Here is a 288,358-nt window from a genome sequence, read left to right on the forward strand (position 1 = left end):
TTGGACAAGGAAAGTAGCGGTGACAAAGGAGATACGAAAGGTGCTAGAGTGGCAGACTTTGACGCTATTTCACTCCGCTGATAGCGGTGGCAAAGTCCTATGGTAGCGTCAGGCTTGTTCTGGAAGCTACGGACACTAATAAGATCATCGTGCCCGTTTGAACGGGTCTCGAAAATTTAGAAGAATTGTTGCAGCGGCTCCATGGTGTGCAATTGCTCACCTCACTCGTTTTACGATCTGCTTTGTGGCAAGTAATGTTGTCAGAAGACTCGAGGAAATATCACCCCTTTTATATTTTTGCCACATAGTTACCAATTCCGAGTCCTACCTTTCGGTTTAAATGTGAGTGGCGGAGTGTTTATTGCCGCCCTAGATACGGTTTAAAGACCAGAATGCTGAGTAGGATCACGGTATACGTATACTATCTTCTAATCGCTACGCAGACATGGGAAAAGCACCTCGAAATCCTCGAGGAACTGTCGAGCAAATTTAAAGAGTGTGGGGTTACAGCTAGCTTGCTCAAATACAAATTCTATTGTGAATAGATGAAGTTTTTAGGGCACTTGATTTCTCCAGCAGGGATAAAACCTGATCCAGTCTATTAAGAATTTTCCGTACCCTACGACCAAGAAAAAACTAAAGTCGTTTCTAGGTTTGGCTTCATTTTTCGAAGATTTGTGTCCAAGCACTTATTAAACAATGACATTTTTTGGATGTTTTGTGTAAAAGTACATCTTTGCATTGGACACCACAGTGTGCTCAGGTGTTTGATGCAATTAAAAATGCTCTTATCAGTTCGGATATTTTGCACCATCCGAACATGAGTACGGATTTTTTTCTATCTGCGGACGCGTCTTACACGGGTCTTGGAGAGTGTTTATTTCAGTGGCACACAGCAGGAGACAGACAAGAGATGAAAGCCACAGGATTAGCAAGCCATACTCTCTCTAATTGTGAAAGGGGCTATACGATCAAAGAATCTGAAGCGCTGGGCCTTGGAAAAGTTTCGATACTTTTTGTATGGGAAGAAGGTTAAATTTTACTGTGACCATCAGTCATTAAGCTTTTTGCTGTATTGTAGACTGCTGCACGCAATACTTGCCCGTTATCTATAGTGCTGCAGCCATATGGTATAGAAATTATTCATATAAGGAAACAAGGCAATGCTACAGATGACCTTCTGTCTCGCTTGTCACAGAGGCTGACAACCTGCCCATATATTGTAGAACAGATGTCACATTTTAAGGCACTGTTAATTAAGGACCCACCTTTCAAAAGGATTACATATTCATATGCAAGAACATATCGAGGCGGCAAGATGATGTTCCTTAGTGACATGAAATAGGAAAATCATTATTACGAGACAATGAAAATTCCAGTGCTCACAAATACCAGTTTCATTCCGAATTATTATTCCGTAACGACGATAATATTATTGGAAATTGGCGCGTGTATATTCATGAGCAATATCTTGCTAAGTTCATTTGAGTTACACACTACGTATGCAGACATTTTTGAGTCAAGAAATGCAGCGAGAAAATAATGTAGTGTTCTTACTACCTCAACCTAAAAAGACAAGGACAACTGTTGCTCAGAACTTGTAAGTTGTGTCAAAAGCCTAAACCAATAAGTCGGTGTAGTAGAACTTAATTACGCCCCATATTACCAAGAGCTCTATTGCTGTTGATAACTTCTGCCATTTGAGGGCCCTCTCCCGACAGAAAGAGGGGGTGCGAAATACGTGTTCCTTGTAAATGATTTATTCTCAAAGTACCTTAATCTGTATCCGCTAAGGTCAGCCACAGCGTCGGCTATAATCGGAAAGTTCCCTCTATTTCCCGTGAGTAGGAAAGCCTACCGCCATACTAGCTGATGATGCCTCATCTTGCCGGTTGTAAATGGAAGGAATTTTAAAAGGAACGAGTAGTTAAACGAGTTTTCGTTTAATTATTACAGTAGGAAGGAAGTCCTGTCGAGAGAAGTTTTAGGAAATCTAAACGGATTATCCGATCATATGCTGCAAACAGCAAACAAAATGGATAGAATATGTGTCCATGTTTGAAAACATTTTCAGTCATCTTCCTCGTTCCTCCGCAGAGGTAATTTTGACCAAACTTGAGTAAAATGAACGGATAAATCCACTTCAGAATGTGCCAAGACTCGTTTATGACAGAATAAAAATTAAGGACTGTTTTAGAAGGGCTAAAGAACGGCGCCGAAAGACGTAAGATTAAGTATGATAAACGATTAGGAGGAACAATGCATTATAAAGTAGGAGATAATCTCATCCGAAGGCCTCCTTATCAAGAAAAATAAATAAGAAATGGCAAAGTCTGTATAACAGGGCCCATGAAATTGTAAGCATTCCCCACCGGGGAAGTTATTTAGTCATTCACCTTAACACTAGAATTATAATAGGAATGTATCCCTATAAGATATTAAAAATTATTTTGAATAATTTCTATTGTCGTAAAGAGATGCATGGAAATATGTATTTTAAATTAAAATTAAATTAATTAACAACTGAAAAAATATAGATATTTACAGAAATTATTTTATCCAATTAGGTTAGTAGTTTCTTTTTCAATTTTCAATCTAATTTTATTGCATTTGGAACACAACCATTTTATTAACATAAATAATTTCAGGTCAGTGACAAGCAGGAGTAGTCCTCATTCCTTGCACAAGGAATCAATTCCAGTTAGTGTTTTGTATTAAGATAACAAGGTTTTACTAATTTTTGAATCGTCGAGCAGACTGTAATGCTCATGTTCTTTAGATGTAAGAGTATTGACTAATGAGCAGTGACTTGCTCCGGAGTATAATTTTCGAACGAGCTGTTTTAAAGCTTATCGGGTTTTAGAAACGATTTGAGTGATGTAAAATTTTGCGTGAGAATCCGTTCAAGGATCTCGAAAGGCTTGCCACGCATATTAGCGTCCTCAGACTCTCGATTATCTTAAATGCTCTGTCATGTCATAACATGTACTGGATGATTTTTTGTTTCCCTTTAGTGAAGATTGTGTTCTGAGCATTTCCGAACCACATATCACTTGTGAATTTTACGTGGTCCAAGATGCTATTCACTCACTAAGAGTCCGCAGCTCGTGGTCGTGCGGTAGCGTTCTCGCTTCCCAAGCCCGGGTTCCCGGGTTCGATTCCCGGCGGGGCCAGGGATTTTCTCTGCCTCGTGATGACTGGGTGTTGCGTGCTGTCCTTAGGTTAGTTAGGTTTAAGCAGTTCTAAGTTCTGGGGGACTGATGACCAAAGATGTTAAGTCCCATAGTGCGCAGAGCCATTTTTTTGAACTCACTAAGAAATGAAAATGACGTGTCTTTACTTTCCGGTCAGACTGTGCTTGCAGTGACTATGAAATGTTTCAGTGCGACACAATTAAAATCTAAATAAATATTCGTTTGTGTCCTGTCTGACTGTGCTGGCATTGATCGTGAAAAGAGTTGTAAGAGGCAAATACTCGTTTTATTGACTTGTAATATACAAGCCTAATATACGAGGTCAATGAAATGAGTGATGGTGTTTCATGAATAATCACTGTGTGATTGAAATGTACTGCAATGCGAATCATTTGCGGGAAAAAGAGACTCCACGAAAGCAAGGGACAAGTTGGTAAGTGCCCAGTGACAGCGACAGAAAAACTGACACAAATGACCTTTTTGTCTCTTTACAAATTATTTTAAACTATTTTGAGTGTTTCTAACTGTGTCCTTCCGATTATCTTGTAAATGAATGGACTTGGAAGAGAATGCTGAAACTTAATGCAGCCTGGGGGGCAGCTAGTTGCTGCCTGGTCCAAGAGAAACGGGCCTGTCGGGCGTCGTTCTCTGATCGTCGACCACAGGGCGGTCGGGTTGGACCACGTAGCCACTCAATCCTGCATCCTCTAAAACCGGACCTGTTGCGTCTCGATCTCTGATCGCTGGGTCTTGATCTCTCATCGTCGACCACGGGTCTAACAGGCTGCAACACCCCGCGATGCAGACGCGGACATCGTCGCCCGAGCGCTATCGAACTATCTTCAAATACGAAAATGATTGTAAAATTATATAATTAAAACACATTTTCTGATGTTTGTCAAATACTCGATCTCTGATCGTCGACCACAGGGCGGTCGGGTTGGCCCACGTAGCCACTCAATCCTGCATCCTCTAAAACCGGACCTGCTGCGTCTCGATCTCTGATCGCTGGGTCTCTATCTCTCATCGTCGGCCACAGGTCTAACAGGTTGCAACACCCCGGCATGCAGACGCGGACATCGTGTGCCGAGCACTATCGAGCTATCTTCAAATACGAAAATGATTGTAAAATGATATAATTAAAACACATTTACTGATGTTTGCCAAATACTCGTTCTCTGATTGTCTACCACAGGGCGGTCGGGTTGGCCCATGTAGCCACTCAATCCTGCATCCACTAAAACCGGACCTGCTGCGTCTCGATCTCTGATCGCTGGGTCTCTATCTCTCTTCGTCGGCCACAGGTCTAACTGGTTGCAACACCCCCGGCATGCAGACGCGTACATCGTCGGCCGAGCACTATCGAACTATCTTCAAATACGAAAATGATTGTAAAATTATATAATTAAGACACATTTACTGATGTTTGTCGAATACTCGTTCTCTGATCGTCGACCACAGAGCGGTTACGTTGGCCCACGTAGCCACCCAATCCTGCATCCTCTAAAACCGGTCCTGCTGCGTGTCGATCTCTGATCGCTGGGTCTCGATCTTTAATCGTCGACCACAGGCCTAACAGGTTGCAACACCCCGGGATGCAGACGCGGACATCGTCGTTCGAGCGCTATCGAACTATCTTCAAATACGAAATTAATTGTAAAATGATATAATTAAAACACATTTACTGATGTTTGTCGAATACTTAAATGAGCTCCATTGTTAGGCTCAGCTAGAATTAAGAAATGAAATATTTAGTGAGCTATATCATTAAGTTCTTGTAATGTAACTAATGACTTATCAATAATATAGTACATTAAATATTTGAAATCCTTCCATTCTTTGGAAACAATTAAGACTTTTTACAAGATTATGAAATTTTTTGCTGAGTTAACCTATTAGCCTCTTACTTAAAATCTCTTGAGTACCCTAATATAGTTGAAATATGGTAAATATCCTTGAAACACTCCAAATATACAAACACCAAATGAAACAAGCAGAATCCATCTCAAATGACAAAAATGACAATATTTACATAAGTATCATCTTTGTTTTCAGCAACAGCCTACGCTCTTAAAAATACACACACACACACACACACACACGCATGTGCACACATCCTAATATTTTCCATAAATATTGACAGCCGCCAAGAGTACAAGAGATTGACCTCATTCACAGATAATTCATCACACCAACAGCTTGTACCCCTTTTCAGCTTAAAACTGTATTTGCATCAACTACTGGCACAAATGTATATCTATCTGCATATTTTATAGCATTAACCAATGTATTACCCCAACCTTTAGGCAGCTAATATATGCAATATGTAATCTTAAGACACCATGCCATGTAACTGTTTGCTCTCATATAATCACTCTTTCCTCTCCCCCCACCCCCCTCTCTCTCTCTCTCTTTCTTCAAAGAGTGTCATCTATGTATGATTTTACTGCTGTAGCCAATATGATCATTGTAATTCAAGTCAGTAACATTTCACCTAATTGTTGTTATCAAGTATGAAGTTTAAGCCATTTTAAAATTTCACCTGATTGTATAAACGAGTACGAATGTTTAGCTGTTTTAACTTTTCAAAATTGGATTTATATACCACCTAAGTACACACACATATATTCGACACCTCAAAACAAACACCTCCAAATGCTTTAAACAATTATTCTGTAATAATGTTGTTACGATGTATATTCTTTGCACTTTGCGATTATATCTTCTCTTCTGCTATATGAACCTTGCACCCAGCCGATTCAAGACGCCATATTTGTTTACAAATGTGGCAGTGTACATGTGATTTGTTACGACAGCAAAAGGAACCTGTACCCTCTGGAGGCACTCTAGTTTACTTATTAAAGTTTACCATTAGATATCAGTTTAATTTTTTGTCAAAAGTAATCCAAAACCATATTCTGAAATAGTGTCTTGTTTCTCCACTAGGCAGTGCCACAAGTTCCTCCAAAAACCTTAACACAACACACACAGAAATGTAATACTAACTAATGAAAATCCACCCGGTGATGGAGGTTTAAACCTTCGAAACGCGTCGTGTAAAAAATAAAACTGTGGCTGGTAACATTAAACTTGTTTCATTTAATGTCAGTAACAGTCACGGTAAAGCCTAACCTAAAAATGTTCGTATTATTACAGTTAACTTTAAAAAACATTTTTATTAAAACATTAAAGATATTTTTTACGCTGATAAGGGGCAATAATTAACAGGGCAAACCTTAGGCCCAATTAAAAGTAAGTTACTTACTGAAAGTCTCTCAGTTCAGATTTATGTTGTAAACTGCTCTTAAATGGGAGCTTGGTTGGAACTCTTGGACTCTGGTTGTATAGTAAGCTTCTACACACACAGCCAAAGTCCAAAGTCTAAGGAGGGGAGGGGGGGGGGGGATGGAGCTGTGTAGCCACTCTCGCATTTCGGTCAATGTTAGAGAAATACATAAGTAATTCTTTCTTTCATAATAATTTTTAATTGGCGTTATTTGAAATAATTAATTAAAAATTTTGATTAAGAGGTAGTAAAATGACTGATACATGACGTTGTAAGAGAGAAATGCTACAATACCATAGTTTGTTTTTGCCTATATATGTGCGTAACCATCATTGTTAACTCATTACTGTTCCTATTCCCGTCCTGTGACTACTATTATTGCTGTTGTTGCAATTTCTAATATTGCTTTCTGTGTAGAGTGAAGTATTGAAAATATAGCAAATTGTTTTTAAAAAAGTATTACCTGCTCCAAAGCCGCGTAATTTTCATCATCCAAAGATATGGTTTCAGAGATTTGAATTTATTTAAAGAGAGAGAAGGATAGCTTCTTTACGGATAAGAACTGAAGATTTATGATATTTGACGTCCAATGGAATTATCAAGTGAAATGTAAGAGGTGAAATTAAAGGCATTTTAGTGTGAATATTTGCAAAAGTTAACAGTATCGATAACTACAATCAAACGTTAGCATAAAATTTCAACACTACAGTCTGTAGGAATCCCTGGTCCGACGTAATTTTAAGCTAGCTGGAACATTTTGATAATTTGTTAATCAATAGTTATTGGCCTAACTGAAGAACAAAAAAGGAAAGATAATAAACCTTGAAAACCTATAATTAAAAATCAGACTCAACAGTACCGACCAGATAATTACGTTCATGCAGCCTCTTCTGTAGCGGGTGTTATTAACAGTTCACTAGTATCTCACGCAGTGACTACCAACTATTTAAATTAAATTTAAACGCGTTGTGTCTTCTTGAAGCGAGGTGTTGGGTCTTAATCTGTGTTCTTGTAAGCGACCAGAGTGTAACACCTGAAATGAAGCTTCGTCGCCGTGTTATTCAAATAAAATAAGAACTATCATACGCTGGCAATACTACGTACGATTTACGTCGAAATCTGCACAAAAGACGACGCGACAGCCCAAGAGAACCATATATTAAAGTATCTAAAGGCAAGACAAGACCACGACAACGCAGCACCAACTGCAGGACCTTCTGATAGCTACAGATCAACGGGAAAAGCATTACCAAATCTCAGATGAGTTATTCAAGACAATTTGAAAAGTGCAACAAAGTTGAAAATCGCTAAATTAGATTTCCTAAAAGACAAGATTAAACTTTTAGGGTATTACATTTCAGGGGCAGGAACAGAGGCAGAATCAGAGAAAATAAGACCAGTTCTAGAGAAGCCATCTACGAAGAACAAGACGCCATTAAAATCACTATTTGGTTTATGGGAATTGCAAATTTATTCCAGAGAAAGCTTTCAATGACCCATTCTTATGACGCTACGTAAGAAGAATAGAATTTGGTTGGAATGTCAACTAGTATTTGAAAATGAACTTAAACTAATAAAATAACACTGAGCTTACGAGACATGAGGTTCCCATTTTGCCTAACAGCAGAAGCCAGTGATTACGGAATCAGGAGCCACCTTTTTGAGGATACCGAAGGAAGGGGAATGAAGCAGCAGAAAGCAATAGCATTTACCAGCCACTGTCTAACCAGTTGTGAACAGAATTACATTATCAGTGAAAAGAAAGCTTTAGCAAGTGTCTAGGATCTGAAGAAATTAATTTATTTTGCTTACGATCATCACACTATAGTAGCTACAAATCAAAAGGCTTTAATGTACCTAAACGAATGCGTATTACTGATTGGGGGGTTGGTTAGATGGTCTTTATTTCCACAAAAGTTTGATGTGCAGATAAAATACGTCAAAGGGAAGCATCATGTATGCCAGACACTCTCTCTGAGTTTATGAAAAGCTACAGGCATTGCACCCGCAGTGTCTTACAAGTAAATATGCAGCTGATACCTTCTCCAATCTTGTCAGTTAACCCGTAAAATTTATAAATGCCTTATTGCAAACAGCGTAAGGGTTCTGTGGCAAAACTTCCAGAAAAACACCCAGTAAAATGTAACACACCTGTCCATTCAGCACAGTTCATAAGCAGACTGCTTCTATCCTGAACTAAGATGTCTAGTCATCTAGGAGATCATGTCTGCCTCTAACAATGATTGAGTGAGATTGTAGATACGGATCAGAAGCACATTTCAGTCCCATACAACATAAATACATATAAGTGAGAAACTTAAACACATAAAATACTACACTACTGGCCATTAAAATTGCTACACCAAGAAGAAATGCAGATGATAAACGGGTATTCATTGGACAAATATATTATACTAGAACTGACATGTGATTACATTTTGACGCAATTTGGGTGCATAGATGCTGAGAAATCAGTACCCAGAACAACCACCTCTGGCCGTAATAACGGCCTTGATACGCCTGGGCACTGAGTCAAACAGAGCTTGGATGGCGTGTACAGGTACAGCTGCCATTGCATCTTCAACAGGATGCCACAGTTCATGAAGAGTAGTGACTGGCGTATTGTGACGAGCCAGTTGCTCGGCCACCATTGACCAGACGTTTTCAATTGGTGAGAGATCTGGAGAATGTGCTGGCCAGGGCAGCAGGCGAACATTTTCTGTATCCAGAAAGGCTCGTACAGGACCTGCAACATGCGGTCGTGCGTTATCCTGCTGAAATGTAGGATTTCGCAGGAATAGAATGAAGGGTAGAGCCATGGGTCGTAACACATCTTAAATGTAACGTCCACTGTTCAAAGTGACGTCAATGTGAGCAAGAGGTGACAGAGACGTGTAACCAATGACACCCCATACCATCACGCTGGGTGATAGGCCAGTATGGCGATGACGAATACACGCTTCCAACGTGCGTTCATCGCGATGTCGCCGAACACAGATGCGACCATCATGATGCTGTAAACAGAACCTGGATTCATCCGAAAAAATGACGTTTCGCCATTCGTGCACCCAGATTCGTCGTTGAGTACACCATCGCAGGCGCTCCTGTCTGTGATGCAGCGTCAAGGGTAACAGCAGCCATGGCCTCCGAGCTGACAGTCCATGCTGCTGCAAACGTCGTCGAACTGTTCGTGCAGACGTTTGTTGTCTTGCAAACATCCCCATCTGTTGACTCAGGGATCAAGACGTGGCTGCACGATCCGTTACAGCCATGCGGATAAGATGGCTGTCATCTCGACTGCTAGTGATACGAGGCCTTTGGGATTCAGCACGTCGTTCCGTATTACCCTCCCGAACACACCGATTCCATATTCTGCTAACAGTCATTGGATCTCGACCAATGCGAGCAGCAATATCGCGATATGATAAACCGCAATCACGATAGGCTCAATCCGACCTTTACCAAAGTCGGAAACGTGATGGTACGTATTTCTCCTCTTTACACGAGGCATCACAACAACGTTTCACCAGGCAACGCCGGTCAACTACCGTTTGTGTATGAGAAATCGGTTGGAAAGTTTCCTCATGTCAGCACGTTGTAGGTGTTTCAACCTTGTGTTTTTTTATCTTTTCAAGCTAATCATTTGCATATCACAGCGTCTTCTTCCTGTCGGTTAAATTTCTCGTCTGTAACACTTCATCTTTGTGGTGTAGCAATTTTAATTGCCAATAGTGTATTTAGCAGGAGGTGCTTCAGCAGTTAATAACACAGAAATTGTGGGTAGGCAATGCAGGTTTGTTGTACTGAAAAGTCCTTTTACCAAGCTAGTTAACTTGAAGTGTATTAGATTATTAATGTTAGCAGTTTATATCTGTTAGAATTGAGAACGCCCTTGGTGGCAAACTTTAATTATTAAACTTTAATTATTAAGGAGAGCTATCAATAAATAAATGAGTCCTGATTGGAATAAAGATAGTGTCAGCATTAAATAATGAGCGGTGATTTAGCTTTAAATAATGTCTGTAAGCAGTTTTTCTTTCAAGTCACTGTTAGCTGATTATAAAGGCCTCAGCGTAAATGGTTAAATCAATACACTTTGTTATGAAATAGCTATGTAAAGTTCTGGCAATTAAAGTAGCCTTTTACAGTACAGAACGCAAATTTAATTTGATCTCTTATGGAGAAGAACTGTTGAGTGGTATGTTGAAAACTGACTTGAATTCACTAATGCACCTAAATAATGTTTATCGATGGAAATTCGAACTGACAACTCGCAGAAATGTATTTTTGGTTGACAGTCCGCCATGTGAATGGAGAAATGTGCATGCTGCAGCTTCCTACCTGTTGTAGGATCTCTGATGTCGATGCACCGTTGTCTCGTCGTTCGCTAAACCATCTAGATGCTCCATAATAAACTTAACCTGTTTCGTAGGCCGGGACAGGTCGGTCGAGGTAGGGTAATGTTAAGAACACAAGATGATTTCCAGAAAACAACAGTTGACGGCTGGCCATGTATCCACCCTGACGTGCAGTCCGCTCGTTCATTTTTCACAACGCCAAAATTAAATTGTTTAGGAACTTCGCCCTCATATAAATCTCAGACACAGTTTTGGGCATATGGAACCAGCCCAGACACAGTTCACAGTCTGAAATGACGACTGTCGCTCTCACTTGCAGTGTTCAGCTTCACTTTTAATTGCAACTCTGCATAACTCACAGTCGTTGGTCAGCTGTCTCATAGCAGCACTATCCAAAGATATTAATTTTTTTATAACAGGTGGAAGTTCCTGGGATTCAAACGAAATTACGTAACACATGGGAACAGCATTACACAATAGATAATAACATTGATTCTACGTAGTACATTACGTCGCATCTGTACATAGAAAAATCAAGCAACGGTGACACAAAAAGGAAACAACTACATACAAGTGAATTGGTACGTTAAGGGATGGGGAGGTTCTCCGCAGAATCGGAGAAGGAAGGAACATATGGAAAACACTGACAAGAAGAAGAGACAGGATGATAGGACTTACCACGGAATAACCTCCCAGGTACTACAGGGAACTGTAGGGAGTAAACACTGGAGGGGAAGACAGAGATTTAAATACATCTAACAAATAATTTACGACGTTAGGTGCAAGTGCTACTCTGGGGTGAAGAGGTCGGTTCGGGAGAAGAATTCGTGGCGGGCTGCATCAATCCAGTCAACACACTATTGACACCAAAAACTAAAAACTTTGCGAACTGCGACCTTCAGCACGCTCACTTTTGTATAGTGTTTCGTAATTGATAACGATAATAATTCGACATTACAGGTAAAGAAACCCCTGAATCGGCTAGCGACTAGGGAAGTTGGAAGTCGACGATGACGTCAGTGAGATTTCCTGATATTTTGGTGACAGCTGTTCATGGAGGATTATCATCCGTGACGCCTCGCCTCCATAGTTGGCCTCCTCGCTTAGTTTTCCTGAATTCGCCAGCTAGGCGAGCTGCTGGTACCTCTGTACATCGACGGAAATCGGCTACAGTATGTTGGGGAACAATCTCGTCCTGGCTACGGCTGTGGATTTCGTACCACAGGTCGACTTTAATCGCCTGCAATCGACTGGCGAGAATAGGATTCTTTTGATGGTTAACGTCTTGCAGCGTAATATTAGTGGACACTCATCTTCCTTCTGTCCAATAGTGTACAATGTGTCCAGGATTCCCACAGTGGTAAGATACTACAGTTTTGCTTTTCTTTCTCCTAAAATGTTTCGGTGGGGAACTGTAGTTGGCGCTGGAGTTGGCTGTAACTGCGTGGGTCGCATGCTGAGTTATCCTTTTATGGTTGCGGTGTAAGTTCCAGTTCGATGAGTCCATTTCTCATGGCGCTTTCGACTAGTGTTCTGCGTTGGTGTCAGATATCGAGACACCACTTCTTCGACATTCCTAATTATCTTCTTGCGTATAGGGTGACATTCACGGCTGGTATGTCTTGTAAACTTGGACCGACATTTCCGGATTCGATACACTGCTGTACCCCTTTCCTTACTATCTGGTGCAAGAGAGAGGCGAGCTCATGGTTGTCTTCCACGACTGCCATAGGGACGACTTTCGACTGTCGGCCACACCTCCTTCTTTCGATCTTTTTTTTCTGATGCATTTTCTGGATTCGTCACTGCTGGGCTGGGCTATCCAAGTGAAACTACACGTTTGTGTACAACGTTATGTCATCTTGGCTGCCGTATTTGGCGTTTCTGTAGAATCATTTCAGCCATTTCCTTGGATGCAGACACGCATCTCTGCAAAACATCGATGGGTGCCTAATGAGCAACTGACTTACTTCTGTTTCGGAATCCATCTGTCTCCTGAATATACAGATCTTATGAATGGCGTACTGCTTTTATTGCGGTTGCTGTCCGTGTCAACGACAACCTTTATGTTGATTGGTTGGAGGCACGGTGATGTCTATGTTTTGAAGTACCCGGCGTTTCCACCAAACAATGTTGCGTCGAAACCGCAATCAAGTCCAAATACGAAGGTAGGATCGTCAACGAAGCCCAATATATAGAACTGAAGACAGATCTATTGCTGACATCAACTTACAGCTAAAACTGAACGCCTGGATGGTGACTACAGCTATTTACGCAAACGTCGATTATTCCAGTATATATATAAACAGTACAGACACAAGATAATTCAAGAGCATTCCAGACACGATAACTACTATGTAAAAATAGTAGCTGGTGATCGGGTATGAACCTAAGCACGCTATCCACTATGCAACACGGCGTAGGTTTCATTCTTTTTTTCCATAGTTGCAGAGAAACTTTACGGTATGATATTTTTCTTCTTAAGGAAATGAACTTTCTTCTTATGTGTAGTAAATGCTTTTTCACCTAAGTTGCAGTCATGGCCCTTGGTAATGTGAAAATATTACACGTATATGGAGTCTTGCTTGTTTATAAATAATAGCTTCTACTAAATTGGAATTCACATGTGAGAATAAAGGTATAATAGATGAATTCAACAGCCTTTCAATGACTTTTTTTCTAAAACAATTTAAATGATAATATGAAACCTAAATTGAAAAATGTTATCTAAATTTCATTCCAGCTGGTTTAGCATCCTTTGCTATTAGATATTCTCAAAATAAATCTTTGTTTCCGAAAGCTAAGGAATATTCTAAATGAAGTTGTCTTCCGTCTCATGAAATGAATTTCGTTCTTTCTCTTTGTTTCTTTTCGACTTTCTGACTTAAAGTATTCTTTTTTGATAACAGCGACAATTTACTTGTTTAAAACTCACTTACGCCCTGCTTTGTGTGTGATGCTTTTTTTTTGGCTTGTGTCTATGTGAAAGGAAAAAAGAAGCTGACCCGGAGCGAGTGGGACTCGCGCACTGAGTGTTCCGTACAAACGTAATTATGTATATGGACAATTGCAGTAATCGCTCCTGGATATTTGATGATGCATAAATTCCGAAACGTCTCATATGAGCGATAAAATCATTCCTTGCCTGAGGTTTGAGTGTTATCACTGCGATCCAGTCAGCCTGAATGCAGAACTACTATTGTTTTTTTATTTCAAGTTTGACATCGGATAACAAAAGACAATGACATTTTTTGGTGTAATATAATTACAGATTAACAGTTTTTTGAATTTTTCCTTTACCTGTGATTAAAAACCTTGCTTCTTCGTAAATTTCGTAACTCTAGGCCACTGGGAAGTATCCTATAGGTTGTGATAAGGGAGTTTGCGAGTATCAAAGTATGTGACCAAAATGGCCGCAGATTTGGTTTGTATTGACTTAGGAGCTTGCATTTTATTACACCGCTAAGGGTTACGTGAAATAAATTTGAACTTAATAATTCTACATGTTCCTGGGAAAAAGGGGACTTAACAGATGGACAAACACGGAGTCAGATGAGAAATGACCAAAATCTTTTTTTCGTGTGATGTAACTACAAATTTACAGTTTCGTATTTTTTCCTTTTGGCTGTACTTTGAAATCTTGCTTCTTGCCAAATTTCATGATTCTAGGCCAACGGGAAGAACCACACAGGTTTTGATGAGCGAGTTTGCGAATGTCAAAAATTTGATATAAACAGCCATATCTTTTGAGAGTACTGAATTACAAGCTTCCCTTTTTTTCACCGATATGGGACCGTAGGCCTTAGTATTTGACATTAATTTGAGCTTGATACACCTAGCTCTTCCCAAGAAAAAGGGGTGTTAACAGACGGACGAAAAAACAGATAGTCAGATAAGAAATGACAAAAAAATTTCTCCTTTGATATAATTACAAATTTATAGTTTTCGGATTTCTTCCTTTAGTTGTACTTTTAAACCTTCCTTTTTAACAAATTTCATGATTCGAGCCCAAAGGAAAGTTCCCTATAGGTTTTGATGAGTGAGCTCGCGAGTGTTAAAATATATGGCATAATTGGCGGCACCTATAGATTCATTGACTTAGAAGCCTTAAATTTTTACATTGTCAAGGGACCATAGACCTTAATATGTGACGTAAATTTCAATTAGATACGTCTGTTCGTTCCTGAAAGAAAAAGAAGTTTTTTACAAACAGACAACAAAGAGAGGCACGAAACCCTAAAAAGTATTAGGAACAAATAGACTTAAAAGAAATACTTGCATAAACATTTCTTGATAGTATGGAACATAAATTTAAAGTTTTTAGGTTAACTCTAACTCTTTCTTGGTTGCAAACATCTAGTTCACCGAAATCCAGAATCGAGGAAAAAATTAGGATTGTTTATTGTATTAACGTTTCAGCTGAATCCTTATCTCCCAATATTACTGCGAAACGAAGTCCTGAAAATACTGTTCGTAGGTTTTGACGTGTTTAATGCGTAATGAGTAAAGTGATCAATGAGCCAGGTGTAGCTGTTTCGTTTAGATTCGGGGAACAGTTCCCAATCCGGCTCCAATAGTCCTGTTATGAATGTCATCTGAGGTGAGGCCCTATTTATAGCTGTCAGCTTTTTCCGACTCCAGTTCCAGATGTGAAAGGACATTCGTCATAAGAAAGGATTCATATTTTCTTATAACACTGTCGTCATATTTCTGCTGGCTGAATGTCGTGTATCTGCTGGTTGGTATAATTCAAACAAGGGTTAATTGGTAGTTTTGCGCCCTGACAATTCTTTTAACTGGTTTCAAATAGATTACAATTGCTTGTATCTTTCTCTCTTTCTCTTTTATTCTTTTTCAAGACATCTACCTTGTAGGAACTGCAGTAATTCCAAAAGACATCTTTAACTCTCTAAGCTTCAGGGAAACCAAACTGCTGCTGCAAAGATTTGCTTTGCTATGGTGTATGTGAAGACAATATTGATAGTGAGTGACAATTTTTTTTCTCTTCTGTCTCTTCGTCGGCTTCTTTTTACGCTCGACATATATCTTTGGTGATTTGGACTAAATTTTATTTTGTTTTGTATTACCAAATGTAACTATATTTCTCTTTATTTATTTCGGTACACGAACCTCTCATTAACAGAGACGGCGAAATATTCAATTTCTTTTTTATCTTCTTTGTAATATTAAATGAAACAACAAGTTTACTGTTGACAGAGATTGACCTCATTCACAGATAATTCATCACACCAACAGCTTGTACCCCTTGTCAGCTTAAAACTGTATGTACATCAACTACTGGCACAAATGTATATCTATCTGCATATGTTATAGCATTAACCAATGTATTACCCCAACATTTAGGCAGCTAATATATGTAACATGTAATCTTAAGACTCCTTGCCATGTAAATGTTTGCTCTCATATAATCACTCTTTCCTCTCTCTCTCTCTCTCTCTCTCTCTCTCTCTCTCTCTCTCTGTTTCTCTCTCTTCAAAGAGTGTCATCTGTGTATGATTTTACTGCTGTAGCCAATATGATCATTGTAATTCAAGTCTGTAACATTTCACCTAATTGTTATTAGCAAGGATGGAGTTTAAGCCATTTTAACATCTAACCTGATTGTATAAACGAGTACGAATGTTTAGCTGTTTTAACTTTTCAAAATTGGATTTATATACCAGCAGAAGCACACACACATATATTCGACACCTCAAAACAAACACCTCCAAATGCTTTAAACAATTATTCTGTAATAATGTTGTTACGGTGTATATTCTTTGCACTTTGCGATTATGTCTTCTCTTCTGCTATACGAACCTTGCACCCATCTGATTCCAGACGCCATTTTTGTTTGCAAATGTGGCAGTGTACATGTGATTTGTTACGACAGCAAAAGGAACCTGTGACCTCTGGAGGTACTCTAGTTTACTTATTAAAGTTTACCATTAGATATCAGTTTAATTTTTTGCCAAAAGTAATCCAAAACCATATTCTGAAATAGTGTCTTGTTTCTCCACTAGGCAGTGCCACAAGTTCCTCCAAAAATCTTAACACAACACACACAGAAATGTAATACTAACTAATGAAAATCCACCCAGTGATGGAGGTTTAAACCTTCGAAACGCGTCGTGGAAATAAATAAAACGGTGACTGGTAACAGTAAACTTGTTGTTTCATTTAATGTCAATAACAGTCACGGTAAAGTCTAACCTAAAAATGATCGCATTTAAAGTTCTTTCTAATACTTTTCTTAAATGTACCATGTAAAACTAAATGTAATCTGTAGAACCGTTGTATGAAGTGTGATGCGAGAGTAATGTCGATAATTGCAGTAGAACATGGAGTGTCAGTGAGTGGGTACAGTGATGGGTAAGGGGAGGGAGTGGGTGTTGTGCGGTGTAACGCGCTACTGCCTCGTCGGATTAAAACTCACGCAAATTCTGCGATCGAATTTCGGACTTTGTTTGAAATAGAAACTGATATGAACGTTATGAAATAAAATGCTATAATGTTATAATGTCTGAATACAGCGAGCTTTCTGGAGCGCCATAAAGAGCAGTAATGGTGCACATACAGGGGTGAACGGCGATTGTCGTGATTATCGTTTTTAGAATCACATAATTTGAATCTCATTGAGTTACACAAACACATGTAATTTAATATTCTTATTTTAATGGCATTTTAATGAAATGCGCGATAAAACAGTAACCATCATTCTGTAAACATTCAAACTCGTTACCACATGTGAAAATTATTCTCGAGAACTGTGTCTACGGGATAGTGGACGAACTGTAGCTTCGTGACCGGTGAATTAAAATGAGTTTTACTTCGTTTCAAAACTGTGTACTAAACGTTAATACCAGAGTCCTGTACGCAAGAGACGTTAAGTCGTGTAGGCCTATATAGAAACTTCGTTCTTCATAGCAACAATTACATTCGCCCAGTTTGTGACCAAAGAAATGCCACAGAGAATAAAATCACCACCACGAGAATCGTACACTAAGCAAGAGACTGTAACCGCCGCAACGCACAACTGGTGCAGCTACTGTAATTATGCTAACACCACCGATGAGCCGTTGTGATAATCACAATGCACCAGTAATGAACAGGTCAGCTGCAAGAAAAAAGCTCTCACTCTTTCACACTCAATTAACTCTAAAAAATAGTTTAACATTTTCAATTGTAATTTCTTTTCTTTCGTAACGAACTTTTTTCATCATAGGTTTTTCTGTGAATAAATGTACTTTTTCGGAGAGAGTATTCATCATTAGTATTTCTGTTAGCACTAATTATTGCTATTCACCCACTCCGTCTTTCTCTTTTATTTTATAGTAGCTGTTATTGGGTGTGTTTTATGTAGAGAGTCGGTCATTAAATTAGAACCAGATATCAAAAGAGGAGAAAATTAGAAGGGAAGTGCACAAAACATGTTGGCATTGCTGTTAACGAAAATGGAAGAAGGGCAGAAGAACATGGAGAAAGGACAGAAGGACAGAAAGAAATATGTGGAAACAGGTTGAAGTTTTTCGTGAATCACAAAAAGGAATGAGAGAATCAGAAAAGGGAATGGGTGAACTGAACTGATGAGGGGCCTAATAATTTTTATAGAACGATGAACTAATCTAATGTGAAAACTATTTATTGATGCTTTTGGTCATATTGGCTTGTGTAGTACTACGTCTGCAGGTGCAATTTAAATACAGTATGAGCTCGCATGTGTATATGTATGTATGTGCGCAGTTTTTCCGTATGAGCACATAACCCACCACTACTCCAATGTTGCGAAAAGTACATGTGTGATATAGGGACACGACAGTTCGAGACTTGTAATGATTTGAAGTTATTATAAACATATATTACAATGCGAAACAGATTTATTGAAATTACGAATGAATAAGAAGAGAAAGAAAATTAGTCTACATTCCGTCTACGTCGCTGTCGTTATACGTGGAGTAGTATTTCGGACCGGACAAGGACGTTGCAGGGAATGTACTGTGGGGTCTTTATCGTTGCAGTCACTTTTGCGCGCTTAGGGAAAACACGGAAGAACTAAATCTGGATAACAGAACGGAGATTCCAACCCCATCCCTCCAGGACATGGTTCCATTGCCTTAAACAATGTGTCCACTCAAACAATACTAAAAAGATACGCCATAACCATTATCCGTTTACTATGCAAGCTGGTCCATGAACCATGGACCTTGCCGTTGGTGGGGAGGCTTGCGTGCCTCAGCGATACAGATGGCCGTACCGTAGGTGCAACCACAACGGAGGGTATCTGTTGAGAGGCCAGACAAACGTGTGGTTCCTGAAGAGGGGCAGCAGCCTTTTCAGTAGTTGCAGGGGCAACAGTCTGGATGATTGACTGATCTGGCCTTGTAACGTTAACCAAAACGGCCTTGCTGTGCTGGTACTGCGAACGGCTGAAAGCAAGGGGAAACTACAGCCGTAATTTTTCCCGAGGACACGCAGCTTTACTGTATGATTAAATGATGATGGCGTCCTCTTGGGTAAAATATTCCGGAGGTAAAATAGTCCCCCATTCGGATCTCCGGGCGGGGACTACTCAGGATGACGTCGTTATCAGGAGAAAGAAAACTGGCGTTCTACGGATCGGAGCGTGGAATGTCAGATCCTTTAATCGGGCAGGTAGGTTAGAAAATTTAAAAAGGGAAATGGATAGGTTAAAGTTAGATATAGTGGGAATTAGTGAAGTTCGGTGACAGGAGGAACAAGACTTTTGGTCTGATGATTACAGGGTTATAAATACAAAATCAAATAGGGGTAATGCAGGAGTCGGTTTAATAATGAATAGAAAAATAGTAGTGCGGGTAAGTTATATAAACAGCATAGTGAACGCATTATTGTCGTCAAGATAGACACGAAGCCCACACCTACTACAGTAGTACAAGTTTATATGCCAACTAGCTCTGCAGATGATGAAGAAATTGAAGAAACGTGTGATGAAATAAAAGAAATTATTCAGATAGTGAAGGGAGTCAAAACATTTAGTAATCATGGGTGACTGGAATTCGGTAGTAGGAAAAGTTATAGAAGGAAATGTAGTAGGTGAATATGGATTGAGGCTAAGAAATGAAAGAGGAAGCCGCTTGATAGAATTTTGCACAGAGCACAACTTAATCATAACTAACACTTGGTTCAAGAATCATAAAAGAAGGTTGTATACCTGGAAGAATCCTGGAGATACTGACAGGTTTCAGATAGATTATATAATGGTAAGACAGAGATTTAGGAACCAGGTTTTAAATTGTAAGACATTTCCAGGGGCAGATGTGGATTCTGACCACAATCTATTGGTTATGAACTGCAGATTGAAACTGAAGAAACTGCAAAAAGGTGGGAATTTAAGGAGATGGGACCTGGATAAACTGAAAGAACCAGAGGTTGTACAGAGTTTCAGGGAGAGCATATGGGAACAATTGACAGGAATGGGGGAAAGAAATACAGTAGAAGAAGAATGGGTAGCTATGAGGGATGAAGTAGTGAAGGCAGCAGAGGATCAAGTAGGTAAAAAGACGAGGGCTAGTAGAAATCCTTGGGTAACAGAAGAAATATTGAATTTAATTGATGAAAGGAGAAAATATAAAAATGCAGTAAATGAAGCAGGCAAAAAAAGAATACAAACGTCTCAAAATAGAGATCGACAGGAAGTGTAAAATGGCTAAGCAGGGATGGCTAGAGGACAAATGTAAGGATGTAGAGGCTTGTCTCACTAGGGGTAAGATAGATACTGCCTACAGGAAAATTAAAGAGACCTTTGGAGAGAAGAGAACCACTTGTATGAATATCAAGATCTCAGATGGGAACCCAGTTCTAAGCAAAGAAGGGAAGGCAGAAAGGTGGAGGGAGTATATAGAGGGTTTATACAAGGACAATGTACTTGAGGACAATATTATGGAAATGGAAGAGGATGTAGATGAAGACGAAATGGGAGATAAGATACTGCGTGAAGAGTTTGACAGAGCACTGAAAGACCTGAGTCGAAACAAGGCCCCGGGAGTAGACAACATTCCATTAGAACTACTGATGGCCTTGGGAGAGCCAGTCCTGACAAAACTCTACCATCTGGTGAGCAAGATGTATGAGACAGGCGAAATACCCTCAGACTTCAAGAAGAATATAATAATTCCAATCCCAAAGAAAGCAGGTGTTGACAGATGTGAAAATTACCGAACTATCAGTTTAATAAGTCACAGCTGCAAAATACTAACGCGAATTCTTTACAGACAAATGGAAAAACTGGTAGAAGCAGACCTCGGGGAAGAACAGTTTGGATTCCGTAGAAATGTTGGAACACGTGAGGCAATACTAACCTTACGACTTATCTTAGAAGAAAGATTAAGAAAAGGCAAACCTACGTTTCTAGCATTTGTAGACTTAGAGAAAGCTTTTGACAGTGTTAACTGGAATACTCTCTTTCAAATTCTTAAGGTGGCAGGGGTAAAATACAGGGAGCGAAAGGCTATTTACAATTTGTACAGAAACCAGATGGCAGTTATAAGAGTCGAGGGGCATGAAAGGGAAGCAGTGGTTGGGAAAGGAGTGAGACAGGGTTGTAGCTTCTCCCCGATGTTATTCAATCTGTATATTGAGCAAGCAGTAAAGGAAACAAAAGAAAAATTCGGAGTAGGTATTAAAATTCATGGAGAAGAAGTAAAAACTTTGAGGTTCGCCGATGACATTGTAATTCTGACAGAGACAGCAAAACAAGGATAATGGAATGTAGTCAAATTAAATCGGGTGATGCTGAGGGAATTAGATTAGGAAATGAGACACTTAAAATAGTAAAGGAGTTTTGCTATTTAGGGAGTAAAATAACTGATGATGGTCGAAGTAGAGAGGATATAAAATATAGACTGGCAATGGGAAGGAAAGCGTTTCTGAAGAAGAGAATTTGTTAACATCGAGTATAGATTTAAGTGTCAGGAAGTCGTTTCTGAAAGTATTTGTATGGAGTGTAGCCATGTATGGAAGTGAAACATGGACGATAAATAGTTTAGACAAGAAGAGAATAGAAGCTTTCGAAATGTGGTGCTACAGAAGAATGCTGAAGATTAGATGGGTAGATCACGTAACTATTGAGGAGGTATTGAATAGGATTGGGGAGAAGAGAAGTTTGTGGCACAACTTGAGTAGAAGAAGGGATCGGTTGGTAGGACATGTTTTGAGGCATCAAGGAATCACAAATTTAGCATTGGAGGGCAGCGTGTAGGGTAAAAATCGTAGAGGGAGACCAAGAGATGAATACACTAAACAGATTCAGAAGGATGTAGGTTGCAGTAAGTACTGGTAGATGAAGAAGCTTGCACAGGATAGAGTAACATGGAGAGCTGCATCAAACCAGTCTCAGGACTGAAGACCACAGCAACAACAACAACAACAACATGCAAGCTGTAAAATATTATCCATAATTATATTTAGATGTCTTAGACACTAGTAATTTTTGCACTAGTATAAAAAACAAATGGAACAGTTTGCGAAAAAAGATTGTAATCTAGGTAATTTACGTAAAACATTCTGTGCTCACATAAATCAGTTATTATCGTTTCTCACAATTTTTAGTTCTCATTTTCTGCGTCTTTACGTTTCATGTCTTTTGTCCGTTTTCTTTATTATCACCTGAAATTAATCTGCTCACTCTTTGCACCAAATAATTTCTGCCGGGGTCTCAGTAACATTAAAACCTCTAATTTACTTACTTATCACAAAATGAAATTGAAATTAATAGTCAAATTTAGTTGGTTTCTGAAACGTGTAATTAGCGGAGCAAGTAAATACCAAGTGTATAACATTTTATAAGTATCACTTCAAACTCTTTGTCCCTACAGCGATTGTTGAGCAGTAATGGGAACCTCATTGCTAGGAAGATCATTTGATACCGCTCTTCGGAACCGTTAGAGGGCATCTTATTACCAGCTTCTGAGCCAGGCATTCTCTCTGCTGTGCTACGACAGAACAGTGAAACGCACCTTGTCTTCAATAACACAATTCGCACGAAATAAATCCAGCTCTCCAACAGTCACTGAGATCAGTGGTAGTTATCACTTCCTCAATGGACGCTCGGATATTCTTACTGAGATACAACGTTGAAGCAAAATATGTAACACACACGGCCATCTACAGAAGGAAGTGACGTACTAGGATTCACAGCACTGTAATTTGTTCTTCTTCCAAGTCTTCCTGCAGACCATGTAATTCGTTGTAGCTCTGGAAAAAAGGAAAAGCACTTTTGTACACGTAAGTCTCACGAATTTTAAAAAAATTACTACACATTTACGTCGACTAAGAATCGTCTGCCCAATAAGACTCTCACCTGCTTCGCAACACCTCTTAGCTGTTCTGCCATCGCAGCGCCCGTTTCTTCCACAAGTCTGGACAGGAAGCCAGATGGATTTCTCAGCAGTATATGTGGATGGTCGTATTCCTGGAATATGGAGTTATTATATTATACAAATTCTGACAAGGTAGAAGCAATGAAGCGTTGGCTCAAGAGACCAGCAGTATTTAACGCATTTGTTTCATGGAAAGATCGGAATGAAAATTTGATGATGGAAGAATTGTTTTGATAAGGCAAGATCACACAATCGAAGACTAATTCGTCATGAATAGTCTGGCTACTTGTGAAATCTACCGACATACTTCCAGCGGAAACGTTTGCTTTTTGATTTTATACAAGAAGCACATGACCTTTTACACCTCGTTATCGATAATTTGTGTGTTGCTGTGTAATATTTTTGGTACGATGACTTTCGTTAAAATATAAATAAAAGGTATAATAAACATACCTAAATATTTAGCAACAACAAGCATATGATAAATGTGTCCATTTATGCTAGAGCAGTGTCCAATATCTGTTACACTATTGTTGTATACATCGACACCCGATGCGACAACAGTCGGCACGTTAGGCAAATCATGTGACGCTGAAAGGGAAGTCGACTACTGTTGTAGCTGACTAAACTAGCCATAGTGGAGAACCACCACGATTAATCCGTCACTGCTAAAACTGTACATGATAGTGTTCCCACATTCACACTCACACATCGTAAGTCACGGTACTGTGTTGGACAGTTCATACCGACATCAGTGAATATCTACCCTACCACTTTGGTGCATGGTTGGAACGACCGAAAAATGATTGTCTGTATGCCTCGGACGCACACTAATCTATCTTATTCGCATGATCGCTGCATGACATACAGACTATGATAGAGACAGCACAACTGTTGCGTGGTTTTTGTTGAATAATGGGTTTTAGCCAACAGGTTTCAGGGTTCCTCGAGAGACAGTTCGCCTTTTCTTCCAAAGATTTCTACTTTAGCTCCATTAGCATCTTCGTTACAGTTTCGTACGGCACGTTACAGTCACAATAGTGGATTTCTGATGTGAAGTCCTTACATGTCTGCTGTCAAGGCTTTTTGATAGGTATTCCAAACTTTTGTCATTTGGTTCCACAACCGTCTCGTACTTGATTTCCTTAGGTTCATCGCATTTTTTCCGGGAACCTCCCATAAAATTTAAATTTTCTGTCAGTCTTTGCTGTTACCGAATTTACGAGTTCATCCTTTTCCATGTCGATTCTTAAGGCTGCTGCGAAATGGGATCTCAAAGTTTGCCATCGAGCCCTATGCGCGCCACGTACATCGAATATCGATAGCTGCGGCTCTGCTTTTCAAGTTTTTGGCGCTGTCTAGGAACGAGACCACACCATCCCGCAAGCTGGCGGGCCAACGGATGGTCTTGTTCCGATTTAAGGTTGTGCGCTGGCTGGTTTTGGGAGGCAGCTGAATTGAGTGACTGAGGCGCTCGGTGTCGTTGGTGAGCCGCGTCCCCCGTGTCTTGTTTTCCCTGTCTGTTTACGGCCGAGTCGAAGGAAATTATCGTCTGGCCTCGGTTTCGTTGCTGTCAGTCAGTGATACGGATTCGAGCAGCCTAGCACCTTACATCTTTGCGGCGCTAAGTGCAGCAGGTAATTATCTTATTGTCTCAAAGCAGTTCGATTGTTAATGGTGAAGGTAGGATACGGAATTATCTTAAGGTTTCTGATTTTTCCTCAACATTTCGTGCTTTCCGGCTTCTTGGTTACGAGCACCTGACCGTTTTGCAAGGCAACTTACGTTATTCAAATTTTGTCACTGTACTTGATGCTACGCATTGTGAGTCGTTGTGTGGCTGTGAAAGAATATAAATGTCAGTACGAGTATTCGGCTATCATGGTTCATGTGACGTACGATGTTTTTCGATGCTCTCTTCTGTGTTATGTCGATCCAGTAGCAACTGGTATTTAATTTCTCGTTTCAAGAGCACCACGCCCATGATGAGCACATCCTATGGTATATCTACAACTACACTACACAAGCCACCTAATGTCGTGCGGCAGAGGGTACTTCTTGTGCCGATAACTGAGCTCCCTAACATGTTCCACTCGCGAAGGTGCATGGGACCAATAATTATCTGTGAGCTTCCGTATTAGCTCTAATTTCTCGAAGGGATGTGGGTCTGTTATTTGGTATGTAATATGTGTCTTTCGTCTTTTTTGTGTGTTGTTCTGTTTTATGTCCGTCAGTAGAACACTGTTGCGCGGCTGTCATTTTCTATTGTAGGGGCCTACCACCGTGGTAATTGCGCTGTTCGGTGTTAGGCTTGTACAGTGATCAACCAGAACATTATGATCACCGATCTACTATCGATATAAACCCGCCCAGGTGATAGCAGTGACACCTGGCGAGGAACGACTGCTAGTCAGACACACGTATCAGTGAGCGTGCTGTCCGTGCGTAGAACGGGGCAAGCGCGAAATCTATCTAAGTTCGGCCGTGGCCCGGAGGCTGAGCACGGGCATTTCGGAAACTGCACCACCTGTCGGGTGTTCCAAGAGTGCTGTAGTGACTGTCGTCAACACTTGGTGAAAGTAACGAGAAACCACGTCTGGATGTCGTGGGATTGGGCTGCCATCACCCTTATACGTCGGACATCGTAGGTTGGGCAGACTGGTAAAAAAGGACGGATTGCGAACTATGGTGGAATTAACATCAGACTTTACTGCTGGGCAGAGTACAAGCGTGTGTGAACACACGGTGCACCGAACACTCCTAACGATGGGCCTCCGCAGCCGAGGATCTACGCGTGAGCCAATGTTAACACCACGACATCCGTACCTGTGACCGAAATGGACACGTGACCATCAGCACTGGATGTTGCCGCAGTGGCAGAGCGTTGCATGGTCTCATGAATCCCGATACTTTTTTCATCATACCGATGAGAGGGCCGATTCCCGTCGTCTTCCAGGGGAACAGCCCTTGACACCTGTACTCTGGGATGGAGACAAGCTGACGGGGGCTCCATTGTGCTCTAGGGAACATTCACGTGGGCATCCACGGGTTCAGTGGAGCTCTGCAAGGCACCATGATGGCCAAGTGGTATCGTACACTGGTTGCAGTCCACGAACACCCCTTGATGGTGATTATATTTCCCGACGGATGTTGTATTTTTCAACAAGATAATGCGTCATGTCACAAGGCCAGGAGTGTGATAGAGTGCTTCGAGGAACACAGCGGCGAGTTTCAACAGATGTGCTTGCCCCCCTCCCCCCCCCCCCTCCCCCAACTTGCGAGATGTGAACGCGATGGAACACATTTGGGTTGAGATTGAAAATGGCGACAGAGATCGTCGCCAGCTCCCCGTAATTTACAGAGACTGGGTGAATTGTGTTTGCAAATGTCGTGCTAACTCCCTCCAGCGACCTACCAAGGCCTCAGTGCTTCCATGCCACGACCCGTCGCCTCCGTTATCCTGCCAAAAGTGGACATACTTTCTATTAGGTTCGTGACCATAATGTAACGTCCGTTGGTAGTACCTAGTCCACGAGTATAATTACTTAGTACCCGCTTCGCTAAGTTGGTACTCGCTAGTATTCCCCGCGTAGAACATAGATTTCCACTTCCTGTTTTGCGTTTATATTCTCTTATTCCGTTTAATGCTTCCACACTGCAATTGTAACAATCTTTGTCGGATATGTCGATCGCTGGTGCTCTTTTGTCAAAATTTCGCTTGTAATATCTGCTTCTTTTGGTTTTCTACTTTGATATACGCTCTATAAGTTATGTGAGACGCAAGCTTTTGTGAGCGCCAGATGTGTTAATGAAGTTTGTTATGTTGCAGGCAGTATTTAGGACCAGTGTCACAAGTGGATTGTACATGTGTGATATTGTATCCTCTCTACGCCCAGTTAGTCCTGTTCATGCGTACGAGCCATTCTGGTGTGCCTGAAGACACTGGATCATTAGGTCTATTTCTTCATTGATTTGTGTAGTTGGCCTGCGGAGTAATATGGCTTATTATAATTTGGTAAGTGATCATTATCTCTTATTCGTTTTCATTAAGTTGATACTTGGACTGTTACTTGGTAATGTTTCTCCGGTGTTTTTGTTTTTACTGAAGCTTTCAGGTATACCCATTTGTAATATTTTAAACTTGTACTCTGTTGACTAGAAGCGCTTGTGAATGAGCGCCATATAATTCTTTTATTAAAGTGTTACGAAAACTTTCACTTTCACCATGTGTAATTCTGTTATCAATGTTTCAAGAAGTTTATTATTCTTGGGTGCTTTTTTTTTTCTACAGAATATCATTCTACCAGTAAATCTTTGCATTCATATTGGCCTCTATTAATGTAAGGACTTTGTATTCCGTCCCGCTTAACTATGATAACTGAAACTGATTTTTCTAATGGTGATTAACTTGTTAAATATCCAAAATCGTGAATGTGGATACATGGGTACAATGTACATATGTGTAATCTATGTTGGATGCTTTTGATTTTAATCGCGTCTTGCACGTTAACCCTAGTGCCCTGTACTTTACGGTTCATTATAACTGCGAATCAGAGAAACTGTAATGTTTTTTTTTCAAGTGGCACAAATAATTCTTAAATATTGGGTGACTCAACGCAGTTGTCTGAAGTATGCAAATGAAAGTTAATAAATCTGTCGTGCTGTATTGTCGTTTTCTGGATTGCCACTCAAGTGTATATTCAAGGATTAAGAGTATGCTAACATATTTTTTCTCATTATTTGAATTTAAGCAATTATTATTAACGCAACCGACCAACAATTCAAGGTGTTACCCATTACCTGTATTGCATTTGTATTTCTCACCACTTAATTGATGGTGTTGTAATAAAATTTGTTCGTTTAATATTGTTTATATTCTCTGACCCCAGTAACTTCCTACTTCCCCAACTCGCTCCCTTCCTTTTCAATCACTACTCTTGTAATCGAGTACTATCAGGACATTTCTTATTTTTTGGACTAATTATCTTGAATTTGTCGACATTTAAAGAGAGCTTCAATTCATTATACTAAGCAGATACACAGTATAAGGCGTTCTGCACTTGATTATAATCATCCACCGACGCTACAGTACCGTAAATTTCAGCAGCCTCAGTGAACAATCTTTAGCCCTGTTGGCCCTATCTGACGAATCGTTAGTGTGTACCGAGAAAGCTTTCGATGGATTTGTTCTCGCTCATCATTTTCCAACCAGGATAAAATAGTGCAATGAATTAGTTACATATTCTTCGAACAAATCCGTTGAATTTGGACTCCACCGACAAAATTTCCGTGGTTTTGTTGTGATGTTTTCTGTGTATTTTCGTACAAGGGATCAGTAGTCCCCGGTGACCTGTTTAAAGTAACTGCTTTCCGCTGGATTTATTATCATAATTTACATTTGTATTTGTTTTCCACTGAAAACATCGGCAAAATATCTTATGTAACTGACTCGCGGTACCTGCTACTGACTACAGAAAAGCCCAATTTATTTTTAACCATCGATTTCTCATTAAGTAATGTTTACTTTTCCATCAGTGTTAGTTGTATATTTACAGTGATATATGGATGTATGGCAAAGTTTACTGATGAAGAATTGCCTGACATGCAAGTCGTGTATGGGTTCAATGAATCCAACGAAAGACGGCCATAACACACACATCAAAAAAAGTTTAGCATCACCCCGGTTTCCAGAACTCCTGAAGATAGACGTTGACTGTGGATATTGTATCACAGGCACAGTCCACTTGTCTTTTCAGAGATGTCACAAAACCCGCCCAAAGATGTAAACAACCATGCATGAGCAGTGCCTATTAGACGGAGGGGGTACGACAGCCGATCAGTTCCAGTCATTCCACCAGGAAGGAGGTACACGGCTCTTGTTGTCTGTAGTTCAGCCATGCCTAGACGGTCAATACCGCGGTTCGATCGCGTCCGCATTGTTATTTGTGCCAGGAAGGGCCCTCAACAAGGGAAGTGTGCAGGCGTCTCGGAGTGAACCAAAGTGATGTTGTTTGGACATGGTGAAGATACAGAGAGACAGAAACTGTCGATGACATGCCTCGCTCTGGCCGCCCAAGGCGTACTACTGCAATGGGTGATCGTTACCTACGGATTATGGCTCAAAGGAACCTGGACAGCAACGCCACCATGTTGAATAACATTTTTAATGCAGCCACAGGATGACGTGTTACGACTCAAACAGTGCGCAGTAGGCTGCATGATGCGCAACTTCACTCCCGACGTCCATGGCGAGGTCTATATTTGCAACCACGATACCATGCAGCGCGGTACAGATGGGCCCAACAACATGCCGAATGGACAGCTCAGAATTGGCATTACGTTCTCTTCGCCGATGAGTGTTGCATATGCCTTCGACAAGACAATCGTCAGAGAAGTGTTTGGAGGCAACCCGGTCAGGCTGAACGCCTTAGACACACTTTCCATCGAGTGCAGCAGGGTGGAGGTTCCCTGTTGTTTTGGGGTGACATTATGTGGGTAAAATACACGCCGCTGGTGGTCAGGGAAGTGGTGTACGTGGATGCCATCCTCCGACCGATAGTGCCACCATATCGGGAGCACATTGGCGAGGCATTCGTCTTCATGGACGACAATTCGCGCCCTCATCGTGGACACCCTATGAATGACGTCCTTCAGAATAACGACATCGCTCGACTAGAGTGACCAGCATGTTCCCAAGACATTAACCCTATCGAACATGCCTGGAACAGATTGAAAATTGCTGTTTATGGACGTCGTGACTCACCGACCACTCTGAGGGATCTACGCCGAATCGCTGTTGAGAAGTGGGACAATCTGACCCAACAGTGTCTTGATGAATTTGTGGATAGTATGCCACCACCAATACAGGCATGCATCAATGTAAGTGGACGTGCTACTGGGTATTAGAGGTACCGGTGTGTAGAGCAGTCTGGACCATCACCTCTGAAGGTCTCGCTGTATGGTGTTACAACATGCAATGTGTGGTTTTCATGAGCAATAAAAAGGGCGGAAATGATGTTTATGTTGATGTCTATTCCAATTTTCTGTATAGGTTCCGGAACTCTCGAAACCGAGGTGACGCAGAACTTTTTTTGATGTGTGTAGCTGTACATAGAGTCGTTCCCGCATCGCTGGCAACCACAATACTGCACTTCTGCAGCTGAGAGCTGTGAAGATATTTTTGGTGAAACAGAAGTGACTGGTATTACAAACCGAATAAATCATAATTATATTATTATTCTATAAAGCGTCATCGAAAACACGAGTCCCTTATACTGAAACACTCAGAAAGTACGCCAGAGCAAACTTCGAACTTGTCGCTGGAAATCGGGTTCGCGCTGGAGATATGAGGAGATATTCCGTATCGCTTTATCTTCATAATCGAACGGTAATGTATTGCCGTGTCGGACGCCTTTCGGAAACCTCCGAAGGCAGAATCTGGCTTTTAATTTCCACATACTATAAATGCTATCAAAAAGTTTCCGTTCGATGGCCGTACAGACTCGATATACCAATGAGGTAAAAAGGTCGTGAGCATTGAGGCAATCATCCCACCGACATACCAAGTTGAAGATTTCCGTTTGGAAAACACCATGTGTTGCTGTGTGAAGAAGCCCGTAACCGCCCGTTGCACATACTCGTCCGTCAGAAATGGTTGACACTTGAAGGCGTTTTCTTAAGGGACCGAATACGTGATAATCATATGAGCAGAGATAAGGAGTATGGGGCGGATGCTCGAGTATCTCGCACTTGCGTTGGCGTGCGTTATCATGTAGCTGCAGAACGCTTTGTGCACAACTTTCCCCACATACATACTTCGTTCCCCAACAGAAGTCTACCGGTATTTGTCCTTCGACAGTCAAGAAAAGAATAACAGCACGTTGGTCCTCTTTGGATGTATTTGGTAGTAAAGTCACCATAGTTCACTTTTTCGCATTTACTGCACGCACATTAGAAATACATGAATGTCACACTAATCCCTTGTCTGCATGCCGGTGTATGTTGGTGCATCATAGTCGAGCTATGCTGCATATACGCTGCAGCAACGGCATGAGATGGAAATTTTTTGATCGTCCCCTACATTTGCAAGATATTGCATGTGAATAAAGCGAGCTGTGTTTCGAACGAGTAGTTTTGCCCGAACACTTACTGAATGATTGAGGGATTCTTCTTTTCCTCAAGGAATCTCATAGCTCATAAAATCCTCTAGCATCGTTCAGCAGAAGTATTAGTGATATTTGTCTTTAGTTCTGTCCAAGTGTACTGTTACGCTTCTATAAGAAAGACTCTGCTGTTTTTTTCAGTCATACAGGGTCACTCGGTGCGCGAAATTATCAACAAACCTGAACTAAGGAAATGGTTGATTCCGCATAGTGTTTTACTAAAAATTTAATAGAAATTCATTCATTATATGATACATTGTTGTTTGATATAGTCTCAATGTACAAATTTTGCACGCAGAGTCATAAAGAAATCGTACGGACCTATGAGATTTCTGCGGAACTTCGCCGGGAAGTATGTCCTTTTACTAAGCAAACACTCCTGAAAAAGCAAACGATTTAGCCTTGGGTTTTTGGGATGATGAGGAACGTGGGAGTCAGTTTACCACGAAATATTATTTTCACAGTAGATTCTGGGTTGGTTGTCCATTGTACTACTACGAAAGATTCTGTGAAGTAATTTTTTCATAATTTCTAAGCTAACCATATATTACTGGGCTGTTTTATAAGGGCAGCCACCACTGTCATTTCGTGATCCAGGGCTTCATCCGAGAGAGGTTCAGCTATGCATCTGGTGGGATTGCAGAGGCATCCTGTGGAACGAAGTTCTTCCGAATAAGACTATCACTTCTGAGAAATACAGTTCACAATTGGCTCGTCTGAAGGCAGTCACTGAAGAGAAACGACCGGAGTTTGGACACGATACCGTGTTTCACCACGACAATGCCAGACAACATATCTCTATGGTGACCCATCAAAAACTGCTTTCTTGTGAGTGCGATGTGTTACTCCAACCGCCATATTTGCCAGACATTTCGCCTTCCATCTTTCATCTTTTCCTTTGCCTGCACAATTTCCTCAGTGGCAAACGCATCACTTGCTGTATATTGTGCACGACCTTGTATGTGAAGTGTGTAAGCAGACAAGCTGGCAACCACTCTGTCGTAGCTGTGCCGCGGGGAGAAATACTCCCAGGCGTTTTTTGTGGTTTCACTGCAACGAAAAGCGAGCGAACTTATGAGACAACCCGAAACAAAATCTTCAAAAAAGACGTGTTCAGAGCCCGAATGGTTAACATCATTTTTCCCATTCCCTTTTTGTTGTTAGTAATTTGAAGCTATATCACACAGATTATTTCGCCAGTTTAATAACGACTTGTTGAGCCTTGATTCAAAAAAGTCCTGAGTACAGTTCTCAAAATTAGTCAGATTTCCGTTGACTCCGATTTTGTTCCTACGGTGATAGTGTACAACTGTATCGGATGCCTTCCGCAAATCAAGGAGCGCGGTATGGAGTGGATGAAGCTACCTACTCTCTTCTTCGTCTCATGGGCATTCAGAGAGAGTTGGGTTTTATTTCTTCAAAAAGGTCATAATAATCGAGCATGAACTAATTTCCTTAAGTCGGTAGCAGATAGAAGTCAGTCTAGAGAACCTACATACAGAGAGTTACTGGCCAGTTCTCTTTACACCATCGGTAATACACACAGAGAGCGCCGTTTTCTTGCCTCAATTCACGCAGAAATATTATCACCTATAGACTGCCACAAGACCTGGATTTACTCTCACTTTACAGCAGAAATTCTAGTATGCTATTTAATATATGAGTATTATATGTTTAATGTGGAGTACAATATACACTACTAGCCATTAAAATTGCTACACCAAGACGAAATGTAGATGATAAACGGGTATTCATTGGACAAATATATTATACTAGAACTGACATGTGATTACATTTTCACGCAATTTGGGTGCATAGATCCTGAGAAATCAGTACCCAGAACAACCACCTCTGGCCGTAATAACGGCCTTGATACGCCTGGGCATTGAGTCAAACAGAGCTTGGATGGCGTGTACAGGTACAGCTGGAAGGGAACACATAATAAGCCTGGACAGTAAACATGCGATGGCGACGTTGACGGTAGACTCGTCGTCGAGGCATAGTGCTTCAATGCTGTTGCAGATAGAGCTCACAGCGGAATAGTTCCGCTGGCGGGCACTGCCCGCTTATATACAGAGCAAGTGACCTTGGTTATGTAACGCACTGATAACAGATAACACCAGCCAGAGTGTGTTATCCCGTACGCGCGCTGTAGTAGCTCTAGCAGCGCGCTCCGCTGGTGCGTCCGCCGGCCTGGCGCCGAGCCAAGTCGGGCGGGTTGCGTAATGGTGAAAAAATACATTTATGGATGAAAGGACTTGGTGTACTTGCTGAGAATGTAGCTCTTGCTGGTGATGTAACCCTGTACTATAATTATTAATACAGTGTGATATGTAGCGTCAGCCATTAACCGATGAGCGTACATCGCGAACCGGGGGCTCAAGGATGCAACAGTTTGAAAAAAATCAAAAACGTAGTGCCGCACTGCCCGCTGAGCGCCTAGCGAGTCGATGACGCAACCCGCCCGACTTCGCTCGGCGCCAGGCCGGCGGACGCACCAGCGGAGCGCGCTGCTAGATACCACAATGACCGCTATCGACAGGGGATCTCAAGTTGATTCCGTATTTCTAGATTTCCGGAAAGCTTTTGACACCGTTCCTCATAAGCGACTTCTAATCAAGCTGCGGCCCTATTGGGTATCGTCTCAGTTCTGCGACTGGATTCGTGATTTCCTGTCAGCAAGGTCGCAGTTCGTAGTAATAGACGGCAAATCGTCGAGTAAAACTGAAATGATATCAGGTGTTCCGCAGGGAAGCGTCCTGGGACCTCTGCTGTTCCTGATCTATATAAATGACCTGGCTGACAATCTGAGCAGTTCTCTTAGGTTGTTCGTAGATGATGCTGTAATTTACCGTCAAGTAAGGACATCCGAAGACCAGTATCAGTTGCAAAGCGATTTAGAAAAGATTGCTGTATGGTGTGGCAGGTGGCAGTTGACGCTAAATAACGAAAAGTGTGAGGTGATCCACATGAGTTCCAAAAGAAATCCGTTGGAATTCGATTACTCGATAAATAGCACAATTCTCAAGGCTGTCAATACAACTAAGTACCTGAGTGTTAAAATTACGAACAACTTCAGTTGGAAAGACCACATAGATAATATTGTGGGGAAGGCGAGCCAAAGGTTGCGTTTCATTGGCAGGACACTTAGAAGATGCAACAAGTCCACTAAAGACACAGCTTACACTACACTCGATCGTCCTCTGTTAGAATATTGCTGCGTGGTGTCGGATCCTTACCAGGTGGGATTGACGGAGGACATCGAAAGGGTTCAAAAAAAGGCAGCTCGTTTTGTATTATCACGTAATAGGGGAGAGAGTGTGGCAGATATGATACGCGAGTTGGGTTGGAAGTCATTAAAGGAAAGACGTTTTTCGTCGCAGCGAAATGTATTTACGAAATTTCAGTCACCAAATGTCTCTTCCGAATGCGAAAATATTTTATTGAGCCCAACCTGCATAGGCAGGAATGATGATCAAAATAAAATAAGAGAAATCAGAGCTCGAACAGAAAGGTTTAGGTGTCAGTTTTTCCCACGCGCTGTTCGCGAGTGGAATGGTAGAGAGAGAGTATGATTGTGGTTCGATGAACCCTCTGCCAAGCACTTAAATGTGAATTGCAGAGTAATCATGTAGATGTAGATGTGGATGCCCATGCAACTTCAATACGACACCACAGTTCATCAAGAGTAGTGACTGGCGTATTGTGACGAGCCAGTTGCTCGGCCACCATTGACCAGACATTTTCAGTTGGTGAGAGCAGCAGTCGAACATTTTCTGTATCCAGAAAGACGCGTACAGGATCTGCAACTTGCGGTCGTTTATTATACTGCTGAAATGTAGGGTTTCGCAGGGTCGAGTGAAGGGTAGAGCCACGGGGTCGTAACACATCTGAAATGTAACGTCCACTGTTCAAAGTGCCGTCAATGTGAACAAGTGGTGACCGAGACGTGTAACCAATGGCACCCCATACCATCACGCCGGGTGATACGCCAGTATGGCGATGACGAATACACGCTTCCAATGTGCGTTCATCGCGATGTCGCCAAACACGGATGCGACCATCATAATGCTGGAAACAGAACCTGGACTCATCCGAAAAAAATGACGTTTTGCCATTCGTGCACCCAGGTTCGACATTGAGTACACCACCACAGGCGATCCTGTCTGTGATGCAGCTTCAAGGGTAGCCGTAGCTATGGTCTCCGAGCTGATAGTCCGTGCTGCTGCAAACGTCGTCAAAGTGTTCGTGCAGATGGTTGTTGTCCTTCAAACGTCCAGATCTGTTGACTCAGGGACCGAGACGTGGCTGCACCATCCGTTACAGCCATGCGGATAAGACGCCAGTCATCTCGACTGCTAGTGATACGAGGCCGTTGTGATCCAGTACGGCGTTCCGTATTACCTTCCTCAACCCACCGATTCCATATTCTGCTAACAGTCATTGGATCTTCACCAACGCGAGCGGCAATGTCGCTATACGATAAACCGCAATCGCGATAGTCTGCAATCTGACCTTTATCAAAGTCGGAAACGTGATGGTACGCATTTTTCCTCCTTACACGAGGCATCACAACAATGTTTCACCAGCAACGCCGGTCACCTGCTGTTTGTGTATGAGAAATCGGTTGGAAACTTTCCTCATGTCAGCACGTTGTATGTGTCGCCACCGGCGCCAATCTTGGTGAATGCTCTGTAAAGCTTATCATTTGCGTGTCACAGGATTTTCTTCCTGTCGGTTAAATTTCGCGTCTGTAGCTCGTCATCTTCGTGGTGTAGCAATTTTTATAGCCACTAGTGTAATAGCCATTTGATACAATGTTCCGGGAAAAATGTGAATTGACCAGGAAAAAAGGGATTTAATTTGTATTACTTGAGACACTCTGAAACGATTTCAGGATTTCCTGCTTGGATATTCTTTGTTGAATTTGGTGGCCTCCATACACATTTTTCCTTCCCAGCTTAATGAATTTTAGATGAGATCATTGCGAATCTAGAAACTATGTCTCATATCGCAATGATGAACTGAGCCTGATATTGTAATGATGTTTAGAAACGCCAGAGAATGAAAGAATGGCAACACGATCAACGAATCACTGAGATTTCACCGAAGGCCACTCTCTCTCTCTCTACGTAACCTTTCTATGCAGGCATACAGTTAGGTGCATCTGTCTGACGAAATTCCTTGATGACATGAATGACCTGCGACTATTTTCTGTCGTAGCTGCAGTGAAGTAAGATCGAGAGGATCAAGTACTTTCACATAACTTTTGTCGAATCGTAAAATTATCATCAGCTCCAGTTTCATTTCCTCAGGTGAGTGATTTCAGTTTATTTTCCTTTCCGCGATCACTTAACTCAGAATCTTTATTGTACACGTCGTACCATAACTGCAAGAGAAATCTGTATTAAGATCATTCCCTGTGAAACAGTTTCGGAAGACCGAATTCAGTATTCGGATTTCTCTCTGCCATCTTATGTTTCGTTGCCAGTATGAGAACGGAGCGATAGCATACGTGGCTTCGATCAATACAGACTGTACGGAAGACCAAAAGTAATTCGGATTTTCATCACATCAATCGCCAAAACATTACTTTCTAATTCATTGAGTACCTTTCGCATTGAGTACCTCTCACATTGCTCTCCTTACGCTCATTCTTGTGTTGGTTCACATTTTGTCTCTCAACATCGCTCTGACTATTTAAATCTGTGATGATGCTTTCCTTACCCTCGTAGTTAGTTTATACCAGGGCTGTTGACCTCACAGCCATGGTCGACACATACGTATGTCTAAAGTATATTGAACTGTACTTTCTACTTTTATCTATTAATTCTCCACATTTTTCTCAGATATGAATGTTTTGTGTTCACTGCAAAGATAATCTGCACTCTGTGTACCTAAGAACATATTCCCCGTGGGAAGTACGGCAACATGATGATCATTTACAGGATTTCTTAAATCCTTTTTTATAGGTATATGTTATTTTATTCTTAAGTATTCTTAAACGTCTCTTTCCCTCCTTCATAACACACACACACACACACACACACACACACACACACACACACACACACACACACACTCACTCCACAATAACACATTTAGAGCCGGCCACTGTGGCCGAGCGGTTCTAGGCGCTTCAGTCGGGAACTGCCCTGCTGCTAAGGTCGCAGGTTCGAATCCTGCTTCGGGCATGATGTGTGTGATGTCCTTAGATTAGTTAGGTTTAAGTAGTTCTAAGTATAGGGGACTGATGACCTCAGATGTTAAGTCCCATAGTGGTTGGTTGGTTTGAGGAAGGAGACCAGACAGCGAGGTCATCGGTCTCATCGGATTAGGGAAGGACAGGGAAGGAAGTCGGCCGTACCCTTTGAAAGGAACCATCCCGGCATTTGCCCGGAGCGATTTAGGGAAATCACGGAAAACCTAAATCAGGATGGCCGGACGCGGGATTGAACCGTCGTCCTCCCGAATGTGAGTCCAGTGTCTAACCACTGCGCCACCTCGCTCGGTTAAGTCCCATAGTGCTCAGAGCCATTTGAATCATTTTTGGAAATCACGCTGGGGTGACCCGATAGTGATTTGAACCTCGTATACCATCGCCATTCCCTCAGTACCTTTCCACAATCGTAAGTACGTATGTTTTCTAAAATCTGAGTCCATCTAGACAGTAGAGTAACACAATTTCGGTGTTGAAACTTACTTTATCAAGACGGCCTAACATTGTACATCACCTATTACGAAAGGTACGTCATTCTACAAGTTTTTGCACCTACGGAAGCAAATAGAAACGCAAAAATATCTTTCCATGACATTCCAATAAGGAAAATATGCATTGTGGCATTCTGTATGACAGTTAATAACGGTTTGATTTAACTGGCGTATAAGTATCTAGCAGAATTAAATCTGTTTATCAGATACTGACTACTCTATTAGTTAATTCAGCATAGCTTACCACCATAGTTCCCGCATCCATCACGAGAACCTTATCTGAATCCATAATGGTGTTAAGTCTGTGGGCTATGGTCAGCACTGTACAGTGCTTGAACTTCCTGCGGATAGTAGCCTGGATAAGCGCGTCGGTCCTGCAACAAATATTTGCAAATTTACACTGCTCTTTTGTTTACAAGATGATGCTGACATATTTCTAATTTGAGGAAGAGCTCTCATGTTACCGTAGTTGTTATCCTCACTCCTAAGAATGCTTTGAATCACATCTCCACGCCGGTCGGAGTGGCCGAGCGGTTCTAGGCGCTTCAGTCTGGAACCGCGCGACCACTACGGTCGCAGGGTCGAATCCTGCCTCGATTATGGATGTGTGTGATGTCCTTAGGTTAATTAGGTTTAAGTAGTTCTATGTTCTAGGGGACTGATGACCTCAAAAGTTAAGTCCCATAGTGCTCAGAGCCATTTGAACCACATCTCCACTTTACTCAATTCTATAACATTCTCTTCATATGAGCGTAACTATTGCAATCTGTACTCACATTAACTTGATTACTGTAGTCAAGCCCGTAGTAATTTTTACTCTTCCTCACCAACCCCCATTCTCCAAACACACGATAACAGAATTAAGTATTTCTCGAAAACTGAAAACGTATCCTATAAACCGTTCCTTTCTTTTAGTTGTGCTATAAATTTATTTTCTCCACGATTCTATTCAGCAGCTTTCAATTAGTTATCCGACCTACCTATCTTCTCGCCAGAATTCTTGTGTAGCACACGTTTGAAAAAGCTTTATTCTCTTCTTGTCTGTACAGTTTATTGCCCACGTTTCACTTCTGTACGAAGTTACTCTCCATTTACCTTTGTGTTAGACGTGAAGATATTTCTCTTTTTTAGAAAACTCACCTTGCTATTGCAGGTCTACATATACTATCTGATGAAAACAGACCACACATCTGTTAGTGGACACTAATAACGATTGTGCTTACCATTCGCCTTTATGGCGGCTTGAATTCTGCTGGTGACACTTTAAATGAAACATCTGAATGTCTGTCCAGGAAGGTAGCATCTGGCTCTTCCTCAAGAGCCGAAACCAGAGAAAACAGTGATGTTGGACGCTGGGGTCTGGAGCTAAGTCAACGTTCTACTTCAGCCCATAAGCGTTCAGTTCGGAACCCTGGAGAGACCAGTCCACTTAGGAAGGTTGTTATCCACACTGCCTCTCAGATGCTGCTTCACGACAGGATGTATTATCAAGCTGATACAATCGTCATCTCCGAACAATTGCTCTACGGTACGCAGTACAGAACATTGTAAAATCTGTTCATATCTTTCCGCATTTAGCGTTGCCTTAAGCTGACGTCATGTGGTTTGCAAGCACCCTCCGCTGTGCTCGACTGTCCCTGTCCGCCAGTACACGAGGAGTGCCTGCTCTTGGTTTAGCTATCGACGTTCCCTAGCGCGTCCACTCCACAGTCACGTCACGAACAGTCGACTTGGGTGGCTTTACATGGGTTGAAATGTCCCAGAAGGCTTCATTACACAGGCGACATCCAAAGACTAGTTCGTGCTTGAAGTCACCTAACTTTCCTGACAGACACATTCTACTGTTACTGCTTCTTCACTGACAACACAGTACTCCACCTTCTCCTTTTACACTGGTGGTTCACCTCTCGTGACATTTAGTGGTGGATTCTGCATTACACAGTGGATTCCGGATAGTTTCGATTGGATAATGTGTTACACCACTTTCACTTCCAACATCGTCGGTTATGTTATCCAAATAACAAACCTCGTCTGCTATTTCATGTGCCCCATTTCTTAATCTGATTCCACCATAATGCCTTGAGTTAATTCGAATACATTCCATTGCATTGGTTATATACAAATAATTCTTCGGAAGTTCGTTTCAGGAAGCGGTCTTTCATACATTGGGAAAGGCTGGCTCAATTAAAAATATTCTACTTTGTAATTTATCCAAATGACGCGTCAATATCTACATCTACTCTGAAACTTGCCTCGAAATGTGCAGTAGAGGCTATGTAAGGGAGCTTCATCTTCTACTCATGGAAGTATCGAACGAAGAGATACTGCCTGTACGCCTCTTTGTGAGTACTTACTTCGCTATTTTAATTCCAGACATCTCTACAGAGTCATCACGTAGGGACGCAAAGAATGTTCGTAGTTTTTTCTCTGAATAACTTTTTTATGCGTCGGCACAATCTACATTCAGGGTAACAGCATCAGTGCGGAATGTGCGCTAATCATTGGCAGCTCCGGTCAAAGGCAATAGCTAAACGTGAGACATTTGAAGCTGAACACTGCCACTTGAAAACTTGGAAAATGTTGCTATGGCTTTGCAGTTCTTACTATGAGCGCGAAAGCTTAAGTATTTTTGGTGTAAATACTCACTCTGGATCGACGTTTGCGGTGGCTTCATCGAGCACCAGGATCCTGTTGTTCCTGAGAATGGCCCTCGCCAGACACACCAGCTGCCTCTGGCCCACGCTGAAATTACTGCCGCCCTCCGTCACCCGGAAGTCCAGTGTCTGTATGCTCGACTTGAGCTCCACCTGTGAAATTATAGGATAAAATGGAACAACCTGAGAAATATATATTAATAGTTCTACAGTTCGGGATGAAAAGATATCAGTGACAAGATCCCCTAATGACACTGCTGTCCTCTGTAAAAGTATGGAAAAAATCCAAGACCTGTTGAATTAGATGAAAAGTCTACATATCACAGAATGGTGACCGAGAGAAAACGAAAGAATATCTAATGTACTGAGACACAGCAGAACGATACTAGAGATAAAATTAGCATCTAAAGTGGGCACTATATGGTGGAAGAATTTAAGTTCTGAGACCTTGGAAACAAAATAAAACAAGAAGGATATAAGAAGCAGGGCATTACAGACAGAGAAAGCAATCCTCATTAAAAGAAGTTCACTAGTATGAAATATAGATGCTAAGCTGAGACAGAAATCTCTGAGAATGTACGTCTGGGGCGAGTCTTTGAATGGAAGTGAATTGTGGACTGTGGGAAAATCGGGAAAGAAGTGAATCGAAGCGTTTCAGATGTGGTATTACTGAAGGATGCTTATAATTGACTGAACAGATAAGAAATGAGGCTTTCATGCAGAATTGAGCAGAAGAAGTTGAAACAGAGCAAATCGGTTAGGAGAAGTAGGAAAAGTGTTAAGACGTCATAGAAAAGCTACCTTTAAGAGACCTCTAGAAGGATTGAATTGTGTGGGAAGAAAAGGCTGGAAAGTTATACACAATAAATATATGAGTATGTGTGGTGTAAATCCTACTCTGAGTGAAGAGATTAGCACAAAACAGGTAATCGTGGCTAGCCTCAACATCTAGTCAAAAAACTGAAGATAGCCCCCACTCCTCAAAAATAATTACGACGCCATGGTAGTATTTACTGCACTCTGACCGCAGATCAACCAGAGATTGCTACATGTCCTGCCACAAAGAGCGTGCGAGCTTGTGACCTCCACGACCTGTGTTGAGGTGTGTGCGTCCGAGACCTCGTCATCCTTTCGTAGTTTCACAGTACTTTAACCATAGCACATAGTTTCTCATGACAGTAGCATGAGAACAGCCGACCAACTTCGTCTTTTCCGAGATACTCGTTCCAGGTTACGAAATTCCGCTCTTTTTCAAAATCGCTTATGCGAATTGCTTTTCTCCATTTGCGGTCTAGGATGTCTTCCCATTCGTCTCTGCTACGCGTATATATGTCAAGGTGATGGAAGTCAGTGGATAGCGATATTCACGTCTACAGGCATATAATAGGGCAGTGCATTGGCGGAGCTGTATTTGTACCCAGGTGTCTCATGTGAAAAGGTTTACTGTGTGATTATGGCAGCTCGACTGGGATTAACAGAGTTCGAACGCGGAATGGTAGTTGGAACTAGACCCAGGGGAAATTCCACTTCGGAAATAGTAGAGAATTCAATATTCTGAGATCGACAGTATCAAGATCGTACCGAGAATATCAAATTTAAGGCATCACCTCTCATCATAGACAGTGCAATTGTCGACGGCCTTCACTTAACTACCGAGAGCAGCGGCGTTGGCGTAGAGTTCTCAGTGTTAACAGACAAGCAATATTGCGTGAAATATTCGCAGAAACCAATGTGCGACGAACAACGAACGCTCCATTTGGAGAGTAAGGAAAAAGCTTGCGTTAACGTTCTATGCCAGCTGACGAACGGCGCGAGTGTCTTTGCTAACAGCACATCTCTTGCAACACCTCTCCTGGGCTCGTGTCCACGTCGGTTGGATCCTTGACGACTGTAAAACCGTGGCTTGGTCAGATGAGTCCGATTTCAGTTGGTGAGAGCTGATGGTAGGGTTCGAGTGTGGCGCACACCACACGCAGCCATCGACTCAAGTTGTGAGCAAGGCACTGTGCAAGCTGGTGGTGGTTGAATAATGGTGTGGGCTGTGTTTGCGTGGAATGGAGTAGGTCTTCTGGTCCAACTGAATAGATCATTGACTGGAAATGATTATGTTCGGCTACTTGAAGACCATTTGCATTCATGCACTTGAAGTTCGCAAACAACGATGGAATGTGTATGGACGACAGTGCGCCACGTCACTGGGCCACTGAAGAACATTCTGGACAAAACCAGCGAATGATTTGGCACCCTGATCGTCCGATATGAATCCCATCGAACATGTGTGGGACTTAATCGAGAGGTCAGTTCGGGCTCGAAATTTTGCATTGGCAACGCCTTCTCAATTAAGGACTACTAGGGACTTCCAACGATTTGTTGAGTCCATGCCAAGTCGAGTTGCTACACTCCTCCAGTCAAATCCGGCCATCCTGATTTAGGTTTTCCGTGATTTCCCTAAATCGCTCCAGCAAATGCCGGGATGGTTCCTTTGAAAGCGCACGGCCCACTTCATTCCCCATCCTTCCCTAATCCGATGAGACCGATGACCTCGCTATCTGGTCTCCTTCCCCAAACAACCCAACCCAACCCCCTCCAGTCAAAAGCAGGTTCGACAAGATATTACGCGGTATCTCATGACTTTTGTCACCTCAGTGTGTTTTCCTTGCCGTGCCATGTGCCCATAGTGCCACCAGGCTGCACTCAGTCTCGCAGTGGACAATGATCTCAATGTTTTGGTTCATCACAGTATTTGTGGTGACTGGCCCGCTCTGTGTATGAATTAGAAATACTTCCTTCTCAATTACTGAGTTACTCATTCCTTTTTCTCGAATACGTCTGTGCAAATATAGACGCACACGTGCATAGAGAATATTTACGCATAGAGGTATCTGAGAAACGATGTGGTGATATCCTCCGCGGTAATTGTGTCATTTCTACACTTAGTGTATATCTTCTCCTTTCGTCCTTTCTTTTAATGCAGTAGTTGTTTATCTCATATATTACGCCCTGTGTGTATGCGAAGGTTTTCGAAGTTTATCGATGAATCAAAATCTTCTTGGCTTACCAACGGCCACCTTCTGAAGTGACGCTCTTAGTAGTCCGAGAAGATTTTATTGTAAGGTAGACTAAGGTAGGTGGGCAACGTAAGGCCAGGCAAGCCAATGCACATCTGTGGTGAAAGTACGCTAGATAACTTCTAAATGGCTGCACCTACTTGATTATGAAGTATCTCTGGTCGCCTAACGTGAGGTTGTTCCTTCTAGCAGATTTCAGTGTAATCATATGCTGACTTATTAGTCTGGCCTACACGTCGTTGTAATTTCTGTCGCGAAGTTTCTTGGATGAATCACAGGTTCTAGTTGTATTATTCAGTTTGTCTATTCACTGTGTAATGTATTAATACTTAGTCATTTAGACATCAAGTCATGAGGCCATACTCTGATGGCGTTAGTTACTTTCATGTCTTACCTTCCTCAGTATGTTAATTGCTTGAGACTGTGTAGGAATTACAGAATTTCAGAGTTTTTTCACAGCATTAATATTCTATTCCATGAGCCTCCTTCGCTGGCTCCTGGTTATGTTGTCAATTGGTCGAATCCATGTAGTCTCATTACGTCTTTTTTCGCATATTTTAAGTTTTCTAAGGACTATAAACTGACCCTAATTAATGGGATGTAATACAATATTTTAATAAACATTTTTTATTCTTTTTAGTGGTAAACATTGAATCAGCCAACGTGCAACAGAGGCGAGCCAAGTGGTCAACAGAGCAGACGGAGTTAACTTCACTTGCAACTCGTGATTACGTGTTGGTGATGAAAGCATCAAGAAAATTTCATATTCCCAGACTGACACTTCGAAACCACACTATTTTGCTTAAATAGCCGAAAGAAAGGCAGAATGACATTGTATTCTAAGTATAGAGCAAGAGAGGGAACTTTGTCACCGAATTTTTCGACTGGCACATGTAGGATGCCTGTCACAATCAATATTTTCAAACGCAGTGTCACCTTCTGTGCAGAGAACAAAATTCCAAACCCTTTCAAAAATATACCAATAAAATAGGACGCTAATGAATGGAACTGTTTCTAAAATGTCACCAACGAATAGGACGCTGTAAGGCGCAAAATCTAAATACCGGAAGGGTTCGAAATCGAACTGACTGACTACTTTATCAAACTAAAACAACTAATGGATCGTATCGGAATAGCTGATAAACCTCATCTGCTATACAATATCGATGAGAAAGGTTTTAGACCAACATTGCACCACCAGCAACTGGTACTCGCACAAAAAGGAGCTACACGAACGCTCTTGATAGCTCCAGAACACGCTGAGAATGCCATGGTTGTTATATGTGGAAACGATTTGTCACGTTACATTTCGCCCATGATTTTGTTCAGGAGGCAGAGACTGAGACCAGAGTGGGAAGAGAACTTCTTCCTGGCAGCAAAGCTGTGCTGACGCCCACGGGGAGTGTGACCAAAGACGTTCTCACATATCGGCTCGACCACTTTTCACAGTACAAGAAGAATGTCGATAAAACATAACTTGTTTTTGAAGGGCTTTCTTCACACGGTGACATTGGATCTGATCCTGCAGCGGAAAGACAAAACATTACTCTTTTTAGCCTCTCGAATATTACCACCCACGAATTGCAACAGATAGATGAACCAGTCTTCAAATCCTTTGAGACGTAATGGAATGATAAAGTGCACAAGTACTAAGTGTCTCATCCAGAACGTTAAAAGAGCACAGCTACATTTTGGAAAATATTTTCTAGTGTTTGGGATAGACCAATGACTACTGGGTTCAAAGCAACAGCGATATATGCATATAATCCAGACATTATTTCGAAAACTGCATTCGCTCCCTCAGCTTTGTTCGAGATCTCGCCCGACATTTCTGGCAACAGCTCGCCGCCATCCACACCTGCTGCAGCGACACATCAGTTACCGAATGCAAGTGGGGACTCCTCACTCTTCATATTCTTCTGCTTTAAATGCTCCCCAAAGTTCTTTAAGAGGAGTCCTGTCCACGCCTAAAATGAAGGAGCAAAAAACATCCAGACCTTAAGCCTTGACTTCCAGAGCGTGGAAGCTGTGAAGTCCTTTGCTTGGTGGAGAGCAAGTCTGCAGCTGCAAAGAAGACGATGCCGATCAAAAACTAATTTCCAGGAATCCCTCTCAAAGCACCAGTCTACGAAATTCGTCTGTGACCTAGTATTTTGTTTGTTTGTGATGAGCATCTTGTAACTGATGAGATGCTTTGTCTTCAGTGAAACGCTTATGTTCGTCTGTTGGATTGACAAAAAATACACTGAAGAGCCTAAGAAACTGACAAACCTGTATAACATCGTGCAGAGCCCCCGTGAGCACGCAGAAGTGCCGCAACACGACGTGGCACGGTCTCGACTAACGTCTGAAGTAATGCTGTAAGGAATTGACCCCACGAATCCTGCAGAGCTGTCCATAAACCCGTAAGAGTACGAGGTGGTGGAGATCTCATCTGAACAGCATGTTGCAAGGCATCCCAGATATGATCAACAGTGTTCACGTCTGGGAAGTAGAAGGCTAGAGGAAGTGTTTAAACTCAGAAGAGTGTTCCTGGAGCCACTCTGTAGCACGTCTGGACGTGTGAGGTGTCACATTCTCCTGCTGGAATTGCCGAAGTCGGTCGGAATGTACAATGGACATGAATGGATGCAGGTGATCAGACAGGATGCTTACGTATCACCTGTCAGAGTCGTATTTAGACCTATCAGGGGTCCCATATCATTCCAACTGCACACGCCACACACCGTTAGAGAGCCTCCACCAGCTTTAACAGTCCCCTGCTGACATGCAGTGTCCATGGATTCATGAGGTTGTCTCCATATGCGTACATGTCCATCCGCTCGATACAATTTGAAACGACACTTGTCCGACAACGCAACATGTTTCCAGTCATCAACAGTCTACTGTCGGTGTTGACGAGCCCAGGTGAGGAGTAAAGCTTTGCGTCGTGCAGTCATCAAGGTAAACGAGTGGGCCTTCGCCTCCGAGAGCCCATATCGATGATGTTTCGTTGAATGGTTCACACGCTGGGCCCTGCATTGAAATCTGCAGTAATTCGCGGAATTGTTGCACTTCTGTCACGTTGATCGATTCTCTTCACTCTTCGCTGGTCCCGTTCTTGCAGGGCATTTTTCTGGTCGCAACGATGTCGGAGATTTGATATTTTACCGGATTCCTGATATTCACGGTACACTCATGAAATCGTCGTACGGGAAAATCCCCACTTCATCGCTGCCTCGGTGATGCTGTGTTCCATCGCTCGTCCACCAGCTACAACACCACGTTAAGACTCACTTAAATCTTGATAACGTGCCAGTGTAGCAGCAGTGACCGTCTAACAACTGCGCCAGGCGCTTGTTGTCTCATATAGGCGTTACCGACAGCAGCGCCGTATCCTTCCTGTTTACAAATCTCTGTATTTGAACAAGCATGCCTATGCCATTTTCTATAGGGTTTCAGTGTAATTCAGATAGTTTCATTTGCCCAAAGTATGAAAATTATTTCATTTTCAGTCTGAAATTATGTACAAGAACTATTCAGTATCTTACAAGTACCCTAATGGCCATTAAAATTGCTACACCAAGAAGAAATGCAGATGATAAACGGGTATTCGTTGGACAAATATATTATACTAGAACTGACATGTGATTACATTTTGACGCAATTTGGGTGCATAGATGCTGAGAAATCAGTACCCAGAACAACCACCTCTGGCCGTAATAACGGCCTTGATACGCCTGGGCACTGAGTCAAACAGAGCTTGGATGGCGTGTACAGGTACAGCTGCCATTGCATCTTCAACAGGATGCCACAGTTCATGAAGAGTAGTGACTGGCGTATTGTGACGAGCCAGTTGCTCGGCCACCATTGACCAGACGTTTTCAATTGGTGAGAGATCTGGAGAATGTGCTGGCCAGGGCAGCAGGCGAACATTTTCTGTATCCAGAAAGGCCCGTACAGGACCTGCAACATGCGGTCGTGCATTATCCTGCTGAAAATGTAGGGTTTCGCAGGAATCGAATGAAGGGTAGAACCACGGATCGTAACACATCTGAAATGTAACGTCCACTGTTCAAAGTGCCGTCAATGCGAACAAGAGGTGATCGAGACGTGTAACCAATGGCACCCCATACCATCACGCCGGGTGATACGCCAATATGATGATGACGAATACACGCTTTCAATGTGCGTTCACCGCGATTTCGCCAAACTCGGATGCGACCATCATGATGCTGTAAACAGAACCTGGATTCATTCGGAAAAATTACGTTTTGCCATTCGTGCACCCAGGTTCGTCGTTGAGTACACCATCGCAGGCGCTCCTGTCTGTGATGCAGCGTCAAGGGTAACCGCAGCCATGGTCTCCGAGCTGATAGTCCATGCTGTTGCAAACGACGTCGAACTGTTCGTGTAGATGGTTGTTGTCTTGCAAACGTTCCCATCTGTTGACTCAGGGATCGAGACGTGGCTGCACGATCCGTTACAGCCATGCGGATAGCCGGCCGGTGTCGCCGAGCGGTTCTAGGCCCTTCAGTCTGGAACCGTGCGACTGCTACGGTCGCAGGTTCGAATCCTGCCTCGGACATGGATGTGTGTGATGTTCTTAGGTTAGTTAGGTTAAAGTAGTTCTAAGGGACTGATGACCTAAGATGTTAAGTCCCATAGTGCTCAGAGCCATTTGAACGATTTTTGAACCATGCGGATAAGATGCCTGCCATCTTGACTGCTAGTGATACGAGGCCGTTGGGATCCAGCACGGCATTCCGTATTACCCTCCTGAACCCACCGATCCCATATTCTGCTAACAGTCATTGGATCTCGACCAACGCGAGCAGCAATGTCGCGATACGATAAACCGCAATCGCGATAGGCTACAAGCCGACCTTTATCAAAGTCGTAAACGTGATGGTACGCATTTCTCCTCCTTACACGAAGCATCACAACAACGTTTCATCAGGAAACGCCGGTCAACTACTGTTTGTGTATGAGAAATCGGTTGGAAACTTTCCCCATGTCAGCACGTTGTAGGTGTCAACACCGGCGCCAGCCTTATGTGAATGCTTTGAAAAGCTAATCATTTGCATATCACAGCATCTTCTTCCTGTCGGTTAAATTTCGCGTCTGTAGCATGTCACCTTCGTGGTGTAGCAATTTTAATGGCCAGTAGTGTATTGTATGAGTATATAGTTCTGATGGAGAATTAAATGAATTAAACGACGTCTAAATCGTTACGGGTAGTCGATTATTCGTGTAACATGATATTGCCTTGTTGGTAGCACCGTGGTTCCTTGTCTCCAATAAGGCCACTGCGCGTTGCCTTATTACAGTTATCATATCAAAATTACGGTATACTTCCAGCATAGGTCGATTAAGTGTTACTGAATTAGTAACTTTTTACAAGCAGAAAGTTAAACCCAAGTGGCAGCATGAAACATTTATGGCCTCTACAAACAGTTTCAAACCTTAGTATAGCCTTATTTCGTTCATCTGTCTTATATAGCTTCCTACGATTTTTATTTTCCATTTGGAAGTTAATTATGAGAGCGGGATTATAATTCCAGTTATCTGTAGCAACGTCTTTCAGCATATCAAACAAGTTTATTGTGCTATCTTCTTTGATGATGCTGATAATGATGATATGAGTTTGGTTTGTGGAGCACTCAACAGCGTGGTTATCAGCGTTCGTACAAATGCCCATTCTTTTCACTTACCAGTCTCGTCATTTTGCTGAATGAAGATGAAATGATGACGACAACACAGACACCCAGTACCTTGGGTTACTTGTCGACATTACTGCGCCCCATTGTCCTACTTTGAAAAACAAGCTTTTTAGTTTCCTTAGCACAGGAGACGAGTCACAAGTTTCTGAATTGTTTCGGTGTTTTTAGAACGCCGTTTGTTGTTATTTGCATTAAAAACTATTATTCACGCCTTAAATGCTACTGTAGGCCTTCGCCATCTTTTTTATGGGAACGAATACAGAATTTTAATACACTAATATATTCCCCGTATACACTATCCCAGATTTTCAAAGTGATTTGTATACAGCGTGAATATAATTAAAGTTAAACTTCCAGAACGCTGCAGAAATAACACCACTGGTCAGAACGACGCCAAATCGCAACGGAATATTATCGGAGAAGGAGGAAAACGTGTGGCAGAAGGAAAAAAATAGTGTGAAAATTGATCAGTGTGTCAGAATTCGTAAATGAAAACACCTGGGCCGCCGAGGTGGCCGAGCGTTTCTAGGCGCTACAGTCTGGTACCGCGCGACCGCTACGGTCTCAGGTTCGAATCTCGCTTCGGGCATGGATGTGTGTGATGTCCTTAGGTTAATTAGGTTTAAGTAGTTCTAAGTTCTAGGGGACTGATGACCTCAGAAGTTAAGTCCCATGGAGCTTAGATCCATTTGAACCATTCTGAAAACACCTGTCGTGCGCACGATCCATTGAAGTTTGTATAAACACGCCGGGTACACCGCTTTTCCTCCTTCGCGTCTGCGACGTTCGCCATGACTGTCTCAATGCAGTATAGCGCTCTGCTTGTAAAGCTGTATTAGAAGAATGGTAACTGTGCACACGTTGCTCTGCAGAAGTTCCGGACACTGAAGGATTTGAAGAAAGGCGTTGGTCCGATGACTGGCATGGGTCTGGAGGAAATGATTCGGAAATTCGAAAAGACGGGTTCTTTTGATGTGCAACCTTGCAGTGGGAGAAAACGTATTGATTCGATGTCAGTGGAAGTAGTGGCCATAGCAAGGCAGGAGGAGACGAGTGGTGGTGAGCGAACGTGGAGTGCACGGAGAATTGCCCGAACACTGGACATACCCGCAAGCACGGTGTGTAAATTCCTACGAAACATCCTTCTTTGCTATCCATTAAAAATTACCCTAGTGCACGACTTGCTTCCTGTTGACCTGCCAGCAAGAGAGACCTTTAGAATTTCTTGCCGTGGAAGATTTTGTGGACAAATGAGGCCAAAGCCCACTTACATCTGATAGGATATGTCAATACACAGAATTGTCGAATATGGGCAACGGAAAATCCATACGCACATCAACCAGTACCACTTCAACCTTAATCGGTCCCTGTGTGGTGCGGGTTTACAGCATCATTTATCATAGGGCTATATTTTTTCGAAGAGACAGGTGCTTGCGGTCCTGTTACCTGTACCGTCACTGGTAAGCGCTATGAGTGTCTTTTACGCAGACACGTCATTCCAACTGTCCAATAGCGTGGATGTGTGGATGGAATCATTTTTATGCAAGATGGAACATCTCCGCACATTGCAAATCCCGTTAATCCGCTGATGAAGCGCCATTTCGGAAACGCTAGAATTATCAGTCGCCATTGCCCTACAGGTTGGCAGTCCCGATCTCCTGATCTTAATCCGTATAATTTCTGAGTGTGGGGCTATCTGAAAGATGTTGTGTTCTTTGATCCGACTGCAAACTTAGCTGCATTGAAGGCACGCATTGCGCTCCACATTCTGAACGTGACCCCTGGAAACACTTCGATCAGTTATGGAACATACTGTTTCTCGATTTCAACTTGTTGCAGACAACGGTGGACGGCATATTGAACATGTTTCGCGTCGATTTGATTTTGATTGATGCTTTTTATGCGGTTTTTAGCCTCAGGACAATTAAAAACCGATTTTTTCCATCCGATGTGATATGGCCTTGCCGTGGTGGATGGGCTTACGTAACTAACAGTATCACACCTGCACACCCATGCACACTGTGTAGTTCAGTTTGTTTAACTTCAAACGTACGCCTTAGGCATTTGTAGTCGACCACTATTAAATTGTGATGTATACAGCGCCATCTATTGCTACATTTTGTATTTCTCTTCTGACATACATTCTCCCCCTTCTCCGATAATATTCCGTTGCAATTTGATGTCTTTCTGACAATTGGTGTTTTTCTACAGCGGTTTGAAAGTTTAACTATAATCACCGTGTACATCTTGGCATATTGTTATTGGTATTACTTTATTTCACAAATATTACTCAGGGTGTGCTAACTGTAGATAAATATAATGTGAATCTATTCTTTCTAGGTGCTCTCTTCAAGAATTGCGAAAACCTGCAAATCGATCGAGGAGCACTAAGACTTCAAACACTTGAATCAGATTTAAGAAAGGAGTGGTTCAAATGCTTAACTGAAGAAAGAGAAGGGTGATTTGGTTTACCGTTGGCTCGACGTCAAGGTCATTGGAGACGAAGCTCCAAGTGTGGAAGGATGGGGAAGCATAACGGCAGGCCCTCTTAAAAAAAACATCCTGGCGTTGTCATTCATTAATTTAGGGGAACCATAGAAAACCTTAAACTGGATAGCTCGACCGGGATTTGAACTATCGTCCTACAGAATACGAGTCCAGTATCTTTCCCTTGCACCATTTTTCTGTGTACTTGGCTGGCCACGCATATTTTTGTGTTCAATGGTCTCTGTAAACTCCTGCAAATAACTGTTTGAGTAATGGTTGCTTTGAGTTAGCCCAGACTGATTTTCTTCCCTAACGTTGTCCAACCAATGCTTCAAGACTTTCGGTTGCAGAATATAATCAAAGCATTATGTCATTGACATTTGCATGAATATACATTACACATGTTCAGTAAATTTACATATAGGGCCTCACCTCTTCAAGCACATCCCAAAGTTTTCCATCTTCAAACTCCGAAAACGGGTCAAGGTTGAAGCGGAGAGTCTCTGAGAAGAGCACAGGTTCCTGTGGTATAATGGAGATGTGTTTCCGCAAGTCGTGCAGTCCCAAGGTGCTGGTGTCCACATCGTCAATCAGAATGGCTCCCTCTATAGGAGCCAGCCGGAAGAGAGCGGAGATAAGGGACGACTTCCCTGCGCCTGTTCGACCGACGATGCCAACCTAGACAGATATGGAAGATGTAGAAGCTACGTAAAGACATACACACGACAATTTCTGATGTGATTAAGAACGTATAGCAAAACCTTATGGGTAGGGTGAATCGTGAAATTGAGGTTCTTGAGAACTGGTGGATCTGTTGGGCTGTATTTGAGATACATCTTCTGGAAGACGACCTGTCCCCGCTGTGGCCATGAGGTAGGTGGTTTCTTGTCTGAAACAAGCAAATTAATGGTAGAGAGAGGTAGACAGAGTTGTGAGACGTTACGTTCAGTATGTTCATTCGTTTCCGGTAGTCATTCGAAACTGCTTGGAATTGTGAAAGCAATTTTATGCATGAATTACATAACATCAGGGCACTTAGATTAGTTACATTTTTAACTGTCTGAGTGTTGACTGTGATCGTAAGTCACCGCAGCCAAGAAATAAAAGCAGCAAATTGATACATGTGTCCTGTATTTGTAGAATCACAGTTATAATCGAAATGCAACTGCCTTAAGCTAGATCGTCTACGGTGCCGTTCTTAAGGCAGTGCCTGTGAAATTCAGTTTATTATCAAACCTCAGATTAATTATTGTCATCCAAAGAGAGTAAGTTTTGAGGGAACAAAAATCAAACTAAATATTTCAAAGTGTAATGGACAGTAGCGTTTGTGACCCTGACAGATGTGTGTCGGAATATAATTTGTTTACCGTCTGTATTGATCTTGTCAACGATTCAGCGGTACTGTCTAATCTTCCCTTATACATCCCTTGTCAAAAGGGAACTGTTATAAGATGTGGTCAGAGTTTTTGTAATGAAGCTTGTTTTCCGACTGCTGAGAGAACCGGTAACTCAGCAGGAAACACGAATCAAGCACTCACAGAAATTCTGCATTGCTATCTTTTTAGAATTCACCATTTTTGATGGTGTATAATGTTTAGTTATTTCTTTTCCATGTCAGTTCTTTGTACTCATTCTACAGGGTGACTTTTTCCACCGTGTACAAACTCTAGGGAGGATACGGAACAAAAAAGATCTAATGGCCTTGTATCCGGAAAGGCATGGTTTCCATGCTGCAGACCGTTAATTCAATCTGCGGTCTAATAGGTACTATAGCATGCAGTCACAGTTACAGTACGTGTTTGAAAATGGTTTCCACGTGCAACTCATGCATGTACGCGCCTTAACATGTTCTGTCTCACACGTTCATATCTACCAGGCTGCATTCGAACAGTGTTAAGGGCAACATGAATACGCTGCTACAGTATTTGGAATACGCTCTGCATGCATGATACTTTTAAGATGGCCCCATGATCAGATATCTTACGGGTTCAGATCCGGTGAACGAGCAGGTCATGGAACTGGGCCCCCTTGTCCGATCCACCGACCAGGTAAGACACGATTGAGATGCATCCGGACGTTAACGGCGATGTGGACTAGACTACCATATGTAGTGGCTATATAACCCTTCGAATCATCAATGGCAGTTCTTCCAGCAGGAGAGGAAAAGTCACCGGTAAGAAACGCCGATAGTTCCGGGCTGTTACGCGACGTGCAAAGAACACTGGTTCCAAATTACGATCGCCAATTGTCCCGGGCCACACATTCCAGCTGAAACGAAGGTGATGATTCGCTGTCACCATACTATTAGGGTTCTGCACACTATCCCACAGATGACTGTTACGAAAGTTGAATATACCATTCCGCGTAATTATGGCCTCATCTGTGAATGGAATGGATGACACAAATCCCGGAATCGTGGTTGCCTGGTGAAGAAACCAGTGACAAAACTGCTCCCGATGTTGAAAGTCAGTCGCTATTAAGTAATAATTGTCACGGAGAATGTTCCACACGGTCGTTTGGCTTACCCTGTAGTGGCGGGCCAACTGCCTGGTACTGACACGGCGCTCGCCTTCCGCAATGTTAATCACATTTTCCTCCAAGTCTGGTGCCCGAGCCGGCCACGGTGGCCGAGCGGTTCTAGGCGGTTCAGTCTGGAACCACGCTGCCTCGGGCATGGATGTGTGTGATGTCCTTAGGTTAGTTAGGTTTAAGTAGTTCTAAGTTCGAGGGGACTGATGACCTCAGATGTTAAGTCCCATAGTGCTCAGAGCAATTTGGATCAGCCATCTGGTGCACGAACATTTCGGGTACGTCCTTCATGATTTGCTGCTTACTGAAACGACCCTGTCTCAGACAACGGCGAAACATTGTTGCTGAGTTTGTTGTCGGCGGGGATAGGTCTCCTGATACAAACTTGCAGCCCACCACCCGTGGCCATTTGCCTTTCCGTAAGTGAAGACCATGTCGACAAGCTCTCATTGTGTACAACGCTGTGTCACATCCACTACAAGGGGAGTCAACAAGAGAAGTGACTCGGATACAACATTACCAAATACTATGGTAGGAGAGGGCACCAGTGGATGACGTATGAAGAACAGTACCACCCTCCAAGAGGAAACCATGCGCACTGTAACTGTGACTGCATGGTACAGCGCTTATTAGACTGCAGTCTCTGTAACAAAATATTACTGAATAAATGGTCTCTGTCATGTAACCTATGCATTTCCGGACGTAAGTTCATTAGATCTTTTTTGTTCTGTATCCTCTCATCGATCAATCTCTAGAGCTTGTACACAGTGGAAAAAATCACTCTGCATAATTTCTCTGCCGTCTTGTCTTATTTGTTTACGTAACGTGATCAGATCAGGGCCTTCAGGCTCTCTCTTACATCGAACCAGGACTTCCCACGTACATAATATTTTTATATTACAGTTGCTTAAGAAATAACAATAATTTCAATAGAGCAAACAGTAATAAAATGATCAGAATGTGTGTAGAGAGTACATCATTAAACAGTTCTCACTTAGAATTAACAAAAGTTAGCACTAACAGCACTTCTACTACTACTGCCGCTGTCACTAATAATAATAATAATAATAATAATAGTGATGATACTGATAGTGGTAGCGGAAGATTCAAAAAGTACTTATAAGCGTACAGAATGATTTATAAGATATACAAAATTCTCAGGAAGAAAAATTAAGCTACATTGCACCAGATAAGAATACTGGGAATGAGAAGGGTTGGATACAAGGATTTAGTTAGGTAATGATTCCGTACAGGAACAAAAGTAGGCATTATCGTTGCTTTATAGACATGCCATTAACGGTCGTTAAAGCTGGAGATATTCAGTTCTTTGACGTAATGATGGAGGTCATTCCAGAATAGCATTCCTGATTCTAAAAAGGACGTCGAGAAAGCGGTTGAATGACTGAGTTGCACAGAAGTACTTTCATCGGAACGAGTGTTTCTGTCATGTTCAGACCAGAACGTTAAGGTCGATGAGAGATATGAGAGACTTCGTATGTTGATAAGACAGCAGAGGAGACAGGGTGTGTGGAAATCCCTACCCTTGTCTCCATGTTGTCAGGACATGAAACAAATAACTAAAATGTACAACTATACCATTCATGAAGGAGGTTGTATTGTATTGTATGGTATGTTAACCGGGGGCCTAGAAACGACGAAGAGGCTCCGCAGCAGCAGTGGTCCACAACCCCACGACGACTACCGCAGTCCACTTCACCCCTCCACCGCCCCACACCGAACCACTCTTTCAGGGTTATTGTGCGGTTCGGCCCCCGGTGGACCCTCCCCCCCCAGGGAACGTCTCACACCAGACGAGTGTAACCTCTATGTTTGCGTGGTAGAGCAGTGGTGGTGTACGCGTACGTGGAGATTTTGTTTGCGCAGCAGTCGCCGACATAGTGTAGCTGCGGCGGGATAAGGGGAACCAGCCCCCATTCGCCGAGGCAGATGAAAAACCGCCTAAAAACCATCCACAGACTGGGTGGCTCACCGGACCTCGACACAAGTCCGATGGGCGGATTCTTGCCGTGGACAAGGCGCTCCTTGCCACTACGGAAAGCAGTGCGTTAGACCTCACGGCTAACCGGGCGGGCACCTGAAGGAGCTTAATCGAACTCCTATACACTGATGGGCCAAATCATTCCTGCTTAATACCTTGTTTGTTCGTCTATGGACCGACAGTCTGTTGGTAGCTTCGTGGGGGTATGTGGCATTAAACGTCTACGCGCAGGTCAGGTAATTAACGTACATAACAGGTGATTGATTTTCCTACGCGGTGATGTCGCCCGATAGCGATCCATTTGGGTTCCATAGGATTTATGTCGGGCGAATTTTGTCGCCGAGACACATCGTGAGTTCACTATAATGCTCATCAAACCACTGTAGGATGGTTCCGGCTTCGAGACTTGACAATGATACTTCCTGAAAGATGACATCACTGTCGAGGAAGACATCTACATCTACATCTACATCTACATCTACATGATTACTCTGCAATTCACATTTAAGTGCTTGGCAGAGGGTTCATCGAACAACAATCATACTATCTCCCTACCATTCCACACCCGAACAGCGCGCGGGAAAAACGAACACCTAAACATTTCTGTTCGATCTCTGATTTCTCTTATTTTATTTTGATGATCATTCCTACCTATGTAGGTTGGGCTCAACAAAATATTTTCGCATTCGGAAGAGAAAGTTGTTGACTGAAATTTCGTAAATAGATCTCGCCGCGACGAAAACGTCTTTGCTTTAATGACTTCCATCCCAACTCGCGTATCATATCTACCACACTCTCTCCTCTATTACGTGATAATACAAAACGAGCTGCCCTTTTTTGCACCTTTCCGATGTCCTCCGTCAATCCCACCTGGTAAGGATCCCACACCGCGCAGCAATATTCTAACAGAGGACGAACGAGTGTAGTGTAAGCTGTGTCTTTAGTGGACTTGTTGCATCTTCTAAGTGTCCTGCCAATGAAACGCAACCTTTGGCTCGCCTTCCCCACAATATTATCTATGTGGTCTTTCCAACTGAAGTTGTTCGTAATTTTAACACTCAGGTACTTAGCTGAATTGACAGCCTTGAGAATTGTACTATTTATCGAGTAATCGAATTCCAACGGATTTCTTTTGGAACCCGTGTGGATCACCTCACACTTTTCGTTATTTAGCGTCAACTGCCACCTGCCACTCCATACAGCAATCTTTTCTAAATCGCTTCGAAACTGATACTGGTCTTCGGATGACCTTACTAGACGGTAAATTACAGCATCATCTGCGAACAACCTACGAGAACTGCTCAGATTGTCACCCAAGTCATTTATATAGATCAGGAACAGCAGAGGTTCCAGGACGCTTCCCTGGGGAACACCTGATATCACTTCAGTTCTACTCGATGATTTGCCGTCTATTACTACGAACTGCGACCTTCCTGACAGGAAATCACGAATCTAGTCGCACAACTGAGACGATACCCCATAGGCCCGCAGCTTGATTAGAAGTCGCTTGTGAGGAACGGTGTCAAAGGCTTTCCGGAAATCTAGAAATACGGAATCAACTTGAGATCCCCTGTCGATAGCGGCCATTACTTCGTGCGAATAAAGAGCTAGCTGCGTTGCACAAGAACGATGTTTTCTGAAACCATGCTGATTACGTATCAATAAATCGTTCCCTTCGTGGTGATTCATAATGTTTGAATACAGTATATGCTCCAAACCCCTACTGCAAACCGACGTCAATGGTATAGGTCTGTAGTTCGATGGATTACTCCTACTACCCTTCTTAAACACTGGTGCGACCTGCGCAATTTTCCAATCTGTAGGTACAGATCTATCGGTGAGCGAGCGGTTGTATATGATTGCTAAGTAGGGAGCTATTGTGTCAGCGTAATCTGAAAGGAACCTAATCGGTATACAATGTGGACCTGAAGACTTGCCCGTATCAAGCGATTTGAGTTGCTTCGCAACCCCTAAGTTATCTACTTCTAAGAAACTCATACTAGCAGCTGTTCGTGTTTCAAATTCTGGAATATTCCATTCGTCTTCCCTGGTGAAGGAATTTCGGAAAACTGCGTTCAATAACTCCGCTTTAGCGGCACGGTCGTCGGTAACAGTACCATCGGCACTGCGCAGCGAAGGTATTGACTGTTTCTTGCCGCTTGTGTAGTTTACATACGACCAGAATTTCTTCGGATTTTCTACTAAATTTCGAGACAATGTTTCGTTGTGGAACCTGTTAAAGGCATCTCGCATTGAAGTCCGTGGCAAATTTCGCGCGTCTGTAAATTTTAGCCAATCTTCGGGATTTCGCGTTCTTCTGAACTTCGCATGCTTTTTCCGTTGCCTGTGCAACAGTGTTCGGACCTGTTTTGTGTACCATGGGGGATCAGTTCCATCTCTTACCAATTTATGAGGTATCAATCTCTCAATTGCTGTTGCTACTATATCTTTGAATTTGAGCCACATCTCGTCTACATTTGCATAGTCAGTTCGGAAGGAATGGAGATTGTCTCTTAGGAAGGCTTCTAGTGACACTTTATCCGCTTTTTTAAATAAATTTTTTTTTTGCGTTTGTTTCTGGTGGATTTGGAAGAAACGGTATTGAGCCTAGTTACAACGACCTTGTGATCACTAATCCCTGTATCAGCATGAAGGGATGCAGGTGGTTCTCAGTTGTCAGTATGCCCTCGATTACTACCATACGTCTAACGCAAGAGCGGAAGGAAGTCTCCACTAACATAACAATGCTCTCATCAGTCTGCGTCCGTGGCGCGCTGCACGTTTCGAGCCGCCGTTCACCTCGATGACGAAGTTTGTGGTGACGACCTGCAATCAAGTGTAGCAGAAATGTGACTCACCAGAAGAGCCGCCACGTTTACATCGATCGACGTTCGAATCTCGATGGTCTCGTGCCCACTGCAGTCGTAACTGACGATATCGTCGGGTCAACTTGTAAACACGTCGGCGTGGTCTGCTCAGGAGCTCTGTGATCAACAACGTAAGTTGAACGGTGTGCTCCGAAACACATGCGTGAACCAAAATTGTGCTCTTTCGGCAGATATGCCGTAGATCACCATCTATCGTACTTTGCAGTGCAGACAAGCCTCCGAACCCCACGTTCTGTGAAGAGTCGTGGACGTACAACCATTTAGCGCCTTTTACCTCATTGCGCAGATGCTCACGACAGTAGCACGTGAACATTCTACCATCTTCACCATTTTCGAGGTATTCGTTCAAAGGCTCTGCGTAATAATAATATGCCCTTTGTTAAAGTCGCCTATCTCAATGGATTTCCCCATTTGCAGCCCGTATCTTCGCTAGGGTGATCCCCCGTCCGTGTCTGCTGCGCTAACATAGTTTTGATACCGCGTCACGCGCCCCCAACACCATCAGGCGGGGTACAGCGTACGGCTTATCAATGTATGCTCCATTGCTAGTATGCAGTGCACCTTGGGCCGTGGCGCGGTCGACCGTGCTCTAGCTTTAATCGGGGTTCGATATCTCGCGATAAATCGCAGCTCAGATGAGTAACACTGGAGCAGCTAGTCGAAAAAGGGCGCACTGTGGCGTTAGAAAGAAGACAAACAAACAGGGGAAGGAGACGGGGACAGACTGTGTGAGAGAGGTGGAGAGAGAGAGAGAGAGAGAGAGAGAGAGAGAGACAGAGACGGCAGATTGAGCGCTTCCTCCCGTCGATAAGAGGTGGAGCCATAGAGCAATTAGTCGTATGCAGGGCTGCTGTGAGTGTTGTCCTCTGTGGACAGACAGTTGTATGTGCCGGCTGGGTCCCACCAAGGTGAGTGGAGTATGTTTACAAGTGGCGCGTGTTTGTTTGGCTCCGATCCACGAGTGGATCGCACTTTCGGCAAAGCAGAAGCTGTGTACTTCCCATCGATGGTACCTCTCCGGAGATAGCTCTTGGATACATTTATTTGTTGTGGTGAGCGCAGCGCGGTTATCTTGCAACGGGCTAAGGATGCCTAGCATCTTTTCTTATTAAGTAAATATTTTGGTCATCTAAATCCTTGCTTTAAAATGCGCCAAATGAGGTGTTGTGTTTGTTTTAATATTTCAAATTGTCGTTTGGTTTGGTAATTAACATGTCTAGCTCCTTCTCCAATTAAGTGACATTTCTGGGCAAATTAAAAGCCTTGTCTTTAAATCCGGTAACTACGCCAAAATCTGGTGTTATTACGGAAAAAGATATTTTATTCACGTCGCTGATTATTTTTGTGTTAATCAGGAAACTGTGTTGATGTAAGGTCAAAGTAACAACCATAGAGGTAGAAATGTACGAGTGGTGCCACCCGACTGGCCAGTTTAAAATTAACCCGCCACATAAACGGTGTAATTTTCGTAATGCCATGTTGGTGTCCACTTATTGTAAAAGGGATTGGTCTACGTGCAATTGCATTGTTTATTTTTCAAGTAACTTAATGTTTTGATAATTGCGAATATTTGTTTTCTTTATTGTAAATTTTACCTAAAGACATGAAAGCTTTGAAAGTTTTCAGATAGATGTTTTAATCTACTGTAGAGTTATTTAATTTTTTTGAGGTTTAGGTTTAATGCAAGGCCCTGCGTAAATATAAATTTAAACTGTCATGGTTCTGCAAGTAAAAGAAAGCTTTGTCTAGAGTTCAATAAATGTCATTAATTGTGATTTGAAATTAAAAGTTTGGGTATCCAGTAAAATAAATAAATTTTTTGAAATAGTGTTTAGGATTTTTGTCCCAATACGTCTTTTACTCCGCAAACTTGGAGCTACTTGTTTGGTTCAGAATTACTATTTGGCTGTTTAATACTGTGTAGAATAATTTAAACTGTAATATTTTATGAAGCACCGGACCACAACTATTTAACTGAGCTTTATTTATTGGGAATATCCCATGTTTACATGAAAAACACACAATATTTCACAACACATTTATAATTTAAGGAAAACTGCATGCAATATAAGAAATTACAGTGCTAATTAATTGGAAAGAATGCAGCCGGAATTTATGTGTTTATATTGAGTGTGACGTTTCGTTAAGTGAGCTGAATATCAAAGCAATTTTAGATAGTTACTGGTTCCAGAATCGACGTTAGTAGATTGAGAGAGAGAAAGAGAGAGAGAGAGAGAGAGAGAGAGAGAGAGAGCGAGAGTACCTGCAGGGTGATTCCACGATGATGTTACAAGCTTTCAGGGATGATGGAGAAGGGTAAATGTACCAATTTGAGGTAAGGGACCCTGGTCAGAAAACGACAGAGCTGAAAATTTTATGTGAAAATTGTTCTGATAGCTCTGACAGTGGACCTCTTTTACTCCAAGATCTTTCAGTATTTTGGGAGAAGATAGTATGGACCAGAAGAAGAAGAAAATGTCCAGGAAATATAGGGTCTGAAGTTCGTACCTTAGCAGCTATAAGCAGTAGTGCTAATTTGCTACTGCTAAATATCTCTATTCTACGGGAAAAGTGCTCTCAGATCTCAGCGTATGTATTTTAGAGCCCATGTTTTTATCCATAGTGCCTCCTCCCAGGATATGGAAACCGAAGCTCTTGCTGCAGAAAAGGTTGACTGTCAGCGGTATGAGAACGATTTTAGCTTATAATTTTCTGCTTGGTCGTTTCCGGAGCACGATTCCTTACCTCGGATTGATACGTTTACCCTTCTCCATTGTCCCTGAAAATTTGTAATATCATAGTGGACTCACCTTGTGTAGCACGCAAGACGTCTTCTACATTCTAACTTTACATGCTGAACTAAGAGATGTGTACATGCACCTGTCTCACCACATTAGCAATTAAATCACTTTCACCGTCGCTTCCTCACCTGGTAAAGACTCCAAAGCAGGTTCAGAAGGGATCTTGGTGTACTCAAGGACTCTCTCCACTGATGTCATCTGGCTGACCACTTCAGTCATTTGCATAATCCCATACTGAAGCATACCAGTCAGAATGAGTGACTGTGAAATTGCCAGACCCACACCGGAACCACCGAATGAACCTGTGAATTAATATCTCTGTAAGTAGTGGACATACAACGTTTCACTGAAAGTTGGTTGAATGATATGTGGGAAACTCCTACGAAATGGTCAGAGGTCTTAAAAAGATGCAAAATTGATCAAATGTTTATATGGTCATTTCTTTTTTATTTTCTTAGTTACAGACACATTTTCGTGTCAGATGTTTGCTCTGTTTCTTTATTCTTTTTTGCAGATTTCCAGTTTGGTTTTACAGATAAATTTTCCTTTTCAAATGTTATCTTCTGATGGATAAATGAAATGCTCAAAATGTCTACCATTAGCTCTAACACAACCTTCTAAATGCCTCATCGTTGATTGCCTTACTCACTTCCATATTGCAGTTGCTGCTGTATCTGCTGAAATAGTTCCTGAACACGCTGGTGAAGAATATCAACATTCGCAAGAGATTGTCTATACACTTGAGCCGTGTGTGACTCGCCTTGTTGTCGTTCATAACTTGACATCATGTAATAGCGATAGTGGCGCCTCGATTCCTTCGTGTGTTAATGGTGACACTCAGTTACTAGTATTGTTTGTCTGCGAGTGGCAGCAGCAGCAGTTATCGATAGCCAATACTGTGGTGCTATCTTGGTGCCACAGCTAGTATTCAGGGTCGTCGTGTGTGTCAGGCAGTTTGGCTTTGGACGGTGCAGCGAGGAGGTCTGCAGCGCTAAGGCAGGCCGGGACTGCTGGTGGCGTGCAGGCACTGTCAGTCCGAGGGGCTGTAGCTGACGATCGAACCCAGGACGTTTGAAGTTGAGTGAACCTCCACTGTTTGAGATCTCGCTGTTGTTTGCGTGTCGCTGCTCCCGTGGTCGGTGAGACCCACCTCAACAAGTGGAGTCTGTCATGTTGGCAGAAGCTATTAGCCACGTTCTACTCCTTGATGTTAGTTTGGATTTAATATTATTCTCATTAGTGAAGTGCAACGAGCGGTATTTTCTACCTTGTGGCCGCTATCGCCCCAGTTACCTGCCCTGGAGGTTAGCGTTCTTTTACGGCAGTGAACCTTGATCCTGTCTGACATGGCATGTAGTTCGACAGTCTCTTGATTTGTACTGTGCATATGTTTTTGGGAGGTCTGCCTTGGTTCTAGTGTTTCCTTCGGCATTGGGTGTGTTTCTGAAGATGTGGTGCTGTCCGTCTCTTCGACCTTGCCTAAAAATATTCCATCGTTGTACCGGTGATCGGACGTTAGGCGGATTGGTTAGTCGGTCGGTCGGCGCTTAAGCTATCCCTAGTGTGAGTTGCCATCCTGTTACGTGAGTACAGCTCCTGGCTGCCTGTCTCACCGCTTACACAGCTGTAGTCATCTTCCTCAGGTCGATCCAGGGAGCACTGTCTGTCGATCACTCCGTCTTATTTGGACAAGTTATCATAATTGTTTAAGATTTACCCTGTTTTAACATGTTATTGCCTTCCTCACTTGTAATTCCGGCCTTCAGCCGTCAATTGTTTGTAACACTGCTTGTGGCCTTCAGCCGAAAAATTATTTTCAATTTTCTCTTACTAAGGCGTGCAGCCGTCACTATAGCCTGTTACAGTTCGTTAAGATTGTTTTAAAAAGGTTTTAGTATTTTAACATGCAACTGCCTTCCTTACGTGTAATTCAGGCCTTTAGCCATTGAGTATTCTGAAAATTGCATGTGGCCTTCAGCCTCCAATAATTTTGAATCCTTTCTTAATCAGGCCTTCAGCCATTACTTGTTTGTAACATTGCTTGTGGCCTTCAGCTGACAAATAATTTTCAGTCCTCTTTTAGTGAGGCCTTCAGTCGTCACTATAGCTTGTTAAAAGTTATTAAAATTATTAGAAATTAATTTAGTATTTTTAAGGTGTAATTGTCCACCTTATTTGCAACTCAGGCCTTCAGCCGTTGTGTATTCTCAAATTGCTGCTGGCCATCAGCCGTTAGTTGTTTGTAGCATTGCTTGTTGCTTTTAGCCGACAAATAGTTTCAGCCGTCACTATAACTTGTTACAGTTATTAATATTTTCAAATGGGTTTTTGGTATTTTTAACGTGTAATTGTCCACCTTATTGGTAATTCAGGCCTCCAGCCGTTGTGTATTTGTGAAACTGCTACTGGCCTTCAGTCGACGAATAATTTTGAACTTTCTTAATCAGGCCTTCAGCCGTTGATTGAGTGTAACATTGCTTGTGACCTTCATCCGACAATAACTTACAGTTCTTCTAATAAGGCTTTCAGCCGCCAGTGTAGTAAAATCTTTTAAAAATGATTGTAGAGAGATTTGTTTTTTAAAAAAACAAAGTGTATATGTTTTCTGTGCAACCAACGGTAACTGATTAGGCCCCGTCCACACCTTTCCTGCTTACAGTAAGTCCTACGTCTCAACACTATGTTCCCAAAAATAAAAATCCAGTGTACTGAGGTCAAGAGGAAGTCAAGCTGTTGCTTCTCCACGACCTATCGCTTCTATCTGGGAAACGATGATTTAAAATTTTTCTTCCTTGGAGTGCAAAACTGCAATTGCGAATGTTGACTTTCTTCGCCACCTTCTCGAATAAGGATTCCAACATATACAGCAGCAGCTAGAATACTCGAGTGAGTAAGACAGCCAGTGATACGGCCTTTAGGAGCTTGTGCTGGAGCTAATGGTAGACGCTTTGAGCATTTCATTTACTCATCAGAAGATAACTCTGAAAAGAAAAAGATAACTCTAGATCCAAGCTGGAAGTTTGCAAACAAATACACAGAAACGAAGCAAACGTGCAACAACAAAAATTGTCTGCAACTGAGAAAAAAATGAACATATGTTTATGTGAACCTAAATGCTTCTCTTTAAGTCCTCTATTCATTCCCCAGAGATTTCCCACCTATTAGTTAACACCTCGTATACGTATTTATGCACCCAGTCACACAAGAGACAAACTTGGGGAATGACGAAAACACTATCTTATAAAATGATTTCATACCTCGCGGAGAACAAGAGAGGAAATTTTGAGTCATCAATAAACAAATGAATGAAGTCTGAAGACAAAAAAAGAGCGGAGTATGAGAACTGGAATTAGAGCACATCAGTAGAGTGAAAAAATTGATTCACAGCAGGACGTATTTGAAGTTATATATCAGATATATTGGGGGTGAACAGAAGTCAAATCTCATGACTTCTGGTGGGACTGTGAAGTAAAGCTGTAATTTGTTAAAATTATAACGTAAATAGGAGTGCAATTTGATAGTTCTTTACGGATAGTGAGCAGAAATAGAAAAAGTTGAAACTAGAAGCAAGTGAAATGTGATGCTACAGAAACAAGTTAAAAACTATGTAAACATCTAAATTAACAATTTAATTCATAAGGAACAAAACAGAGAAAAATATGGTGAAAAACATTGCAAAAGTAGAAAATGGTTAGTGGAACATGAAGTTGAACTGCTAGAATTGATGCATTTTGCAGTCGAGTGAACAGTACTAGGGAAATCAGTAAAAAAAGGCGATCTGATTTTAAAATTCCTTCAACGTTGTAATGGACAGAGCTGGAACACTAGTCTCGATAGGTGAAAGACGTATTTGAAGCAGAGCTCCTGAGAAGACGGCAGCCAAATATGCATGCATAGCGAGGTGAATGTTGGCGAGCAGCATCACAATCGTACGTGCAGTCCATTTCAGAGTCCAAAGTGACTTACAAGCGTAGCAGAAATGACTGAATGAAAGGAAGGAGAGAGTGGGAGCCGCAACGTACAAACTGGTCATTGAACTCCAGTTAGAGAAACTCCTGGCATCTAAGTAGGATAGCCATCTGGCTTCTAGTGATGAGCTGCTCGCAGACTGGGTGCTCAGGCAGACAGTGCCTCCTTGCCGGGTGAATACTACCTACACACACTGTTCATCATCGTCAACTTTCGAAGACACTACAGTAAGCAGAAATGTCTTGAAAAAATCGACAAGCAACAGGTTCTTGCAAAGGGATTAAATGGCGACCACTAAGAAACTGATAAATTCATATACATCGATTCCGTTGGACCTGTTCAGGGACTCAGAGTGAACGTAGAATGTTATCTCCAGGAATGCACGAAACTCAATGATCCCATCGTTATAGCCTATAGGAATAACTTTGCACCAGCCTGAAATTTATTTTATTGTATCTATTTTATTGAAACAGATACGAAACGCACATGGGAGACGAAATTTATTTCAACATGATTCGGGAGTTGATTTGCGACATTTAGAAGGAACTATAACGAAAAGAACTTCGTCCTTTCTCAAGCAATACAGTAATCAGATCTACTAGTTTATGAGTGGTTTAATTTTTCACCCGAGGTGTTGTACAGTTGAACAAAAAAAGAAAGTAACCGCGATAAACTAATGAAAACTGATGAAAAATCGAACAGCAATCTTTCGTACCACTGTCTACTCCATCGTGTCACAGAATTGACAATGACAGTAACTTCGCAAGGAATGGCGTACAACAGTTCTTCGCCGTCAACGCAACTGAATACATTATATTTTGCTCATGTACTAAACAAGGTGTTCTGACCATAATCCAATGTAAATTCGGTACTGATTTTATGTGATTTTTTTAAACGCATTGTATTCATTAATGGGCTGCAAGGTTCCTACTGCTAATCTGCCTTTAGTTAGCAGTAGATAGTCATAATTGCTTTCCATTAGAAAATTCATATTGGAAGTAAAAATTAATTTTGAAAATCAGCACTTTCAGATTGAAAATAAATGTGCTCATGTTTCTAAAACATTGGTCACATTTACTCAAATAATGACTATGTACCTACCGAATTTGTGTCACGTACACAGAAAATTGTGCTCTATCTATTGCTAAGCAATCAATATAATTCTTGGATATGATTCCCTAGATTCCAAAATATAATACGGTTGATATCTAAAAGTGATATTTTGTTGCCTACTGCCTAGTCATCAGCCACACACTATTGAATCGCGGGTACCGTCTTCCTGCAACACATCAGACGTAGGTCACACCTCCAACAGTAAACATAATGCTGGAAACGAAAAGCTTCCAAGCTAAAAGGGAGTATATCGAAAACAGAAGAGCCATAAAGCTACGCCTGTGACTAAAGCGGTGGCAAGCAAAGAAAATGAGAAGAAGAAGGGGAGGAAAGATTGACGAGACTGAATCTGATTCCGACATCTCCTTGAAGACAGACGACATCATTGATGATGTCCATCCCTTTGGAGAATCCACGCAAGATTCTATTGTTATGACGAATGCAGTTCACGTAGGTGACGAAAATTACATCTTTGCTAAATTTCAAAGATGAAAGAGGAATTCGACAGGTACAAATATTTCTGCGCCATATAAAAGGTTCTGAAAAATGACCAAAATTTATGGTTTATGGTTCTAAACTCTATGGACAAGGACAAAATAATTTTTAAATTAAATTAAAAAGACTTTTGTCTTATTAACAAAAGTGTTGTTACAGTGAATTTGTCGGTTCCTCATATTGCTATTGGGATAGGAAATATCAAACGTGCCACCTGTTTTGAGTTTAATGGCCCTGCTAGCGTTCATGAAACAAAATAACACAGTGATTCTCTTTTGTGTATGTCTCATTTTTTGTGCTAGTGTAAATATATTAAGTGTAATTGCTAACAGTTCCTACCTATTGTCGATTAACTTTATAAAATTAAAAATTGGAAAAACAAAAAAAAAAACACATTTTTGTACTTCACTCTAATGTATGTTTCACGCCACAAATACATCCTACACACATCCCGGCCAGGATAATCCCAATTACACAAATTTATTGTTTGGTTCTCATTTTTAAGAGCACAACCTTCTAAATTCTTTGCAAATAAGATTCTCATTATGTACCATAATTTCGACCAGCCGTATCATGCAGCAGAAGAGAAGTGTTTCACAGTTGCGAAGATGAACAAGTGCTCATAGAACTTAATGCATGTTTACCGAAGTTTTCCTCTTCGAATGATCATTCCTGTCGTATCCCTGAATATTGACTGTTCATCCTGGGACACCCTGTTTACTAAACTCATGAGATGTTAACCATGTCCTGTGACATAATAATTTAAGTAGGGCTCTCACCTACAGAAAGGACGAGGAAACTAGAGGTGACGATTGTAACGAAAATGCTGCTGAGGAAGTCCAACCATATTCCAAGAGTTGATCCGTTTGTTACATACAAGAACCATGCAGAGGTATGACGATCCTAAAAAAGAAGACGTAGATTAGTGATATTATTATTACTATAGAAGGAAAGGCTGTCAAGGGAAAGAGAGGTAATGACATAAAATATCTGACTATCTAACGTTTCTTCAGTCTCCTGATTAAATTTCAAACCTGTACCCAATGTCCCATGAATCGAGGGGATGTTACACTGTTGTTGGTGACTCGTCCTTAGGATGGTGTCAGTCTTCCTACATCCCCGCCTGTCCAATGTAGGAAGACTGACACGGCATGTGGTGACAGCTGGTTGTTTGTCTTTTGCATTGAAAAAGAAACTACCTATTGCCTGAGGAACATAGAAAAACACAGAGAAACCCTTTGCCTTCAAGATGTTACTTATGTTATTTGATGTTTCCCTACAAAAGGTAATATGCACCATTTCTTTTCCAGTTGGTCTGTGTTTTTCATTGGGGACAGTAGGGACGTGTCTTGCTTCTTCATCTTTTTCTCTAAAATTTTATCAATGGTGTTGGGGTCATATTAATTATTTGTGGCTATTGTTTTTACTGTGTTAAGTTCCTGGTCAAAGTCTTCTTGGGACATGGGGATAGAAAGGAGACTGTGGATCATGTGATGGAATGCTGCATGTTTGTGGGCTGTAAGATGTTGGGAGGAAGCCGGGATGAAAGTGTCAGTGAAGGAATCTTTTCGGTAAATTTTAAATTTATGCTTACTGTCTTCTATCTTTAAGCTAACGTCCAGGAAATTTATCCTTCCCCCCCCCCCCCCTCCCCAACTCCATGCTGACTTTTATGGCCGGCCGGAGTGGCCGTGCGGTTCTGGGCGCTACAGTCTGGAACCGAGCGGCCGCTACGGTCGCAGGTTCGAATCATGCCTCGGGCATGGATGTGTGTGATGTCCTTAGGTTAGTTAGGTTTAATTAGTTCTAAGTTCTAGGCGACTGATGACCTCAGAAGCTAAGTCGCATAGTGCTTAGAGCCATTTTTTTGACTTTTATTATGTTAGTGTGCCTCTGGTTCATATTTTCCACAAATTTTTATGGAGTTGTCTATTGGAACCTTTCCACACACAAAGAATATCATCTACGTAGCTGTACCAATACACATGTTTTACCAGTGGTTCTCTCTTAAGAAAATAGGTCTCTCACTTATTCCTGAACGTTTCTGCTAATAAGGGGGATAAAGATGAGTCATTGCCAGACCATTGCTTGATTGTAATATCTCCCTTGAAACTAGACGTAATTTTGATTTAAACAACATTCCACTCCACTAGCAACGCTTAGCTGCTCTGGGTGTATGTTGTATGAATACAATGATTGCGACACAATATATACATAGTCTTTCACTGGAATACATGTGAACAAGCTATGCACATCAAGAGAGACTAATTTTGCATTTGTTGGAACTTTAACATATGTTGACTTGTTAACAAAAATCCAAACAATTCTTATTGCTATATTTCCCTTTGAAGTTCAGCTTCTTCTTCAAGATGGCGTTGATTCTCCTGGCAGTCTTGTGTACTGGAGCTTGTATTGCAGATACTACAGGACGGACTGGAGCTTCAGTAAACTATACAGCTGTCGTGCCCTAGGGTTCATTTCCAGCATGGTCTTACAGGCATATTCAGAAAAGATGTTGGAGCACTTGCTTACTACCTGCTTAGCCTGATCATTGTAACTAAGTGTTGGGTTTCTCTGTAGTGTTTGCAGTTGCACTGCCTGGAAAAAATCCTCTACTTCGCTTGCAAAATCTGTTTTATTTAACAGAACTATAGTCGCACCTTTATCTGTCCTAGTCTGGCAATGGGCTCACCTTTATCCTTCTTACTAGTAGAAATGTTCATGGACAGGTGGGAGACTGATTTTCTTAAGAGAGAAACACTGGTAAAACAAGTTGTGTATTGGTACAGATATGTAGACGATATTCTTTGTATGTGGAAAGGTTCCAGTTGACAACTCCGTAAATTTGTAAACGCAAAACGATGAAGAAGCAAGTCTTGCTATATTGGAGAGACGGGGAGGTCAATCTGTACCAGGCTTAAAGAGCACCACAGAAGCTGGAGATTGAGAAGCGTGATTTAGCCTTTGCAGACATTGCCCGAACAATAACCAGAAATACATAATAGATGTACGGTACAAGTCTTACACACAGAGGAAAAGGGAGCCAAACTCAACCAATTAGAAATTTTTGAAATTAAAAGACAGGTGTGTATATCCCCACACACATTATCAAACAAGCAAACCAAGTTCAAATATTCGCTTCTTTTAGATGAGATCACAACTCCAGGATAGAAGGAAAACTTTTGGCTCCAGTTCTTCGTAGTTATGAAGTTCTTCGTTGAGGCATAACTTTAGTCAGGTCATTGTAGTGTAATTGCTGAACGTGTAATAATGTATGTGATTTGTTAAAAATGGTCATTGCCGTAATTGTATATTAAGCTATGGAAAAATACCTTAAGAAGCTGAGATGATTATCTTAGCCTTGTCATTATGTTTATCTGTGCATTACTGTCTTTGGGAATCAGTAATGTATTTGCAAATGGGCTTATAACCCGAAACCTACGTTGTGCAATAATATTAATAATGAAACTGTGAAACAAGGCCAAAAAGTGTTTGTTTAGTTAATTCACAATGTTTCGCCAAGAATACATAGTTGGTTCAATTAAAATGACTTTTTGAATAATAAACTATTAACTTACTTTTCTACATCTGTTCCTTTTTCATTTGAGTGACGTCTATATAAAAGAATGCGATGTTGGTGTGGAAGAGACAAAGATGTTCCTGGTAACGTACTCCTGCAACCCAGCAGCATATGGAAGTGAAAAATATACTGTCGGAAGCCTGTAGAAGAAGAACATGGAGGCACATGCAGTGGGACGCTCTCGAACAATGATAAAACTTATGTGGACATGAAAATTGCGAAATGAAGAACTAGTAAAGGATGGGGGAGAATTTCTATGAAAGACCGTTATCGGAAGAAGAGAAGTGTTATTGGGAAATCTACTGCGGCACCTAGAAATACACTGTCTGACAAAGCAAGTGAAGCACCAGACGGGGAGGAGGAAACGAAATGATTCTTAACGGTTCGAGGACTCATGTCCAGTTATTTCAGTGAATACAATGTCGAATAAAATTGACAAAGGTCTTCGCTGTATGAGCCCACTTATCTGCTTGAATTTGCACCCTGTTTGGTATGGATGCATGCATTGAGTTGGGCGTGGAGGTTGCTATAAAGCCGTTGAATGACTTCCTGAGGCAAGATGGCCCACAGCTGTTGTTACTGATCCTTGATAGCCTGTATAGTTGCACTGGTACAGAGTTGAGACCCGGGACGGTCCAACTCGTTTTCTGTCGGAGACAGATTGGGGCTCTTGGTGAGCATAGATGTACCTCAACATTACGCAGAGAATTCTTAGAGACATATGCCATGAGTGGACGAGCGCTGATCTGTTGAAAAATGGCAACACGATACAGCCTCATGGGATGTAACAACCAGGGTATCTGTGTCGTATCCTTACGCCGTCAGAGTTCCCTCAGTCACTGCCAGACGCGACCTTAACTCATACCCGGTAGTTGCCCATACTGTGACATCAGGAGTAACACCGCTTGTCTCACCAAGGCATTTCATCTCTGAGACCACTGCCAGGTAGCTGCCACATACCCCACTATGGTCATCCGGGATTGAGCAGCACCGCAAAATATCACTGAACACAATGTGATGTCATTCACAATTAGAGTCCATGCTCTCTAGCCGCACAAAACACAGCCGTGTTTGTTGTGGCCTCAGTGACAACCTACGCATGGGACTGTATTTCCTAGACATGCTATTGGTAGCCTCCGACCAATGGTGCAGGATGACACAGAAAGTACTAGAGGATGCGTTACCTGTTTTAGGATGGTAGTCGCAGGTATGAAGGGGTCGTGAAGTACTTGGTGCACAATACAGCGATCCTATATTGTGGTTCTCAGGTGTGATTGGCTGGAACACTGATGACCAGCATGCCTGCCCTCACATCCCCATCCCATCCATCATCAGGCCACTGTCCCATCCGAAAGCTCCACAGATCTGGGCACAGTGCGATTCACCCAGCTGGCCAAGTGGAGCCCCACAACAAGGCTCCTTCACACTCTCTCAGGCGCTGATAACGTTGTCTCAGACGGTTACGCGGAATCTCAGGTTCCTTCACAGTGATCTTTCAACATCTGACGCTCCTCACGCCTCTTATGTACCCTACCAGGCCTGGTAACAACACTAAACACGTACAGCGCAAGTGTACTCTGGTGTCCCTTCTACCCTTCACGGAGAACCCCAACTCTAATCATTGACATACATGCCGACGGTGAGTACGTATACGAAGTTTCTTCACATCCGGCCATGCCTTCTGGGTGCTTCACTTTTCGTATCAGGTGGTGTAGTATACTAGGTGCTGGAAGAAAAACACAGTGACAAAATAATGCAATTAGACAAAACTGCAACACACATGACGCATTGTGCAGGATGGCTTTAGTAACTACGTAGAGAACAAAAGATTATCATAAAGTAGGAATCTACGAAGAATAGCTTCAAACCAGGAAAAAGAATTGTGCTTTTATAATAAATAAAACTCGGGTAAATGTCTCTTAGATGTATGTTTCAGTCATAATCTTCGTTTATACGACAATGTTATCAAGTACGAGAGTTTAGAATCCTGTCTTCACAACAGCTAGGAATCACCGCAACCGCAATTTTTAATTTGCAGTCTAGGAGATCCTCGACGTCCTCTTAAACCCAGTGCCTCGAAATCGGGTTTAACATGTGGTGAGAGACGATTTTTCATTTTATCCAGGAGACTGAAATGAGTAGCTCGCAGAAAATTCTAACAGGATCTGCGTCCTTAGACAGTAGTATTCTTTTCACAGAAGTAGCAGCGAGCGTTCTGGAATTCTGCTTGAAACCAGCTGCTATCGTTCTCCATGAAAGGGTCGCCATGTAATGCAGCTCTACACACGCCATTGAGGAAATTACATATATATGTTCAGTAGTACCCGTCAACATCTTTCCTCGAATCTTTAGAAAATATGAAATATGTATTAGCATAGGCTACACATAATCGGCTGTATAAGGAGGCACTCACCTGGTGGGAGTCGAATTCCTTTCTGACGATGTCCTGAATGCCTGATGCTCTAATTGTGGCCAACCCATTAAGTGTGTCGGAGAGGTGAGAGAACACGGGGCTCCTCCCTGAAACGTCACATCACACATGCAATGCTAGAAATGTTTTCGCATACGAATCGCTAACGCCAGACTGCTGATATATAGTTATTTCAAAATTTTTATACAGTAACCTATAGAGTAGTTAATGTCTGAATGCTAACAAACTGAATTTTTTCCACTGTCTCTTCGTTATCCTATCATCAGACGGCAAATGACTAGCATCCATAACAGACACTAGTGAGCAAGAAATCGAATTTTTAGCAATCACTGATCACGACATTGCTAGGCAATGCCAAATCGAGTTCTGATCACTCTTGCTATCTATGAAATGTGTTGCAACTGTTAGTGGCTTTGTGTGGTAGATGTGTATGGGACAGTGATTGAGAGTGGAATAAGTTTCAATATAAATAGATGCCACTGTTAGAGAGACACATTTCAATACAGATATCACATGCAGTGTAGCTGCTGATTCTATGTACACATCTGGGAGGGCACAGGTTGTTAAATATTATGCAGCATGACTGGGACTTAATTCTAGAGTCACTATACAGGAACGTTAAATTATTATTAACATAATGAATAATATGTTGCAGACGACTGTCGGTTGTCACGGGATAAGCAAAATGCCGATTCGTAATAAACTAATTTTTGTTGAACAAATCACAGTTTGTTTCATACTGAACCTTAAGGATGATACCTTTTTACCAAGAGTGGACGGCAGAATCCATTAATGAAACTACAGACTGTCATTGTTGTTTGTAAATGTATTTCTTCAACTTTTTAACTGTCCCATAGAAAGAAACAAGACACAAAGAAAATTTTGAAAGTTCCCTGCTAGTTTCGAGTTATATTTTTTGCTCATTATATTTTTCTTTCCGTAAGTCACGGCAATTATATTTGCAGTATTTTGTGTGATTCTTCTATGGTCGGCTTCGATTGATCGAAATAAACTCTTTGCGCAATCTCTTTTTAGTGTTGTAAGGCTACCGTTGTCGATGCCATTACCAAGTAACCGATTACACACACCTCCTTCGGTTAAATACCATATCACTGGCCTTCATGAAGGATCATGTATGTAACGGTTCGCACCAAAAGGCGGGTAGTCATCCCATCAGATGGCAGTAACTTTTGCGACGCAGTTCAGTCTCCGACGAGCGAACAATGACGACGGTCGAGGTGCGGCCACAGTGTCGGAACGGTTTATGCTAATTTGAGGAAAATTTGCATAGTTAACATTTTGAAGATTTAACGGAGGAAGTAATTCTGTAATTGTGGAAGAAGTTTTATAAGTGGAAGTGAGATCTCCAGATACTGCCAGTGTTACTCCAATAAATGCTACGTGGGTGTTTCAGGAGTAGCGAAGTGACCGTTTATGTTATCGGGTCCTGGAAGAAGTTATATTGTGTATCAGTAAATCAGACTAACCTTTCAGAATGTACTTTTCAAGTTAAAATCTGACATTGTGGCTAGACGGCGTAAATGGTTGAACTTGCATATGGGAATGATTACGTGCCTTTTTTGATCTCATAATTAACAAACTTTGTTTCCATGGAATAACTTTTACCATTTCACAAATATCGTTAAATATAGATCGCTATAATCTTAGGAACGAGCGCATAGGTAAGCTGCGTTACATGGTAGAATTCAATAACTGTCTATGTATCTGGATTACTCAACATTACTCTCCTCATATTTTTCTGGCAGTCAAGTGAATCATTAAATCACGAAGAGGGCTATTTCATGTATCAGTGCTTGCATGTAAAAACAATAGTTTTCGGTACAGAAGTACCCGTAGACACTGAACAGACACAATGTTTCAGAAAAGAGAATTATGAGAACGGGAACTGTGCATTCGTGGAAAACGGTTTTCATCACATTTGTATTACGCCGCATAGGAGATTGCTTAATTACTTAAACATCACATCGCGATGCATTGACGAAATGATGGTACGTTATTATGGCAAACAGTCAGCTAAAATGTTTTTGAGGGGAAAGCCTATCAAATTTCGATATAAAATGTGGTGTCTTACAAGTTCCAATGGATTTCTTTATAATTTTTCGCCATACTGTGGCAAGACTGACAACAAACAGGGGCCTTTAGGTGCAAGGGTAATAAATGAACTAACCAGCATGATTCCAGAATCAGAGTATCGGAATTATAAGCTTTTCTTTGACAACTTTTTCAGCAGTGTTGATACACTGATCACACTCGGAAAGAGTAAAATGAAAGCTACAGGAACAATAAGAGAGATCCGAACTAATGCATGTCCTTTGATTGACTCGAAAAGAATGGCAAAAGAAAAGGAACGAAGATTCTATGACTACAAGTTTGACAAAGAGAACGAAGTTCTGGTTGTGAAATGGAGTGACAACAAACCAGTATGTGTAGCGACAAATTACATTACTATTACTCCTCTGAGTTCTACTAAAAGACACTCACGGGCAAAGAAAAAGGAAATATCTGTTACAATGCCACATCTCATTGAAGAATACAATGCCCATATGGGTTGCGTAGATCTACTGGACAAGCAGATATCATTTTATAGGACGAGGATAAGGTCAAAGAAATATTGGTGGCCATTATTCACACAGATGATAGATATCTGTGTAGTAAACACATGGCGTGCATACCAAATTGCTAACTCTAATGAGAAGCTCTCACTTTTAGATGTCCGACGGAGAATAGTTATGTTTCTCCTATCAAAGAAAACAGGATCAGTACCAAAACGCAGAGGACCACAAGCAAGCAAATTGATGGGAGGACGGGTGAGCACAGATGTACGACTAGATCTAGAAAATCATTTAAAAAAATGGTTTTGAGCACTATGGGACTTCACGTCTGAGGTCATCAGTTCCCTAGAACGTAGAACTACTTAAACCTAACTAAGGACATCACACGCATCCATGCCCGAGGCAGGATTCGAACCTGCGACCGTAGCGGTCGCGCTGTTCCAGACTGTAGCGCCTTGAACCGCTCGTCCAGGAAATCATTTCATTGTGCCAAGTAAACCACAGAAGAGGTGTGCTTACTGCAAGAAAAAAACAACAAAAATTTTTCATAGGTGCAATGTTGGTGTACACGACAAGTGTTTTGCTTCGTTTCATACTGAATAGACATTCAATAATATTAAAACATTCTTTATTTTTTTATGTTGTTTATTACAATATTATGCATGGAGAATAAGGTTGTGAATTTGGATAGCGCATTTGGCCAATGTCCCAAAAATGGGACAGTCTGTAGTTTTTGTTCTAATAAACTGAAAATTTTCAGTCATAACTGGCTGCCCTTTCAAAGGAATCATCCCAGCATTTGCCTGGAGCGATTTAGGGAAATCACGGAAAACCTAAATCAGGATGGCCGGATGCGGGATTGAACCGTCGTCCTCCTCCAGTGTGCTGCCACTGCGCCACCTCGCTCGGTACAAGAGATTGGAAGCAAAGCTTTGTAATTTCCAATGCGAGATTCTGGCGTTCGGCTGACTGCTTTTTGAGATTAGCAGGCAACTCTGTGTCTGGCTGCCCCGGCAGTTGACACGAGGTACTTCCGCTCTGTAATTAGTAACAACCTTCATAACTGCGAGGTTTGACAGACTCCTGGTTATGATCACGGAAAGTGGAAAGGACTTTTCGTTTGCTGTACCATGCTAGCAGAGCTTTCGCTACAGGCGCGGAACTATTAAGGAGTTTCACTCAGGGTCATATGTTTTACCCTTGCGTTGGAATTTCTTCTTCACTTCGTTTTGAAGTCTGGGCAAGTCTAATGATAGGTTCTGCTCTTCCTTTGGATACATTCCATCGTCGTCTTTAACTTAAATTTGGATAGGATTTTTCGGAAAATTATTTCAGTGGAGGGCAGGTTTAGTCGTGATTCAAGCACCGCCAAACAAGTCTGTGAGCACAGATCCGATATGTAGAACGCACGCCGACCAGCGCCAGTCGCCGCGGACACGACGCCGCAGTGCAGTAGGGAAGTCAGGTGGCAAGACTGAGACTTAAGCTTCCTGTTCAAGGGCTTTTCTTTTCTCTTTCATGCATGCACAGTACTTCGTTAACATCTGCACTGCACATTCATTTCTGTTGAGGAAGGACGTCTGTCTCATGAATTAGAAGTTTGAATCTGTTGGTTTTCATTTCCCCTCTTCCTGTATCAAAACGCACGTCAACTAGCTCAATTAAATTCATTACTGTTCTTCTGATGGAGCTAAGGTTCATGTTTAATGTGATCAGCAGTTGTTGAAATCAAGTTCACTGTCCATTTTTATCTGGTGAAAATAAATGGTATTCATTGAACATAACATCTTTCTTTCAAGCAGTAACACCATTCATCCTTGAAATCTGTGTGTTATGAGTGTACAGTCACAGAAGTCCTAAATTTAAATGCATGTAAGTCAGATGCATTATTAAGAAGTACCAAATTCAATTCATATAAGTCAGATTCGTTAGTACAAATAGTTAGGCGCAGGAGTAATTTGTGCCAAATATCAGATCTTAAATTCAGTGTCACAGTTTCACATTCGTTCCTTTAGATACGGCCGGCCGATGTGACCGAGCGGTTCAAGGCGCTTCATTCTAGAACCACGTGACCGCTGTGGTCGCAGGTTCAAATCCTGCCTGAGGCATGGATGTGTGTGATGCCCTTAGGTTAGTCAGGTTTAAGTACTTCTAAGTTCTAGGGGGCTCATGACCTCAGATGTTAAGCCCCATAGTGCTCAGAGCCGTTTGAACCTTTAGATGCCGTTTTTGAGATTGAGATAGGTGGCAGGAAGAGTACATGAAGAGCTTGGAAAAGCGCATTGATGATTTGCAGGGTAAAACTATGCAAATGAGACTTACGGATGTCAGCGAATCCTCGGCAAACAATTGCATGCCTTGGTGGAGGACTGTTGCCGGAATGCACACGATTTGCGGACATAATGTAGCAGCAAGTTCCGAACCCACAGGGCACAATGACGAGAGTAATCAGAGTGGCGACACGGTAACGGAAACGGCTGCAGGTATCAATTTCAAACACTCCACTTTAGTACAGAAATTTCAGACTTATCAAGAAAGCGGAAATTTTATGTATCCCTAGATTGGGGTGTTTCTAATCGGAGTACTTTTTTCAACAAATTGACCTCTGAAATTTAAACTATCCTTTATTTGTGGGTTCTTGGAGGGAAACGTATCAGAAAATTATGCTCGGCAGTGCTGCCAGAGGCAGATCGTATGAGGAGTACAAAAGAGGCGTTCTTGGATAGCTGCTGGTCGAAGGCTACGCAGGAAGGAAATAAACAAGAAACTGCGATGTGCAAAGGTTTCGAATCATTTGGTTACAAGTGCCTCGTCAAATATTTTGATGCCATGGTTAAGAAAAATCAGTTCTCAGGTACATCTTGCAGCATTATCTGCTTGTGCTACGCGAAGCTACCCTTACGGTATCAGCAACCGTTAACAGGAATGTGCGGTAGTGACACAGAAGAATTCAAATTCTTGTTACGGGAATCAGAATTTTCATTTGAAGAAAACAGTGCGAAGGAACGTGGCAGAGGACAATGACAGAGCAATAACAGTAAAAAGCAGTTTGGCGGATCGTAACGTCATAGTAACAATGGCAATGGCAGATATAAAAATAGAACTTTGGGAGGAGAAAGTTATAGACGGTAGCCGTATTACAGGAACAACAGAAACCATTATCAAAATCTTCGACATGGCTGTGAATCAGCAACTATACAAATCTGTAGAGCTTGAAAAAATTAGCCAACCAGTTGCAAAACGAACATTTACTAGCCCTTGACCTAGGTCTCGATATTTCCAAAAATATCTTCTTCAGAAGGACTGGGTCCTGAATATGTTTATAATCGGTTACAAAAATTATTTTACAAACGTAACAAAATAACAGAAAAATATTTTTGAGGTGCGCATACTCACTTGTTACATCACCTGATGGTATGTTCATTATCTGAAGCCGAGTGGCTCTTATATATAAAATTGATATAAAAACCAGAAATATCACATGACATGGCTTGAGGACAGAAGCCAGATTACTTTCACTGTACGTCAGAATACCAGTAATCTCTACCAGTAAATCTATTGCATTTTAGTAGCCTTGCAGACGAAATTTCATTCTTGGTTTAATGTAAAATGCTGTTATTTAACACAAACAAGGCGTAGTTCTTATGCGCCCAGTACTTTCCAGTTTTCCGTATCGCTTAAGCTTCCGTAGTGTGAGGCGGAAGTTTTTCTATTTACTGACGTTGTTTTAGCTCCATTTGCCTTTCTTTAAATAGAATTCTAGTTTCTGCACTTCTGCACGCTGAATTCATGTGTATAGTGTTACTCTGTCAGCAAATACATTAGAATCTTATGCGTAATGTTTACCAGTAAATTTATTGCATTTTTAGTAGCCTTGTAGAGGAAATTTCATTCTTATATTAATGTGCAATGCTTTTATTTATTTTTTAGCTCGTATCTGCTCTTCTTTCCCCATGCTTTTGTAAGAGTAGTCTTTTGTAAGTAGAACTCTAGCTTCTGCACGCTGAATTTATGTAGGCCTACAGTATTACTCTGTCAGCAAATGTACTAGAAACTTTACACGCAATGCATACCAGTAAATTTACTCCATTTTTAGAGTGCTTTGTAGAGGAAATTTCATTGTTACTTTAATGCAAAATGCTTTTATTTAACACAAACAAGGCGTGGTTCATAGGCGCATGTACTGAGGGCCCTCTGCAGCCCAATTTTTCCTGGTCGGTTGATCCAATATATTCGAACCGTTGGCCTTTGTCTCTGAAAAGTGCATACTTTAGGTATGCAAATATTTTATCCTTTGACTTCTGTTTTAATTTTATGTTGACAAGAACCTTTACCAGTGGGCAAATATATTTGTGCATTTATTCTGATGTACGCTGAATGCAATCTGGCTGATGTCTTAAGCCATGACATGTGATGTTTCTGGTTTTTATATCAAATTTATATATGACAAGAGCCACTCAGCTTCAGTTAATGTGATTTACGACCATGTGAAGTAACAATTTAGGAAGTTTACCTCAGAAATATTTTTATGTTATTAATTTTTTGTTATGATTGTAAAAATAATTTTTGTAACCAGTTATACAGGCTTTTAGGACCCACTCCTTCTGAAAAAGATATTTTCAGAAATGTCGATACATAGGTCAAGCGCTAATAAACATTTGTTTTGCTGCTGGTGGCTGATTTTATGAACCTCTTCAGAAACTATCATCACGACGACAGGCATAACTGGGAACCCAAATCAAATAAACAAAGACAATGGAATCAGCCTCTTTACGGAAATGAGCAAAGAGCGGAGAACTCTTGGCGAGACAGGAGAAGGGATCGCCAACCAGCACAAGATAATGAATTTGGGCCACCGCAGCCGAAATTATAAGACTTATATCCTGATCCTCCTCAGAAATAATAAATAAGCAACGGATGCAAGAACTGTTCCTTAAACCCCCGCAAAAATTTCTCGAGTTATGCCAAAAGGACAGACGAAGATAATGAATTTTGTAGGCATTAAGAACCGTGCGTCACATTAGCCACATTAAACATTTTCTGGAATAATGGAAACTGACGAAAGATGCATAATTAGTAATTAGAAAAGGAATTAGTATGCGTAGTATGTAACATGTTTTTCTTAACTTGTGTTATTTTATATTCTTTTTTGTGTGTGTTCACGTAAATTATTTTGTGTCTGTGGGTAATAATAAGGACTCAGAACAGCAACTAAGCGTATGTAAATGTACTTTTTTGTGTTTTCATTTTTGTAACAAACAGTTGTATATGAGAGGGAGGGAGAAGTTTTGTATTGTGGGAATGAAGGTAGCAGTGAGGTCTGTTGTGTTGGTTAATGTGTAATTTTGCTTCTAAGCGTACGCTAATTGTTAAATTACGTTAAATGATCGGATGAACGAACTCTGTGTGGAATCGAAACATCTTGCCAGAGCATTCACTTGGAATTTTAGATTTGAGCAATAGTTGAATTTTGTCTAAGAAACCATAGGGGAAGCATATAATGTACGTTTTTGTAAGTCCACGCCGACATGTGCCAATGGTCATATTTTATACGTGTTGCGGCTGCACACCAGTTGGTCTGTACCGTGTGCCCTGTGTAACATATGGGGATTTGCGTCTTTGATCGCCAGATGCTGATTTTTTGAGGATTTAGTATTTTTGATCGCCGACAGTGCGACGTGTATGTGGTTATGGAGCAGTTGTGATGGATAGAAGCTTGTATGAGATGTGAAAGGAGGACAGTTGATGTACAGGAGCACAGTTATGCGTGGGAAGACGTGAAATGCTGGAGGATCACTCGACATAGAATGACTATGTCAATAGTGTGACGATGTTTCATGGAAGATATTGTTCTAGCTGTGAACTGTTACAGAAATGCAAATGTATCCTTTTCATGGTGCCGTAGGCAAGGGAAACATTATGAGAAGAAGACATAAAGGAATGCACGCAAATACGTATGTAACAAAAAGAAAAATGAAGCTTAGGTCACTAAATTACAAGTAGCTCCAGCCTATGAGTATGCCACAATAAATTAGTGATAATTCAGATTTGTGTGGTATTCTTCATTATTATTTTAATTTCAAGAAAGATATGTGTTTTCTACATTTAACGATGCATTGGTTGTATGTTTAACGTATTGCAGAAGAATGACTGTGGAAGAGAAGTATTTCACCCAAGGTATACGATACAAGAGATGTTGTAACTGAACGAAGGTACTTCGAGATGAGAGAAGAGAAAAGGACAAAATCATGTGGATCTGCTTCTGTGAGAAAAATACAAACTGTAACAATTCAAAAATTTATTAGAATACCAGTGGCAGAAGTAGGTGGCATGTAGATAATAGTACACTCTACCTATATAACGACCCTCAATCGCTGCCCACCCGACTAATGAAACCAAACAAACATAAAATTTATGGTATAATGATAAACCTAACATAAATTTAGTATGTATCATAAATGTTGAATTAAAGATGACATTGCAAGCATAAGCTGTGCACTTAAAGTAAACACATTAATTAACCCTTCATATTTATACTACCTAATATAAATTGTTCATATGCCTTTGTTTATAATGATAAAACCCGGGACAAGTGACCTCAGATTTGCAAAAAAAAAGTTAATATTTGACACTTTATGCATTTTTTGTGTCATGGCTTTGTTTTATGTTCCTTGTTCATAATGATAAAACCTGGGCCAAGTGGTTCCAGATTTGTAAAGTTAGGATATTTCAGAATGTTCGTATTAGTTATGTCACATTCACAAGGTATTTCTACTCTTGTACTATGTTGTACAATATACAAGTAAGAGAATTCTTGTCCGTCTGTGCAGAGATACTGAGCACGACGGAGCTCACAAACGAGCGATACAGGTGACGGTTCTTCCGTCTTGTGACGGGCGAACGGAGGAAGGGATAACGTCTAAAGGCGAGCCTCAGCCAGCAAAAATCTTGTTGTCTTCTGGGCCTCCCCTCACAACGCAGCAGGCACCTAGCAGACCGCTGGTCACCCACTGAAAAGCTTAGCCGCTGAACCAGTGAAGAGTCAGCCTCCCTAGGCTACGTCGCCGCATACGGATTACTGCAGCTCCCTGCAACCCAACTCAATGGACGCTGTCACACAGGTTTGTAAGCAAGACGAACTACACGACCTGTTTTCCATTTCCCCGCATAAACGCGAAGAAGAGGTCCATAAGGAAAAGGTGAACTCGTCAAACACTTCTGAGACAAAAGGTAGCGCAGCCTGAGCAGTCAGATTAAGAGGAATACCTGGCCATACCACCTGTCATGGGGCTACGTTATTCTGGTCAGTCACAATAACGACACGCTTTGCTGCACACACCTATAAGAAACTAGATACTGCATTGTTTGTGAAGAGGCTGACCTGTCGAAATACTTCGTCCTTAAGCAACAGGCCAAGCCTATGAGAATTTCGACTCACTAGCACGCCTATGAAGGAAGAAAACCATTTCTACCTTCAATAAAGTTTCGTCACTCTAAATTCCTTTCCTGTACCGAAACAATTTTGTGCCAGTAACTTAAGTCCCTGTGCGTGTCTGTGCTCTGCAAATACAACTAGTACTCAGTGCTTAAACTTAAACTCGTGTGCAGATCGTAAGAAAACAGCTGGGTAGGGTTTATCCTTTGTGTTTTTCTTATTTTCAGCGGACAATATAAATGGTCGTCCGTACCAACATAATTGTAACATATGTCATTCATGCAGGTTCAAAACTAATTTTTGTACTACGTGTTTATCTCGAACATATTATTTTTCTCTTCGCATTTGATGTAAGAGAATGTTTGTTAGGTGTAACTGTCAATTGTTGTCATGACAGCCTAGTGCACGTGTAGAGGACAATATACTGTTCTGTTAAATATTATGTGTCTAGGGTCGAGTAATATTTTTCGCTTCAATTCGATTCTGAATATACAAAAATTAGTTACTCAAATCAAAATAAAAGTTTCACGTAACCATTGAGGTATGAATGCGTCATAACATACCTCGTAAGATTTCTTTGACTGACTGTTGCGTGGAAATCACCATTCAAATGAGGAGAGAGCCGTCCTTATTTACTCGGAAGCTTGTTTGCTCTTAGTGCTCAAGATTTACCAGAGTCGCGTTTGTATGACTGGGAACCAAGTTGTTGATGTTGTTGAAACATTAATGAGCAATTACCAGTCAGAAGAATGTAGACACTATTTTCCTTTTTAAGACTCAGTAACACTACTACATCTACTTTGGGGGATCTGCCAAGTGTCCAGCAGATAGGCATTTTATTTGCTCAACTGGGTGTTCCCAAAGTTACTCATTTGACGCTGTGTCGCTCCTATCCCAATCCCATCTTAAACCAACAGTTATCCAGTGAAGTCTGATTGCAGCCACGGAATGTGGGACACTTAAATTTTGTCTTAAGAGATGTCACAGTAAATCCCTACCTGAGACATCTCTTGGCATAAAGTTTTCTTGCTATGGGAGTCTAATGAAAAACAAAATGGACATATGCGCCATTCTTTACAGCTTTTATTCACGCAAACTAACTATTTAAATGCCTTACGGAACATTAATTCGAGAGGTATGCAAATTTGCCATGTTACTAGGATGGGGATGTTAATCTCTTCTGCCTTTAATTCAATGACCTTTTTATTTATTATGACAGTCGTAATTCAGCTTTTCAGTTGCAATGAGTCTGCCACGTAGTGGATCAGACTTTGACAGTATTGAACGAGAAGGCAAGTTTCAGACGGAGCAGTCACCAGTGCAAGCCCTCGGCTACTAGATGAATGTCTTTACAACGGCTGGCAAAGAGAAAGCAACGCAGAGGCGGCACACCTGCTGAGATAGACAGTACAGTTTTGCAGAGGGCCACAACACTTGCGCGACCAGACGCACAAAGTCATTTTCAGCCCTGAAGTATACAATAAACATCAGGTCCGGCGAAAACTCGGAACATGCTTCCTCGTCACAGTTTTAGTGCATTCCTGCATGGAAAGAGCGTTCCTCAATTTACGCTGTGGAGATGACCCTCTTGGAAGTCAAAATCTGAGAATTTGGGTGAAGGGGCAGGGGAATTCCTTCACCGATCACTGCTGTTTAGTTTTGCTCTTTTTATAGAAACACCAAACCGAGCGTGAGACTTTAGCAGTGTGTAGAAACAGAAATTCTAACTGGCTTAAACGTCTTAATGGTAGAGGAGCAGGAGGAGACGTTTCCAAGCGAGCATAAAATGCAACATCACGCAGGACTGGACATAATTTTTTTCCTTTTTTTTCAGACTATCTGAGCTGTGCTCGATCCTGTGACTGTCAGAAGCATGCAAGAAATGATAGTAAGAGATGGAATGCAAAGCTTTGTAATTTTCAGCCGAGATTCTGGCATTAGACTGATTGCTTTACGAGATTCACAGATATCTCTATGTCTGACTGCCCTGGCAATAAACAGGAGGCACTACTGCTTGGTGGTTAGTAACAACCTTCATCTGTGACACACTAAACTGTGTTCATAGCCGCAAGATGTAAATTCTGGCCATGGTCACAGAATGTGGAAAGGACGTGGAAAAATTTTCGATTGCTGATCCATGTGTAACACTCCGGTTTAATCTTCTGACTTATCCCGCTCGATCGGGATCTGATAGCAGCCCAAATAGATAATAACTAATGTGACCGTGTACCTAATGGGCTGGCAATCGGTTTGGACTGCTACGGAGTGGTTACATTCCATTTTGTCCTTCTCGAATGCTGCAATAATGAATGTCTGGTGCCAAGAAGAACAGCAACACAGCTTCATTAATCAACAACCTATATTTATCACAAAAACACCAAAATAAGGAGACAGCCACTGCCTTCGTCAATACACTGTTAATAACGGCTAATCTCAGCACAGGCCTCTTCGTTATTTACTATCGTCACACGTAATTTCAATCACTGTAATCCAACACTGCAATCCAACACTGCATCCAAATAATGCCGGCGCGGTAGACGCGAAAATACAAATATCGGCACTGAAATATCACTGAATCACACTAGTAATTGTACTTGTTCACTTTCCCGTATATTACTAACACAAAGGGGTTGAACCGCGGCGATGGCCACTCCCTTTGTCGGTAATTTCTATCAATTGCTGGCTTCTGCTCAGCTCTGCCCGCCTCGCGGGAACCTACAACACGCACTGACTTGACTCAACTCTCGCTCTCGCGACCCGACACACTAATCGATAGTTGCCCTGTCGACCTGTGTGAGTGCAAACCTAGTAGTAAGGGCCTGCGGACCCCTTACACATGCTAGGGAAACTTTGGCCCTAGGTGCAGAATTATACAGAAGCTATACTCGGGATCATATGTTTTGCCTTCCGTTAAAAATTTTTCTTCGCTTTTTGTTGAAGCTTGCACTAGTATAAAGATTTGGTTTTCTCTTGTCTTCTTGAATATAAATTTGGACAGAATTTTTAGGAAGTGTGAGGTTTAGTCATGATTCCACCACGACCAGACGAGTTTGTAAGCAAACACCACATATGCAGAATGCACGCTGACCAGCGCTGGTCGTTGCGGCCACAAGGCTGCAGTACAGTTACTCATTTCATTGATCGTAAAACCTTTGTGTCAAATAGCAGCACCATTCAGCTGTGAAATTTGTATAGTATGAAAGCAGATTCAAAGAAGTACTAAGTTTAAATTCATGTAATTCAGATGCATTGTTAAGAAGTACCAAAATCTGTTCATGTAAGTAAGATGCGTTATTACAAAAACTTAGGAACAGGATTATTTGGTGCTAAATACCGGACTTTAAACTGAATGTCGCACGGCCAAATTCATTTCTTTAGAAGCAGTTTTCAAACCCTTGAACGAATTCATCAGACATTCAACTTGAGGAAAGTAGTATGGTATTTCAAATGTGCATACATGTGTCAAATAGCAATTAATAAAATAATAACTCCAACCGGAATTTCGAAGGTTTTCATGGAAATACTTCATGTTCAGATTTACATTAATATTCTTCATCATGGTGTAATGGAACTAGATGAGTCGCTCACCTCTTCTTAGATGGAAGATGATCATACGAAAGAAAATTCTCTCTTCAATTGGTAATGCTGTAGATTCAAAATTATCATTCTCTTCTGAATTATAAAAATGCACTGCTTGCAGCTAAAATCCGAAAGCAAACAAGCTGTTCAGTTTTTTGTCAGTTTCTTAGGGGATCGTTATTTATTATTTAATGTTTCTATGCGAAATCCCTTTTTATTTGCGCTTAAATCCCGTAACCTGTGTGTCTGTGACTATTCCGTGAAATGTCAGATTGATTTTTCCAATCGTTTCTGGGGCATAACGGTTGGTACTAAAAGTTCTTGGCAGATTAAAACTCGAAGTTCGTACCTTTTTTCTTCTGCAGGCAAATGCTCTACTGACTAAGCTACCCAAGCATGACGCAGAATCTGTCCTCACAGTTTTACTACCTCCAGTACCTCGTCTCCTATCTTCCAAACTTCACAGAAGGTCTCCTGTGAAACTAGCACTCCTGGAAGAAAGGATATTGTGGAGACACGACTGCTCATGGGAGTAGTTCAGTTCTTACAAACCCCCTCCCCTCCACACACACACACACACACACACACACACACACACACACACACACACACACACACACACAACTTACACTTCGTTTTAAAAATGTGGAATTAGAATGAACATTTATTACGACAAAAACTACTGGCTTGTGTGAAAAAACACGATACTTACGGACACCCTCCAGTCTCTTAATATTTCTCCCAGTGGTCATGAAGATCCTTGCCACATAAACGAATAATGCTCCGACGATTGCCATGGGAATAATAAGAACGTAGTTCACTACGAGGACCATAGCCAGTATTCCGAAGAGCACCAGGTAAATCTGAAACGAGAGAATGGATAGTGATTTCCCTCATACAAGATCGTTTGGAATATCTCAGAAGTTTGGAGATCTCGACGCTTGATAATCACGCCGTTACTAACAAGCCGTTTGGCGGAATGAAGCGGTTCTGCATCGAAAAGCAACTGATTTGAGTTTGATTAATGATGTACAACCGACCTGTTGTCTATATTTTTTCTTCAGAATATTTCGACAATCGATCCAGTCGTTTTCTTCAAGGGATGAGAGCAATGTTGTTAAATATACATGCTGTCAGGATTCCAAATAGGAAAATGGAAAGAACTTGGCTGTATACCCGAAAGTACTTCACGAGCTAATCGTTTAACTGTCACAGCATGGGGGCTAGGTGCAGCAGGCACGTCGGTATTCTTCAATGAAACGTTGTTAAAAATAAAAACAAATGTTATCTTGCATGGCCAGAGGAACTGGGCATTGTAATTCATAATAACACAGGCACTGCAATATTGTATTTACCAGCCGACACTGGATTCAAATGGTTCAAATGGCTCTGAGCACTATGCGACTTAACTTCTAAGGTCATCAGTCACCAAGAACTTAGAACTAATTAAACCTAACTAACCTAAGGACATCACACACATCCATGCCCGAGGCAGGATTCGAACCTGCGACCGCAGCGGTTGATCGGTTCTAGACTGCAGCGCCTAGAACCGCTCGGCCACTCCGGCCGGCCCGACACTGGGCAAGAGACTTTCAAGTAAAATGTCTCACCTGTAGGCAATATACATAATGGACGTACGAGTTCACGTCGTAGACAAAGTACTGACCACATATGGAAGTTTGGGTGTGGCCGTGAGTCGTTCACGGATAGTCGAATGGTAAGGCGAACGCTCGCGATAAGCTGGAAATTCGGCTACGAGTCCCGATCCTGCACAAATTTTCACTGTCGTCATTCAATTCTATAGCTGATGGTTGTCCGTACTGCAACTGAGAATTCATTTAATGCATATCATGAGGTATGGCAGGCCAAAATTTATGACATATTGAATTACCTCATTCTGACAACGATACTTTCAAAAGTGGATGAAGACAAGAAGATTTAGGTTGCCCTCTTACAATTGGCGTCTAAAATTTCAGCAGTAGCCGCGCGGTGTAGCCGCGCGGTCTAGGGCGCCTTGTCACGGTCCGTGCGGCTCCGCCGTCGGAGGTTCGAGTCCTCCCTCGGACATGGGTGTGTGTTTTGTCCATAGCGTATGTTAGTTTAAGTTAGAGTAAGTAGTGTGTAGGCTTAGGGACCGATGACCTGAGCAGTTTGGTCCCATAAGACCTCACCACGAATTTCCAAAAAATATTTTCAGCGATAGTGTGATATGGCCACAAAGCAACAGCCGGACTAGGGTTACAACAGTGGCGTCAGCTCTATGCGGCCATTACCTGTAACACATGCTGAAGCGGGAAACATAGGCACCCTGCATCTTTCATCAGCACACCTGTGACTTCATCATATGCCCACTGCACTTCTGCATACCTATGGGGACTAGCAATCTTTTCTTCCAGAAGTGATAGTCCCGCTGGGTATGTCAAGAATTTTGTTACTTCTAAGATTCCGCCGTACATTTCAGTGATGTCATACAAGCCACGAGTTTCAGATCCATGGACACTTCTCACGAAGGCAGCCCCACAGTGCTTTCTAAGTTTCATGAATCATATAAAACACCGAAGTTGTTTAAGCGAGACAGCCCCTTGCTTTTAAGGTACCGCCATACACAAGGTGTTTCAAAAATGCTTTTACAAACTTTGCGGAAGGGTTCCTTACACCAAAAGAAGAAGAAAAGTAAACATGGACTCTAAAATGTATACATTATGAGCTATGAGCATTTGTATCACTTCGCTGCTGTGGAACACATCTCTTCTATTGAGTATGTGCTCATATCTCTTATGGTTTGCATTTGAATTTCAGAGAGATATTTTGTTGGTGGACATGTGTGTTTCTTATCGAGCGAGAGAAGAGCACTACCGAACAGAATGAAATTCGAGGAATTGTTCCCGTCACATTATTGTTATTATTATTATTATTATTATCATGAATATAATTATCACGTCACCATTAATAAATGTATTCAAGTTATTGAAACAGAATTACAAAAAGTACCTGAATCATCATGATCAAAAACTGCGGCAGGAGTTCATCGGTAGATCCCATATCCTTAGAGAACCTGTTGAGAATTCGTCCAGATGGGTTTGTGTCGAAGAAGCGCATAGGCGCCCGGAGGATGCAGTTGAACATGGTGTTATGCATGTTTCGCGACGCCCGCATGCACATTTTGAAGAAGGCGATGGATCGGATCTGTGTGAGCAGGATGCAGCCCACCACGAGACCTCCGAACAGTTCCAGGAAGAACTCGCTGGGCGGGAGGGACTCCAGCTCCTCTGACAACGTCTGGTTGCTGCCACCGGCCGCCTCCAGTTGCAACTGGAGAGACGTCCTCAGTACCTCCGTGTTAGACCTGTGCACATCAGCAGTATTACCGTTACCGAATGTTTCAACCACATTACATGTTACGAAGAATTAATAACGGAAAAGATTTCACGTTAACATATTAACTCAGTGTACAAGGCAGGGAGCCTTCCTCGAATTTAGGGGTTTCGTGGACAGTGCTGTAATCAAATGTGCTACCCACCAACAGCTCTCTGAGCAATATGATGTTTCAGATGACCATTGCATATGACTTGCTTTTCGAAACTACATAGAAAACCTTGCAAACCACGAGTATTCAATTCAGCGTATAGAATCTATGAGACCGGCGATGTACGATGAGTCTTTCACAGGCATTCCAACTACAAACTTCCGATGATAACAATTATAGTTAAGCGTGTGAAGTACTATACATTCAGCATTGCTGTTTAAGCATAAAAATTGATGAACAGAAATAAATATGGCTGGTCGGAGAAGAAAATTAATGATCTGTTTCATGACGATCAGATTGACTACAGGTAAGGTAAAGCAGCAGTCCTTACGACGTATAAAAAGCGTTCTAAAATGCAAAGTGGTTCAAGATATTTCATAGTCCACGTAGAAAGCAGCACAAGCTATAAGAAACCAAGATGAAACAATAATAATGAGAACTCCAGAGACAAGAATTCGAAGTATATAGGATATAAGACAGGAATGCAGTCTGTGCCCCCTACTATTGAATATTCACTGATAAGCCAAAACGTTACGACCGCTGCGCATCGCGACGTTAGATGCCATGTGATGGCGTTGTGAGCACGTGACGCGGTAACACAAGTACGCTGGCGAAGATATGAGCATGTGCCTATTGTAACAACATACTGACAGATTTACAATTTACAATATTTGAGTCAAATATACGTATATGTCAAGCTAATGAAAAGTATAAGTATAGAAGGAAGTTATATATAACACATTGTTAATAGTACAGGGTATCTAGTTTTAACATCTAAAAGGTTTGGGCAAATTTTTTATATTTTATAAGTTATGTAACTAACGTAATGTCTATTTTATAGTGCAAGCTGATCATTCAACATATATTTTGATTTAGGCAGGAATGTTCGTATATTTGGAAAAAAAAATGATGTGCCATATCTACCAGTAATTATTGGGCGGCTTACTGTTGAGTGCGATAAATAAAGGTCATCTAAATTGTCAGATGAGTTTCTGTAGTTAATCCAGGAAACGCTGCGCATATATCAATGTCTCGCAATGTGATAATTTCGTGTAGTCATTGCATTATCATGAACCAGGTTTATTTGACTTTCCTCTACATTATTTCTATACGGCGTCAAGTAAAATCCTTCCCTATCAATGAAAAATTCCTGGTGACTGCTCCAACACCATTAAAAGAGAGGATAAAACATACCTAACGTAATTTTTTGGACAAAGAAACAAAAGTAATTTTGTACGCTTATCATATTTTGCGAAACAGAGAACGTTTGTTGCAGATAACATAAACCATTTGATATTTAGAGTACTATTTGAAATTTCTTACCAAAACGTTACCACATAGTCCGAACCGCTGGTGATAATTTGTGCGATGACTATCATGACAGCCACAGAAAACAACAGGCAGAGGCCACCAGCTGCCCGGAAGTACTTCCACACGGTTTGCCACCTGAAGTTCTCATGCATCATTTTTTCGCTGTTGTCCTGCTCCGCTGGATCTCTGTGAAGTTTACCAGTTTCATCCAACAAAACACTCTGAAAAAAAAAGATAATTTTTTGTTTATTTCTGTCAGCGATTGAGCTTTACGGACGGAGACCAACTGAGTTTGAAATGACTGGGAAAGAAACCTTCCAAATGTTTTCCGTGAAACCATCATAAACCTTCAATGGTATTCTCTTTCACTTATAAGTGCGCTATGTGCTAATAAGTACTATGGCTGCTAAAGTGCAACAAACACTCTATATTACACAGTAAAGGTAGATGAACGATTATCTTCTGGGATTTCACAAAACCAGTCTGTGCCAGGTCGTCGGAAAGCTATGGGCACACACCAAGAAAAGAATTCAGATAGTCAATGGTCATCCAAGTGCATCAACATCAGCACATTATCAGTCCAAAAAGTTGTCCAAGTGAGGTCAAATAAGCAGCCGAGTCACGTATGCACAGCGTCATCATGATATGAATTCATGTTGGTAAGGCAATCGATTTTACTTCCTGTAAGACGTCAGAGATCAGGCCTATGTGAATACTCGTGGGTACACCTTACCCACTGTAGGTGAAATATTTAGCAGTTTATGTCAGAGACTATCGATCTCCTGCGTGATGCTGGGCCAGCAGGCATGCCATCTTGTAAGCATCTTCATTGTGTTATCCCCCATTCCTTTGAAATCCCCGTTGGTGGCAAGATGATCACTCAGCAGTGATCACCATCTTTTGTCAGCATTAGTACTCCCTTTACCATTTGGATGACATTTTTGAGACAAAAGTATGTGCTTAGTTCTGTAAGAGAGTTCCAGCCAACTTTGGTAAATATCTCATAACTTACTTCAGAAGAAGGTTGTCAACCGTGTCCTTTGCAATTACAACCGCTGTGAGAGGAAAATCTTCTAGTTAAGTTATAGGATATCATCAATTTGGAAATACAGTCTTTCCTGAGGGTCAGATGTAGAGTCTTGTAGTCAGGGTGATCTGGACAGATCATCAGCATTTGTATGTTGTGTTGTAGACCGAAATGAATTGTATAACTCCTCATAAGAAAAGGGTGCAGCGTTGGAGGTGTTGGGCTATTTTTCCAGGAAGTTGTAAGTTAGGGAGAAAAAAGAAAATCAGCGGTTTATGGTCAATAATGATGTGAAATTTTGTATCATAGAGAAATAAATGGAATTTCTGAATGCGAAAACGGTCGCAGGGGCTTCTTTTCAGATTTGGGAATATTTTAATTCGGCTGAAGTTAAGGTTTTGGACGTATGTGCGATGGGTTTTTCACGCCAATCAGCACTTTTGCGAAAAAGGGATGACCCCAGTGTATTTGAAAGGCTTCAGTGGCTACCTTATAGCGTCTTGATCAATCAAACTTCGCTAGACAAGGAGTGAACTTCAGATATTGCATTTACTTTTTAAAAGCCTTCTCACGCTGCTGTGACCGTTCGTATTTTGTACCCTTCTTATTTATATTAAGTCTGGCAATCTGGGTGGCATTTGGTATGCATTTTGCATGGTAACTAATCTTCCCAAAAAATAACTAAAGGTCTTTTAACTTGGTGGTCGTTTGAACTTTTTTGCTGGCCTCCGCAAATTTCTGTGTTTTCCTAGCCATTTTCGGCTCAGTGTGTGGCACTGAGCACTCCTATTTTTCATGAAAGAATTCACAATTTTGTGACTGCTCTTAAGCCCATTATTATGTAGCTTCTGGAACAGTACACATTAGTTCGAAAATGTTACTATCTTGTAGTGACACTTATATCGTCCTGAAAGTTTTCTGCATTCAGAATCAGCTGCTCCAAAAAAACGATGGAAAATTTGTGGTGCATTAGAAAATTTGAGTGGTAACCTTTTATATCTCTACATTTCAAACTGGATCTTGTTCATTATGTTTACTATTGGTCTGTCGGAAGTTTCAGGTGTGGTTCGGATAAATCAAGTTTGGAGAAGTATTGGTCAGCTGATAGCTTTGACATGAGCTCTTCAGGTTTTGGGATGCGATGGACGTCCATCTCTGACTGTGCTCTTCTGGATGCTTTAAAATCACGACGAATACGGAGGAACCATTTGGTCTGTGTAAAACTACCAATGATGTTGTCCATTATCTTAATGTGACGCCTGTGAGGCTCTCTTGTTGCAACAGACGATCTGATTTAGGTCCTCTCGCAATGCTACTAGCGCTGGTCTAGCTCTAAAGAAGCGAGGTGCAGCAGAAAACTTCATCAGAATGTGAGCCACATTGTTAGCACTCCCTATTCCTGGTGAAAATAAATCTGAAAACTCAGTATATGGTGCACCATGATCATCAAATGGTTCAACTGCTGACACAGTGTTGACATTGTCTACTAGTATAAAACAAAAAATGAAAAAGCTTCCAGCGGAAAAATAACCTGTGCCTTAGGTGATGGCACACCTAAGAAAGTAATCGAACGGCTCACTTTCTTGAACAGTGCCTTTACTGTGCACTCACCATACAAACTTTTGCGGTGCTTGCTATAGGACTGTAACATTTGTGATGTCAGCTGTAGACCGTGGATTGGTGCAGATTGGCGAAGAACCAGTCTCGGTCTTGATTTCGCAGTTTATGGCGAACAGGTATCGATAAGTATTTTTATTCATTGGTAGTTGATCGTTAGTGGGACAGGAAACTTCGGCGGTTTTGCAATGAAGGATTTAAGCTGTGACTGCAGCGTGTTGACACTGAGGTGTCGTTGTTGATACAGTACAGCGCGGGCTTTGAAAATTTCCACCCACATATCGTTGTTTACAACGCTGCGTACGGCGCATTTCCTTACGAACACCGCGCGCCTGTATGTTTGGAAAAACAATCTGGATAGCCTGGATCCTTCGTCCTCCTGTTGTCATAGCGAGGACGGGCATAGAGAAACTAAGAAGACTGTGAGTCGAGTAAGTGCCGCTGCTGATTTGTTGGGTGGACTTTGTCCCTAAATGGACGCTGGAATTTGAATCCCAAGTCTAATGACGGACAGGATCGAGGTGACTTCTAAATGGTTCAAATGGCTCTGAGCACTATGGGACTCAACTGCTGAGGTCATAAGTCCCCTAGAACTTAGAACTAATTAAACCTAACTAACCTAAGGACAACACACACATCCATGCCCGAGGCAGGATTCGAACCTGCGACCGTAGCGGTCGCGCGGTTTCAGACTGTAGCGCCAGAACCGCTCGACCACCAGCGGCCGGCGAGGTGACTTCTGATCACGCCTATGGTGTAGTGATGAGGAAATGACATTTTATGGAAGAAGCTCACTTTCATCAAAATCCTGCTGTGCTGCATCCCGTATTTTAAGAGGCTGTGCAGATACGTTACTGTTATCAGTATGTTGCTGGGCTGTGTCTAACATTTCAAAGGTTTCTTTGCTGTTGCCAGCATTTTCCCGGGAGTGTCTGTGCCTGTGTACAAACTTCTTTATCAAATGCACACGCACTTTTCATATCCCACACTAACAACCTGGCATAAGCTTTGATTTGTACACAAAAATCGACGCTTTCTGGTCGGCTCTTTCAGATCACCTGCCCATGTAGTACACAACTGACTGTTGCGACTTCTCGCAAAAACGAAATAAATTTCCTTTACCTCACGTTTATGATCACAAATTTTTTGTCATCAGACTACCGCTTTCGGTCTGTAATTACCGTCTCCAGACCTGTTTTATAAAAGCATGTCCTAATATACTGGAGCAATAGTGGCATCGTCAAATGCTAAACACAACATCAGCGCCAGCGTCGTCGTATACGAGTGTATATATATATTCGCGCGCTCGGACTTCGCTGAGCGACTCTTCACATGCCAGCGATAAAAAACCAACTGGCAAGGTAACTCATTTCTAGATGAAAATTCTCTTCAAACTACACTGGTTTAATGACATCGTTAGAACCACTGGGTATCTGTATGCGTAGAATTCGTAAACTACTTTAGCGTTGTCAGATTGTTTGAGATATTGTGACGTTTGCTGATTAATTTCTTTTTGATGATCACTATTGTGTTCAATAAACTAATGGAAAACGCAATAAAAATATTCATTGTAATAATTCGAATTAAATTCAACTTACTGTAGAAACGTCACAATGGCAGTCTATCTTAATAAAGCATTAAGTGTCTGTACGACTTTTGTGCCTATTTAAACACGAATTACTAGGATATTACCGACGTTTGACTTCGAGAAGGTCTGTATTTACTTCGTGTCCTGTATCATACTTAAAGTGTTATGGAAATGGTGCAGTTCAGGGATAAAATTATGTATTCATAACAACGAAAAATATGTCGGCAGGAAACAAAAGTGCCGGCCGCGGTGGTCTAGCGGTTCTAGGCACTCAGTCCGGAATCGCGTGACTGCTACGGTCGCAGGTTCGAATCCTGCCTCGGGCATGGATGTGTGTGATGTCCTTAGGTTAGTTAGGTGTAAGTAGTTCTAAGTTCTAGGGGACTTATGACCACAGATGTTAAGTCCTAAAGTGCTCAGAGCCATTTGAACCATTTGAAACAAAAGTGGCATTATGAATTTTGCAGTATCATAAAGCTCTCGCTCTGACACTAATGGGTACTGAAAGTAGCAAGACGAATTTTGCTCGAGCGTTGTCTTACTGAGTTTCTATCTGTCTGCTTGTAGCTCTGCTACAAAAGAATTAGAGACTTCGTCTTCAGCGAGTCTCGAAACGCGAGGCTGGCACCTTAACTCGCTGCCAGCGAAGAAGTGCTGGAATTGGGGCATCCTTATTGACACAGTAGACGCTATGACAGATAAATCGCAACATAAGAGACGAGAGAAGTTGTATTTCCTGTGTGGAAGACTTTGGTGGACTCAAAAGCATTAACTGATACCTTATACCACATCTCAAGAGAAAATCACTCACATTATTCAACTGAAATGAAACGATAATATCAAGTGAATTTAACAGGATAGTTCTGTGCCATCTCGTGGGACACAGAGTTTGCGAAATATATTCTGCGTTGTTTCCAAGTTTCAGTTTTACTACCAGGGAGGATACTAGCTGATGTGTTCTGTGAGTGGCCTCGGAAGTGACTATAGCTTCGTCTCAAAGTTGAGGGTGGCAAGGGCCGGAATATCCTAATTATATATATGCGGAAAACCCGATGTATCTATTCTTCCAACTCTAACATTCAGAAAGTAGTTACAATAAACGGCAGAAAGGCGCCTGTGAACAACAAAACTATTATTTGAATGTGACAAACTGCATCTGTCATCTGACAATTGTGAAAAACTACTTTTTTTTATCTGCACCGCACTGCAGTATCTTTAGTGTAGATTTCAGGTAGAAAATTTGTTCGGTGCCAAATCTGTGTGATCTGAACCCTGTTTGGTATTCACCAATTAGGGTTCCGACTTGTTGTTGTGCACTTTCTAAGAGGCTCGTGGAGTTGATTTTATGAGAGACTGAAAAGAGGGAAATTCCTATGTAGTTAGTTATTCACATCAGATTTGTGGCCTCTTTTGTGGAGTGGTTGTATCATTGCACATTTCCAGCCGTCTGGAAGTTTTACACTTCGCCAGATTTCCTGAATGGTCTGTATGATTTCCTCTAGTGTTCGTGGTCCAAGATTTTTCAGCAGTTCTGCATTGGTTCCGTCTTCTTCTGACGACTTTCCTTTCTTGAGTTTTTTGATGTGGAGCTGGATTACTTCTTGTGTCAGTGGATTGGCATCGGGTTTTTTGTATCTTGGGTATTTTTGTGGGAATCATTTGGTTGGTTTGGAGCAGTTAAGGAGATCGAAAAAGCAGTACGCCAATTCTTCACAGTTTTCTTAATTGGTGAGGTTGAGTTTTCCATTTTTTTTTTCGAAGGTCAGATTTTGTGGTGAGTAACCTTTAATTTTTTTGCGAAAGTTCTATAGAAATTTCTGGTGTTGTAGTATACGAAGTTGTCCTCAATTGATTTCATTTTTTGGTGGTGTAGTTGCGTTTTGTTTTTCTGATGGTTCTGTTTGTCTTTTTGCAGATGTCGAGGAAGTGTTGTAGGGTTTCTGTGAATTTGTTGCTGTCGTATTTTTGGAAGACGAGTCGTCGATTGATGATGGCATGATCGCAGTTGGAGTCCCACCAGGGTGCTTTGCCTTTTTTTTGAAGTGTGATTAATTCTTTGGCTTTTCTGATAATTTTACTGCAGAAGTCAGTCCATTTGTTCGTCTGTACTTTTTCCCATTCTCCTGTGATATTGGTTTCTTCAATTTTCGTGTGTCCAGTTTTTGGATGCAGAGACTTTTGAAGTGAACTCTTTTCTGAGAGAATTTCACTTGAACTCGTGTGAGGTAGCGGTGTGAGTCAATGATCGCGCCTCGTAGGACTTGAGTATCGTGGATGACTCTGTACTGGGCGCAATAGATGGCCACGTGGTCGCCGCGCGGGGTGGGCTCGTGGTTTCACGCGTCATGTCACGGACTGCGCGACCCCTCCCGCCGGAGGTTCAAGTCCTCCTTCGGGCATGGGTGTGTGTCTTGTTCTTAGCATACGTTAGTGTAAGTCTAGGGACCAATGACTTGAGCAGTTTGGTCCCTTAGGAATTTACACACATGTGAACATTTTTTTGCAACGTGGTCGTTGTGGTATTTACCAAGATGCTGGATCGAGGATCGCCATGTTTTCTGTTTTTCTGGTTTTTTCCTAAAGTGGGTAGACACCATTTTGAGGCTGAATTGTTGACAAATGTTGATGAGACATGTGTCGTTGGTGTCAGTGATTTGGCGTGCTGAATTTTTACCGAAGATTTTTCTACGGAGTTTTTCTGTCCCAAATTGAGCGTTGAAGTCTCCCATTAGAATTTTTACGTCATCTTGGTGAATTTTGCTCATGGTTTTTCCGAGTGTGTTCCAGAATTTTTCGACGTTTTCAGGGTTTTCCTCATTTTCGATGTTGGTGGGGGCATGTGCATCTATGAGTGTATATTTTTTATTGGTGCTCTGAACGCGCATAGTCATCAGTCGATTGTTGATGGGTATGATTTCTTTGACAGTTGATGATGGATCTGTGTACAAGAAATCTCATGCCGAAGATTGGTGCGCCTTTCGCTACCTTTTTCTGTGTTTTACTCTTGAAGATGTGATAATTTCCGTAAAGCAAGGTTTCACTGACAGTTAGTCATGTTTTTTGAAGAGCAAGGTTGAGAATATTTGTCGGTCGATTTCTTATGTGAGATTATGTAGTTTTCCTGCTTGTATGAGTGTTTTGATATTTAGTGGTCCAATGAATGTTTTCTGCTTGTAGGAAAGCTTACCAGAGATCTCCGATATTCTCGCTGTGCTAGCCTGGACTTTCCAGAATCCGAAAGTCCAGTTGCCGTTTGCCAACGGGCAGGTCGTGTTACACCTGGGGTAAAGTTGAATTTACTTGCACCGTTCACGTTTGCTTGTGTTTCATTGGTTTGGCCTAGATAATACCAACACCGGACAGGACCAAAGGTTATTGAAGCCTCTGAAACCAAATATTTTCGGCCGAACTCATTGAGCTAACGGACACTGACCAGAGTACCGGTGATTTTCACTCAGACGTGTCTGCATTTTGGGTGATGAATAGCCGTTGAGGATTGTTTTAGTATTTGGTCAACCACAAATACTTGATTGTCTCGGTACCACCCATATCTGGGATGCTTTCCCCTATCCGCCACCTGGGGAGGCGCCCGATGGAGAATCTAACAACCTCACAAGGGATTGTTATTATTATTATTATTATTATTACTATTATTATGTCATCAGAAAATCCGATATGCTGTATCTTCCCACCAGTGAAATAGATGTGTATTGTTCGATTCAATATTTGCATCGCACAAATATACGTTGTAATTACGTTACATTGCTGGTAGTAGACATATTCCTCAATTTTTCTTAGAGTGTTGCTACATGTTACTCCATCAAAAGAATTTATGTGTGCAGTATTGTTGCAATACAGACGTTCAAATTATGAGATTTATGTAATTTCGGTTCGATACCAGATAGTTCTTCCCCCCCCCCCCCCCTTATGAACCATGGACCTTGCCGTTAGTGGGGAGGCTTGCGTGCCTCAGCAATACAGATAGCTGTACCATAGGTGCAACCACAAACCACAACGGAGGGGTATCTGTTGAGAGGCCAGACAAACGTGTGGTTCCTGAAGAGGGGCAGCAGCCTTTTCAGTAGTTGCAGGGGCAACAGTCTAGATGATTGACTGATCTGGCCTTGTAACATTAACCAAAACGGACTTGCTGTTTTGGTACTGCGAACGGCTGAAAGCAAGGGGAAACCACAGCCGTAATTTTTCCCGAGGGCATGCACCTTTACTGTATGGTTAAATGATGATGGCGTCCTCTTGGGTGAAATATTCCGGAGGTAAAATAGTCCCCCATTCGGATCTCCGGGCGGGGACTACTCAAGAGGACGTCGTCATCAGGAGAAAGAAAACTGGCGTTCTACGGATCGGAGCGTGGAATGTCAGATCCTTTAATCGGGCAGGTAGGTTAGAAAATTTAAAAAGGGAAGTGGATAGATTAAAGTTACATATAGTGGGAATTAGTGAAGTTCGGTGGCAGGAGGAACAAGACTTCTGGTCAGGTGACTACAAGATTATAAATACAAAGTCAAATAAAGGTAATGCAGGAGTCGGTTTAATAATGAATAGAAAAATAGTAGTGCGGGTAAGTTATATAAACAGCATAGTGAACGCATTATTGTCGTCAAGATAGACACGAAGCCCACACCTACTACAGTAGTACAAGTTTATATGCCAACTAGCTCTGCAGATGATGAAGAAATTGAAGAAACGTGTGATGAAATAAAAGAAATTATTCAGATAGTGAAGGGAGTCAAAACATTTAGTAATCATGGGTGACTGGAATTCGGTAGTAGGAAAAGTTATAGAAGGAAATGTAGTAGGTGAATATGGATTGAGGCTAAGAAATGAAAGAGGAAGCCGCTTGATAGAATTTTGCACAGAGCACAACTTAATCATAGCTAACACTTGGTTCAAGAATCATAAAAAAAGGTTGTATACCTGGAAGAATCCTGGAGATACTGACAGGGTTCAGATAGATTATATAATGGTAAGACAGAGATTTAGGAACCAGGTTTTAAATTGTAAGACATTTCCAGGGGCAGATGTGTACTCTGACCACAATATTTTGGTTATGAACTGTAGATTAAAACTGAAGAAACTGCAAAATGGTGGGAATTTAAGGAGATGGGACCTGGATAAACTGACTAAACCAGAAGTTGTACAGAGTTTCAGAGAGAGCATAAGGGAACAATTGACAGGACTGGGGGAAAGAAATAGAATAGAAGAAGAATGGATAGCTTTGAGAGATGAAGTAGTGAAGGCAGCAGAGGATCAAGTAGGTAAAAAGACGAGGGCTAGTAGAAATCCTTGGGTAACAGAAGAAAATTTAATCGATGAAAGGAGAAAATATAAAAATGCAGTACATGAAGCAGGCAAAAAGGAATACAAACTTCTCAAAAATGAGATCGACAGGAATTGCAAAATGGCTAAGCGGGGATGGCTAGAGGACAAATGTAAGGATGTAGAGGCTTATCTCGCTAGGGGTAAGATAGATACTGCCTACAGGAAAATTAAAGAGATCTTTGGAGAAAAGAGAACGACTTGTATGAATATCAAGAGCTCAGATGGAAACCCAGTTCTAAGCAAAGAAGGGAAAGCAGAAAGGTGGAGGGAGTATATAGAGGGTCTATAGAAGGGCGATGTACTTGAAGACAATATTATGGAAATGAAAGAGGACGTTGATGAAGATGAAATGGGAGATACGATACTGCTTGAAGAGTTTGACAGACCACTGAAAGATCTGAGTCGAAACAAGGCCGCGGGAGTAGACAACATTCCATTAGAACTACTGACAGCTTTGGAAGAGCCATTCCTGACGATACTCTACCATCTGGTGAGGAAGATGTATGAGACAGGCGAAATACCCTCAGACTTCAAGAAGAATATAATAATTCTAATCGCCGGCCGGAGTGGCCGAGCGGTTCTAGGCGCTTCAGTTTGGAACCGCGCGACCGCCACGGTCGCAGTTCGAAACCTGCCTTGGGCATGGATGTGTGTGATGTCCTTAGGTTAGTTAGGTTTAAGTAGTTCTAAGTTCTAGGGGACTGATGACCTCAGAAGTTAAGTCTCATAGTGCTCAGAGCCATAATAATTGCAATCCCAAAGATAGCAGGTGCTGACAGATGTGAAAATTACCGAACTATCAGTTTAATAAGTCACGGATAGAAAATACTAACGCCAATTCTTTACAGGCGAATGGAAAAACTGGTAGAAGCTGACCTCGGGTAAGATCAGTTTGGATTCCGTATAAATATTGGAACACGTGAGGCAATACTGACTCTACGACTTATCTTAGAAAATAGATTGAAGAAAGGCAAACCTACATTTCTAGCATTTGTAGACTTAGAGAAAGCTTTCGAAAATGTTGACTGGAATACTCTCTTTCAAATTCTGAAGGTGGCAGGGGTAAAATACAGGGAGCGAAAGGCTATTTACAATTTGTACAGAAACCAGATGGCAGTTATAAGAGTCGAGGGGCGTGAAAGGGATGCAGTGGTTGGGAAGGGAGTGAGACAGGGTTGTTGCCTCTCCCCAATGCTATTCAATCTGTATATTGAGCAAGCAGTAAAAGAAAGAAAAGAATGGTTCGGAGAAGGTATTAAAACCCATGGAGAAGAAATAAAAACTTTAAGGTTCGCCGACGACATTTTAAGTCTGTCAGAGACAGCAAAGTATTTAGAAGAGCAGTTGAACGGAATGAATAGTGTCTTGAAAGGAGAATGTAAGATGAACATCAACCAAAGCAAAAAGAGGATAATGGAATGTAGTCGAATTAAGTCAGGTGACGCTGAGGGAGTTAAATTAGGAAATGAAACACTTAAAGTAGTAAAGGAGTTTTGCTATTTGGGGAGCAAAATAACTGATGATGGTCGAAGCAGAGAGGATATCAAATCTAGACTGGCAATGGCAAGGAAAGCGTTTCTGAAGAAGAGAAATTTTTTGACATCGAGTATAGATTTAAGTGTCAGGAAGTCGTTTCTGAAAGTATTTGTATGTAGCGTAGCCATGTACGGAAGTGAAACATGGACGATAACTAGTTTGGACAAGAAGAGAATAGAAGCTTTCGAAATGTAGTGCTACAGAAGAATGCTGAAGATCAGATGGGTAGATCACATAACTAATGAGGAGGTACTAAATAGGATTGGGGAGAAGAGAAGTTTGTGGCACAACTTGACTAGAAGAAGGGATCGATTGGCAGGACATGTTGTGGGGCATCAATGGATCACCAATTTAGTATAGGAGGGCAGCGTGGAGGGTAAAAATCGTAGAGGGAGACCAAGAGATGAATACACTAAACAGATTCAGAAGGATGTAGGTTGCAGTAGGTACTGGGAGAGGAAGAAGCTTTCAAAAGGTAGAGTAGCATGGAGAGCTGCATCAAACCAGTCTCAGGACTGAAGACCACAACAACAACAACACCAGATAGTTGTAATCGGATTCAGCCTGTCTGTCTCAATGCAGATTTCCGACTACGGCTCTCGTCATATGATAGACTCGGTAAACCACATTCCTAATCGAACTGTTGAATCTAGATCACTTATCTATGACAGTGCCTGAATTCTTAAATATTATGGAAATTTATTTGCAGAACCACAGCCCCATCCATCAGAGCAGAGTAGTTCAAGATTGGTTTCAGGGCCAATACAGGATAAAGCTGTTGCCGTTTGTTCCACGATCACCGGACCAGAACCCGAAAGAGAATATGTGGGTAGAGGTAAGAGTTCATTCCTATGTGGACCTACAAATGCAATCGACTTTTGGACGAATATGGAAAATGTATGTTGTGAAGTAAGCCATCACGCTACACTATCGAAGACCTTAGTGGAATCAATGCCCCGACGCCTTCGAGGAATCTTACTTAATGATGGTGGGTGGGTTGGTTACTAAAAGTATACTTGTCCACAAAATCCATGTTGAAAGTCATCTGATAATCAGTCAAGATTTGATTTGTTGCAGCTCTTTAGCATACAAGACCATTTACATGACTCTGTGTGTGTGTTTCGCACACTCTGAATCAATACTGTTAACACTGTAAAGTATTTTAATGCAATGACTAGTTATTACAAACTGAATTTATACCCAACCCATCTCCTGCAGCCGGCCGGAGTGGCCGAGCGGTTAAAGGCGCTACAGTCTGGAACCGCACGACAGCTACGGTCGCAGGTTCGAATCCTGCCTCGGGCATGGATGTGTGTTATGTCCTTAGGTTAGTTAGGTTTAAGCAGTTCTAAGTTCTACGGGACTTATGACCACAGCAGTTGAGTCCCATAGTGCTCAGAGCCATTTGAACCATTTTGAACCATCTCCTGCATAATACGTTAAGTAAGTAAGATGTATTTACTCCACAATATCGTTAGCAGAGCCAAGGCGCTCTTATTGTCGCGGCTTGCGACAAGTGCAGCGATTGGCAGTGCCCACTGCCGCCACGATTTGTTTATGTTGGCTGAGCGTGGACACTGCAGCAGACGCTTCGCCGTAAACAGGAAGAAATCACCTTGGCTCTGACTGCAGTGAGCGGACATCACTGCCTGCATGTTCTTACAGTAAACAACATGACTCTACTCACAGTTGCCACAGAGGAATTAGAACGGGTATCATGTCATTTGTCACCACCAACCAGTGATGAAATGGCCTCTCTGTTTGGATCCCCAAAAAATAGGAACCTTCTCACAAAGTAATGTGAGGTGATATCAAAATTTATCCAACACACAAAAATTAACTCCAGACCATTCATGCACGCAGTAGTAGCACACAAGGAAATATTGTGTCTTGGAAGCGTATACTTCATTTCCTCCTCTCATATTGCTTTTCACAATATATATAAATGACTTAGTAGATAGTGTCGGAAGTTCCATGCGGCTTTTCACGGATGATGCTATAGTATACAGAGAAGTTGCAGCATTAGAAAATTGCAGCGAAATGCAAGAAAATCTGCAGCGAATAGGCACTTGGTGCGGGGAGTGGCAACTGACCCTTAACATAGACAAATGTAATGTATTGCGAATACATAGATTCAAATGGTTCAAATGGTTCTGAGCACTATGGGACTTAACTGCTGAGGTCATCAGTCATCTAGAACTTAGAACTACTTATACCTAACTAACCTAAGGACATCACACACATCCATGCCCGAGGCAGGATTCGAACCTGCGACCGTAGCGGTCGCGCAGTTCCATACTGTAGTGCCTAGAATCATTCGGCCACCCTGGCTGGCAATAAATGTTGTAGGAGGTGGTAGTGTAGACTAATTGCAGAAAAAATGCCATGTAACATGTGTCCAAGTTTTATTGAGTACATACTGCTGGGTTCAATGCATTTGCGTTTTATTTGTTGGTCCTTACAGGACCCCACTGTCTACACTTCCTTGAAAATGAGCTTCCAGCATTACTGGAAGTGGTTCCTTTGGCTACAAGAAAGCGTATGTTTCTCCAGCATGATGGGGTTCCTGCACATTCTAGTCATCAGGTGACACATCATCCAAACCTAACATTCCCCGGAAGATGTATCAATAGATACGGTCACTTTTCTTTGCCACCAAGATCTAGACCTTATCACTTTGGATTTTTGCCTGTGGGGTGGTTGAAACGCGAAGTCTACAAAGAAATAGTAAACCTAAGAGCCGATTTGATCGTTCGTATTACGAATAGTGCAGCCCTCACAAAAGAATGCAAAGACGACCTCTTGATGTTATCAAGGGAAGTCAAAAGTGCGTTGAAGTTGGTGGGGGAATTTTTGAAAATCAACTTCGAACATCCTATTTTGCCTTTGCTTTGAGTTTGTTAGGGTTACATACTAACAGTTGTATCTCTGTACTCAATAAAAAGTAGACACGTTGATATGGAATTTTTTATTTAGTTCGTCTATGCTACCACCAGCTAAAATATCTACTATTCCTCCTGAAACACTCTGTATATGCCTTCATTTGTGGTGAATGTTCTTTCGGAATGTCCGAAAGACACACACACACACACATATTTCTATCTTAAGTGCTGTTGGGAAGATGTGTGGTAACTCAGTGATAGTGACAGACTGGAGCTGCATTAACCTACTCATTTCACTAGATATATTTGTAATTTTCTGAGCAATTCGTGTTTAATAAGTGACAGCGATTTGGAAAATTTACATTAGCGAGATGGTTACATTATGCTTTAATTGCAGTGTCTCTCATCATTTACTTTGTGGGAAACCTGCTACTTTTTGTCTCAGTCTGTACTAAAGCAATGAGTGAATGCTCACATTCTTGATACTGGATGTGCTACTGCAACGTTAGCTAAAGATTCAAATCCCGCTGGAAAAGTATATTTCAAGTCAGATGGTTTTGCTCCTCCTCTAATGTCTTTGAAAAAGATCACAACGAAATTAAGTATAAGAATCATACGAAATCCTTGAGTTTATACTGCAGTGCTGTGGAGGTGAAAAATGTAGTTTTTCACAATTATCAAATGACAGATGGAGTTTGTCAGATTCATTAATTATGACTACATTATTAATTATTGGTTCACAGGCGCTTTTCTGTCGTTTATTGTAACTATTTTTTGAATGTTAGAGCTGGAAGAATAGAAACATCAGATTTTCGTAATATGGAATATTCAAACTCACCTTAAGTCTTCACGTTTCGAGCAATGGCAGTATATCCGGCAGTAGATGTGACAACAAGAAGCCAGGTCATGCCTGTCTTCTGGTGGGTGTGCCAGTGACAGTGATCTCAATAACACTATTGTATAGCAAAGATTCGTTGCCAAATCAGCCACTGGAGAAGCTCCAAAATTGTCAATCGCATCTGGTGAATACGCTTTCAAGGTTTCTGTCCGATTAAGAAAATAAAACACAAATAATTGTTGCAGTTATTAATCTATGGCGTTTAGTTTGCACTCTGTGCATCGATGCATTACAAGTAATTACGCTCTACCCGCTAAACGTATATACCGAAATCCAAATAAGACTCATTGACATGTAATGAGGATATTCCGCTCCTTGCCACCCTCAACTTCGAGACGAAGCTATAGTCACTTCCGAGGCCACTCACAGAACACATCAGCTAGTATCCTACCTGGTAGTAAAACTGAAACTAGGCAACAACGCAGAATATGTTTCGCAAACTCTGTGTCCCACGAGATGGCACAGAACTATCCTGTTAAATTCACTTGATATTATCGTGTCATTTCAGTTGAATAATGTGAGTGATTTTCTCTTGAGATGTGGTATAAGGGTATCAGTTAATGCTTTTGAGTCCACCAAAGTCTTCCACATGGGAAATACAACTTCTCTCGTCTCTTATGTTGCGATTTATCTGTCATAGCGTCTACTGGGTCAATAAGTATGCCCCAACTCCCGCACTTCTTCGCTAGCAGCGAAGTAATGTGCCAGCCTCTCAGCTGCCAGGTGCTTTCGATCGCTTTTCGAGACTCGCTGAAGGCGAAGTCTTTAATTCTTTTGTAGCAGAGCTACAAGCAGACAGATAGAAACTCAGTAAGCTAACGCTCGAGGAAAATTCGTCTTGCTACTTTCAGTACCTCTTATTTTCAGAGCGAGAGCCTTATGGTAATGCAAAATTCATAATGCCACTTTTCTTTCCTGCCGACATACTTTTCGTTCTTGTGAATACATAATTTTATCCATGAACTGCCACATTTTGATAATACTTGAGTATGATACAGGACACGTAGTAAATACAGACCTTCTCGAAGTCAAAAGTCGGTAATATCCTAGTAATTCGTGTTAAAATAGGCACAAATGTCTTACAGACACTTAATGCTTTATTAAAATAGACTACCATTGTGACGTTTCTACAGTAAGTTGAATATAATCCGTATTAGTGCAATGAATATTTTTATTGCGTTTTCCATTAGTTTATTGAACACAATAGTGATCATCAAAAAGAAATTAATCAGCAAACGTCACAATATCTCAAACAATCTGACAACGCTAAAGTAGTTTACGAATTCTATGCCTGTAGAAACCTAGTGGTTCTAACGATATCATTATACCAGTGTAGTTTGAAGAGCATTTTCATCTAGAAATGAGTTACCTTGCCAGTTGATAGATCAAGAGCAGGAAAGGTAAATTTTTACGAGTATGTGATCAGAGGAACACGTGCCTGAGAGATGACTTCCCTATTTATCTCCTGGATAGTTTTGTTTCTCAAACCAACAGAGTGCGTTATGACGCAGTAGCACACGTGATATAGTTTTGTCGATCGATTTTCTTACACTGAGACCGAAAGGTGTCTCAATTGTTGGCAACAAATCCAGCAGTGTTTGACACACCTTGGGGAGAATACATAGTGCAAAACACACTTTCGGAGCTGTCACATGGAAAATATTATGTTCACAGTAGTCTTTTCTCAAGTTTAGGTCGTTTAATAGCGCTCAGCCTTTCATTTCTTCATAGGAAGTTAACGATAAAGGCATGATAACTCGGCACCAGTAAACAGTATTGCATAGGAACGCTCAATGAGCGACCTGATGACGTCAAGCAAAACTGCAATTCTGTTAATTCTTGATGTTTCGAATTAGAGCATTTAGTACTTCTACACCAATCTTCTGAACCTTGCCTGTTGAATGCAAAAGTCTCATGATGGTTAATTGGTAATCTATCACTTATATCAGTAGTCTAGACTTTCTTAATGTGGAAAATCATTCATACCAGAACGATCTTTGTTGAAACAAGAATATCTTTTCTTGGCGTATTTTTCCCAAAAGCATTCGCGCTACACACAGTTCAAATCTTTCGAGCTGCATCCTCTGCATTCACCGCTCTATTATACCAAAAGTAGATATTGTGTTGCAGATTTGACACCTCTATCCACTTGCGACCTATTTTTACAACGCTTAACTGCAAGGTGACAACTACAACTTCAAATTAGAAAATGACAGTTGATACATACACTGGCAGCGTCGCGCCGCGTTCACTCGGGAGGCGCCGGATTTCAGGCGGCGGGTGGCGTCTGGTCGGTGGCCGGTGGCTGGTGGCTGGTAGCCGCTGCAGCGCGAGGAAACGCTCGAGCGTAAGCTGTTCTGATCGCGACGCACGCAAGAGCTGTCCTACGGAATTGTTTCTGGAAGTATTTGTTATTACTTGTGGGTAGAAAGTGAAGCGAATTATCTTCGATGTTCAGTCATACTCTTAACTTTGGAGGATGGCCAAAATGTGGTTAAAAAAGCGAGCGATACAGTCGGACACGAACAAGCGACTGTAAGTTACAATGCACGACCATTACCGCTAGATCACGGGCTCACACAACACGACAACATATGGGAAGTAGGCAACACGTCCTCCTGACACTTCCACATCTTACAGTGTTGCCAGATTGTGCAGATGGCCGGACTTAGCGTTGTCAGGGGCGGTCGGTTTTACTGGCCACCTTAAGTGAACGACTCGGACTTTGTGTCGGCCGGCCGGCGGTCAGTTTTTATGTATAAGACTGTACATGCGTACACGTATCGAATTTTCTCATTGTAAATCTCTAAATCAGTGTGGCAACATATGGCGTAGGCAAACGATGTATATGTGGATATGCTTCTAGTCCTTGGTGCCTCTGATAACCGGGCTGGTGTTGTCGCTCGTGAATATGCTGCTAGATATCCTCGTCGACGCCATCCAGAAAAAATGTTTTTTGTCATCTGGAGCTGCGCCTTCGGGAGTCAGGTTGTCTCCTGCAAGACAGAGGCAGTCCACGGACTCGCTGTACCCCAGCTACTGAGGCAGCTATTCTGGAGGTCATACTCCAAGAACCTCAGCGAAGTGTCTTGCAAAGCACGGTCGTTAACATGCTGCACGAGGATGGGCTGCACCTCTATCATTATGCTTTCAAGCAACACCTGCATCCTGCACATCGCCATCAGAAAATGCAATTCTGTGAATGGTTCCAACAAACAACAGGAAGCCAAAGATGACTTTGTGAACACTGTAATTTTGTCAGATGGATCAGCATTCACTCGTGAGGGTGTCTTCAACACGCACAATGCGCAACATTGATGGGAGGTTAGCCCACACATCACCCACGACCGTGGATACCGAGTTCGCTTTGGTATCAACGTCTGGGCCGGAATACTGGGCGACAGGTGGTTGGGCCCTACATGTTGCCCGACCGTTTGACTGCATGAGGGTATCATGCATTCCTCTCCAAGTATCTGCCAGAAGCGCTGGAAGATTTTCCACTATATGTTCGGCAGAAGATGTGGTTCCAACGTGATGGTGTACCTCAGCACTCTAGAATTAATTTGCCACAGTATTTAGACAGAACATTTCCAGGGAAATGGTTCGGAAGTGGAGGGCCAGTTGTATGGCCACCGCTTTCACCTCACCTAAATACCCTGGATATCTTTCTGAAAGAGCACATGCACTCTACTCCGCCGACGAATGTGGAAGAATTGGTAGCTTGTGTTCATGCTGCTCTGGTTACTGTGGATGCACCTTTGGTGCGAAGGACCAGAGTTGTATGATGCGGCGAGCTGCGCAATGTTTGGACGTGGAGGGAGATCGCTTTGAGCATCTGTTGTTCTGAGGACAACGTATTCTGTTGTGAAGGTCATGCGGTCATTAATATGGACATTATTATTGTCACTGGCTGCTAATGTACGACGTCTGAGGGCTCATATTACATGTAGTATAAATGACAAGTAGATGTTGTGTTATTGCACTGTGCTGTTATCTTTAGCATTTCGAAACTGATATTGTTTTTGTAGTTATTCTGCCCTATGACAGGTCATTTGTTTCAACCGTCTATTTCTTATTTGTCTAACTACGTAGTTGTTATGTTCAGCGTTACAAAATGTAAATTTAGGATATTCGTAACCTAAGAAATGGTGTATATTAAAGAATAAAATGTCAGAATGAAATTCGCAAATAAAAAAAAAATGCGCCCCAATCCAGTATCGAACCCTCGACCTCCTGCATGCTAACCAAAAACTTTATACGCTGCACCAACAACCAACACCTGCTGACAGAGGTAGTCACCGTACATGTGTTTACAATGTTGCCAGATTGCCACACACTGAATTCCTTTTTCTGCCGGATGTACTCGCCAGACGAAATTTTCAGAGAGACATTTTTTTATCGCTGACATGCGACGTGTCGCTCTGCGAAGCCCGTGCTCGAATTTCGCTTCACCCTGATGCTGGCGCTGATTTTGTGTTTAGCATTTGACTATGTCACTATGGTTCCAGCATATTAGGACATGTTTTTATAAAGCAAGTCTGAAGATGGTCATTATAGACCGAAGCCGGTAGTCTGATGACAGAAAATTTGTGACCATAGACGTGAATTAAAGGAAATTCATTTTATATTCGAGTCATTGTTCAATTCGCTACCATGCTGCAGCTTGTGTAAATATGAGCCTAGCTGCTACGAAATGCGTTTTCTGCTTGTAGTGTTTTCCAAACTACGGATTTCTTCCCATTACGAATCCTGAAGTTTAATGAGAGGATGTAACTTTTGTAGAAAAGACATTGTTTGTTTGGTGGGGTAGCAGACTGCAGAAAAAAACACTATTTAGCAGTGTCAGTTGTGCTACTGCCTGGAAGTGGAACTTCAGACCTCTGCAGTATGAATCCCATTCTGAATAAAATAGTGCGAATGGTGATTAAGGCTGCTGTTCTTGCTTGATGAGCTGCAGTAGAGCAAGTTAACACTCTTCCGTAATTTGCACATTCGCTTGCAATTAAAGTTACAGTTGTTGCTTTTGTGTCTGTTACTGTTGTGCCTACTGTTGAATTTGAAGATGCATCTGTTACCGCTATAGTTTAATGAATTTTGGATCCATGATCACTGAATTTAGTTTGTTGTCCCATCACTCACGGTAAGTTCGAGTCCTCGTCGCTATAACTGCGTCTGTTAAGGTGCAAAAAACACTCTTTGTTACACAAGACTGATACAAAATTATCACTTGACAGTTCACAAACATTTCCGTGCTATCGTATGGTGGTAGACACATACCAAGAGCAGAATTCATATAGACCATATCCACACAAGTCCATCAGCATCCGAACATTCGCAGGCCAGAGAGCTGTCGAGGTGAAATCCAATAAGCACTTCGGTCATATATGCACAGCGTCAGCGAGGTATCGATACGGAGTTCATGCTGGCAAGGCATCCTATTTTATTTCCTGCATGACGTCAGAGGACTGGTCCATGTTACTGATTATAGGCGTCTCTTATCGACTGCAGGTGAAGTATGCGGCAGCACATATAGCAGCCTATCGACCTCTCTGTCTGAGGACACAGATTTAGCAATAAGAAGATCAGAAAATAATTTTGTGCCTCAATGGCGACTCCACCTTATTTCTCTGCAATTCGTGGTTTACACCCTCAAATATACACTTTCGGATGTTTGCAGTCTGAACAAAGGGAAACTGCTTCCATTTATAGAGAACTGTTTGGCGTGATGTATTAGTGTACGACTGTTTCCTTGCTTTGAACAGCTGTACTAGATGCGAAAAGTTTCAGCTTACTCCATCAACTCAGTGGTAGCGAAAGAGGAATTTCACATAAGCTCCACCAGCATATGCCATATGCTGCGCACAGAAATAACACTAACATTACAGATATCTGTACTTACGAAATAGATTCAACTTGAAGTGGGTGCCTTAAAGTATGACCGACTTAAATCGATGCACTTACGTATATATACATTCCTTCTACAGCTGCAAATATTTTGACGTTTTTGTGAGAGGCTGCGCACGATATCAGCCGCGATTGTCTTCTGGCGGACAGAAGAAACACTTGTGTAGTAAACAGCTAGTCTATTGCCTCCTAGTTGTTCGAGTTTGATGGAACTTGACTCAGCGCAAGAATACAACTCGAGGCAAAAACGAAAAAGCAGCGGGATTTATGGATCCTTATAAGAAATGAGAGAAACTGCTTTATTTTCCGTCAGTATTCGTAAACTGTGGTAGATTTCATTGTCGAAGCAATGCTTAGGCCGCCACTAGATGAGTCAAATGAAAGAATAACTCCAACGAGAGATGGATATTCGTATCCCGATGCGCAAAAATTTTAATTAAATCATACTACATACATTACATATCCTTTTTATTTAAGAGAAATTTCACGTGTCCTAAGGGGGAAAGTTCTGTTAATGAGAGGGGGTGGAGAAGGAAATATTGTTTTATCGTCCACCATGCTTCATAACAGTGTGAATTTAGCCGCCTATTTTTCTTTCTTTGCTGTATAATCGTCTGTGACATATATAAAAGGCTTCCTGTGTTGAAGCTCCTTATATGGGCATTATGTCTTTCTTAATGTCGTCTTTCCTTACACAGTGGTAGTAAAATTTCATTGGCATGTAATGCACTAATATGAAACATTTTAGTAGGGCCAGTTGAAACCAGCATTTGTTCTGAATTTGGCTGACGAGGGACAATAAATTAATACTCTATTGGCGAGAAATGTCGTCTTTTCTAAAAAAGACTATATATTGTTTCTTAAATGAAGGAGACATTTTTATTTTACTAGAAAACAGAATCACTTCTCCTTTTTTCTAAACTATGTTGACTAGCGCGAAAGAGAGACTAATTTTCAGCAGTCATTATCGAAAAACAACATGTTGTACGGAACCCTTTCTGTATTTTAAAGGAGGTTTATTTGTCCATAGCAGAGGAAGACAGGGGCTCAATAGGACCAAGCGTATGAAATCACACCAATATGTTGCTCAAACCAACCTTCATATTGATGACAGCTTTTTAGCCGCTTGGAAGTGAATATGAAGTAATTTTCCTAAGCTACTGTGCTGTTAATTTGTATTATGTCGTATAGTCAGAGGGTGTTTCACAAACAGTGTTTCAGAGTGAGATCGCTGGTCTCTAAACTCACTGAGAAATAACAAAGAAGCAAAAATCTAGTAGCTAAGAGAAACTTATATATTTAGGTGTATAAGGCTCCCAAAACCTCGTTTAAAATTAAGAAATTTATATAAAATCTGTTTCTCCATGGGTGCTGCTGTTACGTGAAGTCCAATGATTTACTGTGATGGCAACATCTACAATAGAAGATTGCACTGGAAGACGAGGGTGCTTGTGTGTAACTATTTACGGCACAATAAAGAATGAATTCAGAAAAATAATTTCGTGTTCAACAATATGTACTATTGTAGAGTAAATAGGGTTTGTGTATTCCTGACATAATTTGCAAGTTTTAAATGAAATTTGTTTACCGTGTCAATTCCAGTCATGGCTAAATAATTATTCATGGGGTGACTCTATGACTGGTTATTGGTATTTCGTAACGTGCAAAAATTTTGTGGTAGCCGTTAAGCGTAAACTCGTCACGTGAACTCATTACAGAATAATCTGCAGAACGATGCATGGTTAATAATGTTGTTATTGTAAAATATTTTGTTATATTTTAAGTTATTGTATCTGTAATGATACAGTGAGCACGAGGTGAGAAAGAAGGTTACTAATTCTGTTGTGATGAGAGTTTCAGCCAAGCAGCATCCTGTGTGGCAAAGATCATATTAACCTGCAGCTCGCCTCTGTTCGAAGTTTCAACGGCCTGCAGCTTCAATTTACTAATTCTTAAAAGTGATAATAACGCTGTTCGCTTATTCGTTCTTAATGATTTCTCAATGGCTTTACGTGGTTTTAATAGTCAATATAGTTTTGGTCGGGAACGGCTTGGATCATGTCGGAGACAGATTATCTGACCATGATTGAACTTGGCGGTTCAAAGGGGTAAGTGAACGACAATACTGAACTTCCAGTGATAGTCCTGGCGATAGAGACATTCCGCGCCAGTTCTGCAGGGATCAGCCGCGGTTAAGAGTTGTAGGTTTCGTTGTTTGGGTTCGAACACGAATCGACGGGATCTTGTACAGTACATTAGTAATTGCAGGGCGTAAATAAACAGTTGAATCCAACTGGATTTCGTTGGAGACATTGCTGTATGTTAGCGAATCAACTGTTATGTGTAGATTTTATTAGTGGGATTAGTAATCGGTGTTCTGGTATACTGGAATAGCGGTCTGGCCCAAAATTTCTCATGGAGAAGAGCACTTCCTGAATGGATTGCAGAGATTGGTTGTGTGGAAACCGCATCGATTGCGTAGAGAGACGAGTCATTCGCGTTCGATGTTAAAGGTCTACACTGTTTACTTATGTTATGGACCTATACATTCATAGTGAACCGTAGAAAGCCCTAAAGAGTGACAGGATTTTAAGCCCTTATTATTTTCTTTGGATACGGAAGGAGTCATTAAAACAAGCTACGTTCAGTGTTATTAGCTACTTAGCAGAAAATATAAGGCAAGTGTCCGAATGTTAGTAGGATAGAAAGATAGTCAGAAGCCACCGCTTGACGAGAAAGAGATATTGATTGCCTACGTTAAATGTAGGGCCAAAAAGGTGGTCGCTACATTTTTTAGATCTTGGTTAATTTTTTTTATCTGGGGTACACGGATACACGAACACAGCGACGAAAGATTTTACTCTGACGGAAAGAAATAGAGATGTTGAGTATGCGAGAAAGTTAAATCCAAAGCTTCCGATTTACAATGTTTTTCCAAAAAATATAATTCCAAGTTCAATTAAGTTTCGATGCTGAAAAGACAAAGGATAAAATATTATAGAAGAAATAATAAGGAAATAGTATAGTTTCCGTTTTCAACTAACGGGGTGCCAGTTAGTTGGTAAAGTATATTAGCAATCGATATTGAGAATAATTTCAGTATAAAGGAAAATAAATAGTGCAGAGGTAGCTTTCACATCTATTGATGAGTAGCTTGTTTTGCGTAAAAATTATGAAAGACACATTAACATAAATAAGAAGAATAGCATAAGACCACTTCCTATTACGAGTAAAGAGTATGTAATACGTACTGGGTCAAACGAAGTAAGAATTTTAAATACTGACTTTAGGAAAAAAAAATATTAAACGAAGCGCAAATAGTGTATCACTGACTTTGTAAAGAAGACATATTATTTACTTGCTTATTAAAAGAGTTGTGGAACAAAAGCTAGTCACGTGAATTTTGCCGAAACGGTAATGTGTAAATAAAATGGTAACTTCAAAAACCTAGTATTTTGCCTTGTATATTAGTTTGCGGTAAACAGTAGATTTGCCTTATTTCTTAACGCGGACCGTTGTGTGTTTTTTATATACGAGTCAGAGATGTAATTATTAGATCGTATTCTGGGAAGGGTGTTCATTTCCCCTCTATGCTAACATCCGAGTTCAGTGTTAATACAATGTTGTTTCCACGTCTGGTACAATGACCGGCAAGGGTTAGTAGTTAATTAGCAGGAGTGTAATTTGTAATGAGAAGATGTTTTATCGTGCTGATACGAGGGCGTGCTGAAAGGCAATGCCTCCGAATTATTTATGTAAAAACTCCTAAGGCTTTTTAAAAACAAAACACGTTATAAACATTCTACACTTTTTTTCTTCATGTTTACATATTCGCAGGCCTCTGATGCTAGAGGGCTCCGAGTTGTAGTGTGTAACACGGCGGTGCGTAACCTATGTCGGTGCGTGAGAAGCAGTGAAGAGTAATCGAGTAATCAATTTTGATACGAAGAATTCGTCCCCTTCAGCATGACAACGTTACACCACATACCAGCGCTGCGACATCTGCAACAGTCCGAGGCCTTGGCTTCACTGACACTGATCATTCTCCGTACAGTCCCGATTTCGACACATCTAATTTTCATCTGTTTTCAGAAGTTGAGGAACACTTTCGAGGATTTCACTTTGATAGCATGAAGGGGTGCAAGCAGCGCTGAGTTTGTGTCTGCGTCAACAAAGACAAACATTCTACAGTGACGACATGAACAAGTAGGTCTCACGTTGAGGGAAATGCGTCCGTCTCCAGCATGACTATGTTGAAAATCAAATATGTAGACATGTAGACTAAATGTGTAGAATGTTAATAACGTTTGCTCCATTTAAAAAGATTTGAGAGTTTTCACATAAAAATTCCGAAGAATTAGTTTTCAGCATATCCTCGTATTTTCAAAAGTTCTCGTAAACAAATAAAAATCTCTATATCACTTGATATATAGAATCTCACAGTTCACTACGTAGTCTTCATAAGTAAAACGAGTATACGTATTAAGAATCGAGTTGGCGATTTGATAAGAAAAATGGACTCATGGGCTAAGGTCTTTTCTTCACGGAGAATGCATTTTTTATTCAGTGTGCGTTTGACGCTTCATACTAATGTGTGATAATGCGTGGCAGGTTAGACTGATACATATGCTTACTATACTAAGGACGAAAGTAAAATGTCCATCTACATAACAATATATTATTAAGTAATAGAGGAACTGAATGATCAATAATGTACAGACGATGTTTTAAGCATCAGAACTGGAATTTCTGATGACACATCCGCTTCAGAAAGAGTTGTTCTGACGAGCATTTTGCAGAGTCCGTCTTGGGAGAAGGGACGGACTTTGCCCAGCTAGTTGTACCCATTGTTGCTTCACACACTGAAGTATAAAATTTGGACCCGTGTTTGTGCGGCTTTATAAGGTTTAAAGTATCGTAACTGAGATTTCGCAAAGTGAAAGGGCTTACCATTTATGTATTATTACAATTTCTATCAGTATCAATAACAATTCATGTTATTCAAGGTAATCAAGAATTTGCATCCTAGTGTCCACCTTTTATGGTGAAGTCCACTGCTTGGTAATTCTAGTAATGCACTACCAAACAATTAGGTCAGAAGAAATTTTACAGTCGTTGACCTAAGCATAACATCGATACACCTAGACTTGCTAAATGATTCTATGCTAGCAATGAAGGAAGCGGTTCGTCCTGTTTGGACGCTACACGTCAAGGTTCTGCCCGCAACCGTTGCCATTGCAGATTAGAAACCTGATGAAACCTAATAACTTGTCATTTCGGGTATGTCACTGGTTTCCTGTGTCTTGTTGGCACAAAATTCCCACATTGTACCTCGCCAAACCCGTTATGTGTTCCCAGAAGTACTTAATCTCCCAGGGAACTGTTCCTCCCTTTACACTTGGTGATTAGCATGTGCCATCTACATGATGGAATGAACGACTAAGTTTGTATCCTAATCTTCGTTGATCCATTATGGATCGTGGGTCGACGGCTGGCATGAACTCTTGATGCAATAATTTACCAACAGCCGTATGTATTGTAGAAATTTATTTTATTTTATGAACTTCTATGTGCTACCAGTTTCGGCATTACATTGATGCCATCTTCAGGCCCCACTCGTCATAGTCGTAAAATCGCTATACACGGAAGGAGCCATATAACTGGATCCGTGAATCAATCGTCCTGCAACAGCTCTTGGTGGCCTACAATGCATATGGCTCTTGGTAAATTATTGCATCAAGAAGTTTGTATCCGTTCCATAAATAGGTTCGCCGTCACTGGTGACGATGTACTATCGATATTCGCTCCGTTAGTTTGTTCAAAGCACTGTTCCCTATATTAGAAGTAAGTCGATGTCAGTAGCGTAAACCCCTGAACAGCCCCATCATTAGAGTTCATTCTTCAATCGCTAGGTTTCAGTGGGTCCTTTAGTGCCCCCGTATCCTAACATCTCAAGGACATAAATTAGATGCAGATTTAACCTTAGATGCTTTAAACTTTCTCAGTATAGCTTTCATGAAAAGCAAAATTTTCCCAGATTTCACAGTTGACATCTCCGAGCAGAAAATAAACGGAAGTAAGTCATTCATTATCATGTTGTGCCTATAAAGCCAGTACTTACCACTTCCGACAACGTAGATATCTGCCGGTCGAGCATATTTGCATAGGCCCTTTGAGATCCAACACGTTTTGAACGTCTTAAGTTGCTTTGTTCGTCCTGTAAAAGAGAGTAGTTTTTTTGAGGAAGTATGTAATACCAGAAAATGTTTCAAATTTTGCAAATTAATAGAGTTACCTGCATAGACTTCCTGGTACTCCTTTGTCGATCAATACTGACTTCTTCTGTTTCGACTTCCTCTTCCACACTTGACATCAGTTTGGAAAAGCTGACGCCACTCTGGAGAATCTCTTCAAAATTTCCTTGATGCTCGACGATCCCCTGTGAAGAAAAACTTTTTTTGTCGTAAATAGAGCAACGAGCAGCTGCCGTTAAAGTGTAAAAGGAGATCAACGCACCTTATTCAGTATCACAATGTTGTCTGCCCCCTGGAGGTACTGCAACTGGTGAGTGACCAAAATTCTTGTCTTCCCACTTAAATAAGAGTTAATGCATTCGTCAAAGAGATGTTTCCCGACATGTGTGTCGACAGCAGAAAGGGGGTCATCGAGCAGGTAAATGTCTGCCTCCCGATAAACAGCCCTGTGAAAATGAAATGCTAAGTAATAATTGCCGTGCTACCATACTTGTATTTATAGAATTAAATATTTCAACTGACGAAAGGAGAAGCATTTTAGTCTTACACTGTATCAATATTTCTACCACACTATGTCGAGGACTTCATTTCATTTCTTAGTAATACTGGATATCGACGAGTGAGTACCTTCGGATTCTACCACATCATATTTCAGCAGTTTTTTAAAGGTTTACAAACGTTTTGCTGATGTTAGTAAGAACTACGAGTGTCTAAAAAATAGTGTGAAACGTAAATATTGTTTTTAACTGCTAGATACCTGTTACAGCCAACGGCCTTGCCGCAGTGCCGAAACCGGTTCGCGTCAGATCACCGAAGTTAAGCGCTGTTGGGCTTGGCCAGCGCTTGGATGGATGACCATCCTGTCTGCCAAGCGCTGTTGGCAAGCGGGGTGCACTCAGCCCTTGTGAGGTGAACCGAGGAGCTGCTTGACTGAGAAGTAGCGGCTCCAGTCTCGTAAAATAACATATGGTTTGCAGAGCGCTATGCTGACCATATACCCCTCCATATCCACATACAGTGACAGCTATGGGCTGTTCGGACGGAGTTTAGTTTTAGATACCTATTATAAAGCTTTGACATATGTCGTTATCATAGACAGCTGCGTGCTGGTGTGTCTTCTATGCATGCATCACGAGATGATGAACTTTGGTGACCGTCCTGTGCAAAGTTAAGCACAGTACGCGATTTTTGCGTGACGGCACAAGAATGATGATACACATCTGTTACAGATGCACTGAAAATGATCCATGCCCGAGACTCTTAGATCTGAATAAGGACGATTTTAAAACAGTCTTTTGGAATGTTTCCCTAAATCGTACAACTGCGCCACCTGCTAATGGCAGCATGTTTTGAATTAACCGCGTTTGAAATTGGAATGATAAATGAGTGCTAGAATGCGAGACAGACCTAATCCACACATCTGTGGAACTGATATATTTCGAGTTTTGCGTTTGTCCCTAAAGTTTGAAAGTGATCACATTAACAATCATCTTTTTGGTTCATAAACAGTCAATTACAGCCCAAAGAATATGAGAAAATTAAAATCGTCTTGTAATATATATTTTTATCCGAAAAATTTCAGCTCCAACTCGCCAGATCTAAAAAGAAATGTAAAAACTGGGTTACTTTTACAACAGTCTCATTTTCATCAATTACTTGTTTCAAATGCAGTTGAATTCGTATTTACTTCAATACGAAATTTTTGTTGCATTTAAGGATTACTAATAGTGTCTGGGGTTCCAGTTACACCAAATCTAAACTTCCATCTGTACCGAAATCCACACTTTCAGCCGTCTGTATCCTCATCCTCCTAGCTCTTTGCATCTTGAATGTCTGGTTGAAGAGCACAGTGCACAGCATGATGGTTTTCAGGGATTTAAAGAAGTAGGGACATCAAGTCCTTGTCTTTTGCAGCAGCAATCTTTCTGCTCAAAAATGGTTCAAATGGCTCTGAGCACTATGGGACTTAACGTCTGAGGTCATCAGTCCCCTAGAACTTAGCACTACTTAACCCTAACTAACCTGAGAACATCACACACTTCCATGCCCGAGGCAGGATTCGAACCTGCGACCGTAGCTGTCGCGCGGTTCCAGGCTGAAGCGCCCAGAACTGCTCGGCCACTGCGGCCGGCAATCTTTCTGCCATCAGGACACAAGCACTCCGTATTTTGTAAGAGTGAATAAGCTGTAATCCGACTGAAATTTGTTGCTATACTGTGTCTCCACGGTCGTCCAGTCCTTTTGGTCAAAACCTCAATTTCCTAGTAGTATTTTTTTTTTTAAATTGTGTAATGCCAGGCGTCTAGGTCTCCATTTACATGACACAAGTTTTGCGAAATTTCTTCTTCTGTCCAGATGTCCACATGTGTTTCTTAGCTAAATTTGAAGCTGATGCCTGTGAATCTCGAAAATCTTCCCCAGTAATCCTCTGCACACAGAAATGTCCCTTCACTGGGACCTTTTATACCAGTGTGTATCAGTCCCCTGGAGTAAAGGCATAGACCGTTCTTCTATTTTCTTTCCCAGTAACGCCAAATACTCACATGTATTCTTTACAGACGAATAAAAAAACTGGTAGAAGACGACCTCGGGGAAGACCAGTTTGGATTCCGTAGAAATTTTGGAAAACATGAGGCAATACTGACCCTACGAATTATCTTAGAAGATAGATTAAGGAAAGGCAAACATACGTTTCTAGCATTTATAGACTTATAGAAGCTTTTGACAACGTTGAATGGAATACGCTCTTTCAAATTATGAAGGTAGCAGGGGTAAAATACAGTGAGCGAAAGGCTATTTACATTTTGTACAGAAATCAGATGTCAGTTATAAGAGTCGAGGCGCATGAAAGGGAAGCAGTGGTTGGGAAGGGAGTTAGACAGGTTTGTAGCTTCCAAGATGTCGCAAATATATCAGAAAATGGTTTCACAAAAATCCTTACTGAAATACCGTTCGTATTCTTCATGCAATATGCATACGGTAGCTTTCTTTTATTTCCACTGTTAGAAACTCTACTCTTTCCATACGCTATGTTTACCATGCAGAAGCCCGCATAAAAAGCAGTTCGCTGATTATAGTTCTTAAATTGCCTGTTGACTTCTGTCTCTGGTTCTTCGGCCGACGTTTGTTTGGCGATTTTTCTGACGTTTCGCCAGCACGGGTGGCTGGCATTGGCAAAGCTTCACCCTCCATTCACTGCTATTGGTGGACTGGACTCGAGCTCGTTCCAACTTCCAGTGGCATTTCCGTGGTCATTGCCGCTACGGTTCTTCCCTTGCTACGTGCAAGTGTTGTTCGTTGCAATGGGAATCCAGGATCCGCTCACCTTGAGGGCTTCTTCTTTCTTGTTGAAGCTATGATCATGTTCGTGTGTTTCTATAGCTTCCCTGAACAAGCAAGTGCTGCAGTCCTTCTGTACAGCTAGAACTTCCGTGATAGACAGTTTTAGTATGTGGTCGTCGGTCTCACACAGCGCGAGCTCTACCACGGACGGTTTATCCTCCCACCTCAACTTGCAATGCCACTTATGTTCTGTGATCTTGACGCAGATTGATCGTAGAGTCATTCCAACACAGACTTTTCCTCGTGCACGTGGCATGAGGTACATTCCCGATATTGCAAGTGGGTCCCTCTGCTGCTTATAGTTCCCTAATTTATAAAACTCAGCGAAGAGATTATCCTTATCATTAACTATAAGTGTGAGATATTCGCAACTGTTGACTTCACAGCTCAATCGGGACTGCTACCCTGCTCCCTTGCTGGAACAGACTTGATACTTTTTTCACTCACGTAGTCTTGTCCCAAGTTTCTTCGTCCTTATATCTATCTTTTCTTCCAGTCACCTTCGTTTCTTGCACGTTTTCTGGATTTTGCACATCTGTTAGACACAGAGTCACCTTCACCGTGAGTCACGACGTCCACATCAAAACATGTGACTGTAGGCGCGTATGTTATTGGCTACCACTAGCTGACGTAATACTGTTACCTTTTGACTTAGCTCCCTCTCATACTACAGACGTGCAATTCAGTATCATCCCAAAATCTTTCATTTGTACAGTCTGAGAGTATGGGTGGATGATAATTATTCATACACTGTTGGGTAACAAATATATAACAGTAATATCTAAATAATGTCCATAACTTATTTTTTAACAATTTGTTGGTTAACTCTATCTTGTACTGTAGCACACAAGTTACGCAAGATGCATGGGTCGTTTAGAATACATATGTCAGAGATTACACAAAAATTCGGGTTTCCTAGTTCAGACGTGTCCAGTCCGACTCTTCAATAGCACAGAGACGTGTCCATACGCGTAAATCACCACACTTTATTACAAATAATATATCTCAATTTCCACCCAATAACTCAATACATTGCATCAACACCAGGAATAAGAACCATCTCCATAAAGACCTAGAATCTCTTACTTTGGCCCAAAAAGGTGTCGAATATTCAGGAAGACACATTTTCAATAAATTGCCAGCAACCATAAAAAAAACCTGGTTTCAGATAAAGCACGGTTCAATCAGAGTTTGAAAGACTTTTTGATGGGCAACTCTTTCTACTCTATAGATGAATATCTTAACAGGGACGGTTAGAACAGCTTAAGTAAAAATGTCTGTTAGATTTCAGTTTTGGCAGCGCTCGGTCACAACAATCAAGATTAGGCTTTTTGTGTATGATAAATTTATCAAAAGTGCGTAACAGTAAAAATGTCTGTTAGATTTCAGTTTTGGCAGCACTTGGTCACAACAATCAAGATAGGCTTTTTGTGTATGATAAATTTATTAAAAGTGCGTAACAATGTTTCATTCTGACAGTGTATTAATTTTGTAAATATTACAGATCCATTTACTTCAATGTGTTCACGTATTTTGACAATCTCCTGACAAATGGTCGGGGTAATAAGTATTATATTCAAGTGTTTTATGTTATACTCTCTAACATGTTCCACACCCACGAGAATGGTCTCATTTACGGGTCTATGGAACGAAAACTGAATTTAACCTAATCCAAACAGGACGGCCACAAGAGTTTGAAGAACGGACATCATGTCGCCCCCGCAGAGCCATACGCGGTTGGTCGACGATCTATTGGTAATCACGTCGCCGTCAATTTGAGTGTGAGCGTCGTTCTTACAGATCTGTACAGAGACAAAATATGCACGACCGACAACGCATCAAGCGCCTATCCGTGACTTTTCTCTACTCAGTGTGTGTGTACACCGATACAGAGAAAGTGGACAACTTAACTTTAAGTAATCTGTGAACAGCCATCAGAGACCCACCGGTTACCCCCCGCTCTCAAGCCGCATCTGAAAGTGATCCCTTTTACGCTCACTTGCGTCTTGTCATCGAACAGTAGCAGCTCGATGTCCTTGGTCAGGACACCCACCTCTTGCGTCCTCTGGCACCTCTTCCCGTTCTACGTACCTGGCGAGGTTCACCCTGGCCCTCTGCCCGCCGCTGAGTGTGATGCCCTTCTCTCCCACCAGCGTCTTGTCCCCGTACGGCAGCAGTTCAAAGTCCTTGGACAGGGCGCACACCTCCACCACCTTCTGGTACTTCTTCTTGTCGTAAGGCTGTCCGAACAGGATGTTCTGCCTCACAGTGCCCACGAATATCCACGGCTCCTGGCTCGCATATGATATCTTCCCTCCGATCTTGAGCTTTCCAGATGTTGGTGACAGCTCGTTTATAAGCACATACAACAGGGAGCTCTGAAAAGAAAAAGAGAGGAAAATTAATTCACCATTCTTTTTATGCGATCTTTCGGTCTCAGCTTGCCATTCCATGAATTGAAATTATTTATGCCACCCGGAATAAATATTATAAGACCATTACTGATCACCCTCTTGCTGGTAGGCTTCTTACTTATGTTTCCATTTATTTACTATTACACCAACAGGCGAACGAGTTACATTACCGTACGTACCTTCACAGTGTGGCGGAATAGGACAGTAAAAATCAGTTTTGTGTTACGTTTTTAATGAGGTTACGTGTACGAGAATGGGACATCGTGATATGTTTTTGAGCACGTTTTGTGGAATGAATAAAGGAATATGAGTTATTACTTGAAAAAATATGTACAGTTCATATCACTTTGACGAACAAAGCTACAAGAAAATCATTCACGTTGGTCAATGTTCCCCTGGTACTAAACGACATTTGCTTGATACCTTTTTTTTGTTTTTGGCCAAAATTATTTGGGGTGTTCAAGATAAATGGGACAGCGTGTGTAATAGTATAAGCCACACAAACATTTATGGATGGCAAATGTGTAAAAGGCTAGGTTGTATCGACATGTTTCTAAACTGTGTTACTTGCAGGAAGCAACTGTCGCGTCGCACTTCAGGTGTGGTCTAGTGTGCATACTCAATGAAACGTGCAACGTCTTGCTACTTTCTGTCTATATATGTCTCAAAGCACAGCGAGTGTAGTGCTAAAGCCTTACAAGAAAAACTGATAGAGAGCACGTAGCTTAAGTTATATACAAGTGAAATAAAAATTATCTAATCCGTAAACGAACATTGCCATTTAGCAGAGAAAGTTTTCTTATTTTTTATTTTTCTTAGTTGCCGTTTCTAAATTTTCCCTGCACCATAGAAGCAATTGTAGGCCGTGTTCCACAGTTTGCCTTATTTGTTACCAAGCACTGTACATTCTTGTAAATACGAGGAGCACTCGATATGCAATGCAACACTTTTTTCCTCGGCCAGTTTTGTTTAGAAAATGCAGGGTTTGTTGTGAGACATCGTGTAATATTCTGGCTTTAGCCCATAACGGTTTCATGAGGCTCCAGTAGGTGGCGGCTCTTTACGTAACCTTCAAGATGGCGTCTGTAACGGAGGTGCCTTCCAGGCGGCAGTGCAAAAAAAATGAGTCGTTGGACGAGGCGTCTGTCATCATCGCAACGAGGTCAGGCAAACCTGTCCAGTCTCCCTCGTGCCGGCCGACCGCACGCACCTGTGACGTATGCGTGTTCGTCTCCAGAAAAATCCAAATGAATTTCTGCTGCTTCTCCATGACAACGCAAGGTCTCACACAAGTCTGCGCAACCGAGAGAAACTCTGAAAACTTGATTGGACGGTTCTCCATCCCCCATACAGCCCGGATATCGCACCTTCCGACATCCATGCGTTTGGCTCTATTAGGCTTGGACACCGTGGGAAGCGGCAAGTGGATGATGGGGAGGTTACTGATGCAGCAAGACGTTGGCTCCGACGTCGACCAGTAGAGTGCTACCATGCCGATGTGCAGGCCCTCCCAGTAGGGTGCCGTTGGCTCGTCACATTGAATGTAGATTATGTTGAAAAATAGGGTTTTGTAGCAAAAATAGCGGGAAACAATATGGTGTACTGGAATCCTAAATAAAACGTACCTCCATTCAGAAAAGAAAATGCACACTACTGGCCATTAAAATTGCTACACCAAGAAGAAATGCAGATGATAAACGGGTATTCATTGGACAAATATATTATACTAGAACTGACATGTGGTTACATTTTCACGCAATTTGGGTGCATAGATCCTGAGAAATCAGTACCCAGAACAACCACCTCTGGCCGTAATAACGGCCTTGATACGCCTGGGCAATGAATCAAACAGAGCTTGGATGGCGTGTACAGGTACAGCAGTCCATGCAGGTTCAACACGATACCACAGTTCTTCAAGAGTAGTGACTGGCGTATTGTGACGAGCCAGTTGCTCGGCCACCATTGACCAGACGTTTTCAATTGGTGAGAGATTTGCAGAATGTGCTGGCCAGGGCAGCAGGCGAACATTTTCTGTATCCAGAAAGGCCCGTACACGACCTGCAACATGCGGTCGTGTATTATCCTGCTGAAATGTAGGGTTTCGCAGAGATCGAGCGAAGGGTATAGCCACGGGTCGTAACACATCTGAAATGTAACGTCCGCTGTTCAAAGTGCCGTCAATGTGAACAAGAGGTGACCGAGACGTGTAGCCAATCGCACCCTATACCATCACTCCGGGTGATTCGCCAGTATGGCGATGACGAATACTCGCTTCCAATGTCCGTTCACCGCGATGTCGCCAAACACGGATGCGACCATCATGGTGCTGTAAACAGAACCTGGATTCATCCGAAAAAATGACATTTTGCGATTGGTGCATCCAGGTACGTCGTTGAGTACACCATCGCAGGCTCCCCTGTCTGTGATGCAGCGTCAAGGGTAACCGCAGCCATGGTCTCTGAGCTGATAGTCCATGTTGCTGCAAACGTCGTCGAACTGTTCGTGCAGATGGTTGTTGTCTTGCAAACGTCCCCATCTGTTGACTCAGGGATCGAGACGTGGCTGCACGAACCGTTACAGCCATGCGGATAAAATGCCTGTCATCTCGACTCCTAGTGATACGAGGCCGTTGGGATTGAGCACGGCGTTCCGCATTACCCTGTGGAACCCACCGGTTCCATATTCTGCTAACAGTCATTGGATCTCGACCACTGCGAGCAGCAATGTCGCGATACGATAAACCGCAATCGCGATAGGCTACAATCGGACCTTTATCAAAGTCGGAAACGTGATGGTACGCATTTCTCCCCCTCACACGAGGCATCACAAGAACGTTTCACCAGGCAACGCCCGTCAACTGCTGTTTGTCTATGAGAAATCGGTTGGAAACGTTCCCCATGTAAGCAAGTTGTAGGTGTCGCCACAGGCGCCAACTTTGTGTGATTGCTCTGAAAAGGTAATCATTTGCATATCATAGCATCTTCTTCCTGTCGGTTAAATTTCTTGTCTGCAGCACGTTATCTTCGTGGTGTAGCAATTTTAATGGCCAGTAGTGTATTTCATTACTTATTGGAAGTCCCTCGTAAAATTGTATTGTTTATAAATAATTGCTTCTGCGGCACAAAAGTAAAAAGAATCCAATGTTCATTACCTTTCCACACCCAACAGGTCCCACAATGGCACATAGCGTGCCGGGTAAGACGTTGAGGTTTATGGACGAAAGGGATGGGCTGGCGCCGTCCCATGTGGCTGACGCCTCCTGTAATGATACCTCTCCTTTAGTGGCTCCTCCGCTCCTGTCCTCTACAGTCGCCTCCGGCTTCACAAGGAACTCCTGTAGGCAAAAAGGAAACGCAAAGGTTTTCATAGAACTTGAAGAAAAGGAAGGTGCTGCAGCACTAGAATTTGGAGTGTAATCGGAAGAAAGGAAAATAGAAAAGAATAAGACTTAGCAGTCAATGCAGAACCACATAAAAATTTCCCCACAAACATGTGAGGAAACATTGGCCATAGGGGCACGATGGCCAACGTATTATTTCGCTAAACTGCCGTTAGAATACGCATCCACAAGGAGCTTGATCGGAACATTACCGTTGTTTACGAGCACAAAAATGGGTCAGTGCATTTAGGTTTGTATAACAAGGAAGATCATGTGTTTTATAATTTCTTGTTGCTGAAAGTACATTTAGCTTACTCAAGATTTTCTTGTGCGTGTGCGCTTACTAAGCGAGTAACTACAACGAATACAGTCCATAGATTTAGTATTATTTTGACACTAAATCTTTAAAACGTTTCCGTCAACGATCTAAAATAATTCCAATATGGCAATGGGGCTCAATGCCCCACTTAAAAAAGGGCAGCCGCCCCACAGGTCTCACCTGCCCCACTGTCCTGTAAGTAAGTGTGTCGCTGACCGGGATAAGTAAACCCACTTGTTTCTAAGTGAACGGAGAGGAGGCAACTGTGGGATCAGCGCGGACCCCACGGTATCCTTAATAAAAGTCCTCTTTCTAGTAGAAACGTGGGTACTGCATTAGAGAAAAATTCTTTTTGTAGGCTTTTCACCTGCTACTGCATGCGTGTATTGCCTTCTGATTGACCTCTTTTCTTTCATAGAAAAATGGAGTGCTTTTATAAGGACGAAAATGGTCTAAAAGAGCTACAGAGCCGGCAACGAGATGAACCGTGTAGTAGTGATGATGGTCCTTAAGAGTTGTGTAGTGAAGTGGAAGACAATGTCGAAATTCATGATGTCGAAATTCATTATGTCCTCCCTGAGGATGAAACCTCAAACCCAAATCGTTTTTCACCAGCTCAGCCTTCCTCATCCTCTGACGATGACTGTAGAACTCTCGATTTGGGGAAAGACTAAACAACTATTTAGAAAACACGACTCTACCGTCCCAGGAGATGCTAAGGTTGCTGTCACCGAGGTGGACTTATTTTCACAGTTTATAATCAACGCAATGGTTGAGGCACTGTCCGTTACACCAACGAAGAAATAACCCAAATGACATCTACATCTGAACCTGGTCGGTCATTCATGGGGCTCAAGAATGCAATTGAACTGAAGGCTTTGGCTGGTCTCTTGTTCCTCTCAGGAGTGCTGAAAGATTCAAAGCTAAGTCTTGATGGCATGTATAGTCGGAGGATTGGCACCACAGTATTTCGTTGTGCGATGTCGGAGATAAGACTGAAATTTTTGTTGCGGGGATTGAGACCGTGAACAAAGCCGTGAAGAAAGAAAACAAAACGATAAATTCGCTCCTTTCCGAGAATTGTGGAAAACCCGACAAATAAGTTTTAAAACTTATATCTGGTTGTCACGTAAGGGCGTTTTATTTCTACGGTGGGATCTCGTACACTGGAGAAGGCATCGTAGAACAAAAGAAAGATTAATTAGTGCCAAACCAATACGTACTGAATCTAACGGAAAAGTTGAATGGCAGTCATCGCAACATCACCGTCGGTAACAGGTTCTACTCATAGGAATTAGTAGAACAGCTGCAAAGAAAGAAACTAACACTGGTAGGAACCCTCCTGAAAAATAAGAAAGAGATTCCATCTTCCTTCATCTCAACGAAGGAGATACCACCGAGCAGTTCAAGGCTCCTGTTTCAGTCTGACAAGATGATGGCTGCTTTCAATGAGAAACCGAAAGAAATACGATATTTCGTCTACCATTCATGATGAAGGCGAGGTAAGTCCAGTATCTGGAAAACCGGAAATTGATGGATTTCACAACGTGTCAAAAGGAGTGTATGTGAGTATGACAAACTTTGCCACAATTACTCAACGAAAAGAACAAAAATAAGAACTTTGTACTGGTATTTTTGGCTCTTGTTTATGGCTGGGCTTCCCACCTGTCTATTTTGCCTCTGTAGATGTTACGGTCTGCAGTGTCCCGAATTGTGAGCTGAGCACCAGTAAGGTCTCTTCGTACTTGTTCGGCCCATGTCATACATTTAAGGTTTTCAGGGGCTGTGAGTATCTGGCGTGTGAGTCTATACACAAGGATTCTGTGTCCATAGAATTTAAGGCGTCTTTTTCTAATGTCAGTAGCAATATCCGAATTTTGCTCTGTAGTTTTGTTGGTTTGCAGTCTATACCAAACTTCAGTTTTTCGTGGTCCAAGCATTTTCCTAATAACCTTTCGTTCTTTTTTTCGTAGATTTTGTAATACCATCTTGTTATGGAGTGACAAGGTTTTTGCTGCGTCTCGGGTTTAATGACAGTGCTGTAGTGCCTGATTTATGCATGCATGGACATGCACTTTTTTGTTGTAAAGATGGTGTGTTCGACCGTAGGCTCTCTTTAGTTTCTGTGCTTGAGTTTCTTGAGACTATTTATCTAGTCCAATGGGTTCCATTATTTCCCCCAGGTGCCGGCCGCTGTGGCCAAGCGGTTCTAGGCGCTTCAGTCCGGAACCGAGCTGTTGCTACGGTCGCAGGTTCGGATCCTGCCTTGGGCACAGATGTATGTGATGTCCTTAGGTTAGTTACATTTAAGTAGTTCTAAGTCTAGGGGACTGATGACCTCAGATGTAAAGTTCCATAGTGCTTAGAGCCATTTGAACCATTTTTTCACCCAGATATTTAAAATGTGGAACTCTGTTTATCCGTCCATATTTTGTGGTGAGATTCTGTGTGTTTAAGAGCGTACACATTAATTCCATTTTCTCAAAAGAAATTTGCAAGCCAACCTTCTCGGCTAATTCCTTGAGTATTTCTATTTGATGGATTGCATTTTGTTCATTGTCTGTCAAAATTGAGAGGTCATCGTATTTTTATTATATTTTTCATTTTATTTGTGAAGGCTACACGAAGTTTTGTTATGAGACTGAACAAGTGGGTATGAATAATACCACTACAGTGGAAACGGTGATTCATTTCATTAGTTTATATTGGATGTCAAATTTCTGTTTTATTTTGGTTTAGCCGGCCACTGTGGCCGAGCGGTTCTAGGCGCTTCAGTTTGGAACCCTGCTGCTGCTACGGTCGCAGGTTCGAATCCTGCCTCGGGCATGGATGTGTGTGATGTCCTTAGCTTAGTTAGGTTAAAGTAGTTTTAAGTCTAGGGGACTGATGACCTCAGGTGTTAAGTCCCATAGTGCTTAGCGCCATTTGAACCATTTTGGTTTATTTATTTATCTATTTTTTTAAGTGAAGCTACTAAGCGACAACTGTTTTACACGTTGCAGTGTGACAGTGCTGTTAGCAATTTATTTTGTAGATGGGTACGAATATTTTCTGTAGAATGTTTAAAATAATATTTGTATAACCTGAAGAGTACGATTATGTTGCTGTTTTATGTTACTGATTGGTTTATTTCTCCTAAGCATGCCACCATCCTCCCACAGCAACTTCTATGCAGTGCGACTGGGTAAGGTCCGTGAAGACCCCACTGTGCTTCATGTTTTCTGTCCCCCCCCCCCCCCCCCCCATGTACCATCGGAGGGTTAACATTAATAGGTCAGACATAGTTGACGACTATATCATATCCAATGTCATTTTTATGTAAGCAAATTGTGTCCTGCGCTGATTTTAAAGCTGTAACATCAATGGGTTTCTTTTTCTCCCTTCCTTCCAAAACTCGTAACTTACGTTTAAGTATTCAACTAAAACGATTGTTATATAAAATTGAAATTATTAGTTATGGAGCATTGAGGACATAATTTTTCAAGTGCTTATCTTTGAATGTGGTCCTGTTTTTTACTTGTTTTCATTCTTCCGATTTATTTTTGGAGTGGTTCGAAATTATAAAATGAAAACTGAAAGAGGATGTGTTCCAAAAGCAAGTACGAAATTAGAAATGACAGAAGGAAAACGGCTTGAATGATCGGTTAGGGGAAGTGAGCAAAGAGCTTAACAGTAACAGAAAAACTTTAAAGGAGGTGCTGTGACAAACTAGAAGAATTAGAACCTTCTGAAACAGCAACAAATTATGGAATGGATATAGCTTCACAAAAATGCTTCAGGTGGCATATATCTCTGATTTGTTCTGCTTTATTTAATATTTTCACTATTTCAATAGCAGTTTTTTGACAAACTGAACAATGTATTGCTAAGACTGAAACTGAGCCCTGTTGACATCTGGAATATAGATGAAACTGGACTCATCACAGTCCAGGGGTCTAACAAAAAGTCACTCGAAGGGGATTACGTCACAAAGAGCGGGTAACATCTGCTGAAAAAGGATGACTTATCACTATGGTTTTAGTTGTTAGTGCAGTAAGCAGTTACGCCCTTCCCATTTCTGATATTCCATAGTGTTCAGTTCAAGACCCCTTTTATCAGACACGTTTCTGTTGTGATGAAAGGTGGTGCCTCTACCTTTCAGGGTGAATGACAGAACGTAGCTTCTTGAAGTAAATGCACCGTTTTGTATAACATGTTCCGTGTTGCAAAGATTAGATTAGATTACATTAGATTAGATTAGACCATCGTTGCACGGTACTAATTGACAATCATACTTCCCATTCAACCGCTGAAGTCTAGCTTTTCTCAAGGAAAATGGTGTCACACTTTAATCTTTCCCTGCTCACTGTAACAATAAACTACAGCCCTTGGATAGAAGTATTTAGGGCACCTTTAAGAAGTTTGTAAACTCAATTTGCGATGCACTGGTGACAGCAAACAAATAACCATTGACAATATACGACCTCCCAGGAATTGTGAAAACTGCCCTTCCAAACGGAATTACGACCAGAATTATACGGGTTGGATTCAAAGTACCAGACAATTTCCCCATGAACAGGAACATTGCCACGGATAATGACTTTCTGTCTATACTATTGATTGTGGGTTAATTGCTGAAACTGGCTCTTTAAATGCTCTAGAACACAATTTTAGGCGTATGCTGTCATTAAGAAGACCTCTTAAGTTAAACGTCATATCAACTCATCAGTCTTGCTTCCCAACGCCTGAAGAAGAAAGGGCATTCGAAAAATCGCCTCAGGGGAAAAGACAACAAACAAACGAAAAATAACTTCAGCAATACTGACTGCCACACCAGTGGAAGATACGTTACAGTTCGAAAAATAAACCTCCATAGACCGACTTTAAAAAGAAATATGGATGTTCCGCGTAAGAATGATATTTTAACAACGTTAACACAATTTACGACTGTAGTTTCTGTCATAAAGCTGTAGGAAAGTGATTGTTAAAGTCGATTTGTTTGCAAGTATATAACCAATGTGATAACTGAATCAAATAATATAATCATATTGGCCAACTTGTCCCGACAGCTGGAGTAACTTAACCCGTGTGTGCGGTAGGTTGGCCTAGGTGGTATTACTGCACAAAATATTTTTATGCGTAGAAAAACAATGACAAGCTTATGTGAAAAAGTGGTGAAACAATACACCAATGTTTTCACAAAGAAATACCAATGTAAACGTGAGCCGTGCGTGGCTCGTGTTCCCGCCATCATGTATTTTACACCCTTTTTTTTACGTACTTCCACCTCACTATGTTAATTTAAATTACTAATGTCAGTGAGTTGCTGCTTTGCCTGACGATGAGTGGCGTTAGTAGCGCGTATCGATATATCCCCTCTCGTAGTAGTATCTTTGCTCGACTGCTATTACTTCCCGGTCGTTGTCTGTCGTAAGGGAGTTCGGGTGGCGAGTTCGGGTCTGTCAGTCAGTTGGAACACGTCTGGAGCGCAGCCCGGACCTGCCAGTAGATGAGTTGCAATGCGGCACTAGTGCAGTCGGGTTGCAGCAGCGAAGTCTGCATCGACATGGCTCGCCCGACCGTTACCGCCACGCATCACTTGAGCCGGGCCACGGTCTTGGTGGATCGTCGGTCGGTCGTCCTACCGGACATCGCGTATTGGTTCTCCGATCGTCCATGAGTCGGCTGTGTGTGTGTGTGTGTGTGTGTGTGTGTGCGCGCATCGAATGCCGATTTGTCTCCGTGAGTGCTTAGTTACTGTTGGGTATCGTTCAGCTCTTTGTGCAAGTGTTTGTCAGGTTGTGTGTGTAGTTGGCGTTATTTTCACTTACGACTATTTTAGATGTTATCGGCATTCTGAGAGGAGTCGGTCGGTTCGTGCGGACCAGGGAAGCTATCTCCGCACGGTGCAGTCGGATGGGTCCGCTGGCGGTCCCTGCGCAGTGTCGGAGAGTGTGTGGAGCTGTCCGATCGCTACGAGCTTCGTGGCTCACCGACCCAGGAAGTCAAAGTTGAGTGGTGTCTTAAGTACCCAAGCCACGTCTGTTCACCTTGGGTCGTTCGTTTCGGTGGTTCGTCGTTGGGGAGCTTTTTCTGTGAGCAACAACGAGTGGTTGTAGTGGTCAAATCGGGACCGCCATGCGGTGGAAGTAACTATATTGGTTCACTACAATTCAAGCGCACCAGCGGAATTTTCTGCCTTGTGGCCGTTAGTGTTCTGGTTACCTGAGCTGGCCACTGACGTATTTCAGGCAGTGTCCTCTCCTCACCTGTTGTCGCTGTCCAACATGGTGTGTAGTTTTGACAGCTTAATACATATACATATTTGATTGTGCATAATTACGTCCGTAATATTTTTGTGTTTGAGTTCTCATGTACCGATTGGTGGCAAGCAAGTCCTTTTGTCGGTCGGTCCGTGGCTGTCCCTTGATTCGGCTCACTACCTGTGTCACCCAAGTGATCGAGGGCAGACCGACCCCCTGGAGGTTTCTGAGTGCCGTTGTCTTTACTGTCTTTCTCACCGGTGCTTAATTGTCTGTTTATAATCTATCATAGCCAGCGATTTAAAAAATTTCTTGGTTTTACTGTGTTTAATGTGAACCAAAGGCCTTCAGCCGCATAGAAGTAAGTTTGAATTCCGGCAAGTGGATATTTGCTGAAAGGTTATTGCCGTTGTGTTTTGGTTCTTTTAGCGCGGTTTCAGATACTTAACACGTAAGGCTTATGGTTATATTTTTTTAAATTTTGGCGTTGCAGTCCGGAATCGCGGGACTGCCACGGTTGCAGGTTCGAATCCTGCCTCAGGCATGGATGTGTGTGATGTCCTTAGGTTAGTTAGGTTTAAGTAGTTCTAAGTTATAGGGGACTTATGACCTAAGATGTTGAGTCCCATAGTGCTCAGAGCCATTTGAACCAATCCTCTAGGGTCTAACCGATATGGTCACGAGAGCAAGAGGGGCGCTGCAGGCGATGTCACGTTGTTAGTAAAGATACTTGCGTCGGTCATCCGCTGTCATAGACTATTAACGCCAAATTTCGCCGCACTGCCCTAACCGATACGTTCGTAGTACGTCCCACACTGTTTTCTACTGGTATTTCAGCCAGTGTTGCTCGTCTGTTAGCACCGACAATCCACGTAAAAACCGAGGCCATCGGTCACTGCGTTGTCCATATTGAGAGGCAATGCCTGAAATTTGGTATTCTCGGCACATTCTTGACACTATGGATCTCAGAATACTGAGTTCCGTAACGACTTTCGAAATGGAATGTCCAATGCGTCTAGCTCCAACTACCATTCCGCGTTCAGAGTCTGTTAATTCTGGTCGTGTGCCCACAGTTACGTCTGAAACCTTTAACAAATGACAGCTCCGGCACTGCGCTGCTTCTCTGCATCTTGTTTACGCAATACTACCGCCATCTGTATGTGTGCATATAGCACCTCAGTGTGTAACAACAAATACAAATAGCTATTAAATAGTAAATACGCAGTAGTCAACTGCTAGAATGAATAACGGTAACCAACAAAATGTTTCATCTCAGTACGTTACAACGGAGACGGGAAGTGAAATTTGATGAGGTGCACGATACTTTTAGCTCCAGTACCTCTAACTGAATGCAGGCCAGCAACAGCATTGTAGGACTCTGTTACGGTAAAAGAACATGATGAATTCTTGCAGCACTTGGCATGCAGAGGAGATCTTTCTCGCTAGTAGGGATCTTAAGCGTTATGGAGAAGCACAACATCTATTTGCAAGTTTAATGCTCGTCATCTACTCTCAGAGGATGGATGCTGCTACGATACAGCCGAGCACTAAGTTTAACCGGAGACCCGTATCCTTGAAACCTAGGTACTCAGAAAGTGGCCCTGAGAATCCTCCTAAAATTTTATTGGATTATTTCATGTTCACGCTGTACATGTGAGGTGATTCACCACAGTGTTTATCTCAAACAAAGTATAACAGCTGGTTCTAGATGAAAATTTGGTAACGTTTGACTGAAGGATTAACGATACTCGTGTTGAATCAGTTATGTCACACAACTACCTAAGAGCTCCAGTGTTTTGGTTCGCACGATACTTGAAAAGTCTATATGTCTACGCTTATACCCAAAGTCTTGATATCGTTTCCCTTCCAGGTTAGCACAGTGCTGACTGTTATACAGTTGTGTGATTTACGAATGAACGTCAGGAAAATATCTGAAATTTAGGTGGGAAGCTTAGAAAGAAAGATACTGCTTTTACTGAGAAAACCAACTGTTACACTTTAGGGTAAGGCCGACGACGTACCGCTCCCGTGTCGATTGTAGGGATGTCTTCGATAACCGACGTGTTACATGACTGCAGCCGGCCGAAGTGGCCCTGCGGTTAAAGGCGCTGCAGTCTGGAACCGCAAGACCGCTACGGTCGCAGGTTCGAATCCTGCCTCGGGCATGGATGTTTGTGATGTCCCTAGGTTAGTTAGGTTTAACTAGTTCTAAGTTCTAGGGGACTAATGACCTCAGCAGTTGAGTCCCATAGTGCTCAGAGCCATTTGAACCATTTTTGAACAGGACTGCAAACCATTATTAATCTCCTCGCCCATCCTTCAAAGGAACAGAAAGGTTGTATGGTTCAGCTGAGAGAATATTCCTCAGTAATCTCTCTCGTGAACTTTAAAGTTTTAGGAACTATAGGAAACAGAAAAAGTAGAAAGAGTACTTTGTAAATCTCTGGTTTCATTTACGACCCTCTGACTAGTGAAACGACATGACAGTGATACATATAAATATATACGCGAGTCATTTTAAAGTAATAAAATAATACTTCGCTGCAAATGTAAGTATTTATACACTATCAGATCAAAAGTATCCGGACATCCCTATTCAATGTGGAGTTGACCACTAGATGTTACGAGAGGTGGAGTCGTTGGTATAAAAGGAGGCAGGGAGTATTGAGATAAGCAGTAACAGATGTATGGGTGGGTGAGGAGATCTCAGTGACTTCTAACGTGGAGTAATCATCGGATGTTAATGGCTCTGAGCACTATGGGACGTAACTTCTAAGGTCACCAGTCCCCTAGAGCTTAGAAATGCTTAAACCTAACTAACCTAAGGACATCACACACATCCATGCCTGAGCCCAGGATTCCACACTGTAGCGCCTAGAACCGCTCGGCCACTCCAGACGGCATCGGATGTTATCTGAGTAACAAATCCATCAGGAAAATTTCAGCCCTTCTAAAGGTGTCCAAGCCCAATATTGGTGATGAGATTGCGAAGTGAAAACGCGAAGGACCAACCACAGTTAAACCAAGATCGCACATCTCATGTACTGACGACATCGGTCGTCAAGCAGTGCGGATGGTGGTTGAAAAAAAAATCGCATACAAACATTGGAAGGAATCATTCGTCTTACGCCAGATACCGTTCTTTTTCGGTTACTTGCAGGGAAAGCAGGTTGAAGATCAGTTAAGCAGCATCATACGGGAACTAAGGATGGCCTACAGATTTCGGGGTATTCTCTTAACAACGGTGTTTCATATTGCTGTACACTCTATGATGGCAAACTGAAGATTTATCTTCCTTAGGAACTAATTCCAGCTGCAATAAAACAATTTCACCGATCCCTGCGTGGATGCATTTGAGGATTTAACAAAACCACCATAAAAAAGCATCTGAATTGGAGGATCTGGAACAATTCTCATTTTTTCTTCTGTCTCAGTTCTTCAGTTGTAATTAGATGAGATGTTTCGATCGCTGTGGGTCATCTTCGGATATAAGAGAGAGGTTGCAGCACATTTCAGACAGCTTAGGGTTGGCCCAGATAATGAGGATGCTGAACAACGTACTCCTTAATTTAGTGGGTTCTTCCCCCTCCAGATGCTCCTTTTCAAGAGTGGGGTTGGAAAGATTGGACCATGTGTGGGCTCATATCGATTCTGATGGCTGGTTGAACGTCTCTGGTTTCGTTCCCTAGCGACGACCTTTCAGGCATCTCACCAGGGTCAGCCTTGTGGCCGGCAGCAATGGTCGAGCGGTTCTAGGCACTGCAGTCTGGAACTGCGCGTCCGCTACGGTCGCAGGTTTGAATCCTGCCTCGGGCATGGATGTGTGTGATGTCCTTAGGTTAGTTAGGTTTAAGTAGTTCTAAGTTCTAGGGGACTGATGACCTCAGATGTTAAGTCCGATAGTACTCAGAGCCATTTGAACCTTTTTTTTTTTCAGCCTTGTGGCTTGAAGGGATTTTAACGGCATGTACGGCTTTGTGTGGAATCTTGTATTATGGATTAAGAGAACCCAATGACGTAGCCGCATTCGGGCTTTGAAATGAATCCAAGGACGACAGGTGAAAATTTGCGGCGGACGGGGACTCGAACCGAGAGTTCCTGCTGAACGCGAGCGATCGCCTTGACCGCCTCTGCTTTCCTGGCACACTTTCCATCCGAGCCAAATTTTCATCCTGTCGTACGGAAGTAGCGTCGCTGACAATTCTCCTCCTGCTGGCATCCTGGTTCCCACAGGAGGTCGAACGTAGCGTACGTCCACATTAAAATTGTAATTTTAAGAGCTGTTGTCCTCACAGACACGAAGAGATACACGCGCATATATACAGGGTGTTCAAAGAACGTGTCTAATACTTTGATAGGTGTTAGTACTCATGAATCCGGAAACGCATACTTTCCGAGATAAACACGTGTTTATAGGAAGGGCTGTGCGACGCCTGGTTGCGGATATTAGCGTAGCCGTTGCATTGGCGCTGTGTCAAACGTGTCGGCAGGATACTATGTCTTACTCACAGTAAGTCTGCAGTCAGTTGTGTAGTTCGAGTCGCGTTGTAGGCTGCGTTAGTTTTCGTAGTGTTTGTGTCCCTTATTGTTCAGTACTGTTAACCCTGGTACGTATCGTGGTCTTTTACCTTCTTCCAAACTGTGTTTACTGTTATCGCCGTGTTTTTACGTACAAATGGTGTAGCACATTTACATTTTCTCTCTTCCACCAGTTGTAAGCAATGGAAGGCCAAATAGCAGATATGATGTTCTTCCATGGTTTAGCAAATGTAGCTTGTGAGCCCGTGCCTTCTACGCTGAAAAATATCCACAGTGCAGACTACCCTCTGATAAGCTATTCAGCAGACTTTTGCAGCATCTGAGGGACGCAGGTATTCTTGCACCTCGGAAAGCCCTGCACAGTCCGCACACCTGGTGTGGAGGAGCGTATGCTCTGCTCGGTGGAAGAGACCTCTGGGACCAGTGGGCAGCGATTAGAAGCAGCAGACTTGTCTCACTCTTTTATGTGGGAGGCACTTCATGAACAGTTGCTGTACCCATTTCATCTACAACACGTTCAGACCCTAAGGCCACAAGATCATCATGGCAGGCGTTGGTTCTGTCAACGGCTGCTGCAGAAGTTTGCCGCAGATTCACTGTTCACATCCAAGATTTTATTTACCGATGAGGCAAGGTTCACAAATCACGATGTTGTGAATTTCCGTAACCAGTAGTTATGTATAGATGTAAATCCCCAACCAATTCAAGAAAAAGTGCATCAACATCGATTCTCAATCAGCGTATGGGCAGGCGTACTTGGCGACAGATTAATAAGACCATACGTGCTACATTTACGTCTGCATCTACATGGTTACTCTGCAATTCACATTTAAGTGCCTGGCAGAGGGTTCATCCAACCATTTTCATACTACGTCTCTACCATTCCACTCTCGAATGGCGCCTGGCAAACTGGAACACCTAAATCTTTCCGTTAGAGCTCTGATTTCTCTTATTTTATTATGATGATCGTTTCTCCCTACGTGGGTGGGTGTCAAAAAATATTTTCGCATTCGGAAGAGAACGTTGGTGATCGAAATTTCGTAAATAGATCTCGCAGCAAAGAAGACCGCCTTTGTTTCAGTGACTGCCAACCCAACTCGCGTATCATATCAGTGACACTCTCACCCCCATTGCGGGATAACACGAAACGAGCTGCCCTTTTTCGCACTTTTTCGATGTCCTCCGTCAATCCTACCTGGTAAGGATCCCATACCGCGCAGCAATATTCCAGCAGAGGACGGAAAAGTGTAATGTAGGCTGTCTCTTTAGTGGGTTTGTCGCATCTTCTAAGTGTTCTGCCAACAAAGCTCAGTCTTTGTTTCGCCTTCCCCACAATATTATCTATGTGTTCTTTCCAATTTAAGTTGCTCGTAATTGTAATTTCTAGGTATTCAGTCGAATTGACAGCCCTTAGACTTGTGCGATTTATCGTATACCCAAAATTTATCGGATTTCTTTTACTACACATGTGGATGACCTCGCACATTTCTTTGTTTAGTGCCAATTGCCACTTTTCGCACCATACTGAAATTCTCTCTAGATCATTTTGTAACTGCAATTGATCGTCTGATGATTTTACTAGACGGTAAATTACAGCGTCATCTGCAAACAATCTAAGGGGCTGCTCAGATTATCACCTAGATCCTTTATGTAAATCAGGAACAGCAGAGGGCCTATGATACTACCTTTCGGAATGCCAGATATCACTTCTGTTCTAGTCGATGATTTACCGTCTATCACTACGAACTGTGATTTCTCTGAGAGGAGATCACGAATCCAGTCACACAACTGAGACGATACTCCATACGCACGCAGTTTGATTAATAGTCCCTTGTGAGGAACGGTATCAAAAGCCTTCTGGAAATCTAGGAATATGAAATCGATCTGAGATCCATTGTCGACAACACTCACTACTTCATGGGAATAAAGAGCTAGCTGCGTTGCACAAGAACGATATTTTCTGAATCAGTGTTGGTTATGCATCAATAAGTCATTTTCTTAAAGGTGATTCATAAAGTTAGAGTACAGTATATGCTCCAAAATCCTACTGCAAATTGAGGTCTGTAATTCAATGGGTTACTCCTACTTCCTTTCGTGAATATTGGTGTGACCTGTGCTACTTTCCAGTCTTTAGGAATAGACCATTCGTCAAGTGAGCGGTTGTATATGATTGCTAAGAAAGGCGCTATTGCCGGCCGCTGATGGCCGAGCGGTTCTGGCGCTACAGTCTGGAACCGCGCGACCGCTACAGTCGCAGGTTCGAATCCTGCCTCGGGCATTGATGTGTGTGTTGTCCTTAGGTTAGTTAGGTTTAAGTAGTTCTAAGTTCTAGGGGACTTATGACCTCAGCAGTTGAGTCCCATAGTGCTCAGAGCCATTTGAACCATTTGAAAGGCGCTATTGTGTCTGCATACTCTGAAAGGAACCTGGTTGGTATATCATCTGGATCGGAAGACTTGCCTTTCTTAAATGATTTGTTTCGCAACACCTAAGATATCTGCATTTATGTCACTCTTGCTAACAGCTGTTCTGGTTTCGAAATCTGGAATATTTACTTCGTCTTCTCTCGTGAAGGAATTACGGAAAATTGTATTTAGTAACTCCGCTTTAGTGCCACCATCATTGGTAACGTTTCCATCTCTATCGCGCAGTGACGGTATTTACTATTTTTTTTACATACGACCAGAATCTCTTTGGGTTTTCTACCATATTTTGAGACAATGTTTCATTGTGGAAGTTATTAAAGGCATCTCTCATTGACGTCCCCACAAAGATTAATTGGGGGGCACTATCTGGACTTTCTCAAAGTATTGCCTACCTTCCTGGAGGCTACGCCATTGCAGCAACGATACAAATGTGGCTTATGCATGATGGGCACCAGCGCACTTTCGCCACAATGTGCTCGAACATCCGTCGCAGACATTTCAGGACCACTGGATTGGTCGGGTGGTGGAGGGGGGGGGGGGCACAACATGACCTGCTCGTTCCCCAGACTTCAATCCCCTAGACTTTTGGTTATGCGGATTCTTGAAGGTATTGGACAACACCATACCAGTCAACGATGTGTAGATACTACACGGTCCCGTCTTCAATGCGTGCCAGCAGGTACAACAACAACAGGGTATACTTCAAAAGGTGCTTCATTCCTTCCTCTGGAGGGCAGCTGGGTGCATTGTCGTCATTCGTTATGCTGGACGGCAAAGGGGTGCACTGTCGTGAATGGATGCCACGGTGAACACTCCTGTAAGCACGTGTTTATCACAGAAAGTATGCATTTCCGGACGCATGTTATTGGAATTTTTTTTCTTGTTTCGATGAATAATACCATCTCTCTAAGTATTCGACATTTTTTGAACACCCTGTATAGACGTAGTGTCAGTTTTGTTGGATATGTTCGAAAAAACAGACGCCAGTCGCATGTATAGGGTGTTCGGAAATTCCCTTTACAAACTTCTACGACTTGTAAAGAGAAGCGAGTACACAAAATTTTGAGTAGGAACCAATGTCCAGAAATGGAACGTTTCCGTTCTACGACGGTTTCAGTTCCGATGTGTAACGCGTCCTCGTCTGCTGAGAAAAAGACAAAAGCCTTAGAGTTGATTGTCCTGGTATGCAGCAGGGTATAAAGGTTGAGGTGCACTTCTATGGACTACTTCTTTTGTGGTCGTTTGCTAAGTTTAATTTACGAGACTCCTGTAGAGACAGCTGAAGATCTTCTGGCATGAGTTCTGGCTACTGCACCAGAAATTGAAGAGACACCAGGTGGAATGGAGAGTGTTTACCATAACACGCTTCGTAGGTACAATGTCTATAGCAGCGTTGGTGGTCGCCACATCGAGCGTACTGTATTCTGGGTTATTTTTTGTTTTGGAATAACGTAAACATTTAATTTTTAAGCGTTAATACAAACAAATGTGCTTAAGTGATAAATAGATGTTTAGTTATGTTTCCTTGCGAATTGTTACCTAATATCTGTATTGTGTCACGCGTAGTTAAATTCCTCGAGCAGATGTGGATGAGTTAAACATCTGAACTGAAAACGTGGTAGAACGGAAATGGTATGTTTCCGAACATGAGATACTGTTCAAAATATTCTGCACTCACTCCCATCTACAAGTCTTAGAGGTTCGTAACAGGAGTATTGTTGTATACCTTTGAGTACTATCTTGCTAGTTGTTCCGCATACTATGAGCGCTCACTCGCCGAGGGTGGAGGTATGGTCGCTGTTTAACATGGAGAGTGTACCGACATCATTTGGAGAATTATTGCTTCTCTATGTCTTTGCGAATGCGGGTTGTGTGTTCTGAGTCGGCCAGTTCTCATTTCTGCTGCTTTGGTTGACTGACGTGGTCCTGCCAGCATTCCTTATGCCTCCGGGATCCGGCATGGAAATAAATGAGCATCTCTTTTTCGTGTGATTTAGTGTTGGATGCGTTCTTCGGAATCTCCTCTTCTTTGCTGAGCCCTGGTAACAGAAACTTGCGTTGACGCCTATGGCGTGTGTAGCTCTCGCTAGCGACCGTTATTTGGCTTAGGTTTCAAAATGGATCAGCATCTACGGTGCTTGGAATATACCCGAGTTATTTTGAAACACTTTTAAAGGGGATCAAAATGTGGCCGGTTGTAGTTCCACAATTACTTGACTAAATACATAGACTATTTCCTTAAAATCCGCAGTTTACCTATTTTGAATGTTCAGAGGTTAAAACTTTGTGCTATCTTTTGAACACGCTACTGTCACATTAATGTGACCATCGACTATGTTCGACGTCAACGTGAAATAACCACTCACAGATGGTAGGTGACAGTACTTGGTGTGGAGATTAAAATGTGTCTGGGGGAAGCGGAAGAAATGTGCTTTCGTTATCTTAATCCGGAAACTGATTTATCTGACGCCCAAAGGGGCACGATGATTGTGTTTTGGGCCAAGGTTGGAAGGATTTCCGAAACGCGTAAGCTTGTAAACCGTTCGTGTACCGCCTTGGTTAAAATAAACGCTATCAAAAACCGGCGCCGAGGCAGTTGTGGCGTACTTTGAGCCACCGACAGGGAAGAACAACTTCTGCAGAGATGTGTGGCTTCAAGATGACTTCAAATCGGCGATGCCTTCTCGTGGTTCTAGGCGCTCAGTCCGGAACCGCGCGACTGCTACGGTCGCAGGTTCGAATCCTGCCTCGGGCATGGATGTGTGTGATGTCCTTAGGTTAGTTAGGTTTAAGTAGTTCTAAGTTCTAGGGGCATACATGAATAAAACGTTCTCGGTTCTCAAGCCGCGTCAATTCAAATAAAATCCTCGAGCTTTCGATGACCATTTCCGCTATCGTCGTCCGGAGTTCACTGACTGCTACGGTTTCTCGCTTATATAGGCATGATGACATCATCAGCAGCCAATAAGATAGACCCAATGTGGCACTCACGCGCAAGCCGACCCGGGCAGCTAATAAAGCTATTGCCCGTGGCAGCATCAGCGAGGTCAGGAGACGCCAGGGGCAGACGCCACGATAAAAATTGCCGCTCCCTCGTCGCGCATCTGTATTTGCTTTCTTTCGAGGTCCAACGCCAGCCCCCATGCCCTGCTGAGTCTGTACCCCTGGTCTCTGTTGAAATTGCAGAGATGCATGTGGGCGAATAGACGTGCAACTGTTGAATAACTGACTGCCCGGATAAACCAAGAAGCTACCAACAGAGTCTTCTCAACAACAGTTCAGCGAACGTTACTGCGTATGGGTCTCCTTAGCAGGCGCCCTGTTCATGCATCCACGCTGACTTCTGTTTAGGAATTTGCACGTTAATACGATAACTGGACGTCCACTGAATGATGACAGATAGCTTTTCAGATGAATAACGTTTTATGCTCCATCGAAGGCAGATCGTCTGGAAGCAGACATTGTGAGAGCTGTCGTTGGAAGGGTACAAGCTGGAAGAGGAGCATTATAGCCTGGGCAATGTTTGTGTGGCATTTCCTAAGTGATCTTCTCATTGTAGAAAATGGATCGCCACAAGAATGCACCTACCTTCGGGACCGTGCCCACCCTTACGTACAGTTTGTTATTCCTTGCCACGATGCGTCTACCAGCAGACAATGCACCGTGTCACACAGCTCACAGTGTACGTGCGTTGTTCGAAGGGCACCAGGATGAAGATACTGTACCCCACTGGCCACCAAACTCCCAGGATTTAAACCCAATCGTGAATCTGTGGGACCACCACCATCGGACAGTTCGCGCCATGGATTGTCAACCGAAAATCCTGTCGCAGCTGCCCACGGCACTGGATTCGACATGCCTTCAGATCCCTTGCGGTAACTTCCAGAACCTCACTGACTCCCTTCGTGCGCGTCTCGCAGCCGTCTGCGGTGCAAACGATGGTTGCTCAGACTTTCGACAGGTGGTCACATTAATGTGATGGGACAGTGTATTTAAAGCTCCCATGTGTTGATTCCTTAGAGTTATATCTACATATCATTATGAATGATCAATTATTTAAACTGCTAAGAAAAATATACTTTAAATTGCCTCTTTACTTCTGTGGGCTAAAGAGCAAAGTTTGTCTTCAGAATGAGATTTTCACTCTGCAGCGGATTGTGCGCTGATATGAAACTTCCTGGCAGATTAATATCCTTTCTTTCAGGAGTGCTAGTTCTGCATGGTTCGCAGGAGAGCTTCTGTAAAGTTTAGTTTGGAAGGTAGGAGACGAGATACTGGCAGAAGTAAAGCTGTGAGGACCGGGCGTGAGTCGTGCTTCGGTAGCTCACATGGTAGAGCACTTGCCCGCGAAAGGCAAAGGTCCCGAGTTCGAGTCTCGGTCGGGCACACAGTTTTAATCTCTCAGGAAATTTCAAAATTTGTCTCGTTTTGAGAGCCAGCACCAACATCCTATCTAGAATTTATACCCGTTACATGATTCTGAAGTGTATCTCACATATGTTTTAGTGACTGAGCTGAACCAAACAATTGTTCGGTGCTTGACCTGAGCTGAAGTCGATATAACCTTACCTTGGCTAATTTATCAAATTTCAGCACCCTGCTAACTATGCTGTCAATCTGTCAATTCTAGCGTTCCTTTTTGCTTTGTGGTAATTTGATCATTTAAAAATTTTCGTACCTTGATAACTTCAGTTGTTTTAGGGAATTTAAAAGACTGTGTGAGTTGAATATTTATGGAATATTAAAGAATTTGTGTTTAAATTTCAATGGTGGTTATTCTTATGTCTGGATTAAAAGTTCCTGGAAATTTGTTTTGAAATTGTAAGTATCTCTCACTGTGGTTCTTTGTTGGATTATATTTTGAACGCATACTTTCAACATTTGACATTATAGTATTACCCAAAATAATTTTTTTCTGCATCATTGTTAATAACCTTGAAGGCTTCTGGGGCAAGTTCTTAAATGTTTCCTAGCTTGGAGAAACCAAATTAGTTATAACTTCAGAATAAAAAAAGATAATAATGAAAGTATAATGTATTCCAGTCTTGTACGCTCATCACTATAATACTCCCAGACCCCCGCATATAACGAAGTTCACTGTTAACGAATAAATGGACAGAAAACTATTAGTATTTCCTTTCGATCTTAACAAATACAGAGACTTGGAAAACTGACTAATACTGACGTGGGACAGCACTAATATAAGCTATCTTCTACCTTTAACGAAAGTTCAGGCAAGTATTTTTTTAAAAGTACAGCAACAGCCTAAGGTGTACGCTTTTAAGAGCTCTAATAGTAATACTTATTGCATGTTTCAATTTTGAAATACCGTTTGTACACTTTGATACAAAAACAGTGTATTGACACAACTGATCATAATGTCCTTGAACCCAGCCATACTTATATGGAATGTGACAAAGATTTTGGTCTCTCTGAAAAAGCAAATAAACGCTTCAAATATGTGTTTGTTTCCCAAGACAGCGTGGAAGCAGTGAAGCAGGTCATCAGAAAGGGCGTCGTAGTGGAAATGAAAACAGAAAACTTTCCTTCGATTGAAACCGTGGATGCCACAGCAGAGGATAAAGTTTCTAAAGAAATAGAAGCAAACAAAATACAATGGAGGAATACCAGGTGCATCTGAATAAGCAAAGAAAACCCTTTAATAATGCAGTTCCAGTATTTATTTAACCACGATCTTCGATTTATACCGTAGAAGCGGAGTTTAGGGGGCCTAATACAGGTCCGCCATCAATATTTCTTCTGCAACTTTTGCATCAAGACAAGATTGAAATAAAATTTGAGAAATAGGAAGATCTTGAGGAGATGGAGAACTACATCCCCCGCCTTTATCATGTGTTCTGTAACAATATATACGATTCCCAAACAGCTTTTACCATGAGCATATGAAGAGGGAACGGAGAAAGAAGAGGACGTGGTCAAAGAAGGGGACGAGGAACACTGAAAAAAGTACAATAGGAGTACAATGGTATTATGAGTGTTGTTCAGGAAAGATATTCTCCAAGAAATACCATAGAAGGAAATGGTTATGATTCTGTAGACACAGACTGTGAGGGGTTTATAGGAAGTGGCTACGAATAATCTGTCATCTGTGTTGGAACCACACCAATATATTTCCATTTCGGTATTTTAATTTTATTTGATATTGGCCTATTGTTTTTCAGCTTGTTATATTTATTTCACTTTACCTACACACATATCCTGTTTTATAATTAACATCTATTGTACTGTATATATATATCAAGTGTATCGTACCAAAATATCTTCAAAATACAGCACAGTAATTAAAATGCTTTTCTCTTGTGCCTCTTTTTCTCTAAAAAGCTTTAAGACGCAAGGAGTACAAGTACTTTTAATGCATCATGAAAAGCAATGCAGGGGCACGACGATCTCTAACCATACCTACAACGATATACGTACCAACTGACCATTGGCAAAAAAATCTGATGTTTCGATAGTAGTTCATGTAATTTATAAACACACATTTAACTCTGGCAGTCATTTACTCAGTTTGCTTCACCAAGCCCTTGTACAACCTGCACTATCAGCCCATCTATTACGAATAACACATGAGATATAACTGTATAGGCCTCCGTGGCCAGACTCAAAAGATAAACGTTTTCTGAGTACGGTACCGCGTCACCATCACTGTACTGGAGAAATCAACGTTTCGGCTACAGTTACAGTGGCCTCCTTCTGGTTGGACTGGTATCGTAGACGCAGAAGAAAGCCACTGCAGCCATAGCCGAAAGGTTGGTTTCTCCAGTACAGTTTTTATCATTATGACGCGTACCGTACTCAGAAAACTTCTATGTCAATACATGAGATATGTCCCAATATGGCAATGGATATGCCACATACATCATGATCTCGGTTTGTGACGACAAATGCCAGAATTTATTCTTACTTGTATGCGTTGCACTGAAATTCTAGCTTCTTGTATAGCCGCTATGCCCATCGGGAACATGATTGCCAGTGCTCCGTTAAGGACGTTGTAGTACTGAGCCATTGAGAATATCTGCAACACAGCAGACAAAGGATGTAGTCATGTGAAATGCAGGTGTCGAACAGAAATGGGAAAAAATGCAAATGTACTGACCTGATCAGGACCGGCGATGCGACCCATTAGGAAGTAGGCGACGAGTGTGACCAGCAGCGAAGACCTCTCGATGAAGACGGCAGACGCCAGCAGGAAACTCCGCAGGTAGGCTGCGTGCAGCAGCTTGTGGATTTCGGATCTGGTGTGGCACACGGAATGGTACTACTTCATTAAAAGTGAAACACGAAATGTAAAAGAACGGAACAGTTACAAAGGTGATAGGAAAATTTAATGTCATGTGCTGATTGCTCTGAAGAATTTTGTGTACCCCAGTTTAAGAATTTAACCCGTTTGGGCCTAAACATGGGAACCCAAGAATTAGGGACAGAGAAATTCTCTGTAAGCAGTGCAGCCGGGCGGAGGAAGTTGTATGGTTGCAGATTTACTGCTGCCAAGAAGAATCGCTGTTCGCTCTTGGGACTCGTACGCGGTTGCCATCTAAAGTCTAGTTTACACGACGACATTAGGTTGCAGGCATTGCGCTACCAGCAACTGCGCATGCGCGCCGCGAGTTTGCGCAACTCGTCGGTGGAACTAAACAGTTTCGGCGTGTTCCAACTTTGGCGACACTAGTTGCATGAGTTTTGAGGTTATGTGTGTTCGTATAATATAGAAAAACTGAAATATGAAGTGGGGAACGGAGAATAATTTTCACCTTTTGTATGTATATGCTTTGCATAGGTGTTTGTGGGATTTCAGTGATCCTGATTACAAAAATAAGCAACATATTGCTGCTCCTGAGACCGCCATGTGCGATCAGAACATAGATAGTTTGACAATATCTGTGCTGCAGGGCAAAATTTATTGAATTAGGAGCACATATACAACTGAATTAAGAAAAATACAAGCAAATGTAATTCTATCTGTAGAAATGCTCTTGTCTACAAGACTAAAATCCCATCGTTCGAGTTGGCCCACACTTTTTTTAAGGAATATTGTTGACAGGAGGGAAGGCTACGCAAATCAAGAAGCTACATTCTTTATTCAATATTAATCTGTTTAAAACGTCGCAACAGTGCTCCCCATTCACATATGTTTGATTTCGAAACATTGCCATCTTCAAGAGAATAGTTTGCAGATCATTCTCTTCTTAAATGCGGCCTGCTGTTAATGTTAATAATTATTACAGTGTTAACGAAAAAGCGCCATCACAACTGAAACCGCATCTTATAACATGTCGAGTGTTGCCGATTGTAATGCATGCAATGTGATATGTAATTTCAGTTCTGGCGACAGTGCTTCATGCATTACAGTATCTTTATTACTTATCGCATAATTAACTCTATGTAGAAGAAACATTAACAGATCTGGTGACATTCTAAGATAATTAAAAGAACTTCTTGGGTCTTTCATTACAAATTATTTCGGCAAGGATGCTGAGCAACTGAGCTGACGTCTTTTCTTCATCCAGTCACGAATGAAACAAGTTTCTTATTTTTATCTTATGCAGCGATTCCACGCAACAAGCTTTAACTCCATCACAACTCGTGCGACGTGCAGCAGCCAAAACTTTCATTTAAGACGTGACTCAGGAAACCACAAAACGACGAAACTAAAGTATATACTGGTTTCGCCTTGTCTACAGTCAAATATGAAACTATTTGCGTGCAACTCATTCCACGCAACGAGTGACGCAACCCAATGTCGTCGTGTAAACAAGGCTTAACAGTCACTGCGCACCTAACAGACATCAGTTTCAGTCAGGAACTGCGACCACAAAAAAAATGGTTCAAATGGCTCTGAGCACTATGGGACTTAACATCTTAGGTCATCAGTCCCCTAGACTTAGAACTACTTAAACCTAACTAACCTAAGGACATCACACACATCCATGCCCGAGGCAGGATTCGAACCTGCGACCGTAGAGGTCGCGCGGTCCCAGACTGTAGCGCCTAGAACCTCTCGGCCACTCCGGCCGGCAACTGCGACCACAAGTAATCATAACAAACAAGTGGGAAAACTTCAGCACGCTAGCACAGCAATAACCCTGCGACTTTCAGGCCGGAATGTAAACAGACAGAGAACATTCATAAGTCATAGCACTCACCATTTTATCTCCAAGTCTCTGTGCAAAGAAGAGTAAGTCGTTAAAAGTAGTAGGGGAATATGGTGTTTATTATCGAATTTATGTATCTGTTAGCCACAGGATTATGCCTGTTTTACTCTAAAGCTTCATACTTTTTATTTCACTTGTATGTATGCTCGTACGGGTCTGGTTTTCGTTACACCAGATGCAAATTACTGCGATTCAAAATGGCTCTAAGCACTATGGGACTTAACATCTGTGGTCATCAGTCCCCTAGAACTTAGAACTATTTAAACCTAACTAACCTAAGGACATCACACACATCCATGCCCGAGGCAGGATTCGAACCTGCGACTGTAGTGGTCACGCGGTTCCAGACTGAAGCGCCTTTAACCGCACGGCCACACCGGCCGGCAAATTACTGCGATGTTAGAACCTGAATGCATAAAACTTTTGAAAGAATCTTCCACACTGTTAGAAATAAATTCAGAAGTAGTGTATAAAAGAAAGTGGTCACCTGCGGGTAGTACTCGCGGCTGAGCATTCCGCACAGACGTCATTGTTTGTGCAGATGCTTCATCTGTATGTATGGTTGAGTGATTATCAAAATATCTGAAATAAATGGGCGCATGTTTTGACTGTGCTGACTTTGAAGCTTAAATTTTTTTCAACACCAGGCGACCCTAGACCTTAGCATTTGACATAAGTTTCAACTTGATACCTCTAACCGTTCCCGATAAAAGTGGCTCTTAAAAGACGGACAGACAGATGGAGAACAAAGTGATCCCATAAGGATTTTTACTGATTGTGGTGCGCTTCCTAGAAACGTACAAAAATCGTCAGCTTATAAAATGGAATGTTGTAGAATCCACTGCTTCTACAGCAGTCGTTACTTAATAGCGTAAAATGACAAATTTTGATACATCTGGAGTGATACGAGTATGTGATAAGAAATGTTTCGTGAATTGAAGCAGCGCAAATGAAACAAATTGACTAGTGAAGACAGAATGTAGTTCAGGAAGGAAATTGTTATTAATACACGGCATACCAGTAGCCAGGAGGAATGGCCAGTATTCAAGAATGTGATTGGAACGACAGTTCGAAGCAAAGAATGCTGGGAAACCTCAGAAATGTGTTCCTTAAGAGCTCTGAGAACTTTTTCGGTAGAAGAGTTGTGTTTCACAACGGCAAACATGAACAAGTCCTCATAATTCTTAAGGTATGCATTCTAGAGCCCATGTTTGCTGGAGATTTTCTCTTGTTTTGGTCCATACTACTATCACTCAAAATATGGAAAGCAAAGAGCTAAAAGCAGAAGAGATTTGTTTCGCAGTATCCAAGATCAACAAGTTCTCATACCTCTTTTCAGCACGTTTTTACTAGCCATTCTGCACTGAATCATCGTTCCTGTCACATCCCTGTATGTTGACCATTCCTCTTGGGACACCCTGTACAAGCTTTCTTCAGCATACAGAACTGACGGGATAAATTCATACAAGGTATATCTATTGAGGCATGTTTTTAAAACACTAAATGGCGCGTTAAGCCGTTCTAAACCATAAGATCAGTTCTACTTAAAATGTACTGATTATTATGAGATACTCAAAAGAAAGCAGGTACCGTTTTTCAAATATGGATTAAATGAATGTTAACTGCATGACACACCAGTCTCATCTATTATTTAAATCTGTATGTGGTTTTATAAAGCATGACGATGTGCATTTCTCAGACTGTAACTGGTGTTTTCGTTCTGTTAGTTACGGAGTTACACTCACTTCCTGGCCAGTGCGACGAGCTTGGCGAAGGGCTTCTCCCAGGCGTACATCTTGACCACCTGTATCCCCTGCACCAGCTCGTTCATCATCCTCATTCTCTCGTCGGTCCTGACGGCGACACGCTTCCGGAAACGTGCCGAGAGTCGACCCATGTACGCTGTGAACAGACCATATTAGCATCCCACGGGGCACCATTTTAACATTGTTAAACAAAAGAATATTACTTATAATATATTATCCATATGTCATTTATGTATTAATACAAATAATACTGCGTCGTCTTGAAGTCTTTTTCTACGTTTGACACCTACCGTACGATGTTCGGAAGAAAGGACTCAGTGTACTATTGCAGTAACCCATACCCTTTTTTTAATTCGCACGTGGTGCACTGGAAAAATTAAATCGTACTAATCCGTATAATATGCATTTCTCTTAATTTACTAATAATAAAACAATATAGTTGGAGAAAGCTTTAATATGTTTCTTGACTAACTCGGGTACGCTCGTTGAGAAGGTATTAAACTTTTCTGCAGTTTACGCCTCTGGGTAAAGGAAGCAACCATTCAGCTATGGAACGACAGACGATATTTTCGAGTGTAACATGTAAGATGGTTCAAATGGCTCTGAGCACTATGGGACTTACCATCTGTGGTCATCAGTCCCCTAGAACTTAGAACTACTTAAACCTAACTAACCTGGACATCACACACATCCATTCCCGAGGCAGGATTCGAACCTGCGACCGCAGTAACATGCAAGACAATGTATTCACGGTTTCGAGAGGGGTTGACAATGTACTGCTATTTGCACCTCTCCCTTCATCTCACTTCATTATCAACCAGAAATACGACATTAAGCTCTGCGCACCATCATCATAGAGCCTCACAGATAAGTAACAGCACTCGAGCTTGGCGAAAGAAAGGCATCCCCGCGTTGGAATAAACAAAAGCTTTTCTATTATGCATCTGCACAATCGCTCCATATCTTCCATCAGTAATATCACAAGCCTTTACTTTTATTTTTCTTAACGCTCTCGTTTTCGGTGTACTCTTATTAGATACTACCAGGAGCGAAATTTGCCCCGGGTGTACAGGCGGAATACAGTCCACGAAGGTTACTCTGTGCTCACCAAAGGTGGATGAAACCAAGCATGCGCTCCCGTTAATATGCGACTAGATGTCTCAAGAGTGGCTCTTGACATATTTGGTACGCACCACCAATAGGCATTAGAAGCAGCTGAACGACATGCTATGAACGAACATCACCACGAGTCGGGCAAAGACTGCTTTCTGGTTTCCTAAATGGAGCTCGATGCCAGACAGTCTATAGAAAAGTGATTTTCGAAGAAACTACTCTACCGCCCTGAGTGATACAGGTTGTTTCAGAAACCTTCCTCTCATTTCACATAACTTTAACTTCTACATGAATAAATGAAGAAACCTGGGGTAAATTTCAACTTAGGCATACGGCTACAAAGTTCATATTGTCAAAAGAACGATCCAACTTTACAAGAGCATAGCATTTGCATAAATGCACATACTATATAACCTTGGAGTACTTTTTACAACTAGGTTAAAGATCATACTTCTTATTAACTTTTCATACATATTCAATGAGTGTTCCACTGTCGCAATACGGCAAATTTGCAGACTATAGTCAAACTTCTCCAATACTTTTGCAAGCATGTCTACAGTTACTGCTTTCAGTGGTTTTCTTGAAAGGGAAGGGAGATATGGTCATTCACAAACCGCCCAAAAAAATCACATGCACTAATCGACCAAAAAGTTCAGAGACTTATTTTATTCCTTCCGTATAAGAGATGTCAGTGCAGTAACTACGGTGACGGCCGCGTGGGATTAGCCGAGCGGTCTGGGGCGCTGCAGTCATGGACTGTGCGGCTGGTCCCGGCGGAGGTTCGAGTCCTCCCTCGGGCATGTGTGTATGTGCTTGTCCTTAGGATAATTTAGGTTACGTAGCGTGTAAGCTTAGGGACTGATTACCTTAGCAGTTAAGTCCTATATGATTTCACACACATTTGAACATTTTTGAAGTATGGTGACGGCTTGAACTAACACATGTAAACAACAATCGTGCATTCGATCAGTCAGTTGTCAGCAGGCAGGGTGTAGTAGTGGAGGTGCGGCCGTAGTCCGTCAACGTTGTTGTGTCACAAATCTCAATGGAGGAGCATCTCTAAATCAAGCGTTCAAAACATTCTCCGTAATGTTTTGAAGATAAAATAAGTGTGCGCTAAGCTCGACCCGTGCACATTCGCTCCTGAACAAAAACTACGTCTCGTGGACGCCTGTCACGACTTAATGGAAACGCATCTACATCTACATCATCTACATTGATACTCCGCAAGCCACCCAACGGTGTGTGGCGGAGGGCACTTTACGTGCCACTGTCATTACCTCCCTTTCCTGTTCCAGTCGCGTATGGTTCGCGGGAAGAACGACTGTCTGAAAGCCTCCGTGCGCGCTCTAATCTCTCTAATTTTACATTCGTGATCTCCTCGGGAAGTATAAGTAGGGGGAAGCAATATATTCGATACCTCATCCAGAAACGCACCCTCTCGAAACCTGGCGAGCAAGCTACACCGCGATGCAGAGCGCCTCTCTCGCAGAGTCTGCCACTTGAGTTTATTAAACATCTCCGTAACGCTATCACGGTTACCAAATAACCCAGTGACGAAACGCGCCGCTCTTCTTTGGATCTTCTCTATCTCCTCCGTCAACCCGACCTGGTACGGATCCCACACTGATGAGCAATACTCAAGTATAGGTCGAACGAGTGTTTTGTAAGCCACATTTCTTTTTTGGAAAAAATAATCGAAGCTGACAAGACTCGGTGTTATCAAGACGAACCTACCTCAAAACTACGAAGTGCAGACATTTACGAGAGTGAGTCAAATGAAAACCTTAAATATTTTTTTTAAATGTTATTTATTGTGCAGAAGTGGTACAAAGCTGTATCACTTTTCAACATAATCTCCCCCAAGCTCAATTCAAGTCCTCCAGCGCTTACAAAGTGCATAAATTCATTGAGAAAAAAATCCTGTTGGTAGTCTGCGCAACCACTCATGCACCGTGTGCCGTACCTCTTCATCAGAACGGAACTTCTTTCCTCCCATTGCGTCTTTCAGTGGTCCAAACATAAGGAAATCCCTTGTTGAAAGGTCTGGTGAGTATGGTGGATGAGGAAGATACTCAAAATACAGGTATGTGATTGTTGCAACTGTTGTACGGGCAGTGTGCGGCCTTGCATTGTCGTGTTGCAAAAGGACACCTGATGACAGCAGTCCACGTCGCTTTGGTTTCATTGCAGGTCGCAGATGATTTTTCAGAAGATCTTTGTAAGATGCACTCGTGACAGTGGTCCCTCTAGGCACGTAATGCTCCAAAATGACGCCTCTTTCGTCCCAAAAGAGAGTCAGCATAACCTTCCCTGCTGATGGTTCTGTTCGAAACTTCTTTGGTTTTGGTGATGAGGAATGGCGCCATTCCTTGCTCGCTCTCTTCGTTTCCGGTTGGTGGAAGTGAACCCACGTTTCGTTCCCAGTAACGATTCTTGCAAGGAAGCCATCACCTTCTCGTTCAAAGCGCCGAAGAAATTCTTCACAACACGTCCTTCTCTCATTTCAGGAGTCAGCTACCGTGGCACCCGTCTTGCAGACACTCTGTGAAACTGGAGCACATCATGCACAATGTGGTGTTGTGACCCACGATTAATCTGTAAACATGATGCAACATCATTCAGTGTCACTCGCCGGTTTTCCTTCTCTATGGCTTCAACTGCTGCAATGTTCTGTGGAGTCACAACTCGTTATGCCTGACCTGGACGAGGAACATCTTCCACTGAAGTCACACCATTTTCGAACTTCCTACTCCATTCATAGATTGCTGCTGTGACAAACTTGCATGACCTTACTGAACCTTCATTCGTCGATGAATTTAAATAGGTTTCACACCTTCACTACGCAAAAACCGAATAACAGAACGCTGTTCTTCCCTGGTGCAAGTCGCAAGTGGGGCGGCCATCTTTATACTGATACTGCGACGGTATGTGTGCTTTTGCACTATGCTGCCACCTACAGGCCATTCTGCACGCTGTTTGTAGCACGCTTACCAACTTACAGGATAACGGCGCGAAATTTCGATTTGTTCTTACAAATTTAAGGTTTTCATTTGACTCACCCTCGTACATGAAGGGGCAATGCTTTGAAGATACAATCGACATTCAAGCCGATGCGACAAGATAGTAGAACAACATTCCACAGAAGAGCTTTCCTGACAGGTTCACATGGTTGTATGAAAGTTCTCGGCGTTGTACTCAAGACGGAGGTGACTACATCTACATCTACAGCTATATCTACGTGATTACTCTCTGATTCACAATTAAGTGCCTGGTAGAGAGCTCATCGAACCATCTTCAAGCTATTTCTCCATCGGTCCATTCTCGAACAGCGTGCGGGAAATACAACACACTAATCTCTCCGTACGAGCGCTGATTTATCTTATTTTATTGTGATGATCATTCCGTCCTATGTAGGTGGTGCGAAGAAAAACATTTCTGCACTCTGAGGACAAAGTTTGTGATTTAAATTTCACGAGAAAATCATATCGCAACGAAAATCCCCCAATTCGCATATCATATCCGGGACACTCTCTCCCCTATTTCGCCGTAATAAAACACGAACTGCCCTTCTTTCAACTTTTTCAGTGTCATCCGTCAGTCCTATCTGAAGCGTATCCTACATCACGCAGCAATTCTCCATAATACGGTGGACATGCTTAGTGTAAGTAGTCTCTTCAGTAGACCCGTTGCATTGTCTAGGTGTTCTGAAAATAAATCGCAGTCTTTGGCTTGCTTTCCCCACAACATTGTCCATGTGATCGTTCCTATTTAAGTTATTCGTGATTGTAATCCTAAATATTTAGTTGATTTCACAGCGTTTAGATTTGTGTGTTTTTCTTGTATATTTCGCACCACCATATCTCGTCTAAATTATTTGTTTTGATCTTACGATTTTATGAGACGGTAAAAGGCTGCATCATCTGCAAACAATCAAAGAGGTCTGCTCAGATTGGCTCCTAAATTGTTTATGTTGTTTAGGAACAGCGGAGAGCCTATAATATTTCCTTGGAGAACGCCAGATATTACTTCTTTTATACTCGCTGATTTTTCCGTCATTTACTAAAACCGCGACCCTTCTGACAGAAAATCACTAATGGAGTAGCAGAGATGAGATGCAATTTGATTAGAAGTCGCTTGTGAGGAAGGGTGTCAAAAGCCTTCTGGAAATCTAAAAATATGGAATCAATTTTACATCCCTTGTCGATAGCACCCATTCATTCACGAGAAGAAAGGGCTAGTTGAGTTTCACAAAAACGATATTTTCTGAATCCGTATTGGCTGTTTATCAATAAGCCATTTCTTCAACGTAACCAACAGTGTTAGTACACAGTATATGTTCCAAAATTCTACAGCAAATCGACGTTAAGTGATATGGGTTTGTAATTCAGTGGATTACTCTTGTTTCCTTTCTTAAGTATTGGTATGACTTGTGCAACTTTCTGGCCTTTAGGTAACAAATTTTTCCACGAGCGAGCGGTTGTGTCATTGTTAAGCATAGAGCTATTGTATCAGAATACTCTGAAAGGAATCTGATCGGTAAACAAATTGGGCCGGAGGCTTTGCCTCTATTATGTGATTTAAGCTGTTTCGTTACACCCAGAATATCTACTTCTGAGTTACTCATGTTGGCAGTTGTTCTCGGTTTCAATTCTGGAATATTTACATCATCTTCCTTGGTGAAGGAATTTCGGAAAACTGTGTTTAGTAGCTCTGCTTTAATGGCACTTTTTTTTTATTAATCCCGTCTCGAAACTTTTTGGACTGATGGTGTAGCGCATGATCAGTCCACTTTGGAGGCGAATGGCACAGTGCGAGATCTGAGTGTCCCAAACGGCCGATCTATGGCTGAGACAGTTCATTATTAAGAAACGCTCTCACACGCTGGTGTTAGCGTGGTAGTGCTCCGTCTAGTTTACAAAAGAGCTTTCGGCTTGTTCTAGCTATTGCCAGCCGGAGTGGCCGAGCAGTTCTAGGCGCTACAGTCTGGAACCGCGCGGCCGCTACGGTCGCAGGTTCGAATCCTGCCTGGGGCATGGATGTGCGTGATGTCCTTAGGTTAGTTAGGTTTAAGTAGTTCTAAGTTCTAGGGGACTGATGACCTCAGATGTTAAGTCCCATAGTGCTCAGAGCCATTTGTTCTAGCTATTGGGGGAAATACTAGTTCTCCACATATCCTGGTACGTGGTCCCTGTAAAATACATAAAGCTGCCCTCAAGAAACCCCGCAAAACACATGAGACTTCAGAGAGTCTCTGTCTGCCGATTAGGATATGCGGCCGCCCTGTTCCCCGCATTCCTACGTAGTGGCAGTTTATTTTTCCACTTAAATCGAATATAGCCACATACTGAACACTAAATGTAAAATGATACTGCTGTTTCCCGTCTCTATGTCCGGAATGAATTTACAAAACCCTGCATCTTGATGTTTACCGCCATCATAAAGGGCTTGTTGAATACGCTCTACGCCTTGAACGAGAACCAATGTCTTGGATATGTTTTCGCCGTAGCCAAATACTTCGTGCTGTAGCAGGTGCACTGCGGAACGTACGAGGAAAACCACGCCGTCCGTCTGTAACTGAACTGCAGCTGCTGAAGCGGAGAAAGCAAAAAACATTTTGTTCCTGTTTTAGCACTATCTCGAATGGACGCACAATGGGTAATTAATGAGCGATAGAGCTAGCTGCACCAGGAGACCGCTACAGGCAACCATATGAGCGACAATTTACAAGTTGAGCCAAGGTAACGTTTTAGTCTGGGTGCGTAAATTAAAATTTGCTCCTGGTTCATATTTTCATTTAGCTTGAAGATGTAGTCTTGAGAAATGCAACGAATTCTTTTGAACCACCACGTTTAATCATTTTGAGCATTTAGTTAATGAAATTATAATGAAATGTAGACCTTTAGCTGCTTGCAGGCATTGATAAATATCAACGGGGACAGTTGAAAAATGTGTACCCCGCCCGGAATTAGAAAGCGTAACCTCCTGCTTACATGATAGACGATGTAAACGACTGAGCCACCTAAGACACAGACGACACTGCGACTGCAGAGACTTATCTCTGGCACGCTCCCTGTGAGACCCACACTTTCCAACTTTCTGTCCACACACTACATTTGTAGTTCCCCCGCCCACCATACTCATTACTCGTGGTAGTCAGACTACCGATTCCCGTAAGAGTTCGACCAATGTGAGTGCATCCGCACTGAAGAAGGTCGTTGGCCGGTAAGCCTCGTCTACAAGAAGATGGTATATGTTCTTTCGGACATGTCCGAAAGTGCAGATGCACTCACATTGCTCAAACTCTTAAGGGAATCGGTAGATTGACTACCGTGAGTAATGAATATGGTGGGCAGGGGCGCTACAAATGTAGTGTGTGGACAGAAAGTTGGAAGTATGGGTCTCATGGGGAGCGTGCGAGAGATAAGTCCCTGCAGTTGCACTGTCGTGTGTGTTCTCGGTGGCTCAGTCGGTTAGAGCGTCTGCCCTATAAGCAGGAGATCCCCGTTGATATTTATCAAGGCCTGTAAGCAGCTAGTCTGGATTTCATTATAATTTCATTCTTCTAGAGCTGCAAGATCACCAATGGTATCTGTACAGATACCAGCTTCATTTAGTTAATGTCTGAATCCATGCAGTGTACCTGAAAGCAATGGGATGGGGCAGGTCTTAGCCAAAGTACTATGTTAGTAAGAGTATGAAACTGTTTCAGCTATTATTACACCAGGAAGACCAGCTGATTTTTGCAATTGTTGCATCAAAAAATCTAGTTTACTGGACGATAACAGTATCTCATTTAACTTACTCTGTGGTGGAACCGTCATGATGATGACATAAATGACACCAGCGAAGGCCGCCCAGGACACGGAGCGGTACAAGAAGTACGTGACGATCGCCAGCTGCAGAAATGCGATCCACAGCCAGTTGGCGCTCATCGAAGCGACGTCGAAGCGGGCCACGTCGTTGGACATGAGGTTGATCACCTGACCCGTCGCTGTCACGTCCATGGACTGCTTGTTGATGCGGAGTACCTGGGGCACAAGACAGTAGCGTGTTTTGTTCCAGACGGTCTCCCACAAGTTAGTACCTCCAGCATTTCCTTAAATGCCGTAGGTTAGTGTTTCGACAACTCAGAAAGTTCAGATTTAAATTAATAGTCGTCTGGAAACCTGAAGCCGATAAAGCAGGTCCTACAATGGTGAGCCAGGCATTGGTACCACCTGATTAATAGTGTGTTCGTCGATCTTTCACAGTCAGTACGGCAAGGACTTTAAGGATTCTCTATTGATTTTCAGGAAGTTTGTGTGCCAAATGTCTACCCAAAGATCATGTAATTTCCGTAAATTACGGGCCGGTGGTTCGTGGCTAGCGGGCCAGATGGGTTCCATTTGGTTCAGATCAGGCGAATCTGGTGCCCAAGAAGACGGCAAACCATTTCAGCATGATCCTGAGCTCGTGATACGGTTATCCTAAAAAGAGCCCACTGCCATCGGGGGAGCGATAAAGCACGACGGGCTGAACGTGATCCCCAGTGATGTTCACGTAGACCACAGACGTCATGGTGTATTTGATTACCACCACAGATCCCATGAAAGCCATCTGAATGTCCTGTATAGCATCGCCCTATGTCCGTGACGTGGTGATAGTTCAAGCGCCGTTCATAACGCCGTATCCAGACACGACCATCGATTTGGTGTAACAAGAAAAATTATTCATCTGACCAGGCATAAAGTTTCTATTGATCTACAGTCCTATCTCTAATGCTTCAGTCCGACTGTATTTGTAATTGAAGATCTGCTTGGTTCAACATAGGGACACGTAGGGTTCGTCTAACGGAGCTCCACATTCATCAATATGTACAGAACAGTGTGCTCCGAAATACTTGTGCCTGCACCAACAGGGTACACTGTCATTACGCCTGTCATGGGTCGCTACGTGTCCTCCAACCTCTACGATCTGTAGTCAGGCGTGTACGTCCAACACCTTGTGGCTTACTCGTGGACTGACCATTCTACAGCCACTTTTCATACTTGCTGAAGACAGAAGCAAGCGAACAATCGACTATATTTGCCGTTACCAGGCTGCTCGCTTTGGAGGCGCCGGGACATAAGAATCTGGTCTTTATCAGTCGTTTATGTCAGTGGATTTTCACTTTTCTGGCCCTTATCGTCGTCGGTATGATTCCCCACTCCTTTCCGCTTCGCTTATGTGCTTTCCTTACCGTATCACGCGCCAGCGACATCAACAGACTACATGCACTCTCGGGCTAGGCAACAGACATAATGATTTGGCTCATCAGTTTACGCGTGGTGACAAAAGTAATGGGTTAGTGGAACAAACATATTCAGATTGCGGTAGCATAGTATACATAAGGTATAAAAACCAGTGCTTTGGCGGAGCTGTCATTTGTAATCATGTAATTCATATAGTAAGTAGGCTGTTTAGGTTTTTATGTTGGTGACGCCACGTAGTGCTCTGTATGAAAATCACTGACTGTGCTGTGTGCAGTCTGTGGCAGGTTGGATTCAGTGTTGGAATATTCGCTTGTGTAGTGTTAGGCTGTCGCTTGTGAACAGTGCGTAGCGTTGCGCAGTTGGAGATGAGCCGCCAGCAGTGGTGGATGTGAGGAGAGAGATGGAAGAGTTTTGAGAACGGACGATCTGAATGTGTGTCCGTCAGAAAAAGGAAATTTGTAAGACTGGATGTCATGAACTGATACATATATTATGTACTATGACAGTTAGGCAGGAGGTGAGAAAACTTGGATTTCATGGTCGAGCGGCTGCTCATAAAATCACGTCGGTAAATGCCAAATGACGCCTCACATGGTGTAAGGAGCATAAACATTGGACGAATTAAACAGCGGAAAAACGTTGTGTGGAGTGATGAATTACGGGACACAGTGTGGCGATCCGATGGCAGAGTGTGGGTGTGGTGAATGCCCGGTGAACGTCATCTGCCTGCGTGTGTAGTGCCAACAGTAAAATTCGAAGGCGGTGGTGTTGTGGTGCGGTCGTGTTTTTCATGGACGGGGCTTGCATCCCTAGTTATTTTGCGTGGCACTATCACAGCACAGGCCTGCACTGATGTTTTAAGATGCTTATTACTTCCCACTGTTGAAGAGCAATACGGGGATGGCGATTGCATCTTTCAACACGATCGAACACCTGTTCATAATGCACGGCCTGTGGTGCAGTGGTTACAGGACAATAATATCCCGGCGGAGGTTCGAGTCCTCCCTCGGGCATGGGTGTGTGTGTTTGTCCTTAGGATAATTCAGGTTAAGTAGTGTGTAAGCTTAGGGACTGATGACCTTAGCAGTTAAGTCCCATAAGTTTTCACACACATTTGAACATTTTGAACAATAATATCACTGTAATGGACTGGCCTGCACAGAGTCCTGACATGAGTCCTATAGAACACCTTTGGGATGTTTTGGAACCCCGATTTCGTTCCAGGCCTCACCGACCGACATCAACACCTCTCCTCAGTGCAGCACTCCGTGAAGAATGGGCTGCCACTCCCAAAGATACCTTCCAGCACCTGATTGAACGTATGCCTGCGAGAGTGGAAGCTGTCATCAAGGCTAAGGGTGGACCAACACCATACTGAATTCCAACATTAGCGATGGAGTGAGCCACGAACTTGTAAGTCATTTTCAGCCATGTGTCCGGATACCTTTGATCACATAGTGTATGTCTTCTGTTACTAAACGTCTCTTGTAACTATTGTCCAACTACCTATATTTTCTATCTAAGTTATGTGATAGCCCATTTCATGGATTTCCATTCCTCTTCATGTGAAGTACCAACTGTGTTACTCGTTACCATAGCATGTAAAGCTTTGAAAACCAATTCACATCATTTCCCAATTCATCGTTATACCTCTTTATTATATATTGACTCAGCCCTCCTGATGATTTTCTTATGCTTCAGCCTATCTTCATCATTACTAAACCAATACTCGAGTCTACATCTGACCCTGAACACGCCAAAAAATCCATTATTTCATTTGGCAAACTCTGACTTTCCGTGAAGTAATCCAACTACGCGTTTTGTTCTTTTCCACGTACCGTGTATACCTTCTCCTCTTGTGATATTTGAACTGTATATTTATCATCTCGAGCTGAAATGTATTGAAAAAGTCAACAATGCCTAAGAGAAAAGTCAAAAAACCAATTTCGTTCATTAGGTGCACCAGAGTTCAATCCCCATATCAGACATTCTGAAATGAGTTTGTGTACACTACAATAGCCACATCGATACCTCTCTTCGATGTAACAAATGATCCAATGCACGACCCCAAAAACTAATTACGTGAGTGTCTTCGAGAGTGCAAGCTATCACGCAACTGAAGGTGGGTTAAGCCTGTTTTAGCTGTCAGAACGACACATTTACACATGATAAGCTACGATGGTAGTTTCATGTGGATTCTCAGGCACTAATGTTTTACGATTTCTTTCTATAAAACCGTGTAGTGCTCACCTTCCGGTACAGAAGAGCGCAACAGGCCACCCTGACCCTCATGCCGACATATGTGGTAAGCATGTTGTAGTGATGGTAACAGAACATCTTCAGGAAATTGATGATCACCATCAGACTTGCGTAGATGTAGGCTTGTTCTTCTGTGATAGTGCTGCCTGGATTGAAGTATTGAATAGTGAATCCCAGAAGTAGCGGCTGAGCGACTCTGCAACGGAAACATTAATGACAAAATAAATTCGATGCAAGGTGTTCAGCTGTGGCGACTATGAATAAATTATGACTGTGTGTTTGAAATGATGTGCTCATTTCTAGAATTTAAATCCTTAGAGTGAGCCTAAATGTCGTTTTCCGGAAAGAAGTATCGAACCGTTGACACTAAATTCACAGCTCTTCGAAATATTTTAATCGATGAAAACCACAACAGTTGCGTCAAAACGATTTATTAATCACAACTAGTTTCATGACATTGCAATCACATCTTCAGATGATAAACTGCGGACGTAAAGAAGATTCAAAAATTAGAACTATCTTGAATACGACGTACCTAGTACATACAGTGTTGATCAACAAGTGGAGAATACGGACCTATCGAGACATAGTAGTCTCAAAATCTCCGTAATAGTAAGTTACAGAAGTCCCATATCTTCCTGCACAAAACTGGCGTAATCAAGTACCCAACTGTTACCAGTAAAATAACCAGAGGAACAGCGGCAGAACATATCCATTGAAACAAATTTTTTAAAATAAGAACCAACATCATGACGATGGAAAGAACACCTACCGCCCCCTTTCCCCTCCCAACCTCAACAGGTTTCCCGAAAACATGCGCTACGTCTTCTCGGGAACAGCACCCAGCGCACTAGTGTAACATACTAGTTGAGTGTCCGGCTTTGCCCAACTGCCTGGTATGTGTTTATTCCAGTCTTCTATTAATCCGGCTCTTCCTTCCCCCTCTCTCTGCCCATCTGCTCCTCCCCCTCTCTCTGTTCACCTCCCCCACCCCCACTCTCTGTCCACCATCTCCTTTCACCTCTCTGTCCATCTCTTCCTGCAACATTCTCTCTCCAAGTTGTCATTCCGATCCAAATAGGAGGATGCTAGTTCTTTCTCCCACAGTACTTCTTTCCATACGGTATGTATAATGAGTACTCAAAAAGAAAAGAGCCAGAGGCATAATTACAGAAACCAGTACCTGTATGTTAGAAATACTGACCCTGGCTGTTGACACACTTGTCCCACTGTGACACAAGGCGGTGAAAGGCTGTATCATGAAGTTCCTGGGGCTGCGATGTAACCAGTTCTGCACGTACAGCTGGACTTCGTCAACCGAGGTGAATTGTTTGCCCTCATAGACATTTTAAGTGGACCAAAAATGGCATAATAACAGGGAGAGGGTGGCTGAGAACCTCCCACTTAAATTTCTGCAGGAGTGCCGCGACTGTGTTGGCCGTATGAGGCTTTGCACTGTCGTGGGGCAGAATGACCCCACAGTTGAGATCGTCTGGTTATTTTGATTTGAACCCTTGCCAAAGGGTGAACAAGGTTTGTGAGTAACGCTGGGCATTCACTGTTGTCCCGTCCTGCAGGAAGTGAATCAGAAGGGGGCCATCTTGGTCAAATAAGAACGTCAGCATAGCGTTTCCTGCACTAGTGTGGACGACGACGTCCAGCTGTACGTGCGGAGCTGGTTAACATCGCATCCCAGGGAATTTTATGAGACATCCTTTCAGCGCCTTGTATCACAGTGGGACAAGTGTCTCAACAGCCAGGTTCAATACTTCTAACACACGTACTGGTTTCTGTAATTATGCCTCCGGTTCGTTTCTTTTTGAACGCCCCTTATAATAAAATCGTTTTTGGGGTTACGGAGGAGCTTCTCGTCCAAGCGTAGCCCAAGTACACACATGTCACATGTCTTTCACGTAAATTTAACGTATTACATTCGTATTTTCACACATATTTCACCTCTGTCTCTAGCGAATTTCACAATACAGTTTCGTTTTTTAGCAGCTCGGGGTTTAAGACATCTTATCTCCTCAATAATTTTGCAGGTACGTCCATTGGTGTATGTAGATACTGTCTATAACAAGCGTTACAGATAGAGTTAGTAGCATAGAAGTCATAAATTTAAAGACCATACCTGACGCGGCAGTTTCACTTCATGAACAGCGAAAACGTAGTAAGCATTTTGCTGGAGAAGTGCCAGCGAGAAATAGTTTCGTAAAGGTTTGAAATTGTGCAAAGTTGACAGCAAGTCGCTAAGGGTTCCCATTCTCAAGAACTGGATGAATAGCTGTAGTCTGGCTGTTTGCGCGCCGAGCGATACGCTCCTTTTCCATCCTCCCCCTCCCTCCCCCCCCCCCCGCCCCCCCCAATCTACCCCTTTGGGAGGTATAAGGTTCTTTCTCCCCCCACCTCTCCCCCCTGTGATTTCCAGAAAGTAAGTTATATGTGTACCACGTTTGGTCAAATAGATCCATTGGCTTAGGAGGAGTTGAGCAACATACTTAGATACAAACATACATTCACTTTTATGAAATGTATGGATCAGCGAGCTGCGTCCTCGGATGAATGCTTAGCAGCGCATGCACGGAGCAAGAGAAATCGTTATAGCTAGCCAGAGGCCACAACATGTGAAAATGGTCGACAAGCTGCCAAACCACAATGATATATACATACGTAAAAGCACCACAAGGTAATGAACTCCTCCACGAAAATCAACAACCAATATAGCCGGTCTTAACAGCATTACACTTAACAAAAAGATACATAATACCATTACAAAGTCACACTAGAATCTATATTATATGCCACAGTGTGAAATAGCGCACATCAGTTGTCCAAAGAGGTAAAGAATGAAGGCCAACAATACGCAAAAATTCAGAGGTAAAAGGTCTGATATCTTAAAAAATCATACAGCACTTGTTACATTAAAAAATGCAACAACTTCAGAAATTTTTCATAGTGCTAGAACTACAAGGAGGAACCAAAATGAATACACGATAACAGATTTGTATCACAATAACATGAGAAACGTCTAACCACTGTAGGTGGATAGAACGAAGCCACGAAAGGGAGAGGAAGCCGGTAAGATACTTGTTCTGTCAACAGCTGTGACTCGTGTGCGATCGAGGTGGCGCAGTGGTTAGCACACTGGACTCTCATTCGATAGGACGACGATTCAATCCCGTCTCCAGCCATCCTGCTGTAGGTTTTCCGTGATTTCCCTAAATCGTTTCAGGCAAATGCAAGGATGGTTCCTTTGAAAGGGTATGGCCGATTTCCTTCCCAATCCTTCCCTAACCCGAGCTTGCGCTCTGTCTCATTGTCGACGCGACGTTAAACACTAACCACCACTTGTGTGCGTTTTGTGTATCCACTCAAAATATGCCAAAAAGGAATGGAGAAGTAACTCTATCTGCCTATTAAGGGTAAATCCGCATATAGTTTTAAGGCATTTCATTATTTTCACTTCTTCTAAAATGTTAAGCAGGTGGCCCTTAGCTGCCCTATGTAAATATTTTGGAGTTTCAGGAACGTTTGTAATGCAGTGCCCGTAGCACGTAAATGTGGACTGCCTGCCGTTTTCGAGCTCGCCTCATCAAATAGGTTTTTTTTAAAATCAACATTAAAACTTCTCCCCGTCTGACCAATGTATTTTACTGAGGCATAGTCAGAACAACTACTATAAACCTCCACAAGAATGGGTCTGATCCCGATGTATCCTCGTATCTAACGGAGATAGCAAGAATTTTTGGTGTGAAAAAGGATACAATGTTCTTTGCACGCAGTTCTTTGCCATCTACTTCAGACGTTCTACCAAAATCTATGAAAAGTGTGAAGTGTAGTGAATAACTTTTAATTCCCTGTGAAAGGCTTCCTGGCTAAGCCGTACTCTGTGCAGCCTTTGGAGTAACACCCTGAGTGCGGCAATTTTATAAGAGCGGAGGTGATTCTAATCATCGCGGATGACTAAGTCAGTAGTGGTCCTTTCCTTGCAACCATATATAAAATGTAATCGGCATTCCATCCGTTGTAACAACGAGATCAAAGTAAGGGATTTTTCCCTGGACTACTATCTTGCCTAGTGAACTGAATATACCAGGTGCAGAAATACGAAATCAGAATCTCCTTATAGATGGTGCTAGGCGTCAGTGTAGGGCCCGTGAGACTGCGTCTGCAGTGCCGTCTGCTTCCTGTAACGGATGACGAATGTCAGCATACAGTAACCCAAGTTCCGTACATCGGTATCTGTTTCAAATTCGTAAACATGTCGAGTTCTGTGTGTACGATCTACGATTTTCGGACACCATTGATTTTCTGTTTTCATTTGAAGAAAACTGCCGCAGAATCCCATCGAATCCTTGTCGAAGTTTTCGGCGAACATGCTCTTGGGAAAACAATGTTTCGAGTGATTCAAAAAATTCAAAAGTGGTGATTTTGACGTGAGAAACGACGATCGCGGGAAATCACCGAAAAAGTTAAAAAAAAATATGGTTCAAATGGCTCTGAGCACTATGGGACTTAACATCTGAGGTCATCAGTCCCCTCGATTTAGAACTACTTAAACCTAACTAAACTAAGGACATCACACACATCCATGGCCGAGGCAGGATTCGAACCTGTGACCGTAGCAGCAGCGCAGTTCCGGACTGAAGCGCCTAGAACCGCTCTTCAAAAAGGGGCCGGCCGAAAAAATTTGACGAAAACAAATTGCACGCCTTATTGGATGAAGATGATGCTCAAACTCAGCAGGGACTCGCGTAACAACTGAATGTGGCGCAGAACGCCGTTTCTCTTCGGTTGAAAACTATGGAAAATATACAGAAAGTGAGAAAATGGGTTTCGCATGAACTGAATGAAAGGCAGCAAGCAGATCGAAAGACCATTTGTGAAATTCTGATCGCCAGATACAAAAGAAAGTCGTCACTCAACCGAATAGCGTCAAGTGATGAAAAATGGATATATTTTGATAATCCTAAGCGCCGTAAATCATGGGTGAATCCAAGCAAACCAGCAAACCAACATTCCAGTCATCAACAGTCAGCCTGCATAAGTGGCCGAACGGTTCTAGGCGCTACAGTCTGGAACCGCGTGACTTCTACGGTCGCAGGTTCGAATCCTGCCTCGAGCATGGATGTGTGTGATGTCCTTAGGTTAGTTAGGTTTAAGTAGTTCTAAGTTCTAGGGGACTGATGACCTCAGAAGTTAAGTCCCATAGTGCTCAGAGCCATTTGAACCATCAATAGTGCACTGTTGGTGTTGGGCCCAGGTGAGGCGTAAAGCTTTGGGTCGTGCAGTCATCAAAGCTACACGAGTGGGCCTTCGACTCCGAAAGCCAATTCGATGATGTTTCGTTGAATGGTTCGCACGCTGACAGTTATTGATGGCCCTGCATTGAAATCTGCAGCAGTATGCAGAAGGACTGCACTTCTGTCACGTTGAACGATTCTCTTCAGTCGTCGTTGGTCGAGCTTTTTGCGGCCGCAGCGATGTCGGAGATTTGATGTTTTACCGGAGTCCTGATATTGACGGTACATTCGTGAAATGGTCGTAAGGGAAAATCCCCACTTCATCGCTGTCTCTGAAGTGCTGCGCCACGTCGCTCGTGCGCCGACCATTACACAACGTTTAAACTCGCTTAAATATTGATTACCTGCCACTGTAGCAGCAATAAGCGACCTAACACTGCGCCAGACAGTTTTTGTCTTATATAGGCGTTGCCGACCGCAGCGCCGTATTCTGCCTGTTTACGTATCTATGTATTTGAATACGCATGCCTATATCAGTTTCTTTGTATTCGACCATCGGCTTCGGACGATTAGAAGCATAACCATTTAGTTAGCAGTTTCCAACAAACTTTACGCTATTAATACACATGGGTTTTTCCTCTATTAAAAAATCATTCTTTTTAACTATGTTGACCATTAAATCTTGAGACCTGTGAATGTTTTATTACTAATAGAAGTGTGTTACCATTATAATTACAAATAATGAAATAGCACGTTCATATACACGAAACAGCAGTAGTAATATGTGTTTTAGGAAATGCTTTGTCATTAGCTAGAAACATACATGTTATTTAAAATGAATTTTTTGGTCCAAACATTTAGTTATCTTACCTGAGGATTAGAAGGTCAAACAGCTCACATACACCGTAGATGAAATACCGCAACCAGAAAGTTCGAAAAATTGCTCTCGCTAAACTAGGCTTGGTGCCCTTTTCCTTTGCACGAATAAGTTCCTCTTCCCATGATCTGAAACCAAGAGTATTCACGCAAGTTAAGAAAGAGTTCTGTGGTTACCAGCATGAAGAATCGTCAAACGAGTGAGACCCACAGCTGAGTATCTAGCGACATATAAAGAGGAACTTACTTTTGCAACCTGTCTCCCAGTTTATCCGTGGCATCCCTGTCCAGTCTGTCAAACAGATCGTCTTCTGTTAGGTTTCGTTTCCACACAGTTTTCCGCATCCACCTGGGTCGCAATTCAGATACTTTCAAATCAAAGTTTCGTTTAAGAATAGCAACAAACAAATAGTAGCGAATTGAAGAAATCCGAAATTGAGATCTACACTAGATGCAGACAGATGAGATATACACATTCTTTCCTGGAGGTCGTGGTTGGGTAAGGAAGAGCTTCGGTCACAAAATACCACTTCCATTGTCTAAACTGATATAACAATGACGACCCCATAGAGAACCGGAGAAGAACCAGGAAAAAAAGAAAGTGTATTGCGCTGACAGGAAAAATAGGACTCCTGGTAATGTGAGTGCAGGATTATCGACGAAACTTCAAATGCACCGACGGAAAAAGAGATAGTGACACCAAGAAATTATTAATGTAGAGTATTGAAATTTCTGGAATACATTTTTCTAGGTAACGTAGTTAAGTGGTTAACGTTGCAAGATAAGGATATGTAGGCATTAGATAAGCCACTGCAAACGTAAAATATTGTTACATTAAAAATGTTGAATGCAAGCATGCCAAAGTACATTTACTTTGTTTTTCAGGTGCCGGATGTCAGTTTGTGCCTGTTGCACCTGTCGGTGAATACAGGGACAGTTAATGCTATTTGTGGATGACGCTGGAGTTGGCATCCGATGACATCCAGTATGTGCTCCATTGGAGACATAACTGGTGCAAGAGCAGGCCAAGACAATATGTCGACAAAGTGCAGAGCATACTGGGCTACAATAGCGGTGTATGGGAGAGCGTCAGCCTGTTCGAAAACATGCCATTGAAATGCGTTTCCTGAATGGCAGCAGAGCAGGTCGAATTATTAGATTGTACAAATTTGCAGTCAGGATGCGTGGTGTGACCATGAGAGTGCTCCTGCTGTCATACGAATCGCACCTCAAGTCATAACTCCAGGTGTAGGTCCAGTGAGTCTAGCACACGGACAGGTTGCTTGAAGGCCACCAACTGGCCTCTTCCTAACCAACGGCAATCACTGGCGCCGGGGCAAAACCAACTTTGATTGGAAAATACAACAGACCTCCAACCTGCCCTCCAATGAGCTCTGGCTTGACATACTGAAGCCGCAAACGGCTTTGGTTTCGGGACAATGGAATGCACGCTACAAGGTATCGGGCTTGGAGTTCGTTGTGTCCCTGTGGTACCAACTACTGCTCAAGTTTCTGCTGCAGATGGAGTACGATGCGCCAGTGCCATACTCCGAAGACGACGGTCTTCCCTCTAGACAGTGTCACGTGTCAGTCCGTAGCCTGGTCTCATAGCGACTGTACATTTTCGTGATCACCACTGCCAACAATCATGTAGAGAGGCTACACTACTGCCATGTATTTCCCTAGCATCGTAGAAGAAACAGTTTCTCTTAGCTGTATTGCACGACCTCGTTTAAACTCAGTGAGGTCTTGATAATGGCGTCTTTGTCGCCTTAAAGGCAACAAGACTAACATCAACTCACCACATCCAGTCTCAAACGTAACTGTTTCTCACGACTTTCACAATGTGTATTTAAAGCAAACTCGATTTTCATTCTCATAGTGCGGCTGGCGCGAAATCTGAACAGACACCACCTTCCAGATACAGGACCACACCTAGCAACTTTCGTTTATGTCGCACAACTCCTTCTTGGTGCTGCGATTTTTTTCCGTCAATGTGGAATAGTGTTGGAGCGGTCCCAATTATGAACAAGAAAGCAGAAATGCGGACTACTGTGAACAACATAGCTGCTGATTATCGTAGCCAAAACCCAAACAACGACTCTGCGCAGTAGTAAAAGCATACATGCCAACTAGAACCGCAGATGTGAAAATGATTGAAAAAGGATATAAGTAAAGTGATAAAAGAAGCTACTCAGTATATGATGAAGAGATACGATGATTGGAAACTGTTATTCGATAGTGCGGAAAGAAAGTGAAGAATAAATATAAGAGAATATGGTCTGGAGGGAAGGAACGAAAGATTAAAATTATGGTCGATTTTTGCACAGATCACGACTTAAGTGAGATTAATCTTGTCTGTGGCTTATTCAATAACCTATTTCCTCTATATATGGAAACCATATACGCCTTGAGCTTGATATTAGAAATTATTAGTAACTGCCAGCAGCTCCTAGCACTTGCAGTAACTAACTCGTAACAAATACTACTACCACCACGGAGACCATGCAACCTTCATTCTTTACTGTACTAACCAAGCCGTGTATCTGAAAACAACTGAGACACACATATCAAAAAAGTTTTGCATCACCTCGGTTCCGAGAGTTCCGGAACCTATACAGAAAACTGGAGTAGGGATCAACGTAAACATCGTTTCCGCCCATTTTATTGCTCATGAAAACTACACATTGCATGTTGTACCACCATACGGCGAGACCTTCAGAGGTGGTGGTCCAGACTGCTGTATACACCGCATGCATTGATGCATGCTTGTGCTCGTCGTGGCATACTATCCACAAGTTCATCAAGGCACTGTTGGTCCAGTCTGTCCCACTCCTCAACGACGATTCGGCGTAGATCCCTCAGAGTGGTCGGTGGGTCACGTCGTCCACAAACAGCCCTTTTCAATCTATCCGGGGCATGTTCGATAGGGTTCATACCCGAAGAACATGCTGGCCACTCCAGTCGAGCGATGTCGTTATCTTGAAGGAAGTCATTGACAAAATGTGCACAACGGAAGCGCGAATTGTCGTCCATGAGGACGAATGCCTCGCCAATATGCTGCCGATATGGTTGCACTATCGGTCGGAGGACGGCATTCACGTATCGTACAGCCGTTATGGCGCCTTAATCGACCATCAGCAGATTTCGTCAGCTACACATAACGCCACACCAAAACATCAGGGTACTTCCACCTTGCTGCACTCGCTGGAAAGTGTGTCTCCGTCGATTGTCTGGTTGAAGGCATATGGGACACTCATCGGAGAAGAGACCGTGATGCAGTCTTGAGCGGTCCATTCGGCATGTTGGTGGGCGCATCTGTACCGCGCTGCAAAGATGGACATCGCCATGGACGTCGGGAGTGAAGTTGCGCAACATGCAGCCTATCGCGCACAGTATTAGTCGTAACACGGTATCCTGTGGCTGTACGAAAAGCACTTACCTTGTTGAGAGCCCTTCCAGGCACAAAGTAACAATGCGGACGCGATCTAAACGCGGTATTGGTCGTCTAGGCATGAACTACAGACAGCACGAGCCGTGTACCTTTGGAAGGAGCGTGTACCTTGTGGAATGACTTGAACTGATCGGCTGTCGGACTCCCTCCGACTAATAGGCGCTGCTCATGCATGGTTGTTTACATATTTGGGCGGTTTTAGTGACGTCTCTGGACATTCAAAGGGACTGTTTTGCTACAATACCCACAGTCAACGTCTATCTTCAGGAGTTCTGGGAACCGGGATGACGCGAGACTTTTTTGATGTGTGTATTTACCATCTCCCTCTGCTCCCCTGGACTTATTGAACTAACCCTTGCAAGAGCGCCTTCAAATACAAATCTCAAGCTGCGTCAATAGCCGCCCATAGGGAATAGTACGCCCATTACTAGTTTCTAAATACCTCAACATCTTCACATTATGAACTTTAGAAACGTAAGCACTTGAGTAAAATACGTGGAACAATGAACAACAAAATAGGATGATTTTGAAAAAAAAAATTAGAAAAACCTGAAGACCGAAAGAAAATTAATTTGATTTTTTGCAAATAAAGTAATGTGACTGGGACAAAACCAGGATGAGTAGCTCCATCTGCGATGTCAGATAGTGAGCACCATCAGAATATCGTCAATAAAGCGAATTTAGAAGACTGGTAATAGGTAAACAGGAAGTGTATAACGATGTAAGCTTTGGACAGTACATTAGGAAAAACAACGCTTGTGACGACGAGTCATTGGTGGCAGATCCACACCAGAAGCATCAGGAGAGACATCATGTCAGCTGCACCCATCTGAAACATACCTGGCTGCCATGGCTGTATGAGCTACAGCCCAGCAAAATGAAGAGAATGCACAGATTGCATTACTATGCTGAAAGTAGTGTTTTGTTGGAATACTTTCTACTACTCTCTATAATTCTTTATAGTGCTTATCTGTCTCATTCTCAGTTGAATCTTCAGTCAGTGCGTGGACATTTATGAATGTTATATCATTGGGGGAAGTGGCAACAAAACGACTATTCACGTTGGTGTGTAGAATATATGAGTCTGGCGATATACCATCCGATTTTCGGAAAAGCATCATCCACACAATTCCGAAGACGGCAAGAGCTGACAAGTGCGAGAATTATCGCACAATCAGCTTAACAGCTCATGCATCGAAGCTGCTTACAAGAATAATACAGGGCTATTACAAATGATTGAAGCGATTTCATAAATTCACTGTAGCTCCATTCATTGACATATGGTCACGACACACTACAGATACGTAGAAAAACTCATAAAGTTTTGTTCGGCTGAAGCCGCACTTCAGGTTTCTGCCGTCAGAGCGCTCGAGAGCGCAGTGAGACAAAATGGCGACAGGAGCGGGAAAGCGTATGTCGTGCTTGAAATGCACTCACATCAGTCGGTCATAACAGTGCAACGACGCTTCAGGACGAAGTTCAACAAAGATCCACCAACTGCTAACTCCATTCGGCGATGGTATGCGCAGTTTAAAGCTTCTGGATGCCTCTGTAAGGGGAAATCAACGGGTCGGCCTGCAGTGAGCGAAGAAACGGTTGAACGCGTGCGGGCAAGTTTCACGCGTAGCCCGCGGAAAACTGGCTCATGCCACAATTGGAGACCGACAGCGCCGACTTCATCTTTCAACAGGATGATGCTCCACCGCATTTCCTTCATGATGTTCGGCATTTCTTAAACAGGAGATTGGAAAACCGATGGATCGGTCGTGGTGGAGATCATAATCAGCAATTCATGTCATGGCCTCCACGCTCTCCCGACTTAACCCCATGCGATTTCTTTCTGTGGGGTTATGTGAAAGAGTCAGTGTTTAAACCTCCTCTACCAAGAAACGTGCCAGAACTGCGAGCTCGCATCAACGATGCTTTCGAACTCATTGATGGGGACATGCTGCGCCGAGTGTGGGAGGAACTTGATTATCGGCTTGATGTCTGCCGAATCACTAAAGGGGCACATATCGAACATTTGTGAATGCCTAAAAAAACTTTTTGAGTTTTTGTATGTGTGTGCAAAGCATTTTGAAAATATCTCAAATAATAAAGTTATTGTAGAGCTGTGAAATCGCTTCAATCATTTGTAATAACCCTGTATACAGAAGAATGGAAAAGAAAATTGAGAATGTGCTAGGTGACGATCGGTTTGGCTTTAGGAAAAGTAAAGGGACGAGAGAGGCAATTCTGACGTTACGGCTAATAATGGAAGCAAGGCTAAAGATAAATCAAGACACTTTCATAGGATTTGTAGACCTGGAAAAAGCGTTCGACAATATAAAATGGTGCAAGCTGTTCGAGATACTGAAAAAAGTGGGGGTAAGCTATAGGGAGAGAAGGGTCATACACAATATGTACAAGAGCCAATAGGGAATAATAAGAGTGGACGATCAAGAACGAAGTGCTCGTATTAAGAAGGGTGTAAGACAAGGCTGTAGCCTTTCGCCCCTACTCTTCAATCTGTACATCGAGGAAGCAATGATGGAAATAAAAGAAAGGTTCAGGAGTGGAATTAAAATACAAGGTGAAAGGATATCAATGATACGATTCGCTGATGACATTGCTATCCTGAGTGAAAGTGAAGAATTAAATGATATGCTGAACGGAATGAACAGTCTAATGAGTACACGGTATGGTTTGAGAGTAAATCGGAGAAAGACGAAGGTAATGAGAAGTAGCAGAAATGAGAACAGTGAGAAACTTAACATCAGGATTGATAGTCACGACGTCAATGAAGTTAAGGAATTCTGTTTCCTAGGCAGTAAAATAACCAATGACGGACAGAGCAAGGAGGACATCAAAAGCAGACTCCCTATGGCAAAAAACGCATTTCTGGCCATGAGAAGTCTACTAATATCAAATACCGGCCTTAATTTGAGGAAGAAATTTCTGATGATGTACGTCTGGAGTACAGCATTGTATGGTAGTGAAACATGGACTGTGGGAAAACCGGAACAAAAGAAAATCGAAGCATTTGAGATGTGGTGCTATAGACGAATGTTGAAAATTAGGTGGACTGATAATGTAAGGAATGAGGAGGTTCTATGCAGAATCGGAGAGGAAAGGAATATGTGGAAAACACTGATAAGGAGAAGGGACAGGATGATAGGACATCTGCTAAGACATGAGGGAATGACTTCCATGGTACTAGAGGGAGCTGTAGAGGGCAAGAGGGCAAAAACTGTAGAGGAATACAGAGATTGGAATACGTCAAGCAAATAATTGAGGACGTAGGTTGCAAGTGCTACTCTGAGATGAAGAGGTTAGCACAGAAAAGGAATTCGTGGCGGGCCGCATCAAACCAGTCAGTAGACTGATGACAAAAAAAAAAAAAACGTAATATAAGAATTATCCTAGGGGACTTTAATGGAAAAATAGGTACAGAGGATATGTTCATCCCCACAATAGGAAAACATAGCAAGCACTCGACCACAAACGAAAATGGATTAAAAATGAACGACTTTGCACTGTCAAAGAATATGAGAATTTGCTCGACGATGTTCCCTCACAAAGAAATACACAAAGGTTCATGGGGCTCTCCAGATGGCAAAACAGTAAATCCGATTGACCATGTTATGACAGATTAACGTTGCACTTCATTTATAAGAGATGTAAGTTCGTACAGAGGAGCTGAAATTGACTCAGATCATTTCCTAGTGGTAGGAAAGATGAATCAAAATAATTTGAAATCAACAACCAAAAGCCACACCAAAAAAGTAATTTAGACATCGAACGACTGAAGGAACTGTCTGTTAAAGAAGCCTATGCGACTGAAATAAATAACCGATTTACAGCATTGCAAGAAGCTGAGGAGGAAAATAGTGTCGAGAAGGCTTGGGAAAGAATAAAGACTGTAGTAACAGATGCAACAGAAAAAACACTGGTCAGGAAAAAGAAAACGAAGAAACAGAAATGTTCAACGAAAAGTGTCAGAGAGCAGTGGAAAAGAGGAAAAAACCCAGGATGCTGTGGCTGCATAGGAAGGAGAGTGAAGTCAGGAGAGAGAGACCTTGAAGGCCGTTAGAAGAGAAACAGCAAGAGTTCTAGGAACAGAGAAAAGCAAATACCTAACTGGAGTTCTAGAATCTATAGAAATGGAAGGTAGGAATGGAAACTCAAAGAATTTGTTTCAGCATACAAAGAAAAGTAAGAGAGGTTACCAAAAGTGAAAACTTATTCATAAAAGATAAAAATCAAAATATGCTAACACAGCTGGAAGATATCCTAGGAAGATGGAAAGAGTATTTCACAGAAATGTTAAGTTGCAGTGACCCACACATAACCTTCAATTACCCAATGTCTGAGAGTGACAGCATTAATAATGACAAACGTAGAATCACAGAACAGGAAGTGATCCACACAATTCAAAAGCTGAAAAATAACAAGGCAGCAGGCGAGGACCAGATATCAGCAAAGATGATAAAAGAGGACGGAAGCAAACGACACAAAGAAATTTATAACCTTATCGCAATGACATAGAAAACTGAAACACTGCCTGAAGATTGGAAAACTGCAATAATTTGTCCCATACACAAGAAAGGAAACAGAATGGAATGGGGAAATTACAGAGGGATCAGTTTGCTGAACATAACACACGAAATCCTGTCAATGATCGTTCTGGAAAAGCTTGAACCGTACGCAGAAAACATTATTTAAGATTACCAGGTTAGATTACGAACAAACCATTCCATAACTGATAATTTGTTTACTATACGACAGACCTTTGAGAAATACTGGGAATTTAACAAAAGCATCCACTCCCTGTTCACTGACTTCCAGGGGCCTATGACAGCATCCACAGAAGTAGCCTCTAAAACACATTACGAGAATTTAGTATACCCAGTAAAATCATTAGATAATACAATTATGCATGGATGGCTCCCAGGTAGCAGTGAAGTTAAGAGGATCTATATCCCCCACCTTTCCAATTAAATCAGGATTATGACAAGGAGACGTTCTTTCATGTGTCCTCTTCAACCTTGCATTAGAGAACGTGGTTCGGGAGAGTAATATACATCTATACAATGGTCTCCGATTCGAACACAATGAAGTAAAACTCCTGGCTTATGCAGATGATATAGTGTTGCTGAGTGAAAATGAAGAACTGAAACACATGTACAGATCTCTCAGGCACAGTGCCAGCCAAATGAGGCTTTTGATTAACCAAGAGGAAACAGAATATATGGAAATAGTCGAGTCATATACCCAAATCCTTACTTTGAAATTGACCAACATCCAAAATTCACAAAAGTTCTTCAGTTTAAGTACCTTGGATCACGTTTCAAGAGTAAACATATCATAACAATCGATATAAAGCAAAGAATAGCATCAGGGTCACGATGAATGTACTCACTAAACATTTGGGCAGGGTGTCATTATTAAAGCCAATGAGAGCTACTTCTCTAAGGGCGACGAGAAAGAAATAGAGCTGCGCGAGCGCGCGCGCACACTCACACACACGCACGCATGCACACACGTACACACATTCACAAACACACACGTGCGCGCGCACGCGCAATGATGAGCCAAAACATTATACACTAGTGTAAGTCTGTGTATTTTGACGTAATATTGCATAGGACATGGATGCCAAACCCAAGGCAACCTGACGAGAAATGCACATATGTCTCTCGCTACGGAGGAACCACAATGTGAAGCAGACACTGGAACATATGGAGATCTGAGTCGGCTCTGGAAGCATACTCAGGTAGCACAAATTGTTAAAGTGGCTGCTCGCGACAAGCGGAAAATCCGAGATCGAGTGCCGGTCCGGCGCAAATGTTCATAAGTTTCCAGTAAATAGTGTGAACATTTACGCAGCACAGAAAGTCATAACCACTGATAATTGTGAGACAGGATGGCAGCTGCGGGAATGTGGTGTAAGCGGATCAGAGAGGAATCATTCTAGCGACGATACGAGCCACAAATGGCAAAATCCACATACGTAAGCGACTTCGGCAAGGGGCAGATTGTTTCGGCCTGAGGCTTGCGAATGAGCGCATCAGAAACTATAAAGCTAGTCGGCTAATCACCAGCTACTGAGGTGAGCATCTATGAAAAGTGGCTGAAGGACGGTGAGAGCCCGAATAGGCGACAATGTCACGGGTGTCCATGTCTCAGCACAGAACATGGAGGTCGAAGACATGCGCACTACATAACAGAGAATATGTGACGATCTGTTTCAGATTAGACGGTATTGTATTCAATTCTCATTCAGGCACAAGCGATTCGAGCACAACGTTCAAAGCACGTTCTCTCATGGCGATCTACAAATGGCCCATTGAACTTGGGGATCCGCAGATGGGCCGCACACTTTGTCATGTTGACCCAACTACATTGTAAATTACGACTGCAGTGGGCACAAGATGCTCGAGGTTGGACCTTTGACCAATGGCAATGTGTCGTCTGGTCCTATGAATCAGGATTATTGTTGGAAATGAGCGTCTGGCGTCATTGACCGGGAGGCCCCTTACGGGGCAGATCCGGCGTAGGTGGAGGTCTTTTTACGTTCTACACCACATTGGGCGACCTGAGCGCCGGATGGGGGTGAAATGATAATGAAGGCAACACAGCAACCAGTCCCTGAGCGGAAAAAAATCCCCGACCCAGCCGGGAATCGAACCCGGGCCCGTAGGACGGCAATCCGTCACGCTGACCATTCAGCTATCTGGGCGGACCAGGATTATTGTTGCAACATGTCGATTGTCGCGTCCAGGTAAACGAATGCTCGACACATGCACAGGACCATGGGCGCGGACCACTGGGGGCAGTATTATTTAATAAGAGAGATTCACGTGACCTTTCATGGCACCTGTGGTAGTAATCGAAAGTACCATGACAAATATGGACTACACGAACATTACTCCGGGCCACATCCCGTAATGTTTATGTCTTTCACGACGGCAGAGGCTCCTTACAGTAGGGTAACTACCGTGCGACAAGGCCGAACTCGTGATAGAATGATTAGAGGAGAATGATCGTGAACTCACGCATGTTTCTCCGAAAACTTACCAAGCTCTTGTCGAATCTACACCAAGCAGAACCGCTGCTGTATGGCGTTCCAAAGTTGGATAAGCACTCTATTAAGCAATTTATCACAATGCTTTGACTCATCACAGTATAAAACCGCTTAAAAAATTAGAAACACCATTTTTATATAAACGCAAGTGTCAGATTTCGAATTCCACTCTAATATCCCTAAAATCTAGAACTACATCTCCTTGTACATGTATACTCTGCAATTCACAATTAAGTGCCTGGCAGAAGGTTCATCGAACCCCCTTAAGCTACTTCTGTACCGTTCCACTCTCCAAGAGCGCTCGGGAAAAAAACGAACACACTAATCTTTCCGCGAAAACTCTGATTTCTCTTATTTTACTATGATGACCATTTTTCGTTGTATCCTCGGGAACCGAAAATTGTTTCCGTATTTGGAGGAGAAAGTTCAAAAAATGGTTCAAATGGCTCTGAGCACTATGGAACTTCTGAGGTCATCAGTCCCCTAGAACTTAGAACTACTTACACTTAACCAACCTACGGACATCATACACATCCATGCCCGAGGCAAGATTCGAACCTGCGACCATAGCGGTCGCGCGGTTCCAGACTGTAGCGCCTAGAACCGCTCGGCCACTCCGGCCAGTGGAGAAAGTTAGTGATTGAAATCTGATAAGGAGAACCTGCCACAACGAAAAACGCCTCTGTCTTAATGATTGCCACTCCAAATCGTGTATCGTATCCGTGGCACTCTCCTCCCCCCCCCCTCCCCCCTACTTTGCGATAATACAAAACAAACTTTGAATTTCTACCAGATACGGATCCCACACAGTACAGTAGTACTCCAGAAGACGGCGAACAATCGTAGTGTAAGCAGTCTCTTTAGCAGGCATGTTGCATTTTCTAAGTGTTTTGCCAATAAATCACAGTATTTCATTCGCTTTCCCCAAAACATTACGTATGTGGTCATTCCAATTTCAGTTATTTGTAAGTATTTAGTTGAATTCACAGCTTATAAATTTATGTGGTTTATCGCCTAACCGAAATTTAGCGGAGTACTTTTAATGTTCATGCGGATTGCACTTTTCATTATTTAGAGCCGGTTGCCATATTTTGCATCAGACAGATATCTTGTCTGAGTTATTCCGCAATTAGTTTTGATCACCTGATGGCTTTACAAGACAGTAAATGACAGAATCATCTGCAAAAAATATTAGAGGGTTGCTCAGGTGGTTTCCAAAATCATTTATACAGATCATTAACAGCAGAAGGTCTATAACATTTCTTTCGGGAACGGCGGCTACTTCTTCTGTTTTACTCGATGGCTTTCCATCAGTTACTACGAACTGCGACTTTTCTGATAGGAAATCACGAATCCAGTCACACAACTCTAACGACACTCCATAAGCACATAGTCCGATTATAAGCCACTTGAGAGGGACAGTATCCAAAACTTTTGGAAATCTAGAAATACGGAATTAATTGCAGATCTCCTGTTGATAGCACTCATTACTTCGTGAGAATAAAGAACTATCTGTGTTCACAATATCCACATTTTCTAAATCCGTGTTGGCTTTTTGCCAGCAAATAATTTTGTTCAGTGTAATTCAGAATGTTCGAACGCAGTGTATGTTCCAAAATCCTACAACAAATCGACGTTAGTGATATAAGTCTGTAATTTAGTGGATTATTCGTATTTCTTCTCTTGTGTGTAGGTGTGACTTCTTTAACTTTCCAGTCTTTAGGTACGGATCTTTCGACGAGCGAGCAGCAGTACATGATTGCTAAGTATGGACCTACTGTATCAGCATACCGTGAAAGGAACCTGACTGGTATAGAATCTGGGCTGGAGGCCTTGCCTTTATTGATTGATTTAAGCAACTACGCTACACCGAAAGTATTTACTTGTAAGTCACTCATGTTGGCAGTTGTTCTTCATTCGAATTCTGGAAATTTCGTCATCTTCTTTGGTGGAATAATTTCGAAATAGCGTGTTTTGTGACTCTGCTTTAGTGGTACTGTCATCAGTTATCGCACAGTCTGCTGTCTTACCGCTGCTGTACTTTGCATACGACCACTGCAGTATCTCTTTGGGGTTTCTGCCTGATTGCGAGACAAAGATTCGTTGTGGAAACTCTTAAAAGCATCCGGCAATGAAGTTCGCGCTAAACTTCGAGCCTCTGTAAAACTTTCCCAATCTTGGAGATCGTGCGTTCTTTTAAATTTGGTGTGTCCTTTTAGTTACTTCTGCAACGGTTTTCTGACCTGTTTTGTGTACCATGGGCGCTCTGTACGTCTTCTATTAACTTGTTTGATATACATCTCTCAATCAACTTGCATACTATTTCTCTGAAGTCAAAGCATATCTGGTCTACGCTAACTCAGACTGGAAGGAGTGGAGACTGCCTCTTAGGAAGGCGTCAAGCCAATTTTTATCTGCTTCTTCAGATAGATGTATTTTGCGTTTACTTTGATGGGTTTGGATGTTACATATTCAGTCTCGCTGCAACAGCCTTGTGCTGACTAATCTCTGTATTCATTATAAGGCTCACTATTTGATCCGGAATATTTGTTGCTAAGAGATCCAGTAGTTTTCGCAACCATTTACACATCGAGTGGGCTCTTCAAGTAATTGTTCATAACAGGTTTCTGAGAAATCATTTAGTACGATTTCGTACGACATTTTACGCCTACCATCGACTTTAAGGATATGTTTTCGCCAACTAACCGAGGGGAGATTCAAGTTACCACCTACTATAATTGTATGAGTGGAATACATATTTGAATAGAACTGTTTAAAAACTGAATAATCTGAGTCGGGGGTCGGTAAAAGGAAGCAATTATTAATTTATTCCGTTGTCACGAATAACACTACCCATTCTATCTCACAAGAACTATCTACTTCAGTTTCACTAAAAGATAAAGTACTTCTGGCAGCAATCAACGCTCCACCATCGACTGTATTTGGTCTATACTTTGCGAACACATATTAATGTGTCAATAAGTTTAGAGTTGTTAACTGTGTAAAAATAGTGTTAATTATATGCGCTTCGTGATATTGCAACATTAATGATATTGAAACACAATACTTTTTGAAATCTATGCCTACAAATGGACTGGGTTTAATAAATAACAAGAAGAAATAGTGCATGCTACCGAATATTAAATGACGGAAATGTACTGACGTAGAAATAATATTCCTTTCCTGGTCGTGAGCAATTTGAAGCAATTTTGATAGCTTTTCTATGTCATAATACGGAAGCAAGCATAGTGACTACTGAGGGCGTCATCCACCCTTAGATGGTGATTGTTCTAGCGGACAGAAGTTTATTTCTTTTGTTGTTGATTTCTGAGAACTTCATTTCCCGAGATACCAAACAGTAGTGAGCTTTCATCGAGCTTTGAAGTCTGCTGTGCTATGAAACCATTCTAAATGAAATCATAACCTCACAGAACGCACTTTTATAGACGTCTTATGAAATGATTTATGAGGAAGATGGTGTCGATACTAAAAAGACTCTTTTGACTTAAGAACTCGAATTTATTTATAAGTATATGGAAAGCTATATTAGAAATGATACAAAATGTGGCTGTCGAGTTAATTTATCACTTGATGTCGCTACCAGAGCAGCTGGCAGTGGGTGGTTTACACTCGCCATCGTTCGCTGTGAGAATGCTTTGCTACCCGGACTGGAATCTTTCGCCGACCGAGATGTCATCGTTTACAAGCTCTGGCATTGTGGAATCGACCCGAAGACTCAATCTAGACCTACTTTTGTTTGTAGTAATATGACATTTATTTTGTATACTCGTTCCTGTCGTAAAGTTAGTAATGATGAGAAAATACGTGTACGGACTAAAGGACTTGGTGTACTTGCTGAAAATGTAACTGTAACTGGAGATATTACATTGTACTATAATTATTAATAAAGTGTGATCCTTGACTCCTGTGATTGGGGCGCCAGCCGAGAACCGCTAGATGTACATCTGGTAATCGGGGGCTCAAGGATGCAACAGTTCGAAAAAATTCGAAAACAGTGCCGCAGTGCCCGCTGAGCGCCTAGCCAGCTGGTGACGCAACCCGCATGGCTCGGCGCCAGGCCTGTGCACCAGCAGACGCGCGCTGTCAGTGAGACTACAGCGCGCGTGCGCTCTAACGCTCTCCCGCTGGTACGCGCAGAGTCTAAGTCCGTTATCAGTCGCGTTACGCAACCAAGGTCAGCCGCTCCCTATATAAGCAGGCAGTGCACGCCAGCGGAACCATTCCGCTTAATAAGAAGCTTCAGTGATCGAAGTCATTGATTACAAGCTGTGGAAGGCAAATTGTACATGTCTGTCAGAGATCGGAAAGAATATGGCGGTAAAATATGGGCATCTTTCATAAAATTAGCATACTGTCGATACACCTCATGTTGGCAAGGATTTATTGTGAATTCCTACTTCGTAAAACGTTATTAACATTTTTCTCATTAATTAAGTACCAGTATCGCTGGAAAGTACATTGACAATTGATAACTGTTAATTGTGTGATTTTACATAGTTAGGCAACAAAAAAATTGCTAATTACGTTAGGCCTGTAAAATTGTGTGTTTCAGTTGTCTTCGTGAAAATAAGAGTGGAAAAAATATCGTCCCTATTGCAACAATATAATAGTTTGACCGGAGTTACCAATATATATGTGTTGCGTTTGCTTCATTGACCCATTGTACAGTGATTGAGTGTGATGTTCAGCGCTCATGATTTCAGTGAATTGTTAAAATCTCACAGCTATTGTTACAATCAATGCCCAAATGAAAATAAACAAAACCCACTGCTAGCTAACCCTCAGTGGTCTCGCATCTAGGAAAGCTCCGAAGTAGGAAGGGAGAAGGTGTCTTGGAGTGACTGAAAGAAGGTAGCAGTATGGCTAAGGAACTAAGTTAAAACTACCAGAAATTTAAGGCGAATGTTGAACTCGCAGTAGAGGAACGACTTCACTAAAATTATTGCCTATAAGTAAAGCCAATATTAACAACATTATTCACATATATAAAACTGCTACTAAAATTAATAATACAAATTAAAACCACACTAAATATTCGAAAAACACAGAATTGGATAGGTCTTGAAGCCAGCCGCAGAATGACCATATTTACAACGTTGATGAACATGTACAGAAGTTGTTACAAATAGTTTATTGAACGTTTCATTCACTAGCGCCAAAGGTGCACTAAATATTATCATCAGGGTGACCTGTTTACACTATTATACAATTGTCCTGATGTTACTTAATTAAAATTGTGGCAATATAATGTTTGTAAGATGGTCATTTGAGTAGTGTGGTGATGCAGAGCCGTGGTGAATACAGATGCTTTGGTATTCCGTCTTTCAGCGTGCAATACTTTAATAAAACGAATAATTTTGATACGTATAAAATCGAATACTGTAAGATCAGAATGCAAATTAATCTTAAATATATGTCATATATACTCCCAGTGTATGTATGTTAATATGATTAGCTTTGAGTATGGTGAACGAACTGAATTTTGCTACACTGAATTAGGCAGTGGGTCGTGTGATAAAGTTTTTAAACAGGCAGCCAGAGGAAACTTGATAGCCTTTTCATCTTCACCGTTTAGCTTGGTAGGAGTGGTTTCTGGTAAGGTTATGTGTCCAGAAAACCACTTTGGTTTAAGTGTTGCTCAAGCCTTGTTGTGATATGTTCCATTTCAGGACTTAGAGAAGTGTTTTGCGTTCATCAGCTCAGGACTTGGAAAAGTCTTTGACTCTGGTCAGTTCTGGGAGTACAATCTTGTCTGGGCTACCAGTGAGTGCCTATTTATTCAGCGGTGATTTTGCGCTGATTGACCTTTAACATTTTGTTGCATTTTAAGTGATGTGATACTTGACTCCTTGGCTCAGTTTATGTTCGTCAGTGCTAACGAATGTTCTATTTGCATTGTAAAATCAAATATTTCAGCTATTTGTGTTGTGATCAGTAACTACCTAAGTGAGGCTACCACTCTGAACAGAATTCTGTGTCATTTGAATGAATGCATTGTTAATACTAATCGTTTGGTCAAAAATGATTCAAATGGCTCTTAACACTATGGGACTTAACATCTGAGGTCATCAGTCCCCTAAAACTTAGAACTACTTAAACCTAACTAACCTAAGGACATCACACAATTCCAAGCTCGAGGCAGGATTCGAACCTACGACCGTAGCAGTCGCGCGGTTCCAGATTGAAGCGCCTATAACCGCTCGCCCACTGCGGCCGGCAATCGTTTGATCGCGGGTCACATTGCAATTCTACGGGATACTTCCTGAATATTTTCTCTCTTATAATTCGCAGTTATTTATCAACTTGATTATGTGTTTCAGTAATCTGTCTATCCTTAAATAAAGAGTGTCATGATTTATCAACATTGCTATAGGCTTAGAGCAACCGTACAAGACCTAAAAGATGCGCCACATCCAACTTTAAGGTCGTGTATTCGTCCTGTGTTGCTTAGGTAGCAATGAATTAATGCTGATGGTGACCAATTTCTTATCTTTAATGTGTTATCAAGCCCCAGTACAGTCGAAATTCTTTCGTCTAGAACGGGATTAAAACAGCTGTAGCTAGTACTAGTTGCAATTCAGTTGGCTCGTGCAGTGTAGGATAGCATTTTCCACTCATTTCAAGATTTATTTCAGGATTGAGTGTCCCACTATATGTTTCGCCATTTTGACAATAGACAATTAGTATGGGGGCTCTGAGCTTTAGATACTACAGTAGCAGTAACCGTAGCAGTAGCAGCATTGCACTGTTAGGTGAGTGAGCACATGTTGTTGTAGCACTGGGCACACTGTATTCGTGACGCCACAGCATGTTTACAGGGTCTTCGGGCCGCCGCCTTTCTGTGCTGCTGTCCCTGGGAGACAAGTCTTGCTGCAGCACTGTCTTATCAGCAGCCATCTGTCCACTTCGCCGCCTGTTCATACAGCAGTCGCTCGGCCGCTGGGTCTAAGACGCCATCTGTCTGGTGCAGAATCTTCGCATGGCCGCCTCATTCACGAGACTGCCTGCCCACATTGTAGGCCCCACATGGTCACCGCATCCACTTTGCTGCCTGTACGCATCACAGTCATCGCTTCGCCACCAAGTCCAGTCTGCCGCTTGTCCATTATGTAGTCTCCGTGCTGCAGCATCTCAGCTCCACCGCACCTACACGCCATCATCTGACCATACCACAGCTGTCGCAGAGCCTCCGAGTCGTCGCCGACGACTGGCTGTGCTGCAGCATTCCTTCGCCTGTCCATGCCACAGCATCTCTGTACCCCACTCTCAAGACATCAGGGACTACGATAACACTTAATGTAGAGCAGCAGAGGCAGCGTACAATTTTATTACCAAACGAATATATATAGGATGGACTATTTTAATCCATAATGAGGTATAATGGGGAATGCTTTGAAATGGAGATGAGATATAGCAAAATGTTTCAGATAAAAGTTGTAGGGGCAAAGAGGTCATGCATTGCTAGTAATGTCCATGATCTTGGACGTAATTTTCAAGGTGATTTGGAGGTTAAAGTGATTTTTTAAAATGGTAACCCTAATATTTGATTCAAGATCTGAAAAGAGTGTCTACTTCAGTGAAGGCCAAATAAGCAAATAGGTTTTTAGTTGTGGTAGGGATTAATTTAACATAGAGGAGGATACAGCAATATACGATGTTAGATACTGGAAGGGGCATCCTGAGGAATGAGAGGCAAAGGAACTTATTCGGCGACTTGTAAATCAATGATCCATGTTTTATTTATGTATGTTCTGTCTTGCAAATGCCATAATAACCTGCATACACTGTGATGTATTTACTTTTGTCAACAAACACGTTAATTAAAACTTCAGGTTCAGATCTCTGTTTGCTGTATCCAAATTCGATGTCACAAGTACAGGTTTGTATGAAGCAAAACTCAACCTTGGAATGACTTTCGATATTACATTTAATTGATAACGATACATTACCGTTATACACTTCCAAGCTGCATCTAACATTGTATTTTCCTGTATCCCTCCTCTAGTCTAAATTATGCCCTACTATAACTAAACTTTGGTTATTTGACCTTTATTAAATAGCTGTGATCTTGAATAATGGATCAATTGATAAGTAAAATTTACCGCTCTTTTCAAATCTTGAATCAAATATTAGGATTCTCATTTTTAAAAAATCACTTTAACTTCAAATTACCTTCAAAATTAAGTTCAACGTCAAGGCCATTAAAGAAATGTATGATCCTCTTTGTCTTGCAACTTTTACCTAAAATATTTTTCTATATCTCATCTACATCCCGAGTTATGGATAGAAACGTTCCACCCTATATATATATATATATATATATATATATATATATATATATATATATATATACAGGGTGTTACAAAGAGGTACAGCCAAACTTTCAGGAAACATTCCTCACACACAAAGAAAGAAAATATGTTATGTGGACATGTGTCCGGAAACGCTTACTTTACATGTTAGAGCTCATTTTATTACTTCTCTTCAAGTCACATTAATCATGGAATGGAAACACACAACAACAGAACGTACCAGCGTGACTTCAAACACTTTGTTACAGGAAATGTTCAAAATGTCCTCCGTTAGCGAGGATGCATGCATCGACCCTCCGTCGCATGGAATCCCTGATTCGCTGATGCAGCCCTGGAGAATGGCGTATTGTATCACAGACGTCCACGATACGAGCACGAAGAGTCTCCACATTTGGTACCGGGGTTGCGTAGACAAGAGCTTTCAAATGCCCCCATGAATGAAAGTCAAGAGGGTTGAGGTCAGGAGAGCGTGAAGGCCATGGAATTGGTCCGTCTCTACCAATCAATCGGTCACCGTATCTGTTGTTGAGAAGCGTACGAACACTTCGACTGAAATGTCCAGAAGCTCCATCGTGCATGAACCACATGTTGTGTTGTACTTGTAAGGGCACATGTTCTAGCAGCACAGGTAGAGTATCCCGTATGAAATCATGATAACGTGCTCCATTGAGCGTAGGTGGAAGAACATGGGGTCCAATCAAGACATCACTAACAATGCCTGCCCAAACGTTCACAGAAAATCTGTGTTGATGACGTGATTGCACAATTGCGTGCGGATTCTCGTCAGCCCACACATGTTGATTTTGAAAATTTACAATTTGATCACGTTGGAATGAAGCCTCATCTGTAAAGAGAATATTTGCACTGAAATGAGGATTGACACATTGCTGGATGAACCATTCGCAGAAGTGTACCCATGGAGGCCAATCAGCTGCTGATAGTGCCTGCATACGCTGTACATTGTACGGAAACAACTGGTTCTCCCGTAGCACTCTCCATACAGTGACGTGGTCAACGTTACCTTGTACAGCAGCAACTTCTCTGACGCTGACATTAGGGTTATCGTCAACTGCACGAAGAATTTCCTCGTCCATTGCATGTGTCCTCGTCGTTCTAGGTCTTCCCGAATCGCGAGTCATAGGCTGGAATGTTCCGTGCTCCCTAAGACGCCGAATTTGCTTCGAACGTCTTCCTGTCGGGACACCTTCGTTCTGGAAATCTGTCTCGATACAAATGTACCGCGCCACGGCTATTTCCCCGTGCTAATCCATACATCAAATGGGCATCTGCCAACTCCGCATTTGTAAACATTGCTCTGACTGCAAAACCACGTTCGTGATGAACACTAATCTGTTGATGCTACGTACTGATGTGCTTGATGCTAGTACTGTAGAGCAATGAGTCGCATGTCAACACAAGCACCGAAGTCAACATTACCTTCCTTCAATTGGGCCAACTGGAGGTGAATCGAGGAAGTACAGTACGTACTGACGAAACTAAAATGAGCTCTAACATGGAAATTAAGCGTTTCCGGACACATGTTCACATAACATATTTTCTTTCTTTGTGTGTGAGGAATGTTTCCTGAAAGTTTGGCCGTACTTTTTTGTAACACCCTGTATATGCACAATCCCAAACCCCTCCTGTGTTAAAAAACGTTAAATTGGAGTTAAGAAATGGTTTTGGGTTGTGCAGGTGTTTGCATTCCTTTGTATACAGTTTTATGTCCTATTTTCTTTGTAAGACTTATTTGAGAATTAAGCACAGTGAACGCATGATGATGCAGGGTAGGGTTTGAGTAGCCTGATCACTTGGGAGTTATGGGTCAGCTTATCTGAGAAATCACTTATTTACAAATTATATTTTATTTGATAGGCTAAGGCTTGGATGGCTACAGATGCACGATACTCTTGGATGTGCCCAAGTGAATTGAAGAAGGACTGCATTCGCACTCAGGCAAGAAATGTACAGCACTAGGTGAAGACTGTGTTAAGTGTAGTAAAAGTGTATTGTGCTTAACGAGACGGTCGTGCACATGTTAAAAGTGCATGATTACATGTTGGTTGCAAACCCTTAAATGAATGAAATGAACTTTTATTCATGACAACTAAATGATTGAGTAATTTGATTTATACATAGGCTGTTTGTTTTAACTTGACACAACTAAATATCTTGTAAACGACGCATCGTACGAAATAAATGTTGTAGGTGAATACAGTTGTTTCCCATTCGAGATAGATGGCGCTGTAATCATCAAATATGAAGTGCGTCTGTTTTCACAATTAAGAATCAAAGCCTTTTATTTTACATTTCATTCACGATGTAAATATAAAACTTTGTGTTCTAACGAGTGACATTGATGTTCAAACGTTACTTGAGTGTTGCAAATTTGACAGTACAGCACAAATATTATGGCTACACATTGCCATTTCTGGAAAATAAGCTGCTTCTCTGGTAACGTTGTTTCTGTTCACTACAGGGTTGATTGTGTTGAGTCCACAAACTATCAGAATGGTTTATTTTGGTAGCCATCCTCGAACCCCACCATCAGGGTGACTGATTTCGGTGTGTATTTCTATAAAACCGAAGTAGCTCTCGCCCTGGTCGCTACGTGGCTACCGGCGGAATACAAACCACGACGATTGTAATAAGAGAAAATGTTAATGAAGTGATAGTGACTGGCGCATCCACCATGAATACTTACCGAAATTGAGCACTCTAATGGTTAGAGGCAAGGGGACCCTCCGAAATCAAGCGTTAAGTTGGGAACAGGAAACCATAACATCCAAGTCGTTGTTCCTGAATCACACCTATGTAGTTTATAAGTAGACATTGAAACGACTGACCATACTGTACTGTACAATCAAATTTGAAACTTTGTAATAAATTTCGGAAATAAATATCTAAGAAGTTTGCAATTACATCGTAAATGAAATATAAAATCAAGTGAGTCGATTCGTAATTGCAACAACAGGCACACTTGATATTTTCCGATTCCAGCGACGTCTACGACGAATGGGAAACAATGGTTTGGTGAACTCTACGTATTTTTTGGTGCAGAATCTGAATACATTCATCCATACAAGCTACGAAAATAGATGTACGTATGTATGTCCCTCATCTCCTCCTAAACCACTGGACTGATTTTAAGCAGTCTTGGTACACGTATCATTTACTGTCTGGAAAGGATCACTGTGGTGGTGAGAATACCCCACCAGCCGTAGGGTAGGGGATGAAGGAGGAGGTGAAAAAGCAGTGCAGCGTACGACACAGAATACCCATACTTTAGTTAAACCACTTATTGAGAATGATAGTTCTTAGAGACTTGCAACAAACTTTATACATATTTTCAAACCTTTGCAAATCTTTTTCTCGCTAACAACCCCCATAAAATTATGGAAGGAAAAAAGTTTATTGCTTACTACATTTTAGCTTTTCATACAGAAAAACTACCACATGAAGCATCACGTTTTAATTTATTGATCCTCTATTACTAACTGTATTCGTGACACATTTTGTAGGGAGTATTCACAAATAGCACTGGATTTACCAGAAAAATTTCATCATTGTACGACACTTGATTCAGGGTATAAAACTTCATAAACAACTACATCTACATTTATACTCCTCGAGCCTCCCATCGGTGTGTGGTGGAGGGCACTTTACGTGCCTCTGTCATTACCCCCCTTTCCTGTTCCAGTCGCGTATGGTTCGCGGGAAGAACGACTGCCGGAAAGCCTCCGTGCGCACTCGAATCTCTCTAATTTTGCATTCGTGATCTCCTCGTGAGGTATAAGTAGGGGGAAGCAATATATTCGATACCTCATCCAGAAACGCACCCTCTCGAAACCTGGACAGCAAGCTACACCGCGATGCAGAGCGCCTCTCTTGCAGAGTCTGCCACTTTGCTAAACATCTCCGTAACGTTATCACGCTTACCAAATAACCCTGTGACGAAACGCGCCGCTCTTCTTTGGATCTTTTCTATCTCCTCTGTCAACCCGACCTGGTACGGATCCCACACTGATGAACAATACTCAAGTATAGGTCGAACGAGTGTTTTGTAAGCTACCTACTTTGCTGATGGACCACATTTTCTAAGGACTCTCCCAATGAATCTCCACCTGGCACCCGCCTTACCAACAATTAATTTTGTATGATCATTCCACTTCAAATCGTTCCGTACGCATACTCCCAGATATTTTACAGAAGTAACTACTACCAGTGTTTGTTCCGCTATCATATAATCATATAATAAAGGATCTTCTTTCTACGTATTCGCAATACATTACATTTGTTTATGTTAAGGGTCAGTTGTCACTCCCTGCACCAAGTGCCCATCCGCTGCAAATCTTCCTGCATTTCGCTGCAATTTCCTAAAACTATCGCATCATGCAAAAACTTTGAATTTATTACTTCATTCCTATAAACTCTATTCGCAGCACATTTCGTAGACAGTATCCACGTATGCCTCTGAATGTTCCTAGAAAAATATTTCATTGTACGACACAGTTCAGAAGTCATGACGTCAGATACTGAGGCGGGAATTAAACTGCCGCATCATGAGCGACGTTTTAATTTATTACTTCTTTACCAGTAATTCTATCACAACACAGAGAGTAGGCAGTAACACAGGAACCGCGAACCACGACCCTCCAAACCGCAGTTCTGCGCGTGGTCTAAACATACATACACTACTGGCCATTAAAATTGCTACACCAAGAAGAAATGCAGATGATAAACGGATATTCATTGGACAAATATATAATACTAGAACGGCCATGTGATTACATTTTCATGAAATATGGGTGCATAGATGCTGAGAAATCAGTACCCAGAACAACCACCTCTGGCCGTAATAACGGCCTTGATACGCCTGGGCATTGAGTCAAACAGAGCTTGAATAGCGTGTACAGGTACAACTGCTCATGCAGCTTAAACACGATACCACAGTTCATCAAGAGTAGTGACTGGCGTATTGTGACTGGCCAGTTGCTCGGCCACCATTGACCAGACGTTTTCAATTGGTGAGAGATCTGGAGAATGTGATGGCCAGGGCAGCAGTCGAACATTTTCTGTATCCCGAAAGGCCCGTACAGGACCTGCAACATGCGGCCTTGAATTATCCTGCTGATGTGTATAGTTTCGCAGGGATCGGATGAAGGGTAGAGCCACGAGTCGTAACACATCTGATATGTAACGTCCGCTGTTCAAAGTGCCGTCGGTGCGAACAAGAGATGACCGAGACATGTAACCAATGGCACCGCATACCATCAAGCCGGGTGATACGCCAGTATGGCGATGACGAATACACGCTTCCAATGTGCGTTCACCGCGATGTCGCCAAACACGGATGCGACCATCATGATGCTGCAAACAGAACCTGGATTCATCCGAAAAAATGACGTTTTGCCATTTGTGCACTCAGATTCGTCGTTGAGCACACCATCGCAGGCGCTCCTGTCTGTGATGCAGCGTCAAGGGTAACCGTAGCCATGGTCTCCGAGCTGATAGTCCATGTTGCTGCAAACGTCTTCGAACTGTTCGTGCAGATGGGTGTTGTCTTGCAAACGTCCCCATCTTTTGACTCAGGGATCGAGACGTGGCTGCACGATCCGTTACAGCCATGCGGATAAGATTCCCGTCATCTCGACTGCTAGTGATACGAGGCCGTTGCGATCCAGCACGGCGTTCCATATTACCCTCCTGAACCCATCGATTTCGTATTCTGCTAACAGTCATTGAATCTCGACCAACGCGAGCAGCAATGTCGCGATACGATAAACCGCAATTGCGATAGGATACAATCCGACCTTTATCAAAGTCGGAAACGTGATGGTACGCATTGCTCCTCCTTACACGAGGCATCACAACAACGTTTCACCAGGCAACGGCGGTCAACTGCTATTTCCGTATTAGAAATCCGTTAGAAACTTTCCTCATATCAGCACTTTGTAGGTGTCGCCACCGGCGCCAATCTTGTGTCAATGCTCTGAAAAGCTAATCATTTGCATATCACAGCATCTTCTTCCTGTCGGTTAAATTTCGCGTCTGTAGCACGTCATCTTCGTGGTGCAGCGATTTTAGTGGCCAGTAGTGTACTTATCTTCTAGTTTTGTCCGATCATAAGTTACTTTCACATTTCACGGTAAACAGTTCCACACTCCAGAGGAGTAGATACTCCATCCAATGCTTTATTCTGTCCAACTTCAGCGCATTACAAGTTACCTCACGTGTATGACTTCGGAGTATATCCACCTTCCACTTTGGAAGACACTGTCTGCCATAAGCAGGCAAAAGCAGTGCGGCTGGCAGCGAGTGCATGTGGTCTGGGTGTCGAGAGAGAATGGCGACTTCGTCTACACCGCTGTCTAATGCCATTTCCTCAAATAAAGATAGCCCAAGCCGAGAAAAGACTGCACAAGGGCTACGAAGTTTCAGTGGTACTGTACGTGCGTGCCCGCTCGTGGGACATTGTGGAAGAGCCACACTCAAAGGGAGCCGTGGCTCGCTGACCACTGACAGAACTGAATGTTCAAAATGGCCAAATGTGTGTGAATTCCTAAGGGACGAAACTGCTGAGTTCATCGGTCCCTAGACTCACACACTACTTGAACTAACTTATGCTAACAACAACATACACACCCATGCCCGAGAGGGGATTCGAACCTCCGCAGCGAAATTCGTGATATGGCGCCCAAGACCGCCGGGCCACTCCGCGGAGCTAAACGAACTGAAAGTAACACCAAACAGCGAATCGTCTACGCCTGTCACTCTGTGACACCAGCAGCCTTAGATCTCGTTCACATGTAGTTCGGTAAGCTCATTGAGTTGTAGATTCAGGTTTGAACACCTCAATTAAATGAACGCTCCATTACCGGAATGGCCCAACTGAACATGGTCGGTTGTGGACAGAATGTTGCACCCACCCCTAAAACACTAAACACTTTTAGTTCCCTAACTAAAATTGATAAAAATTTTAGTTAAACTGAACAAGTCAGGGATTTTAATTACTTAGAGAAGTAGTCAGTTATAAATTTGACAAGAATTTTTAAAGTAAATTACCCACGATCCAGGAAATATGCGGTCCAATAAATAGAACCTTAAAAACTAAAACCGGAAAAGAAACACGAACGAAGTTCTATAAGTCCACGGCTGTACTTGCTTTCGCCATTGGATCTGAAACGTCGATGTTGAAAACAGCTGATGAAAACAAGATACGGAAAATGAGATTCTCAAGAGGAATGAAAGGATGTAGCCTTTCAGGTAAAATTGCAAACGAAAAAGTAAGGGAAGAACAAGGAATAAATCCATTGGGAGGTAAAATTGTGAGCTATAGAAATGACTGGAGACAATATGTTGACAGAATGCCGAAGGAGAGGATCCCAAGTAGAGTGTTGTAATATAGGCCTAAGGAAGGAAAATATATGGGAAAGCCGGAATAAGCAACATTGCCTTACTCATTGGGTGCAGAAGAAGGAGAAGGATAATTGTTTTGTACATAGTTAAATATACCAGTTACAAGACGGGAAAGTTATATTCTATTTAAAAAATTACAACACGTTGCTGAAGTCATTATAGCGTCCATTGAGATTAGAAGAGCTCATTAAAAATGTGCTCCTCATCGACTTAATGTTTGCATATAATAATATCTGCTACACTTCTCAAAGAGAAGTGGGAAGAGTCATGTTGTCGGTAAATCCTACAAAAATGTAAAGCACAGAGTTTAGAACCTTAATTGCTTACCATACGAAGAGTTTAGAAATGGCGTTAGCAGTAGCCTTTAGAACATTAATTGTTCAAATGTGTGTGAAATCTTATGGGACTTAACTTCGAAGGTCATCAGTCCCTAAGCTTACACACTACTTAACCAAAATTATCCTAAGGACAAACACACACACCCATGCCCGAGGGAGGTCTCGAACCTCCTCCGGGACCAGCCGCACAGCCCATGACTGTAGCGCCTGAGACCGCTCGGCAGAACATTAATTGCTTAAACGATAATTGCTTACCATACGAAGAGTTTAGAAATGGGGTTAGCCGTAGCCTTTGGATTGGGGTTGGATTTGTAGACCTTAGAATCCATGGTACTGGTCTTGCTTCACTCCGTGCCGTCGTCAATCACGTCACAGAACGTATATCCAGCTTGCAGCAAATATCACCTTCACAGCCCGCGTTCAGGTACCTTCCTGTTCTCCACTGTAGATCTGCCACAAATTAGGACCGCGGGAACACACACTAACTACAGAAAAGTTGCACAATGTCCCAGTGAAGCTTCAAGTTGCATCGTCACGCTCTCTTAAGAGCCTGTGTCCTTATCAGACTGGCAGACCCAGAGGTTGAGCATTGTATACGACGTCACCTGTTTGCGGAGCTTTGCTCCGGGCTGTTATACACAACGGCGCGGTAGCATTCCTGCTTTTAGCGTCTACTTTTGTTCCTCACCTTTTACCGCATCGAAGCCGAGTACAAATGTTTACGTAACACGGCGAGTGGGAGCTGTTTATGCACAGTCAGTTGCTGATAATGGGGCAAAATCATTAACGTTGTGAACGGATTTATGCGCTTACCGCTTCAGGGAAACAATTTAAGTAATTCAGAATAATGATCCAGACATTGCAGTACACATATTCTCCGTATAAATTCGCGAACTCAAATCTACTCGAGTTTGAAAGTTACAGTACCGACTACGAATACAACTGTGTACAAAAACCGGATTTTTGTTGTCCAGAGTTGAAACATATATCCGCTCTATAAAACGTAGCAGAATATGAACTGTCTGAAGAGCTACTCAATGATACGAAAAGTCATAAAAAAAGTGTAGTAATGATAATGCACTTTTGTGTCGCTTCTTATTTGTGGAATTTCATATTTCATGATAAATGGAAAACAAATTTCTTTTTATTCGCAAAATATTTCTTTATTATTAAACCAATTTACGTCTTATTAGGCCAATATAAGGTAAAAAAGTACTAGTGCCCTTAAAAAACGTTAATGTGCAAGAAATCAGGTGGAATCCCTTCCATCTGATTACTCTTTTCAAATGAGTGCCAAGTTATCGACGAAGAATAAAAAAATGCAATGTGAGTCTAGAAATTAGTTGCATGAGCCTGCATGAAATACACTACTGGCCATTAAAATCGCTACACCACGAAGACGACGTGCTACAGACGCGAAATTTAACTGACAGGAAGAAGATGCTGTGATATGCAAATGATTAGCTTTTCAGAGCACTCACACATGGTTGGCGCCGGTGACGACACCTACAACGTGCTGATATGAGGAAAGTTTCCAACCGATTTCTCATACACAAACAGCAGTTGACCGCCGTTGCCTGGTGAAACGTTGTTGAGATGCCTCGTGTAAGGAGGAGAAATGCGTACCATCACGTTTCCGATATTGATAAAGATCGGATTGTAACCTATCGCGATTGCGGTTTATCGTATCGCGACATTGCTGCTCGCGTTGGTCGAGATCCAATGACTGTTAGCAGTATATGAAATCGGTGGGTTCAGGAGGGTAATACGGAACGCCGTGCTGGATCGCAACGGCCTCGTATCACTAGCAGTCGAGATGACAGGCATCTTACCCGCATGGCTGCAATGGATCGTGCAGCCACGTCTCGATCCCTGAGTCAACAGATGGGGACGTTTGCAAGACAACAAGCATTTGCACGACCAGTTCGACGACGTTTGCAGCAGCATGGACTATCAGCTCGGAGACCATGACTGCGGCTACTCTTGACGCTGCATTACAGACAGGAGCGCCTCCTATGGTGTACTCAACGACGAACCTGGGTGCACGAATGGCAAAAGGTCATTTTTCCGAATGAATCCAGGTTCTGTTTACAGCATCATGATGGTCGCATCCGCGTTTGGCGACATAGCGGTGAACGCACATTGGAAGCGTGTATTCGTCATCGCCACACTGACGTATCACCCGGCTTGATGGTATGGGGTGCCATTGGTTATACATCGCGATCACCTCTTGTTAGCATTGACGGCACTTTGAACAGCGGACGTTACATTTCAGATGTATTATGACCCGTGGCTCTACCTTTTATTGGATCCCTGCGAAACCCTACATTTCAGCAGGATAATGTAAGACCGCATGTTGCAGGTCGTGTACGGGCCTTTCTGGATACAGCAAATGTTCGACTGCTGCCCTGGCCAGCACATTCTCCAGATCTCTCACCAAATGAAAACGTCTCGTCAATGGTGGCCGATCAACTGGCTAGTCACAATACGCCAGTCACTACTCTTGATGAACTGTGGTATCGTGTTGAAGCTGCATGGGCAGCTCCTGTACCTGTACACGCCAGCCAAGCTCTGTTTGACTCAATGCCCAGGCGCATCAAGGCCGTTATTACGGCCAGAGGTGGTAGTCCTGGGTACTGATTTCTCTGGATCTATGCACCCAAACTGCGTGAAAATGTAATCACATGTCAGTTCTGGTATAATATATTTGTCCAATGACTATCCGTTTATCATCTGCATTTCTTCTTGGCGTAGCAATTTTAGTGGCTAATAACGTATCTGTAATTGTCTCGCACCTGATATAAATCACATGGTAGGGTTTATGTTGTGTGCAATTAATTTAACATAGGTTTCTACATCTACATCTACATGGACCTCTGCAAATCTCATTTAAGTGCCTGGATGAGGGTTCGTCGTACCACCTTCACAATTCTCTATTATTCCAATCTCACACAGAGGAAAGTTCACTGGACCTGACGGGATACCAATTCGATTCTACACAGAGTACGCAAAGAACTTGCCCCTCTTCTAACAGCCGTGTACCGTAAGTCTCTAGAGGAACGGAAGGAAAAGAGCAGAGATAGTTCCAGTTTTCAAGAAGGGTCGTTGAGCAGATGCTCAAAACTGTAGACCTATATCTCTAACATCGATCTCTTGTAGAATTTTAGAACATGTTTTTTGCTCGCGTATCATGTCATTTCTGGAAACCCAGAATCTAATCTGTAGGAATCAGCATGGATTCCGGAAACAGCGATCGTGTCAGACCCAACTCGCTTTATTTGTTCATGAGACCCAGAAAATATTAGATACAGGCTCCCAGGTAGATGACATTTTCCTTGACTTCCGGAAGGCGTTTGATACAGTTCCGCACTGTCGCCTGATAAACAAAGTAAGAGCCCACGGAATATCAGACCAGCTGTGCGGCTGGGTTGAAGAGTTTTTAGCAAACAGAACACAGAGACGTCTGCAGACGTTAAAGTAAACTCTGGCGTGCCACAGGGTAGTGTTACGGGACCACTGCTTTTCACAATATATAAATGACCTAGTAGATAGTGTCGGAAGTTCCATGCGGTTTTTCGCGGATGATGCTGTAGTATACAGAGAAGTTGCGGCATTAGAAAATTGCAGCTAAATGCAGGAAGATCTGCAGCGGATAGGCACTTGGTACAGGGAGTGGTAACTGACCCTTAACATTGACAAATGTAACCTATTGCAAATATATAGAGAGAAGGATCCTTTATTGTATGATTATATGATAGCGGAACAAATACTGGTAGCAGTTACTTCTGTACAATATTTGGGAGTATGCGTGCGAAACGATTTGATGTGGAACGATCATATAAAATTAATTGTTGGTAAGGCGGTTGCCAGCTTGAGATTCATTGGGAGAGTCCTTAGAAAATGTAGTCCATCAACCAAGAAGATGGCTTACACTCGTTCGACCTATATTTGAGTATTGCTCATCAGTGTGGGATCCGTACCTGGTCGGGTTGACAGAGGAGATAGAGAAGATCCAAAGAAGAGCGGCGCGTTTCGTCACAATGTTATTTGGTAAGCGTGGTAGCGTTACGGAGATGTTTAGCAAACTCAAGTTTCAGACTCTGAAAGAGAGGCGCTCTGCATCGCGGTGTAGCTTGCTGTCCAGGTTTCGAGAGAGTGCGTTTCTGGATGAGGTATCGAATATATTGCTTCCCCCTACTTATACCTCACGAGGAGATCACGAATGTAAAATTAGAGAGATTCGAGCGCGCAAGGAGGCTTTCTGGCAGTCGTTCTTCCAGTGAACCATACGCGACTGGAACAGGAAAGGTAGGTAATGACAGTGGCACGTAAAGTGCCCTCCGCCACACACCGTTGGTGGCTTGCGGAGTATAAATGTAGATGTAGATGTGGATGCTGTTTGTGGATAACGCTAGACTTTTCTTCCGATGATGTCCCATTTGTGCTCGATTGGAGACAGATCTGGTGAACGAACAGGCCAAGTTAGCATATCGACACTCTGTAGAGCATGTTGGATTACAACAGAGGTTATGTGGGCGAGAATTATCTTACTGGAAACCACTCCCTTGAATGCTGTTCATGAATGGCAGAACAACAGTTCGACTCATCCTGTTGACGTACAGGTTTGCAGTAAAGATGCGTGGCACAACGACAAGAGTGCCATACGAAGTGTAAGTAGGCTGTTTATGTTTTCTTATTGCTAACGCCACGTAGCGCTCTGTATGAAAATCACTGGCTGTGCTGTGTGCAGTCTGTGGCTAGTTTGCATTGTTGTCTGCCATTGTAGTGTTGGGCAGCTGGATGTGAACAGCGCGTAGCGTTGCGCAGTTGGAGGTGAGCCGCCAGCAGTAGTGCATGTGGGGAAGTGAGATGGCGGATTTTTGGGAGCGGATGATCTGTACGTGTGTCCATCAGAAACAGTACCTTTGTAAGAATGGATGTCATGAACCGCTACATATATTATGATTTTTGAACACTATTAAGGTAAATACATTGTTTGTTCTCTATCAAAATCTTTCATTTGCTAACTATGCCTATCAGTAGTTAGTGCCTTCAGTAGTTTGAATCTTTTATTTAGCTGGCAGTAGTGGCGCTCACTGTGTTGCAGTAGTTCGAGTAACGAAGATTTTTGTGAGGTAAGTGATTTGTGAAAGGCATAGGTTAATGTTAGTCAGGGCCATTCTTTTGTAGGGATTATTGAAAGTCAGATTGCGTTGCGCTAAAAATATTGTGTGTTAGTTTAGTGTTGATCAGAATAGATAAAGAGCGAAATGTCTGAGTACGTTCAGTTCTACTCGGCTGTTTGAAAATCAAATAATGTAAGAGCTTTACCAGCACAGTAATTCATAAACTTTTATAAGGGTTCGTTTCAGAAGTCGCACCCCAGACCAGAGCTCCAGCTGTAGGTGCAGCATGTCTTGCACGCAGATAGGTTGATTGCAGACCTCCTAACCAACACACTGCCATCACTGGCACCGAGGCACAATCAGCTTTCATCAGAAAACACAACAGACCTCCACGATGCCCTCCAGTCTGCTGTCGCTTGACACCACTGAAGTCGCAAATGGCGGCGGTTAGGGGTCAGTGGAAAGTACGCTACAGGACGTCTGGCTCGGAAGTTTCCTTGAAGTAACCGATTTGTAACAGTTCATTCTGTCACTGTGGTGCCAACTGCAGCTCAGATTGCAGCTGCAGATTCAGTACGAGGCGCCAGAGCTGTAGGCGGAACATGATGGTCTTCCGTCTCGGTAATGCCACGTGGCCGTCCGGAGTCCGGTCATCTTGCGACCGTACATTCTCGTGACCACAGCTGGTAGCAATCACATACAGCGGCTAAGTTCCTGCCAAGTCTCTCTGCATTATCGCTGAAGGAATATCCAGTTTCTCGTAGTCCTCGTTCAAACACACGGCCTCATACAAACACACTGAGGTGTTGACACTGGCGATTTTGGTGCCTTAAACGCATCAAAACTAACATTAACTCACCACTTCCAAACTCTAAGGTAACTAACGCTCACGATCATTACAGCGTATACAGCATCTGTGCCCTCATAGTGCTGTTACCAGCGCCACTCTTATGCGACTGATTCGAAATATCAATTGACATAACCTTTCAGATGTACAAAAAAATCTATCAACTTTCGTTTATGTCGCGCAACACCGTCTTTTTTTCGCCAGTGTTTTTAGTCGAACTGACAGTCATTACGTTCGTGTGAATTGTGGTGTAGCTTTAAAGCTGTTAGTTAAAATGGCAACTTTCAGGCTACTCGTTCTTCTAATTCTGCATCACAAGCATGTTGCGAAAATGTTCTGTACCAAGTGATTCATTACTTCAGGGATGACATTCTTTGACTATTCGAGTAATGGCATGTCCGCTAGGCTATACTTTGGATGCAGCAGGTACAAGTCAACCACAGACCTGCACTGGCCGCGTGTTGTGTTAGCGACTTCTGTTCAAAGAGCTACAAACCACTAGGCTCCTATGTCCAACCTGTTTTGTGTGTGTGGCTGTGGTTCTGATTGTGTTCTTGCTGTGGCATCCAAGTGCTTGCTACGGACGAGTGGTGTGCTAGGTCTCTTTGAGGTTCTTTCTGGTGGCCATTAAAATTCAACGAGCAACAGGAAGTGTGGTAAGGTGGTGGCATGCATTTAGCAGCTTGGTGTGGTATTTGCCTGCAGTATTTTCAGATGTGTAAGTGTGACTTCGCTTGTTTTCAGTTTTAACTTTCGTTTGTCATTGAGGTACATACTGATGCACATAGATCATCCACACGGTAGGTGTATTGACTACATCACATTCTTGTTTATTTAAATGACATCAAATTTTTTTTATGTATCTAGAATGTTTCTTTGTCCAATTCTTTCTTGTATTGATACCTTGTATACCATGTGGTCCAAGTCCAGAGAATTGTAATGCTTCTTGTATTAATGGTTATGTATTGAATCTTAATAATCAGGGATTTAACTGATGTTCTTGTGAGCTGTTTTTATTTCCGTGTCACTTATGAAATTCACGTCTGAAAATTGATTGTCTGCATGCCTCGGTATCCATTTTCCTATTTTCACTTAATTGTAAGTATGAACTTTAATCACAGTTTTGCCTGCAACAGGAAGATTAGTCAGTCCAATTCAAAGCTGCAAGTATCATAGGCTTTTTTAAAACTACAGCCAACAGAAATCCTTTTCTATTCGGTGCATGCTTTACATTTTAGAAAGTAAGTGGCGGTGCAGAGATTCCGAAACTGCTTGCCACTTATCGGATTATGTTTGACGCGGTTGTTATGCATCTTTACATTGACATTGACATGATCTACATATAAGGAAGATCAATTCTTCATTCTCCGAGTTAGATTGTGAAATTTCTAGGTGGAACTAAGACGTTGAATTTCAGTCAAGTATTCATTTATACCAGCAGTTCTTTCCGTTGTGCAAAGCAAGTGTCGCTGCTCCAGTTTATGTTTAAGAAATGTGGTCAACTTGAGTTATTTCTTGTTTCAAAGTTTTATGTAAAAGGGAACACGGATTCAGAGCACTTTTCGGAAGATTTATTTTCATGTTCTCAGATAGTTCCAAAAGAGAGAAAAAGTGGCTTACAGACTACAATTTAAAGCAAGCTTTTTATTAGTTTTTATTGTTTAGTGGTGGGTAAGCTATTTTCCGTGACATAATTTTTCCCAGCGATTCTGCGAAGTATACATCACAGTTACTGACGAGGTGGAAAGGCAGCAGAGAGAGGCTGTGTAAGGAAAGCTATGCGGCATGTCTTGAGTCGTGCCTGGTATCTCAGCTGGTATCAACAATAGGCACCATAGGCAAGGGTCCGTGTTCAGGTGCTACACACTGTCTAAATTATCAATGAAATTCGCCAACAGCCGTGTAATTGAGATGTTATTCTATTTTATTTTGGCTATCAGTTTCGGCATTCCACTATGCCATCTACAGACCCCACATCCATCTCTCAAAAATAAATGATACTGAGAGATGCAAACGGGGCCAGAAGCTGGCATAGTGGAATGCCGAAACTGGTAGTCAAAATAAAATAGAATAACTGCTTGACCTGCTGATGTTCCCTGCCCATGATGGACCAACAGACACTGCATATTCGACGCTGCTTAGTGAAGTATTAATCATGGATATTCTAAATAGCAACCCAGGCACAGCTTGCTCTACGATGTAGCTGAGCTATGCGACAAATTCTGCGCGGAAATCCAGAGCATTTCTGCTAATTGCCCACACCAGCTTACATTCTTAGAGCTTTAATCTCTTGCTCAGCATAAGCATTTTCGTTAACGCCATGCGAATATCACCGAAGTACAGCCCAACTAGCTGGCTGCTATTCCGATAGAATAACAAACAAAATCATATAATAAATAAAACTGTTATGCACATACAAAACTGAATGAGAGCAGCCCCTCAAAGGGAAGAGACTGTAGAATTTTAGCTTATCCAAATAGTAAGGGTTGCTGCTGCGAACGAATTCAAGCAGATCATTTTCTGCAGCAATTGTATGTGACACGTTAAAAGTTGCGGCACCAATATCAACTTGCCAGGCATAACGGCTTTGTGAAGAAGCTTCCTGCTGGATGAAACTGCGTGCCGGTGGCGAAGGTATTGGCGCGAGTAAAGCTGTGACGGGAAGTCGTGGATCATGTTCGCGTGAGAGGCAAAGGTCCTGGGGTCGAGAGTCGGTCCAGCAAAAAGGTTCCAATCTCTGAGGTTGTTAAAGAACTGGTTCTGGTGTTCAGCCAAGCTGTTGTTTCTATTTCATGTACAGATCAGCATAGTTGACTGTCTGGTTGGACCCATCTAGCGAGTACACGTAACAGCACAGCTCGCAGAAGACGAGTGAGTCGGTCGTATAAATACTATGCATAGAATGGAGACAACTCGATCGAACACCTGGAAGTATACCATTAATCAATCACGCCGAGAAAACCTAAGAGACCAGACGCCAAGAAATTTCAAATCAGTGCACACTCTATTGAAGAGTGAAAATTTATTCTGTAAACTTCATTATTTATGTGTTTCTCGCCTACTATTCTTTTATACAATGAAATCTCCCGCGAAGCAAACTTCCGATCCACTAAAGATGCTGCACAAAAAATGTAATAATGAGCGACATGGGTTTCCAGGGGGTTTGGAGGTCAGGCACCGTCCTCACTGGGGGCATAAAAACCCATGGGAGTACAATGAGGTGACATATACAGATCGTGGCAGTACTTGTACACAACGTATGAAAAGACAGTGCATCCGTGGAGCTGTCATTTGGACCCGGATGATTCATGTGAAAGGGCTTTCGAAGTGTTTATTGCCGCACGACGGGAATTAACAGGCTTTGAACGCGGAATGGTAGTCGGAGCTAGACGCATGGCACATTCCATGTCGGAAATTGTTAGGGACTTCAATATTCCGAAATCCGCCGTGTTAGGAGTTTGCCAAGAATACCAGATTTCAAGCGTTACCTCTCAGCAAGAACAACGCAGTGGCCGATGGCTTTCACCTAAAGACCGAGAGCAACGGCGTTTGCGTAGAGTTTTCAGTGGTAACAAAAAAGCGACACTGTGTGAAATAACCGCAGAAATCAATGTGGGACGCACGGCGAACGTATTCATTAGGACTGTGCGGCGAAATTTAATGTTATTGGGCTAGGGTACAAAACGAACGGCGCGAGGACCTTTGCTACCACCGCGACATCGCCTGCTGCGATTCTCCTGAGCTCCTGCCCATAACGGTTGGACCCTACACGACTGTAAAACCGTGGCCTGGTCAGCTGAGTTCCGATTTCAGTTGGTAAGAGCTGAGTGCAGGGTTAGAGTGTGGCGCAGACCCCACGAAGCCACGTACCCAAGTCGTCAACAAGGCTCTGTATAAGTTGGTGGTGGCTCCCTAATGGTGTGGGCTGTGTTTACATGGCTGTGTTTACATGGCCCAACTGAACCGATCATTGACTTGAAGAGCTTAAATTCGGCTGCTTCGAGACCGTTTGCAGCCATTCAACGATGTTATTTTTATGGGTAACAATACGCCATGTCACTGGGCTACAATTGTTCGCGATTGATTTGAAGAACATTTTGGACAATTCGAGCGAATGATGTGGCCACCCAAATCGTCCGACGTGAATCTCATCGAACACTTTTACGGGACATGATCAGGAGGTCAGTTAGTGCGCAAAATCATGCACCGGCAACACTTTCGCAATTATGGACGTCAATAAAGGGAGCATTGCTCGGTATTTATGCATGGGACTTCCAACGACTTGTTGAGCGCTTCACACGTGGAGTTGCTGCACTAGGCTGGGAAACAGGACGTCCGACACGATATTAGTAGGTACCCCATGTCCTTCGCCACCACAGTGTAAACTCAGAGCGTCTGTCACTCTGTTGGACGTCAGCATTTATAGCCAGTTTCTTCGGGACTATTTCACGTGCGTTTACCATCCCTCGAGCTCACTGGACTCATGTTGTCAGTACGTGACAGCTCGTAGCTACGCTGCCTTGCATCCCACCCTCTGGTTGTCGTCGTCGCTAATAAGATGTAGACTACTTCACGATGAAGCTGCTCCTCCACTCACAATGTACAAATTCTGCAAAGACACTCTTCTGCACCCCCAAATACCCTCTGCGTTTCTACAGAATTCGAGCTATGTAATTTAGTGTTGTCGGATTCTTGCCATATCCAATGGCCCCTTCAAGACTACAGTGCTTCACAGTACGTGCACGAGTATCCTAACCGCTGTGGCATGCATCTGTACTTCTTGCCGGAGCTGCAAACGTGGGTGAGCTCCGTCTACTCTTCAGCGCGGCCAAAACGGTAGGATTCGTCCGGGATTTCAACCTGGGACCTCCTTCCCCCAAATCAGGAGTCGTACCACCTTTTTTTCTTGAATTTTTCTCTCCTGATTCTTGGAACCCAGAATCGACAACATATCAAGAATGAGAACAGGCTATGAGAAGTGCGGAAAAAGTATGCTCCCGTACTGGGAATCTAATCCGCGCGTCCTGGGTGAAAGGCAGGTGTCCTAGCCATTTTTATCCACTTTTTTGTTTCCTTGAAAACCCTAACTACTTATGTGAAATTAATGTCTTCTTAAAAATTAATAATTCGTGAGAGATGCTTGTCAATACCAGGGACGTGGAGGCAAAGTGGGCCTGACCCCAATACCTCCACCATACCTGTCACTCCCTTATCTTTCTTTTGGGCATTTATACAACAATTTCCTTATCACTGCAACTCTTCCTTCTATTTTTCCCTATGAAATGAACTCTCCTCTTTTTCTACAAAATGGTAATGGATTCCTACTTGAGAATAAAATAAATTTGTAGTATTGCAACTGAATCTTTTTCCCCTTACTTCTCTCTTTTATGTTCTATAATTCTTGTGAAGAAAAAACAAAAAATTAAAATATAAAAGGCAAATATAAATTCTTTCTTGACATGTAAATTAGCAACACAATCTTATAATGTTCTTCAGGACTATAGTTTTTATACTACCCCATTTTTTAAATTACAGTTCTCAGCATATTACCATATTTTTCTTTTGATCCACATATCTACTAGTTTTGTTGTATACACACTGCAAGCCTACCCTGAAATCTGTGATGGTGTCGGATTCAATGGTGTGAATGACGTAATTTTCCAGTAACTAGTACACAGCGTTATCCTTTATCTCCGCGAAATAATATTGTTGCGGTCTTTGCAGCAGTGATGTTGTAATGTTTTCAGCTATTTGCTCTTTGACCCAGCTCCAAATATTTACATTTTCACTGTGTGCTTATCTATGTATTATTGTGTCAATTAGATGTTATCGTTGACATAGATTTGTTTGGTTGAAGCCGATTTCATAGAGCCTTTCGTTGGTACTAATTATATTATTAACGGCTTTATGTCACTCCGTTTTTATTTCAAAAGATAGGACATTATACTAATGTTTTCCAAAATAACAGTCCAATGTATGTCTGGAAACTGTCTTTCTACTACATTTCATCGTTCACATTTCTTCTCTGCCCGCAAAATATCTCTTGATGTTATATATCGTAACTGTGTAACCTCGTCGCTAAAATAGCTGATTTCAATATAAAGCGCTCTCACGTGTTGTAGGCGATTGTTTATTCTTTGAACATCAATAAGAGGAGTCATACTATGAGGATTTACAATTTCAAGAAGTTGGCTTGTAATACTTTCCGACGCTTCGCTAATTATATTTATTTGTCTGTTGACGAAGAGTGCAGAGGCTTTGTTTGTGATATTTTTTGGTCCTAATGCACCATTTCTGGGATCTAACGTGGCTACTTTGGCGATTACACTAATCGCTTCTCCTTTCCTCAGAAAAATAGTGATTTTGGGCATTATTTTCCTTGCTATCATGTCGGTTACTGGAAAATGTTGAGCAATATAATAAGCTCTAGCTAGAACACACGTGTTTATGTACTTAAACCTCTGAACTTGGCTCATATTTCGTGACAAATTTTCCATTATAGCGCCTTGTACTTTTTCTACTGCATCTTTTCATTTTGAAGAACTCATTTTCGTTATGCATGCGAACAGTGTTGTTCCAAGTGCCTTACGTTGCATGATAGACTTTTCCCAGTCTATATTTAGTCGCTCATAGCCCCTCAGATATAAAATTTTAGTTTTCTTATCAATTGCGTTTTCTCCAGATGCGCGACAGTAAGTTTGAATCGTGCCTGTTGGCGTGGCTACATCATCGTTATTTCTTATCAGTTCTCCTATATCGTCAGCTTAAGCTCTTATAACTGTTTTCCGCACTGCTTGTGTTATCCCTATTAATTTACCACGAATTCGTTGAAGAAAGGGGTCCAGTGAAATGGCCAATACGCACATGGAGAGAGGACTTGCCTGAGGGACACTGCGACGTACATGGAACTGTCTTGTCGTTTGCCAGTTAACCACTGTTCTTGCGTTTACCCCTGTCACCATGTTTTTTTATCACGTGTAAGGCTCGTTCATGGAAACCTAGTATCTTTTTAACGTCTTTAGGAGGTAGAGAGTGATAATTACTGAACTATATGAAATAAAATCTTCATAACTTCTGAACGGTTTGCGTTAGGACGTTCAAATTGCGCGGTTGGCCGCGGGGCATGATGGAAGTAGAATGCGCTGTATGGTTTGGTTTAGCGACGAAGCCCACTTTCATTTGGATGGCTTCCTCAATAAGCAAAATTGGCACATTTAGGGAACTGAGAATCCGCATTTCACGATCTAGAAGTATCTTCCGGGTGACTGTGTGATTTGCAATTTCCAGTCACGGAATAATCGGTGCGATATTCCTTGATGGCACTGTGTCTGCCGAACAGTACGTGAAGATTTTGGAAGGTGATTCCATCGCCATTATCAGAGGTGACCCTGATTTCGATGTGACATGGTTCATGAAAGACGGAGCTCGAGCCCATCAAAGCAGGAGAGTGTTTGATGTCCTGGAGGAGCACTTTTTGGGACCGCATTCCGATTCGGGGGTACCCAAAGGTCACTGGTATGGGCCTCAATTGGCCGCCATATTCTCCGAATCTGAACACATGCGACTTCCTTTTGTGGGGCAATATTAAAGAAAATGTGTACAGAAATAAACCAAAAGCCATTTCTGAGCTGAAAATAGCCATCAAAAGGTCATTGACAGCAACAACCTTCCGACATTCCAGCGGGTCATACAGAATTTCGCTATTCGTCTGCGTCACATCATCGCCAATGATGGCAAACATATCGAACATGGCATAACCTAAATCCGACTATCTGTAGTGAAGTTTACACGTTGAATAGAGGGTGTGCACGCCATAGTTTGTAAATAATTTATATTTTTTTCATACAGTTCAGGAATTGTCACCCTTTCTATGTGACTCACTAGATCAAAGGCTTTATGGAAATCTAGGAAAATCAGGGCACTTTTCACGTTAGTGACAGAATTTTGAAATATAGGTTTGCCTACTGCATAATTTTGATGTTGACTAATAAGTTTGTTTGCTAAGGATGAAATTATCTTGGTTAAAATCATAGATTTTAAAAAAAAAAAAAATCTGCATTGAGCAGCGAAATAGGGCGAAAGTTATTGAAGTCTTCGTTCCCTTTATTTTTCGGTCCAAGAGTTATTTACCTCTTTTTAAATTCAGTCGGTATCATTTTGCCATGAATAACCTCATTTACAGTCTCAGTAATTTTCCCACCCAGTATTAACCACTAACGGACACATTTGGTGTTGAGGATATTTTCAGTGGTGAGTTGCACAGAGTCTCTTAGACGTTATCTTTATTGGGTTCCGAAAGGAAATTTTTGTTGACATTTTCCTTCAGCTGTGGCATTATGGTGTCGAGGAAATCATCAAGAGACTCCTCTCACGTTGGACGTTTAGAATATAGTTTATTATAGTAATGACAGACTTCATTCAGTATCTCTTTCTGGATTCTGAGAATTGTGACATTTTTTATGCGTACCTCGTTCATAGGTGTCCTGTTTTTAGCTTGCATCAAAGGATGATACAGTGAGGTCGTTTCGTCCTCTGCTACTGATTTTGCCTTGGATTTTATTTTTAATCCTTTAAGTTGCTTCCTTTTGATGATTAGTAATTTTGCTTTAATTTTTCTATTGCCCGCCAGACGAAGGTTGGACCCAGATGCTTCATCACATAGCACTCTCAGTACTGAATAATAAAACTCCATGATGTTTTTAAGATCCCTGGCTCTCTGAGCGCTATATTGCCTGATTATCTTCCTCAGTTTTGGCTCTGTCATTTTTATCCACCAAGATACAGTATGTGCATGTCTATTAAGCGCACGCAGGCATATTGGTCTTCTAACTTACTGTGCCGTAATAAGTAGACATTTAAATGCCACTACTTACTGAATCTACGAAATGACTGTGTTCTCAAATTCACCCAGGAATATTAAAATCCGAAATCACAACTTTCTATAGCAAGGTTATATCAGTCCCCAAGCCATATAAAAATTCCTTTAGCGCTGCTATTTTTAATTCCGAGTGTATTTTATTTATGTTGATACTAGTGATAGAATAATATTGTATCACTGCACTACCACTTTCTGGTTGTTCTGACAGTGAATAATTTGTAGTTAAATGCGACTAAATTGTTAACTGGTTTTCACAGAAATATTGGTCAAGGTATAACATCCCATTAAGAGGTTGCAAGTTATGTTACTGTTTCTTTCTAATACTGAGATTTTCCTCCTGTATCATTAAGATGTTTTTTTTTTCTTGCAAATCCTCGGGATGTTCTTTCATTGACTCGTGACTGACAATTCCACAACGCACACTTTTTGGTTTCGTGTCGCCCTTCCCGCTCTTGAACTTCTTTTGATTGTGAGAAACATTGGTACTCGATGGTGGCTTAGTCTTTCATCATGGAGCATCTAGAGGTCCCGTGGTGAATTTCGTAATGTCCTGTTGTGACACCGGCCCTCTTGTGATATCTGTGATTACGTTGTGGCCTGTACTTTCTAGTTCTTTCTTGTTTTGAGTTACTTCCTAAGAATTGCGTATTACTAGATGCATCTCCATCTTCACTGTCTTCTGCCGACAACTGTCAGATGGCTCATGGTGTAGAGTTTTTGTTTGCAGATCGCAAGCAACAGGGGTCTCAAGATTTTTCTTTGTTGCTATAGGCGGAAAATTGTTAGTATCGTGAAGAGGTACATCAGAATGGCTAGCAAGCCATTACTGCATTAGTTTCCTCAGTAACATGGGCAGAAGTATTATTTGACAGAATATCACTCAATGTCAGTTTCTAGCCTTGCATTAAGTTGCTTTCTAGTACAAAAACCTGACACGGACTATCCTGTCGAAAGTGGTCGGATTAGTTACAGACATGACAGGTTTGTACCTGGTCAGACTACGGTATTTGCCCCTTACAGCCACTTAGAGCTATATGTGATGGAGTATCCGTCTTAATGTCTGTTTCTACAGAACAGATCCTACTCAAATATTGCGTTCTGCAGTAGCGAGGCAATCGTTCATTGTTAACAGATTTAACATGTCCAGACTTGGATATAAATACATCTAGTTTTATATATATAAGCGCCATGTGCTGACAAAAAATAAATACAAAAATTATTTCCTGATATGTATAAGCACCATGTCCTGGAAAATAAAAAAGACGAAGACAGATTTTTGCATGCGTTCTATTTAGCGACGAAGTGTCATTCACCAACAGCAGTTACATAAACCTGCATAATATGCACTATTGGGCAACGAAAAATCCACGATGACTGCTACAAGTGGAACATCAGCGACCTTGGTGGGTTAATGTATGGTGCGGCATTATGGGAGGAAGGATAATTGGTCCCCATTTTATCAATAGCAATCTAAATGGTGCAATGTATGCTGATTTCCTACTTAATGTTCTACCGATGCTACTACAAGATGTTTCACTGCATGACAGAATGGCGATATATTTCCAACATGATGGATGGCTGGCACATGCGGTTGACGTTGTATTCAATAGCATATTTCATGACAGGTGGATTGGTCGTCGAAGTACCATACTATGGTCTGCACGTTCACCGGATCTGACCTCCCCGGATTACTTTCTGTGGGGAAAGTTGAAGGATATTTGCTATTGTGAACCACCGACAATGCCTGAAAACATGCGTCAGTGCATTTTCAATGCGTGTGTAAACATTAAGGAAGGCGAACTACTCGCTGTTGATAGGAATCTCGTTACACGTATTGCCAAATGCATTGAGTTTGACGGACATCATTTTGAGCATTTATTGGATTAATGTGGTATTTACAGGTAATCACGCTGTAACAGCATGCGTTCTCAGGAATGATAAGTTCACAAAGGTACATGTATCACATTGGAACAACCGAAATAAAATGTTCAAACGTACCTACGTTCTGTATTTTAATTTCAAAATTCTACCTGTTACCAACTGTTTGTCTAAAATTGTGAGCTATATGTTTGTGACTATTACAGCGTCATCTCTCACAAAGCGGAGAAAGTGGTCCAACTAAAACATTCATATTTCTTTACGAACTACACGAATTTGTAATAAAAAATGGGGGCCGTATTTTAAAAAACGTAGTTGATATCCGTTTGACTTATGGCAGCGCCATGTAGTGGGCCAACCGTGGCGCTATCTGGTTTCGCCCTTCAAGCTAGATGAGTTTCACTCTTTTTAGTTTTTTCGTTTGACGCTTATTTCGTGAGATATTTGGCCCAGTCACTATCAATGGACCACCCTGTATAACCACAATGTGCTTAAAAAAAATAATATTATTGTCTCTCTATCGTTATTCATGTGTGAGTGCGCGTGCACGCTCGCGTGTGTGTGTATGTGTGTGTGTGTGTGTGTGTGTGTGTGTGTGTGTGTGTGTGTTTGTGTGTGTGTGTTTGTGTGTGTGTAAATAGAGTAATGTTTAAGCTTCACCTACTGCTAGCCATCCAGTCAAAGTAGTTTTATTTCCATCCAAATAAATTTTTTCTTTTGTACAGCTGATGGGTTTGATGCTTTGGACCCACCCAATTAATTTTTATTATTAAAGTACTTCTGCTGTCTGTGGTGGAAAATGTCTAGAGCCACCTAGTTCAAAAAAGATATTGTTAAATGTTGTTATTAAAGTTTTTCAATGATAAATGTATATTTCAAACATATGTATAGAAATTGTCTCCTTAAGTTGGAGCCACCTAATTAATTAATTATTTCATTGAAAATGTCTACTTAAAAAGAACTATAGCCATCTAGTTAAGTGGGAGAACGTGAATTCACAGAACAGCTCGGTTCGGTATAGTCTGTTCCGATGGCATTTCATTAGTAATTAGTTTTAAGTATGGCTCTATAAGGAAAAAAATATTCCCTTCGAGGAATCTCAAACACGTATTGGGTTAGAGTAGTAATAAGTTAAAAGTATCTCTGCATTGAATGGAACTGTATAGGGTATCTCAAGGACTATATATATATATATATATATATATATATATATATATATATATATATATATATGTGTGTATATATATATATATATATTGCACATCACGAACTAAATTGTAGTCTCGAGAATTGAACTGAAATGAGTAAAGGAAAAAAATTCGTTACCTTACGTCACTGTTGTTATTTTAACAGAACCTAATCATTATTTTTTTTGCTAAAACATACCTGTGAACATTCTGCAGTCACATCTGCATTGCACATGCGTATCTACAAGATGTAGCGCCGTTAACACACACATTTTCAGAGAATTCACTGCAGGCGATGGGTGAGGAATGTGAAAGCGTACCTATTAATAGCACAGGTAGCGCTACTGCCCAGTTGGAAGTGCGTAAGGCTGTGGTAAGTGAGTCACTCACAGTTCTAGTGCAATGCAGGTATAGATGGAAGCAGGTATAGTACCATGGATAAACTTACATGCTAAGGACGTAGGTCTACAAATTTAAGTATACAAGGATTGTTAGGGAAAAAATTAATTTATTTCTCATACTACTTAAAAGTAATTTTACATTTGCATAAGCAGATACAGTAGCACTTTTTTGATACATGTTCTTGAGTCGATGGATACAAGGATAGCCATAGAATTCCAGGTCTTGAATAGAAGCAAATTAAAAGATTCTATGCATCCATGAGATGTAACCCTTCCCCTTCACGTAGATGACGGTGTCTGTGTGATCGAATAACTTAAGCAGAGTCACCATATCTTTATGGGGTGTACTGGGATCATTCCAGTGAATTCAGTGGTACAAATGTGTTAACCACTTTGCACTATTCCATGTCTTAGCGCACCTCACGTGCTTGAAAGACCTTATTGATGCAATGATTGCTGAGAATGTCCCTATTATTCCAGCATGTTGTGTGTACACTACAAATGCAGTGTCTTTAAATACGAACTGTCTATGCTCACCATCATAGAACCCCTGAGTGTTAACAGTGATGTTCACACCATGAGACATCATTGTGAAATGCTGTAGGTATGCCACAGCACCAAATCATTTACACACCTCGTTGCACAGCGCTGGTGAGTGGGCAGTAGTTGATCACATGGTCATGTAGAACTAGAGCATATGCAGCAGTGTGTTCTGGGAAATTTGTGGATGATTAAAATTCAGTTCGCTTATCTATAGGTCCAGACTTAATTATCTCATTCTTTCACGGTCAGTCTATTACAATGATCAGTGAAAGCTCTTTGAACTTATGCAGACAGAGTAGACACCCTCCTCCCTCTCCTTCGGCAATTTCATAGTAAGAAGCAGGAAACCTTGCATACTTGTCATATGCTAGACTGTATATATTTTGATTCCACTGCAGATGTAGATTGTCGCATGGGTAGAATTCTGAATTGAGGTATACTTTGGCATTAGTTACCTTGCATTTGTCCAACACGGTGGAATCATTTGCTATATTACCTCTTCTATCAGTCTGAAATGCAATTAGGATGAATCTAGGTGTCTCTAGATAGGTGGAGGTTGTAATAGCCCATGTATGTCTGCTCGCAGTCGGTAACACTGTGTACTCGAAAATCTCCCATGAGCGAAATATCAGTGGCAGAAATGTACCTGAATTCAGAACTTTTAAAAGATTCAAATGCATCTCGTCTTATACACTGATGTGAGGCATTTTCCATATTATCTTGCTGATTGTGATTATATTCTCCTCTTGAGCTCTTTCAACATATGATTTATTGTCCATCGCATTCTGCACCAAAATGAGTTCGTGTTTAGCGTTCACAATAATCTGTCTCATGTCCTCAAAGTAGCCCATAAGCATTTTTAGAGGTATGCATGCAGTAAATCACTTTTACTCTGCAACTGTTCTATCCTCAGGATCGTTTATGAATCATCCTACATTTTCTAAATTACGCAAACCTGCAGGTGATGCCGAAACATATGTTTTAGGGGTTGATGTTATGCCAACGTTGCATGTACAGTCGATCTCAGACCCATTGAGTTCATAGCATGTCTCTTGGAACAGGAATGCTGAAGCATTAAGTGTCAGCTTGGATCCCACTGTATTGCTGCCGTTAGTTTTTTTGAATCACCCCTCTAGATATATGAAACTTTTGCATGGAAGCATGAGCGCATCTTGGTTCTGGATGACAATCCTGATTTCATTCCTCTTGTTAAATGTGGTTGAAGCATAAGGTTTATGAGAGAAGTATTCCTGCTGTATAATTGTCTCATCATACTCTAGTGGACTGGTTATTTGGGTGAGGACATCATTGCACAGCTTCAGGCCAACTGACTTAAGAAACTCATGGTTCGCATGTGTTATCACTTCGGTGTTTGGTAGCGAAGTAGCATGCTGTGGATTACATGCACTTGCTTTATACCGCGCGCCCATACTGCCTTAGATGTAATCTTACAATGATTTCCTCACCACAAAAGTCAACAAGTTGATTATTCTGGTCCACAATAAGCAGCTCCAAATAGTCCAATGTCTGAATTGTCAATAGAAGGTATATTGCATTGGCAGGAGTCTCAACAATCTTATACCCCACTGAAACTGAGGGGAAGACTCCGTAAATAGTGTGAATCAGACTATCGTTGCGATAGGAGTTCATTGCAAAATTACACTCAACACGGATTGTGCTGACGGGGAGTATGTCCACAGTATGATCTGACTTGTAAAATTTACTTGGATCCTTCTTCAAAACTTGCCTTTTTGTGAAACCCAGCAGGCGCCCTATTAAACTTTTCTGGTTAAAGTCAATCGATGCATTTACAGTCCTCATTTCAGATTTAAGTGTATTGATGTTTGCACGTAGTTAAATATCTTTCACAGACTCTTTTAAGACTTGGTTTAAATCGACGATATCGTATGCACCTGGTTCTATTTCCACAATATCTTTTTCACCATTAATATCCAGATGCAGTTTATTGTTAGTCTCAGTGATATTTGGGATGCTGTAGTAAGTCTCCAGTCCAATCAATGCAATACTCCATTCACCAATGCTCAAATCAATTGGCGGGAAGTAATTTGCATGCAATATAGATGATCGACCATTTAACGTCAAAGTGTATGACATTGCATCTGAACCTCGACTGATGAATGAATGCTTCTTCTTCTTCTTCTTTGTGAATGTCAAGAGACACATAATGACTAGATGTCCACAGAGGTGTGTATTAAAGTCCTGATAGAGTCGATAATTGTAGAGCACACGTCTTCTGTGAGTGAAGTATTGTTGCAATTCTTCTGGTGGTTGCAGGTCACCAAATGATTCAAGACAGTAGACGGTATCCGCATTTTTCATAACATATTATACCCAGTGGGTGCTGAGGCCTCCAGCAACATCTAAATTCACAACACCGCATTCGCCATTTTTCCACATAGTCTTCAGTAATGTATCCTGCATAAATACACCACGGAATATTGGTATCTTGAATTTGGCTCTAACAAACTTAAGAAGATCTGTATTTGTGAGTGGTCGATCTGGTAGGACCGCTAATGAGCTTTTCTTAATTATGAATAGACCAAGCCCTTTCCTGTACGGTTTCAAGTATAGTCCTTTCCCAATGGCTGCAGCTTCCATCATGTGGTTGTGTCTTCTTGCCTCTTCTAACTGTGCTTGGGAGTTTTACGCATTCTTGACCATTCGAGCAATAGCTGCAGCACCACCAGAGAGGAAACCTACCGCCGAGAGCTTGGAGAGGGCTGGGATGAGAAATCGAATAAAACCGCCAGATGTCTTGGGTATTAGTAGAATTCGAAGTGCTTTAGCTGATCCTCTTCTTCTTCTTCCCGCATCTTTCTGCTTCAGTGCCTTTTTAGCTGCATACATCGCTGTCAGGATAAAGTTCTTCAAAAAGCTCTGCTTCACGCCCTTGTCCTCCTTCTTGTTTAGAGCACATTCATAATTCGCTTGAAATTCATCACTCCTAAACCCAACTTAATTTTTCTATTCATGGTTTTATCAACTGAAAATGCTGCGATGCATTGACCTATACTTATATCCTTTTTCTCCATATCGCCTTAGCCTTATCAGCTAAAATCCTATCTGCAATGTGACGACTTGATAGATCTTTATTTGCAGCGTATGCAATGTCATGTTCCATAAACGCTTCATCGAGCAGATTAATCCCCTTATCACCTCGCGCCAAGCGTTTCTGAAGCTTTGTCCCTGGTCCACGGTAGCTACAATGAGGGATGTGTAATGCCACCGGCTGTTTGTGTAGAATACCACCACCTCCTCTAATGTGTCTCCTAGCACACATGTTATGCTTCAGTGGTGGTTGTGGACTATGCACGCCCATTATATAGCAAATCGTCAGCATCAATCCAGCTGTTTTGCATAGCACGAAAACCAAGCCATTTGACTAGTGCTTTATTTCCTCAACATCTTATGACTCTCTCCACCAGAAAAACATCCGGTTCTGAGCTTTTCTGCAACTCCTCAGTGTAGAAACAGCCTGCAATTTCTTCACCTTTACTGCCACGTGGGATTAGCCGAGCGGTCTAAGGCGCTGCACTCATGGGCTGTGCAGCTGGTCCTGGCGGAGGTTCGAGTCCTCCCTCGGGCATGGGTGTGTGTGTTTGTCCTTAGGATAATTTAGGTTAAGTAGTGTGTAAGCTTAGGGACTGATGACCTTAGCAGTTAAGTCCCATAAGATTTCACACACATTTGAACATTTCACCTTTACTATACTTCAATATATAAGTTCTAGGATTCGTTCGTTGCAACTCTGAAACTTGTTAATATCTCAGTTGACCAGTTCAGTAGGTATGATTTCTCAAATGCCGTCTTGTGTTTTGGGATATGCACCAAACCACCTACATTAAAGTTCTGTTTGCGTGGATCCAACATTTTTATGCGATAGTACATTGCATCCATGAGTCCATTATCACGAACATCGATTGGTGTCATTTTTATTGTGCTATGTTTGGTTCGATTATACTGAGCAATTATTTCCTGGAGGATATTTGTCCATTTGTATTAGCTGTTAAGGTTAAAAAACATCCACACTCGACCGTTTATTGTTCTGTTCAGACGCTCCACGATACGTGCCTTCAGGTGAGTGAATGATGAATAGCGATGTATAGTGTACCGCTGCATCACGGTCTTGAAATACCTATTATAGAACTCCCAACCATGATCAGTTCGGAGGTTGTCTGGGCATCGATTCGTCCCTGTCTGTAGCAAACGCTCAAAAACATCAGCGCTATATCTACCAGTTTTTGTTTTGACTGATAATGCCCAGGAAAATTTGGAGTATGTATCAATAACCATTAAAATATATATGAATCCTTTAATCTCATGTGAATATTCCCTCATATCTACAAGATCATAACATGCCGACGAGGGTATGTTTTGTGTGCTGGTTTGTGCAGTTCTCGAACTACTGTCTCCATACTTATTCGATGATCCCTCTCTCTAGAAACTGCGAGGTTATTGAAACAACCTCATTCGAATGAGGTGTATTACCTGCAGCAGCTGAAGCCATGAGCAGCTGTAGTCGACCTATCAGCTCGTTGGGGTCGTCATAATATACATACTGCGGGATTCGATTGTTGACTGCTTTATGCTCAATGTCAATACCATCACCGCTGCTGCTGCTGCTGTTGTTTTCGCCTTCGTGTATTGGTTTTATAATGGTTTTATATTTCTTGTTGCTCAGGCGTTTTGTGATCTTCTGTACACCAGTCATGTGCAGTATTTCACGGTACGTTTCCCTATCATTAACTGAATAATTTATAGGTTTTTGGTAGGTCTTAGGAAAATAAGATTTATTAAGCCGGGTGTTCTCTCAAACCGTCTGTCACTAATCTGTACTGTGTCATCAGGTACAGTTATAGGATGCATACCCAACATGTATGGTCTTCTCCTGCTAACGCCGAATGCCCTACATACGAGGTGCATTCAAGTTCTAAGGCCTCCGATTTTTTTTCTCCGGACTGGAAAGAGATAGAAACATGCGCATTGTTTTAAAATGAGACCACGTTCATTGTCAATATGTCCCAGAGATGGCAGCACCGTACGGCAGATGGAATTTTACCACCAACGGCGAGAATGAGAACTGTTTTAAATACTTAAAATGGCGACGTTTTCCTTACTTGAACAGCGTGCAATCATTCGTTTTCTGAATTTGCGTGGTGTGAAACCAATTGAAATTCATCGACAGTTGAAGGAGACATGTGGTGATGGAGTTATGGATGTGTCGAAAGTGCGTTCGTGGGTGTGACAGTTTAATGAAGGCAGAACATCATGTGACAACAAACCGAAACAACCTCGGGCTCGCACAAGCCGGTCTGACGACATGATCGAGAAAGTGGAGAGAATTGTTTTGGAGGATCGCCGAATGACTGTTGAACAGATCGCCTCCAGAGTTGGTATTTCTGTGGGTTCTGTGCACACAACCCTGCATGACGACCTGAAAATGCGAATAGTGTCATCCAGGTTGGTGCCACGAATGCTGACAGACGACCACATGTCTGCCCGTGTGGCTTGTTGCCAAGCAATGTTGACGCGCAACGACAGCATGAATGGGACTTTCTTTTCGTCAGTTGTGACAATGAATGAGACGTGGATGCCATTTTTCAATCCAGAAACAAAGCGCCAGTCAGATCAATGGAAGCACACAGATTCACCGCCACCAAAAACATTTCGGGTAACCGCCAGTGCTGAAAAAATGATGGTGTCCATGTTCTGGGACAGCGAGGGCGTAATCCTTACCCATTGCGTTCCAAAGGGCACTACGGTAACAGGTGCATCCTACGAAAATGTTTTGAAGAACAAATTCCTTCCTGCACTGCAACAAAAACGTCCGGGAAGGGCTGCGCATGTGCTATTTCACCAAGACAATGCACCCGCACATCGAGCTAACGTTACGCAACAGTTTCTTCCTGATAACAACTTTGAAGTGATTCCTCATGCTCCCTACTCACCTGACCTGGCTCCTAGTGACTTTTGGCTTTTTCCAACAATGAAAGACACTCTCTGTGGCCGCACGTTCACCAGCCGTGCTGCTATTGCCTCAGTGATTTTCTGCTGCCATGGAATCATGGCGTCAGCGTTGTGAAAAATGTGTACGTCCGAAAGGCGATTACGTCGAGAAGTAACGCCAGTTTCAACGATTTCGGGTGAGTAGTTAATTATAAAAAAAATCGGAGGCCTTAGAACTTGAATGCACCTCGTATTTGACTGGGGCTGTGACGGATAATGAATTCGTCAGTGGCAACACCCTCATTACCGTGTGTTTAAGTTTTTGTTGAGAGCTGTCGGAGAGATTCAGTAACTGGCTTAAAGGCCTCTCTTAGTGTCTGCTGTCGATCCATATGCCCTAACCTCAGCAACCGTAATTTCTCACAAACTGCTTTCTGCCCTTGAATCACTTTCGGCTTCATCGACATCTCGGTGTATACTAATCAGACATCTCCGCAGCATGAGGCTTTATATATCCGATCATTTTCTTCTTCCTCTTACTATGTACCTGCTCCCCCTTCTCAACAACAAGGAACTCTACATCTATCTTCCCCTCAATAGACTCAACCTTTTCAGTTAAGTCGGCTACTTTCTTACCAACTTAATTAACTAACTCATTTAATGCATTCACCATTCTCAAAAGAATCTGGTAATATATCTCTAGCGCCCTGTGCATACCTCCAACTTTATGCACAATAGCCTGAATTTTCACATCCATGTACAGGCGAACGTTCTGTCAGTGTACACCCACTCTCTCGGGTTCAGAGATGACAGAGAGACATACATGTGCCTGGTAAATGTGTTTTAAATTCAGGTTGTCTTGTTTGAAGGCTATAATGTAGTTTGCGTTATCCCTAACCAACTGTTTAGATTTCTGGAAGATGTTTGGATTAGATAAAATACATCAGCACCCATATGACGACTGAAACAGAAATATTTTCGAATTTGGTCTTGGTTTTCCACCGCAACATCGTTAAATATGGAGACTGTGTTTGGCTTTGCTTTTTCAGGTGGAGGTATATCACTGCTTTCACTGAATGTCGTGTATGGAACATCATCTACACTGCACATTATTTCCTGCAATAGCTGATACTTGGGCTGAAACAGTGGTTTTGGAAATACACAAGCATGTTCAAATTGGACTCCATCTACATGTGTTAGCAGAGTCATGAGGACATTAGTCTTCCCACAACTGGATGGACCTACAACAATTGCCCGTATATTATCAGGAAGGAGATTTTCGTTTTTCTTGTTCTTCACCTCTTGCATCTCCACAGGATCAGTCACCGACAACAAAGTCCTTGTAATGGGGATGGTTCACCCACCCTCCCATGATACTAACTATGCCAGGTACAGACAAGTAGTTGACATATATAGAAAAATACATTGGAAAGGATAATAATAGTATGTGTAGCCACTATAGTTCCATCACTTAACCCACTGAGCTCTATTGACTATACACAGAAAACAGAATACAATAACTTGTGTACCATTGACAAAGAAACTAATAATTGTAATACTTTGACTATAATGGGAGATGTATGAAATAAAACATAAACATGGTTTCAAATTATATGTACATAAATTATTTATTTACTTAAATATCATACATGGGGTGTAGTAATTCAGGAATATCATTATAATCTGTATGTATCTTCTTCTTCTTCACACCTGTACAGCATTTACCAAATAAAGCGTTTTGACATGCAATAAATTCAGCATGTATCACCCTCAAGCTAATAGATGCCTCGCCATACTAAGGTTTTTGACACATACACACATTTAGTCTGTTTCTCTTTAGGTTCAGTGTTCATGTGCCAACAAAGGTGCTGCTTAAGATTGTCAACATTTACACTCTGCACACGTTGGGAGTTTACAACATCCTTGTATGCAGAATCTATGCTAGGCGACCACTGGTTCAGTTCTCCAATGCAAGATGCATCTCAGTGTCCAGATCGTATACCTTTGTAACTGAGGCATGTATTAGATAAACACAGTTGTCTTCCGATTTCACACATAATGCATAGTCATCATACACTGTTGTAATAGAAAATGTCACACCAGTAAGGCGAATGTCTGGGGGGAACGTGTTGGATAATACTCTGTAGTCATCTGCTGACTGATGTAGCGCTCTGCACAATGCATTTCATCCCAGTCGAACTCTGAAATTGACAATTTAACACACACTTGGATACATTTTCAATCTGTATTCTCGCATACAACCACCAGACATGATACGCTTCTCTAGCAATAATCACATGCTTCGATCCACTGGGAGATAAACTGCATGTGGAGGTGAAAAGCATAGGTGCACTCGACGCCTTCTTATCCGCAGTATCTACACTCTGTGGTTGCATTATCACAGGGGTATTCTGCTGGGATGGGTCATACGTTGGTGAGCAGTACTGACCTCCATCTTGTTGTTTAACACCACAAGTGACACCATTCGATGTGTCGCATGTCTTCATCACACAAATCGATGAGTGGGATGGACAACAGAAACTCCTTGTCCTGCTCCATCAAGTGGGCTATGTGCGCTACTGGATCCCACGCTGCTAGTGGTTCAGATGTGCTGCAGGCTATTGCCTAAGATATTGACAAGATGGTAACCAAGGTTGCTACAGGTCAGTTTTCGCAATATTTTCCGTAATTTCAAAATATTTTACCCAATTACTCGAATCCAAACCTCTGCTCTCGACTTGTCACGTCAACAAAAGGTTTCATCGACTTGATCCCATGATGCTCTCAGCCAATGACATTGCAGCATGTCCTCAGTTTCTGAATCATTGTTAAGCCACCCCTTCATTACTAACATGTGTGTGACGTTGATTGAAATAATACAACAAGCAATATCCCTCATGCAAATTGCTAAATATCGAAACGTTCTCTCTATGTGTGATCCAAAAGATGTGTGTATGCAGGAAAGTCAGACCTCATACTAAACGTGATTTTGCTCGGAAACCTGCAGTGGTGACTACAGTGGCTTTCTTGGAAGAATCTGGCACTTAAATGTCACTCATAACGACTGGAAATGCTAGCTTCATTGAGTGTCCTAACCCCAAAATCTTTGGACACAGTCGACATTACTACAACAGTCTGCAACTTTCAGGGTCTATTCATTCCTATGACTTACGACGCAGAAACACATTTTATGAGGATCTCTTGGTACAACAGCAGTCATGGTCAGTATATAATTTCAGCAGATTCTAGCTCACTCTTTAAAGAAAACCCGTGAGCGAATTTCTCTTGCTCACTCGTTTTCTTATTAAAAAAAAAGTGACACAGAACCTGCTGAAATTATCTATTATCGTCCAGTTTTCAGCTGTGACTCACTTATTTTCATTAAAAAACGCAATTTTACTATAAAATGTATAGCAAATTAAGAGGAATCAGTATTTTTCTTTTTATGTTCACTTATTACAAAAAACCTTTTTTATAAATAGGTGTACATAAGAAAATAAATAAAAAACTATTTTTCTATGTTCTATTCCTTACCAAAAATTCTTGTAATTCTTTCCTCTTCAGCAGCGATAATATTGGTGTGAACTATTGATTTCGTACGTTTTTTTAATGTTTTCGTAACTACCGTTCTACCACATTCACATGTTACTTTTCAGAATTCTTTTCTTTTTTATATTCTTTACATACACTACAATATCCATCTGTTCGATATTTATTTTCATAAATTCATTAATATTCTTTTTACTCAGACAGTCACAATACTGTTTTGCTGTTAGGTCACGTCCATTTAAAGATCATAACATTTAACAGGAAAAAATAAAATTTAAAAAAATTTCACTGAGTAAATTCCTAATCGTATTTAGTACAAAATACTCAAGTGATTCACAGAGTGAATTCCAGATTATGAAGTTCTTTTTCATCAGTTTTAAGTTCCTTCATTCCTTTACATCTCAGTTAAATACTCTCTTCTACAATAAATTAAAGAGCCCATTAACCAATTACCTTTAAATATCTGTTATGTAAAAAATTTTAAATTCATAATCAAGTTCCTAAATATTCGCAACCTTTAATATTATAGAAAGCCTTTACTTGTAACTCACAAATCTTTTTAAATAAACTACACAGAAGAGCCAAAGAAACTGGTACACCTGCCTAATATCGTGTAGGCCCTCTGCATGAAGCGGAAGTGCCACAACAGGACATGACATGAACTTGACTAATTTCTGCAGTAGTGCTGGAGGGAACTGACACCATGAATACTGCAGGGCTGTCCATAAATCAGTATGAATATGAGGGGGTCGAGATCTTTTCTGCATAGCACATTGCAAGGGATCCCAGATACGCTCAATAATGTTCATGTCTGAGGAGTTCGGTGGCCAGTAGAAGGGTTTAAACTCAGAAGAGTAATCCTGGAGCTACTCTGCAGCAATTCTGGGTGTGTGGTGTCGCGTTGTCCTTCTGGAATCGCCCATCTGTCAGAATGCACAACGCACGTGAATGGATGCAGGTGATCAGACAAGATGGTTATGTACATGTCACCTGTCAGAGTAATATCTAGATGTATCAGAGGTCCCATATCACTCCAACTGTACACACTCACACCATTACAGAGCCTCCATCAGCTCCATGGATTCATGAGGCTGTCACCATACCCATACACATCCATCCATTTGATACAATTCGAAACGAGACTTGTCCAACCAGGTAACATATTTCCAGTCATCAACAGTCCAATGACAGTGTTGACATTCCCAGGCTTGGTGTAAGGCTTGGTGTCAGACAGTTATCAAGAGTACCCAATGCTGTTTTGTTGAATGGTTCACATGCTGACACTCGCTGATAGCCCAGCATTGAAATCTGTACAGCAGTTTGTGGAAGGGTTGCTTTTCTGTCATGTTGAATGGTTCTTTTCAGTCGTTGTTGGTGGTGTTCCTGCAGAATCTTTTTCCGGTCTCAGTGATGTCGGAGATTTGATATTTTACTGGATTTATATTCACTGTATGCTTGTGAAATGGTCATATGGGAAAATCCCCACTTCATCACTACCTTATTTAACGTATAGTTTGCAAAGGTTTATGTTATTTTACTTCAATTTCTAGGTTTAATCCTGAAGCAGCAGAATTTGCAAGACCTGAAATTCCAACTGTGAAGTCACCATTTGAATATTTCATGCGATATATTGACCAAACATTGTTTGATGATATGGCTCATTATATAAATTTAGGTCATGTTACACTAACGGGGAATGTTGTCGAACTAAGTCAGGAGATGCTGAGGGTATTAGATTAGGAAATGAGACTCTTAAAGTAGTAAAGGAGTTTTGCTATTTGGGGAGCAAAATAACTGATGATGGTCGAAATAGAGAGGATATAAAATGTAGACTGGCAACAGCAAGGAAAGCGTTTCTGAAGAAGAGAAATTTGTTAACATCGAGTATAGGTGTAAGTGTCAGGAAGTCGTTTCTGAAAGTATTTGTATGGAGTGTAGCTATGTATGAAAGTGAAACATGGACGATAAATAGTTTGGACAAGAAGAGAATAGAAGCTTTCGAAATGTGGTGCTACAGAAGAATGCTGAAGATTAGATGGGTAGATCACATATCTAATGAAGAAGTATTGAATAGAAATTGGGAGAAGAGGAGCTTGTGGCACAACTTGACTAGAAGAAGGGATCGATTGGTAGGACATGTTCTGAGGCATCAAGGGATCACCAATTAACACTGGAGGGCAGCGTGGGGGGTAAAAATCGTAGAGGAAGACCAAGAGATGAATACACCAAGCAGATTCAGAAGGATGTAGGTTGCAGTAGGTACTGGGAGATGAAGAAGCTTGCACAGGATAGAGTAGCATGGATAGCTGCATCAAACCAGTCTCAGGACTGTAGACCACAACAACAACACTAACAGAGAAGTTAATGGACTGTAGTGGAGCAGAATTAAGAATGTTTTGGGGTGTTAGTATGCTGATTGCATTACAGGGTTCCCGAGTTTGAAAATGTGTTGGGAAAGGTGAAGATGTTATCCACTGATTGTAGATACAATTAGCAGGGACAGGTTGTCAAAGCTAATTGTCTTCCAAAAGCTGTAAATTTCAAGCGAGATTTAGATCTGAAAAGGGAGGGCAAAGGTTCTTTTGATTAGGTTGTAAGGAGTAATGGGAAAATAGCTGCAATGAAATGGTTTGACAACAAACCTATTTACACCGCATCTTCTGCCTTTGATGTTCATCCCACTGTTACAAATCAACGTTGGTCATAGAAAGATAAGGTTTATGTCCAAATTCCTGGGCCAAATGCTGTTACCAAACATAACAAATATTTGGGTGGTGTGGATCTCCTGGATAGGGTTGTGGGAAAATACCCAATGAGATGCAGAACTAACAAATGGACACTACATGTGATACACCACTGCATATATTTTTCTGTTGCAGCAACTTCGCTAGAACATAGGCAAGCAATGCAAAGTAATAAATTTATGAGAAAAGACATCATGCAATATCAAGCTTTCAAACTTGCACAAAATCTTGTTTTCTATGGTATGCCAGAAAATTGGCAAAGATGAGACTTGAACAATGAAGATGATGATGGTGACGATGAAAGTCCACCAACAAAATGGGCAAGACCACGAAAAGCTTTACCATCTTTGCAATTCAGGGTATCAAATGCTAAGCACATGCCTCAGATGATGTACAACATACAGAACAACAGATCAAACTGCCGGTTAGAATGTTGTAGAGGTCTAACATTTGTATGATGTAGCACATCTCAAATGTTCCTGTGCTTTACATCTGCAAGAAATTGTTTTTCTCCTCTTCACAAGAAGTGAATTTGAACTTATGTTACGTTTCTCACAGAGAAACGGGATTATTTTATATGTTATGAATAATTTTATTATAACACTTATACATATAACTTTCTATTAACATAGACTGCAGGTATCACATATGATACCATCTTAAAAATTATGTAAAAATGCAAATAAAAATTTTCTCTGTATTTTGAATTATTTGTGTCTTTATAGCTTGTGAATATCAGTTTCAATAAAATCAGACTTAGATCCAACCTTTAGGACTCTAGAGTCTAAATATGCTGAATAATTCGAAATTTTTTAACTTAATAATTTTCATATAGTTATTATTTGTTGTTACATATCTTTTACAACATTGGGATATTCCTCCTGTTATTCCTTTTTCAACCATTAACATCATGTCATAACAATATAATAAATCAAGTGGCTGCTTAGTCATTTTTAATCTTGCATCTGAAGAGAAACCAGGTGCTTCAAAATACCAAGACGGATCCAAATCATAAGCATTTATACAAGTTTTTCTGAAGTGTTCAAACACATCAGATAATAACAATACATCAGTTTTAAGATATAGATAAGTATTAAATCTAGCTCTTTTTTGTCATAACCAAGTTATTTTACAAACGGATTTGAATCATATCTTGAGAGAACATGTAAATAAATTGCTACAAAACTCGGATGTGTAAGTTTTAGATTACAATTATCACATATAGGATTTATGAATTTTCTATCAAATGATCTTGATGATGAACCTCTTCATTTTTCTATGATTAATGAAATTTACACAGTATACAAATTTTTGACCTTCCATATCTTGATTATTCTTCAGTCATTAAAGGTTTCATTTCTTCAGTTCAGAATAATTTCTTCCAACATCTAATTCTTATTTTAGACATTCAACAAACTTTTTATGACAATTTGTTTCTCTCTACACAATAGTATCTTTATAATGTCCAGTAATGTACTTTATATAATAACACAATCTAGGTAGTTCATGTTTTTGATATTTCATTGTGTATGATTTTTCTGCATTTGGTTGACAGTTGTTCATTTCCAATAGCAAACTTTCAAAATCAGCGTAAATAACAAATGGAACTTTTTGTGTATGTTTGCTAATTTGAAAATGTACATACAAAACTTTTTCTGGCATTGTTACTTTTAATGTTTTGTTAACTAAGTGGTTTGATGTGCAAATCAACTAATTTTTCTAAACTTTTGAAATGGAGTAAATACAGCTTACAAATAAATTTTTATGTTTTACGTTTATTAATTTGACTTGAAACAAGTCTAGATACAGTTTTTATACACCAATAGTGTGAAATATTTCTGTCCTTGAAATAAAAGCGATTTGCATGTTTCTCTTTCTTATATTTCGTAACTTTTAATGGATACAGTTGATATTTTTCATCAAATGAATAAACATTAACAGTTTCCACATTAAGAGGGTATGCAATACGTTCTTGCAGATACACCTCTTTGGACCAAGTGTATAAGTCATACGTTGATTCCTTTGCTGTGTTTTTGTAATGAGAAAATGTATGCTGTACGTTTCAGCATTTGAACTGGTGGCAAGAGCAGATCATTTACTTTCTGACAGGGATCCCTATGATTCTGCAGCTTGAGCATAGGCATCAATATTGATGGACTCAGGCGCATAACTTCTGATTTGAGCGTAGTGCACTTTGTGTGTTTGTTTTGTGTAAGGAGCATGGATGTTTTTAATGGTACTTCCAAATCAGAGGAGGAAATCTCTGACATAGATATGGATCATGAACCTTAAGACATATTTTCTGAAACTTCCAACAGTTCACGTATGGATTTATAATGTGGAAAAATATCGTTCCAAAATGTTCTATTCAAACATATTTTGACTCAGATTATTTTAGTATTTTTGTAGCGGTTTATTTGTGTATTTATTTATGGACAGATGATGATGAGAGTTTTAGTACTGTTGCTTCTCCTGATACATTGTGAAAGGTGATCACTGATGTGAGCTACTGGCTGAGAGTTAACAACCAGCCTGATTTATGAGTGTTCAATAGTGCTAGTGGTGTAACTTTGCAAATGGATGAAAACTGTAGAGAATCTGAATTCATCTCAGCGTTTTTCGACAATGGGATGACGAACACAATAAAAGTTGAAACAAACAGGTGTCCAGCAGTAAAAATTTATGAAATGAATAAGGCGAAGTATATGAAAATTGTCTATGTGGCACTGGTGCTCAATAGAACAGATATGTGAAGTTTTCTTGCTTTTCAATATTATTTTACATATGAGTGTAGTGAAGCTGCCAAAAATAAGCGAGTATTCGTCAAAGATGCATTTATAAATATTTCATAGGCGAACGAGATAATAAGAAAACAGATTTGTTTCAATTTTATGTTGCACTTGAATGACAGCACGAAATTCATAAAAGAGTTCAACCAGGACATGATCCACTGCACAAAATTTGGCCTTTCTTCAGTTATTTTGTCACAAAGTGTAAGAATAACTTCAAACCACATGTGAACCTCCCTTTTGAGGCACAATAGTATTCAGAATATATGTAAGGATTAAACAAAATAAACATAGAATCCAACTTTAGTTACTGTGTATTCAATAACAGGCTATGCTTTGAACTGTGATATTTACCAGGTAAAGCAAACAATGCAAATATGCATACTGCATTTGTATGGATAGGTTCTGCACAACCCTTGCCATGCTGGACTATCTGTGGAGGAATGAAACCTTGGGTGCAGGCACTGTAAAGAAAAACAGGAAGGGACTATCTTATGAAGTGAAGAATGTGAAGCTTAGGAAAGGAGAAATGATCTGCTGCAGGAAGAAATAGTCACTTGTGGAAAAACGGAAATCAATATTATGTGTGCTGTCTTTCACCCAAACATCAAACAACTTCAACTGGTACTGGTACTCGAAACAAAGGACTAGAAGAGAGACATAAACTAGATGTTGTAGTATGCTATAACAATGGTGAAATTGGAGTAGACAGGGTTGACCAGCAATTATCCTTTCTGCCAGAAGACACTGAAATGGTGGAAAAAAGTTTTGTTTCACTTCATTCTTTTAGCAGAAGTGAATAGTTGGGTTGTGTATGAACAAATAACCAAAAAGGCACCATCTCTGGTATGCTAGATGAAGGCCTTAGGTAAGCATCTACCAGCTTATGGTGGTGCAGAATGGCTTCAAGATTCACAAGATAGACCATCACCAACTATGCACTTAGTGTTTGAACGTCACTTCCCAGAAAAAATGCCAGGTACAGCATGTAAACAAAATGCAGCAAGGGGCTGTGCAGAGAAAGGGAAAAACGAAACAGGGAAAAGAATAAGAAAAGAAAGACAGTGGTATTGTTAACAGTGTAATGTGGGTCTCTGGGTACCTGACAGTTTCAAAGAATACCATACTCAAATAAATTATGCCCAATAAAAACAGCTGCACTTCTGAATTGAAATTTTCACATGTTATATTTTTCACAATAAAATATGTTCTTTTGTACATGCTTAGTTCGTTCAAGCAATAAAAATTATGAGTTTCAGAAGTTAGAATTTTTCTTTTTTGCAAAAACATTCAAATTCCAAAATTCTAGAAAAAATATCGTTTACATTAAGAAAAAATTGTATAACGTCATTAGAAAAAACAAGTTTCAAATTTTAATTTAGATGGTTTACTATCTTCATGTTTTATTTATGGTATCAATAAATAGTCTATGAAATTGCTGGAAAAGTGTCAGTCTGAGAGCACAAAACATGTCTAAATGGCTCATTGTGAAAAATGTTAATAGATACATCAATTTTAGTGTAAATTTTTGCAATGTTATCCATGAACCACTTTCGGAAATCAAAAATTTTCAAGTTGCTGATCAATATCACTACCAACATTTTTATATTTACAAACTCTTTCTTCATTTTTAGCTACAGGATATAATACAGATTTTATAGACCATGGAAAAGATTTCTCATCATTATTTTTTACATTAATATATGCTCTCAAATTTTTTATTTTATTTGTTAATTCGACAAATTCCTCTTATAGAACGCCCATATTCATTCCAAGTTGTAGACCAATAATTCTATTTAATGTCCAGTTTGATCAATGCACTTGAAAATTACCCATACTTGATAAAACATTGTTACTGTTGTTAAATTTTTAATTAACTTTCTTTGATTTGTGATCTTTGATCTTACAGTTTCTGTCTGGAACGTAAAGTCTATAATATTATTAATTGGTACTCCTGAAAAGTTACTTTTAATCCTCAATGTATTCCCAGATTTTCTTTCAGCATTTTCAAAATTATTGGTTTTACCACAGTTAAGAAATGTCTAAGCTGAATCGAGTTTATATTACTTCCAAAATTTATAGTTTGTAATCTGTTAGCAAATGCTTTAGCAACTTGACAATCATTAACCGTTTTCTGTTTTTCTTATTTCTCAAAGACATTGGTAGCTAAGCCAAATTTTTTTTTGATGGTTCATCTTCTTTTGTTTAGTAAATTTCATGGTTAAAACGAGGTAACTCATTCCAAAGAGTCCACCTTGCATCATCTGAAACTAAAATAAATGTAATAACATCAGATTTATTTAATTTACTATAACATCTTAATTATTTCTCTTTTGATAATCACCAAGTTGAACAACCGTTAAATTCTCCATATTAGTCACCTACTTATTAAAAATAAAATATTAGATTTGTAAGAAACCGATGTTTCAAAAATCGACTGGAAAGAATTTTTATTTGATAGGTGTTTGAAAATTAATTACAGACACGGTTTTTTCTATTCTTCAAATTTTCCAAAACACACTTTTTACTTTTGTTATTATGGTTATCTATATATGACGAATTTGTGTAAAACCATTTAAATCTTTAATCTCTTGACAAACATTGCATTTCTGTCTAAAGGTATCAATTTCTTATTTTTCATCAGTAATTATCCATAATATTTTCAAATTTTCTTCAGAAATTAGTTTGTTGTATATGATATTGATAATAATATTTAGAAATATTTTTCCTCATATACTAGGACTTGTTTTCCACTGTACACTCTTACATGATTTTCATGTACACATTGTTTGCACACGCTTCTACAACCATCAATTGTGTATTTTCGTGAAGTAAAATTATCAGTTGACTTCTCTGTGTTACAATAGTTACACAGTTTGAATTGGATGGTTTCCATTTATAAAAAAAATTGTTTGATCTTCATCAAAATCCTAATTTTTTAAATGTATATTTCAAAATATTTATTACATTAGAATTTAATTCTGATGATTTATTAAATCAATACTATATTTAGAAACATCAGTTGTACAGGGTTTAACTGACTTGTTCACTTGTTCACTGTAGTCATAAAACTGTCATGATTGAAAAATATAATAATCCATTAACATATTTGATTGCAGAATCTAATCATGTAGACAAACCTGGAAATGTCAGTAAACTCTTCCAGGCTAAGTTGCCGTGGTCGATCTGTAGAACTTCTTCTCCCTGACGTTTCGTTCTCAACTACGGAGAACATCTTCCGAGGTGAGTCGACGACTGGCAGCGACGAGCACCTAGCAGCCAGTCGTCGTCTCACCTCGGAAGATGTTCTCCGTAGTTGAGAACGAAACGTCAGGGAGAAGAAGTTCTACAGATCGACCACGGCAACTTAGCCTGGAAGAGTTTACTGATAAAGACGCCGGCCGTGAAAGCCTACATGGAATGAAACCTGGAAATGGTTTACTTATAATTCCTCCTGATTCATATTTAAGATCACATTCATCTAAATATACATAGAAAAATTCGTTAAAGAGTGTTTAGTAAGCCATTTAATAAAATTTTTTCATAATCCCACACTAGTGTTGACTTTGGAGATTCAGGGTTCAATTCTAATTCAGTATATTTGTCATATACATCATATCATTAACAAATCAAAAACATCAGTATTTGGTCTTTGATACAATCCATCTATTTTTTGTAAATCTTGAGCAAAGACTGTTAACAAATTAATTATTAATTGTGCTCTCATATCAATACCTATTCACACTCATTTCCTACTAAAATATATAAAATTTCATTCACAAGTAATAAGAGATTGCATTTATTAGTTTCACCTAATGCTTTAACTGATTCATTTGCATTGCCCAGTAGTACAACTAGTGAATATTTTGGTGTGGTCAGTTGAGTTGATTTTTTTGTCATACAAACTAAGGACACCATCGATGTCATCTCGAAATAATTCTAAATGTGAACCATTATAGTGCAGAAACATTATTGATTCATAAACATCTGAATGAACTAAACCTAATAAGTGACCAACGACATGAACTAAAACTTCAGATAAATGTGTCTCATGTTTTGGTGTATTTTCGTCAAGTTCTCAGCACCACAACTCATCATCATCCATTTGTATTTCTCCTGGATCGTTGTTGGTAATTGAAAAAATGCATGACTTATCACATTTCCTTTTCCATTTAGATCCTTTGGGCAAAGGGGACCATATGATTCATTTTTATATAATCATCTTTTATTTGAAATTAAAATGTCAGCGTTATAGTTATTAAGATGAACTCTAATATTGGTATATCTTTGCCAGTGATGTAATGCTTTTTGTGTTATTTCTTATGCTATTTTAGTTGCTCCTTTATAGAACCATTTTGTATTATTTTAATTCCATTCACACATACTACGTCTATAACCGCCAAATGAAACTTTTACTCCACATCTAGGCTTGTCATAAATTTTAGTTTCTTCACTTAACTCACCAGTTCTTTCAAGACTGTCTCTGTATTCAAATAAAATTAAAGCTTTTGTGGATGCATCATCACCCATTTGAATACGTTTGTATCATCGTGAATACTTAAGTAACCAAAATCATTATTGTTTTTATCAAACTTTGATATTACAAACAACAATAGTAAAAGTATCTTCATTTATATGCACTTAAAATATTACGGGATTAATCTAAACCCAAGCATTAATGATATTTGTTAATGAATGTGTTTCTGTGTCTACCCTATATACATAGTTTTTAGCAATAAAAATAAAAATCTAATTACAATATGTTTGTTAAATGGACTCACTCATTGACCTCATCAACAACAAGCTTATGCACAAGTAAATGATTATTGATGAAAATAATATTCCTCGGTTTAAAGGAAGAGATACAGTTGAAATATTAGACTATAAAGATACGAAACAAGCATTCAGAGGAACTGTTGATGAAGATGATTGTATGATATTAGAAAATTTGAAGGATGTCATTGTAATGCACTTAAAAGATAATTTTACGTCTTCAATATTTACTAATGAATCTGGATTAAACCCTAAAGTCAAAAAAAGAAGACATAAAGAAATTTAAACAAAGGTCAATTCGAGAACATGGAAAATATAAAATGAAAGATCAAATACATCCCTAGAAAAATTAAGTAAAATTGAATGTAATCACGTAGACCATTTACCTGAAACAGTTGATAATGCCTTAGATATATCACCGACAGACACAGAGAAATAATTATTTCATTGCCTCCTTTTGTTCCTCAGTTAATGAAAATTTACAAACAACATTCAGACTTTTAAAATTATTCGATGATGATTCTGAATATAATTAACAGCCATTAGACCACAATGAATAGTTAACATAATCGAAGGTGGAAATTCTTATTGTGAAAAAACATTAGGACTTTATTATTATCCTCATTCAATAACCTTTTATCAACGAATGAAATAAAATCTAAGAATTATTTGTTAGCACAATTATTGAAGTATTTTCAGTAGTTACATACAAGATTAAATGATCAATGGTATAATCACTTTTCATCAAAAATGAAGACTTCATCAACACTGATACATTCCAACACTTGAACAACACTTCTACACACTGAACAAGAAGAATGATTTGCTAACCATTCCTGAACACATTCCAAATGAAAAACAAGATACAGTTTGTTTTCATAAATTCGTGACTTTCATTACTTAATCATATTGAACATTCACTACCTTCACATTGCATCTGTGTTACACAAGGTTTAAATATTATTTAATCGAATTATCCAGATAATTTGTGATGTTCTAAAATATATTCCAAATTAACTTTATTCTAATATAAAACCTTCTGACAACACCTAATCACTTGATACACTGTCCCAATCTAATTTATTTTGAAATTCTACCTAAAACTTAGGATGTTTTTTGGAAGATTGATATATAATCTCAGTCTAATTTGTCTTGAAATTCTCTCACAAATACTGCTTCCATTTACTCTTCACCTGATATTTTTTCCAATGTAATACATTTTCAAATTCTCTGATAAAATCTACATATAATTTTTGTCCACCTGATACATTTTTACAATTTAATTCTTCTTTAAATTCTCTCATAATACCTTCTAATAAATTTTGATAACTCTTTACTTTTCTCTGTCTATTTTACCTTGAATTTCTCTCATAAAAGCTACAGATAATGTTTGTGCATATGATAATTCACTTCAGTTTAATAAAATCTTTAGATAATACTTAAGGATTTGATATATAATTCCAATATATTCTGTCTTGAAATTTTCTCATAAGATCTTCAGATAATCTTTCATATCTTCATATTTTATTCAAATGTAATTGCACTTGAAATTCTCTTGTAATATCTTCAGATATTTCACGACTTCTTAGTGTATATTCCCAACATAATTATCTAAGATGTATTATAATGTTTTGATATTAAATGTTTAAATTAATTTTCATGAAACGGATTTTCCTTTTTAATATCAAGAACAATTACGTCACTGTATACTTCATTTGTTAAAAACAACTCATATAATGTTCTAAAATTTAAATTTTTACTTAGAAGATGAATCATTTGAATAATTGGCTGATATTTGGTTTTTAGTTCAATCACTTCTTCATTAATATTTTTGTTTACTTCAACATTATCAATGTGTTGTTAATAAGTTTAATAAGTTTTTGTTTTTACTTAGTTTCAAATAACCTCTAAGTCCAAATTGTTGTGGTTTGGTTTTCAATTCATTTACCTTTAGACTATTTATGCTCACCATTTATGAGAAATAATTTTATTAGATGTGAAAAAAATAAAAATTAAAAAAATATCTCTAAAAATCAATTTTGAAGTTCATTGTATATGAATGTAAACTTAGTCTTTGAAAGCAAAGATGATTACGTAAATCCAAAAAACTTGTCATCCCTTTGATATCTTCTTAAATTTATAATTTTTTGCTTTCAAAATATTGAGATGCCAACTTGTGTGATGTATGAACTATGTGCTTTGAGTTTATCGTTTGATATTTATTTGCAAACGAAATTTTACATTTTATTAATGATGGGCCTATGAGTGTACTCCTTGGAAAAGTGAAGATCACATATTAATTTAAACAATCTTCAAAGAAATAATTACATTCCTCTCTAAGATCATACTGTAAGAAAGGAATGTTATTAAGAATATTTATATTTTGCTAATGTAATTTTATTTTTTATTCGATGTGGAATTTCTGGCTTCTCGAAAAAAAGCCCTGGAAATATTAAACAAATTAAGTAAAAATTTTATTATTTATTCATTACGGATGTTTCGTGATTGCATTCCAATCTCGGGAAAATTGAAAACAATTGGTATCTTTAAAACATTTGTGGACTGGATCATGATACTCTTCTTGCTAAAGATGATAATGTTAGAGTAAAAGATATTAAACAGTGTTCAGAGATGAATTGTAACCATCGAAATTCAATTTTCATCAATGCTTCTGGATTATTAAAATAAAAATGTAATATAAATTATTGTCTTTAAATGGCACTATTGCTATTCAGAATCACGCATGTTGAATAGTTTTGAATGTATTTGGATGAGTGATTATCAGTTGAATCTAGGGTCTTGGTTTAAAGACATTTTGTTTCCTTTATATTCTAACATTCTGCGTGGTGTCTGTCTGTTCTAAGTCGTGTCTCCCTACCAGTTTCGCGCAACGCCGCTCTGAGCGTGTTTTTTGGGGAATTGACTAGTTTGAACCTGGGACCTGTTGCTGGTAAGGAGACGCCAGACCACACATGACATGTAGAGTTCAGAAGAGTTCAGTGAGACTAGCGATGATATAACCAAATACTTAATGATTTCAGCATCAGCTCCACTGCACACCTTGTAAAAGAATCTTAATACTAACTAAATTTTGTGGAAGGGGTTCAAGGCTCTCCTATTTTTAGTTAGCTGGTAAAATAATGTCGGAAAAGCAGTTAAGTTTACCACTGGAAACTTTATTGTACTCACAAAACATTGTTTATAAATTGCACTATTGATAAAAGGAAATGTTTAATACAGGATGATAAAAACCAACTGCGTTCAACAAAAATGTGAACGAATTTTCCCTGAATGGGTTTCCAAGTTCTACAATGGATCGAAGGATGCCCTATGCCATATCACATCTATAATCTAGGTTTAAATTAAGTTTCACAAAAGAGAAAACTATCAAAATGATCTACAGTGACCCCTCAATTATCTTTAATTACTTATCTAACTTGTCACAAATTACAGTGGCTGATGTGGCTTCTCAATAATTATATAACACAAAAATCATCGCATTTCAGATTTTAACTTAGGTAGCAAATGTGAATACCATGAGCTTCAATGGACGATCGACACTAGTATTACGTAAAAAGGGTATGTTACAGATGAGACTTCTGCAGTTCTGAGTGAAGCTTTATGCGCTCAACAACACAGCATCGTGTGCATTCATTACCTTGTCGGTGTTCGTCAGGGGGCAGTGGGCAGCACAGCTCCATCCAGCTCCTTGTCTCCGAAGCAAATCTTTTCTAACTTTTTCTTACTACAATTTACCAAAGTTGGTTTAAAAAAAACTATCTGGCTGTGTTTTCATCTGACCAATCAGGGTCTCAATGTTAACCTTAAGCTCCACCTAGAAAAATTATGTCTATCCAATGAGAAATGTTATACTTTTCGTGGTGGGGTAATGTTTTTAAAGTTTGCAACGTAACAGAGACGCGAAAAAGTCTCACGCTAAAACTTGCAGCTGGTGTAGCCTTTTCAGTGTTATCGTAAGATCTATACTGTTCTTCTGGAGGGCTCTATCTTTTAACATGGGCTGGGGGTGGTCCTGACGTAAAAGAGATGCGAAAACTTCTCATGCTAAAACTTGCGGCTGGTGTGGCCCTTTTAGTGTTATCATAAGATCTATACTGTCCTTCTGGAGGGCTCTAGCTTTTAACATGGGTTGGGGGGTGGTCCTGGTGGTTACTTTTCGTGGTGGGGCAATGATTTTAACGTTTGCAACGTAACAGAGGCGCGAAAAAGTCTCACGCTAAAACTTGCGGCTGGTGTGGCCCTCTTTGTGTTATCGTAAGATCTATACTGTTCTTCTGGAGGGCTCTAGCTTTTAACATGGTCTGGGGGTTGGTCCTAGCGGTTAGCTGGCTATGTGGGTGTCCGTCCCTTATCGTAGGGCCTTCTAGCTTAACACAGTTCTGCTCTCGGCTTCTGTTCTCATTTCTCCCATCGGAACTGCGTCTGCCTCACGGTGGGAAGGTATGACATGTATTTCGGCATTCTTGTGTTAGTCTGTGGTATTCCATTTGCTCCCTCGTTACTCGTATTACTTTGGTTAATTTAATGTCACGATTTATTCGGAGCTATGTGACATACTACTGGATTTGCTTATCATGTCAGGGTTTTCATGGAACGTGTTGGATTTGCCTGACACCTTACATATCACCACCCTTCGAACTTAAATTTTGCACTGAAGTTAGCCAATGATTGAATCGTTGTCTAAGGCAGTCAAAAATTATTCCTTTATCTAAATTTTGTTGCCTACTGTTCATCCACGTTATTCTGGTTCTATGCTAGTTTGTACACTCCTGGAAATTGAAATAAGAACACCGTGAATTCATTGTCCCAGGAAGGGGAAACTTTATTGACACATTCCTGGGGTCAGATACATCACATGATCACACTGACAGAACCACAGGCACATAGACACAGGCAACAGAGCATGCACAATGTCGGCACTAGTACAGTGTATATCCACCTTTTGCAGCAATGCAGGCTGCTATTCTCCCATGGAGACGATCGTAGAGATGCTGGATGTAGTCCTGTGGAACGGCTTGCCATGCCATTTCCACCTGGCGCCTCAGCTGGACCAGCGTTCGTGCTGGACGTGCAGACCGCGTGAGACGACGCTTCATCCAGTCCCAAACATGCTCAATGGGGGACAGATCCGGAGACCTTGCTGGCCAGGGTAGTTGACTTACACCTTCTAGAGCACGATGGGTGGCACGGGATACATGCGGACGTGCATTGTCCTGTTGGAACAGCAAGTTCCCTTGCCGGTCTAGGAATGGTAGAACGATGGGTTCGATGACGGTTTGGATGTACCGTGCACTATTCAGTGTCCCCTCGACGATCACCAGTGGTGTACGGCCAGTGTAGGAGATCGCTCCCCACACCATGATGCCGGGTGTTGGCCCTGTGTGCCTCGGTCGTATGCAGTCCTGACTGTGGCGCCCACCTGCACGGCGCCAAACACGCATACGACCATCATTGGCACCAAGGCAGAAGCGACTCTCATCGCTGAAGACGACACGTCTCCATTCGTCCCTCCATTCACGCCTGTCGCGACACCACTGGAGGCGGGCTGCACGATGTTGGGGCGTGAGCGGAAGACGGCCTAACGGTGTGCGGGACCGTAGCCCAGCTTCATGGAGACGGTTGCGAATGGTCCTCGCCGATACCCCAGGAGCAACAGTGTCCCTAATTTGCTGGGAAGTGGCGGTGCGGTCCCCTACGGCACTGCGTAGGATCCTACGGTCTTGGCGTGCATCCGTGCGTCGCTGCGGTCCGGTCCCAGGTCGACGGGCACGTGCACCTTCCGCCGACCACTGGCGACAACATCGATGTACTGTGGAGACCTCACGCCCCACGTGTTGAGCAATTCGGCGGTACGTCCACCTGGCCTCCCGCATGCCCACTATACGCCCTCGCTCAAAGTCCGTCAACTGCACATACTGTTCACGTCCACGCTGTCGCGGCATGCTACCAGTGTTAAAGACTGCGATGGAGCTCCGTATGCCACGGCAAACTGGCTGACACTGACGGCGGCGGTGCACAAATGCTGCGCAGCTAGCGCCATTCGACGGCCAACACCGCGGTTCCTGGTGTGTCCGCTGTGCCGTGCGTGTGATCATTGCTTGTACAGCCCTCTCGCAGTGTCCGGAGCAAGTATGGTGGGTCTGACACACCGGTGTCAATGTGTTCTTTTTTCCATTTCCAGGAGTATATTACTAATTTATATTTATATATTCTTCCACATTATTCTCAAAAATATTTTTTAATTATTTTTTTTGTTTATTTAAGTGTGAAGTTTATTTTTTAAGAAGTTTGCTACCGAAAGTGAGGGGTCTTTCACATCGATTTTATTAGAAATATATTTTTTTTATAAATGTAGTAATTAAGTAAAATCTATGCCTAGCACATTTTCTAAATATTATGTGCAAGCAATCCAAGAATTGCTTTGACAAAGAAATAAACAAATACAAGTATTGAGATATTATCGTAACAGATGGTACAAATGTTAAAAAAAAGGGAAAACATCCAACAAGATAATTTTTTATTCTTTGTTTTTATAAGGAGAAAATAAGTGAAATATAGTTATTCTTTTATTTTTATGAGGAGAAAATAAGTGGCATATAGTTTTAGTGTTTATTATGCCTTACTTTTGTTCTTTATATACTGTCCATTTCGGAACTAATGACTTATTTTTATCGATAGTCTATTTTTTACTTAAGTCCATAGTCAACGACTGTTATTTCGTAGTTTATTAGCTGTCTGGTGTGCTTAACTTATCTAGTTTTTCACACATTTCTTTTGCAGAGTCCCTACATCACATAATTTGATTTCACACATTCACACAATCCTATGAATGTTTAAGCATGAGGCTGGCGAATGTTTTTGCACGTAGGTGATGGACTTGAGCGAGATGGATGTGGGCAAGTATTTGATGTGCACCTTCGTTAGTCATTCCTTGTTGGCTTTGTAACAGTGTGTTGCTGTTGTAGAGGTCCCATAATGGAATGGAGCTGTGAGTGCAGAATCTCGTGGTTTACTGGCTTTGTATACATGAATGTCATCATTATGTGTCGCTGAAAGTGGTCGTTTTTTGTTGTAAACTTCGCAGACGACTAGTTTACAATAGGATAGGGATTTGGGAAGGTATGCCGTCTATTTTTCACCCATCTTCTTTCTTGGTCTCAATCTTGCGAATCTTCTACTTCTGTTATTCCTGCTTTTTCTCAGCTTCTCACTTGCTTCTTGGTTCTTCTCTGTGCAGGATATGGAAATATTTATTGATAACAAGTCGCTTTGAAGTTCTCCTCTTAGTAACAGTTTGATAAATTGTTTGGGCGTGTCATTTTTGCTTTTTTCTTCAGTTTCGTGCATCAGCGTGCTGTTTAATAGCAGCAGTGTGACTTTTACACATATTTTTTTTTTGCCAGTGGTGGATTGCCCAAGTGGTCTTCTCATCGGGCCATTTTTTTTGCTCGCTCCACTCAGTCGGGGCTTTCCAAGACCCTCACTCTGTGGTTCCGTGTTCTGTCCCAGCAGGGTTCCGCCACCCTGTGGTTCACAGATTTACTGCCCACTTCCGCTACAAGAAGGGCCCTCTCTTGGTCTCGCTGTCCTTTCCCTTCTCTCGACGCTTCTGCCTTGTAGGAATCGTGTCTTGCTAATTATGTCCTTTTCTTTCTTGATACTTCTCGAATTGCAACTTGTGGGTCGTTGCATCTGGTCTTTGCTGGAGTTTTTTCAATGGTTCTTACAAAAAGTTTTACTTATAACCATCTAACATACGTCTAGTACCCACATTGTTTTATGCCTTCTTAAAAAACTTTACAAATTTCGGCGCCCTTTCCATGTTACAATTCTAAGATATTTTGAGTCTTAACTTCTACAAGAATCTTCAAATTCGTTTTTTTTTTGTGTAGTGTCGTTGTGTATAGCATTTTAGCATTTCATGCTGTTAGACTATCTACGTTTTACCCCTTCACCTTAATCTATGGTACTATTCGTGTTAGTTTTTTTTTTTTTTGTTTCATTGAAACTACTTTCTTTTTGCCACCTTCCTCTCTCTTCATTCTTCTTTCTCCTGACGATCTTATCTGCTACATAAACTTGAAATATTTTACTAATTATTTACTTGAACTTCTTGCAGTCTTTCGTCGATTTCTTTATGGACTTCTAACATGAGTTGAGGCGATTCCCCCTTTTGTGCATACGATTCTAATTCTTCATCATCTTTATCTCGCATCATTCTTAATTGTTTGTTTATAACTGGTATTTCTTATAATTTTAGCTTTTGCTGAAAGAGAAGTGTGACATTCCCGAATGTTACGCTACCTTTCACCATATCTATTATCGCTCGTCTCTCATTTAAAAAATCTGCACCTATATTCAAATGTACAGTTAGTTTAGGTATTATCACGATGTTGGCTTCGATCTTTTGACCTTGACACGAAAGAGTTAACCTTGTTTGTCTCGTAACTTCCCCAGCGTTGTTTCTAATAGGACCTCTTACTTTAATCTTACATGTTTTCAGAACCAGCAATTCCTCATTGGCATTACACTGCATGAATAAATTTTCTGAGATCGCAGTCAGTTCTCTTCCGCTATCAATTACAATATTCACTGGGATATGCTTTACCATGGCCTTCACAATTGGTTGAATTTGAAAGGGTTGGTTCTGTTCTTCTTCTTCTTGCGTCAACGAATCCTCCACTGAATCATACATGAGTCTTTTCAGGAATTTCCCTTGTGAACTCGAACTTTCTGTAGGATAAGCTTCGACTGCTTCTTCTCTCTCTTTTATTTCCTCTTCTCTATTTCTTCCTTCGTTTACACTTTCTTCAACATCCTCTACTTTATCCTCATCCTCGTCTATCTTCTCCTTCTTCGTCGCTACTTCCACATAATAGCATCTAAATGCTCTAATTATCGCTTCATAACTTCCTTCATTATATACATTGGGTTGTGAGCCCACTAGTAACTTATTTTCAACTTCTGTCGACTGCGCATTATCCTCATTGAATTCGCTTTCCCTGGTTTCCATCTCAAATAGCTCTGCAATACTCATTACTTCGTCCTTTCCTCCTACATTTGTTGTGCATGCCTCTGGTAATTCATCTTTCTCGTCAGTATTCTCCCAATAAATTCCGTCCCAACACGATATAGTTATTTTCCTGTCTTCGCTTTCATCTGGTCCCTGCGGATTTGTTTCTTCCTTCCTCCCTTCTCGTGATAAGGTATTTACTTCTCTGTTCAAGGTGCTGCAATTGTACTGGGTCGGTGCGTCATTCTCTTTGGCATGGCCGCTTAGCTGTAAATTCGAAAGTTTATCGGGGTTTGGTGGTCTTATCTCCACCTCTTCTATCTGTATTCTCTTTTCTTGTTCAGCTTGTTGATAGTGGTTTCTTTGTTGATAATTTGTCGGTCTATTGGTTCTCCAGTACCCGTTCCGGTTGTCGTTATTCCCTCTGTAATAGTTGTTGCCGTTCCTGGGTGAATTATAGTTATTGCCATATTCTCTTCTAAGTCCATAACCTGTTCTTTGTTGAAATCTATTGTCGTTTCTTGGTGCGAAGTTATCACATGGTTCGTAATTATTGTTTCTTCGTACTGTGTCTTGTGGATTCCACCAGTTTTTGCTTTCGTTTCCACGTGCGCTTCGTCTTTTTCTTGCGTCATCTTCCGAAAATATGAACTATAGTTCCCTTAGAATACCTTTAAATGCTTTGACGTCATTGCCCCCGCGACCTACTAATGATTTCTGGTGTTTCAATAGTAACTTCATCGCGCATAATTTAATCAACTCTCCGTCACTGTATGGTACATCTAAGCATTGATTTTTCTTCACTCTGTTGTGTGCTTCGTTGGACCAATATCGTGAGAGAAACTTTTCTCTGAAATCTTCGTATGATCGGCATGTCGCTGCAACATTTTGCATGGTTTCTGTGACTGTTCCTGACATGTGTGCACATATAAAGTCTAATTTGTGAGCTAGCGTCCAGTGTTCTGGTAATCCTACTCGAAATTGATCAATAAACGTTCGTGGATGTAATGAGTTTCCTTCTCGAAAGTGTTGAAATTTTCTGACTGTGAGGAAATGATCGTTGTCGTACTTCGTCATAGTTCCATATGAAATTCGCGATTCTTCGCCACTTTTGTTTCTGATCATTTCTCCCGTCGTTCTTTCCGGTTGTGGTAGATCCTTTGGATATTGTCCACTGTAACTTTCGCGTACCCGCGGTGCAGGCTGTCTGATTTCACGTATGTTACTTTCCGCCTGTGATTGGAATCGCAAATGCGTAATATCTTCGTTAATTGCTTGTTTTTCCAGTGCTGTTACAGATACAGATGTGGTTGCTGACTCAGTGCTTGTTCGATCCTGTTCACTACGCTCTTCAATGATTTGCAACAACTCTGTTCCCAATTTCTGAAATTGTCGCTTCGTTTGAGCTTCTATTTTGACCACGCGGTTATCATATCTTTTCAGTGCTGCTTTTGTGATACATTTGTGTAACACACTGTTTTCAACAATTTCACGTGCTGTACCTGCTGCTTGTCTAGTAATTACGTTTATCTGTTTCTCTAGTTTCTTGACTTCTCCCTGGGTGTTGTTACGTAATGTTTTGATCTCGTGCTGAGTGACATTACACAATGTTTGTACGTCCGCTTGTAGTTGTCAATGTCTGTTCTCAATTGATTGTGACCTGTTATTAAGTTTCCTATCACTTCTCGAGATTCTTTTGCCTCGTCTTCAATATGACTTACATGTTACTGAATTTTTTTGTTTTGTTCTTTAATCTCACGCATTTTTCTCGTGGTTTCTGCATTCTGAATTTGAATTTGGATCGCTATTTCTTTATTCTGCCTTGTCATGGTTTACGTAATTTGTTGTAATAATTCTGCCACATTGGTGCGTCCTATTGCGTTTTCTTCCGACGTCCTACGCTCTGTGTTTTCGCCCAAGTGTTGGTTCACAACCGATTGCATTGAACTGTGCTGTGCTTGCTCGCATTCTTTGTACTCTGTGGTGAGGGAGCTCTGATTACTTGTACTATGGGTTCTACGTATTCAAGACGCAAGTTAGAATCCTTATCGACTGTCTCTCTACTTTCCTGCTCCTCTGTCGTATGCTGACTTGCGTTTCCTATGCCTTGACGTACATTATCCGCGTTATGGTGCGTTATATGTTCCATTTCTCGCAATACTGCATCGTCTGTTGTACTGTCCTCTATTCTTTGTCTATTTTCATGCTGGGTCTGTACCTCAATTCGGTCAAGGTCTAGATCTGCCATTGCTAATCTTTCCGAATCCCTTATTTTCTGTTTTAAAAGCAATTCACGCTCACTACTTCTAGTCAACATGCACTCATACGATCTCACGTGTTTCATAAACTTTTTGTTTACACGACTTGACACTTATTATACCCAAGACTGACAATCCATTCACTTACTTGCTGGGTCAGAACCAACGATGTGTGTGCCACCTGTGCGCTTGCATTGAGGAGAAAGCTTAATACTAACAATATTAAAATTCATAACTTAATTATGCTATTGTCTCTGCTAGAATGTGGCACTATCTATTGAATACTTTATTACTATCTATCGGAGCAGCTACTGTTTTCAACTGTTTGTGCCTTTCAAAAATGTATTTCTTATACGAAAATTTTTTAACATGATATTTTTCTGACTTAGGCATGTGGTCGGCCTTCAATCATGGTATTTTACCATCCTGGCAGGGTCGCCATTCTCTAACATTCTGCATGGTGTCTGTCTGTTCTAAGTCATGTCTCCCTACCACTTTTGCGCAACGACGCTCTGAGTGTTCTTTTTAGGGTATTGACTAGTTTGAACCAGGGACCTGTTGCTGGTAAGGAGACGCCAGACCACACATGACATGTAGAGTTCAGAAGAGTTCAGTGAGACTAGCGATGATATAACCAAATACTTAATGATTTCAGCATCAGCTCCACTGCACTCCCTCTAAAAGAATCTTAATACTAATTAAATTTAGTGGAAGGGGTTCAAGGCTCTCCTATTTTTAGTTAGCTGGTAAAATAATGTCGAAAAAGCAGTTAAGTTTACCATTGGAAATTTTATTGTACTCACAAAATATTGTTTATAAATTGCACTATTGATAAAAGGAAATGGTTTAATACAGGATGATAAAAACCAACTGCGTTCAACAAAAATGTGAACGAATATTCCCTGAATGGGTTTCCAAGTTCTACAATGGATCGAAGAATGACCTATGCCATATCACATCTAGGTTTAAATTAACTTTCAGAGAAGAGAAAACTATCAAAATGATCTACAGTGACCCCTCAATTATCTTTAATTACTTATCTAACTTGTCGTAAATTACAGTAGCCGATGTGGCTTCTCAATAATTATATAACACAAAAATCATCGCGTTTCAGATTTTAGCTTATGTAGCAAATGTGAATACCATGAGCTTCAATGGACGATCGACACTAGTATTACGTAAAAAGGGTATGTTACAGATGAGACTTCTGCAGTTCTGAGTGAAGCTTTATGCGCTCAACAACGTGGCATCACGTGCATTCATTACCTTGTTGGTGTTTGTCAGGGGGCAGTGGGCAGCACAGCTCCATCTAGCTCCTTGTCTCCGAAGCAACCCCTTTCTAACTACTCCTAACTACAATTTACCAAAGTTGGTTTAAAAAAAAACTATCTGGCTGTGTTTTCATCTGACCAATCAGGGTCTCAATGTTAACCTTAAGCTCTGCCTACAAAAATTCTGTCTATCCAATGAGAAATGTTATACTTTTCGTGGTGGGGCAATGTTTTTAAAGTTTGCAACGTAACAGAGACGCGAAAAAGTCTCACGCTAAAACTTGCAGCTGGTGTGGCCCTTTTAGTGTTATTGTAAGGTCTATACTGTTCTTCTGGAGGGCTCTATCTTTTAACAAGGGCTGGGGGGTGGTCCTGACGTAACAGAGATGCGAAAAAGTCTCACGCTAAAACTTGCGACTGGTGTGGCCCTTTTAGTGTTATCGTAAGATCTATACTGTTCTTCTGGAGGGCTCTAGCTTTTAACATGGGCTGGGGGGTGGTCCTAGCGGTTAGCTGGCTATGTGGGTGTCCGTCCCTTATCGTAGGGCCTTCTAGCTTAACATGGTTCTGCTCTCGGCTTCTGTTCTCGTTACTCCCCTTGGAACTGCGTCTGTCTCACGGTGGGAAGGTATGACATGTATTTAGGCATTCTTGTGTTAGTCTGTGGTATTCCATTTGCTCACTCATTACTCAAATTACTTTGGTTAATTTAATGTCACGATTTATTCGGAGCTATGTGACATACTACTGGATTTGCTTATCATGTCAGGGTTTTCATGGAAGGTGTTGGAGTTGCCTGACACCTTACAATTTGAAGAGAAAAATGTGTTAGTTACAAATGAAATTTTGTATTTTATTAAGTATGGAATTTCAGGTGCTATGACAGTAGCACTGAAAAAAATTACTAACTACAGTCAAATTTTTTTCAGTCTTTAAAAAATTACATCCTTAACAATACTGAAATAAATTATAAAAATATAAAGGTGAACAAATAGCTTACCTTACCAAACTTGTATGAATAATTATCAATTAAATTTGGGTACTTGGTTTAAAGACATCTGGTTTAGATTATTTAAAGAAAAGAGTGTTTTGATTACAAAAGCCAGTTTATACTTCGTTTATGAAGATTTTCAGGGGTTCAAAACTTTACATACTTACAATAAAATAGATTTTCATGAGAACAAAAAGAATTAAACAGTCATTTGAAAAATGAAAGGGCAGTGAAATACTGTGCTTTCAAAATCTGCATCCAGAAGCTGTATTTATTAATGAACCTGGATAATGTTCTTTAATATAAAAATGAAAGTGCTAATAAAAATAATTTTAATAAATGTCAGCTACTGCAAGCACATCCGAATTGATAACGAAAATAGTTGACTGTATTAAAAATAATAATAATAATGTTTCAGACAATGATCAACAAGTCAGTGTCATTATTGATGAAAATGGTTATCTGTGGTTCAAACAAAAAGATATTGTTGAAGCAGTAGAATATCCAAATTCTAAAAAGGTAATTAGAGGTCATATTAGATAAAAACATAGTAAAATATAAGATAATTTACAGGGAAGTGGAACATTCCCTCAGTGTAATATGCAGTCTCATACTATTTTTTATTAGTACTCCATGATTGTATTCTTTAATATTAAAATTAAAAAATCGAACAAGCTGAACAATTTCAATACTGGGTAACTGAAGAAGTTTTACCTTCAATAAGAAAATATGCTGGATACAAATTAAAAATGACTATAGAACAAAAAGAACAAGAATAAGAACAACTCGCTATAGATTTTCAAAATCAACTAAAATATCAAAGAAAAAGAATAATGGGAAAATAAAAACTACAACATTTCAATATGAACATGAAAAACTTTCCTGACAAGGTTAAACGAAAAACAAAATATAGGTTTATTTCCAGCACTACCTCGAGAAGATATTCTTTAGAAAGTAACATTAAAATAGGAAAAACAGTCAATTTATCTATTAGAATCTCTAATTTTAATAGTTCATAGAAGAAACAAGATTGGATTTACTTATGTCACTACGATAAAGTATGTGATGTAAACAAATCAAAAGATTAATCCATGAATTTCTTGATGATTTTAGAGATAAGAAGAATAAATAAATGTTTGTTATATATTACACACCTTCACCTGAGATTGTTAAATTAAAGATTTAAAAAATTAATGGGCCTTTTGATTACATGAGCGATCTAACTAGAAATCACTTAACAGGTATGTATTTGGTGGAAGCAGTTACACCTAAAAAATAGAATTAGGTGATGAAAACGTTTTTATTGAGGAATTACAAAAGAAAATAAGTAAGGTTTTAGTTGGTTGTACAAATTGAAATAATTCAAGTTAACTGGAAAGCAATTGTAGAACAGAGAGTGAATTGATCATGTTATTAAAACTTAATCATGGAGTTGTTCCAAAGAACCAAAGCTATGGAAAAGTAGTAAAGGGCCAATAACACGAAATTAAAATTACAATTAAATATTAATTAATACTGTATAAAAATATATTTGCAATTATGTTATGTAATTAAATTTTATCTAATATTAGAACGATTTTTGTATTCATCTAATAAGCCAAACTCACCAAATCCACCATTTGATTCAGTCATCTCGAATTTAAACTTCTCAAATAATTCTGAACTTAAATCATTTTTTAACTTTTATTTCGATATCGAAATATACCCTATCTTCTCTAATAAAACAGTCACCAAAATGATATTAATAGCAATACCAAACAGATTTAAATTACGAGTAATGCTCTCCATTTATATATAAGAGTCTTTATTAATATTTTATAAAGCAATTTTATTTTTTCAAATCCCAAGAATTCAATGTAGACTATATCCTCATTCTTTTTCAAAAATTTTTTATGCAGATAAACATCTGGCTATTTTGTTTTCTGTAATTGTGCTCATAAAAGTTTCCTTTTACTCCTTCACCATTTAAATCCGTTAATTTCTAAGTGATTGGATTAAAAAGAATTCTAGATTCAATTTCAAAAATTTCTCTTGACCACTTGCCTGTGTATCATTTTCGCATGTTATGTGTGTTATTATGTTCATCGACTAATTTTGAAACCACTTCATTTCATTTATAATTACCTTGAAGAGCAACTTTCTTTCATACCTTTTCTTTTAACATTCCTTTAATCTTTCAACAACAGATCTTCTATTTCAGTAAAAGTTGAATAATGGTTATTATTCCATTTTTTCATCAGTTTTTTAAAGTCTTTATCACAGAATACTTTACCATTATCCGTTTGTAAATTTTTTGGTGATTGCTCTGCACAGCTGGGTATGTCTTCGACATATGAGCTATTTTTAAATATTTTTTTTAAAAGCGTCACTTACATTATTACTTTTTTATCTTTGACTGGAATAGCCCAAGCAAATTTTGTAAAAACATGAATAACAGTTAATGAATATTTATTTTTGAAATTCCTATTAAGCTTCCAGAATCCATTTTAAATAGATCTACTTGCCATTAATGATGTCTCTGCTTCTAAATTTCTTTCTTATTGGTTTATGTAATTCATTTTCCATTTTTAAACTCTCACTTTTAATTATTCTTTTACTCTACTGTTTACTTGGCTTTTTAACAACTCCTGGGTTGTATTTTGTAAACATTGGTTAAAGATGAAAAAACATTATCAACTAGTGTTAAATGTGTAATGTTTATGTTTAATGTTCATGTTACATTTAACCTTCTTGCACCAGCCAGAGCTGGCTTCATTTCATTTCTGAACTTTCCTTCTTTTGGATTCCTGGTGAAGTCTATCATAAAATCTCCAAGCTGATCATTCCAACATTTACTACGTATATCTTTAAAATAGTCAAACGTCTTTAAATTTCCACTAACGAAGTCATGCTAAATATGATTTAAATGTGAAAAATTTAAAAAATTAAGATTATCTCTGACTAATTGTTTTGGTATTTTCATATAAGTTTGAGCTAAGTAAAATCTTCTTTAACTACATCTTGATTTTCAAGACTGAAGTCACCAGTAACTACAACTGAATTATTTTTGCATTGACCTAGTAGAGTAATTTCATCCTTATTTTCAGTAAATGTAGGAATCTTGTCTTTAAGCTTGTCTTCAATTTTTTCATATCTTTTTATACTTTCTTGATATTTTGGTTGATCTAAACTTTTAGAACAAACGTACAAATGATTAATTGTACCTCAGTTTAACCATCCTGGTGTTAGAATACGATTATCAATAATTAATGTCATTTTTCCACAACTGCTTTGTCCTATGATTACATATCGACCCCCCTGGCATCACGCAGTACTTAGATGGTTGGGATTTAGCTGACCTCCCTGCCAAACATCTTCGAACACCAGGTAAGTACTTTTCTCTGGTAACATGGCTGGGCATTGGTTTCATGATAACTTCAGGCATTGCAGACGTCATCGCTCTGTTTATTATATTGGCTTAGAAGTTGCCTGTGTCTCAAAATCTGCAATTCCTGAGGCTTTGTAATTGTGTTTGAAGCGTCGTTTTCTTTCAGGCAATTCACCATCAGGTTTGCAGGAGAGCTTCTGTAAAGTTTGGAAGGTAGGAGATGAGATACTGGCAGAAGTAAGGCTGTGAGTACCGGACGTGAGTAGTGCTTCGGTAGCTCAGATGGTAGAGCACTTGCTCGCGAAAGGCAAAGGTCCCGAGTTCGAGTCTCGGTCGGGCACACAGTTTTAATCTGCCAGGAAGTTTCATATCAGCGCACACTCCGCTGCAGAGTGAAAATCTCATTCTGAATTCACCATCGTTTAGAGGCGGTATCTTGCAGTGACATGGGTATACCATTTGGGTGGTTATTGTTGCTTTCACGTAATTAACCTTGCTGTGGTAATATTTCCTTTGTCGGTCTGCAATCAACAAGAAGGGCCTTGAAAGGCCAGTCCTCTCATGGTAACCTTTCATGGCCTTTCTATTTGGTGTAAACTTGTGCTCCTTGGGTATAATGTTTCTGGTGCAGCCCTTGTGAGTAGGTAAGTCAAACTCTTGGTTACTTAACTGAAGCAGCTGTTCATGAAGGCCTACCTCTTTTCTGTTTGATAGTATTACTTAACTGAATCTGTTACTAAAGAAGGCCATCTTGTTTTCTATTTAAAAATTTCACTTAATTGAAGCTGTTATAGTTGAAAGCCTTCCTTTTTTTCTGTTTGATAATTCTGCTCAACTGAAGCTGTTATCATTCAAGGCTGCCTGTTTTCTATTTTGGTCATTTTACTGAACTGAAGCTGTTATTATTGAGGTTGTGCATATTGGTAATTGGTAATTTTTCTTAACTGCGGCTGTCATCACTGAAGGCCCACCAGTTTTCTGTTTGTTAATTTTGCTTAACTGAAGCTGTTATTAAAGAAAGTGTGCTTGTTTTCTATTTGACAGTTCTACTTAATTCAAGCTGTTATTATCGAATGCCTGCCTGTTTTCTATTTCGTATTTTAACTGAACTGAAGCTGCTATTATTGAAGACTTAGCTTTTCTCTTTTAATTGAATTAAGAGCTATTTCATAATTTGGGTTAGCTGCAACTCTTATTAAACAAGATCTATCTCTTTTTATTGCCATGTTATTAAGATCTGATATCTTACTCAGTCTGTATTGCAACTAACTCAAATTGTGATTGCCAAAGATGCGCCTGTTTCAGAGGTATTTGTGTCAACAAGGTGGTAACAGGAAATGACACATGTTGGCACATGGGCCTTAAACTTTGCTTTTTATCTGTAATTATTGGTTTCAGAAGGCCTGCCTGTTTTCTATTTGATAATTTTACTATTGAAGGCCTAGTTGTTTTGTGTTTGGTAATTTTACTTAACTGAGGCTATTATTAAAGAAGGCCTGCCTGTTTTCTTTTTTGGTAATTTTGCTTAACAGAAGCTGTTATTATTGAAGTCCTACCCATTTGGTAATTTTACTCAACTGAAGTTGTCATTGTTGAAGGCCTGCCAGCTTTCTATTTGGTAATTTTGCTCCACTGCAGCTGATAAAAAAGAACGTGTGTCTGTTTTCTATTTGGTAATTTTAGTTAACTGAAGCTGTTATTAAAGAAGACCTGGCTGTTTTCTGTTTGGTAATGTTACTTAACTGAATCTGTTATTGAAGAAGGCAGGTTTTCTATTTTTGTAATTTTATTACACTGAAGCCATTATTATTGAAGTCCAGATTTTTTTATGTTTGGTAATTTTACTTAGCTGAAGCTGTTATTAATGAAGGTGCGCCTTCTATTTGGCAGTTAAATTACTGAATATCTGCCTGTTTTCTATTTGGTAATTTTTCTTAACTGAAGCTGTTATTATTGAAGATTTCTCTTCCATTTTAATTAAGAGCAATGTCATAATTTGGGTTATCTGCAACTCTTATTAATGAAGATCTACCAGTTTTTATTGCCCTATTTTTGAGATCTGATATCTTACTCAGTCTCTGTTGCAATTAGGAAATTATGAATGCCAAAGGCCTACCTGTTTCAGAGGTATTTATGTCAGTAAGTTAGTAACGGCATGGCATTGATGGTACATGCTCTGTAACCTTTCGCCTTAGATCCCTTTATCCATAATTGTAGGTTTCAACGTGCGCTGCTTCACGACAATACGAGATCGCATGCGGCAATCAGAACTGCCGGAAAGCTCCAGGGATTTCACTGGGAGATTCTGGATCACTCACCATACAGTCCAGACCCCGCCCCTAGCGATTTCCACATTTTCTGACCTCTATAGAAGTTCCTGGCAGGACAGCTTCTCACAAGTAACAATGAAGCCAAGACAACAGTCCAACGGTGGTTTCATAGTCAGCCTGACGAATTCAACCACATGGGCATCTGCGGTGGGACAGTGTGGGGAGTAATTGGAAAAACAGTTTAAGGTAGGTACAATGGGCTGTATCTTTGTCTTTAACTGTACATACCTTACTTTGACTAATAAAAAATAAGGGCCAAATTTTCTGATTTGCCCTCGTACTCTAGGAACTTCACTAATTTGAGGCACCTTGTAGCTGATGCCACTGCTAACGTAGAAAAATCTGTTGCTACTACATGTATCCCAGTAGTACATCAAAAGAATCGCCGTTTCCCTGGTGTAGTCAGTTCCGTTTGAGCAGCGGTGGCGAGTGAACGAGTTTACTTCTGCGCTCTGATAGTGGTGTTTACAGTTTTCTGTTTGCTGTTGCGCTCATAGTTGCCTGTTCGTTGACAGAGCTTGCGTTTACTCGTTTACTCGTTTGTGATTTGTCTGAACTGTTCCTCATTACACTGCTGTTCTTCAGAATTTCGCTTTTACAATCGGAATTTCATCACTGTAATGCAACATGACTAATAACGTCCAGAAAGACATCATGTTTTCTCGTTTGAAAAGGAGACACGTCACGTCCAATCAACTTCCCAGGAGATTCACGACTGGACGTCAGAGTTATATGGTGTTAAGTCTGACTCAGTACATACGATGCAACTGGATAATGATAAATACTACACTTTTGTTAAATTTCTGATACTGTGGCTATTGATAAACTGCTAGCGAGATGGAGCAATGAAGTCGAATTTATTCACAGAGGTGACTCGAGAAACTAAGTTTCCATCTTCAGAGCAGAGGTACAGTGAGTAACTTCAATATTCGGCCACAATGAGACTTTTACTTTGCATCCTCATCGTTCTTAACAAAACAAGAATAAAAAATAACCAGGTAGATATTAATGTAATAGTCCAGTAAATAATAGTATGAACTTCGTACACGACTTATAATAGTTGTTAAATAATGTGGTTTAAATCAAAAATAACTCGATTTTCTCGTTACTGAAATATTCCGACTTTGGCAGTGTAGCAATGGTTTTGATCGTTCACGCGAAATCACTTATCAATCCCGCGTCCGGCCATCCTGATTTAGGTTTTCCGTGATTTCCCTAAATCACCCCAGGCAAATGCCGGGATGGTTCCTTTGAAAGGGCACGGCTGACTTCCTTCCCCGTCCTTCCCTAATCCGATGTGACCGATGACCCTGCAGTTTGGTCTCTTCCCCCAAACAACCCCAACCAACCCAACCAAATCACTTACTCTGAGTTAGAAGGCAGTGTCTTTTTTACAAGCGCTGTCGACTGTGAAGATGGAACAGTGCCCAAAACTAATCGAAACTAATACCAGTTTTGATATATGACAGCCACGTGGGTAGCCGTGCGGTTTAAGGCACTTTGCCATGGTTCGCGTGGCTCCCCCCCCCCCCCCCCCCCCTCCCCGGGTTGTGGAGGTTAGAATCTTCTCTCGGGCATGATGGGTGTGTGTGTTGTCCTTAGCGTAAGTTAGTTTAAGTTAGATTATGTAGTGTGTAAGACTAGGGACTGATGACCTCAGCAGTTTGGGCCCATAGAACTTACCACAAATTTCCAAGATTTTGATATATGAGGCTTGTGATTTTTTAGAATGGGAAACGTGGGTCATATAGACAGATTGCTACTGTGCTCAATACGAGTAAGAGTACTGCGACAGGTACCCTCAGATGATTCATAGCATACAGAATCTATACCTCAAAAGGGGCAACCAAATGAGTTGGATACACGTGACAAGAGGAATCTAATACGAGATATGAAGAAGGGTCCTATACTCAGTGTACCAAAATTAGCAAGTGAGCTTCTAAACGAGACTGTAAAGAAGGTACATCCTCACACGATTCGCAGAGCACTGAAAGACAGTGGCTTTAATGAGAGACTGGCTAGCAAGAAACCGCAGTGAATGAACAGTATCTCCAGATATTGTACATTACTAAAGAGTTTATTATGAAAGAAGAAACATGTTGAAAAGATATATTTGCCTACAAAAGTGAATTTAGCTTTTTGGGTCAGATAGATGAAGGATGGTGTAGCGGAAGAAGAGTAAAGAATTACGCTCGTAAAGCCGACTGTGAAGCATGTAGGTGGCAGTGTTCTTGTTCAGGTCTCCATATCCACATTTGGAACGGGTGAATTAGTGTTAACAGACAGTATTACGGAGAAATACGTATGTCTGTCTGACATTAAAAAAAAATTTGCACAAAAGTGCTTAAAAATTTGGATATCAAAGACATTCAAGTGTTATGTAAGTCTGCAGGCTTTTATGGCCGTTGTCACTGAAGTTAAAATCTTCTGGGTTATTAGGCGGTCTCATATTTCTTCCAAAATCATCGACGTTTCGACCCCTCAGGCAGTAGTGGACACCAGAATATCCTGAGGAAGATTCAAGCAGAGGGCTCGAAACGTAGATCATTTTAGAAGAAATATGACGTGGCCTAATAACCCAGAGGATTCTTAAATACATTCAGGTGTTACCAGGACAATGGCCTGAAACTTAAGACTCGGATTGTGCGGGAATATTTGGTGTAAAATTTCCCGGAAGTCAACCAGTCACAACCTCAATCACCAAACCTCGAACCTATTGAGCACGTGTGGGGAGAACTAGAGGGACGTATTACAAACATACCAATGTCTTCCAACGAAACTTCGAAGCGTCCATTAAAAGAATAATGGAATGTTCTATGTACCGATTATTTACAAAAAAGATCATTATCAGTATGCCACAGCATTTGAAAGCAGTGCTTCCAGTTACGAAGCAATCATGGAACATTTTTGAAAAATAGCAATAGGTTGAAGACTAAGTAGCGTGATGTAAATTTATTTTATCATTAGGAAAAAGTCAAAAAAAGATAACAATGGAAAGAAAAAGGTATCTGCACCGAAGAGAAGGATGAGGGTGTGCATGGCAACAAACAGGGGGGAGGCATAGCGGCCAGGCCTCAGTTTCCTTGACTCATGCCCGCTTTGCCCCCTCCTGCCAGGTTGTTCGCAGATGATGCTGTAATTTACCGTCTAGTAAGGTCATCCGAAGACCAGTGTCAGTTGCAAAGCGATTTAGAAAAGATTGCTGTATGGTGTGGCAGGTGGCAGTTGACACTAAATAACGAAAAGCGTGAGGTGATCCACATGAGTCCCAAAAGAAATCCGTTGGAATTCGATTACTCGATAAATAGTAAAATTCTCAAGGCTGTCAGTTCAACTAAGTACCAGGGTGTAAAAATTACGAACAACTTCAGTTGGAAAGACCACATAGATAATATTGTAGGGAAGGCGAGCCAAAGGTTGCTTTTCATTGGCAGGACACTTAGAAGATGCTAAAGAGTCAGCTTACATTACAGTCGTTCGTCCTCTGTTAGAATATTGCTGCGTGGTGTGGGATCCTTACCAGGTGGGATTGACGGAGGACATCGAAAGGGTGCAAAAAAGGGCAGCTAGTTTTGTATTATCACGTAATAGGGGAGAGAGTGTGGCAGATATGATACGCGAGTTGGGATGGAAGTCATTAAAGCAAAGACGTTTTTCGTCGCGGCGAGATCTATTTACGAAATTTCAGTCACCAACTTTCTCTTCCGAATGCGAAAATATTTTGTTGAGCCCAACCTACATAGGTAGGAATGATCATCAAAATAAAATAAGAGAAATCAGAGCTCGAACAGAAAGGTTCAGGTGTTCGTTTTTCCCGCGCGCTGTTCGGGAGTGGAACAGTAGGGAGATAGTATGATTGTGGTTCGATGAACCCTCTGCCAAGCACTTAAATGTGAATTGCAGAGTAATCATGTAGATGTAGATGTAGATGTACTGACAAGCTTCTTCCGAGATTATTAGACGCTAAATAAGAAATTTATTCCAATAAAGAAATTAAGAATATACTAAATTTAAGAAGCAATCATACACTTATGCATATAAAAATTACGTTGCAGCAGATTTTAGTTTCTATTGAAGAAGAGTTAACGCTCAGTTAAAACGATGTAGATAAAGCGTTTAAAAATATAAATAAAAGAAGGCAAAAGGGAATACAGTGTAGAAACCAAAGAAGGCATTACTGGGAAGCGTAAAGGACGGGCTGTGAGGGGTGGATGGAAGGAAAAAAGAAAAAAAAAGCGCAGCAAGAGCAGAAGTTTGTAATTCTGGAACAAAGACTTAGTGGAGCAATTTTTAAGATTTTGCAGCAACTGCACTATGAAACGCCCTGCTAAACCCACATGACAGGACAGGTAGTTTAAGTTGTGGAAAGAGGCCAAAATAAGAGGCTGTCAGTTACATTCGAACATACAACCTTTTATTTGATCAAACATTACAAGAGGCAAGAATTTTTTTACAAAAAAAAAAAGAAAAAAAGAAAACCACAGATTTGGTTTTGGAACTGAATTAGCGGCTGAATGCGCTGTACAGTCTCATGCCTCAAGGGCAAGACCACTTTAATTTCAAAACGGCTGAAAGCCAATATCTTAAAGCTCAACCAAAATCAGAAATTTAAAAGGCATAGCCTTATCTTAAAACAGTTCCTTAATTAGGCTGAAGGTCTAAAGAATCTGACACTTTAAGAGCAAACAACGTAAATTCAAAATCGGCTGAAGGCCCAACACTTAAGACTCAATAACATTAATTTTAAAAATGCCAAAGGCTTTACATACGAGGTGCATTCAAGTTCTAAGGCCTCCGATTTTTTTTCTAATTAACTACTCACCCGAAATCGATGAAACTGGCGTTACTTCTCGACGTAATCGCCCTGCAGATACACACATTTTTCACAACGCTGACGCCATGATTCCATGGCAGCGGCGAAGGCTTCTTTAGGAGTCTGTTTTGACCACTGGAAAATCGCTGAGGCAATAGCAGCACGGCTGGTGAATGTGCGGCCACGGAGAGTGTCTTTCATTGTTGGAAAAAGCCAAAAGCCACTAGGAGCCAGATCAGGTGAGTAGGGAGCATGAGGAATCACTTCAAAGTTGTTATCACGAAGAAACTGTTGCGTAACGTTAGCTCGATGTGCGGGTGCGTTGTCTTGGTGAAACAACACACGCGCAGCCCTTCCCGGACGTTTTTGTTGCAGTGCAGGAAGGAATTTGTTCTTCAAAACATTTTCGTAGGATGCATCTGTTACCGTAGTGCCCTTTGGAACGCAATGGGTAAGGATTACGCCCTCGCTGTCCCAGAACATGGACACCATCATTTTTTCAGCACTGGCGGCTACCCGAAATTTTTTTGGTGGCGGTGAATCTGTGTGCTTCCATTGAGCTGACTGGCGCTTTGTTTTTGGATTGAAAAATGGCATCCACATCTCATCCATTGTCACAACCGACGAAAAGAAAGTCCCATTCATGCTGTCGTTGCGCGTCAACATTGCTTGGCAACATGCCACACGGGCAGCCGTGTGGTCGTCCGTCAGCATTCGTGGCACCCACCTGGATGACACTATTCGCATTTTCAGGTCGTCATGCAGGGTTGTGTGCACAGAACCCACAGAAATACCAACTCTGGAGGCGATCTGTTCAACAGTCATTCGGCGATCCCCCAAAACAATTCTCTCCACTTTCTCGATCGTGTCATAAGACCGGCTTGTGCAAGCCCGAGGTTGTTTCGGTTTGTTGTGACACGATGTTCTGCCTTCATTAAACTGTCGCACCCACGAACGCACTTTCGACACATCCATAACTCCATCACCACATGTCTCCTTCAACTGTCGATGAATTTCAATTGGTTTCACACCACGCAAATTCAGAAAACGTATGATTGCACGCTGTTCAAGTAAGGAAAACGTCGCCATTTTAAGTATTTAAAACAGTTCTTATTCTTGCCGCTGGCGGTAAAATTCCATCTGCCGTATGGTGCTGCCATCTCTGGGACGTATTGACAATGAACGCGGCCTCGTTTTAAAACAATGCGCATGTTTCTATCTCTTTCCAGTCCGGAGAAAAAAAATCTGAGGCCTTAGAACTTGAATGCACCTCGTAAAACAGTTCTTGAATTAGGCTGAAGGCCCAAACCATATAACACCTTGAGAGCAGAAAAACTTTAATTCAAAATCGGCTAGAGGCCACAAAAATCTGACACTTTAAGAGCAAAACAACTTAAATTCAAAATCGGCTGAAGGCCCAACACTTAAGATTCAATAACAATAATTTTAAAAATGCCAAAGGCTTCTTGTAAAACAGTTCTTAAATTAGGCTGAAGGCCCAAACCATCTGATGCCTTAAGGGCAAAACAACATTAATCTAAAAATCGGCTAGAAGCCATACAAGTACAAACAACAAGAACAAACAAGAGAAGGCAGTACACCCAAGGGCGCTCAGAAGTTCCAAGGGTCGGCCTATAATTAAAAAACTAATGCTCACTTAGGTGAGACAGACAGTCGGCCCAACCATTGTCGATCCGACGACAATTCAACCGACAGACAGTCAACGGACCCAACGACAAGATAACCTTCGTTTCACCCGACCAGCACACAACAAGGAGTTCAGTGGAACAACGTAGAAGGTGTTGGCACCCACAACCAATTACACATTCAGCTGTCAAACCACACGCCATGCTAGACAGTGACAACACAATGAGGAAAATACACTGCCTGCATTTACCTCAACGGCCAGGGCACGTAACCGGGACGTTAACGGTCACAAGGCTGAAGACTCAGCTGGTGCACTTAAATTCAAATAACCAAGTAAACTCCACCAGTGGGTGGCTAAAATTTGCCAACTTGGAAACACACGTTCTTGCTCGCGGGAATATCCCAACAGCCGACAACGAATTCCAACGACACAATGTGAACAGTCTTGGCTTGCTGGTAGATTAAGTCAAAACTCAACTTTCATGTCCAGGATCGGTGAGCCACCAAGCTCGTAGCAATGGGAACAGCACCACACGCTCCAACACCGCATACAGGCTGCCAGTGGGCCCGGCCAAACTACTCGCCACGGAGATTTCCTCGCTGCTCCAGGCCATCCGACCAATTCCCAGGCCCGGAAACGGTGATAGGACCAAATATACGTTGGCCGATGAGACGACCAACCAACGATCGTCCCGCTCCAATCTCCCTCCGCCGGACAGTTCACACGTGTCGCCAGCGGTAGGCGAGCACTGGCTGTCGGCGCCTCACCGGCGCTCCTTCCCTGACTTCACTGCTGCTGCGTCCCGACTGCACTGCTGGTCCATTTCCAATTGACTGCCAGACACACGACGACCCACAAATACTATCAGCCGCTCCAGAGGTGGTACGACAGTGCACTTATCGATACGCGCTGCTGCTGCCGCTCACGGGCAAGTAAGGCAGGAAGATAGTGACACCAGTAAATGGAATAAGAAAACGAGGCGGCAGTACCGTAATAGAAGATGATAAACAATAAGTGGGATAAACGCGAGCCGTGCACGGCTCGCACTGCTTGATCTGAAATTTAATACTCTTTCGAGCGACAAAAAAAGGTGAAAAAGCAAACAAAAGGTCCTCGGTTCGTTCCTGCGCTGGACCGGTGTTTTATTTTTCTTAATTAAGACGATGCTTCCGTGTGACACCTTACATGTGCACTGTGCTCTTCCACAAAGTCATTTCTACGCCAAAATAGAGTCATTCATGCAAGTTTCAGCTGAGGTGCTACTGGGCCCAGGCTCTCTGCCACTAACGAACTGACTGCGTTTGCAGACATTTATCGCAGTAACGACTGGGCAAATCGATGGCGTCTCGTACGAAGGTAAGAGCATTTCCGATTACTACGTGTGCTGTGACTTGTGATGACATCCAGACAGTGAAAGGTGCTGGCAAGTAAGTGTCTCGTGTGCAACGGAAAAGAAGCTGAGGCTACCACGCTCATCTCTGCTTGAGACGCACGGGAGTGTGGACGTGTTTGCTGTTGCGCTGTTGTAGTGATGTTTACGTGTTTGTGTTGCAGTCTGTTAAGTGCCGTCTGTCCGTGAAGTTAGCTGTTGTGTTTGTGTGTGAGCTCGTTAGCTGTTAACCCGATGAATTAATTGTAAAACGTCGCAAATGTTTCAAGAAAGAATATCCTGATATTCGAGTTCGACAAGTCCACAAGATTTGTTCAACCAAGTTCGTTTGCAGTTAATGTGGCATCGTCGATATGATCGGTATTAGTTCCTATCAGGTACATACTGTATACTATGCTCTGGAACAGGACTAGCTTTTCGTGAAACATTTGTATGATCCACTCATGGAACGCATTCTGCGGAATTACGATGGTGTTGAATTTCGCTGCCCTGACCATTCTGTAAGAAACGTTTCTGTTTCTACTGCTGATGCTGAAAATAAAAACGTCAGTGTCTATAACCTGCTCCCTGAAGTTGAAGACAAATTTTTGAAAGATGACTTGTTTCATTGTGGTGTAGCTGCACAAGTTGCAGTGTTTTAACGGCATTAGTTCTGTTGCTAAGCATATCAGATGCTATATTATGTCATATGTCATTCCCTGTGGATATAAGGCTCAGGGTATGTACAGTCTTAGACATAAAAACTGGCCGCCGGCCGGCCGCCACAGAGACTACGTCCGAGTCGTTCACTTAAGGTGGCCAATAAAACTGGCCGCCCCTGACAACTCTTAAGTCCGGCCATCTGCACAATCTGGCAACACCGTAAGATGCGGAAGTGTTAGGAGGAAGTGTTGTCTACTTCCGATGTGTGCTCGCACTGTGTGAGCCCGTGGTCTAGCGGTAATAGTCGCGCATTCTAAACTGATAGTCGCCTGTTCGCGTCCACCTGTATGTATATTTCTTTTTTTTTTTTTTTTTTACTACATTTCGGCCCTCGTATAAAGTTATGAGTCTGATTGAACATCGAAGATAATCAACAGGCAAAGTTCAGAAGTCTGGCGTAGGAGTACTGTATGCTCTAATTCGAAACAACAAAAATCATGGAGTGACTATTATTGAACGTCATCTGGTCGCTCATTGAGCATTCGTATGCAGTACTGTTGTTGGTGACGTGTTATGATGCCTTTATCGTTAACTTCCTAAGAAGAAATGAAAGGCTGAGCCCCACCAAAAGACGTAAACTCGAACAAAGAGTAGTGTGAATATAATATTTTACATCTGATAGCTCCAAAAGTGTGTTTTGGGCTACGAATTCTGCCCCACGGGGTGTGTGCAACACAGCTGGAATTTGTTGCCAACAACTAAGACACCTTTTGGTGGCAGTGTAAGGAGATCGAGCAACAAAACTACATCACCTGTGCTACTGCATGATGACGCATTCGGTTGATTTGAGAAACAAAACTGTCCAGGAGATTGATAGTAAAGTCGTCTCTCAGGCATTTGTATTGATAGGGAAGTCCTCTCTCAAGCACATGTCCCTCTCGTCATATATTCGTAAAAATTTACCTTTCCCGCTCTTGATCGATCAACCGTCAAGGCAATTCATTTCTAGACGAAAATACTCTTAAAACTACACTGGTTTAATGACATCGTTAGAACTAGTGGGTTTCTGCGGGCGTAGAATTTGTGAACAACATTAGCATTGTCAGATTGTTTTAGATATCGTGAAAGAAAATTGTGCTCCTGATTAATTTCTCTTTGGCGGTTACTGATGCGTTAAGTAAACTAATGGAAAATTTAATTAAAATATTCACTGTACTAATACAAATTAAATTCAGCTTACTACAGTAACAACACGACGGCAGTCTGTCTTAAAAAAACATTAAGTGTCTATAAGACGATTGATCCTATTTTAACGCGAATTAGTAGGATATTACCGACTTTTGACATCGAAAAGATATGTATTTACTTCATTTCGTGTATCATTCGCAAGTATTATGAACATGTGTCATTTCATAGAAAAATTATGTATTCACAACAACAAAATATATGTAGGTAGAAAACAAAAGTGGCATTATGTATTTGGCAGTACCGTAAGGTTTTCGTTCTGACACTATCAAGGGGAGGCCGCCAATTGTGAATTTCAGATTCGATTCATACTGCGCATAATAAAAGCTCATGGCCAGAGGTGTAATGTGGCAAAGCACCAAGATGCACTTCTCAGCCGTTGTCGAGAAAATCGACAGTTAATAGAAACCGTTCGGTGAAACAATCTCTACGATGTATATATTCCTGTAGAGTCGTGGCGCAGCGGTAAGTGCTTGAACTCATGAGTCAAAGGTCGCCGGATCGAATCTCGCGCCATGCACTTTTTTTTTTTAGTATATGTTTTTTGTAATTCAAATATATATATATATATATATATATATATATATATATATATATATATATATATATATATATCATGGGGTCTCTAATTAGAACGTTTGACTTACACTATACGTATTCGTTTCGGAATATCGTTTCTACGTCTTCCGTTAACTACACGTGTAAATGAAGACAATTAATAACATTTGTGAAATACAATTTTGTTTGCAGAAAACATAATCATGTTCGAAGTCGCCAGTTTTTTAAAAGGACAAACGACTTTCAACAACTTATTATATGCATAATTGTTGCAACTGATTGCATATATACATATATATAACAAATACTAAAAAAAAAAAGTGGCATGGCGCGAGATTCGATCTGGCGACCTTCAGATTACGAACCCGAGCGCTTACCGCTGCGCCACGACGCTGTAGGAAGTTACAAATAGTAGAGAGTATTTCACCTCAACGGTTTCTTTTAACTGTCGATTTTCTCGACAACGGCTGAGAAGTGCATCTTGGTGCTTTGCCACATTACACCTCTGGCTATGAGCTTTTATTATGCGCAATATGAATCGAATCCGAATTTCCCAATTGGCGGCCTCCCCTTGTAAGGGTTCCTGAAAGTAGCAAGACCAATTTTGCTCGAGCGTTGTCTTACGATTCCCTTATTGAGTTTGTATCTGCCTGCTTGTAGCTCTGCTACAAAAGAATTAAAAATCTGGCTTTCAGCGAGTCTCGAAAGGCGAACGAAAGCAGCTTGCGCCTGGTAGCCAAGCATGTTACCTCAGAACTGGTTTTTTGCTAAAGTGGGAAGACATCCTTTTGAGGTTCAATTGTTGGCAAATGTCAGTCAGACATGTGCCGTTGGTCTAAACGTTTCGGTGTGTTGAATTTGTACCAATGATTTTTCTACAGGTTTTTTCTGTCCCAAATAGAGAGTTGAAGTCTCCCATTAGTATTTTCACGTCATCTTGGTGAATTTTGCTCATAGTATTTAGAGTGTGTTCCAGAATTTTTCGACATTTTCGGTGTTTTTCTTATTTTCGATGTTGGTGGGGACATGTGCATTGATGAGTTTATCTTTTTTACTGGGGCTCTTAATGGGCATAGTCATAAGTCGGTTGTTGATGGGCAGGCCGTGGTGGCCGAGCGGTTCTAGGCGCTTCAGTCCGGAACCGCGCGACTGCTACGGTCGCAGGTTCGAATCCTGCTTCGGGCATGGATGTGTGTGATGTCCTTAGGTTAGTTAGGTTTAGGTTCTAGGGGACTGATGACCTCCACTGTTAAGTCCCATAGTGCTCAGAGCCATTTGAACCATTTCATTGTTGATGGGTGTGATTTCTTTGACAGAGTTGATGATAGATCTGTGTTCGAGAAATTCAATGCCAAAGATTGGTACGCCTTTCGCTACCTTTTGTTGTATTTTGCTCTTGAAGATTCAATGGTTTCCGTAATGCAAGGATTCATTGTCAGTTAGTCGTGGTTCATGAAGAGCAAGGGTGAGATTTTTTTGTCGGTCGATTTCTTATGTGAGATTATTTAGTTTTCGTGTTTTGATCAATGTGTCGATGTTTAGTTTTCAAGTGCATGTTTTCTGCTAGTAGGGAAATTTACCAGAGATCTTCGATATTCTCTGCCATGCTAACCTGGACTCCCCAGAATCCGAAAATCCGACTGCCGCCTGTCGACAGGCGGGTTGTGTACCACCTGGGGTAATGTTGACTTTGCTTGCATAGTTCATGTTTCTTTGTGTCTCATTCGTTTGGCCTGGGTGATTCCACGACCGGACAGGACCATAGGGTGTTGAAGCCTTTGCAACCAAATATTTTCAGCTGAGCTCATTGAGCTGACAGACGGTGACCAGAGTAGCAGTGATTTTCGCTCAGACGTGTCTGGATTTTGGGTTCAACGGATTGAGTAGCCGTTCAGGATTGTGTTAGTATTTGGTTCACCCCAAGTATTTGATTTCCTCGGTACCACCCACATGGGGGAGGGTTTGCCCTATCCGCCGCACTGGATTATTATTATTATTATCATTATTGTCATTATGTAATCAGCAAATCCGATATGGTGTATCTTCGAACCACTGAAATAGATGTGTATTGTTCGATTTAGTATTTCCATCACATAAATACGGGTTATAATTACGTTACATTGCTGCTAGTAGACATATTTCTCACTTTATCTTAGACAGTTGCTACCTGTTACTCCATCATAGGAATTTATGTGCGCAGCATTGTTGCAATACAGTCGTTCAAATTATACGATTTCTGTAGTTTCGTTTCGATACCAGATCGTTCTAATCGGATTCAGTCAGTCAGCCTTAATGTGGATATTCGACTACGACCCTCATCATATGATAGGCTGGGTAGACCACATTCTTAATCGGACTGTTGAATCTAGATCACTTATCTATGACAGGGTCTGAATTCTTAAACACTGTGGAAAATAATGATCTAATGTGCTTATTACAAACACGTTATTTAAATATAAATACATGAACTAACGAGATAACAGTTTATTTACAGGAGCAGAGCCCCATCCATCATAGCAGAGCAGTGCGAGATTGGTTTCAGGGCCAAGAGAGGATAAAGCTGTTGCCGTTTGTTGCACGATCGCCGAACATCAGCCAGATAGAGAATATGTGGGTAGAAGTAACAAGGTCATTGCCATGTGGACCTACAAATACAAGCGACCTTTGGACGAATATAGAAATCGTATGGTGGGAAGTAAACCATCACGCTACACTGTCGACAACTTAATGAAATCAATGCCCCTACGCCTGCGAGAAATCTTACGTAATGGCCGTTGGTCGGTTGGTTACTAAAAGTATAGTCCACAAAACCCATGTGGACAATTTTCTGATAATCGGTCAAGCTTTGCTTTGTCGCAGCTCTTTAGCATAAAAGTCCATTTACTTTCAGTCTCCTCCTTACAATTCTTGCAATGCAAGGTAATTGAAAAATCTCATCCACTCGACGCCAACTGAGGAATTGACTAGTGCATGTGTTGTTCAACACACAGTAGTTGTCACCCTCACTGGAATCAATGACTGTTTGTGCGTGTGTGTGTGTGTGTGTTTTCGTGTTCACGCACAATCTGAATCAATACTACTAACATTAGAGAGACAACCAACAATAAATATTGCATCAAATATGACTGTAAAGTATTTTAATGCGATGAAACTGAATTTTTACCCAACCCACGTCCTGCGTATTACGTTAAGTAAGATGTATTAACTCCATAGTATCGTTAGCAGAGACAGTGCGCTCTTGTTGTCGAGGCTCGCGACAAGTGCAGCGATTAGTAGTGCCCAATGCCGCTGCGCTTCGTTTATGCTGTCTGAGCGTGGACACTGCAGCAGACGCTTCGCCATAAACACAAGGAAATCACCTTGTCTCTGACAGCAGTGAGCGGATATCACTGCCTGCGTGTTCTTATAGTAACCAACGTGAGACTCTACTCACAGGTGCCATGGAGCAATTGCAACGGGTATCATGTCATTAGTCATCAGAATATCAACCAGTGATGAAATGTCCACTCTATTTGAATCCCACGAAAACAGGAACCTTATCAGAAAGGAATGTGAGGTGGTATTAAAATTTATCCAACATACAAAAATTAACTGCAGGGTTTTCAAGTATGCAGTAGCAGCACACAAGGAAATATTATGTCTTGGAAGCGTATATTTCATTTCCTCTTCTCATATTAACGCCCTTGTTTTAGTATGAAGTGAGAAAATAAACACGAAAAACTAAAGCACCTGAGAAGTGTTTAAGTCATAATCTCTTCTCATATCACGTTTGTTTTAGTATGAAGTAAAAAAATAAATAGTTTAGGGTTCTGAAGCATAGTATGACACCAGATTCTTATCGTAGGCGCTATCGTAAACGCAAAAACAGGGTGCTGTCCATCCTTTTTTCCAACAGGCTGTTTCCTTTCATGCCTTACTCTCGCTAGGAGATTCTTATTTAAGGACTTGTGGGCATCAAGTTCTTCAGCAGAATAAGCCTTATCTTATTACGCTAATTACGGTACGGAAAAAAATGCAACAAAGACGAGTTCCCCTGAAGCAGTGAGGATATTTGCACATGTCTGTATTCAGCAATGACTGCCAGCTGCCACAACACTTCACAGAAACCATGCGGCAGGCAACACAACTGTGCGTGCGCTTCAGACTTCATTCAGTAAGCCGTCAGGAGATGGATGGAAACGTCAAATTAACGTCGCTTTCCGAGTCGTACTCAATCCAGAATGAGGTGTTATTAAGGTAGTTGAGCGTTCTAGCAATTACACTTTCATAATTCCAATATGAGTATCCCGACAGCCAAAAGAACCCGTTAGTGTGAAACCATCGGGAACTGCATTAATAGCAAACTGCAAGAACTTGAGGCAATACGTCGACTTTTTTCTTCGCTGGGTGACCTATTACTGTTATTTAGGATTCTCTGTGTCCTAGTCGTAATCCAAATGGAACTTCAGAGGCGCTTTCCGCTATTCTTGACAAACATCAGCAACTTGTAATCACTGCGAGTTACAACTGCGTGATGATAATGGTTCAGGTTGTCAGTAGTTGTGGTGGTGTTATGCTGTCAAACTGCTTACAGTAACGTTAATGTTGGCGCACATAATTTAGCGCTGACTACCTACTTAAGTAAAGATAGTGTTGTAGCGTCGTCGCTTCTCTTTATTTATCCTCAGCTTGAGTAATACAATTTTACGAACATACTACACCATTCGCGAGCTGCTAATGATACAGTATGACTACAGAGGTCATCGTGCGGGTATTACATTAATTCTGCAATGAATTGCTTAGCAAATATTACCCTCAGCTATGCAGCTGGAATGACTCATTACACAGGTACTCTATGTTGCATTTGGTAAAGTGACCAGTTCGCTGCAATCCTGCTTCTACTGTTCGTAAATACTACTATATACTTAAAAAATGGTGCAAATGGCTCTGAGCACTATGGGACTTAACTTCTGAGGTTATCAGTCCGCTAGAACTTAGAACTACTTAAACCTAACTAACCTAAGGACATCAGACACACCCATGGCCGAGACAGGATTCGAACCTGCGACCGTAGCGGTCACGCGGTTCCAGACTGTAGCGCCTAGAAACACTCGGCCATCCCGGCCGGCGTACTTGTATGCTGACCATCCGTTATTTGACTAAATATGAACAACAATCTGATTCGCATATATATGACATGGGTTATCGCCAGCACAAAGTAATGACTAAGGGTTGGATGCCGTTGAAGTCCCGTTACATTGATGGCAAGACTAATGTTCACAAATCTCCTGTGCTGCCTCAAAAAGCAATTGCATCTTAAGTATCGAAGGACCGACGTCCACACTGTCACAGCGCGTTGAAATACAGCAACGATGGCAGATGAAAATTTGTGACCGACTGGGCTTCGAACCTGGACCTCCTAGTAACTAGACAGACGTGCTGATCACTGCACTATTATTAATTTTTTTTTATAGTTTGAGAAGACTTTCAGCACCAGGTAGGCGGAGGCAAAGAAGGCAGGTGTCGCAGATCCGAGGCCTCGCCGCAATGCTTGCCCCATACCTGTCACTGAGCAGCTGCATTAATCCCATGTATTTCATGTTTGCGCCCATATATTCCTTTAAATTGAAGTAGTACTTAAGGTAAAATAAATTACAGTTGCCGCCTCCAATGGTGTGCGTTCCTTGTAGAACATAACTATCACAGTGAAAAGGGTGACGGAAAAACACGCAACAAACGTTTCATTCAGCAAAATATTGACAATTTAGGTTATTATGCACTGGATGCATATGAGGTCTGTAATGAAGACATATATTTATCAACAAATGAAAAACGTTTCGGAGCTGGAAGGGTTTTGCCAAATTAGAACAGTTCTAATTTTAGGACCAACGTAAAAGAATATTCCGGGAATAAAAAAGTGAAAGAATAGTATTCTGCTTCTAATAAAAAAACTGTCCCCCTTTTTGTAGCCCACATAAAGCAATAGATTAAAAAATTTGATACCATTCCTTATATTTGCTATTCTTCTTCAGCTCAAAATGTTCTTCTTCGACAAAAACATATACTCTTCTAAGTTCTAAGTTTTGGTTGTTACGACGTAAAACCCAAACGATCCCAGATACCACGAATAACTGCTATTCGTAACATTTCTAGTCGGATTGTAAAGCTTCCGTTACAGGTATATGACATTCTGCGGTTCTGTTGATTGTGCTAATTTCTTCCTAGTCCAGTTCCAAATTCTGATTCTATTTTTGCATAAGAAGATGTGCGCTACAGTTTCTTCCAGCCGACATTCGTGGCAGTATGGAGATAGTCTAATTTGATTTTCGATAATCGTTCCGCTGTGGGTATGATTTCGTTTACAACGTCGCACCATACCGCACTGACTCTAGTTGGCAGAATTTTATTGTTGATATTTTTCCTGACGTTCCTCCAGTTTGTTGTAGGTTATTATACCGGAATTGGTTTTGTGAAGACGATGTCTGGTAATATAATAATCATAGACGGTTCCAGTGCTGGTTTGTGCTGGTGGAAGTCTTATACAGCTCCAATCGCCATAGTACTTTCGGACGTAATATAGGCTGGCATGCTACATTAACAGGAGCGTTCCTATCCCCAGGATCTAACGAGAGGAACAGAAGTTTCGTGATGCCTGTCTTAGTGGGATGTATTAGTTTAAAAGCACGTCTTCAATTCCAAGTCCTCCCGTTTGCCTCTGCAATGTCGCCGTGTGGAAGGATACTTTGAAGATATTTTGTTTCCACTCATACCAAGAGGCTACAGCTAATAATTTATGTGCAGTGACGTGCGGTATCGGTAAGACTGCTGCGACATGATATATTTTGCTAAGTATGTATGTATTTATAAACTGAACTTTCTGCAGTCGGTCTAACGATCGCATGTCGTTGTCCTCCATCATGGTTCCGATGACATTGAGTTTGCGCTTCCAATTGTTCGTAACCATGCGCTTGGGATTCGCCCTTAACCACAATCCGAGTTCGAGTCTCCAGTCGCTCGCGGATACATTGTATTCCCGCGATGGTTCGGACGATAACGGCCGTCTAGCACTGAAAATTTTCGATTACCAGTCGAGACCCAAATAATCATACAGGATGTTTCAGGAGGAATAGTAAATATTGTAGGAGGTGGTAGTATAGACAAATTGCAGAAAAAAGCCATATAACATGTGTCCAATTTTTATTGCGTACATATAGCAGGGTTCAACGCATTTTCGTTTCGTATGTTGGTCCTTACGGCACCCTGTTGTCTACACTTCCTTGAAAAAGAGCTTCCAGCGTTATTGGAAGAGTTTCATTTGGCAACAAGGATGCGTATGTTCCTTCAACATGACGGGGCTCCTGCACATTCTAGTCGTCAGGTGACACAGCATCCAAACCTAGTATTTCCTGTAAGATGGATCAGTAGATATGGGCACTTTTCTTGGCCTTCAAGGTCGCTGGGCCTTATCGCTTTGGATTTTTGCCTGCGGGGATGGTTAAATGCGAAGTCTACAAAGAAAAAGTAAACCCAAGAGCCGATTTGATCGTTCGGGTTATGAATAGTGCAGCCCTCATAAAAGAACGCAAAGACGACCTCAGATGAACTACACGTGGTGTTATCAAGAGAACTCAAATGTGCATTGAAGTTGGTGGGGGAAGTTTTGAAAATCAACTCTGCACGTCCTCATTTGCCTTTGCTTTGAGTTTGTTAGGGTTACGTACTAACAGCTGTATCTCTGTGCTCAATAAAAAGTGGACGCATTTATTTGGAATTTTTTATGCAATTCGTCTGTATTACCACCTGCTAAAATATCTATTGTTCCTCCTGAAACATCCTGTATATGGATATATGTGTGTTGTCTGTTCTTTCGGACATGTCCGAAAGAAAAGACACTACAAATCCGGGTTCGAACCTGGTCAGAGACTAATTTTCATCTGACGCCGTTGTTCTATTTTAATGCCCATGACAGCCTGGACATCTGTCTTTCAATCTTTAATTGTTTAACAAGGCTGTCTATTTCGATTCGTAGTGTCTGTTCTTTCGGAAATGTCCGAAAGAACAGACACACATACACACACACATTTTTATCTTAAGTGCTATTCGGAAAATGTTCGGCAATTCAGTGATAGTGCCGGACTGGAGCTGCATCAGCCTACTCATTTCACTAGATATAGTTGTAATTTTCTGAACAATTTCTGTTTAAAAAATAACAGCGACAGTGCCTCTCATCGTTTACTTTGTCGGAAACCTGCTTCTGTCTGCCCTAGCCTATACTATAGCAATGAGTGATTGCTCACATTCTTGATACCTCACTGGACGTGCTACTGCAACTGTAGCCAAAGATTTAAATCCCGCTGGATAAGTATGTTTCAAGTCAGATGGTTTTGCTCCTCCCCTTTGTCATTGAAAACGATCACAACGAAATTAAGTATAGGTATTCTATGAAACCCTTGAGTTCATATTGCGGTGCTGTGAAGATGGAAAAAGTAGTTTTTCACAATTATCAGATGACAGATGGAATTTGTCAGATTCTACTAATTATGATTGCATTATTAACTGTTAGTTCACAGGCGCTTTTCTGCTGCTAATTGTAACTGTTATTTGAATGTTAGAACTGGAAGAATAGAAACATCAAATTTTCGCCATATGGAATGGTCGAATTCACCTTAAGTCTTCACGTTTCGAGCAAAGGCAGAATATCCGTCAGGAAAGCTGACAACAATAAACAAGACCATGCCTGTCTTCTGGGGGATATGCCAATGACAGTGATCTCAATAACAATATTGTACAGCAAAGAGACATTGCCAACTCAACCACTGGAGAAGCTCCAAAATAGTGAATCGCGTCTGGTGAATACGCTTTCAAGGTTTCGGTCCGATGAAGACAGTAAAACACAAATAATTGTCGCAGTATTAATTTATGACATTTAGTTTGCATTCAGTACATCGATGTATTACAAGTAATTGCATTCTAGCTCCAAAACCTAGTTACAGAATGTGAATAAGACTCATTGACATATAATGAGGGTCTTGCAGCCCTAGCCACCCGCAACTTTGAGACGAAGCTACAGTCACTTCTGAGGTCACTCACGGAACACATCATCTGGTATCCTTCCTGGCAGTATAACTGATACTTGGCAACAGCGCAGAATATGTTTGGCAACTCTGTGACCGACGAGTTACTTCCTTGATGGCATAGAACTATCTGCTAAATTCACTTGATATTATCGTGTCATTTCAATTGAATACTGTGAGTGATTTTCTCTTGAGATGTGACATAAGAAGATCAGTTAATGCTTTTGAGTCAACTAAAGTGGTTCCACACGGGAAATACAACTACTCTCGTATCTTATGTTGCGATTTATCTGACATAGCGGCTACTGTGCCAGTAAGTACAGCAAAGGCCCGCACCTGTTCGCTAGCTCCTTGGTAAAGTGCTTGCCTGTCAGGTGCACGCTGCCTTTGTTCGCTTTTCAAGATTCACTGAAAACCAGATTTTTTAGTTCTTTTGTAGCAGAACTACAAGCAGACAGATACAAATTCAGTGTGGGAATCGTAAGACAACGCTCTAGCAAAATTCGCCTTGCTACTTTTAGTAAACCTTAGTGTCAAAGCAAAAACCTTACGGTACTGCCAAACTCATAATGCCACTCTTGTTTTCTGCCGACATATTTTTTGTTGTTGTGAATACGTAATTTTATCTATGAACTGCCACATTTTCACAATACTTGCGAAGCAAATCGTGTGAAGTAACACTTCACCAACTTGTTGGGAAGGTGGAAAAAGCACTACCCTTTCTGGATGCTCTCTGTATCTTCCTGTAGGTCGAGGGGGTTCTAGTAATACGATCTTCGAGTAAGTGGTTAGAGATGCAGAAGCTACTGGTGAATGAACTCATAGATGAGCTGAATGCGAGAGACTACTCTTGAAAAGAATAATCAGACGATTTATTCACAGTAAGACTCAGAAAATGTGCTAGTACTGTTAAACCTATGTGCACTGAAGATTATGGAAAAGTATTTAAAGACGAGCCCCACGAAAATTGGTGTAGTATTATTTATGGAGAAGCATGTCCAGCACACATACTGAGAAATTATGTTTCTCGATAAAACTGTAGAGAGACTTGTAGTGCATCTAACGGTAGCCCTGGATGGAAAACTATTATGAAACCTCACATAAAGAATATGTTCCACTGCGAAAGATAATCGTATAAGCACTAGAAGCTGCTGTAGGGTAAATTGGGGTCTAAACCCAGTACGTACTGGATATACAACCCTGCAAAAAGACCAATGATAATTTGTTGGCCTACAATAAGAACGAAGTTGAACAGAAGGTGGCTGCTAGGGAGTCTGACAAACTACAGAGACTGCCGTGCTTTCACAAACAGATGGGATTAGCAGCCCTCTTAAAATAGATATTATGCTAGACGTGCCTCCAATACACCTGTGGCTTAAAATGGAGGCAGCGGCAGGGACATAAAGGCTAAAAATTGGAAATAACTGGATATAGTTAGAATATACGGAATCCCAAATCAGTATTGCTATGGCTGGGGAAATGCCGACTAAGTATACAATAGCTTATAGCTGTTTCAATAAATCTTGCCATGTAATAGTTGGAAGCAGGGATCAGTGGAAGAACGAACCACAACACCGTGCAGGAGACATATATAGTGGTTTACTGACAGGTCGAAAACAGATGAAAGTACCAGGTCTGGTGTACTGCCTAGAATCTCTTTAGGGATGATGGCCACAGTACTACACGGTATCTTCTATCAGCATGTGCACGGAGGAGAATTAGAGTAGACCCTACAAAAATCGTAACATCGAAGGTCGTTGCAGAATGCCATGAAGCATTTTCTTTCGGACATGTCCGAAAGAACAGACACCACACATATATATATCCATATACAGGGTGTTTCAGGAGGAACAGTAGATATTTTAGCAGGTGGTAGTGCAGACGAATTGCATAAAAAATTCCTTATAAATGCGTCCACTTTTTATTGAGTAAGCCGGCCGCGGTGGTCTCGCGGTTCTAGGCGCGCAGTCTGGAACCGTGCGACTGCTACGGTCGCAGGTTCGAATCCTGCCTCGGGCATGGATGTGTGTGCTGTCCTTAGGTTGTTGTTGTGTTTTTGGCGCGCAATTCAATTGCGTTGGAGCAACACGCTACCTAGTATTACTAGGAGCGTGTTGCTGGAAAACTCACTTCCGGTGCGATTGCGTAAGCTGATAAGAGTCCACATCCGCTGCGTGCGCCAGGACTGATGCTATAAATAGCACACTGTTCTGTCTAGCGCATTCACTTGGTTTGAGTGAATAGCTACTGAGGCACTGCTTCTTACAATGATGCGTAAACGTTTAAGTAGTTCTAAGTTCTAGGGGACTAATGACCACAGCAGTTGAGTCCCATAGTGCTCAGAGCTATTTGAACCATTTTTTTATTGAGTACAGAGATACAGTTGTTAGTACGTAACCCTAACAAACTCAAAGCAAAGGCAAATGAGGACGTTCAAAGATGATTTTCAAAAATTTCCACACCAACTTCAATGAACATTTGAGTTCTCTTGATAACACCATTTGTAGCTCTTCTGAGGTCGTCTTTGCGTTCTTTTATGAGGGCTGCACTATTCATCATCCGAACGATCAAATCGGCTCTTGGGTTTACTTTTTCTTTGTAGACTTCACCTTTAACCATCCCCGCAAGCAAAAATCCAAAGAGATAAGGTCCGGGGACCTTGAAGGCCAAGAAAAGTGTCCATATCTACTGATCCATCTTCCGGGAAATGTTAGGTTTGGATACTTTGTCACCTGACGACTAGAATGTGCAGGAGCCCCGTCATGCTGGAGGAACATACGCATCCTTGTAGCCAAATGAAACCCTTCCAATAACGCTGGAAGCTCACTTTCTAGGAAGTGTAGACAACTGGGTCCTGTAAGGACCAACATACGAAACGAAAATGCGTTGAACCCTGCTACATGTACGCAATAAAAATTGGACACGTGCTATATGGTATTTTTTCTGCAATTTGTCTATACTACCTTCTCCTACAAGATTATCTATTCCTCCTGAAACATCCTGTATAATTACTCAGGTCTCGACGGGTCATCAAAAGTTTTCAGTGCTAACCACCCCTCATCGTCCGAAACCTCGTGGGAATACAGTGTGGCCTCGACAGAGTGGAATAATGGACCGGGGGAATTTGCGTCTGACGAGGAGCGCGTGTAGATAGGTGCTGCAGTGAGGTTGGCTGCTGTGTCCCGACAGTGTCCAACGTCGGGGGGTAGAGTCCTCCCTCTGGCATGGGTGTGTGTGTTGTCCATAGAGTAAGATAGTTTAAGTTAGATTAAGTAGTGAGTAAGCTTAGGGACCGATGAATTAAAGCAGCTTGGTCTCATAACTTCTTACCACAAATTTGCAAAACTGTAAATCCAAAATACTGCATCTCGGTTCTTACGATATTGCATTAGGTGCGCCCTGGTTAGATGTAAGAAGAGAGACTCCAACTCGGATTGTGGTTAAAGGCGATTCCCAAGCGCATGGCCACGAACAATTGGGAGCGCAAACTGCAGAAAGTTCAGTTTATAAATACATACATACTTAGCAAAATGTATCATGTCGCAGCTGTCTTACCGATACCGCAGGTTACTGCACATAAAATATTAGCTGTAGCCTCTTGGTATGTGTGGAAACAAAATATCTTCAAAGTATCCTTCCACACGGCGACATTGCAGAGGCAATGACTTGCAGGGGCAGAGGACTTGGAATTGAAGAGGTGCTTTTAAACTAATGCATGCTACTAAGACAGGCGTCACGAAACTTCAGTTCCTCTCGTTAGATCCTGGGGATAGGAACGCTCCTGTTAATGTAGCATGCCAGCCTAGATTACGTCCGAAAGTACTATGGCGATTGGAGCTGTATAAGACTTCCGCCAGCACAAACCAACACTAGAACCGTCTATGATTATTATATTACCAGACATCGTCTTCACAAACTAATTACGGTAAATTAACCTACAAAAGACTGGAGGAACGTCAGGAAAAATGTCAACAATAAAATTCAACCAACTAGAGTCAATGCCGTATGGCGCGACGTTGTAAACGAAACCATACCCACAGCGGAACGATTATGGAAAATCAAATTGAGACCATCTCCATACTGCCACAAATGTCGGCTGGAAGAAATTGTAGCGCTCATGTTCTTATGTGAAAATAGAATCAGAATTTGGAACTGGACTGAGAAGAAATTAGCACAGAACAGGAAGAAGTCAGATACCGATAACTGAAGCTATACAATCCGACTGGAAATGTTGCCCGTCCGCAAAGAATAACAGTTATTTGTGACATCTGGGATCGTTTGGGTTTTATGTCGTAACAAGCAAAACTTAGAACTAAGAAGAGTACATGCTTTATATTCCAGAAGAACATTTTAAGCTGAAGAAGAATAATAAATATAAGGAATGCTATAAATTTTTTTATCTATTGCTTTATGTGAGCTACAAATAGGGGGACAGTTTTTTTATTAGAAGCAGAATACTATTCTTTCACTTTTTTATCCCCGGAATATTCTTTTACGTTGGTCCTAAAATTAGAACTGTTCTAATTTGGCAAAACCCCTCCAGCTCCGAAACGTTTTTCATTTGTTGATAAATATATGCCTTCATTACAGACCTCATATGCATCCAGTGCATAATAACCTAAATTGTCAATATATTGCTGAATGACACGTTTGTTACGTGTTTTTCCGTCACCCTTTTCACTGTGATAGTTATGTTCTACAAGGAACGCACGCCATTGGAGGCGGCAACCGTAATTTATTTTACCTTAAGTACTACTTCAATTTAAAGGAATATATGGGCGCAAACATGGAATACATGGGATTAATGCAGCTGCTCAGTGACAGGTATGGGGCAAGCATTGCGGCGAGGCCTCGGATCTGCGACACCTGCCTTCTTTGCCTCCGCCTACCTGGTGCTGAAAGTCTTCTCAAACTATAAAAAAAAATTAATAATAGTGCAGTGATCAGCACGTCTGTCTAGTTACTAGGAGGTCCAGGTTCGAAGCCCAGTCGGTCACAAATTTTCATCTGCCATCGTTGCTGTATTTCAACGCGCTGTGACAGTGTGGACGTCGGTCCTTCGATACTTAAGATGCAATTGCTTTTTGAGGCAGCACAGGAGATTTGCGAACATTAGTCTTGCCATCAATGTAACGGGACTTCAACGGCATCCAACCCTTAGTCATTACTTTGTGCTGGCGATAACCCATGTCATATATATGCGAATCAGATTGTAGTTCATATTTAGTCAAATAACGGATGGTCAGCATACAAGTACGCCGGCCGGGGTGGCCGAGTGTTTCTAGGCGCTACAGTCTGGAACCGCGTGACCGCTACGGTCGCAGGTTCGAATCCTGTCTCGGCCATGGGTGTGTCTGATGTCCTTAGGTTAGTTAGGTTTAAGTAGTTCTAAGTTCTAGCGGACTGATAACCTCAGAAGTTAAGTCCCATAGTGCTCAGAGCCATTTGCACCATTTTTTAAGTATATAGTAGTATTTACGAACAGTAGAAGCAGGATTGCAGCGAACTGGTCACTTTACCAAATGCAACATAGAGTACCTGTGTAATGAGTCATTCCAGCTGCATAGCTGAGGGTAATATTTGCTAAGCAATTCTTTGCAGAATTAATGCAATACCCGCACGATGACCTCTGTAGTCATACTGTATCATTAGCAGCTCGCGAATGGTGTAGTATGTTCGTAAAATTGTATTACTCAAGCTGAGGATAAATAAAGAGAAGCGACGACGCTACAACACTATCTTTACTTAAGTAGGTAGTCAGCGCTAAACAATGTGCGCCAACATTAACGTTACTGTAAGCAGTTTGACAGCATAACACCACCACAACTACTGACAACCTGAACCATTATCATCACGCAGTTGTAACTCGCAGTGATTACAAGTTGCTGATGTTTGTCAAGAATAGCGGAAAGCGCCTCTGAAGTTCCATTTGGATTACGACTAGGACACAGAGAATCCTAAATAACAGTAATAGGTCACCCAGCGAAGAAAAAAGTCGACGTATTGCCTCAAGTTCTTGCAGTTTGCTATTAATGCAGTTCCCGATGGTTTCACACTAACGGGTTCTTTTGGCTGTCGGGATACTCATATTGGAATTATGAAAGTGTAATTGCTAGAACGCTCAACTACCTTAATAACACCTCATTCTGGATTGAGTACGACTCGGAAAGCGACGTTAATTTGACGTTTCCATCCATCTCCTGACGGCTTACTGAATGAAGTCTGAAGCGCACGCACAGTTGTGTTGCCTGCCGCATGGTTTCTGTGAAGTGTTGTGGCAGCTGGCAGTCATTGCTGAATACAGACATGTGCAAATATCCTCACTGCTTCAGGGGAACTCGTCTTTGTTGCATTTTTTTCCGTACCGTAATTATCGTAATAAGATAAGGCTTATACTGCTGAAGAACTTGATGCCCACAAGTCCTTAAATAAGAATCTCCTAGCGAGAGTAAGGCATGAAAGGAAACAGCCTGTTGGAAAAAAGGATGGACAGCTCCCTGTTTTTGCGTTTCCGATAGCGCCTACGATAAGAATCTGGTGTCATACTATGCTTCAGAACCTTAAACTATTTATTTTTTTACTTCATACTAAAACAAACGTGATACGAGAAGAGATAATGACTTAAATACTTCTCAGGAACTTTAGTTTTTCGTGTTTATTTTCTCACTTCATACTAAAACAAGGGCGTTAATATGAGAAGAGGAAATGAAATATACGCTTCCAAGACATAATATTTCCTTGTGTGCTGCTACTGCATACTTGAAAACCCTGCAGTTAATTTTTGTATGTTGGATAAATTTTAATACCACCTCACATTCCTTTCTGATAAGGTTCCTGTTTTCGTGGGATTCAAATAGAGTGGACATTTCATCACTGGTTGATATTCTGATGACTAATGACATGATACCCGTTGCAATTGCTCCATGGCACCTGTGAGTAGAGTCTCACGTTGGTTACTATAAGAATACACAGGCAGTGATATCCGCTCACTGCTGTCAGAGACAAGGTGATTTCCTTGTGTTTATGGCGAAGCGTCTGCTGCAGTGTCCACGCTCAGACAGCATAAACAAAGCGCGGCGGCATTGGGCACTACTAATCGCTGCACTTGTCGCGAGCCTCGACAACAAGAGCGCACTGTCTCTGCTAACAATACTACGGAGTTAATACATCTTACTTAACGTAATACGCAGGACGTGGGTTGGGTAAAAATTCAGTTTCATCGCATTAAAATACTTTACAGTCATATTTGATGCAATATTTATTGTTGGTTGTCTCTCTAATGTTAGTAGTATTGATTCAGATTGTGCGTGAACACGAAAACACACACACACACGCACAAACAGTCATTGATTCCAGTGAGGGTGACAACTACTGTGTGTTGAATAACACATGCACCAGTCAATTCCTCAGTTGGCGTCGAGTGGATGAGATTTTTCAATTACCTTGCATTGCAAGAATTGTAAGGAGGAGACTGAAAGTAAATGGACTTTTATGCTAAAGAGCTGCGACAAAGCAAAGCTTGGCCGATTATCAGAAAATTGTCCACATGGGTTTTGTGGACTATACTTTTAGTAACCAACCGACCAACGGCCATTACGTAAGATTTCTCGCAGGCGTAGGGGCATTGATTTCATTAAGTTGTCGACAGTGTAGCGTGATGATTTACTTCCCACCATACGATTTCTATATTCGTCCAAAGGTCGCTTGTATTTGTAGGTCCACATGGCAATGACCTTGTTACTTCTACCCACATATTCTCTATCTGGCTGATGTTCGGCGATCGTGCAACAAACGGCAACAGCTTTATCCTCTCTTGGCCCTGAAACCAATCTCGCACTGCTCTGCTATGATGGATGGGGCTCTGCTCCTGTGAATAAACTGTTATCTCGTTAGTTCATATATTTATATTTAAATAACGTGTTTGTAATAAGCATATTGGATCATTATTTTCCACAGTGTTTAAGAATTCAGACCTTGTCATAGATAAGTGATCTAGATTCAACAGTCCGATTAAGAATGTGGTCTGCCCAGCCTATCATATGATGAGGGTCGTAGTCGAATATCCACATTAAGGCTGACTGACTGAATCCGATTAGAACGATCTGGTATCGAAACGAAACTACAGAAATCGTATAATTTGAACGACTGTATTTCAACAATGCTGCACACATAAATTCCTATGGTGGAGTAACAGGTAGCAACTGTCTAAGATAAAGTGAGAAATAAGTCTACTACCCGTATTTATGTGATGGAAATACTGAATCGAACAATACACATCTACACTCCTGGAAATGGAAAAAAGAACACATTGACACCGGTGTGTCAGACCCACCATACTTGCTCCGGACACTGCGAGAGGGCTGTACAAGCAATGTTCACACGCACGGCACAGCGGACACACCAGGAACCGCGGTGTTGGCCGTCGAATGGCGCTAGCTGCGCAGCATTTGTGCACCGCCGCCGTCAGTGTCAGCCAGTTTGCCGTGGCATACGGAGCTCCATCGCAGTCTTTAACACTGGTAGCATGCCGCGACAGCGTGGACGTGAACCGTATGTGCAGTTGACGGACTTTGAGCGAGGGCGTATAGTGGGCATGCGGGAGGCCGGGTGGACGTACCGCCGAATTGCTCAACACGTGGGGCGTGAGGTCTCCACAGTACATCGATGTTGTCGCCAGTGGTCGGCGGAAGGTGCACGTGCCCATCGACCTGGGACCGGACCGCAGCGACGCACGGATGCACGCCAAGACCGTAGGATCCTACGCAGTGCCGTAGGGGACCGCACCGCCACTTCCCAGCAAATTAGGGACACTGTTGCTCCTGGGGTATCGGCGAGGACCATTCGAAACCGTCTCCATGAAGCTGGGCTACGGTCCCGCACACCGTTAGGCCGTCTTCCGCTCACGCCCCAACATCGTGCAGCCCGCCTCCAGTGGTGTCGCGACAGGCGTGAATGGAGGGACGAATGGAGACGTGTCGTCTTCAGCGATGAGAGTCGCTTCTGCCTTGGTTCCAATGATGGTCGTATGCGTGTTTGGCGCCGTGCAGGTGAGCGCCACAATCAGGACTGCATACGACCGAGGCACACAGGGCCAACACCCGGCATCATGGTGTGGGGAGCGATCTCCTACACTGGCCGTACACCACTAGTGATCGTCGAGGGGACACTGAATAGTGCACGGTACATCCAAACCGTCATCGAACCCATCGTTCTACCATTCCTAGACCGGCAAGGGAACTTGCTGTTCCAACAGGACAATGCACGTCCGCATGTATCCCGTGCCACCCAACGTGCTCTAGAAGGTGTAAGTTAACTACCCTGGCCAGCAAGATCTCCGGATCTGTCCCCCATTGAGCATGTTTGGGACTGGATGAAGCGTCGTCTCACGCAGTCTGCACGTCCAGCACGAACGCTGGTCCAACTGAGGCGCCAGGTGGAAATGGCATGGCAAGCCGTTCCACAGGACTACATCCAGCATCTCTACGATCGTCTCCATGGGAGAATAGCAGCCTGCATTGCTGCGAAAGGTGGATATACACTGTACTAGTGCCGACATTGTGCATGCTCTGTTGCCTGTGTCTATGTGCCTGTGGTTCTGTCAGTGTGATCATGTGATGTCTCCGACCCCTGGAATGTGTCAATAAAGTTTCCCCTTCCTGGGACAATGAATTCACGGTGTTCTTATTTCAATTTCCAGGAGTGTATTTCAGTGGTTCGAAGATACACCATATCGGATTTGCTGATTACATAATGACAATAATGATAATAATAATAATAATCCAGTGCGGCGGATAGGGCAAATCCTCCCCCATGTGGGTGGTACCGAGTAAATCAAATACTTGGGGTGAACCAAATACTAACACAATCCTGAATGGCTACCCAATCCGTTGAACCCAAAATCCAGACACGTCTGAGCGAAAATCACCGCTACTCTGGTCACCGTCTGTCAGCTCAATGAGCTCAGCTGAAAATATTTGGTTGCAAAGGCTTCAACACCCTATGGTCCTGTCCGGTCGTGGAATCACCCAGGCCAAACCAATGAGACACAAAGAAACATGAACTATGCAAGGAAAGTCAACATTACCCCAGGTGGTACACAACCCGCCTGTCGACAGGCGGCAGTCGGATTTTCGGATTCTGGGGAGTCCAGGTTAGCATGGCAGAGAATATCGAAGATCTCTGGTAAATTTCCCTACTAGCAGAAAACATGCACTTGAAAACTAAACATCGACACATTGATCAAAACACGAAAACTAAATAATCTCACATAAGAAATCGACCGACAAAAAATTCTCACCCTTGCTCTTCATGAACCACGACTAACTGACAATGAATCCTTGCATTACGGAAACCATTGAATCTTCAAGAGCAAAATACAACAAAAGGTAGCGAAAGGCGTACCAATCTTTGGCACTGAATTTCTCGAACACAGATCTATCATCAACTCTGTCAAAGAAATCACACCCATCAACAATGAAATGGTTCAAATGGCTCTGAGCACTATGGGACTTAACAGTGGAAGTCATCAGTCGCCTAGAACTTAAACCTAACTAACCTAAGGACATTAAACACATCCATGCCCGAAGCAGGATTCGAACCTGCGACCATAGCAGTCGCGCGGTTCCGGACTGAAGCGCCTAGAACCGTTCGGCCACCGCGGCCTGCCCATCAACAACCGACTTATGACTATGCCCATTAAGAGCCCCAGTAAAAAATATAAACTCATCAATGCACATGTCCCCACCAACATCGAAAATAAGAAAAACACCGAAAATGTCGAAAAATTCTGGAACACACTCTAAATACTATGAGCAAAATTCACCAAGATGACGTGAAAATACTAATGGGAGGCTTCAACTCTCTATTTGGGACAGAAAAAACCTGTAGAGAAATCATTGGTACAAATTCAACACACCGAAACCTTTAGACCAACGGCACATGTCTGACTGACATTTACCAACAATTGAACCTCAAAAGGATGTTTTCCCACTTAAGGAAAAAACAAGTTCTGAGGTAACATGCTTGGCTACCAGGTGCAAGCTGCTTTCGTTCGCCTTTCGAGACTCGCTGAAAGCCAGATTTTTAATTCTTTTGTAGCAGAGCTACAAGCAGGCAGATACAAACTCAATAAGGGAATCGTAAGACAACGCTCGAGCAAAATTGGTCTCGCTACTTTCAGGAACCCTTGCAAGGGGAGGCCGCCAATTGTGAATATTTTAATTAAATTTTCCATTAGTTTACTAGACGCATCAGTAACCGACAAAGTGAAGTTAATCAGGTGCACAATTTTCTTTCACGACATCTAAAACAATCTGACAATGCTAATGTTGTTTAAAAATTCTACGCCCGTAGAAACCCACTAGTTCTAACGATGTCATTAAACCAGTGTAGTTTTAAGAGTATTTTCGTCTAGAAATGAATTGCCTTGACGGTTGATCGATCAAGAGTGGGAAAGGTAAATTTTTACGAATATATGACGAGAGGGACATGTGCTTGAGAGAGGACTTCCCTATCAATACAAATGCCTGAGAGACGACTTTACTATCAATCTCCTGGACAGTTTTGTTTCTCAAATCAACAGAGTGCGTCATCATGCAGTAGCATAGGTGATGTAGTTTTGTTGCTCGATTTCCTTACACTGCCACCAAAAGGTGTCTTAGTTGTTGGCAACAAATTCCAGCTCTGTTGCACACACCCCGTGGGGCAGAATTCGTAGCCCAAAACACTTTTGAAGCTATCAGATGTAAAATATAATGTTCACACTACTCTTTGCTCGAGTTTACGTCTTTTGGTGGGGCTCAGCCTTTCATTTCTTCTTAGGAAGTCAACGATAAAGGCATCATAACACGTCACCAACAACAGTACTGCATACGAATGCTCAATGAGCGACCAGATGACGTTCAATAATAGTCACTCCATGATTTTTGTTGTTTTGAATTAGAGCATACAGTACTCGTACGCCAGACTTCTGAACTTTGCCGGTTGATTGCAAATGTCGCATGATGGTGAAATGGTAATCTATCACATGTATCAGTAGTCGAGACTTCCTTAATATGGAAAATCATTCATGCCAGAACGATCTTTGTTGAAACAAGAATATCTTTTCCTGGCGTATTTTTCCCAAAAGCACTCGCTCCACACACAGTTCAAATCTTTCTAGTTGCCTCCTCTGCATTCACCCCTCTGTTATACCAAAAGTAAACGTTGTGTTGCAGATGTTACACCTTCTTCCACTTGCGACTCAATTTTACAATGCTTAACAGTAGTTCATGATTTTCAAGTATGCAAAATGCAATGCTTAACTGCAAGATGATAACTAGAACTTCAAATTCGAAAATGACAGTTAAAACATATACTGACAGCGTCGCGCCGCGTTCACATGGGCGGCGCCGGATTTCAGGCGGTGGGTGGCGTCTGGCCGGTGGCCGGTAGCCGGCTAGCCGCTGCAGCGCGAGGAAACGCTCGAGCGTAAGCTGTTATGATCGCGACGCAGCCACGAGCTGTCCTGCGGAATTGTTTCTGGAATACTTGTTATTGCTGGTGGGTAGAATGTCAAGCGAATTATCTTCGATGTTCAATCAGACTCATAACTTTACACGAGGGCCGAAATGTAGTAAAAAAAAAAATATATATATATACATACAGGTGGACGCAAACAGGCGACTATCAGTTCAGAATGCGCGATTATTATCGCTAGACCACGGGCTCACACAGTGCGAACGCATCGGAAGTAGACAACACTTCCTCCTAACACTTCCGCATCTTACGGTGTTGCCAGATTGTGCAGATGGCCGAACTTAAGAGTTGTCAGGGGCGGCCAGTTTTATTGGCCACCTTAAGTGAACGACTCGGACTTAGTCTCTGTGGCGGCCGGCCGGCGGCCAGTTTTTATGTCTAAGACTGTACACAGGCATATCGCTGACAACCTACTTACGTAACAACAGTGGCCATCTACAGCGAAACTGTCCAAGCCCCGTAATTGTTCTGCAAAAAATCTGTAACAGCGGTTGAAGCCAACATTATCTTACATGCTGGCGACTGAAACGGTTTACCAGCCAGTGGTATCTCAAAAATTAAAAGATCAAGAATGGCGGATGATTTTTCTTCCGATGACGGCTCACATACTCAGTCGCACACATTTCCTCAACAGACAGTTAGAGCTGAAGTACTGAGCGCTCGAACGACGATGGAAGCAGAGAAGTATGTGATCAATATACTAAGATGGAATCAACAGATAAGGGTACTGAGGCTGTGGACACAGATGTGATCCAAACATTCAAAGATAATACTCGTACATCGGAGGACGAGGATCTGATCCATACACAACACAGTAGCAAGGAAAGAAGAACAAATATGCGGTACTGTCAGTGAGTTAATGGGTGATTAAGATCAGCAATGCGCTATGACAGTCTTACCGCCCCGCAAGCTAGAGGCGCAGACCGGTCTCACTGCTGGCAGGCCTCAGGCAAAAATAAAAAATGGCAGTGCTGATGGGGGAGGGAGGGGGGGACATTACGGGAGGCGGCCCCATGCGACGCTATGGCGCACCGGCGGCGGCCTGGCTGGGCTGCTGGTGCCTCCATGTAGAGCTGCCGCCGACGACCCCAGGTGCCGTGCCGCTAACGAAGCGATTGCCTTTCATGACATCTTTCGCAATAACGAGTGCGCCAATCGACGGTATCTCGTAAGGAAAGAAAGAGCAGCAGATGTTGCTGAGGACTCCCCCTCGAGCGCTTCCGATGACTTCTTCAGCTCTTATTCGTCATGGCATTCAGTCAGTCAACGGTGGTGACGATTGTTGCACACGAATGCGAAATACATGCATTGTGCGTTTCCGCAAAGTGATTTGGACTCAACAACGGCAATGGTCCTACAGGTTTTATCAGGT

At 41.5% G+C, this 288,358-nt stretch overlaps 1 protein-coding gene across 1 annotated transcript; it reads right to left on the reverse strand.

The window, feature by feature from the left end:
• Positions 1-22,966: 22,966 nt before the first annotated feature.
• LOC124775378 (ATP-binding cassette sub-family C member 4-like) lies at positions 22,967-188,360 on the reverse strand. Its single transcript, XM_047250213.1, has 24 exons — positions 188,116-188,360; positions 170,573-170,707; positions 164,451-164,655; positions 160,772-160,997; positions 152,833-152,989; positions 149,032-149,170; positions 148,840-148,950; positions 128,161-128,343; positions 124,687-124,973; positions 119,516-119,699; positions 119,295-119,438; positions 119,121-119,216; positions 92,220-92,428; positions 90,362-90,716; positions 88,083-88,233; positions 73,766-73,872; positions 68,552-68,675; positions 62,324-62,497; positions 52,740-52,867; positions 52,411-52,656; positions 40,714-40,874; positions 38,312-38,441; positions 23,176-23,286; positions 22,967-23,069 (listed from the first exon to the last, which is right to left on the reverse strand). Exons 1-24 carry the CDS (start codon positions 188,358-188,360, stop codon positions 23,007-23,009), a joined length of 4,071 nt encoding a protein of 1,356 aa, XP_047106169.1. The 3' UTR covers positions 22,967-23,006.
• Between the last annotated feature and the right edge of the window lie 99,998 nt (positions 188,361-288,358).

This window comes from Schistocerca piceifrons, chromosome 2 (assembly GCF_021461385.2).
Source record: "Schistocerca piceifrons isolate TAMUIC-IGC-003096 chromosome 2, iqSchPice1.1, whole genome shotgun sequence".
Classification (NCBI taxonomy): Eukaryota; Metazoa; Arthropoda; class Insecta; order Orthoptera; family Acrididae; genus Schistocerca; species Schistocerca piceifrons.

Bases quoted from the DNA above. Each gene is read 5' to 3' on its own strand.
- LOC124775378 (XM_047250213.1), bottom strand. From the start codon at position 188,360: ATGGACAGGCGAAGGAATGCTGCAGCACAGCCAGTCGTCGGCGACGAC. The intron at 62,498-68,551 runs GTGAGAGCCCTA...ATTAATTCACAG, and splicing joins TTTCCTCGTCCTTTCTGTAG to GTTCATTCGGTGGTTCCGGT. The intron at 23,070-23,175 runs GTGAGAGTCTTA...CCTTTTTTCCAG, and splicing joins TAAGAGGTGTTGCGAAGCAG to AGCTACAACGAATTACATGG.